We start from the raw sequence: 288,358 nt of genomic DNA on the forward strand, positions 1-288,358 counted from the left end.
GAAGATACAACAATGAAAATACCGGAACACTGTCTTGGATCCTGCAACCAAATAAATCAGATGATATTATTAGAGGAAAAGAAAATAAAATTATAGTTTCCAAATTTTTAAAAAGTATACAAATTAATATGAATATCTGGAACTGTAGACCTATTGCAGGGACAAGTTTATTATGAAGTAACAAATCACCGGTAAAGTCAGTAACGAAATGACCCATTGGTATACAAATATGATTTATTCTTACATTATGTATTTATTTCAATACTGAACCTAAAAAGATGGTCATAACTCGACATTTAAGCAAGTCATCACTTGTTTTTTTTTATCATAAAACTCTCATTTATTTGGAAAATCCGTGAATGTATCATGTCATGTCAAGAAGATGAACAATTCAGTTTTCTGATGGCCCGATATATCTTTTTGTATTATCGCGACGATATCAATCAACTACTATTCTTAACTAGTATACCTAACGATATCCGAACAAGGTCGTAACCAGTTTTTAGCAGTTATAAAGTATATAATAATATCTCTATCGTTGGGTTATGATTTGATTTTTATAGGGTTATAAAAAATATAGGATATGTTATAACTTTTCGTTCACAACTTTACTCACATGGTCTATAAAATGTAACTAACTATACTAATTTCCAGACTAAAAAGCCTCCTTCCAACCTGAATGAAAGACTAATCTTTCATTCAGGTTGGAAGGAGGCGTTTTTTACATACATTTTTTTATTGAAGAGGCGTAAACTTTTTTGACTAATATTCTGATGGCAGGCAATCAGCGCGACGATCTCCGGCTACTGTAAGTGAGGGTCTGAAGAACCAGACCAGTGCGTATGGCGCGGCGCTTCAAAGAGCCATCAGACCACCACAAAATGGGCCCGGTAGGGTTTATGTCCGATCCGGAGCTGCGGGTTACCTAGCAGGCATACCGGCGCTCCGGCTCAAAAAGCACCAGTAAGAACGGGGTGGTTTTTAGTCAGTAAGAGTCTGACACTCCCTCTCGCCTCGCCCAAGGCGAGAGAAGTCATTGGATAATAATAATCCCCTCCAAAAAAAGCAATCATAGCTGCCAAGGACAAAGGCAAAGCAAGGCAAAATTTAGTGCGAATTTTTAAAAGATTACATTGCCGAGTTAAATTGCTGCTACAATCCGAATTCTTAATAATATTGTAGTTTATTTTTCCATAATTGAAGATCTAAATTTGGGCACTTGGAATTCTGCCTGGTGCAAGAAAATTGGGACACCCTTTTTATTTTGGCTAGATAACATCATCATCATCCGTCGCCATTATTATTATGTAGCTGATCACAATACGTCCACGGTCCAACATTGGTTTGCCTTAGGGACTTCGCGGTGGCAGGTTGGCAGCGGTCTCTCTACCCAGAGCTGCGGACTACCTAGCGGGTTTACCGGGGTTCCAGCTCGACAAGCAGGAGTAGGAACGGGGAGATTTTTGTCAGTAAAAATCTGACACTCCTTCTCGCCTTACCCTGGCGAAAGAAGCCATTGGATGATTTTCCGCTCTGAAAAAAAAAGTGGTCTCTCTAGCTACCTTTATCATGTCGTCTTGTTCTTGAGCTCGTGTAGTGACTATGAACTACAAGGCGTAGCGCGAGATGTAGACATTTTAATTAATTAAATATACAATAGACTTTTATTATCCGTCAACCATTTAGTGAAAAGGTTCGTTCCAAATTGAACCCTAATATTGGTTATTTTCCATTAAAATTACTGGAGTAACAAGATGAATTTGGGTTTTCCGATAACTTAAATTGTCACTTCGACATCGAACCACTTTGTCCAATGTTATATTTTATCTTACGGAATTCCCTTGACCGCGTGGGCTACGGAGATCGAGTGCAAAAATCACCTCATTCATGAAAATACCATTGAATATTTGTTCAGTCTAGAGGCGGTCGCGTTTTTAGTCGTAACTCGTAGTAGTTTGAGTACAACGTGAGACGTGCTCCATCGTAGGCCGCATCATCACTTACCATCAGGCGAGATAGCCAAACGTCGGCCAATTTAACATAAAAAAAAACAATTTACGAAAAAATATAATAATGAAGTCAAACATTAGGAACCTTGTTAGAGATCGTTTTAATAATTTAAAAAGTAATACTTTTGCGTAGATTCAGTTCTCTACTAGACAATTTTATGAACCAAAGAACAAAAAATAGCTTAATAACTAATGTGTGATAGAGTATAATAAATTTGTGATTTTTAAAACAAACAACTTCTAATTTAAACTTTTACCATAATTCCACTTATTATTTTATTTTTAAGTTCAACGAATTGCAGATAGATAACTTTCGAGCTAATGTCTAACAATCCTTTCTTTGAGGATCGAATTCAAAAAAATCTAGTTGGGAATAATAAAATTATGAAAACTGTGCAAGGCTGAGTCATAGGATTACATAAAATAAATGTTATCCTAGATTCATTCAATGTAACTAAAATATAAAAGTTAAACAAACATCAACTAAGGCCCTATTTCACCACACTAGGTTCGTTTCATTTGCGAATAATTTAACATAATATTTTACATACAAAACAATTGTGTAATAAATGTATCTAAAAAAAACTTTGTCGATAATTTAGTGAAACTGGCGTAGAAATGGACATGACTTTCAATTTGGCATAAATTTATTTCGCCAAATGAAAATTAGTTTGTGGACCGACGTCGACGTATTATAAGCGTCACGGGTGGGCGTAACCAAAGAGTGAGATATTAAGTATAGAAATAACTGTGACTAAAATATTTACTTAGTTAAAAAATATAAAGGATTGATATAATTAAAGAAAATACACAAAAAAGAGGCGAAAATTAAATAAAAGAAAAGGTAAGAATTCCAACAGGTGGTCGTCTATTTAGAAGAGATTTATATGACATAAGGAGTGTTGAATTTTAAATTGTTTAGACGAATAATCAAAATATACAATAATAAGAAGGATTTACTTACGATGGAACTATAGAAAAGTAGACATGGCATCTCAGCAGTTAATTAATCCTAGCACCATAGAACTTTAAAAACAATATTATTTTGCAATATTACTGTGTGCTGTTAGAGTACGAAACTTTATGTGTCGCAAGTTCTTTATGTCGCATAGTTCAGATGGTAAAATCACCATCTTACCATGGTATTTTAGAAAAGGTTTATGGTTCGCAAGACCTATATAGTTCAGATGGTGAAATCATCATATCACCGTCACCATTGTAATCAAAACATACGGAGGCCAAAAAAAAAAACGCTGGAATTTGTATCGTCTCTTCCATCTGCTCGATTACCGCGGCTTATACCATAAAACAAAACATTACGTATTGGGTGATTTGTTATTAGAGCATAATCTCCCACGGGGTTATAGAAAAGATCATTTTCAACATTTTTGTCGTATAAAGGGATATGTAAAAATGATAGTTAATAAAATAGTTAACATTTATTGTTAACTAGTAGTTCCGGAGATTAGCGCTTTCAAACAAATTTCAAACAAACAAACAAACTCTTCAGCTTTATAATATTAGTATAGATTTTATAACCCCATACAAGAGACCGTATATACAATGTGATAGGGGTGAGACTTCTAACCCGTTAAGGCTGAGTACTACATCTAATGTTATCGACAAAAGTCGGGGGTCGAAGGGGTCGAATCCCCTCCCCCTAAAAATTATGGCTATTTTAATATTTTTTATATGGCACGAGGTTCTTCACATTTGAAGAGAAATGGTTTGTACAGGGCTGATAAAAAAATCTATAAGATCGATTTTTATTGAGGAGGGAAATTATTCCTTTTGCCTTAAGCGAGGCGTGAAGAGACTGAGACGACTCTTTCTAGTCTTGTTTTCTCAGGTTGCAAAATGTGAGAAGTGTCGTTGATTTGCATGGTATTTTTTCTAGAACATAGTAGATTGTAAGCTGATATCTAGTTTGTTGTTGTGATAGTAGATCAGACCAACGAAAACCTTCATTAGATGTGAATGTATCTAGAAAGTACGTATGCTAAGGTTGCATACGTACTTTCCACGTGTCAGTTTGTTTATAAAAATCTTGCGATATTAGTGAATCAATGTCACGTCACATACCAATCGGATAAAATGAGAAGGCAGTAGGCGGTACCTCTTGCCTCATTGGTCCTGATAACGATTCGTCTGCCTACATTTATTACGAGATTCATAATCGGGGGAAAATACGAATACGTGTCTCAAAGGCGGATAAACCCAAGGAAGCCAGAAAGACGAGATAGAAGATTATTGATAAGTAGTAGATTTTCGATAAGCATCTCAGTCTAAAATAATAATATTTAGTAATGTTTGGAAAATACGCTCATCGTCAGTAAAACGGGTGTGTCAGTAGACGTAAGAAATGGTTTATTGATAGAGCTACAGGTTTTGGTTATGTAGAAAACGTGTACATATTGTTCTAATCAGATTCATAGAAAAATTACTTTAGAGCACATGACTTGGACTGGGCCCATACTGATCAAGAGATCACAGGTTCTGATCTGCATTATGATTATTATAGCGATAGGTGCAGAAATTTGGAATAGGCACGAATAGCTGACTGAAGTTCAGGCCTTAAGAGTGAGGTTCTGGGTTAACATGAACATTGTTGTCTGATGTCACGTGTAACACGTTTAAATCGTAGGTCTATATATTTTATAGATTACACTATCGATGAGACAAGTTTTGAATTAGTGAGTATCCCTGAGCCAGAGATCCTGGAGAAGCCAACAATAGCAGCAGTTTGTGCCAGTGAAAATACAGGTCAAGCTAGTTACTTTTTCTTTAATAATGTTGAAATTATATAGGTGTTTTATTTTCTGTTTTTCATTACACAAACTCTATTTGAAGGAATAAGATAAAGAGGAACATATACGCTATCATTTCTCTTCCAAAATTCCTACCTCCTTACACTTTATCTTTCACGGATATAATTTAACGGCTGATAATGATGACTAGGCAAGTCTCCGTCCGGAGCTGCGGCCTACCTAGCGGGTTTACCGGGGCTCCGGCTCCCGCCTCGCCCAAGGCGGGAAAAGTCATTGGATGATTGTCCCCTCAAAAAAAAGGCAAGTCTCCGTGCATTACTTTTAGTGCTTTCGGGTGCATCAAAACCCGTATAAGCTACATTCGAAAACAAATCATGAGTTAGCTGAATGGATGACACTAGGTACTTATGATCTGTCTCCTTAAATCTTTTATCTGTCACATTGTCACACCACGTTACTTGTCTCTAAGGCCATATTATGTAGGTAATTTGTATTAACTCTATCTACATGATTCTTCATTTCTATCATAAGATGACTAATTTTTAAAACATTTCCGTTGTATCGATATCTCAATCAATATTCTCGAGTTCATCAATATTTTTTCTAAAAATAATAACGTTCGTGTCTCTTGATAGGTATTCATGCCATGCCATAGTAGGTACCTACTTAAATATTTTATTCAGGTATTTTGTTGAAGTACGTCTAAAATATGTTGCTAATTGCTTAAAAATAGGCGACAAAAATTTTTAAATTAGAAAGGTAGGTGTCTTACTAGTCTATTTCTGAAGTGTAGACAGAAATCACAACATGAAAAGAAACTCATATAGGTATGTGTTTGTTTCAATCCAGTATACATAAAACGCATATCCCTAATTTTGTTGCAAAGGGAAGAAGAAATGTATGAATGTATTAGAAAAAAAAAAACATAGATTTATTTGTATGAGTATGTATTGCTATGTAGACAACAAAGGCACTGGCTGATTTTTGACTTTATCAAAAGATGATCAAATTGCTATTAGGAGGATCTAACTACAAATAAAGTATTGATTTAAAATCCGGCACGTTAACCCGTCGGTTGCCATTTAGACATCTATAGTGATAGTAGATATAGTAGATAGTCTACTCTGTAGTCAGTAGACCAAAATATTATGTCAAAGGATTAAACCAATAATATTAACCAATCGAATGTTGTTGGTTAGTGAGTTCCGAAAGTTTTAATGTATTTTCACATATATTACTAACTTTAAACTAAACAAAAATATAAAATTAGGTCCCAATTCAGTTGAATAAAAATCAGGAAAATGAGCAGTCAGTTTGTTCGATACTAAAAATCTTTATTATTAACTGATACTGTAAATATCCATAAGTTTTTATTTTTATTATAGACATCTGACTCAATCTAAACAGAGTTTTAAATATTATAAGTAGAGCCTAAATAAATCTAAAAACTTAACATTTCATTTAATGCATTTGAAGACACTATAAGCGTAGGCGTTAAAAGTAAAACAGTTGGGTAAAAATAAAATCTTTCGGGGCCTTTCGTTTCAATAAGACTGAAGAGACTGCGTCCATGTTGAAAAGGATTTTAATAATTTCTGCAAGTAAGATTTATCCTTTAGCCGGAAATGTAGTACTTTTTGAGTTCTAAAATATTAATAATAGTAGCTTTGTAGCGTATATAAATTGTATCTAATGTTTCATTGGCAATGGTATGCAAAATATAAAATTTAAATAAGTAATAAAAATACACGTGATGGGTACAAAAGCGAAGTTGCACTTTTGGGACTTTTCTGAAGCTTTTGTTAGCATTAATGCATTCACTTTTACATAAAAAACATTCAAGCATCGGGGAACACACAATACAGAGGTCAGAAAATCATTAGCTATTCGATTTAAAAACTTTGATGATGATAATTAATAAATGTTCAACTTTAGCGAAAAATATACTGAGGGGGTCCTTCTAGGACTATACTAGGTCCCACGCTAGTCGAAGTGTTTGTGCATACAATACTACAGAATAAAATAAAGAAAGAAAATATAGGCTATCTTAAGTATGAGTTTAGTGTTTTTGCACCAGCTATTATCTAGAGTCCCATCGGCATTTTGATTATTAGCTGACAGATGCGCTGCACAGATAATAATCAGACTTAACAATCAGAAAATAATAATAAAAAAATAACTTAATCCGACGTACTATCTGCAAAAATATTTTATTGATTTATTTTTGGAACCGATATCAATGTATCGTTTCATGAATAGGTATGTTTGTGAAAAAACAACGTAGTATCGTCCACGTGAAACTTCGTGGATTGTGAAAAAAATACATATGTGAAAATAAATAATATTATGAATTATATGTAAATAATAAAATGAAAGAAATTGTTGAATTTGGCTAGACATTTATGACGACAACTTGGTCGTCAATAGTCGACACTTTCACTTGATTTCGATATGTGATTAAGTTTACTAGAGACACTGCCTGACCTTGGTAACTTCTCTTAACATTTATTATTACTCAGTAAAATAATCAGAACAAGGACAATATAATAAAAGCATTTTTTATATTAAATTCATTTATTTTATTAAAATTATTATTTTACAAAATTACAATGAAAATTGTGTACTTCTATCGATACACAATACCGTTTTTAAACTTATCAAGTAAATAAATAAATAGCTTATTTGAGATAACTTAAACCTAAACTAACACTAAACAGTAACCGAAACGAATTACTCGAGATTCCAAGTAAAATGTGTGCAATATTCCACAGTTTTAGTAATTTCTGCCGAAACCACTGGGAGGCGTGGTGTTGCTCATTTTCCGGATCACTGATGCAGTCATGAAGCAGTTGTTGGGCTGGAAGGGTTGTGTCGGCTGCGCGTAGCTTCCAGCGCTGTACTGGTTTCTGGGGGGCCCGAAGCAGGGGCTGGGCGAGAAGCTCTTGTAGCCGGAGCTCATGGCGGAGGGGAAAGCTGGGTTACGCTGCATTCTGTTAATGAAGAAGGAATATATAAGTATAAGAATCATGCCCAGAAGTATGAAGAACAATTGTACCAAGTTTCGTTGAAATCTGTCGAGTGGTTTTTGTTTTAATACAGACAGAAGACAGACAGACAACAAAAATTTTTCTGATTGCATTTTTGGCGTCACTATCGATCACTAATCACCCGCTGATAGTTATTTTGGAAATATATTTCATGTACATAATTGACCTCTCTACAGATTTATTATAAGATAGATATGTAAATAATAAAATGAAAGAAATTGTTGAATATGGCTAATTTATGACGACATCTTGGTCACAATAGTCGATACTCGACTTGATTTCGATATGTGATTAAGTTTACTAGAGACATTGTATGACCTTGGTCACTTCTCTTAACATTTATTATTATTCCGTAAAATAATCAGAACAAGGTAAACATAATAAAAGCATTTTTTATAGTAAAATAAATTTTAATAATTATTATTTTACAAAATTACAACGAAAATTGTGTCCCTACTCTAGAAACACAAGTGAAAACATTATGTACAACATCGACAGCTTGTGAGATTGCTTAACCTACTACAGGGTAACCGAAACGAATTACTCGAGATTCCAGGTAAAATGTGTGCAATATTGCTTAGTAATTTCTGCCGAAACCACTAGGAGGCGTGGTGTTGCTCATTTTCCGGATCACTGATGCAGTCATGAAGCAGTTGTTGGGCTGGAAGGGTTGTGTCGGCTGCGCGTAGCTTCCAGCGCTGTACTGGTTTCTGGGGGGCCCGAAGCAGGGGCTGGGCGAGAAGCTCTTGTAGCCGGAGCTCATGGCGGAGGGGAAAGCTGGGTTGCGCTGCATTCTGTTAATGAAGAAGAAATATTTAAGTATAAGAATAACAAACAGATAGATGAAAGAAATCAGTTGAAATAAACTATACACAACTGGGGTAAAAATTTAAACACGAAGAAAATCACTGCATAATTAATACGTAATCTTAATCAACATTTTAATAATCACATTAAAAATATTCAAAATAAACCAACACTTACTTCGATAGATAGTTTGAAGAAATAATTTAAAACAAAATAATTGTTTCAAGCAAATTTCACTTGAGCACAAGTAGACTTGTTAGTATCACTTGATTGTGTTATGATATTACAGCAGCTACTCCTTGTATTTATACTAATGCGAAATGTGTTATCAGATTATTGGCAACACGCAATGCTAATCCGTGGAGTAAAGTTTATAATTGATTGTATGACTAATACAAGTTGTTTCATAGAAAAACAAGTGAAAACATGTATGTACAACAATATCGACAGCTTGTAGCAGTTCACTACATGGCTATGGAGCTTTACTTCATAAGAGGGTTTGCAGCAATTTTTACGATTAGGAGGCTTGGAGATAGGAGTTTGAAAGGTTCTGCTTATCAGGGATACTCGATTTCTGCCAAAAGTGTAGAGAGTGTCTTCAATCATGATATCCAGAGCAGGAGAATGGACGGTGAAAAATATATAAATGGAAAAATGATCATTGATAATTTTTCTGGTTATATTTACGAGTATGTCACTTAAACCAACCAGGTGGTCAACTAGAATTAAAACGAACCAAGAGGATTGCACAATTGGATACATAAGGTGACATAAGGCTTAATTCTAGGTAATATTCTTGTTGTCTGCAGTTTCGCATTGCGGATAAATAGTTTGTAATCAAATTAGTATCTGTTCACTATAGCAGTCACATTTACACACGGCAATTGCATGACCAATGGTATGATCATCATGTTATTGTAAGTGCTTCAGTCCACATCCTACAACATTATATCATTTCCATGATTAGACATGTTATCAAATTCGACTGTCTAATAATTTTCCATACTATGTCTAATATTCTGCCCCCCAGTTCCATGGAAATTAGATAACCTCACTGTTCGTTTCATTATCATCTGATAGTTAAATAGTATGGAAAATTAGACAGTCGAATTTGATAACATGTGTCTAATCATGGAAATGATATAATGTTGTAGTATTAGATTGAAGCATTATAATATGTGATGATCATGCCATTGGTCATTCAATTGCCGTGTGTAAATGTGACCACTATATAGTGAACAGATAGTAATTTGATTCTGTAATCAGATAAAGAGTCTGTACTCTTTATCTAAGTAATGATCTATAATATAAAAAGTTTAAGCACCTATATTTTATTAAGGACGAGGCTTAATCTTTATGATGCACATGCACAATGTGTGTGCAATGTGCGTGGATGATTCCATTTCATATTGATGCTTATTATAAAGCAATCAGTTCTGTATCATACGATATTGTTTGATATCTTGGCTAGACATCAACACTCTTGTATTTGTTTGACCTAGGCAAAAATTGAACCACTCTGAGGCAATGTGTCATAGCATGATCTGCGGTTGAAAGGGGTTTATTTTCTTTTTTTACCAACCTCTAAATCTTCACCTCTAAATCATAATATTTTAACCAAGAATTATTTAGCGTAGGGAGCACTTAAATACTCATTACCTGTACCGTTTTTTTAAGAGGGGAAAATCATCCAATGACTTCTCTCGCCTTAGGCGAGGCGAGAGGGAGTGTCATACTCTTACTGACTAAAAACCACCGCGTTCCTACTCCTGCTTTTCAAGCCGGAGCTCCGGTAAACCCGCTAGGTAGTCCGCAGCTCCAAATCAAGCATCAGCCCTACCGGGCCCCATCTGTAGTGGTCTGATGGCTCTTTGAGGCGCGAGTGGAACGCAACGCGCCACACGCACGGGTCTGGTTCTGGTCGGGCGGCAAGCTACCCTTGCTCGCCGTCCGCAGACCTGCACTTACGGTGGCTGGAGATCGTCTCGCGATCCCCAACACCCGGAGTATCTCTCGCGACGAGGTGTCACTTTTAGGTTGGTAAAAATCAATGGTGAAATTAGGCATTGGTAATTAAGGAAGACAGAGGAATAATCAAGATAAGCAAGGTGCGGCTCATGAAAGATCTTGTTTTTCCAATCGGCTTTTAAAACACTGAGCTTACCGATTACCAATTAATGCTTTTTGCAGTTTAGAGATTAGTAGATTAGAGCCATATGTTAAAAATCATCTGGACTACTTTTTACACTAACATTATTATATCACTTAAAGTAATTCAAGGTGAAAGAACGGCATGTTTTGACTATTAAAATTTTTGGCCACGTTTAGGAAAAAGTACTTCATTGAAGGATTTGTGGAAGAACATTAAGATAAGTTGAGGAGAAAACGTCTAGAGGTCAATCACCTTATTAAATCATCTAGGTAAACTACCAGGGTAGGATGCTGCAAGTAAAGATTGCTAGGAAAACAGTGAACCAGTTAATAGCAACCATCTTGGAGTACATTTTAAGCATCTACATACGACCATTTTATTTTTTCCAGAGTAGTTCATCGTCTTACTCTACTACGACTAAAGAGAAAAGAGCCTATTAACACTTGCCATGGAATTAATTGCATTCTTTGGTACTCAGATCGAGTAAGTCAGATGGAACAAAACACAAAAGGTATTTTCTTCAATAACTTAATTTATTTATATAAAATATTTACAAGAAATACAATGAATGAAACTGTAAACAATACAAATTCTGATATTCACGTACAATAAACATAATTTAACTTATTAAATAAATAACTAATGTGAGATTCCAGGTAAAATATGTGCAATATGCCGCAGACTTAGTAATTTCTGCCGAAACCACTGGGGGGCGTGGTGTTGCTCATTTTCCGGATCACTGATGCAGTCATGAAGCAGTTGTTGGGCTGGAAGGGTTGTGTCGGCTGCGCGTAGCTTCCAGCGCTGTACTGGTTTCTGGGGGGCCCGAAGCAGGGGCTGGGCGAGAAGCTCTTGTAGCCGGAGCTCATGGCGGAGGGGAAAGCTGGGTTGCGCTGCATTCTGCACAAAAAAAGAAACAAAAATTATTTAAATTGGCTTACACAACATAAGAAAAAAGTTACGAAATAAAATAACAATCCCGAAGTGGTTGGGAAAAGGAAAAATGATGGGAAATGTAATTTAAATTTAGGAAAGACGGTTTACACTCACTGCGATAAAGTAGACAAGAAAAAACTTTTAGAAACTTGGAATAAAAAAACTTACTTTGATTGATAGTTTGAAGATATTATTCAAAATGAAATAATTATTATTTGGAGTAAATTTTACTCGGGCACAAGTAGACTTGTTAGTATCACTTGATTGTGTTATGATATTACGGCAGCTACTCCTTGTATTTATACTAATGCGAAATGTGTTATCAGATTATTGTTTCTACACATAATTAATCCGTAGAGTAAAGTCTACAATCAGTTGTATGACTCAGACAAGTTCCTGCCTAGAAAACCACAAATACTTGTGTAATTAATTATCTTCAGTTACTTGTATCTTATTACTTTTCCCAAATGAGAGGAACCTTCAATTTGGACCTTGCTGTGGAAGAAAAATTAGGACGTTGGATTCATACTTTAATAAAAACAACTCGATGTTTGCAATCACTTATGGCCTCTAAATAGATGCAACCGCAGACTCCTTTATTGTATCTGGAGCTGCAGACTACCTAGCGGGTTTACCGGGGCTCCGGCTCGAAAAACAGGAGTAGGAACGGGATGGTTTTTTGTCAGTAAGAATCTGACACTCCCTCCCGCCTCGCCCAAGGCGGGAGAAGTCATTGGATGATTTTCCCGTGTGAAAAAAAGATCCTTTATTGTGTTACGCCTATTGGGTACGCACATTCCTGAAGTCCTATTATGGGAAAGCCAATAAAATACGTACAGTAAAATTAACTAAATTAAAGTTGTTACCAACTAATGATTGTGGATATCAGTCAACAGTCACATGAAAACCATTCAAATTTGAAGATACAGGTGTTTCAGGCTTCCTCTCCCTCGGAAATTAGATAACATTGGTGTTCATTTAATTATAATCTGAAAGGTGTGGTGTGGAAAATTAGATATTAAAATTCGATTACGAGGCTAATCTTAGTAATGATATAATAGTGTGAAGATTGAACTATAACAGCATGATGATCATACCATTGGCAATCGATTGTCGAGTGAATTTGTGATTACTATAGTTGTTACCTATAACAGATAATTTTATTTTAGATCCAAATAATATTGTTATAACTTTAAGCTATGTTGGAGCAAGGGGGACTGGGATGACGTCTCCTCTTTCTGCGAAGTAGTCATTCTAGCTAAGCAGGAAGCGGGGAGCGTGCGTCGCGACAGACACTCTGGCGCAGGCATCATAGAGCCCTCAGATCACCACAGATGTGGTGCAGTGGGGTTAATGGCCGATACTGAGCTGCGGAAAATGTGACAGCTTGCCGGGGCTTGAGCTCGAAGAACAGGAGTAAGAACGGAGTGGTTTTTAGGCAGTAAGAGTCTGACACTCCCTTTCGCCTCAGCCATGGCGATAAATTTTATTTTAAAAAGAGGCTTAATCTTCATGGTTTTGCATTCATCATGTGTATGGCTATGACTCCATCATTTTAAATATGGGAGTGCTTAAGTAAAATAGTCGATTTAGATACTATATCAATATACTATCGGCTCAATTATATTTGTTTATTTTTTTGGAATTTTTGAATGGAGGTTAAAAGTACCGGCAAACGCGGTGCAGTATATTTGCATGGCGTGGACAGAAGACCTGGTAATGGCTGCAGAAATTGGCTATATACCGTTAATTTCAACTGGCCCATCTGGAAAGCAAGGGGGAAGGGGGCATTGTGATGACAATTATGAGGATGATGATCATGATATCACAATACTTGGTGTATGGTTAGATGCCAACAACACATACCTACTCGTATACACAGTATGCACTTTTTGTTTAATAATCTATTTGTTCGTGTCATTAACAAAGACCAGATTTTTTTTTGTGTGATAAGCATTATAAAAAATAATACTTACAGAGAAATTGAGCTACTACATAATTATTATAAGTGTGTTATGGTTCAGTGTGTAAGTAACGCCAGCATTAGCTGCAATTCAAGAGGCAGTGCACTATTACATGATCTGCAATTGTGAAGCTTAATAGGAAGATGCAGAAGAATAATCGAAAATACCAGTGAGTAATTTTCCTCTACGGAATTGAGATTGGTGTCCGGTGTTCATATGTTTGTAAATCCTACAAAATATGTATGTGCTTTGCAGAAGTGGAGTTAGAGCATATGTTAAAGATGGTTTGAAATACTTCGCACTAGCACATCAATCTTGAAGTAAACTCAAGGTCACGAAACGGTTTTTATTAAATTATGTAATAAAATTTTTCGTCACATGTCCAAAAAGTTTTACTTATAACAGGGCAATATTCTTAGTAAAAGATCACCAATTCGATAGAAATATCTTATTAAATAACTCATTGTACAAATTTAACAACACTTATCAGCAATCGGTATCCTCTCGAAACTTCTTAGTAACCACAGTGGTTCGTTATCATACGAAGTACTTGTACCATTTGAGAAGAGAGGCACATAATTTATGGCATTCTATGGTACTCGGATCGAGTAAGATCGAAACACAAAACTTATTTTCTTCAATAATTTATTTTATTCTTTTAAAATATAACAATACATTTTCTTTTAAATTCACATACTCTTTAACACGTTTAAACTTATTAAATAAATAACTAATGTGAGATTGCTTAACCTAAATTAGCAGTAAACGGTAACCGAAACGAATTACTCGAGATTCCAGGTAAAATGTGTGCAATATTCCACAGACTTAGTAATTTCTGCCGAAACCACTGGGGGGCGTGGTGTTGCTCATTTTCCGGATCACTGATGCAGTCATGAAGCAGTTGTTGGGCTGGAAGGGTTGTGTCGGCTGCGCGTAGCTTCCAGCGCTGTACTGGTTTCTGGGGGGCCCGAAGCAGGGGCTGGGCGAGAAGCTCTTGTAGCCGGAGCTCATGGCGGAGGGGAAAGCTGGGTTGCGCTGCATTCTGTTGATAAAGAAATAATATATTAGTATAAGAAAAACTGATCTCAATTCTCAAAGTAGAAGAAACTACATGAATAAAGTAAAAATCACTTTAAACACATTCAAGAAGAAAATTGCTGCATTCTTAACTTAACACTAAAACGAGCTATAAAAATCACAACAAAACTTTGTTTAAAATAAACCAACACTTACTTTGATTGATAGTTTGAGGAAATAATTTAAAAATAAATGAATTGTTTCAAGCAAATTTCACTTGAGCACAAGTAGACTTGTTAGTATCACTTGATTGTGTTATGATATTACGGCAGCTACTCCTTGTATTTATACTAATGCGAAATGTGTTATCAGATTATTGTTTCTACACATAATTAATCGGATTGTAGTATTGGCTGGCCTTCTTTATAATTGTGTCGATGCCATCAAAGAAATAGGTTAATCATCTTAGATATTTCTCGTAGTTTCTTGAAGGTTCTTATTTATAGAAAGTCCAGGTGATTTCGCAAGGAAATGTTACAAAATGTCTTCTGATTTGATGCGACTTTTAGATAATTTTAATAACCTATAAATGGGTAGGGAATTGAGAATTGAATAGGGAATGTATGGTGGATTTGAAAAAAATATTTAATTGTTTTAATAGAATGCATGAAGAAACTGACATTTCATGTGACTGTTCATATTTAGTAAAACCATTTTAAAACCTTCAGGATATATTTTGGAGAGTGTGCATCTGATCTATTCGATTTTATCTTACCGCCATCTTTTCAACATAGGACTAGTAGAAAGTCGGCCCACTATCATCCCTACAGAGTGGACTTCCCTTTTGTCCAATCGAAACGGTTCGAATTTGTGCAGCCAGGGTATGAACCAATCTGCGGGCCTATTTATCCTAAAAAATACTAATTTTCAAGGTCAGAGTGAATAGTCTTTTTCTGATACATGTTCGCTTCGTCGTTCTGGCAGAAAGCGGGTTAATGGCCAATCGCAGACTTATCAACGCTAAAAAAAAAACCTTAAGAGAACATTCGGTCACGTTGGCTTTTCTTGATAAAAGGATTAGTACAAAATTCGCAGAATTGTAATCAAGCTATTTTTAATGTTTACATTTATCCGATAAAAGGGATTTATGGCCGTGTTCTTATTGTTTCATTTATTTGTTTCATTCTAAAAATAGATCTGTCTTAATTATTTCCTGTGGCGGCATTGTTTTTAATTATTCTTTCACCAACTTTATCTAAGTAGGTATATAGAATGGAAAGGTATTTTTGAGAGCATTGATTGTTACACGTGTAATTATAATTATCAGTTTTAATAATATTTTGGGCGCATACTCAAGGCGGCCAGTATAATCCGTCTTTGGGAAAAGTGAATTGTCATTTATTTCAAAGTAAGGTCATTGAACCTTTGATCCATTTTTGATCATCTGATGCTATTGTTCGTCTTTATCAATTTATCAGTTCGTCTTCAACATACGAGTAGATCATAGTAACAAGTTCTTTGTACTTGATTAGATATATTTTTATGGCTGTATTCGTTAGAGTTTATCACGTTACATTATAAAACTTAATAAAATAATTCAGTTTTATTGATATGTGATCATAAATTTCAGTCATATGATTTCAGTTGTAGCTATATCTCTTTTGGTCATAAAATTAAATAATAGTTCGATATCAGCGTCACCTCAGATGTTTCAGAAGATAGCGGGATCACCTTCCACCGCATTAGTTTATCAATATGTTTTTCATTGATAAACCTATTTTTAGCATCATAATGAATTGCGTCAATAAAATTCTTTTCGTCTCTAAAAATAAATACCTTTGATGTGTGCTTTGAATGTAATTGAGTATAATTAGGCCCATTATCACGGATCTTATGAATTAAATCGTATTTTTAAGGTGATTATAATATTATGTTGAGCTATTTTCAAATGGTCAAGGCGTGGCCAGTGTTAAGATATTATAAGATTGTTGATTTATAATCATGAATGTTGATACCAAGTGAAACTAATTATGTACTTTGTAATTCATGTTCGGAAGCATGTTATCAAAAAATAAATACTAGCATAGAATACTATTCCTACGAAGAAAGACTATACATTTGATACAATGCTCTATCTATTGAACCTGAACTTTTAAACAGTCTCCAACTCATACTAAGCGAAGAGATAACGCCAAAATATCTCGTGATGATGATTATGGTTCAACAATTGTTAATGATTAACTAAAATCATTCACATTAATGGAGAAAAGTGTGGGAGATTTAAGTGTGGGAGAGCCATGCTTCGGCACGAATGGGCCGGCTCGACCGGAGTGATACCACGGCCTCACAGAAAACCGACGTGAAACAACGCTTGCGTTGTGTTTCGTTGTGTGAGTGAGGTTACCGGAGGCCCAATTCCCCCTTCCCAATCTTCCCCATCCCGGATTCCCGAACAACAACCCTTAAATTCCTAACTCCCAAAAAGCCGGCAACGCACTTGTAACGCCTCTGGTGTTTTAAGTGTCCATGGGCGGCGGCATTTGCTTACCATCAGGGGCCAGAATCGTCGATCACTGATCAGTGCAAGAGAGACGGAGCTATACAACCTACATAGCTCCGTCTCTCTTGCACTGATCAGTGATCGACCATTCTGACACAATTGTAATAGCAGACTAAGGACCCTGGTAATACGTCTGCTGGATTACTGGCGTGTTTCATAAAAAAAAGAAAAGCTCATCATTCATCAGAGCAGCGTGCGCAGACGCGGCGACGTCACACAGCCTACTGACTGCGTCCTGAACTGACTGCGTATAATCGACTCGAAACTGGTAGAGCTTTTCTCCATTAATGTACGTGAGTAAACCATGATTTTTAGTTAATTGAGTATATGTCACGACAGTTGTTGCTGACGATGTACGCAGAATGCCTTAGGCAATTGCAATTGCTGTATGGATATTGCGTCTCTAGAATTCATTATAATCATCTGCAGTGCAGTGTAATTTCTTAGGTATTGCAATTGAAGGATATTGCGTCTTTAGATTTGATTACTCGTATAATCATCTGCAGTGCGGTGTAATTTATAGTAATCTAACGCAGTAAAAAGGTAAACAATACCGAGATATACTAATATAATTGGGCAATAAATAATATCTGTCTGGTCCTATTAAAGTATATTAAGGCTATAAATACAATTTATATTTACGGCTATTTAATTTTACACTCCATTATCTTCTATTGTTATTGATTCCTAAGTGGTATGAATTTTAGATTGCCGTCCGACCAGAACCAGACTCGTGCGTGTGGTGCGTAGCGTTCCGCCGCGCTTTCAGACCACCACAGATGGGGCCCAGTAGGGCTGATGCCTGATCCGGAGCTGCGGACTACCTAGCGTGTTTACTGGGGTTTCGGCTTGAAAAGCAGAAGTAGGAACTGGGTGGTTTTTAGTCAATAAGAGTCTGACACTCGCGTTTCGCCTAAGGCGAGAAAATCATTGGATAATATTCCCACCTTATAAAAAAGTGTTATGAATTTTGCCGAATCATTAATTAGGTACCTACTGGAAGACCCCTAGTAGGTGTACAATATAAACAACTAATATAGGTAGATAGCGTAAGACACATGAATGTAACATTATTCATAATTATCTCTTTGATATTGCTAGCTATGTGGTTTTTCCTCATTGATATTTCTGATTACTTTCCGGAATTACTACTTAGTGAAAATTCATCGTTTTGCTAATCTGCTTATAAGTAGGTAGGCTTGCGTGAATCATTTTAAAACATACGTTGATTACAACAATATTTATGTACTCATCATAATTCAGTAACAGATACGAAAATTGTGTAATTCTTCGATTGAATTTATGACTAGTATTTAATATGTAAGTAGGTATAGGTACTTATCTATATTTTTTGTAAGCAACAATTGTCACATGATTGCCACGTGTATTACGTAGGTAGGATGGCCGGTGTGAATAGATAAAATCATACCTCTATTGTCTCTATGCTGTTATTTTTTGGGTGTTGGTTTACTCTATAAAATTCAAATAAAACATGCTCTTATACGAGTAACATGCTCGTCGTATAATACTAGTTTCTTATTTAGTGAAATAAAAAGTAGCCTGTTCCAAGTTTCATCCCGATCCCTTCAGCCGTTTTTGCGTGAAGAAGTAACAATGAAACAAAATATACAAACTTTCTCATTAATAATTTTAGTGGGATACAGCATGTAGCGAATGTGGCACCTACCTAATGTTTGCCAAATAGTTAAGAGAAAAGTGCAAGTTGAAACATCTTTGGTCGCGCTCGTCGCGTTTTTTGGCTCTTGTCCAACAACATACACTTTTTCTTTTGAACCTAGATGTGTACAACTGTACATTCCTACTATTATTGCTGTTACTATGCTCTACTCATCAAAACGCGATGTTCATCAACGGCTTGTCGAACAAGATAATCTTTTGGAATAATTTTGAATATCTTTTTCCTTATACATAGTTCCTATTACATTTTAATAGTTCCGTTTAAAATAGACAAGAATGTTTATGACTAGCCAGAAAGCAGATAATTTGATTGTATTAATCTAATCATTACTTTAAACAAACACATAATATGTAATACTTATTAATTGATGATTATTAATGAATCACTAATATTTCAACATTATTTTTTATGGAAAGTCCTGTTGTCAGCAGTAGACATCAGTTTCACAGATCTAGTGTAGACATCTAAATAAAATTGTCTGTAGATAGGTTAAAATGTATTCGTCGGGAATTGTTTGCTAAACTAATTAATACGCATGATGAAATCCACCTGATTAATTAATTGTCTGGTTTTGCAGTGTCTCGTATGTAATAACTGTGTAAGTGTAACAAGTGATTGAAAAAAATATTGTAAAAGTTAAGCTTGATTCTCCATTTGCTGTCGACCTTTTGCTTTTTGCATCCATCCAACGCCAGACGATTTGCGGATATCATGACACTCGTAGAGAAACGTAAAGACGTTTGTGTATTCTTAAATACAACTACTCCAATCTCCATCGATTCTGAGGCCAATATGATGGCTACTGTTAGAGCCACACTCGTGCGCCGTATGTCATTTACGGAGACTTTTGTCTTGTATGAGGATACATAATATTTTACTATTTAAATAAGCCTGACTTTTTTGGAGGCTGAAAATCAATCATTGGCTTCTCCCGCCTCAGGTGAGGTGAGAGGGAGTATCAGACTCTGACTACCTAAAAACCACCCCGTTCGTACTCCAGCTTATCGAGCCGGAGCCCCGGTAAACCCGCTAGTTAGCTTCTAACTTGTAATTACTATTACTCTTACGGAATTTACGGTGGTTTTCAATGAGGTAGCAAATGACCTGGATGAAATGTTCTTACAATGTTTGGGGCTTAATATCTGTCATTAGCAACCAGATTGAAATCTAAACGCTGCAACGCAAAATGTCCCTGCGGGGAAATACAGCGCTTCGCTAAGCCGCGGGTATGATAATTATCACTGAAGAAGAATTGATAACAGCCTGTTTTAGTTAATGATGTAAGAAATTATTATTCACTGTTTACTCAAAAACAATTATTTCCTTATTTTACCTTATTTATTGTTTACGGCTAATATGTGATAAGGATACTTTTAATACCTTTATCAAACGTGCCAGTTAATCCATATCGGAGCCTCTTAAAACGATTTCTGTGTTAATAACTACATAACAATTATAAATACATATGTGTCACTTATTTATTGAATCGGTTGCCAATTCATTGATATTTCCACTATGCAACTTGGATATAAGGAAAATAAACACTAGTTTTTGTGTGGATTGATTGATTGACTGGCGATATATTAAAGAAGGACCAAATTAAAAGTATCCTTAACCGACGAGCATGCATGAAAAGACTTATGACTGTTAATGAAGCGAAAGAAGTATGCAATATTCGTAGCAATTGGCCTTCCATTGTCTCTGCCTACTCCCATGGGAGATAGACGTGAGGTTATGTATGTATATACGTTACTAGATGCAAGTTAACTCTTAGTAAAATCATATACAACATTATGCAAAGTAGATGAGCCTTAACAAAACAAAACAAACGATTAATCATCATATTTCGTAATCACTTAGAATGGTAAGGTAGGAAGTAAATCGGTCGTCTCTTTACCTAGATTGACAAGAAGGCGATCAATCAATTTAGATAAAAATGGAATATATGAAGGAATCGGGTCTAGATAGTGTGGGGGACTTTCTAGATAATATACAAAGAGCCATTATGTAGGACAGATATTTAAAGGACACAAAGGTTATATTTGTCAGGTAATTTTCGTACTTCGTGCCCTAGTTTACTCTAGTAAAATGAGAAATACCTACATACGTAGATGCCACTGAATTGAGATATAGGTACTCGTATAGCTAGTTAAGAACGGAATTGTAATGTTCTATTTTATGAACCTTGATTGATGTTTTTCAACTTATACAAAGCTCTCCCTTTTTCTTGTTTTATTGTTCTAGAGTAAGCAAATAGAAAACTTATAGAATGTTTACCAAAATTGTTTTCTTGTTTTCTTAGTTGATATTGTTTTCTGGGAATAAAATTGTTGCCTTTCATAAATTACGTTTTAAAATCGATGCGTTTCGAAGAATATTTTCAGGGATTTAGTTTTGTAAATACAAAATCAATTCCTGGTACTGTAAAGTAACTGTTGTGATTGCTTCAACATTATCTTCGATGAGTAGGTAATTTACCTTTATTGTGTTAAGATTACAAGTATGAATATCCAATTCGTAATTCGATTGTTTTCACCTTCTTTAGTGGAGTCATTCTTCAGCACAACATTGGCTAAGCTGATCCATATTATTATGGTAATCTCTAAAGTTTTTTTGGATCGGATATGCATACAGGCAGACGGAACACCACATGGTAAGCAATCGGCGCCGCCCATGGACACCCGAAACACCAGAGGAGTTAAAAGTGCTTTACCGGCCTTTTAGGGGGTTAGGGGATTTGAGTATTGGAGAATCGGGGATTCTTAAGGATCTTAAGCAATCCATTTACTAGAGACTAAAGCACTATTTCTCACTAATAGAGCGACAGTCAAATCTGGTTAGTGATATATTCAAGTTTTATTAGCAAGAGCCTTCTCAACAAGAAATTGCTGCAATGAATTTACGATTAATTTTAGGTACTGCTATCGACAATCATAGGCATTTTTTGTATATGATATTTAATTAAATATTATCATGTAGGTATTAGATGGCTGATCTGATTTGCTAGCAACGTCATTTTAATGAAAAATATTTGCTACAAACGTCGTATTGACGTCAAATATGCGTAGATTTTGCTAAGAGATATTTACGTTTTATCTTGATATAGTTGGTGTATTTAAAATAGAGATGGCGTTAGCGTATAGAAATAATATTCAAAACTGATAACATTATTGATAGTACTGCTTTTATTAAATGTTGGATGGTACCATAAATATTTACACTTTTTTGGAGATATTTAGGTATTTGATAAAACTTACGGATTCGGATTTAATAATTAATTAGTTTATGTAACAAAACCTAACAGGATTTGATTAGATACTTTGATCCTCCTTTTATAATTTCAAGATCATAATCGTTATACCGAATTATCGAGTCTGCCATCTTTAAAAGCGGAACTTGTTCATTGGTAAATCCTATTTACAAATCGAATCATAAATATAATTAATTTCGACTATTCATGCTCATCAGGCGTTGCTTACCAAAATTTGTAACAAAATATGTAGAATAGAGCGCCTACTGCGAGAAATTTCACTATTGGTTGCCGCGCTGTTATAGTCCCATACAAAACTTACTTAAACGTTAATGCACAACACAAGCCTTTTTTTGAGGGCGGAAAATCTTCCAGTGTTTTCTCTCGCCTGGGGCTAGGCGAGAGGAAGTGTCAGTCTCTTACAGACTAAAAACCACTACGTTCCTACTCCTGCTTTTCGAGCCGGAGTCCCGGTAAATTCGCTAGGTATACCGCTGCTCCGGATCATGATACTCAGGCCTAACAAATACAAATCTTTTATTGTACTAATTAATTATGTTGTTGATATCTATTGCAGACATTGCAGTACCTATTTGCAATGTCCCGTTTTTATCTTTTATCGATTTGTCAGATATTTTGATCTTTTTAATTATTAGTACTATCTTAAGCTGTTGGCAAAGATAACATCGAGTTGCTTTATTAAATTAAAAATCGATTTAATTTTTAGGCAATTTCAAGGCCAATCGGTTAGAGGATATCTCAAGTAAAAGTCTTTTATTTACCTATATTTTTTCTGTACCTATATCATCGTTGAGTTTCCAAACGGCTGGATCAAATAAGGCACAATAAGAAATTCTGTGTATAAACAAACTCGCTTTGTATATTTACAAAACTAACCTTGTGTAAATCTATTGACATGTAGGATTTATATTATGATAGGTGCATCAATCGCAAACTTTGTCTGGTTTGCTAGTAATCGTAAGTATGAGTCCTTCATTGATTTAGCCTAAGAGTTTGTTTATCAATTAGTCATTAATAAAACTCCTTTGAACTGGATTAATCGAGTTTATTTTTATACTTTTATATTCCTGTATTTTCTTTTATTCATTAGACTGGCAGGCTCATTACGATGTGTATCTCAATATAGAGATTGCTAAAGTAAACAATGGTAAAAATGAAATAAATAGAGATTTAAGGAATAACATGAAATGGAGATTTATAAGTAATGACTACTTATATTTATACAAAGACAAGACTAGTTGTACAACTGTTTATTTTAAAACTTATCTTAATAACATAACAATAACTTAAGTTAGCATAACGGTATATTATACAGGCAGAGATTCAGGCGGTACAAGAATTATTGACCAAACGAGGGGTCGAATCTTTGTGGTGGCGTGGTGTTGCTGATCTTGCGGATGGTGGCTGCGGGCATGAAGCATCCATTGTTTGGCTGGAAGTTCTGGTGGGGTTGCTGTGGGCCTCCCATAGGTTGGCCGTAGCCTGGAGCGTACATAGGACCTCCTGGGTTGTTGAACCTCGCAGGACCTCCTGGCGCGCCTGGGTGCATGGGCATGCCGTTGTTCATGCCACCGGGGCCGAAGCCTTGGTTAAATCCTGGGCCTGGACGTTGCATTCTGGAAACAGATTTCTCAAATTAAACATCATATTTTTTCAATCACAACAGAATTTAGTAACACTTTATGTGAAAATAAATTAATTCCAAATGAACACTATTGAAGAACAAGAACTTGAAGATGCACTGATTTCTAAAGCAATATGGCAACTGATTTCACTGTATTTTTTTTCTCAACAATTGTTTGTACTTACATGATATTTTTTCCAAATAAAAAATGTAATAAAAATTCACTGGTAGATCTACCGATCGATTTTACAATCTGCTCATAGATTGGGGTGCGGCATGTATTTATACTTTTTTTTATCGGATTATTTGACAGAGTTATGCTATCGCTATAAATCACGACGGTCGCTCTTTGTTTTTGTGTATCGGGTATCGCTCCGCTCGCTTTTATATTAAAAAAATATTTATTCATATTTAAAAGTTTAAAATGACATTGTCATTGCTGTAGAACCGTTTTGTTCTATGGTTTAATTTCTAACACAGATTGTCTGTGAGATTCAATTGTGATGGGTACCTACTGCGGCTCTTGAAATTTGTATAATCACCTGCAGTGCAGTCTAATTTGTAGTAATCCGATATAGTAAAAGTTTGACATACTTTAGTAAATGATACCTTGATAAGTTTATGATATAACCGTGCAATGACTAAAGAAGTGTCAGTCTTGTCCTCATTAAAGTATTTTTAGGCCATAATTGCCATCTATCTAAGAAGGTTGTTTAATTTTATGGATGTAACAATAAAGTCCGCTCAACGAACACAGACGTCGCAGCAGGCCTACAAGATGACGGGACGAACTCGTCATCCATGACAAGGATTAGCCGCAAAAAGCTTTACACAGAGAAAAGTGGAAGAAGGGTAGAGAGGCATTTTTCGTGGGACGATCATGGCTGAAATTAAAATCAACAATGTTATGTTTTTTTACACGATAAAATTAGAGAGTGTTTTTTTTTCTGTTTCAGCTTTTTCAAGACATTTAGGATCGCGACTTTGAAATGTCTTACTGATTACAGATTGAAAAACCTTTCCATACATTTGGTCACCTACTAATGTATCCAGGTGATAGATAAAATTTTTAGGTATCTGTAATTGACAACAATCTGAATCGAGAATTAAGATAGCGAAAAACATTTGAAAATATTTGTTGCCATCTGTTGACGAAAGCTACAACAATATTTTCTCTTAATCGCGGTTTTCTTCATATTAATTGCTATGCGGTTAGACAAATGTACCTAAATACATTAGTAGGCCTAGAGCCGCCTGGAGCTAGAGACATAGAGGTGGTTGTCCTTAGATTTCTCAAGGTTTTAGAAAACGTGAGATCAAAATCTTGAAGGAGATTATGCAATCATTCGAGCGCCTCATATAGGTATTGAATTGAGATTATCATAGAGATAGAGCCGTCTATTAAGATAAAGAGTACCTACACGATAAAAAAGTGATTCATCAGGTTGTTGTATGGAGATTAAAAGATATATAGCGGTATAATACGAGTAGTGGAAGGAACTAATGGGTCGTGTACATTTCAATATAAGTAGTGTGATAGCAAATAAAATGGTTGTTCGGGACTTTTTCGAAGATTATCGTAATTATTATCTTTCATGGTGTAGATCTGTACTGTAGGTTATCTCCCTTTTGGGGGCTTTATACTCATATTGAGTGTGATATTTTTGCAAGTGACCTTAATAAGATAATGCTCTCAGTAAAAAATACGCAGTTATTTTCAAGGACTTTCCTTTATAGATGTTTTAGATTTTCAAAATTTTCGGTAATCTACAATATGAAGTTTGAGTTGTAGGCGAATTCTCCACACACTCTAAATAATATCTTGGGCTATGGTATATATATCTCTTATCCGGATATAAAACAATTTTCAAAAAACGAACCGCCTTTTTTTTATTGCCTTCAATTTGTTTTAAGTCAGTTAATATACCTACAACCTTCTCCCAGGTTTGAAAAATACCTACTATGCTAAAATGCTGAAAGACGGATTAAATCGATTCAACCAAACGGGAGATAATCGTGCACATTACATATATACAATACAGGTCAAACTGAGAAACTCCTCTTTTTGAAGTCAGTTATATCTAAAGAGATTTACAACGCAACTAATAAAGAGTAATTTTTTATCTGCATTGAATTTTTAGTTAAACACTCAGATTAGAATAGTATTTCCTAAGAGGTAAATTGTATATATATAGATATGCTGGTCACCATTTCTTTCATATATCTCTTTAGTAAATAGGCCATTTTGAAGAGATGAGAATAGATTTTCAGAAGGTCGTGCGAAAATTCTTGGAATCATCCAATCGGTCACACTAATTTCACACCTGGGCAATTTGGCAATAGCGACATACCTACTGATTTTCGTACGCCTGCGCGCCTGATAACACATATATTTGAACTTTGAAGTACGCAAAACAGCCGAAGAACAAAAACAAAGGGTTTTAGATTAATATCATAGACTTGGATTATATTACGGATAGAGAATAGATAAAAAAGTTTCCAATACACGGATTATATGGATAGATAAAAAAATTCCAATACATACACTATTAGTTTATCTATCGCCTTGTGTGGTTACTGAGTACGATCTCCTAGATATTTTTTCTGGCTACACGATACTAGGAATATTCATAGAATTACTTTAGGTTCGAGACAGAGGTACCTTGATTTAAAGGCAGCGATCGATCGATTCCCTGCAACATGGTTGAGTTGGGCGGTGCTGGTGTACGTGTCATGTTCGTGAACGGGCGCTGTCAACTGGGACTGGTCAGCTCCAGACTGCATTAAGATTGTTGTCCTCAGGGTTATTTTCTTTTTCTATCACTTTGACTAAATATTAGTTTTACATTGTTCTCACATAGTTGAAGCAATCGAAACAATGTAACCATGAATTGTATTGTGAATCTGATTGGAAAAGAGTAACCTATGGAGTTTCTTGCTCGTTCTTCTCCATAGGAATCTACACTTTGGAACGAGCAAATAGCTTCACTAGAGGACTGACCGACAGACTGACGTTATTAATATTATTATATTTGCTTTGACGTTCAAAAGTGCCTTCCTGGTCTAATTGAAATAAATAATTTTGACTTTTTTGACTTTTTTGCAGAATATATGATGATCCGTAGAGTCAATTTTAATATTATCAGCCTATAAGTGGCAGACAAATAATCATACGACTTATAGTACACTATTTCCACAACAGTACCGAAGCGCTCGGCCGATACCCAACCAAATGAATGTAACGAAATTTAACGTTTATTTTTATTTTTTGAAATAAAAACTATGTCCTTTCTAAGGTTCTAAACTATATCTGTACCAAATTTCAACCAAATCCGTCAAATAGTTGCGGAGATTAATATAATGCATAGAATAGTGTTCGACGTGATTCTTTAATTTGACATAACTTTTTTATTTATGAACCGATTGACATGAAACAAACACTAAATGTTAATTGAAGCATACCACAATATATTCGTGAAAACCGCATCCAACTCGGATCAGCCGTTTCTGAGATTAGCGCGCACAGACAAACAGACAAACAGACAAAAAAAAAGTTAATTACATTTTTGGGTTCGACATCGACATGACAATAACCCCTGCTATTTTTTTTATTTTTATTTTCAATGTACAGACAGCACTTGTCTACGATTTTATTATATGTATAGATTTACAAGATATAAGACTAGTGTCTGTAAAATGTGATAAAACCATATCAGTGGAAAGTTTGAGACAATTTCTAGTTATAAAATCAATGATTGTTTGAATATTAAAGATGAGATACTTTCTTATATGTTTCGACATGAAATATCGGCAGATGCACGATAAGGTTTATCAAACGAACTGAAGCAATGACAGTTGCTTTCATTTCACCGAGAGCCGAGATAGCGATGGGCTGATACTCTGATAGTAACGATAAAGGTGAAATAAAAAACAAACTATGTATATCTAATGTTTGAAATCCAAAGTCACTAAATGGTTGTTTCGCATTGCACCATATTTTAATACAGGTTCCTAATTTTAGATAGTACCTATCATTCTAAGGACTTAGTCTGGATAACCGCTGTGTATCAGATAACTTATTAGAATTAAGAACGGAATTTGTAAGCACTATCTGTCACATAAGTCTATCGGGTACTTATATAAAGGTAGTGAAACAGACGAGGCGCTTTGTAATCCCGCTAATTACTATAATTATTCTTAGCCAAAACATCGGAACAGAACAACATCTATGATGATTAATGAACAGTAGAGAATAGTTGACGGTCATTACAAAAGACATTTGTGTACCTATTCTGCTGAATCATGGAAATCAGAATTACCCCAAAAATACCTCTTAGTTACTTGTTATATTTCAGAATCCACACCTAGTAGTCGCACACACACATACACAGCATTAAATTAATTTTAGGCACACAAATAAAAAACACATGTATAAAAAAATATTCTATTTCCCTTAACTTAATTAACTATTTCGTTTACAAAATTCTTCTTTTATTCACTAACAAAATTAAATACGAACTAATAAATGCTACTTAACCTCTTTAGTTCGCAAAGGTATTTTAGTTTCTGAATTCTTTCCAGTTTCTGCGAGATCTGTTGGATTTGTTTTCAAGTCTTGTGATTGCCGTAGTTTCCTTGATATTAAATAGGATAATAGTTGGATACATGCTAGTCCTATGCCTGGCAGTAACCAGGCATCTGGCATAGTGGCGACAGTCTTTGTATAAAGCAAAGAGTATAAAGGTGAAGACATCGTCTGCATCGCTGATTCCAAAGAGCCCATCACGCTGTAAATTTTACCTGTAAAGGAATTTGATGCTTAGTTGTTTGGAAATTAGAGTAAATGTTGATTGAAACAGACAACTTAGTGGTTGAATTGATTTGTTTGGGTGATGATACTGTGAGCTGTGTTTACAGGTATTTCGATTCAGACAGTATTACCTTGATAATTTTATTGTGTTAAAATAATATATCTGTGTTCATCAAAAATGAAAATAAAATAATGTGTCATGCACAGAAAACCGGAACTAGTCGGGAAGAGATTAAGATCTAAATTACATTGAAATGAATATTTACCTTGTTCTGTCGGTAATATCTGCTTGTTCAGTAAAGGTCTTTGCACCACCTGCGAGCCTTGTGCGATAATACCAACCAAGGGCACTGGAACAAAAACATGTGATGTTTTTGAAAACAATAAAATTGAAATTATGATGCAAATATATGAACATGTTTCCTAGAACACTTATTACAGACAATAATATTTATTACGCTAATTTTCAAACTAAAACTTCAGGTAAAATATTTGAAAGCTGATGCTGCACAAAGTATAAGTTTGGTAAAGATTTCCGCGAAGTAGCTATTGAGGTAAATAAAGCATTCAAATAGTATGTGAATGGTTTTTCTTGAGGGGGAATCATCCAATGACTTCTCCCGCCTTGGGCAAGGCGAGGGGAAGTGTCAAAATCTTACTGATTAAAACCACCCCGTTCCTACTCTTGCTTCAGTATCAGCCCTACTCGGCCCCATTTGTGGTGGTCTGATGTCGGGACTTAATTATGGCCGACCTGGATCAAGCGGAGTATTAAAAATACCTATGTGAAGAAGTGTGAGAAATTCATGGTTTCTGACTCCTTAGTCACCTAGGTTAACCATGAAGTTATGTAGTTTTTGTATGAGAAATTCATCAAAATATAGTGAACAGAACATACTGTAGAGCAAGTATATACGCAGAGTACATACACTTGGTAATCTAGTTGAAACAAACTGGCTTCTGTATGTCTTTGCTGTCTAAAATTCACACAGAGAATAAATTTCAAGGTAAGTACCTAATGTAATTTTCAGTGGTAGGTGGTATTTTAGTACGTAAGGCTACGTGCCAAACAGCATCTACCTAATTATTTATCGATATTTCTTAACACAACTCGGGATCAATTTCGTGATATTTAAAATGTTCTTAATGTTTTGATATCCGATTGTTGATATGAACTCGTGTTTCCATCCAATCTACATGTTATCAAATGATAAAGTACCTAATCATTGTGGAATAGAGTTCCTAATTTTATTTATTACCTCATGTGACATTTTCAATTGATAGTGCCTAAGTCATGCAAGGATCATCGGGCTTAGCTAAGTTTAGTATCGATAATTTTTATCGCTTTAAGAACAAGACAAATGAATGGAGATTTCTTATAGACGTCAATAAGTCACGTGGTCAATGATTTTATTGTTTCGTTTCTAAGGCGTTAGCGATTTTAGCTGATAATCATATTTGTCACAGTTGCTTGTTCTTTTGTTATCAACAGTTGAGCCCCTTTTGGCTATTTAATCAAAATCAATACAAACTGTCGTAAATTTATAATTGTCATTAAATTTCGATAGTGATCATCATTTGTACCACGTGCTTATTTTTATGTTCCGAAAAATGATTACAATGATTGATCGGTTTGAGATATAACTCGTAATTAAGAACGTTGTAAGAAAAGCGATTGATTTTACCATTAAAGTTTATAAGATCATCATTTAAGATATGGAGAGCAGTGCTCTCTGATTAACCTAAATCATCTAAACTGCTACTCTGCCAAGCGTTAAACGTGTGGAGTGTGTTTTGTGTAGAGGTGACCAATCCAGCATTGGACTGTCAGTCTTATTGAAGAATAATGGATTACCTAAATATATTATCCTTTTTAAAAGGCAGTATTTGGTTGTCCTTTGTGATTTCTTCCGTGCATATAAGGAAGTTTATTGTTCGTTTCAATATTTTATGTAAATTGTGTTTTCCTTTATTTCGCTTCGTCGCCATGATTAAGAGAAAAATCTGATAAAAAATCACGTCCAAAAAAACATTGAAGAAAACAAACAATGATTTATTAAGTTTTATTTATCTTTTTATGTATGGTGACTAAGTGATAATTTCTTTTTAGAGTTCCACAGTAACTGTAGCTTTGGTTTAGATTTAAATGTAAACAAGGCTTGTATCACGTCGAATGGGATTATGCTTTACTTATGTTTATTGTTTTATATTAATTGCTTTCTACTGTCATAATAAGACACATGTATGACAACATTTTTAATGAACAAACTTGATTAAAAACGGAATTGAGCGCATTATTCCTTATTGATCTACAAGTAGTGATCTACATTAATGGATATACAGAAATCAATTGATTAAATGAAGTAAAAGCTATAAGAATCACAGAATTAGGTACGAAAAATTAAGTTTGAACAGAACTGGGTGAAGGCTGTGCTTAGCAGTGGACGTCTTGTGGCAAATAAAAGGAACCTTACTAATTTAGGAGATTACTGCGCTCTCCAGTTTTTGTTTTAGGTTATTCAATCAGTCATGCATGTCGTAAGTCACAATAGAGGTAAGTTCTGGTAGGTAATGCTTACCTACATGTTTCGACAAGATAAACAGTCGAAAGTCTCAAAACTAAGTACCTAAACAAACATCTTTACTGATATTCATATGTAGGCACATATATCTTTTTCTAGTATCTAAGTAATATATGTAGAAGGTGTTTGTTTGTTCTGTCCTAAAATAATGTCAACAGGTTATATTATAGGGTGCTTTTCCAGAGATGTGCTACGCAGCTATGCTACGCAGATGTAACATTATTTTCACACGTCAACACAAAAAAACCAGATTAAGCCATTTGCTATCAGACAACTCCGAGAAGAAATGCCGAATTAAACTCAGTAGTAAACTGTGGTTTTACCCTCCCACGCTTGGTAGATACCTTGGTAGCTAATGAGAACTCTTAAAGGTTCTCCGTCGCCAACAGTCCAGCAGCTGACTGTCACAAGCTGTTGATGATGAATGTGCAAATTAAAGAACTTTAATACTTACACATGAAAACACACCAAGTCATGGTGGCTGCAATAAGGCCCGAGGTAGCAAGGATGTAGGAGGCACAGCTCAGCATGCCCACCGTCTCGTCAGACAGCCGTAACCGACGCTTCAGTATCGACAGAATTAACAATGTACCTGAAAGATAAATTATTGGCAATTTATCACACGTTCTAAACCCGAAGAGGTAAACAGAGGTAAACATATAGAATTAGAACTTGAAACGGGATATTTAGCATGTTATTCTAATTCAACCGAAGTTAGCCTTCATAGTGAATTTACCACGGGATGATTTACCTACTATGTTTCAGCAGTTCCAATCTCTATGGCAGGTAAACATAGTTAACCATAAAGGTGCTTTTCGCTGGAATGACTATGAAAGGATCATATTCGATTGGTTCGCTATTTATTTTCGGTTTATACGAGCGGTGCATCGCGTTCCGCACGTCTATCTTAATAATAACTAATAACAGCGGGAATGAAAGAACTATTCAAAGTCAGCCACTTTAGAGTATTGCATATTATTTAACCAAAATCATCATGATTTAAAGTCATGGTAAACCTAGTGGGTTTATCTCTCATGCTCCGGATCTCAAAAGCTACAGAATAAGACGCTCTCAAATGTCGGGGTGGATTCTTTATAAAATGTCAGAGATAGCACGATATTTACGTACAACTTAAAATTGAGTAGCGTTTGAGTATTCGGGCGTCAATTATATTTATATTGAAAGGAATTTCACAAATGATGTATCAAATTGTTAAGGTACAATCCTGATATCGGTATTATTTTAAATGGCAAAGGAATACGTACCAATAAAACTAACAATGTTCTTGTAAGCGAGGTAGGATCCGAACATGACGTCACTCCAGTGGAACTTATACCGGTAGTACATGTAGGCGATTAACACCTCCGCTGTAATTGAATAAATAATTTGTTAACAATTATAGTATAGTGAGTATGGAAATATGTGGATAATTAAATAATAAACATGAAAGCTCTTAATCTCCAAAGCGGTAAATGGAAGTGATAATATACAATAATAAAATGGGACATAAAGATATTTCCCGTTATGAGTCCCATGGACATTTGGGGTTCGCGAACATATTATTACATTGTGCATATTCTAGAACTTTCGAACATCAATAATTCTTTGCTCCAGCTAAAAATCGAATTTGAGATTTTTTTCTCGCTAGTCATGTTTGCGGCCAAAAGATAATCTTTGCATCAGCGCCATCTATTGATATAATTTAGAACGTATGCCTGAAGCGTAGCAAAAAAGCGTAGCGCAACGGCAAATGGATAGATTACAGGAGCTCATTCTACTACAGAGATACACGCCATCTAGTAGCAGTTTTTAAATTTACATTATGGAGGAGTCTCTTTATTCAATTTTTCTTATGTATCTGAATTATGACTCACATTCTCTTAATGGTATTCATAACACGACTGATGATTAGTGACGTATTACTTTTTAATGCACATTTGCATCTGCATTCCTTCACTCAACCAAATTATGTTGTGCTAAAATGATTATACATAGCATTATTACTAACCAGATAATAACATCCTGTCTCCAAGCGTGACCACCAACATGAGGAATATAATAGTCCTCTTGCGACCCTCCCTGGGCTTCACCAGACAGTACACTGCATTAAACGGCAGCTTCCAATTGCAGACAGATACTTTATTATCCCTGTTCACATTGACATCCTTCACTGCTACTATCACGTATATTAGGGATGATACCTGAAATGTGATTAAAGATAATGAGTTAATTTTCTTTAAGGGATTTGTTAGTGATTAGCGCTGCCTATGGATATGGATAGTATAGTAAGCCCAATTTTTGGGGAATGTTAATCACAATGCTTATAATGAACTTTTACTACTGAAGAAAGTTTCGTAATAAAATTGTTTATTATAAGATTTTGTCCTTTACTTATAAAAGAGTTTACAACCAATTGGTTACCATTACATACATTGTTAAATCAAATAGGTAAATGAAGCGTATAAGTATGATTCGCTCTGCACGTCCTATAGTATTTTTTTTAAAATAAATCTCTGTGTTACGTGACATAATTAGGTATTTTACTTTATTTTAAAATATTGTACTTTTAATGGAACGAGCATAAATACGTTCAATATTTTATTACATTGGTTTACCGTACCTCAAGTACTTAGTGAAAACTTATAAAAGTGAAACACCTGAAAATTTTGATGTCGATCTAAGAATAAAACTCAGAAATTGGTGTTCAGCATTACCGCTAGGTTTATGGGTTGCAATATTGAAAACTGCCACTAAAAAACTGCAATATGTAATAGCTAGGGGGATGTTTTCGCCCACAGTATCGACCCGGCACTTTGGTTTGCGGTAGTCGCAATTCCTGCATGCATAGCTAGCTGGCTTGCCTTTTCATTCCCATTTTTACTTTTTTCAGCTTCTTTCTAGTGCAAAAGCCAGTATTTACTGTTCATACGATGTTTGTCAAAAGTTTATTTTGATTTTGTTTTCTAGATTTTTGCTAGTATCTTTTGAGACTATGGAGTTGTAAAATGCATTCTTGTTTGATAAAGTAAAGATAGAAAAGTATTTGTTGTTTTATGCTTGGTGGAATATTTTGCTTGTTACGTTGACGAGTTTCGTATTCCATCTGAGACATGAGAAATAGATTGCACGTGAGGGCTTGACCTCAACCCTATTAACTATTAACAAGCAGATCATCTGCGATATCTAATTACAAAAATACATGCGTACACGAAATAAGTCAAGCAGGTGCAAAGTACCTACTGGGTACGGTACTACATTCTGAGCAGATAATTATAATTAGGGGGACTAAAATTAAAACCCCATTCTACCTTGCCTGACATTATGCTGACATTTATTTAGCTACTTCTCGACTAACAAATTTAATTATATTTGTCTAAAATCTTTTACACATTTTAGTCTTGTTAATATAGTAAACTAGCTACTTCCGCGCGGTTTCGCCCGCTCTGCTCGGCTCTTATTGGTCATAGCGTGATGTTTTATAGCCTATAGCCTTCCTCGATAAATGCACTATCCAACACAAAAATAATTATTTAATTCGGTCAAGTAGTTCTGGAGAACGCGTTCAAACAAACAAACAAACAATCAAACAAACAAACTCTTCAGCTTTATAATATTATTTATAGATTGGTGAAGAAATATGAGGAGTGAAACGTATATATTAATGTATATACCTGTAGAAATAAAACAAGTGGAAACACACCGAAGAATCCAAACGTGCGGTAGAGTAGGGGCCCTCCTACTGCGCCCAATACATGTGCTATCTGCACAGCAGCTCGGTGGGTTCCCATAGTCCGAGTGACGTCACGACCCGTTGCGAAGCATAACTGCAAAAATTAAGAACAGGTTTTATAAGGATTCACTGGTTCATTATGAAACTTGATTTTCGAGGCTTCCTCGTCCATATATCGTGTAAAAAATGTGCGGTGATTCTTAAGGGGTGCGTCAATCACTTGTGTTTTTAAGGGAACATACAATACCTACAATTCTATGTAACCGGCGCTTTTGCGTTTCGTGGAATAAATTGTAAAATTCAAAACCGACTTAAAAAGAGTATACAGTACCTGCTAAATATAAAACAGTATTGCATATTGAAACAAAATAAAATCCAATATTTATAAAGGCAGTAGTACCTACATACGTTTTCAACCTAACCTGGTATATGTAAGCTCTATAAACATATAAATTCTACTTTCCTATGGAAACTACCGGCGCAAACGAGGGCAAATCCGAGCGATGCCTAAACAGTAGAATATAATTTGACCTCGTTTCGCTTCCAGTATTGGAAACATACTTTCAGGCGTTTCCCATGTCATATAAAATGGACCAAAGCTACGATTTATCTTCGTCTACTTAATTAAGTAATAGATCACAAATTGTGATGGATAATTTGGATCCAAGTTGCTTCGTTATGAATGTCTAATTATGAATAGTAGTATGATTTATTTTGATGTTTGTCTTTGTGTGTCGGGTGCTATATTACTAGATATCAAGGTTTTTGTAGATCTTCTAGCTTTAGGTAAAGTATAATGGTTTTTATTAGACAAATTGTGCCTTTGTGACCTCTGTCAGATATCTCAAAACACTGAGTGCAGACAGTGTTACTAATATAGATTTACAGAAATATCGAGGAATTTCGACTAAATTGGCGCGATGGCGCAACTGGCTGCCGTGCAATGCTATTTCATCCCGCACGAAGCAACTCTGTGTGATCTGCAAATTGTTGTTTCAGATCTTGTGCGTGTGGAATTGTACGTTTTAAAAGCACCAACAATACAGGAGAAATTATAGTGTGAGGCAAAGGTTTTTTTTTAAAAAAAGGCTATATAAAAATCTATATTATTTACCGACATAGACTATTTAAATGTTTCATCACGAGTTTACTAATGTTGAATCTTTACTAAATGTCATTCATTATCATCTCTTTTTAGTTGCAGATGTACTCAGTAGTTATTGCCCAAAAAACAACAAATGCTATCTTCTTTAGATGTTATATCATCATATATTTACGTATGTATATGTAAGTCGAGTTTTGACTGAATGTCATTAAGATCGCTCATTTAACGCAGTCAAAGACGCTCGTTTTATGGTATTTACAGTAGTCTAAATGTAATCGTAATCTTACTACAAACAGTCACCGTATGCTCTTCACTGTTGACTGTTATCTGCTCTTATTTACTTTTAATGTAGGTAAGATTGATTCGACGCAAACTACATTGTATATGGAAAGAGGCGGTCTAGCGGCTACGTAATCTTTAATTATGTGTAATTTAAGTTTGATTGTTGTATTGCTAAGAAATATATAAATAACAAAACAAAGATATATTATATTATTATGCAACATATGAAACCTATTTGGAGATTTAGCGCCTATTTCACCATCTTCATATAAGTTCTCGAAAAACTTATTTCACAGATAGCGCATACAAATTATAGTCTTAATTCAAAGTTATCTGATACATAGATGTTATTCAGTCATTGTGAAATAAGTCTTCAGTATAGTCAATTTTAATTTCAAACCTAATTTTAATGTTCAAAATTCAGAAATCTATGACCAAATACAGTTTCAACCTGCTAAAAATGTATCTTTAAAAATTATTCACAAAATTCTGATTAAATTTCTGTCATAATCAAAGTTTAATAAACATACTTACATCACCAATATGACTGAAAGCGGCTGCTAGTAGTAATCCGAAATTCCCTCCTAACGATATAGGCAGTTGTACGGCATACAAGACTTGTACCGTGGACGCTCCCGGGAATATCAGCATCAGTATAACACCAGTAGTCATCACACTCATACCGATCAATGGTAGTATAAGCAATGGTTTCCGACGCCCACTGCAATCGCTCCATGGACCAACAAACAGCAGGATTATTGTAGATATTAGAGATCCAATGAAACTTCTACTGACGTTCACTCCTGATACTACTACTTGACTCTCCGCCTGAAATTTAAAGGAAAATGAACTTTATTAATACTTTCATATAAATATTTTTATAAGCTTCTTTTTCATTGGGAGATACGCGTTTAATGTAGGCTAATGTACTTTATTTAATCTCAATGTAGTGCTTCAGTATTTCTGTTCTAATATATATATATACATTTTTTATTCATTTTACAAATAATGTAAGTAAGTATATTTACTGTTGTTTCATCTCATTCTATATGTTTGGGACACACACCCACGTCACAATTTTTTATTTGACAAATAAACAAGGCGTATCTTTAGTGAAAAACATGCCACAACATGTTTCATTGTGTTTTTTGTGTTTATTTACTTCTTTATTTTCAACTTTAACATAGAATATGTTTTTAAACAATGGATCAATTTGAAATATTTAAAAAGGCAAATGGAGCTTTTTGTCGTTAAATAGTTTTCTGGTAACGATTTCATCGAAGTCATTAATTTAATGAAACAAATACCTAATGATTGCTACATAAGTTAATGATGAGAAGTAAATATAATTAATGTAAAGGATAGTAAACAGTAAGCATCATATTATTAATGTGCTTTTAGGATCTTTAGGGTGCTTTTCCACTAGAGATGTGCTATGTAGCTATGCTTCGAAGATGTAAAAAGCTAAGCTGTGAAACTATGTGACCGTTTTCTCTGATACTAAGCTACGTAGCTGTGGAAGGAAGATGCGCAGTTGGAGTATGCGATGTAGCGATAGTAGGGAATTCATCCATAGCACGCATCTTTCCATATAAAAACATAGCTTAGCAGAACCCGTTTCCACCAGTGCTATGCTATGTGTACCAATGGATATGATTGGTGGAACCCAAACGCATCCACAGCAACGTAGCATAGAACATCTCTGATCTGATCTGATCTTGATCGGGACATTTTATTTTTGATTGAATCACTGATAATGTAATAAAAATTCAGTATTTTTAAATCAAAATCTGTAGTTATCATACAGATTAGATTTCTGTGGATTTCCCAAAGAGAAAACACTTAAATGAAACTCACGCGACCATTGCACCGAAATGATCGCGAATGCTGGGAAAGATGGGAGAATATTCAAATGTTATGTAATGTAACGAAAGAAATCAAGCAACTGTAGGTCTAGATAGAAATAAAGTTTCGAATAGAATAAAAAACATGGCTTTGGTCTAGATAAGTTAGTTACAATACGACTGACTTCTTCAAATGTGGAATTCCCGACATCAACGCAATGGGATTTGTCTGAGGGTCGAAAGTCAGTATGAAATGAATGAACAAGCTAGGAATAATTAGCTGGAATTACATAACTATAAAATATCTTATTCATTTTTAAACGTCATCACCTACATTAATATAACTATTATTACAATGCAACGTCACACCTTTTATCCCCGATGGGATAGGCAGAGGTGCACATTATGGCACTTAATGCACAGTCCAATACAGTACAGTGTACACCTACTTTTCATTATTTGTGTTATAAGTCACGTGTAATAAGGGTTGTTAAAGATTACTATCAAACAAATGTGTTAAAATATCACCAAGCATAATCCTAGTTTGATGTGCCACTGCGAGGCGCCATCTATACTTATCTCTAGGTAAACATAGGATAAGCTAGCTATGCAGGTCATAGGTTATACAGATAATGTTGCACATAAGAGCTGCACCTTGTAGATAATAATTATATTGAACTTGTGCATTGTGCACGTCACCTTTAGACCTTAAATATTTACCCTCTGGTTATCTATTTAGGAATTTTCATTGTTTAATATAATAATCCCTTTTAAGGTATCAGTAATTTTACCGAAAACATCTCAGCATGTTTAGAAACTTACTTAGTTAGTTAGTTACTTAGTTAGTTGAAAGATTTTCGTAAAGTAAGGAGACTGTCTTTATACGAAATCCACCACGTCTCCTATCAAGTTCCATGTAAAAAAATATGCCGTCAGATGTTTTTATTTTAAAGAAGAAATTCATGATAGCGAAATCCTCCATACTTACCTATATACTTTAAGCAACGCTTACGCCAATGACATAAAACAAATAACAAACAAAAAATACTTGCACTATCTCTACATTTCAGGCAACCCTTTCAAGGACATATGAACATTATATCTACATTGTATCATTGTTCCATACATCTGATTTTTAAAACCTTGACAAAGCACAATTGTCAATGACTAGAACATAAAGCCACCGACTATAGTACGGTATATCAGTAGTTTCCTACAGACGTATGTTATTGACATTTGTCAAAATACGAGATAGGCTTAGTTTATCTCAGGTCCGATAAAATTCACGGTCGCGTCAGTAAATGGTGCCCTAGTGTTAGTATCAAACTGTAATCAGATATCGATTTATTGAAAAGTATATAGAAGATTAATTTATAATTATAGAATCGTTTTGGTTAACATGTATTTTAAATCAGTAGCTTGGACTGTTGAGTTAGTAGACATTAGTAATATTACATGTAGGTACACATTATATTTGCAAGATTCAAGACTGAAGCGCATTTTCCTCACGTTACTTTCACAATATTATCTTTCAGTCTTATGCAATAGAGGGGTGATTTATCAATAGATATTCATCAGTTTCAATGATTACTCACTGATAAAAAGCGGTACAGAGTATCATAAAAATATGCTTTACATAGTTGCATGTGAAAGAGTATTATCATTCGCATTGATAACGTAGTAAATAAGAGTAGATATATATAAGCTACTTACCTCCATATCTCCTTTTAAACAAACTTCTAAATCCACCCCTAGGTCGACTGTACAGGCTGTTTGCAAATAGAAGTTCTGTAGTGAGGTTTGACCCAGATTGATCGCAATCATGGCGCCCACGAGCGCTGGCTCGAGTATCAGCCTGTACTTCTGTGGATCATCAGTCTCCTGACTTGGTGAAGTCTTCGTTTCTTTAATCTCTTCATTGTCTGGTGGTGGCCTGTACGACGGACGTCTGTGCAAAGAGAAACGACTCCATCACATACATTGAATACTAATCGGCATTAGTAACACTTTCTATTAGTCCCGCTTATTCCTTAATTAGAGCTGAGCTAATGCATATTAATGTCGTAACTAGTGTTGATAGGCACACAGCAGCGACTGTATGTTACGAGTAAAACAATGAAAACCTTCATAAATGAGACAAGCATATAGTTGAATGGCTCTACATTATTGTAAAGGCTATTTTGGCCACGTTTTCTCGTTAAAGTTACTAATAAAATAACTATAATAGCGGTTACTGCCACAAACCATAATATAACTTAACGTTATATAAATATCTAACACAGAAAAAAAAATAAAGAACACAACAGAAATGTCACTTAAAATAAAAGAAAGATAAACGACAAATAAAATAAAAGGGAAACCTTAATTTCTCCAATTCGCTTTGGATATCATTCGTGCCTTCAGTCATTGTTACTAAACAATATCTTCAATATAGGATCTAAACAAAAATAAATCACAGAATATAATCACAAACACAGATGAGAGCTCACATCACAGTTTTAGGAAACAGTCACCGACGCGTGTACCCGCCGTACAACTTCTACTAATATGAGCCGATAAGATAGCAGTCTGTTTGCAAATTCGAAACAAAGTGCTTAGTCAAACAGAGAGATAACTTTCTGAACTGGATGCGATGCATTATTGTAAATACACAATGAGCGTGGAACTCCGTGAGGGTACCGACCGGCGCGGCTGGCCGGTGGGCTTCGTTTCAGACCAAATTGATTCGATTACAGCAATTGCCCGACGCACTGGCTGATACCAATAGGGTTACGATAACGCTAAAACTATGTTGTAACAGATACAGGCTGCTAACATTACATTTGCAATTCTTTGAACAATATGGTTCTTACGTTAGAAACAATTGTATTATTTTTCATCATTATTTACGAGATGATTTATTATAGCGATTACGCTAAATAAAATAATTGTATCATTAAGAACCAAAATCTATTGTTGATAAAAATTGATAACGGAATAAATGTCCTATTTATGTCCAACCTAGGCCAACCTACTAGCTTTTATCGCATTTTAGTTGTTTAATCGCTTCTCTGGATTTACCAGATGTGTATCTAATTTACGATTTATGACCTTTGTACAGCATTGGTTACCATTTTCGTAAAAATTAGTCCAAGGTCCGAACAACCAAAAACGTCAACCACGTGCATAGCCGTACGAAGTCATTTTATATCGGTACACGTTGCGATGAATCGCAAATATATATATTTATAATCTTTCGTATCTTTCCTTATGTCATTAAACTCGTGATCTACGTGATAGAGTACACATACGCAAGTTTATTAATTGAGCGAGCAAACATAAGAGCTCCATGCATAATAATTAACTGCAGATACCGTTTTTTTGTTCACTGCAGCTTTAGATAATACTCTAAAGACCTTGTAGAAGATAATTGTGCACTCTTGTTGAAATTATGTTATTTAGAATGCACGTATCTTCTAAATAAAAGTAAATTGTTACATTTCGTCCGATGGCCTCAAATTGGGATACCGTGTCATACGATTTCATGCTTCGATTATTTAAAAAAGAAACAGGTTTAGCAATTAATAATGCACGAGACAGCGCTCTTGTTCGCAGTCAATGAACGATATTGTCTATTGCTCATCAGTATTATACTGAGCTGCTACACCTTTGCAATATTTTTCACGGCCAAAGTGCGCCGCCAGCTTTAAAATAAAACAGTTGAGAATCTCGCTCGGTGGTCGGCACGCGTTCTTGTGGTAGTTACGCGATCATTACGTGAACAATTACTATCATTATAGAGCGGAGGTCAATTCCGCTGGGTGCTCGAAAACGTAAGCAAACGCATCGATCAACCACTGAAGCAGCCGTTTGTGTTTCCCATTACCAGTGGCATGCATCCAAGTGTTCCCGATTTATAGTGTGCTAATATCAACGCCGCTTAAAAGAATTTAATATCTATGTAGATGTGAAGCCAATGTCGCTTGTAGATATTTTATTTACTAACTATGTTTAATGCGCCAGCTAAAAAACATGAGCATTTAATACCTAAATTGAAAGATTATTCAGTCGATTATTAGCGATAACCTACTTATTCTTGCGATTAATAGCAACCAATAAACTGAATTAAATCTGAAACTGGACTACGTACAATGCTCATTGTTTAAAATATCAGATTAATTACTTACTAATTAGTATTTTTGTTAAAAAATAAATGGATTTGTTTTATTGCCAACATGTACAGATGATTACGAATGAATGAATGTTGGTATAAATAATGCACTACTTCGGAATGTATGTAGGTACCAAGTCTATTGAATTAACGAATTCTAGTTGATGTTAATTAAATGCTATCTGTTTCGGCTAAACAAGTTTGGAATCACCTACGTTTCAGGCGGAAGCGAATGTTCGAGGGAAACTCACTTTTAACTGAATGTTCTTACGAAACATTTTTGTTTGAAAGTGAAATAATTTCAAAGTCTTACAAAACGTCCTTAATCAGTCAGTCGGTTGGGAATGTTCGTTGTTGTGCACGGTACATAGGTATATTGTTTAAAAAGTGAACTCAGACAAAGGAACTGGATGTGCAAATCTGTGTGTTTGTGACAAAAAAAGTGAAAAAATTGTGTAAATATTGAAGACAAAAGTGTAATCAACCATTGTTTTGATCCCTACATGAATTGGCAATTTCCGTCTTGGTTGGATGAGTATGCACTTTTTCATATTTGTTACATTTTAACAAAGGAAAATTTCGACCGAACGTATAATAATGTACAGTTGATCCGTTTTATATTGTAAAATTAATCTAATCAACAGTTGTGTCCACTTCCGAACAAGCTACTCACTATTTACTTACACCTTAATTAATAAATGACCAAGGCCTGTTATCTTTTATCAAAATTATATTTATTCAACAAGCACCAAGCACGCCTACCGTGTAATACATACGTTATATTTGTAATCTAATCAAAGAACTAATTTAATCGAACCAGTAAAAGTCGTTAGAATTGGATTCTAAGAATATACTTCGAAAAACAAAATGTTTTTTTTTTGATAAAGTAGGTCGATTCCGGTACAAATGTGTTGGAAAATAATTATTCGACTCGATTAGATATTGTTTTAGGGACATAGGTAAACAGAGCCTGTAGCCAAATGCCATTTAGCGCTTGTCTACTTGTAGAGTAGAAAACAAAATTGTATGAAATTGACATAAATTTTGACACTTGTCTGTTTCATCCCCATACATTGAATGTTCCACTCTCTGTAGCCAAGCAATAAAGTAGCATTTGGCTAGAGGTTTACACTTGTTATAGACACTAGACCTTTATGTTCTATACATATATTATAAGCACTTCTATGTATAAGCAAACAGCTACTAAAGTGCACAAAACGAAGAGCATTTAAAGAAATTAAATCAAGATATTATACAATAAAGAAATTAGTAGTCCCATTATATAAGACTCGTAATATAAACAATAAATAAAATTTTCATATTGTGTTTATCTAACTTAACTCTAAATATAAGTACATAATATTAAACGTCGATATAATGTACATATTACTAGTAACAAAATTGATTGACAGTATTGACAAGAGATCAAAGCCTGGAACATGATTCGGGTGGAATTATGTAGCATTATGTGTCAAACCGTCGTCAATCTCTGTCATGACAGCTGTGACAAAAACACATGCCCTGTAATGGCGTAAAAGTTAGATTTACGAATTAATGAGTACGTAATATATACAGTTGAATAACACCCCTCATATTTTAGCACAAGAGATCAACCACCTGTATTTTGGTCACCTGTATTTGATTGAGTTGACTGTAAGGTGTTGGTATTGGTTGGTGTCTAGACACCATCTTACTATTGTGAATCTAGAGTTTTAAAAACTTGGTAATTGCAAATCTATCCAGATCTGTCAAAACATTAGGTTTCAATATCCATTGAAAACAAGATCTCATGTAGATGTTACACCAGTTAGGATTTGACTAACGAATAGAGTCGTAAAGTAGGACTGTCTGAGTTTATCTGTTTGTTGTCTTATTATTTTTTAATCCTACACCTATCAAGGTACTGACTGTAGTTTTCAATGTTTTTTATCCTTGTTTGTATGTAATTTCGATGTAAATATTATGATTAGGTGTTTTCTGTTGATCATTGACTTTCATGTAGCTGACTATAACAAATAAAAATATTGGAATATCGATAACGGTCAGCCTATTTACTCATAATCTTCTGTTAGTAAGAGATTCTAGTAATCGTTTTACAAATCATTGTGTAATAAGTCAACATAGCCAAACGCTAAAAAAAACATGTGCTGACAAACTGACTGTGGTCATAATTGCCGACAAACCTACTGAGGTCACAGTCACAATTGCAAATATGATCAACTATGATAATATTTTTATTTTGTCTGACAGATAAAAGTTAATAAAAAATTTGAACACGTATCTTTTCCCTGTACCTAATCAACAAATTACAGTGATGCATTGACTCGTAACAATGCATGACGTCAAAGTGTGTTTTATTCTTAGCGATGACGTAGGAAAACCAAAAAATGTCACTCACATAGGTACTTACTTTCGTACATTTACATATAATTATGGATTATGTTATAAATGTGGGCTTAATAAAATAATACTTTTGATAAAAACGGCTACTCTAATGACTGATTAATTTTTGAAAAACATCCTTCATCTCTACATGGGTATTATGTTCTAATCGGAGTAATACTTCCAGAGATTAAATAAAGAGGCAAAAAGTAAAAATAAAATTAAAAATGTCTCTACTAGACGACAGTAACGTATAGAGTAACTCTTGGTATGATCCACAAATTGTTGTTTCGTGTCTGAGTGTGATGTGTATGTAAACTCGTATGTTTGTAAACGCACCCACAACACATGAGAACGTGCTAGTATGAGGAAACATTAAAAAAAAGAAAAGGACGAGGTAAATAGAATGTTACTTTTAATCTTACATTATAATTTTTCTTCTAACCTCCCATTGAAAAGTCAAAGTCGATTTAATGTGAGTGAAATAGAATAGAATATAACTTTTAGTCCTGCACTATAATTATTCCTCAAACTTCCCTTTTAACCAAGTCCATTTAATGTTTTCAAATAAGTCTCCCACAACGTGTTGGCAGATCTCTCGGGCCAATTGTTTAGAGTCCCAATCTCATTGGACGTTGATTGTACTTCATTGAATGCCGATGAATTCCTTATGAGGAAGCCAGATAACCTTGGAGGAGCCTTTGACGTTCAATTGTGACGCTCATCCATTACAAATCTATGTGCCTTGTGCCTTAGAATAGTTGAGTATCAACCATTGTTTGACGCCTCCGAAAAGGTTCTTTGTAAAAGGACTAGATATTAATTATACAGCTTTTTATACACTTGGAAATTAACTTCGCTAAGGACTGTCTTTTTTGTTAACTCTTGATTTTGAAGGCATTCTAAATAATTCTCGCCTGAGAAGGCTCTTGCCTGAGAAGTATGTTGCAGTGTAAAAAAATGACTAAATTAATTTGATATTTACATTATTTTACTGCTATTATGTTTATTTTCAATTCACTACCGTAAAATCGGGTTTGTTTGACCCTAGGGGTAGTTTTGACCCAAACTTTTAGACCAATGAAAAAGTAATATATATCTAGATTCCTATTGGTTATAGGATGTGGATCAAAGTTACCCCAGTGGGTCAAAATAACCCGAACTTACCCGGTAATTAATAAGGTACCTACTCAATGTTTTTGTACAAACTCAACTGTGCTCCAATGACTAACTGTATGTAGGTGTAGCCTTATAATTATAAATATGTAATTATTCAAATTAAGATGTAATAAGTACCTTCGACATTGTAACTAAGTATGATATTAGTATTGTACTAGTTGATTATTATAAGATTTTTATATGCTTGCTTCTTAACTCCTAATATTAAAATCAATAGCATCATTCTTAATTGAAAATCTAATAAAGGATATCTAACAACCTAAAGGGAAATTAAATTGGTAACAGCTATAAAAGGTGCTTATTTTTAGCCATCACCCGCTTATTTCTGTAGTCGAACTGCACAGCCATATTATAGCCAGCTCTTCAATGGTGTGACGTCATTGTATTGATCGTCCAGTCAGCCAGTACCTGTTACTGTCAATGCGCCATGGGCATACGTCATCAGCCTATAGCAACACCGAAAAATATAGAACATACTTATTTAATTTTTATTTAACACTATATTTTTTTCTTAAATTTAAAAATGTACTCTACATTTTATTTGTAAAATTCAAGTTTTCTTGCTGGCAACACGCCTAATACGTAATACCTATTTAGTGATTACCCCTAGGGGTGCCATAGCGCATGCGTAAAGAATATGGCGAAGCGGCGACGACCTCTCTGCAGGGCGGTAGTTGCCGTTCAATGCAGGCACGAATTGAGCTACCCCGTGCAAATATATTTTGTTTAGTTCTGTTAATCTTTATGTTTTGTTTTACTTGTTAAATCAATCAATAACAAACATTTTATCGGTTTTGCCAAAATTTTTATAACATATTTTTTTTAAAATATACTTTGTGTTTTAAAGATCCTTTTTAAAGGGGTCAGTGCTGTTCAAATTCTTCCCTGTACAACATTTGCATTCGGCTACCATCGTGAGAGTTCGTGCATTTCCGTGAGATTCGCCTTCCAACCCTCGGCGACATGGCTCTATCGCAATCTGGAAAATCTTTACAACATTTCCTTCTATTTTCCCTAAAATATTAAGTTTTAAGTGAAAATGTGTTTATTAGTAGTCAGTATAAATGAAGTTGATGTAGTATATTGTTGAATAGTGAGTTTGTATGGTTTTGTTTGGTGTCAGTGGTAGTTAATTGTTGTGCTTACACATTGTGCTGTAAGGGGTGCACGCAGTTCAATACTAAGGTAAAGATTGTAGCGAGTTCCAACGCTATTTTAAACGAGAATTGTAAGAGGAAAATCCGACATTCTTTAGCGATAAATGTAGCATGTGTTTTAAGAATTTTCTGCAAAATATTTACCCGCAGTGTTTAATAGAATGCTCAAAATATGTTGAAAGGTTATTTTTAAGTGGCTAATTATACATGTTTCGTACTTACAGATTCGAAGCCATGAAAGACGTCGACGACGACTATGACTGAAAGGGGAGACGTCAATAGGATGCTGGGTAAGTGAAGTTTTTCTTAGTAATCATAGTAATGATAACAACAAGTAGGTACGTGCCTATATACGAGTAACTATTGAAGAACGAGCCGATGCTCTAATCACGCTAATCCTTATTAGCGCATTTAGCATTTGCACCAGAATGATTTATTCAAAGGGCACGTATGCTACCGTGTAGCTTAAGGAAACACAAATAATAAACCTTTTTGTAACCGTCCATAGTTTTCATCGGAATTATTTAGTAGTAGTACTAAATAAATACTTTCAAAATTGTAATATTATAATCAAATCGATAGTAACTTACCACAATACTAAAATTATTGAATATAATATATAAAAATGTATTGAAACTATTACGTTTACTATTCTTAAGAGTTTGGTTGTAGGTAGGTTCTAGAGCTATTTTTTTTGAATAACTGTGAAACACTTGAAAATTGAAACGAAAATCAATTTTCTTATTTCTATGTTCTTTGGTAGGAAGGCCTTTACCCTGCAGTGGGACAAGCATGGCTGAAAACTAAATCTATGTTCTTTCCTAAATACAAATGGCAAACGAAATGCGGACGTACTGTACTCCTTGAAATCCTAAATCGTTATACCTATATAAGACCTACTTGAACAAAAATATTCATATGGGACTTGTAAGGTGAAAATCGTGTTCTCCTCATAATTTTAGCTTTTTTCTGTTTGCGCCATACTCGACGATACGCACCACTTTACGCACACGCAATTAGAATGACACTATTATAAACAACGTTGAGTGCGAACTTTCGCAAGAATACTTACATATGGATAATGGGTTAGCTATTTATAACAGAACATAATAACAAACCTTTAATTCTTCCATAGAATAGTTAAATAGACAATGTACGTTATTACTCATAGCCCTTTATGTTTGAAAGATCAGATCTTGAATCTTAAAACTTACACATCGATACCTTAATTGGCAAACTACCTAACTGCTAAACTCCTTATGAGCTAATTTTTCAGGAGATACTTAAAACTCTATCATAACTTTTGTTCCATACGTGTTAACAAAAAAAAAAAAATGTCAAAATGTGGAGTTGGCTGGTTTGCCAATTAAGAAATCGATATGGATAATGATAAAACTTAATAATTTTACTGAGATCGTAGGTCTAGTAGCTACAGCAATTGTTAATTTTCTACATAGTATGTAGCTGTTTGTCAAACATTATTTACACACAAGGATTATATAAAAAAAAATGTTTTGCTTGTAACGTTGAACATAACTTTAGATTCCGTGCTATAACTGATAATTTCCAAAATATAATAACCAGAATATACACTTTCTTTCCTCTAAAATGCTATTTTTTGATCAAAGAATACATTACGGTTATATTCAACAACGAGCCTCTAAAAGACTTGTTGGAGCTCGCTTGGTGGTCGTAATTTGTCATGCTTGTGTCATTTGTCATCATCAAGTCAGTATTCAGTATTCGTTTAATATTTAAATCAGTATTAAAGTCTACTTTAAATGATGTAGGCATTCCATTGCGGATGTCACGGGGAACGGTTCCGCGTCGCCATTATACGTGGACTGAATTATACGTTTTGCTTCGTTTTTCATTGATTTTTTAGTTATGCAGATTATAATACTTGATGATGATTTTGTTATTTATTGAATTTGTCTTTAGCATACGTTTATACTTGGATTATTACTTTTTGGAACAAAAAACTATGTTCTTAAATATCTTACTGTTCACACAGTAAGATATATAGCATAGCATAATTTTCGAGACAAAAAATTGACGTCATGAAAATAATAATAATTATACTTGAGGAAAAACTGCATTTGAAAAACGAAAATGTATGATCATTTTAACTTTATTCTTTACTTTATGTTCAAATACACACTATTTGTTTTAAATGCTGTGTTTAACATTTTAAGTCCATTATTTTAATGTTTTTACATACGAGCATTAACATCCTACCTATACAAAAGGCAGGAATTTTCTTATAATCCATCTTTTGAAAACTCTTGTTACTTAATTGCACGTTAAATGACTTTTAACACGTTATTTTATCACACATATACACGGTACGGTACAACGGTACGGTACAACATCTTCACATATCAGAATATTTGATTTGATTTGATCAGCAACATATTCTTTATGATCCTAAAGAGAGTTCAGACGAAATTGAAATATATGACACCATTATATACTGCAGACAGATACCTAAACGTTCCAAAAAAACCTTAAAAATAGACATCATTTTTTTCCGACCCGTCGAAGTGAAGTGGGTCTCTAATTTATACCCTAACTGAATCTACCCATTTATTCCGCGGTGGCTTAATGTAAAAGTGATGTAATTAAGCACTCCGGGAATTAAAGGGATCGATGCGGAGAAAATATCATCAGTTTGTGATTTTAATCGAGTTATCCTCAATTAGGGTCCGACTGATAACTCCGTAGTCCGTAGTCCTTCAATATTTGCACTTGCCAAGCAATTATTTGGTTCACAAATATTAATTTACTTGTCAATAGAGTTTGAGCGGTTCAGACTGTTGTGTGGTGACGTAACGCTTAGTTAAACGTAGTTAATTGGTTTTCTCTGTAGCATAAATCTTACAGCGGTCTGTGATGTTTGAAGGCCTCGTCTACAATCTGGGATGTTTGAAAATGAATTTTCACGACAATATGAGTTATTTCACTGTCAAATGGAACATTGTGGATTTTATATAAATTATGTTAGTAAAACGAAACTTGTGTGTCTTTGGGAATTTTGTATGAACCTCTTGTATAATGAATAATTCATATTAAAAGTCTGTTTGAGCCATTTCCGTAAATTAGGTGTTTCTTGATTTCCATTCGAAGCAAAGAAGTAAAGTGAAAAGTATTTTTCTCTAAGGATCCATTCAAAGTGAAGAGTGGAATATCTAAAAGGTTAGCGACCTAAAAATGTCACATCGTTGAGGCTTTTTTATATTCATTTTCTCGGTTTATTCGGTTTAGCATAATCTTTACGTAGTTTCTGTTCTGTTTTCATACATATCCAGGATTATACTGGTACTACAAAATATTCCCCAATTCTCTATACAATTGAAATAACCATAAACATATTGAAGATTGAAGATATTGTAGTGGAACATCATCGTCATTACAAATAAAAGATTTTATCGATTGACTGACTGTTGATACTATCGCCTAAGAAAAGTGTAACACTGACAGGCCACAGATGATATCTTTCTTAGATGAGAAGATTAAAACAACATTTCATAATATTATTCAATAATAATTTTATCCACAACGAAGTTATAGACGGTTGAAATTGGCCTGAATGGCTTTGAGAAAAGGATGGTACGGCCGTACCGCTAAAATAATTTTTGAGCGACTTGGCAGGGGCAGTCTCCAGATACCTATTTATTAAGATTTACTCAATCTGAAAACTGAGTCTTCATTAACTTGCAAAGCGAACTAATATTATCAGCTATTATTAATAGCTATTTCAAATAACATAAAAGAAATTAAACTATTACTAAAATAAAACATAAAACTAGTAAAGTACTTAGGTACGCTTGCCAACTGTTGTCAACAAGGCAATCATGAAGCTTTTAACTAAAATTGTTTCAGCTGAAGTCATTTGTATGCACCCAAGCAGTTTATACTAGTACATACTACATAGCTTTCTGCTAACCTGTTGTTTGCTCGTATATTGATAGCTGATATAATTAATTAGCTACGTGCTGACACCGTTAAATTAATGTTTATTGTAATTGGATACGCAAAGCACATCAGAATAGAAAGCACGTAGGCTCACAGTGTGCAGTGATTACCGCTATGCCACGAGTACCTTCATACTGCATAGCAGCATTTCTCTATAATCCTTCGGTAGAACAAGTGGTAACTAGTGGCAACATTCCAAATTCTTCCAGCAAAGATATAAAAAGTATGTTAGAAAATAATCTTAGAACAACAATGGACGATAATTCTAATAACTTAGTAGAGAGTGCACTCAGCAACATCGTATTAAAAATGATTGGACGTGTGTGGTGTGTATTTTTAGCCTTATATAGAAATCACGCCAAGGCTCCCGGAGTGTCGCCGCGAGATGGAACCAGTCATATGTTTGTCTCTCGTCATTGTACAACAGTGATAACCTCTCGATAAACAATTCTTACTCCCACACGAGAGATAAACCTGGAGAGCATTCAAGAACTATCAACATTAGTGTAGTGCTCAGGGACACGAATAGCTGTGGTTATGTGTTATTCAAATAAACGCGTACAAAAAATCAAATTCAAACTCGTTTTGAAGAACAACAATAGCGAACGGCAAAGCAATAAACAACTAGTGCATGAACTAAAGATTAGCAAGAGAAAGAAAAAAACAGTGCCTCTAAGATAACATTTAGTAGACGTGGTAGATAAAGATAAACTGGTCTAAAGTTCTTAGTAACTGTGCAAAATGATCGCCTTGGTGTTGTGCTTGGTTGGTAAAATAATTGAAGTGACAAAAAGTGCACACAATAATTGTGAATTGGAACAATTTGAACCCAGGAACAGAAAAACTCGGAAGCGCAGAAAAAGACCTCGGAAAAAGAGGAGACGGCAAGGTAAAGTTTTTAATTCCGTGATAAAGTGCTGTTCTGATCTCATCTAACTTCAAGTTACCGGGGAACTTTTGTAATTTCAGTCATTGGTTCATATAGAATCTTGTATTTCTTGAATTTGCCATCAAAACAAAATCAAGTGACAGGTGATGTTGACGTAATCGTTGACATTATGCACCGATAGTAATATTGGTGTTAATAGCAGTACTACATAGTCTAGTCATTTATTCATTGTTTATTTCTAAACGCCCTCGTTACCCTGTATATTCAACCTATCTGTCTAGCCAAGGTCATCAGTTACTACATGATGTAACCACACGTGGGATGCCAAGTGGTACGACAGTGTCAGGTTTCAAAACAAAAAGAAAATCCTTTCTAACGACATCTGTGGGATACAGAGGCAACTAAGTAGTAAGTGCATCGTTTGACATATGTATTGATCGAAGACGGAGTAGATTGCAGTTGGTATCAATTATTATTACTAGATGGCGCTAGTTGATCAAGAATATTTATTTTTAACTATTAGTTCTAAAATATGTCTTACACATTGTGTTGAGAAGAGAAATTAAACCTTGAGTTGCGCTTATAATTTCTTATACTTTGTCATTATAAGCCCTATTTAATTGCTTGTCATAAGAATTCCACATTAAAAACTTCTAAAAAGTTGTTTTTATAGGCCATCATATTAAAATTTCTAATTCTCTCATTAGTCATTTAAACTTCTAATAAATAAATCATAAGATTATAGACACGACGGAAGTTGAACGACAGTTTAATGAAAGAGTTTATTATTCTTTTGATTACGTGCAAATCTATTTCGCAATACATTTGCTGCGTCCGGCTTTCGTGCCTTTGTCTGTCACTAAAAGGACGTATGACGAATACTTGACCGAATGAGCTAAGTGTAGGCGAAAAAGCCGGCTAGAAGAGGCACTTCACAGTCAGGGCCGTTTTCAAAATTTACATGTTGACGTCAACGGTAATCTTCAGTAAACGGTGCAATTACTTACGTCAAAATGTGTATGATTCCCAAAAGGAACATTATATTCTTCATTTCACATAAACCTTCTACGAAAATAATTAACCAAATGGCTAAAAAATTAAGTACAGGTCTAAGTTGACGATTAATTTTAGAAGAGACTCACTCCCAAAGTCCGCAAAAGGCCGGCAACGCACTTGTAACTTCTTCTAGGGTTGTCCACGGGCGACGCCGATTACATACCATCGGGTGATCACTCCACTCTTGCTGATCAAAATAATGAAGTCATAATAACTAAACCTAATAGTCGATTATGCATATTTTTGCAACAAACCCATCAATTTCTCAAAACAGTTGTATACGCCTATGTTGATTTCTGCGTCTGGATACAATAACAGAGTAATTGCCTAGTAAGACCTGTCTACTGCCTATACCTTTGAGGAAAAGACGTGGGAAATAGTTATGAGTTCAATATGAATACGAGTATGACTAAACCTTCAAATAGAAACGCCCATTAGACATATTGCGGTTCTCAGAGCCTTATAGTTTTACTTCACGTTTAATTTATAGCTGGAGAAGTGTTAGTGTCGGACACTGTTTTACTAACAATTAACTGTATAACGTATGGTTGTAGACGAAGTATGGGAATGAGGAACAGGCAATCCGCATTAGTGTCTCGATTTGCGAGGTCATTCACTTTGCTCTGTAATATGACTGATTTGGCGAACATACCGTTACGTTTTTAGCTATCCGGTGTTACTCTGTTTGATACAAATATGATCTGGTATTTACTTACTCTATTTACCTCGTATTTTTTTCAATTTATGTTTGATATTGAGGTTGTCTGGAATTCCCTCACGTCTTTTTACAATTTACATTAGATTTTTAACGTACTCAACTGGTAAAAAATGGGTAAATTAAAACATTGTGTGATGTGCACCTCTGCCTACCCCTTCGAAGATTAAAAGCTCTGATGTCATGTTATGATATACTAGTCCATGTTTAAATTGAAATTATTTGAAGAAAACAAGGTTTCTGAGATAGCGGACTGTTGACTTTAGAATGATTATTTTGTGAATTTCTGCAGTAAGTCAAAGTTAGTTGTGTAGTTAACAAGCTGATATACAGAGCCATACATAGACCCTTGTTGTTATCTTCACCAGCAAAATCTTTTTAAAGGTAGTCATTATATATTTATTTTTTATGTTTTTGTGAATAACTGAAATTCAGTAACATTCAAATTAATCTAGCCTTCAAAGATCGTATAATTATTATAAAACAATAATTATTTTCATGCATTTGTTAACAATGAATTATTCATTAGACCTGCATACATAAAACCAGTCAATTAGCCACATTTTTATCATTTTATTTAAGATAAGTACCTAATGCTTCAAACACGCGCCGCATTTATCCAAGTCACATCTGTTTATCATTTATTTATACAATAGTGCGTTATGAGTGTAAGTTTGACCATTACCACAGATGGTATTACTTCTATTATTTATGCACCCTACTACCTTTTGAGAGACTGGCGGTAAACTGTGACGTATCTACGGAATGAAGTTGGCGCGCATGCGTACGTCAGTTACGGGCGCTGCGCCTGCGCGTTTGACGCTTTACACGGCGGTGCTGTGATCGTGATCCGATTAACAACGTCAGTTTTATTTTTATTCGAACATACAATACTATGATTATTACATTTACTTGTGCATCGTACTGCTTGATCTGATTAACATGAAGACCTTGTCACGAATTTATAATGTTTCTTATCGAAATTCTCTGTAGCGTAAACAGCTGCAATTTTAACAATTGGCTGCGAGCGTAGAAAAATTATATACAAGTGCTTCGATTACACATTCCTTAATCCAAGCATTATTTTCCTGTTTGCATTCCGCGCAATGTGCCGCAAGTGTTAAAACTATCCCGTCGTAGTGTACTCCAATTAATCCCGTTCTATTAGTATCCCGTCCCGTTCCCGTCGCGATCCCTGTCACTTGTGGCTATGTTCACTACGTTCGCTGTCTCGTTCCCGCGCCCCGCGCTCATTCACGCGATTCATCCAATATTCCGACCGGGAATTCGGGATAGCGCGCTCGCAGCTGTCAAATCAAGCGATACGCGCACGACTAGTTTGTAACAATATAGTATTGTAACCTCGGTTTTTTTCACTTGCAGTGTCTTTACTTGTGTTTGTCACGTGCAAAAACAATGTGAAAAGTGGTTGTTAAATATTTCTAAGTAACTTGTATCCTTTCTGACTTGTAATATTCCTAAAATCGATCGTAGACGCGAAATATGAGGTGTTTTTACCCTCGATGTGTCGAAGTGTATAGTGATGAAGGTGCCTGATTTGCGATAGTGTACCTTATTCGAACACTACATAAAGGATACATTGAGAAAAGAAAATGCGGATCAAGACACACTCAGATTTTCGCCCGAATGGTAAATAATTGATAAATAAGTATCTGTACAGTAGAGATAAGAATTAATCCAATTAGATTAATAAACTAACAGATAATGTGTACGCTTGGGGTCCTTAATTGGCATTCGTGATTTAATTCATCCGTAAATTAAATAAATATATTTATATTCTATCTACCTTTGAACCTACCTACGTACATACGCCTACCTCTGCCACCTGATGATTATCAAGAATGTATTTTGGTATTTGAATAATATTCTTATAGCAACAAACATTATAAAATAATGAAACTGCCCATAGTATACAATAATGAAGCACTTGCATCACTGCATGCGGGTGCTGTCGATGTCGTAAGAATGATGTCTGATTGTCAGTGGTTGATGTAGTCACATTAGGCACGGCTAATAATTGCAATGAAAATGTTCTAACACGCTATTGTTATTAAAGAAAGTCAAATTTCACTGGCTTACGTTTTTTTCTTATGTAAAAACTTTCGTAAGAATTGTTCTTTACAAGTGTCAAAACTAGTAAGTAGAATGTCGTCTGTGAAATGGTAATTTGTTATATTGTTTTGGTACTCGGTAATTTCACATCCTTAACGTTTCTTTTTGTTGCATAAACAACGTTTTGTATTCGGTACGTGCTTGTTTATTGACAGTTGTCGGTATGCTAAAAAGAACTCTAAGAATGTAATGCACTTAAAGGCTTTAAACAAACATGGAAAGACTTTAAATAAAAGTTTGAGAAATTACTAACTTGAGCATATTCTCACAACAGACGCTGATTTGTATCGTAAGAAAAATATAAGTAGAAAGTCGCACACTCTTATCGTTCCACGCGTGTCTGTTCGATAGGCTATCACAGCTATCAACCATGGCGATCTAGCTATATTACAATAACTTTTATCGCTGTACTTGGCAGACAAGAAAAGATTTAGAAAATAATTTAGCATAATTAATGAAACTGGAATAAGAATAAAAAATTGGCAAAATTGTTTATGAACACGGTATGTATACCAATACCATCAAAATAAAAAATATCATCAAACGTTAAATTTAAGACTTTATGTTCAATCTGGTAATCAAGACACAAAAGGTACCAGGGAATCAGCAAATAAAAGAAATTGACTAATCGACGAGAAAATTAGACCAATCTCAAGCAATTGGCAAACTTCGATCGAACTTGGACAAAGAACTGTGACCCATGACATTTAATATGTAGTATAGCACAACAGAGAAATCTGTGACCACTTCTAAATTATACAGGTACTGAGGAAATGGTTTCGGCTCATTGCAAACGCGTTAAAGATTAGCACAGTCATTAGAGTCGTCGGATTATAGCAGAGAATTGAGGCTCAAAGCGTTCTAATGATTTAAATTACGATGACTTGAGCTGTCCTCTCGTTGGGGCAATTGTCGGACGAGGTCGGGCGCGGTTTCATCACGAACACAAATACTTACAATAAAACGTCTTCCATATGGCGCATAGCGGTCCGTATGGGAGACGAAATAAATATCATGTGAATCTGAATGCAAACAGCTTTGTATGCATATGTTATGTCTATTGAATATGTCACCGCTCTCCGCTCACAAGCAGAACCCTAAACAGTATTTGGTAACCAAAACAATATTTGTTGCTTCAAAACCGCTGATGTTGTTCTTTCTTTTACCATCACGACGAAAAGGGTCACTGTCATTAAGTGCATTGTCCCTACCCTACCAAAATGTTCAATTTACATGCTAAATAATACAATATTGTTTTTGAAGTCTCGGTTCAAGCCCAGCAGACAATTACTGTAATTTCATTGGAGTCGTTTTTTAACTTAAAGGCCAGACTGGCAGTGTTTGTGATTGTTTTTTTATTAACTTAATTGACTGTTTCACTCAGCCTTTGTTGCAATCGTTGTCTAATTGGACTTATTGGACGAAGTGCAATAAATCTCTTTTAAATAAGTCATTGGATTATTGCCCTTTTTTACGGAAAATCATCCAATGACATCTCCCACTTTAGGCGAGGCGAGAGGGAGTGACAGACTCTTACTGACTAAAAATCATCCGTTACTTCTGCTTTTCGAGCCGGAGCCCCGGTAAACCCGCTAGGTAATCCGCAGCTCCAGGATTATAACCCTACAACGCAGTTATGAAGTAGTCACCTATAGCATCTGATTCATCCGTCAGGAAGTACAAGATTAGAATGTCAATAGCATCGGTTTGTATTCATATTAGCCTTTCGTGTCAGCTGTTTTACCATGACAAAATAACCGAATTAAGCCCCGACATTGTGTAGAACAACAATACCAAGAACTGATTCATAATGTATGTGTAGCCCCCAGAGTAGTAAACCAACAAAAATGTGAACATTAGTCGAACAATATTGTTAATACATGGCAAACGTTTTTTTATACTTTACAGAACCACTTCCCATTGTTCTTTTGGACACCACAATTTTGTTAATTACAGCGTTATATTGTTATTGTTAACATGTTTATAACAACCTTTCATTTCATTGAACCTTTTCGAATTGCTTTAAACAGTATTTCAATCACTCTATCAGTGGCGAACAAACAAACACTTATTGTCTTTCAAAACTAGGCAGGTACTTATTTTCAGAATAGTGACTAGAGTTAGGTTACGTCTTACATTGTTTTATGTAATTTATGCGATACCGATTGCTATCAATGTTAGTATTATGAATGTGAATAAATTAGTAACAATAAACATTCGCTATAAATATTTTGAACTTGTCCTACATGTAATGGATTACATGCAAATAAAGAATCATATTTTTTCCTGAAATAAAACTTATCTTGACCTTGTCCAAACACGCGACCATGAGATTTAGCAAAGAAAATATTATTATACTTTTTCATTATATGGTAATGACAAGTATTTGATCAACGATAAGGCTTACATTCTTCATTAAGATTGCCGTGATAAGAGCCGTCAGTTACCTACTCGAGGCTGTCTGCGAGCCTACCCTTGACACCCTCGCAGGGAGAGGCTTCCTTATTCAATCGATTCACGATCCACCCTCCTCGTTGAATGCGACACAAATAAGTATTGACTCAGGTGACTCCCCATCACTACACACAGGCAGGCTATACTCGTATCTATACACTTACCTAAATACCACCTTTGTTTATAAATCCGCTTATGAGATTTTATAAGATATTTTTTATTGGCAAACGTGACGAATTCAATGTAGGACCAATACATTAGACCAGTCTCTATTGTCAGTCAACACGTTTGGTTTCGTGTTACAATTTATCCGTGTCTATTGAACTAAATCCATCATTTCTGTCTAGAACTAGAGCGACGTTCTATTGAACACAATGAATGTAGGTGATGCTTCCTTAGATAACTTTGAGATATTTCAAAATGGACCGTGTTTCCAGGCATTCGCTTATATTGGCGGCGTTGAGGGGGCGTATCAGATCGGTTTAACAAAAGAATCTGGAGTCTGAACTCATTTAACCCTTGCTAATGATGCGTGTATACTTGATGCCGTTGTATGTGCGTACATTTTCGCTTCAATCGAGTAAAGATAATCATCTTAATAGCAACTAGCTCGTCAAGTTGCGTGATGTACGCGAGCAGTTTTGATGTACGTATGTAAGTACCTTAAATAGGGAAAGTATTCGTTTTATCTATGTTCACTCACATTTTAGTTACGTCATCGTATTCTTGTAGATATTCATTACGTATTTTAGGTGTTTTTCTATGGAACTTAGTTGCGTAAGTGTCGGTAAAAATATTGAATCATATACGTACGAAGAAGTTGTTATCGTAAAGTTCTTAAAGGTTTTGTTTTGCTTGGTTGGTAGTGTTATTGTAATTTGGGAATTTTATCACATACTCTTAATTCGTTACCTAATACTCCCAGATGATTTTCAAGCATTGGCGCATTTCAATAAACACTATTTCAATATCCGATTTCCTGTTCCACTATTTTGCATCCAGCCATTGGCTGTTGAAATTACTATAAACTTTAGTTTCCTTATTATGTTCAGCACTTCTACGGACTAGCTTTGAACATGTTCTATTCTCAGTTACATTTGCAGACGTTAGCTAGACATGCCGTAGTTAAACGGAGCTGCGTTTGACTGGAATTATCATCGGCTTCTTTTTGTACATGTACAAGACACTGTATTAAATAGACAGCACAATAATGTACCCCAAGCTATCAAAACTCTTTAAAAGACTTTCAACTGAATTGCAATGCAATAAGGTAGCAAATCTATTAATGAATTTGGGATAGCTTAATGTGCTGTGTCTGTAAAATGATAAATGTAACCTGTAGTAGGGCCATTCATTGTAACTATAATAAATTGTTATGAAGTCAGTAGAGTAATACGCTTGTCACCTTGCCAGTAATACTGCAAATGGTAGCGGCACTTCCTCGCCAATCTGTCATCTGTAACGGAAATATATGGACCCTTTTAAAGATGGTAGACTAGTATACTTCCTATGTAGATATATGGAAATAATATGACGTCACACCTTTTATTTTTATATGGCCTGTTTCAATTAACTTGTCTATTAGCAGAATTTGCTACTGAAGCTGTTATTATACTCGTCTAAGAGTAAAATTGGCTACTGAGGATAGTAGTTACTTTAACGTGAGCTACATAAAAATGTGAAAATTATCTAAGATAGGTTTTTGAAGGCATCCTAGAGTAAACAAACCCTCAGACTGGTGACCACACAAGATAGTCCTATGTAAACAAAGCATGTTAAAAGACAGAAATATTAACTCAATAAAAAGGGAATTTAACGCGTAAAGTCCTTAGTAAGGACATCTTTATTTAGCAGAATTGGTTATAAAGAACATCAGGTAACTCCTTATTTAGGTCGAGTGACAATGACGCATGGAATTCGTGGTATCATTATACATAGTATTTATGTATAGTTATATATCCTTTTCTATAGCTACAGACCTTACGTTTAAAGGTGAAGTTCAGGCGAAAAGTTCACGTCTATAAAGTATTGCATTATAGTGAATATAAATGCTTGACAAGACCGTGCTAACTGATTCATACGCTTTTTGTTGTGCAAAAATGCGAAAATCAACATTGGTAGGTATCGGAATTCAGCAAAACAAACAATCGTCAGTGTATGTTAGTAATTTGGAGATGAGTCATAAGGTTGATTTTAAAAATGATTGATACATTCTTTGTAGATGTTTTAAACAAACTGGGAGATAATGGTAAAAATAAAAAAGAAATTAAAAAGTTCAGTAATGTTATGGCATAGCTTATAGTTGATATAATTATGTCCAACAATTAAAACCAACACTTTAGTTGTTTGGTTTTATTAATATCAATTCCAACAAAATATGACCAATGAAATTGACCCCAATAAAATATGATGTCACTCCTTTGTGAACATAATAATCCTAAGAAGCCTTTTGTTTCTAGAACAAGAGATAGCCAACAACCATCTCTTATACAAGTCAAGAATTAATTAAGGAAGGTAATTAAATTATTTCACGCGTACTTAATCGAATGAAATGTCATGGATCAAGATAAGGCGAACATGAAATGTGTCCAGTACCAAATATGGTTTCGTAACTCCACGTGATACTTACTTTACACACACAAGGTGTACTCCAAACCAGGTGAAAAATTATACGATTACCGCATCTGCTATGTTTACTTAATTTATTAACTCATTTAAATTAAATGCAAGAGATTTGTTTTCAATTTAACTGTGTCTGAGCTTACAACGAAACTAGATTTGTAAAGTCAATCGAAACTGTTTTACTACTACTATGATAACTAGTTTTAATATCCATTACAAAAACTATTGAATGAATATTGATGAACCTTATTACAACGATGACGATGATGGGCCACGACCTCAATTATTAATACACAGATAGGTACTGCTTTCTATCCCAGTAAAACAAAAACCACAATCAGACCACAGAACTTCTTTATTAACTAGCATTCTTAGAAATAAAACAAAAGCATCACCATAAATTACTGATTGACAGTTGTTTGTTTTTTTTTCTTTTACTATCCAGTTTAACATAAAATTAATTCGAATATAAAATACGTTCTTAAAAAATCAACAATGCAACACCACCAAATTCAAATTACGAATGTCATTTCATTTCGTTGAGTGGATTTTAAATTTGGATTAGTCTGATGTCATTAGGCAATCATGTAAAGAAACACGGTCAAGATGTAAAGCAAATTACACCCACAGAATTTATCTATGCTAATTCAAATTTATTTAAAAAGCGAATTCGAATGACTAGAATAAAAATGGCGATTAATGTCGACCATTAATATGAGTAGTTCATTTGATAAAATTAATGTTTGTTTTTTGTAATGTTAATTATTTTTCTGTTCGCTAATGGAAATAAATAGCTAGTACTAACGTACATTTTGTTGAAATTAACAGATTTCATTAAGTGAAACGCTTCCAACCATAGTCGTCAATGTTAAAGCGAAACTTTATGTAAATGTTAACGCATGTTTATTACTTTTTGGACATGTTTGCTGCTTTATATTTGCTTGTTATATGCATAATTTTCATCTGAAATATTTCACACAGTCGAAGTTAAGTCTTTTTAAGAGTTACATCAGTTTGTTCTTCATAACATATTTTTAACCGAATAGAAAACAAAATAAAACATTAATATGGTTTGTATAGAACGCAATATGGTAGAGATATTAGAATATTAATTCACTTCGTACCTATACATTATTACGAATATAATCTTTTAAAATCTCATTTAATTTGAAACGTTAATTCGGCTTAACTCCCCCTTCACTGTAGCACCTCTTGTCACTTACATGTTCATACTTTTAAGTGTCTCGCCCACCCTTTAATGATTCAAGTCACGAGACGAAGCGGTTTTACTAAGAACCAACATAGCATGAACCGCTTTCTTTGTATAATTTAAAATCACTTTACTTAAACACATACCGAGAAATTATCTCCAGCCGATTAGATTAGAAACAGGTATATGAAACGAAATGGCGTTACTCTTTTATTTTGTGTATTATAGTAGAGTGTTCATCTTACAAAACTCACTTTCCAAAATTGTAAGTCCGCCCACGTTTGAATTTAGAATCGATTTCAAGATCGACGAGGCAACAACAACAACACTCGTATAAGGCTAGAAGGATAATATAAAAATATTACTTGGACGGTTTTTCTTCAGCGAGAATATAGGCACCGCACAAAATGACTCGATGAATCACGCAGCGCGTGTTTTACCGGAAAAACTCAGTTACGAGCTTGAAGGATTAACAGCCGGAGGGGCTTGGGGGCACGACGTATTACGTAGGACTTTATTGGATTGCTTTTCCCTCATATATTTATAGACACGACTATCTAGACATGACCTTTATTGTCACTTATAAATAAATCGATCTAACAGAACATTTCATAAATCATTTCTAATTTCGGACTTGTCCACCTTAGTTTATTTCTTAGCTGTAAGAGCTGAGAAGGTTGCGTGCCGATTAGGTCTTGTTTTCACCATTACAGCGACACTTCAAGGCTATACTTATTTAGCCATGCCTGGTATGATCGTTAGGTAAATGTACGCATCAAGCAGCCAAGGCCAGGCGCTTTGATTTATTAACGTGACTCATGGTGATCTGGGAAGAGACGCAGTTACTTTTCCAAATGTTAGTTTTGCCGTCGATTTTCCAGGAATTCGTGGGGAGAGGGTAGTTCAGTGCGGCGACCCCTTCCAACCCTCGTCGTCTGCAACGTAGATGTCTATCTATGTGTAGTGTAGATACCGCTACCGAAGTCAAACTTTTCGGAGTACATACCTACAAACCGAACGATTTTATAGCATTGAAGGAAATCCATAAATTGTGGGGCTGGCTGCTCTGTAGATTCCATTTTGAAAACTTTTATTATACGTTGTCTGGTTCTTATTATAAAGCCGGCGCAAAAGTTGGCCAAAATTATTATGTTCTAAAATATTTGCCCCAAAATATCATCCTAAAATTAATATGATACAGTGTTATTATATTAAATTTAAAGCGGGCCGTCCTATATTGGAGGCCCCTTGTCTGATGAGATGGGCAGACGCCCGTCACGTTGCCGTCACGTCAGCGCGGGGGCGACCCGTGCGTGCCCGAGCAGCAAAATTAATTTCATTCCCTTCCCTACACCTATTAAAATGTCTAAGTAATGACGCATTAAGTTGAAATACAACACTTTTTAAATATGCCTCTCATGGTGTTAGGTTTTCGTTTATTAAATTTTAATATAGCTGAGTTTTAACGATCATTTAAGATTTATTAAAAAATCTGTGATTTTCTTTGCTTATTGAACTTTGTAATAGACTTGATATTGTGTAAACAAAGCGAGAAAGCAAAAATATTTCCCGACACCTCCCTGCAGATGTCAATGTTATCGTTGCAGATTGAGACAATGTAACTAACACGTATGTTTGCACTAACATACTCGTACGGACGGAACGCGAGACCGATATCACTTTCAATCGAAGTGTTGTCCACATGAATAAGAAATAAGAGTTTCCTTTCTGCAAACAATAAATCGTGGTCGGTGGCGGGCGACTGTGCTCACTGTGCTCGCTGTACGCACGGCTGGCGCGTCGCCAACTTTTCCTTGCAATTTTACTGCGCGCCCGGTTCGATACACGGACATTTTGCAGTCGACATTCTAGACGAAGATGGCAATAACCTATCAGTTTTATTGCTTCCACTACTAACTGAGATTTACTTGGCCTTTATACGAATCGTTACCCCTTGCTCAACCGATCCTTTGAAGTTGGTTTGAATAAAAAAAAAAACATTTCTCTTACCTACCTATTCAAATCCCGTTTGATCGATGACTTCTTCGTAGCGCCGTGAGAGTATTTAGCATAGCTACTAATGTAATTCATAGACTGGCTTCCATTTCATGCTTCGAATAATTATTACATTTTCAGTGATAAAGTTGTCTATTCGGAGTAGTAATTAATGCGGCATTTATAACCCAATTCTCTTGTGCAAAGGCCTTTAAATTATACGTTCGAGGCTTGATGTGAATGTATTTATAGACAAATAAAAATCAATTTTGTTTAAATGGTCCAAGCAGTACGTTTTGCAATTAGCGACGAAGCTGATGCCTTCTGGGAACGCATTAACCAGTAAGGAAAGTGATCGTACTGATGGCTGATAGGCGCACTTCGTAAAACCCAAGCTATTGTGTTGTCAACGTTCTGCATCGTAATGCGCACTGGAGCGCAAACACAATGCTATGTAAATTACTTTATTATTAATCGTACCCACGATTACTATCGCGCTAAAGTTCAAAATCTTAGTCAGAAATTATTGTCAACCGACTATTAAATATTCTCAGCTAAGCTATAATAAATAAATAACAGTAGCAATAGAATAAATTTGAAATTTAATCTGCTTAAGCTAGAGTAATTTAGTCCAAGTAAATTCATTGTAAGTTAACTGGATTACAACGCTGGCCTTTACTGTTAAAGGTTAATCGTAGTCCATTGAATTTTAGTAACAGTAAAAAATTGAGCAAAAATGCGAGTCAGTGGCTGAAAACATGAGCGAGCATTCAAATGTAGTGTTTATTACGTGAGTTGTTGGTCTCAAAATAGATTGTAGGAATTCGCCGCGTTCAGGTTCAGTGTAATGATTGAAAACAGATCGTTTTGGTGTTGAGTGTCTGACGGGTCTTGTTATTAGGTGCGAAGCTCTCGAGTGGGTTCGGAAACCGTAATACGAGAAGCAAAAAATATATGGCTACAACTACAAACGTAGAGGCCCACCGGGTTTGTGTAGCAAGTTTATGATAATGATACGACGTAAACTAGCAATCGATTGCCTTAATTTGACATCTTGGTACAAGTACTTACAAGACATTTGTATGACATAAGATAACAATTAAGTATGCAACAAAAACATGTGTAAATAAAGTGCAAATAGTTGTACAATGACTCGTCATTACATTAAAGTTTATTAACATCTATGACATGATGTAAGTACAATGACATATGTTTGATGACATTACTCTTGCACTTAGATTATCTTCACATTTTAAATATTTACTTTAGTTAAGAGACAATTTACATTGTTGTTAATGTAGGTACATATCTGTTAAGCCAGCCTCTCTATTGTTCAGAGTCCACTCAGGCTAAATTGATACCTTTCTAGAATCTTTTTGTATAAGGTTTCAAAGGCTACACTCGAGTATTGCTAGAAAATCTTTTGTTTTTCGATTCCCTGTCATTCGTAGTTATATTTTCTCTATAGAAACTTTTCTTACTCTGATAAGGTTGACCTGAACATGTAATTTGCATAATAATTATGTCAAATCCATAGCAGACTGTAGACGTAGACTATTTACCGTACACCTACTTAGCTGTGTAAGTGTGTACAGATGTTAAATGTAGTTACCGTAAGGAGGTACTTCGCAGCTCCATTCGATAATATGGTGTCAGGGACGGACAAGCGGCGCCGAATAAACAACCATTCATACATCAACGGACATTAACAGGACGAGAATATAACAGACTAAGCTAATTCGCAATAATTTACTAGATACACAATGGAAACAAATCAATCGGAGAACGAAATTAATCTGGTTCTTTTGTTAACAGAAATCAGACCTAACGTACTGATTATAAGGCTCAAAGTATAAGAGAAACGATGCTTGTTACCAACTATCTCAGAATTGCAAAAAAAGTCTCAGCCATGTTCTCTCTAGCTCGACATTTCAATCTAACACCCACGCTGTAACAAATAAACGAATGAGAAACTGAATAAATAATGAGGAGAGAACATAATATATTCTGCCACTGCAGTACATTCTTCTGCTCAACAGCAATATATCAATAAAAAGTAGAACCGCCGTCTGAGGACTCTTCAATAATAAAATATCCGCTGGTACGGGTTCCGGTTTCGATGCGATTTCTCTGCAGCCGTTGAGCATCGACGCTAACTTATTTTCCTGTCTGCAGATTACATGAGAACAATACTGGTTTCAGGGCTGATCCACGGAAGATACGATCGGTACGGATGTTGAAATTGTTGCCCGTTGCGGAAACAGATTGTAAAGACAGCCAATAATTTCTACTTTGTTGGTTCCTAATATTTCATACAATGTAACTCTAGAAACATTGCCAAATGTATCGACATATGTATTTCAACGTACAGGTCAAGATATCAATTAGTGCCAGCTCGATTCACGAGAACCAGTTAGCAAATTTGCAGCTGCAGTTCTTTTTCTTGCATCATTGTCGAATTGTTCCATTTAAAGAGCAATGAAATAAATCTGGCTTCGGTCTACTTCCTAGAATCGGTACGTTACGTATCTAGTAGTAGAAACTACAATGGGTATCGTAATACACCTGGTCCTTGTACAATGGTATCGAGTGCCAAGCAATAGCGGGGTGGTCTGCCAAGCGGTGACGCCGCGGGGCGCCAATGAGCCTAGCTTATTATAGAACACAATGGCTGCCCAATGTTAGAATGCTTGTGACAAGAGAATTGTTGTTATTCAGAGGAAAACAAACAGAAATGTTTATTAGAACAATAGTTTAATTTTGAACATGATTACTATTGTAGTGATTTATTTTTAGTAGATTCAATTTGATTACAGTTTGTGGTGATTACCTATAATTATACCTTTTAATAAAAGTTATAACATGAACGTTTAAACGAGATTTTGTTAAAGAAAATGTAAAAAAACATAACAACACTCGTTTCGCGCTTTCAGTTCTAACAACATTGTACCAAATTCCAAAAATATTCACATGTGAAATATGTCTGCCGGGTTATTTATAAATTCAATTTGCAGAAAATTTGGCACTCCAGACTGCGTGAGGAATGCGTGACCAAAACATTTTTATTATGACAAGAGCACTTTAAGTTTAATGACTATAAAACTCAGATGTTACTACTATCAGAAATACCCATACCATTTGTGTATAAAATAAATGAAACTATCAAACATGCCAAAATTCGATGGAATTCGGTTCAGCAGTTTAAACGTGACGAGGCGACAGAGAAACGGAATTTGACATTTTATACCATCAGTGTGAATTCCATTATACTTGTTAATGGTGGCTGGCATATATGCCATGTGGCCAGTGTCATAAATACATTGGACATACCATTTATGACGGGACGTTATTCAGCCACTATATGAGGACAGATGACTCACCCGAAATGAGATCAGTCTCTAATCGCATACTTATCATAAATTAAGACTTTTAGGGCAATTTCCTTACATGTAAACATTGATTATAATCTCTGAAGAATGTGTTTTACAAGTCTACGTGTATAACTGTATATTTTCCCTTTGAGAATTAAAGATACGAGTAAACATTGTCATCTTAATTGAGTTTTATTTTGTTTTACTGAGTGAAAAATATTTTTTATTTTTTGAGAAACATAGAGTACACCATGTCAGTCGTTATTCGCGAGTTATTGTTTAATTAATCATGTATGACTTGCATGCAATGAGTCAGTTTTTCTATGCATCCAAACCTTTCTGAGTTCATTATGGGATTCGGAATGATGATAAACCTATTAAAACTTTGACTTTTGATAATAAAAAAAATATCGGTTATTATATGATTATCCAGGATTATGTTCACGGCTTTACATTGAATTGAAAGGTATAGTTCGATATGAAAAGCTTTAAATCTCACTTCAATAGCAAATATTGCACCTTTGATTACCGCAGTAAGCTGGATTATTAGTACTACTTCACAATTTACTATTTGATCAACACCATTCACACAACTAATTGCTTCTAAGGAAAAACTTTTCCGTACCAGGCACGACACATTACGCAAACATTCTTGCAGTTTTTATTTTCAAAGCAAAAACCTAATCTAATCTAACTTTCGTAAGGTTTAAAATACTTTGACTCATTTATTTACTAAGTAATGTTGTCTCATTTTCCCTAAATGTGCAGGACTTGTACTTCTGTTATGTAGTTTAAGTTATTATAAGTCCCATGTATGTCATTAGTAGAGTAGAAAGCAAGATTATAGGAAAACTTGGTGCTATTAGGTACTCACTGTTAATGGAAACCGAAATGGTTTCTTAGTCGTACTTCTGTAACTTTTATAATATAATAACTATTCAGGCGCAGTTTCACCCGCCCTGTTCTACTCGACGGTATCGATCATAGCGACATGTTTTATAACCGAAATCGATAAAAGCACTATCAAACACAAAAATATTCAAATCGAACCAGTAGTAGTTCCGGAGATTAACGTGATTAAACAAACCGCCAAACTCTTCAGCTTTACATGTATAATAAGTATAAGATGTCTAATTAGTAATCTACGAATTAATTTTCATATTTCGTCATTATCACCCGCCCATTAAATGGTTGACCAAACATTTACGATCCAAACCGTTATAACGTAAATAAATTATGAAATGCAATAAAAAAGTCTACATCTATAATTAGCGATGAAGAATTTATTGACATATGTAATCTCTAACTCATATTATATAGGCGGAAACAGAAATTGCTTTCGAAACCAGCTGCAAAGCAGCCAGCTACACAGTACAAACTGCAAAAGAATTTGGTATACAGGTAAGAAAATAAGCATCAATTCAGTGAGAGACAGTAGTAGCTACTGGTTTAAAAAATGTACGGTTTTTAACAATTACGGTCACTGTCTTCATTCTAAATCACCCTTTATTTTTTTGTTTGCATATTAAATTGTTTTACTACCTGTACCTATGTGTTGGATTAGTAAATTATAATCTATAGACTGCTATACACATGGTGCTATTTGCTTTATAAAATTATCTTTTCATTCGTTTTCTAGTTGAAGTGATTGCTTAGTAATCTCACCTCGCACCGAAGGCTCTCATGCAATAAGGTATGAAAGACAAGATGTCATTTTGTCGTGAAGCGATTACTTTATTTATTTATTGCACATTAAGTCTGAAGTTTTAATCTCACATCTTAACGTTTAACTTAGATAAGAAGTGTTTAATATAGCATGTTTTAATAACTATTTTTATACACATGATGACTAAGTTTTACTTATTATGGTTATAGAGGAATGAAATAAAATATCAAAAATTCGTCTTTTAAAAAAACTATATTTTAAACTACATTGATATCTACAAACATACAAGAAATTCCTAAAAATATTGGCTGTAGGATTAAAACTATAGATCTCACGTTATTAAGTGTATGAACGACGTAAAAAGAGAAATTGATGAAAACCCTAACCCAACGTCTAAGAAAAATCTACAAGACCTTTCTCAGAAACTTGTAAAGTACTTCATTAGGTTTGGAAAGGTATGAAACCTACCTATGTAACATCATAGTTATACAAGGCAAATAAAACTTAAGTTCTGATCATAAAATTACCTCTAATAGCGCAAAAATTCCAATAGTGTTTCATTTACACCAACTAGTAATGCGTGACGTGTTTCACCGTTCTCAATGTATGAGAATTTATTCATACATTTCATCTATTCACACCTCATTGCCGAAAGATAACATTCACATATTACTTGTAAAATATGCTACTTTTCCTTTTGAAAACCTATCATTTTAGTTTGTTATTTACACTTTAATGAAGTATTCATTTCCTTTTATGTCTGCATAAAATAAATATAACTATGATTGAAACGATCTTTCACCTCATATCCTGTTAGAAGATTTCTCATCAATTGAAATCTGAAAGTCTTTTTCTATTGACTAATTGAAATGTGGTCACAAATTGAAGGTATAATAAAAAGGAGGAGAAGGTCTTCCTTCTTTATAAGAATAAATAAAGGTACTAACATCTTAAGAGGTCTCTTATTTGTTCATTGTTATACAACTTCATTCATTTCATTTGTTATAAATAGAACTAGTTAAGCTACGTAGGAGATGAACCAATTACACAACACTGAGAACAATTCCAGACCAGACTTCACCACGGCTATAGCCGCTACAGAGAATTTAATTTGGAAATTGTTGGTTCAACTACTTTAGGAGACTTGGAGCTTAAGCCGAAATTTTGCTCTCAGTTATCTCAACAGACTAATTAGTTACGAACCTTTATCAACATCATCACTGTGACCATTCGTCTCTTGCATCCAGCGGCTCTCACTATGTTGTAGGTGTACCTAGCCGGAGGCCCAACAAATTAATGATGAAAGACTAAAATATTATTAATTTCTTATCAACACGTCATCACTAAAGTATTGCTTACAATTGCTCCACATTGCCTTCCATAGTTTACAAAATAGGCAGTTGTTAAAACACTGGCTATGCATGACAAGTCACCTAGTATCATGGTGCAAGATAAAACCTTATTGTTCATTGAAATTCCTGTGAGATGACTAATTAGTGTTCTAGACTATGAATTACGAATACTTAGATTTTATCGGGTTTTTATGTTGTACGTTTATTAAACATGGGTACAGTTAAGTCTTGGGAAATGTACTAGACTTTGTTCAGTAAAAGGTATCTTGATATCATGGTTAGGAAAGTGCAACGACTTCATTTATTTATGTTTTATTCCAGAGACATATTTATATGTTCAGTTAGGTTTATGGACTTCATATGATTATATTATATCTAATCATGGTTTGGTTAAATATTTTATCGACCTAACGACGGTTTCAATTAACAGTCACAATAGTAAGGTCAGATTGCCCACAAACATTTTAAAGAAAATAGTTTTAAATCTCTTATTTAACTATCTCTACATCTTTATGTTCACTTGGCACCACATCCCAGCTGCGCCAATAACAACAAATGAGTTGTCAAATCAGTCTGTATGAGTCAGTGTTGAGTGAAAAATAAGGCAAAACCGACATGTTGAATAATTTAGCACTCATACGCCCGCTCATATATTATGTTTAGGTTTTTTTGACTTTGAACATTTGTAAAAGCATAATAATATATTGTGGAAAAACAAAGTAAACGTTTAAAGATTAGACATTAGGCTTCCTGTTTCCTAAATAAATACAAATTAATGTGTTGGCTATTATACTAAATAATGTCATCTTAATTTTGATGGGTTTGGCAATATTTATTACTAAAATAAATATTCGCTATTGTCTTATTAGTTATATAAAATAAAAGAAAAACTCAATGTCATTAATAAACATTGAAATCATAAAGAATCATCAATAGAAGATTACAAACTGACATGGCGATCAATCTTATTATAACGTCAATTTTATTTAACGATACATACACGCAATGTCGGTATAGATCCTATTAATATTATAGACACGTGAAAGTTTATGAGGATGGATGGGTGTTTGTTGCTCTTTTACTCTTTTACGCAAAAACAGCTCGACGGGTTTTGATAAAATTAGATAAAGACAGTTAATGAATAAAGTCAAAGGCAAAACTAAAGAATTCAGCCATTAGTAAATTAGGAACGTGCATCATTCAAATAGTTTTTAAGTACCCAAAGCAAACCGTCAAGTACAGTTAGCGACGTCAGTAGAATCAATCACGTTTTCTTTTTATTTTATCTTCGACGAATACGTGTACCCAGTCTATTAATGGAAACATGTGAAACGGGCGACATTTTGAACGTTTGCCGCTAAAAAACTGAGCCTAATTATCGTTAATGGATGTGTTTCGACACTCTCCCGGACCCGTCTGTGTGGCGTCGAGTTGCAACTAACTATGTCAGTGTAATCACCAACTGGCGTCACTAGTCACTACTGTACTTTAATTGACACCAAAACAGTATTATTATCGGCCATCTTTAGGCACAATCGGAAATTATTAGCGCCAAATTCGTACACGGAAGTTTGGAACGTTGCACATATTATTGTTTTGTTCTTATAGTTATACTATTCGTGTTCGAATGTCTTCTTTTTTTTTATTGGAACAATCGATATTGATTTCTTTTTATCACAAAACTTTTGAACGCGAAACAAATTGGCTAGTTACTAAACATCTTCAAATAAAGAAAAAAGTAGAAAAAGAAATATGCTAACAACTCCTTGTCAAAGGTTCTTCGTGACAAACCTATACGGTGTTTTGTCATCCTAACAACGTACTCCGTTAGAAATAATAAGACCTAATGGTACTCATGTACTGTCTGCATATAAAAGGACGTACAGAAACATATACAAGACAAATTGGCATCTTTTAAAGCCTTATATTGTAAACTCGATTTATCTTTGTATTGTCTCGCTGTACCCATTTTTCCATGTCGACAACTTACAAGTTACAAGTTAAAATTGTAAGATAAAAGAGTATGGTATGTATTTTTATTGAGGCAGTGCAGTGTAACGAGGATTTTATGGTCAATATAGATGGGCTTAAGATATCACGTCGGTTATTATATTTTCTTTTTAATTATTATATTATGTACATGAAATATCTATTGCATGCTACCATAACTTTCTAAAGAGCCTAGTTACCATGCTGCACATTACTGCAACACGAACCTACATAAGCACGTATGGATCAGCCTCTATATTTGGGATCTAAGCTAATCCTAATAGCAAACGTATTCAGACTCTTACTGACTGAAACTCGTCCTGTCTCTCACGTGGGTACGACGGTGTGGCAAACCAAATTATTCTGCAGCCCCCGAAATCATAGCAGCCTGCCTTGCCAGAGAAGAAATGTACGCCCAACGAAGCAAACGTTTTACCGAACATCCTGTATAGCATCTTATAACATAACTTTTTGTATTTCGATTGTATTGATTTTGTTTTAGCTCTTTCCACGTCAGTAAATGGCAAACAAAAGAAAGTTTACATGTAGAAGGCGTATCGGATGTTTGCCGTATATACACGTAACATCCACTTGATTCAACCGTCACTTACCTATATACACATACTACATTATATACGATGCACATGATTAAGAAATCCGTATGTATTCTTATAGAAAGTCACTCGTCAATCTATATGAATGGAACTCATTAGTAAAAGGCAAATAAATGCATGTCCGTCTGCATGTCATGTCAAAAACGGCACATTTTTGTTGCTTTGTGAATATTCTCATGCAAATATGAGTTGTAAGTGTTATTTGTACACTTATAAACTTAAATATGCGTGTAACAATGTTTATAGCTGTCTCTCTAGTTTCTGTAGACTTACCCTAAATGGAACAAAACTGTTAAATTTTACTTTTTATACACCAGATTTTTTCCTGAAAACAATTTAATATGTTTTAAAGAAAACGATAGAAGTTAACAAATCTTATGAACTACGTAAATAAACAAGAACTTTTTGAACGAGACTGTACAAATGAACCATCTTTCTGGGAAACGAGTTTGATGTACTTTAACGCTACGATTTAGCACAACTATTTTTGCTTGTTGCATCATCACAAAAACTAGATCTAGATAATGAAAACTAAACTATAACGAACTAGCTAAATTCAATTCGTACGTTGATTAAAACGTTACTCGGAATGAGTTTGTTAATTAAAAATGGGTCTAACGAATGTTAACATAAAGTTTACAGTTCGAAACCAACCTTTATCCTGTGATCATTATTATTGCCATTTACTATAAACGCCATACTTTAATATATTATCAGAGATAACCATTTATCTAATGCAGGTGAATGTCAGGTTAGATATAAAGAATACTAGTATATATAGAACCAGGAAGGTAATAAGAGTTTACACTTCCTAATAATTATTTTCTAAGGTTAAACATAAAACATATGATTTATGGCATCCGATCACTAATTACTGGTAACTATGCTATTTTCTAGCTTTTACACTTAATTACCTGTAGCTTGCTTAGACATTAATACCCATATAAGACATGGTTTCCATCGCGCGGTAATTTAAAACGAGCACGTAGAAATGATAGCTTTCCGAGAATTGGGTCAATCATTTTAATTTGCGCTGGTATTAAAGCTGAATTTACTTATTTGTTTTATATGTTATGTTTTCAGTCTAATGATTAATGTCTAGCCTCGATAACTTAGATATTCAGAATTCATTATTAAGATAAAGTATCTTCATCTTTACCTTAGTTCCCAATACAGGCTATTGTTATTATAATTTATTGTATAAAAACATAAAACACTTCTTCGAAATGGTCATACTCGTATAAATAGTGATCCAGTTTCTCAATAAACCCGATACCTCATTATGAACACTAAAACCTTTTTGTACAGATATTCAGACGACCTTAATTATATTGATCCGTATACAGAAACTGTGCAAAAAATGTTCAAAAACCTGATAGATGTAACCTACACGTATCGTATGTGAACAACACCGACACCGTCAGTTCTCAGTTCTCACAGTACAATGATACCTGTAAACCAACAATGTATTATTTGCTTGTGTGGAAATGATTATTACCGTGACCTAACAATTGAGCAGTCTGTGAACAACATTCAGCTCTGTGGCGTGAGGCAAAAACTGAGCGGCCATGAGGCGTTCTGTTTCCGAGAGTTTTTGCATTGGCCCGACCGACGACCGCGGTCATACATACCGCACTCTACCGAGGGGCGTATCGATTTGGATGCATGCCTTGCAATATCATACTTCTTTTATACATACACACATGCATACGTGCATCTTCTACCCCTAACCATATAGAAAAGAATACTCAATAAGCAAATAGCTTTGCTACAAATAAATTATTTTGTTAACATACTTTCAAAGCAGTTTCTGATCTTTATAAACACACTGATTTAAAGATGCACTTAATTATCATGCATAAAATCAAAAGCGAAGCGCTACTTGGCTTTGTGCCCCTAGTTTTATGAAGCAAATAGTATTAAATCAAGAGCCAAGGCTAAGACGTTATATTAATAAATCTTGTGACGATGCGTAGACGTCCTGTAGCCAGTATTTTGTGATGTTGTTTACTAACCGGCGAGATTTATAAAATATCAATAATACGTTAATATTGCAAGCACCTGTGTTTCTTGGAAAGTCATTAAAAGGAGAGAGCTAGCCACTCCGACGCGACACGTCAAAGAGCATTCTATAAGGGGAGACAGGTGATAACGTAAGTCTGGTTCTAGCCAGCCAACAGGCTATCGACGTGATGTCTAGATAAAAAGTTATCCATACGACTTTCTAGTGACATTGATGCAATACCAGTCACTCGTCTTAGTTCATAAAACAAACTGTTAATCATGAGCCATTGTGGCTGCAGGCAAACCATTTGCGATTTCGAAATTTTCACCATTTACTTTAACAAATTGAGAAAAAAAGTATCTACGGGTTACAAATCGCTTGGGCTCTCAACGCTGTCTAAACATGGGTTTCCGAGTTAGTGGGTCGCATAAAAACGAGTTTACTATTTGCAAAAAACCATCGAGAAATTCATCCGGACGCTGACGTAACTAACTGTACCTTGAGCTACGTCCTCAATCATCAGGGAAAGCGGTTTGTATTCATAAACTAGCTTTTGCCCGCGACTTCGTTCGCGTGGAATAGTGACTTCCGGCAAATTTTTGGTTTCAACCACATAGTTCCCGATCTCGCGGAATCTCTTCAAAAATGAAATGTAGAAGATATTCCAGGGAACTCTTCAAAAATCAACATAATGAGCTCTGCGTTTGAATTTAATAGATGTATACTCACTTAGGGCATTGAAAAAATAGTTTAAAAACGAACTTAAACTAAAGAAATATTATAATCTTTCCGAACTTAAGATGAAAACTAACTTAAAACTAAAGAAAGCTACGAATTACGAATTTATAACAATTAAAAAAGAAATTATATTACAACCTATCCTCTATGCTATAATAACCAAGCTTAAACTAAATAATTTAAAAGAAACGACTGAAATCTAATGTATCTAATTAATTAATTAATAAATTAGACTTACAATTTTATTAAAAAACTAACTACAGTAACTACTAATAATCGATATCAAACTAAACCTACGTTAAATAATTTAACCAGAAAACCAGGAAAACCCAACAAATAAACTTATTAATTGACAAATACAACGAAACCAATTTATTTAGAATATACGAAACAGCAGGACCACTACAGAAAAATAATCATACGACTGATAAAACACTTTTTCTACGATAGTACCGAAGCGCTCGGCCGATACCCAACCAAATGAATGTAACGAAACCATAGCGCGATCTATTTCGATTTTTTATATTTATTTTTTGATTTTTGAAATAAAAATATATCTATGTCCTTTCTAAGGTTCTAAACTATATCTGTACCAAATTTCAACCAAATCCGTCAAATAGTTGCGGAGATTAATGGTATAAGCATAGAATGTTCGACGTGATTCTTTAATTTGACATAACTTTTTTCATTATGAACCGATTGACATGAAACAAACACTAAATGTAAATTTAAGCATCCCACATATATTCGTGAAAACCGCATCCAACTCGGATCAGCCGTTTTGAGATTAGCGCGCACAGACGAACAGATAAACAGACAAACAGACAAACAGACAAACAGACAAACAGACAAACAGAAAAAAAAAGTTATTACATTTTTGGGTTCGACATCGACATAACAATAAATGCTATTTTTTTTATTTTTATTTTCAATGTACAGCAGCACTTTTCTACGATTTTAATATGTATAGATAAATGTAAAGTCAATATTATTAATTTGTATATCAAATGCATATATGCATTCAATATGTGGAAGTACATATACGTTGGCTATTGGGATGATGCTATTAAAAGTCTAGGTCATCTATTATTGCTCGGACAGAGCTGTAAATATCCTGCCCACATGTCAATGATTTTGTACATGTGAATCATATACAGTCACATGTTTGCGTATACCAATAGAAACTTTATTCATCTCTGTTTTGAAACTCATTCGACATATTTTGGGGCCACATATTCACATACGAAATAACTTTTTGTCAATTCGACTTTCGCTCTAAACAATGAGCGACTACTGAGTGACACCCACTGAGGAAAGCGCCTACTGTCACTGTTACTTCACTAGCCTACGACAGGGGAAAGTTTAACTTTTTGTTTGTAGTTTCCTTCGGAAGGTCCCTGGGTCGATATTTACATAGGACACGACAGCTCTGATACAATGCGTCTGTGATTTTTATCTCCTACTTTATGTGGGTCGAGATAACATTACCGATTTGGAAAACAGCAGTATTGGATTCATATTTGACAGCCTTATAAAGTACACATGATTTATGGTCGTTGTGAACTTTACATTGTTGAATTTTAGTTGTAACTTTTAGTAGAGGATAAAGAAAGACCTTGAATTCGATCTAGATTTGTTTCGGTTTGTAATTTCAACCTTTTTTTAATTTAAAACTCTTGTCGGATCGGATGAAAAAGCCTATGAAAGGCGAAATCTACAAAAGAGTATTAATTTAATCAAAAAACCACTGTATTTTTAAGGAAATCAATCTATTCCATGTCAATAAATAACATTTGCATATACTCAAACATCCTATTTTGTAACAAACAAGCCAACTTGACCTATAAACTTAAGAGGAAAATAATATCAATATTCCACCCACATACTTAGTAATAGAAATACTGCAGAGCAATAAAATTCTCGTTTCATTAAACTAACTTAACTGAAGTATTAAATGCATTTCAAATGAGGTGTCAATATTATTATTGCATTAATTTCGCACATGATATTCTTGCACAACAGTGCAAAAACGGCCCATTGTCAGAAGTGAGCGGTTGTGGGCTGAACAATATACTCGTAGTGTGGAGTGTGGCAGATCATTAGAATTGACATCTATTGTGTATCGAAAGGTGAAGCTATTGATATGATATCGAAGGATATCGTAATCAATACAGAAGTTAATGATAATTATTATTGATTAAGTAACATTTGTAATGACGATGTGACATGAGTAGGAACTAGAAATTGTTACCTAACTTTTATGATCGGTTTCACTTGTTATATTCCGTTCTTAAGTGTCGTTGCAGGATGTTAAAGAGAGTGTAACCTTCCTTTACATTAAAATACTCAATGGTCTAGTTTCGAGAGTGTAACAAGCAAATAAAAAATACTCTTAAGATTATGAACAGGCCTTGTTGAATTAACAAGAAGCTTCTTACAATAAGTAATTATTTATCAATTTTGCTACTAACCACTTATTGTTTTATTTTTACATTTTCGTTTGTTTTGACAAGGCTACGAGTATTTTGCAAACACATCACGATTCACGAGATTGTTATTATAACGCTTATTATCGGAAACAATTTGCGAATTACATCAGCGAGGAACTTTCGATTCATTCTAACTTACTGGTGTGGTTTTGAACCACGTTTTGAAACCGCGACATCAATTCTGGTGGTTGAAATTGAATTTGAAATAAACCGCTAATATTAGAACGTTTGAACTTAAGAAAGGTAAACAGAAAATCCTCCTCAAACTGATAAGTAATCTCACTTCGTTAAAGAGTCTCTTCTATTTCATACTAGCTTATTATTCAATACCACTGTTCAAATACCAATAACTCTTCTATTTAATCTGTTGTATTCAAAAGTCATCTTATAAAGAAAATATTGTATTGAATTTTTAATATTCTTGAAATTAAATTCTAACTAAGAGAAGCAATTTTAAAAGTTCTCTATTCTTGAGAAAGCTAGTTTATTGAATCAGTGAGCACTTAGGCTTCATGTTATACACTTTTCCTAAGGGAACTGGATCGAAACCCACGCGAATGAAGTGTACGCAGTTCTCTTACATAGTTCTATGTTAAGATTTTTTTAGCTTTGAGTGAAAAAGTAGTCAATATTACTCTCCCAATCTTCTATTCCAGACACAAAAATCGTACCTTAAAATCACTGCATTCCGACGTAAAAGAAACATAAAACACACTTTCGCAGTAATAAATAGTAAGGATGTGGATGTTCCGGTTTATTATATCAGCATTACATTACCATTATTTTTACTTTATCACCTTATTATATTTATATTTCTTACGTAGAACAATCGTTACGATATCCATATTATCACTTGCTCAAGATTCCGAGAATGCAATAAGAATGCTATTTTAGTGTCTATGACTGTATCAATGAATATTGAGCTGTGTAGAATGTCTGTCCGGATGGCGAGGCGACGCGGTCGGCGCCGGCGCACGTTGCATGCATCAATGGACCCCCTGTTCATCTGCGACCCGCATCACGCATGCGCCGCCCTTTTAATTGCTGATGGCTCTTAAATTACATTTGTCAATACAACCATTGATAGCATCGGTGTTTTGTTCAACAGCTGGCTTTTATCGACCAAACTTTTGGAGCTGATAATTGTTTTTTTTTTTTTTAATGTAATTATAAAACAGACGCGGATTCTTTATGACTTAGCGTGCAAACTGCAAAGTAAATGTTATCTTATGTTCTATGCGTTCTTTCCGGGTTTACATCGTCGAGACTACACTTAACTACACTCAGTGTTCAGTCATCGGAATGGTTAGGAAATTCGAGAATTAAGTATTAAGAAACCAGAATGGTTTCTACCAGATAGAGGCTGTTTGAAGGCCCTCAAAAAGGGACCTGAATCAACAAGCTCTTATCAGTGCAAACCTTATTTCATCAATAGTATCTAAAGTAGGACACAAGCGTTGACACAAAACTTATCATTTTGTTTACATTACAAAATTTGTTATCAGCAGTTTGATCGTTTAATCGTTGGATGAAGTACTTATGTATATTAAGTGGGTATCAAATAAGGCTTTGTCCCTTATTGCATTTAAAGCCTGCTTACAGCACAAACAAACTTCCTTAGTCTTTAGTGTCAAGTTAAGTACTTTACATGGTTCATGCTCCGCTGCGGGTCACATTCAGTGAATTTTCTTGCGTCATTCCATTACTGGCGCAACTTCAGCCCTTATAGGTAAAGAGATTAGTTTCATAATTGCGTGTCACAGTTTTCTATTTGCGATGTTCGTGCGAGGTGAACAAGTAGAACATAAAGGAGAGTGTCCTTCAACGTTAGTAGTTTCCAGAGGAAGGATATGCTTGGTGACTCCTCATTTCAGTTCTCATCCAGACTGTGACCGCAGTCGTATGTTAATTACACATTTTTCCCTGTAACGTGCTAGTTAATTCACAAGTCTAACAATTTAGTTGATTAACATTTTTAATTACTACATTTTATATTATAGTGTTCATGTTCTAAACGCTCTAAACGCGATTCGCGTTTATTTTGCACGTAAGTACGTAACAAAATATTTTGCAGATTTTTGTAACGAAATTAATTTATTTGAAACGCATTGTTTAAAATGCATTGTTTTGAAACGACCGTTTTTCTCACGACTGTAAACTTGTTTCAGACAATTAGTTTACCCAATTAAGATTATGAATTGATTATGTTTTACGTAATTAGAGTTTGTTTGTTATTTCAATAATTCGGACATAATTTTGCAAATGTCAATAACTATTAATTAAACTTTAGTTAAACATAAATAAATTGCCTCCTACATGGAAATTAAGACCAAAAAAGGGAATTCGAATTAAGCTTCTAAATTGAATTGTAATTAAAATAAATTGAATTAATAATTTATTAGCGCTAAAGTGCTAATATAGCTGTGGGCTCATTATGTAAGGTCCGTGTAGATATTGCATAAGGATCGGAAGCCTACTCGTGCGCACGACGCTGATGACTTCGAAATTTAAACGACATTATCAATTCGAATACGGTTGGATTAACATATTTGATGCTGACTCATTACATAATAATATCTGGCTCATATCTTGAACCATTTGCTTTCTTATTACGTAATTATAACATTATTTATAAGTAATATCGATAAATTAAAATTATATTGATTAGTCTTAGAGCGTGGAAAGATTTTTATCGAATTATACCAGTTCATTAACTTTGCCGATTTTACATAATGCTAATGGTAATGTTTTTTTTTTTCAGGTAAGTTCAATGACTTCAGTACGTTGGTTTTAACGCGGTTGGTGAATGTAAGTAGGTAGTTAGTAGTTAATATCTTCTTTTGCTTCCGATCTGGTAATGAGTTTTGACCAGAGTCGGTACGATGTTTGAGTGTCTTTGCGCGACTTCTGAAACCAAATGAATTTAAAGTTCATAGCTGTCTAAGCATGCATATCTTCCTAATTATTTGGTTTGAGTTAGGTACTTAGAACCTGTTTCACAGTATCTAATTTATGCTTAACTATGTATAATAAAAATATAATGTATGTAGAAACAATAACTTAATTTACTTCGTCAGACACTGAGAACCATACCATGTCTTTAACCTTATCCTTTAGTATCTAAATGTCAACTATTTTCACATTTCATAGTCAAATTAGCACAAGGAATCAAATTAGCTAATGGCTTAACCTTTCATTCGCTGACAGGGCCAGTTAATCAAGACAGTCTTTTGTTGCAACATCACAACTAGGAGGTTCATTGTCTTAAATCTAGTTGATGTAAAGTGGCCACTACATTATCTACTTAGTGCTAAATTCACTACATGCACTAATTCAGAATTTAGGATGCAAAATTGGTCTAGGGTTAGCGTCTTCTAAACAGGTCTTGAGTTGAACGACATGATGTGATGTGATGAACATTTTATCAATGCTTCTAATGAACATGAAATAGAAGTGTTCAGGATATACTGAAAACAAATCACAATATCCTCATTTAGGTATGTTGTGTTTGTATGTCTACCGTATTGTTGTAATAAACTCGAAAATCTGCTGCCCTGATTTTGATACACTTTTCATCAATAGATATAGTAAGTTATAAGGATGGTGTTGTTGTATATTTTATAAAAAAAATATGCAATAATAAAAGCATATACAAAAATATGCGAAAGCCAAACTGACAAATTACTATAATTTATTTGTTTTTGGTTTTACAACTCTACCAGTATTCGCGGAAGGTAAATTAGGTTAACAATAAACGCTATAACTATTATTAGCCCTCAATGCAGCATTTCATTAAACTTGTTATATTTACTGTAGCCTCACAAATTAATAGTGGCGTGTTTGCTGGACATATTAATTAGTCACGAACTGATGCAAGCGGCCTGATACTAAAACACATCTGTTTATACTCGTACGTGAGTAAAACTATCGGAAGTGTGTCGCCTTTTATACTCCATTATTTATTCAAATATTCAACCTAATTTAATGTTATTTAAATATATTATTTTAGTTTTTTTTGCCGATTATGTTAATGTTTTGTTTTCATTACGAGAGAAGAAGTATGTGTTAAGCACGTGTGTTTTGTTATAGTTATTTATAATTTGCATTGATTTAGTGAACATCTCTCATATTTAAAACATAGCCTACATGCGTTCCATTGTCTCGCCTACTCCCGTGAGGTTATGTATGTCTTGATATTTTTAAAAGTGACTCACATTACCTTTGCTTAAAAAATCTTTAAAATGTCCAACTTTACAGTAGTCCATTTTAAGCTGTTTATACGACCTTACTACCTAGTTAAGTTCTAAAGGAAAAATCGTTCTCGTTCCAAGAACTTAACGCTATTGAGTAAAGAAAGTTCTCAAGAAGGCTGTCACCAAACCTATTGCGGGTTTATTAGTTCTAGAAGTTTCCCGTACTAGTTCGGAGTTCGGCTCCCGGCTGAGCTATAAACTTGTTAAGTTAATATTAGCTGACAATGTGAATTAGCTTGTAAACAAAATGCATTTAGGTGGCTAAGTAAGTGTATATATTTTGTTAAATAATGTACGAATTACGATGTGTATTGGTCATTTGCTTGGGTAATAACTTATTGTTAGTAGTCTATAGTAACATTATTGGTAAAAGAAACTATCAATGTGAGTGTAATTCTAGGAATACCATCCCGTCTAGCCACATACTTATTCTTAACGACCGCACTGCCTACATGCATCGCCATTCCTACGATATAATATCAGATTAACGCAAGAAATGTACACGTTTTCACTTACAACACGTTATTAAAATGATAGTATGTACTGTGGGCGGTTAAAAGATGACCAGAAAACTATCACCCACGTGCCTTAATGCCGTAGCCATAGTCTGGTCATTTGGTTCTGGTTTGAATGACCATAATACATGTCCAATGAATTGAAACTAGAACACCAATATTGAATGTAATTCAACCAATTATTATTATTACAGTCACGGCTCATTGTGACACTGAACTATGAATATTGTTCATCATTATTCGATTTATACTTGAAGGAATGTGGGCCAATAAAAGACCTCGTATTTGAGAAGTTAAGCTTCGCTGTACATAATTATTGTGTTTATATGCAAATGTTGTGTTTTTACTCAATGTTACTTGATCCACGAACCGGCCGACCGTAAATTATTATGTAATTGACACCGGCTTTAATAAAAACCAAACATTTTAAAACAAAAGCTCCGAAAACAAATAAGGACATGTTGTAACTGTGTTGTATAATAAAAATGTTATTTCAAACGTCTGCTTTCGCCAATTATACAAATAATTGGATTCAATATAATTTATTGCCGCAACTTGATAAACAAATAGTAAAAGTCGGGTCTGGCTCGCCCACTGCCCACGTGTCCGCCATGCAAAAACAGGGGCCTTATACATTCACTGTAAAATCCTGGCTCGGCATTCCTCCAAACCAGTTGTACTTCTTATGTACAACATCTCCTTTAAACCGAGTCATCGTTTTATGCATTACATAAGATATATTAGCCAATGATTTCCATCAGCTCTCTGAAATAAGTCTACAAAATAAATCAAAAAGTTTACGAGCATATCCATTATGCAGTGTAATTATAAATAATACATATACGTGTACATAATATAACTACGTATGTACATAATTATTGTTACCGCCATTAAAATGTCTGCGTAGATACTAGATACGAAAAAAAGTAGTTGAAGTCGTGATCAATTTTGGTCTGTCATTTAGATTGCTATCTAACGTAAGTCGAACCACTACTGCGTGCTTAATTGACAGACTAGTACAAAATGCATATTAAAAAAAGATAATATAGAGGCACAATAAGAAAGAAATAACTGTAGTCTTACTAACGTAGCGTGTTACCCTCAAATCAGTATAAAATACACACGAAATATTTCTGGAAACTTCTAAACAATTATTTGAGAAAACATCTATCTGTCTTTGTCTCACAGAAGCGTCTTCAAAACCAATCTATTTTCGAAACCACCAATCAAACTGCTAACATCATTAATGATCAAAAAACTAGTTCACACTTTCAGCGTCGTGTTAACAAAGATGAATTGATGTTAGAAAATATGAAAGCGGGATTCAATTGGGAATTGATGAAGACAACAGGAGTCAATGGAATAACGATGTATAAGTAAATAGAGATAAAGTACCTTAATAGCTTGTAATAAAATTCAATTTAAGTTTGTTATCGCTCAATCGGTTAAGTTATAAAGTGTTAGGAACCATTACACATATATAATAGGAAGATATATTTTTGACTTAGCTGTAATTGAAGTCCTTCTATTGTGAAAATGTATCATTAATTGTATTTATTGTGCCCTCTCCTATATAAAAATAAAAATTAGTCTAAGTAATTTATCAGTAGGCGTCTCCCCACTCCAAGCTCGATCTATTGTTAATTGATGCCACTAGATAACAGATCCAATAATTAAAAGATTTATTGTAACGCTTTGAAACAAACTCCTACAAGCTAACTACTAATTTGATTATGAAACTCCTTAATTAAAACCCTCCTTACTATCGAACTTTTATTCTAAATTTAAACCTACGATAGAAAAATGGTCGAATATTTTTTTATACTGTATTCATAAATCGAACGGAGATTTTGTTTTTAAAAAGATAGTGACTGATTTATTGACTGGCCTAAAACGAACTATAAACTCTTTTGCTCTTTTTTTGTACGCGTTGTTTAATGGGTGGGCGTTAGTATCATGTCGATATTTAATGAGCTTGCGCGCAAAGCTGCTAGGCGATCGTTTGTATGTACATTTAAATTATAGTCTTTTGTATTTGTTTTTCAAAATAATAATATATCTAGTTCAAAATCTTTTAAGATTCTCTTTTATGCAAATCAATAAATTTAAATCGAATAGTCGCTGTTTAATCGTAAAACAAACGGCGAAGTTATCGGCATTAGCATTGTATTGGTGTAGCGTAGCCGCTACGCAGTAGCTGGCGTAGCAGCTGCGATGAAGCCGCGTGTAGACTACGGCGCTACGTGATTTTCGTCGCTTCGTATCTGTCTCGTAAACGCAGCGTAGACACAATATACATACGTTATACATATAATATTATAGTACAGTGCTAACACAATAAAACAAAATGTCTAGACGTCCAATCGAGACCGTCACATCTTCGTTTATAAACAACCTCTCCGTCTACGGGCCTATAATAAATATTGACGGAACGTTCTTGACGATTTTTAGCATTATCAAATGTCTATAGTTAGTCTGTACTTTGTTCTGAACGTGATTTTTTACTAAGAGCGGCTAAGCGTGTTACAAAAACATTTGATAAAAGCCTCCATACCGTATGCCTGTATAGTATAATTATTTCCTGTTTGTCTACTGAAACTGGTTGTGTTACAATAGCTTGTTACACGATACACATTGCCTAAGATCAAATTATTTTCGTTCGGTTATCAAGTCAGCACTATTGGCTTTATTTCGTAAGTCGTAAGGATAAATGTATGCATGCGTGATATTTATGCCGTTGAGAGTTGTATGAAAACTAAGAATCATTTACATTTATACACTATAATATGATTCAATAAAATTTCAATTGCTTAACTTAAATAAAAATAGCTTTTATTGTTATCTATACGTCAATTCTGTTTTATAAATTAGAGACGTTCCAATTTACTTCATACAGTTTACCTGCGCTATTTAGCATAGCGCCTAATGCCTATACAATGTCCTTGGAACTTAAAAACTACTCCCACAAGCTTAGTTCCTCCATGGCCACGTTGGCCCGAAGATCTCGCTTTTATTTCAAGGTTGAGAGCATCGTGGAATTCCATGATCTTATTTTAGATCCGCTGAAGTTTACGAGTTCTCGTAACGCAGGTACTAACATAAGAACTAGACGTTCATATACAACGTCTAGAAGACATGTATAAAGAAAATTATGCTTTAATTATATAGGAAGTAAGTTAGTAATTAATTGCATTTGAAACGTTAAAAAACAAATATTTGCACGTTCATGAATAATTAGTTTTCAGACAATCAACCGAAATTAATGCTGTGTTTCCTGCACGACATTTGTAAAATCATTTTGTTTTGCGCTATGCAGAGTTTGCATGCAGAGGACAGGCGCATATTAAGTGTGTTGGTTGGAGTATGCTTAGGCATATAGTGAGTAAGACGTGGCTCAACTACCAACATGTAACGACGCCATTGCGAGGGCCGGCGTCGTCTGCCTAGATAACACGTCTGCGCGATATCTCCCTCCAGCCGGTTATTAGCATATCTTCACAGCCCTTCAACACTCCACGCTATCTTAACTTGCCACTTTGCCCTTTTTATAGCACTCACCGAAATAAACAACTATCTACTCATCTCTAATTTGTCCGCAAGAATTTTGTTCATCATAAATCTTATCAAACATATCTGTTTTCTGAAATAGGACTTCATCGGAATGAAGACCTTTTTATGTCTTCATATTACTTTATTAATGATCATGCTCGTTTGAATAAAATATGGCTGAGTTAATTTATAGGTCATCATTCCAAATCTTAATGGCAATCCGTTTTATTTTTCTCTCTCACATCAGCATCGTTTGACTTTCTTTCTAAACGGATAAAAAAAGAAATAAAATATAATGATTGATTTTTTCTAGTCAGTCACAATAAACCGTTTTACGAACCACGTGCGGTTCCATTTTGTTAATGGATAAATTGATGCGCAGTGACTTTTACTCTTACACTAACACAATAAATGTGGTTGTGGGACGATTTATTTCAGTCTTTGTTGTACCAGTGGGGATTTCTTAACTATATTGACTGTACATACTGTAGCTACTTAACTTATTGATCCACCTACACCAACCACTACCCCGGCGAACAATAACAACCACCACTTTATCAGATTAAGCGAGGTTAATATTGAAAACGATAGCTAAAATCAGTTTCCAACAACAAAACGGTTCGTCTTTCTTCAGTCACAATAATATTCAACCAAAAATAGTAAGGAATGTTATATGAAATGAATGAGGATAGCATTTAGAACGCGATCATGTTTGCCCTTTAACAGTTCATCCATATGGAACGCGTCTCGTCTACGGAATCCATTGTCCACGCCGGCCGGCTTCGGCTCGGATGCCGCCCGGGCTATTTATACGCCCCAATCAACTCCCACATCGGAAAATTTACCTTTACAACTTTTTGCTCACACCGGTTTATGTAACACATACAAAATTAAACTCAACACTTGCTCCAAAACAATTTCCAACCGATCCGTGCGTGTCAATTGTACCAATTACTCAGAAAAGTTTTCGTGAAATTACCCCTAGCGGCTTGGTATTGGTGTCTCAGTTGACAATTCACTATGAAATAACGTTCAAGTTTTAGAACATTGAGATTAATTGCAGTCTGTCACGACAAACGTTTCGGAATCGCGCAACAAAGTGCACAGTGCACGCAATACACGTGCTCCATATACTGAACCGTAGACTTTTAACTTAATATATGTTTAAGATAAAACGATTAAAATAAAATAAGGAATTATCCTTGACACTCAGGAAATGGTATTGGTGTTCGAATTTGCATCGATTACGTTAAAGGTTGTTGGTTTTTTCTGTAATACATATTACAATAAGATTATTTCAATGAATTTTTAAATACCGAAGTTAAAACTGGTTTTATCTTTAAACAGTAATTAATCACTGGAGCGTAAATCTGCTTTATATGATGACAAGATTGTCCTAAATTCGGCGTTGCTAACGTGCCTCTATTAAGACAGTCGTTACGGTATTCGTGGTTCGTGACATGTTGCATTTGTGGTCAATGACTTGTATTTACCGTTTAACTACGATGGGGGTAGCCCCAAAACTATTGTTTGGTATAAAGCAGCAAGCATAAATGCTCCGAAAAATATCGCAACGCTTTCACATGATGGACTTGTGCATTAAAAAGTATAATATATCTTCTATGTACTGTTATGCAAACATTAGTAATGTTTATTTATGGTTTCCTCTATGGTATAGTGCCGTTACAATAAATGGAGCTTTTAAAATAACGCGTTATATTTTACATTTTGATAAATGCCCAGGTTATACCTATAGAAGTAGGCAAATATGTTCACACGTTCATGCAAATTCATAAATCAACTTTCCGCAAATCAAAGCGAACAGACAAACAATAGATCGATCGAGAAAGTGTTGAGAATCGACCAGAGTATAGTAAATTGCCTAATTACTTATGTACACACGGCTAGTTGTAGTAACACATGACTAATGCAAGCGACGATTTGAATAAGTAATGAACTGGCTTATCGTGGCCCTTTACATGGTGATTTGCAAACTATAAATTACAGTGGGCGCCCCAACTTGAAAATAGCATAAAATGTACGGAGTGAAGTAGTAGTGAGTGAGCGCACTCGGCACTCGTACCACGGTGTTCAAAATGTTTGCGGTTTTCGCGAGCGAGTAGGCTCGCGGTACACTTACTGCGGCCTTTCTCTTTCGGTACAAAATAGGCAATAGGCTTAAGAATTCGTGGTACAGGCCAGAAAGCAGTGTCGGCGCTTGGTGGCGCCAGCGCTCGCGAGTCAAGGACGACAACAGCAGTATTGTTAGCGATTTCACTGCGATTAAACATAAGGCAAGAACATATTGTCACACAAAACAATCGGCCTGTTTATTATTTAAATTGTTAACACTAGCCGAACGTTGCTTGAATTCAAAGTACGTTAATATTATACAAATAATATCGATTTGGGTAATCATCGTCCCTTTTGCAATGAGTCACGCTTGGGATAACGAACGCGGTAGTAAACATTAGTTACCGATTGTGATTCACGAGCACGCGCCTAATGTTACAAACGCGCCTAATATTATTATAGGTGCGTGTTATGAGATCGCTGGTTTTATTTATTTTTCAAATATCCCTGAGCTATTCTAAGTGCAAACATTCGGCGCTACGTTCACAGCTTTCATTCACTGTTTATGTTGCGGATAACTAAAACGGTGTCATGGTTTACCTTCTAAGAACTTCTTAAGTAGGTGTGAGTTCAAGTACTAATGAGACATTAAAGATAAAGTAAACAATAGGAAAGTTAATGTTCGGTCATTTATTCTCAAATAAAGATCTAATTATGAGCTTTAAAGAAGTTATAACACGGAACTTCATAAATCTGTTTTATGTTCATGAGAATTAGGTTGAACAAACATAAAAATACCGGGCATTGGTTTTACAAAAGAAACATTTTAATAAGCTGGATAGCGTATAATTAAATTATAATCTAAAATGAGTATTCAAAGCCTAAGAATAAGTAATTAAGTATGTTCTTGGAAACATAAGAGGACGTAGAACTCAGACGCGACGTGTCCAAAATGAATAAATAAAAGTTATTACATATGGTAATACGTTAATCAACGAGGATGCTAATTCTAAACAATAGAATATGCTGTGTCATTATGCAGCAGAACATCACGCCTCATGTGATTGGTTGGTACGCACAATGAAACCAATCCGATAGGGCTCTTTGTATTCTAACGAAGGTAGGGCATGCATTAGTGCGTGTAATTGATGCATCACACGCATTAAGTGCTCCTTTGATACCTTTAATGATTATTCGTCTCGACTTTCGATCAATTTGCAATGATAATGAAGGGAATCCTATCTGCAACTTGCTATACCGTCTATTTTTGATATGAGTAAACGGCATGTGTTTTTCCAATCCGTGATTTCGTGTGGGCGGTGCAGCGAACGCAGCTGGAATTGTTCGAGGTTATTGTGTTGTAACTGCTTACCGAACAGTTCTGTACATAATATAAGCGTAGAACTTATAGCCTACATTCTAGACAATAATAAAACTCATATGAACTACGTAATATGTTATATCATAGAATGGATACAAGAAATAGAATATTATGTACTTCAAAGCCTACAGCAATCTGTATGTACCATTTGGTATTTTTTGGTAAATTGTACGATATATTTCGCCCAACTCCGCAACGGACTCCAAAGGCGTTTTCAATTTGCCATTTGAAAAAGGAAGCAGTCGTTTGCAGAGCATCTGATTCTAAATTGCCGTTTCAACGGTCTCGTCATATAGTCGTGATGGCCCTGACTACTACTACGTACAAATTGGTACCGCTCGATTAGTCATACCGTGTTTTGTCTATCATTGTGTCATTCTGATGCACTAAACACTGATATCCGCCCATTACTGTGACGTTGTTTAGTGTCGGAGTGTCTAGGATTGAATGTTTCTAGAAACATATTGTGAGAATAATTATTGTTGTGAACGCTTAATATTTTCACGTACAATCATATTCCATGTCACTGGTTCACCTGCAAAAGTCGTTCTCAAGGTTTCTTCGACCTCACACCGGTCGTTGTTCTGCACTCGCGTGGGTTACAAAGATGATTTAAAACAGTCAACACTATGTTTAAACCTGTATGTAAAATCATTACGAAGCGGTCTCTGTTTGTGATGTAACCCACGTGTAGGTGCTATTGTCCCACGCTGACATTTATCATATAATTTCTACTGCAGCGAACGAAATTGATCACTGACTCATTTATTGACTAATCACCTGCTCTAGACTTGTTGCACAGGTTGTTATAAGCTTCAACAGTGTCGTGTTAAACTGTCTTTACATAAGTCAGAGCACCGCAGCATTAACTTGCCAATAAAGATGCGATCTATTTATAAGATACGCTTTATTAGCCAGTAACTGGTTACAAAATTAGAGAATTGGTCATGCAGTGTGCCGAGGAGTAATTCTATTTATAAGGGCTGGTTTTCTTCCATTTTGAGCTGAACTCATGTCGCGGAGTCGCTGTGAAATTATCCGGCGCCTGGCCGTTTTCTTTTATTGTCGTCTCTTTGGTTTTGCAATTTGTTTTTCTTATGACTCACTTACCATGCTCAAAATATATTCGCGTGAGTTACTTATGCCCTTGTTTATTACTTTATTATGGGCAATAAAGCGTGTAGCATCATGTAGACTATGGGCCGCCCGATACAGATTGATAAATTACGAAACCCAATATGTATGTTTGTTCAACTAAATGTGTCGGTTTGATTAATGTATTTCGTGTCGATGGTGTAATGAGAAGGATCTGAATAAAATGGGAGGATATTGGTTGCACATCTAACTTTACAATATTAAATATCTATTAGTGTTACCTAACCCTAATGTTGAAGTATCTTTTTACTTTTACTGAGTTCCAATAACGATACCACCGGCGGCGACCATATGAGGAGCCGTAGGGAGTAACATCCATAAAAACTTCCCCTCGGATCACTCCTTATTCATAAAAACTTGACATTTGTAATGCCCCATAAGCGTCACTCGTCACAGTCATATTCTTTCCAATAAAAAGTAAAGACAGACTTGGGATTATGTTCTCAACATGTCCATAACAATGTTTGGGGATAAAAGTTTTAAGATATTCGTCTCTCTGATAAAATTATGGAGAAAAAATAAATTGTGCTTTATCTCCTTGAAATCCGTGAGATCGTGTATTTTATTACAACAACGTCATAATCGGATAGAAACGGCCTTATTTTAATATCACGAAAATCTCTCGAAAGTGTGGACAATGGTCGCTGTAGGTCGCCGTTGTTAATCGGATTAGCGACAACCAGCTGATATAATACCATTTTATTTACAAAAGGTAAATATTACGTAAGATTTTTTGATCAATTTTGTTGAATACAACCGGGATTGTAAACATAAGGATGATATATATTTTGTTTGTTTATAGGGATGGTAAACCGAGCCCTGTTAAAGCTACGTTTACAAAAAGACAATTAAACATGCAAGAAACGTTGCAGACGCTGCACTCTTCATCGTAAACAATAAAGCTAACAAATCACAATGCACTACATAAAAACGTAGGAATAAATAAATAATTTAAATACAAAACAGCCACAAAAGTAAATCAAGTGCATACTAAATGTCGTTTGATTGTGAACCTTTTAGGCATACTACCGCACTCAGAGACATTTAATGATTACTTAAACTATAGTGCGGTAATATTATAACTCGGTACATAGTCTACACTGTGTCCCAGTTTCATCAGTTCAGCAATTTTATAGTCTTATAGTTTATCCCATTGTTTGTATAAGCTCACAGTGAAATTTCTTGGAACATGTCCGCGGTGTATGTTTCTGTGTGGTCTCTAAGCGCCAGCGTGTCGTCGTCTGCCGTATTAGGACGTACAAGTTCAAGGAGGTGAAAGGTTACCTAGCTCTGTCTGATCTATTCTGTTACCATTCTCACGCTTAGTGCTTACTGCTTTTCACTATATCTGTCAACTAGGTCGGAGATATGAGCGTAGACTTTCATTAATACGGTCTGGATATGTTATTTATAGAAACAGAATCACTGACAATAAGAATAGAATAGTTAGTTTAACTTGTATTAACCCTGATACTACCTAATCGGCTTTGAAATAAGCAAGGTAATAATAGATTTCATGTCACAACGACCTATAAGCAACACGTTAACAGACTTTCAATGCGACTATTGTGCCAGTACAGTCGAATCGCAATAAGTTAATTAGTAAATGAATGCAATAGCCGGTATCCGTCCGTCAGGCAATGAGAAACTGACGCCCCTACCACGGTTCGCTGTCACCTAAACTCGCCCCAAATACGACACGGGTCTAAAGTGTTTTAGTGTGCCGTGGTAGGCGCCCGTCGACCTCCATCAGACTCATGGCCAATTTGACCGGCGATCTCACGGGCATTTCCATTGTCTCCGATGTTGCAAACCAACTGCAAAATCGGAATTGTTAAACAAAAATGCAATTAATTCGTTAACAAACCGATACAAGTTACATTAATTAACTATCCACTAACTCCTCAATTTTATTTTATGTTTTGTGTTTTGTGTAAGCTGCTTTTCTCACGGCTCGGTTGTTTGTTTCAGCATCCAAATTGATTATATACGTTCTTTTTGTTTCGTGCTACACTAATGATAAGGTTGAGTGTAATATTATTGAAGTAAACAGCTTAAGTTAAATGAAATATACACATAATCTCCGTGACTTCCGCTGCATTAATAAGAAGCGGATTAGCTGCGTACTTGGTACTGACTTAATCCCTTTTGAAAAATGACAGTTGCGTCCAACGCGAGGTAGAATGTATGTACCGTCCGACGAACACCCAGCATCCGCGACACGAATAGCCGCCAGCACATAAAATATAGTAAAACACGGTTAATACAACATTATGCGTTTTTTCGCGGCGATACGCCTCAATGCTAAATATAATAGACACGGTTTTGATTATACTGCCGCCACAGGAAAAGTTTTCTTGGCACAGCGCCGCTATTTGGGTATTATCAAAACAACAGCCAAGTAAATGCTTTCTCCAGAACGCGTTCCACGAAATTAGGAAACCTTTAACACATTCCTATTAATTACTCGGCGAACAGTTAATTCAAACGAACTTTTTAATGTGTGAGAATTTGCGCTCTATTCTGTTTGATATTCCCAATGATAACTTTATTTGCTTACAAGAAATACATTTGAAAGGGAAGTGTCAACAAAATTCAATTTAGGAATGTATAAAGCGTAGCCGGGATTCCTTACATTTGAGGCAATAAATTGCGAGAATGAAGTAATGCAGTGTGTCCGCCCACTGGCGGCGTCTGCCCGAGGCAAATGCAATGAAGCTATACCTTTGGTTCTCGAATACTTTTCTATTCTATATTTGGTGAGACGTCTCTGTGATCAAAGTTAGTCTTATACCAATTTGTCTATGTCGTAAAGACGAGACAGTGAGTATTGTACTCGCACGACTGTGTAATTTAAACGACGGATCTACGACTACCCATATAACACCCACGATGCTCCGTTATGGCGAAACATAACCAAGGTATCATTGAAACTTTATTTCATAGTTCAAATTTACTCTCCTATCGATACACCTATTGTTATGAGTCAAGATTCCGTTCGATACGAGGAACTGGTGAATCAATGTTCCATAGGTCTGTTACAGCTCTAAGTCCGAATTAACATAACATGGATACAAAAACAATTGACCGGCCAGTCATAGCCGCTTCTCAGCAATGTATCACTGATGAGTCAGTAGGTACTTGCGTCAGTCTCCGGCCTCACACGGGAGTTCGCAGCCTTGCGCATATTACAACGTGTGACGATTATTGACCCCGTCACTTGATCATATCATATTGATTACTAAAGGAAACACCCATTATAGCTTGTTACCTTGATTGAAAATCGTAACTAATACATTATAAGTAGATTGCAAAGTAAAGCAGCGTGTTACGCAGTTTTCCTTATAGCTTGGATGCACATCAACATTCCCTAGAAGGCATGTTGTCCAGCCAGCTTGCCCACCCACGCCCCTCTCCGCTCGATAAACCACCTTTACCACTACATTTTAGTATTCCAATACCTTGCTCGTGACGGCCTAATGTGGCGCCATGGGGCGATTGTTTTTATAGTTATTAGGTTAAAGCCGTTTTACAGAAACTTGTAATTTCGATCGGTTTGTTTTGACAGAACAATTAATGAGTTCCTCTTTATGATCAGATGGTGTGATTAAGTTAAATCTCTTGGTCCAATCGTAGCTATTAACTTTAAAGAGGCTTTATAGCGTTCTGTTCTATTTATAAATATTTTTTGTTGAATGATTTGTAGGAAACAAAGAACAGAAAAAATGCGACCTTTCGCGAAATCGTCAAATACTGCCATTGATTAGAATCGCTGTCCTAAATACTTTCCGCCCGACCATTTCCTCGCCCACCAATGGTAATCAAACAAAACAATGAAGGTCGAACTGAAACGAATATAGACACCAATCTTCATTAACCTAATTTTGTTTTTGTCAACTTCGTGGGTCTGAAAGAAAGGAAGGAAGTGCTAACCAGTTTTAGAACAAGTGTTTAATATTTAATTTATTTCGCCAAAGACCTAAGAAGAACAAGGAATAAGGAGCAAAGTTGAATATTAATGAGTGCAGTAGCTCTGATGGACCTACAAACATTTCATTGTTCCATTTTCTATACCCTCCTCAAAAGAATCACTCACTCACTAACTAGTATCTGTCTTTCTCGAAAAGATGCATAAATTTTGATAAGTTTGTTTAAAGTAAGAGCGAATTTCTTTGGTATCCCAAAATCGCTCCTGAACAGCTGCAGTTTGAAAAATATCACAGCTCTCTTCCAAAATCTAGTGTTAAAAAATCTCTTTAGATCTACTAAAGCTAATAAAAGTTTGTTCTGTAAATTCCAGGGCCACCGCCACGGCTGGGGCTGAAGGCGGCGAGCCCCGGGGTGGCAGGCGCCGACGAGGACTGCAACAGCAACACCAGCCTCACCGGGAGCCAGCACTCGCACGATGACATCGATGCACACTGCGACAACTCCGGGTACCTCTGGTTCCTCGACTATAAGTGAGTATATCACATACTAGCTACTTCCGCGCGGTTTCACTTGTTCTGCTTGGCTCCTATTAGTCATAGCGTGATGTTTTATAGCCTATAGCCTTCTTCAATAAATGAACTATTCAACACAAAAAGAATTATTCAAATCAGACCCGTAGTTCCGGATTAGCGCGTTCAAACAAACAAACAAACTTCAGATTTATAATATTAGTAAGATTCATCAGAGTAATCAACATCAACAACAGCATTGTTCAACCAAAACTTCTCTAGAACTTAAAATGGGATATTTACCATGTTTATTAGTTTTTGTGAGTTTTCGATATTTCGGCACTGTTGCAAGCGCCATGATCACGGATGAACTGGTACTAATGACCATGTCAGTTTAAAAACTTCTCTATTTACCTACTATTATTCTAATTCCTAATCCCTTGCAATGAGACTAAACTATTTACTTCGTGACTCTTTTAAGTACATTCACATCTTTGAGTTTCTTAATGTGTTACAAATCTAAACGTTTGTTATGATTATCAAAGATAATTATTAGGTACTTATTATTTGCAAAAAAATGTTGCTCCAATTCCCGAGATTAAACAACACATGTATTTTTCTCGATATCTTAACCCTTTCACAGAATTCACAGACATGTGTTACACATATGTGGCACAGCCATTACTAAACTATAACATTACGTATGCTCAACAGACTGTCTTTTGAAACTGTTTCAAAATTTAATAGAAAGATGAACTTTCAACTGTACAAATTACTTAATATGTACGTAAAAATTACGTCAGCATTATCTTTCTTAAGTCTTAGAAAAACGATGTTTATACTTTGATACTGAAAGATATAATCGACAATTTGTTTAAGATTAAATGAGTCATTAACAAATGACTAGTTTTTAAAAGAATTACGTATGTTAAATAGAGATAGTCTTCTTAGAACAGACTTAATGTGTAATTGAACAAACAGTATGTGAATAAATGTATTTATTCAATACAGTTACTGGATAAATCGATTAATTGAATTCATTAACCACAAGCCAGGTAACTAGGTGGGTAGGTGTGGAGTTACCAACGGCACTAACCCGTTACCGCTTTCAACCAAAACAAGATTTATTAATTAAAGTTTACAATAGGTATTGATTTTAGATAAGTTTCGTTCGTTTGTCTACCTAACGTTACTCATATCATACCCAATAAAGTCGGTAGCGACCAAAGTAGATTATTGGCAGTTTTTTGGTCTTATTTAACAGTGAGAGGCAAACTCATAATTACAGATTGTGAGTTTGTAGTTTTAAATTTGACTAAAGTTTCTTTAACTTGACCATCAATTTTCTGGTCCCTATTTCTATTACGCTGCCATTTGACTATCGAAAGACACTTCTGTTTTTTGGTCAACATAATATGTAACAAAATATTTTCTCCATTCCAGCCCAATTTTTCGAGACGGTTCCTGCCACCACACCTCAGTGCTGTCCTCCGTGTCAGCCTCCTACAAGGGAATAAGCGACTTGACATCACGTTTCGAATTCACGTCCCGATACAACGACATAGCACGGGACCTTGATGCAAACCTTGCTGAGGCTGATATGGAGAGTTTTAGGACTGAAGACATCCACGCACTGTTGATGACCGCCAACTTGCCTCACGACGCCATCATTGATGATAGAACGCATGATGTGAGTATGGAATTGAATCCTTCGGCTAATACAGTGAGACAATATGAGGATAGAATTAAAGATAAACTTATTTTGCTGATGATAGATAAGATCAAAGGAGGTCCAATTGTAAAATCTATACATTTTTGTATAAATAGTTTATTTTTACTACTTCATTAGGATTAGAGTGTGTAGGTATATCTTAATAAAGATAGGTTTGTAAGATCACGTTGCAAAATAAAAATTTTATTATAATAATGCAAAAGATAAACGCTCCACGTTTACATTATTATTACATCAAATTATTTTTTAGCGTTACTGTAGTTAGAAAACTGGCAGCATTGCCAAGTAGAATGACGCCAAAGTAAAATCTCGATGAAATAATATTGTGTCAAGATATTAAAAGTGTGCTATATTAACCCATATCCTCATTAGCATAATATGAAGCAATTTGTGACATTGATGTAGGCACACTTTATTAATATTCCCGACACAGCCGCCTATATTGCTTATCCATTAGGTTGTGCAAACCATAAGTGGTACCCTGGTAAACATGGTACATATAATATTGAGAAACGTTTCAAAATTACATATAATTTAATACCAGGCTAAATGGTTTATCCAAGATTATCCATAATTTCTTATTACGTTGATCAGATGTTGGTATAATCAATAAGTTGCCCCTTGTTGTGCCGACAATGACCTTGTAGACTCGATAAATATTTTATTCGCCCTTTTATACGTAATTAGTGTTCGTTCTGGGTCAGCGCTTGTTGATATCGTCTGATACCTACGTAATCTTTTAGAAATAGGTTTACAGAAAAAGAACTAGGTGACATATAAGTATTTATGGGGCTCGAATTTAGAAGAATATACTTCTGATTTCTCACATTCGCTAGACAATAGACAAAGCTGGTTGAAGTCTGTAGTTTGAAACAGTATTTTTATTAAAAAATCATTTTGTTTCAAATAATTTAACAAATAATATAGAAAAGCAGGTAGCTAAGAGCATACACACGATGGAGTTAAACATTTTTTGGGTTCACTTTTTAACAGATTACGCACATGTTAGCTAGCTACAATATGGGGTACTTCAAGAAGAGAGTAAATAGGTTTCTTATCTGTCGGCAAAGCCCATGTAATGCCCCAAGAGTTCGTGCACCGTCGTGGTATAAAGAAATAGTTAAATACTTACTATCTTAGTTTTAAATCACATAAAACATTAACAAACGGAAACGATATCCTGTGCCTGTAGTTTCGTCAAACACATTTGCATAAGAAGTTCCTGCAACATTGACTAATAAATAATGAAAACAGTTTTAAAACTTTCTTAAATGAACCTGACTAAGCACTTTGTAAACTCAGAGATCAAGGCACTTTACGTAATTAAAAAGACCAAGGATTTTAATACGCAGTAAACATTATCTTTTGAAGCAAAATGAACGAAATTGGTTCTTATTACGATTTTGAAAGCAGCTGTGAATTCATTAACTTGCCGTGTTGCAATGATAAAGTTGTAAAAGGATATATTTTGAGAGGCGAACATAAAGAAACTTTTTATTATTATGATAACTTAAATGATGTTACGCTGTCTTCCACATCAGGTGTGTAATCACAGGTGCATGATGCATTTAAACGATACTTGTCCTCAAGAAGATATTTTAAATGATGATATAATCTCTTAAGGTGATGTCATGTTTGACCAAAATGTGGTATAATTGTACTGTAACAAATCAATTAAATTTGTACTCCATTACAAAAGACCCGACATAAATTAGTTGTATCTACAACTAAATGTACCAAAAAAAGTAACCATGACAGATAATACCGAAGCTAATTGTAGTCAAAATGATGAATATTAGACATTCAAATCTTTGAGGAAACTAAACCATAATGTAATATCCTAAAAACCAATTTGCAATAGCTAGAAACATTATAAGGCCGTTTAACTCTTGTGTGTATTTACGGAAGACGGAAGCTATGACGATGAAATCCACCATTTATGTTCAAACGTTTGCCACACATTATGCACTGCAGTAATTATTACTTGCAAAATGGCCGTTGCATTAGGTATATTATCTTTCTCTTTCTTACATTAACCATTTAATGCATAATTAAGGTTAAAAACCTGTCTACAAATTACTTTCATCCTTATCTAACCTTTCTTGGCTATCTTTCATCTTGATCTGACTATTGTAGTGTCTTGGGTATCGGTAACGTTATTTTTCATAAACTAATAATTAATTCCTTTTTTATTTATTTATGTATCGATTTTATTTTCTACGTATTTGTATTGATTATATTTATTTTATGTATGTTTATTTTTTTCAGTATCTTTATCTTTGTTTCTTTGTGGATGACGTGTTATGGTGTCTTGCAGAGTAACCCCCGTGGCGAGATGTTCGCGAGCATCTCTAGCTCTCTCATGGAAAGGTTTCGGTTCGACAGCAGTGTCAGTGCCGACAGTAGTTTCCAGGTTCGCCCCACATTGCTGTTCAATGTCTCATTTTCATGCATCTTCTTTAAAATTCAGATTTAGGAATGTTTCCATCTCATTAAGCCACCTTTGCTAAGCACTTAGACATTTTATTCTTATCGCTCAATGTCACTGCCAATAATCGTCTAAATTGCGGCCCTCTCAAAGTTAACAAGTCCGAATCTGCTAGCTAGTACACCGCCATCTAGTGGATAGGTGAAAAACAATTTAAATACAGTTCAACGGGACGTCGCTAGATGTCGCTTCTATGCTCTAGTAGTAAATTATTTTCTATCTGCATCAGTTTTTTAGTTAGTAGCTAATTTGAATATAATTACATTGTGATTATAATCAAATTAAAGTTGTGATTTAATAATATCGTCTAATCTTTAATCTAATAAATTATTTAATTCAAGTTGAAAATTTTAGGATAATTAAACTTAAATTACTGTAATTTATTAAGCCAGCATTTAAAAATCCAGTATAAAATTATCTACATTGCGGTTTTTTTACAAAAAGCGCCCAGTATGTTAGTAATATTGGTATACATATTCAATCATAAAAGATACGGTCTACTATGATGTTTAATACGACCATCATAGTTTTCATACACTACGCTTTTTAGGTCATCCAGTACATATTTTTTAATTGTCCTGTAATTATAAGTCATGCCAGCTAATTAACAGTTAACTGAATCTCTAGAGTACACACACATGATAACAATACTTAGAAAGCCCAGACGCTTGGCTAGCATGCACAACTAGTATTCCTAATAGTATGAAGTGCGTTGGTCCCACGGGATGTGCCAGTAAATAGTAAAGACGGAATAAGATCGACTTCATAGTGTGGGTGACTCAAACTCACACACGGATTCTTTTACACTAACTACTGCCTGAATTGCGTCAATCAGTTTAACCACGCTCGTTATTCCCCCAGTCATAGTGTTTCCCTCTTCAATTGTGTATGTGTGCGTGAGCTATATTTAATCATCCTTATGTGTGGCCGTGTTCATACTGCGACCATGTGTGTGTTGCCAATGAAGTCTATCCTCTAAGCCAGATGTTCTCAAACTATTCAAAGCGTACACATAATACGGACGTATTGTAGTACTTCCTATTCATTTTGAAACACCAATTTACGAGGGCGCGTGAATAAGAGGAAACTTTAGTTTACCGTAGTACTTTGAACCTTGAAGATTTACTAATAGAAGCTTGCTAATCAATAATTACTATCCAGCTAATGAGCATCTGTTGCCCCCATTAATTTTGTTTTAGCGCGTGCTGCGCTTTGATAACAGTTACGTCCAAAGCTCCGAGTGGACAGCACGCGCGCTTTGATTCGTGATAAAGTTTGAGAACCGCATGTAGTGGCTAATATTAAAATTAATATTCCCGCTGCCCCAGTCGTGCCCAGGCTCTCGGGAGTGCTGTACTGTCTGTGCACTTTCTTGAAATGAATTCGATCACATGTTGCTTTGCCAATAATTGTGATAGTTCATGGAACCTAATAGATAATTGTGTTTGCGTTAGATAACGTATTACAGCGGACGTTGTGGACTTTTATTATTTCGATAGTGTGTGCTGTGTGTGATGGAGTGATAGTTTGCTACAAGTACATGGTGAATGATTTAGTGTAGTGATCCCGTTCTATTAGAGACAGTGGGAATAGAACAGGCCGTTGTTAAAAATGGGTGTGACGGAGTATGACTGGGATTCTTACAATGGATTCTATTCAGTAAGTGTTTGACTGTTCAAGTAAACATATTTGTATTGATACTGGACACTAGACCACCTAAGAACTTCTGAATGTAACATTATAACCTGTCGATATACATAGTACTTCTTTTGAATAGAACAACAAACTTATACTGCAATACATCAAGTATTTTATGTGCATACCTTCTTATACAAACAAACTCTGCAATGACACCATTGACAACATTATCTTACTGATAACTTACATCACGCCTTTCTTTATAATTTTATTACTCATCTTTATCAATAAACACTTCTCACACAATAACTGTTATTCAACCTTCAGTCCTTCACTCGTACTTTATTTCGTTCTTATCTTACTACCCTCAATATGACCGACAATAGTTTAGCAGTACTTAGGTACTCAATTACAATTAATATAATATTATTATGTGAAACAAATTCATTGTTATGAGTGCTTGTTTGATTTGTGACCTCATTTGTAGCAGGAAAAGGAATTAAATTGATGATAACGCTCGCTTCGGCGGCCATGTTGTTTGTCACATTAAACGTTCGTTCTGACTGTACCAGGACCACAGATGCGTAGGGCGTGTCATGAAAAAATGCCAGATTCCATTCCGCACATATTATATTCTGATTTCGTAATGAGATCTAATTTATGAAACGATTGTGTAATGTGATGTAGGTACTAAATATCTACATACATTTCAAGTCCTTAAGATTATCCCGATAGCTACAAACTAGATTGAGATTTACTCGGAAGTGAATACCTTATTAGCTAAGTTATTATCTATACAAAACAACAGAGTAAATTCTCACGGATATAAGGATAAAATGGGTAAGGATAATCAACACTCAACATGTGTATATACAAAATCATGTGTTCCTTAGATAAAAACTTTGTTATAGAGGAAACTGAACTATATAAACGACTAGTGCCTAAAGGGCTAATACAAATATTTACCCCAATTAGACTAAACAATATACATAATAACAAAACAAACAGCGCATTCTTGTAAATAATTAGAATAACGATAATGCTTTTAATCAATGGCTCACTTAGATAATTACAATAACCGAGTCAGATAAATAGCAAGCCAAAACACAGTCCCGCCGCTAGAGTTTATTTGATAGTGGACATTGTACCTGTAAGTAACCGTAGCTCATTATTTTTAGCCGCGACTTGCATCCGCGTCCGTTATAACTACACGTAAATGTTTATGTTCCAACTAACACGCGTTACAGTTTCGAAATCTTCTGAGAACATTCACATGCTGTAGTGTGCAACATGTTGCTTTCAATCGATTTTAATCGTCCCGTGCTGCGTTTGTTTTATTGTTACTACATGTATCTTGTCTGTTGGTGGATGCAATTCCTCAATTTAACATAAAGGAAACGTTAATAAACATGCAGAAAATTGTTGTTTTTAAAGGTTATTTCAATATAAAACATTTAATGTTTAAATTCTATAGCCGCTCCTGAAGCTGCTTCATATTCTTATTTAAAAAAATGGTAAATGTAGTATTGTAGTTCTATAGCAATAATTATTATTCCACTAGGGTGAAGAATCCGTCGGTTCGATCAACACAATGTCGATATGCAAGTCAGAACTTCTGTTCTCCCCCGTAAAAGAGGGTGTGCATGGTGTCCACTTCAGCGTCGACAGTTTGGACTGCGAACTGCCCTCTGAGCAGGATCTTATACTCACCTGCCAAGCCAACAAGGACAACTACACCATCGCCTTTGAGGGCAGTCTCACCACATACTCTGAGGACAGTGAGTGCGTTGAACCGGCCGTCAATCAAAAACATGGTAAGCAACACCGAATCCCTTCCTAGAACTACTGATGCATACCATTATAATGATATAATGTTTACTATGACGATAATTTGCACACCTGAACTGAATCATTGGTGTGTAATTACTCACAATAACTTGCCAGCTCATACAGTTATCTGTTTTCAGACAAATTGGGCGAGGAAGAAACCTTAATTTTAGATAACGATGAAAGAACGCGCAGGAATTTAGAATTATTAGAGAGATGTAAGAAATTAACTAATAAGCTAACGACGTCTATGGCTAGAAGCGATTTAGGATTAACTACATGGAGTAAGCTTAAGAAACAAACAAGTCAGTCACCCTTAAGGAGGTAATTAATATTATTACAATAAATAGTATAATTACTATATTTTGTTATTTATTCGATATTTAATGATGAATTTAATTTTAGGCATCCCTCTGGAAATAACAATGAAGGTTCAAATGAAGCGACTGATGTAACAGACGACAACATGAGCAATTCAGTCATCAAAAGCCAAAGTTTGCCAAATCTGTATAGGCGAAAACTTATGAATAGTTCCATAAATTCAGCTGCTCTGAGTAATTCAACGGTATGTACCCGGTGTCATTGCCAAGAAATTTAGTGGCATCTAATTTCTCGCGTATTTATATTGTGCTAACGATATGTTTTATTCGCAGGTCGATTCTTTCACCGTTAATCAAAGACTAATGGGTACTCCAATGTGCATGAAAGTGTACGATGTCTCACAACACCGGTCACAAGGAAGCCAACATTCAGAACCTATGAGCACATCTTCAACTGATAACCAAACTTCTTCAGATAAAAGTCAACCAAAACAAACATTTAGTTTAGTAAAGTTATTTATGAAACAAAAGAGCATGAGCAACGATGGAATCGTAAGCATGGATCAGATGGATAGATCAGAGTGCTGGCCGTCGAGCTCAGGAGGAGAAAGTGGAGAATCAATGGGCGAGCAAAAATTAGTCGACTCCAAAACTGCAATTTCTGAGCGCCCTCAAATTGATTTACCGAGTACTGCTGTAGAAGAAGTTTCATCAGTGGTCTATGAAGAGATACAGACAGTAAATCCTTACAATAACAGAGTATACGATGAAGTTTTAATTGAAGAAGAAGAAACGGGTGATGGATCCAAATTGAGTGACAGTGAGAGTAATCTTTATGCTACAGTTAACAAACCACATATTAAGAGAACTAATTTAAATATTATGAATAGTCCGTCTAGAATGAGAACTAATAGAAAATCATGTTCTTCCCAATCTTCAGCCACTAGTGTAAGCATTTCAAGCTGCTCTGAGTCTGACGGTACGCAAATAACTAAAATGAATAGGCTGTTACAACGTGAGCCTTGCGATCACAAATCGACGTCAACTCACCTTGAAACCGATACCATAGATAAGAGTATACAAACATCCAGCATGCAATTATCTAACATGTCTCAAAAAGAAATATTCAAGGTCGTTGAACCTTCATTTTTAGAAAAATTAAAAGAAGGTGATTGCGAAAAGCCTGTTTTCGTTTTATATCCCAGCTATACTTTGCCAGACATTAGCTTCCTGAACGGAAGACCAAACATTTATTTAAATCCTTTAAAAGTAAACATATCTCCCAGATCGAGTGAAAGCAAGAAAAACAGACTGCAAGTCAAAGGTAAACGACCGTTCTCATGCAATGATCTTGAAATGTTAAAGAAAAAGGGACTCGGTCATATAAAAGACTGGGATTCACTAAACTTTTTACTTCCAACGGAATGTAAACAATTGCTCTCTGAAGTTCCTGAACTTATGCAGCACATGAAAGAAAAAGAAGGTACGCAAAAATGCGGAGACAAATATTGCAGTGCTTCACCAGCATCGAGATCTAAAAACCGACCAACAAGTTGTGATTGTAACAACTTAGTGGGCAACACTACAACAGTATCTTCGAGCTCGAGTACAGCTACTCAGCCATCTTCGGGATATCGTGGTTCATCCACAATGCTCACCGACTCTTCGGCTCAAAACAGTCCTGCTCCAGCTGGGAATTTCAATCCATTGTTTGTGTATCGTTACGATAGCGCAACAAGCTCAGAAGCAAGTGGTGTTAACAACGAGGGTCAGAGAATAAATCCCAATATTCCAAAAAGATCACTCTCATTGGCAGATCAAACTCGTATTCCCAAACAAGGTGAATTAGCGCCACCAAGGCCACCATTGCCAAAAAGCATATTACGTAAGTCAATGGATAAGACACGGAAGTCTAGCACACATACTAAACGATACAGTATGTTCGAAATGGATGATCTTATACAAGATCCAGTTGTATGCATGACAGCAGCAACGGAACACAAAACTAAGAGAAGATCGTTGCAAGAACCTTACTATCTCCAGAATCAAACTATGGATTATAGGAAGAACAACGATATTGCTGCGAAAAGATTATCACAACAATTCCTCGATGCTGCAGAGAAAGACGCAGATTACAACGAATATTATCCAGATGAAGGTGTTGGAACGGAAAGTAGCCTTGAATCTGGAAAATCGAATGAATTAAAGTTTCATAGGCCACACACTCCACCATTGCCTAAGCCAAGAACAAAGCAGATGGAATATACTGAATTTCCACCTCCTGGTGCACTCATCAGTAGTGCAGATTTACAACAACTTGAGGAGTTCTTGAAACACAGTGGATTTAACTGTCTAAACATGGATGAGTGGGATCAGAATCAAGTTCAAAAGGTAAGGAACCAGGTGTCCAAATTTCTGCAGATGAAGCGATCTCAGGAGGAGAACCAAAGGTCCACGGAATCAAGTGGCAGTAGTTGTAATAGTAAGAAATCAGTGAGTTTTGCGCAGAAGTCTGAGGTCACGAAGGCCGAAAGCCAACAGTCTCAATTAAAACCTATGGAAGATGTAAAGGGGGTCAGTCTAACCACGCCACCTAACTCTCCAAATATTTCCGCTGTGATAGCGCAGAGGCTTTATCAGGTAACGTTTCATTTGCTAATGCTAGTTCTGCTCACCCGCGTCATTGCCCGTTAATTTCTGTGAGTACCTTCGGTTCTTACTTTGCTCTTATTTTTCCGTTTATCTTCCGTTCTCAGTGTCTTTTTGATTATTTTTCAGCATTATTACCTGCTTGTACGGATGTGCTATTATTTTATGCTGTATTATTTTATTTTGCACAAATATTTTACTTAGCAAGTTGAACACGTTACCTGCGCTTGCTACTCATTAATCACTCTGCCATTAATCTAAATGTGTTATCAATGTGTTTCTTGCATGCCAAATATTGGATAAGATTAAATAATTTCAGGGAAAGAATTTAGCGGAAATTCCTATTTGTGAAGAAGCTGAAGTAAGCCCTGATGAATTTGGAAGTCCCATCCATCATGACGCGAGAGGAAAATACGATGTGATTGACGTATCACAAAAAAGAGGTACGAATTTACTTTAAAGAAAGTATAATTTTGTTAAACTGCAAATTGCGATCAATTTAATGTTTTTTCTTTTATTTCAGCTTTAGTTTCAAATGTGACCGATGCTGTGGAAATGCTTATCCAACATTTCTCGTCTGCTACGGATCAAGCCGAGTTAGCTTTCTTAGGAGACTCCAAAGAATCTCCAGCCTGTGCAAAAATCGCCCTAAATGCATTGTGTCCAGCTTTATATGCAATATTTAGGGACGGCCTCAAAGAGAACATCGAAACTTCTTTTGGAGCCGTAAATAATTCCGTTTGGCAAATGGTAGAAGCAACCGCAAGACAAGGTAAATAAATAGCAACTTCTATGCCCTTTACTCTTCTGCATACCTGTAGACTGAACATTAATGTAAATGTTTTTGTTTTAGGACCAATCACAAAATCTCTAAATGAATTGGTACTGCGAATTAACAGCGAAGACGCAGTCACCGAGGGATTGGTCAAATTCAATGCCTTCATCCTTGGTTTGCTCAAGTAAGTTCAGTAAATTAATGTTATGTTAACTTCATCATATCAAAGTCGTTCTTATTTCTATTTAAAATGTTACGTCTGTTCCAGTGCGCAATCAGTAGACGCTTGGGTGTCATACATCCGAACACGAGAGTCTATACTTGCCAAACACTACAGTCCTGATTCTCTGATCCTTGCTGGATGTGTGGGAGAACCGCGATGCCGTGCTCTTCTGGACACATTACTCGCCAGCCTTGAACCATTAAAACTCTTACCATTCTCCCTGGACCTCATGTTCGAAATGCGTGAGCTGCACAGAAGTTTCAAGAAGATCGAAAGCGACATGCGTGCCGCCAGTCGGGTAAGTTTGGATACTATCATAAAATAACATCTAATATCTAAAAGCCAACACTGAATGCTACTTTCCCATGAAATATACGTAATCAATATTCCGTGTCTTTCGTGTTCTGAAACCACTATCGCATACTATCAAACAGCCGCCTGCCGGAGCAACATCGCTTTATTTGCATTTTATTGTTTACTGCATGTGCTTAAATCACAGTTCACGGCGTACCAACGCGATATTTTAGCATTTACTTTCGTGCACAGCTTACATAAAATGCAAATAAACGTTTTGCCGAGCGATCGAAACCGATCGATGACCTTGTCAAGGACTTTAATTTTACTAATCTAACTTTGGATGGCATGATGCATGATGCTAAACAACATTTGGTGTATTTAACAGCCCACTTCGATTAACACTCCACCACTAACCCTGAACCAGCGGAATTTGCTGAAGCTGGTGCGTTCGATGCAGTCGAGCGGTCTCTCCAGCGACGACTGTCAGACCAGTGTCATAATGAGACATAAAGAGCCCAAAAACAAAGAGCCGTCAACACCCGACCTGCTGAATGATTCGGCAAACGTAAAGACCACAGTTGAAAAGAATAGACCACGCTCATGTGTTAATCCGACAACGATCGGTTATGATATTTGTCCGAACAACAGCAGGATAGAGATAGAAAGTAACCGCAGATGGTCCGGGGTGCACTTGGGCTCTAAGTTAATGCAGGCGTTCGATAGGCTCGTGTTCGACGACAGCGACGATTACACTGATAGCCTAGAAAACAATAAGCCTCCCACCGCTAAGCCCTCCAGCAATGAAGTGAAGGTAACTCGGCGGTGCTTTGTGTGGACATTATCTGAATGTTTTGCGCTTAGACAATGTTTTGTTGCGGTCTCCGTTGTTATTAATTTGCCGGCTGTTCTGGTACCTACCTCGCTTACTGCTTCTAACATTTATTTTGTGTGCTTACTTTTGTTTTATCCTCACGTGTCGTCATGTTCAATGGTTGTGCTGCTGCATTTATGCCGTCATGTTGTACGTAAATTGTCCCTATTGATGTTTTCTTATATTATTTACTCCTACATAGTAATTTAATATCTTTTTTCTTAGATTTTTTTCCCTCAATTTTGTAAAGAATGATGGTCCCGGAGAGAACTTTGTTACTAGGTGTGCCGATTATAATGGTTCTCGCATATTTTATTTAGCTGGAGTGCAGCGGTGAGGAGCATTGGCGACCAGGATCCGCCAGTAGCGGTGCCAGTGGCAACACCGGCAATGGCAGCGGCAACTCGGGTGGCAAGTTCCGTCGTCTGCAACTCAAGTGGGAAATGCTCAGTAATGCTGAAAGTCCCGTTACGCCCTCAGGTATGTTTCCTTGGTGTCACTATAAAGAATTAGTTCTAAATCAGTTTGATATATACCTTGTAGAAGCATGTTACATTTACAAATATCGACTTTTAAAAAGTTGTTGAAAATCTAATTTTCTCCAGTTGCGAATATATGTTTAAACTATTCTCCCTCATTACCATACACCCTTCGATTTGCTATTCTGTAAGTACTACACAGTAAATAACAGTATTCCAAGGGCAGACACATCGTTTCGCCGGATGTATAAACAATCGTACTTGTTATCGTCTCTCGTAGTTACAGCTACTGAATTAAATAAACTAAACGAATTCATTGAATTAAATGTAACGAAATAAAGAGAACACATAAACTGACTAAATAGTTGCAGTAATGTATACAATATACATCCGTAGATAAAGTATAGATTGGCCAAACAGCAATGCAAAAACAAGTTTACATCGTTCATGAGAACAAGGAGCAGCTGTGTAAACCTTGTATTGGGGGATGATGTCATGCTTATACGAATGCCTAACTTACTTACATATTTAGGTACTACATACCACCATGTTTTTATACCAAAACATGATAGGGAAAGTACATATAAAATATGCAGGTATATTGTCAACCAATAGGCATGATTCCAGGTACCGCTGTTAATATTGTGTTAGGTACACCATGACTAAATACGAATAAATATAAATTTTATTGGTTAATTTCTTGTCCAAACTGCTGGAAACCTAACTGGATGCCGTTTATTTTTTTAAATTAGTGGTTCAATTAGTTCAGATTAGATTAAAAAACTCTCTATTTTACACCATAAAAGCACAAAGGACAAACATTCAAAAATTGACAGTACAATGGGCGGTCTTATCACTAAAAAGCGATCTCTTTCAGACAACCTTTGATGGATAGATATGATTGCATTTAACAATGTTATAAAGTGTACTGTTTGTTGATGAATTCAGGAGAGACGTCACCAGCAGCGGCTCGTGGTTCCAAGATCCCCAGGCCTGTGTCGTCGCCCGTACGGCCGGTAGCACCGACGTTGCAGTCACCAGCCAAGACGACCCATCGGTAAACTAACACAATTATTTTTAAATTCCATTCCTATATAACCTGGAGGATGAGGATGGAGTTTCTTGCTCGTTCTTCTCCATTCGAAGCAACACTTTGGAACGAGCGCCTAGCTTCACTGACGGACAGACTGACGGACAATTCAATTTGACGTTTCAAAAGTGCCTAATTTAGGATTAATGGAAATAAATGACTTTTGACCTATTGTTACTAGGTTTTTGACTTCTATGAGTGTAAAGTTTCGTTGGAGTTCACATAATTACTACGAATATCCAGTAGATTCTACTGTCGGTTCAGTATTTGGCGAACATTTTGGAAAAAATGCATGCAAGACATTCGTTAGTCTATTCAACCTTTTAAAAGGTTTGAGTGTTTAGAAGCACTTTAATTATTTCAACCGACCTTGTCACAATTTCTATTACCAAACAAATCAAATGTTAACACAAAAATATTGTTGCTAATTGACCAGTCTCCATGCGCAATGACGGACCAATTGTCTAGAACTAAGTATGTGGTCATTGTGCCAATTCCCCCTGGACACAATTGTTACTCTGTGACAAATATGGCATAACGAGAGCTTATAGCTCCATCAACCGGCATTATGTGGCAATGTGTGTTATAACTGGTTGCTATTTGAGTATATTTTTTGTATTTCTTTTCAATATTTCAGGATTTTTGAATAATGTAAATAGATGGTCTGTTTTTACACATAAATACTACTCGTATCTGACTACTTTGCATAGAAAAGACGAAACAAATTCAGTCACTTGAAGTTCATACCTGACAACCGTACAAGTTTTTCTAAACTGTCATTCGTTTAATGTTTTATATAACATTCAAATAAATAAAAATACAAAAACTTTCTTTACAGGGGAATTCCAGTGCCTGTGCGCAAAGGGACATCTCCAACGACCACCACACCCAGAGCATCAACTGCACGGGCTGGAACTACCAACAAGAAACCACCACAAGCCGCTAACAGGTAATTACTTAATGTTTAATTCGCAACTAAATATAATTCCATATAATTCACATTATTTTCCTCTTTGTTGTGACTAAAGTGGAAAATTTTACTGAAACCAGTTCGGTATTGTCGCGCCAACTACCATATTTATGTAATTGTTCAGACTAGGTATTTACTGGAATAAACAATTTCAAATTTCAATCGTCATAAAGTGTTATACACTCGGTAACATAGATAAAAAATTGTCTAAGAATAAAAAGTAATACACGAAGAAATACTTCGTCCGCTTATAAAATGTAGGTAATGTCGAAATAGCTGCTATATTTTATTTTTATTGAGCACAAAATGATATTTATGCTACACTTACTTCAAGGTTGAATGGGATATCACAGGTGGCGGGATTATTTATTTTTATCTTCCTACAGAAACACTGAAAAATTCTTCTTTGTATTATGCTTTTATATAAATTTGAATAGCACCGCAATATATTTAGCTTATAATGCACATCTTCAGAGTAATACCCGAGACGACGGCGAAACGACCCGAGGTGAAGCCGAGAGTACAAAATGTAGCTGTTTGTAATACTACCAATGTTAAAAGAACACCGTATGTACTATCAATGGGAATCAATTATTACTAACATCTTCAACACAGACAGTTTTATGCTAACAGCATGTGCATGTATGTGGGTTCAGGGAAAATTGCACCTTATGATGTGAAACAAATGTCAACCGAGAGCCATGACATGGTTAGGTCAATGCTTTGTCTACGTTATTCAAATTCTCACGAAATCCCAAAAATAATGTTACTTTTGTTATTTTACTTACCTATGTATTTTCTTTTTTGGCATGAATCGAAACATTTTTACAAATAATTTTCTGGAAACTGTGCCAAACAAAAGTCAGTGTCCTTTTATTTCAAATTGCTGCCTAATAGTCATACGCCAAAAAAAACTAGAGCATCGTCAGCTTCTGTCACCAACAGAACTAGACTTCATCTCTACTATGATGCTTTTACGCACAGTCTAGAAGAAATCGAGATATTCATACTTCCAAACATATGAGTAGAATATCGTTGTAATAAGGCTATCATGTGACGTAATTGATGTAATAACAGGACGTCCCGAGTGGACGGCGCGGGTCACGGCGGCGCGGCTCCGAGGCCGTCGTCACTGCCGTACGGCCGCACGCCGCCCCCCGCTGCTCCACGGCGAGCCGCTTCCTCATCAGCAGCGCGAGCTCACCACGCACCTACACAGCAGAAAAACAAGTACGTATTTACTGAACCTCTACATTTTTAATGCCTTCTAATTCTATTGCCAAAATTACCATTGTCAAAAATTACCGTGCTATTTTCTCAACACCTTAAGAATCATGTGTGCATCTGTACATATCCCCCATATTATACCTTTATTTATGTTGTTAACCATTTTCTATAGAAATTGTTAATCTAAAAGTTTATGATTGATTTCCAGATACGTGAGAACCCTATGGCATCGGCTACCATCAGACTCCGGGCATCTTGCGTTCAACGAAGGAGAACGTCTCCGACTGATATTGGAGGTAGACGATCAGTACCTGCTGTGTTGTCGAGGTGAACAGAAAGGGCTAGTGCCGCGCGATGCCGTGCTCTTAGAGGATTTCTGATATTGGCAACCATAGCATGACTGGCAGCCATGTTGGCGCCCGTTACGTTTGAATGGCAAACGTTAGATTCGGTGAAAATCGCATTACGTTTATATTTTTCGATGTTTTGAGATCCTTACCATGAATTTACGAATCCATCTCGTTTAAAGTCATTATAGGCATCTAAACAACGAAAAATATGTACGTGAAATGTTCGAGAATATGTGCAATAGGTTCCGGAGTGGTGAATTGTTATGGAACTATACTTTGTTTCGTCTGGAAATGTGTTTGAACTCTTGTGTTGTGTAGTTTGATTCGGTATGTGAAAAAAATGAATGTGATCGTGAACTATGCTGTTCAAAGACTATGTGAATATTCTTGTAATGTAATTCTATGTTTCATACTCTACTCCATTCGATTGGAGCGCTAATTTTATGTCTTAATCATTATTTAAAATTATTTAATTTCGATATTGTTACTCAGCAATATTCATTCTTCGCAGAATCTTAACATCATTAAATATCTCTCACATTTCTAATTATTGTAGTAAAATCTAGTCTTACGTTTTAAGGCACGACAAGGTCTTGGACTGTATATAAATTTATTTTAAGTAACACAAATTGTGGGAATATTTACTGGGAATGGCTGAGCGTGATGAAGACTTGATGACGCATTGACAGTAAATATTTATCTCAATAATATGTGATATATAGAATACTATTTACTTTTATGGTAGGAACAAAATCTCATACCTTAAGGGCAAACTCCATTGTATCTTAAAATCATTTGATTCATGACTGCCAAGGGAAACACGCTCCAAAGTACTTCGTTGTTTAGATAAATTACTTAAATGTGAATTTGATGTCTAAAATTACCCTTGATATAAACGATACTTGTATAGTATACTAATTACGACCTATTGGTATTAGTGACTTAACATGGTAGGTATAAGTTTAAAGGAAATTTTATAGTAATTCGGTGACTAAGTATTGTTTGTGAATGTTTCACTAAATTTTATTACGCGGGTACGGTGTATCTGGACTTTACTGACAAACTTTGACAGGGAACTTAGCCACAGATTGTGTAACTTCTGGCTACACTAACTGCATGCGGCCTCATCCGAAACACCTTCCTTAGCGGTCTGTGGTGAACTGTTCATTAACTAGCGGTGTAGGTGGACTAACTGGTGTACATTATTAACTGCATGGCCCTTACCGACACTGCCTTCCCCGAGCCGGCCTACACTCTCAACCAAACCTCAACTGACAGTTTATAATACGGTGTTGGTGTATAACTACCTCGTATCTCTAACTGCATGCACCTCTCCACTTCACACGTCCCAATACCAGCACAATATGCTTGTAACTCTGTACGTACCTACCGTACCTGACTATGTACATTACTAGCGATATTAAATCAATTATGATATCGATATTGATATTAAAGATGGATTCGTCATCTCAATGTCTGCTTAACAGTCACGAATATTATTGTGATATAATGGTCATATCACTGCTATTATGATGCGGAAAGAAACGATATTTTGGTATGTATTGTATTTTATTGCTCAAGTTGGAAGCGCAACATTATCGGATGATATGATTGATATTAATATTCGAGACGTAATACTCTAATATTATACCTATTATAAATTTCAGTATTCGTTATTGGTGTATAGTAACTGTACATAATATTAACATATATGGAGTTATTCTTAGTAGTGATTTTAGAGGTCAAAATTTGTAAGAAAACGTTTTGAATGCACGATACAGTTCCTCTCGTAGTCCGTCGTGCTATCGAGTCACAACATTGGTGAACATGTAGTCGATATACTCGTAGTGGGCTAAATTATTGTAATCGCGTGTAACCGAGGAGTGTTTCTCGAGGCAGTCGTGATGTTGACTCTTGCCGACTACGTTCAGTGAACAAGTGTGAGGCTCGTCGCCGCGGTAATCTCATCTCCTAGATGCGGACGTAAGTTGACACAAATTAGAACTGTACAATAGAATTAATCTATACAATAATTAGGTTAAAATGTTATCTAAATTATAGTTGAATTATTTAGACGATCGTAACTTTGAACGTTTGTAAAATACACATTTTCATTACAGTGTTAGGGTAATTCGCGCTTTGTGACTGAATGATGTGTTGTGGCCTTTGTATGTATTAAAGTTATATAGTGTTACTGTGTCGTGTGTGTGCGCTTGTTGCATCAGTCGAGGTATTCATTGTATCGTCTTAACGTTAATAGCATGGGGAATGCTTCCACAAATTATTTATTATAGTAATCGAAACTCCTAACTAGCCGTTAAAGTATTAGTCGAACAAACATGCCTTAAAGTAATCAAAGTAATAACTCTACGGAGGAGGTAGTCGTTGTTCGCTTTGCGACAGCTTCAACAAGTAATCGCTTCGCAGTTAGTATCTTGCAGTACCATAGGAGTTTGTTAGTCGTAAGTTTTTATCAACAGTTTGTATTATTGAATGATGTTGAACTGGTTTTTTATAAAATGACAATCCTGCGCGTTCGTTTTAAGGTATTGTTGGATACATGTGGTGAGTCAGTTGTCCTTATGGGTACAAAAGGTTAAGTTATTCTACTATTTTTCGTGAGTAAGGTTTTTATTTATAATTTTTACGATTGGGATCAATAAGTTGAATTTTGTGTTGAAACTTTATTTTCTTAATAAAAACGTAAAATCAAAAAGAGGCTTTCGTTACTTTACGAAACGTCAACGAACGACTGAGAAATTATTCCGAATATTATAATTAAGTTTATTTCGAAAAGTTAATACTAATATGTAATTAAATGATGTATGTATTATTATCAATTGTTTTCTGGCGTGACATTATCTCATTCAATGTATGTATTTGTTTAGATATTTTTATTTGTGTTAAGTGCCATAATTTAATGAATTAACAATTGATAAATATTATTATAATGCATAACCATGTACACCAATTAAACAATATATAAAAGATCTTGTCTTTTCTTTCACATTCAAATATTCAGCGCCCTATTAGTACAGAGCGCCGAACGCGCTCGTGTTGCGATTACTTTAAACGTAAAGCAAATTCATATTAAGGTTACTGATCGCTATTCATAAAATAATGAGTTAGTTTTCATGGATTTAATATGTTATGTTACTTAAATATCTTTATCTTTTGTAAAATTCTGAGGAACTGCTTAATCAGAAACTATGTGCATTGTTTGGCAATAGCCTTACCCTCTTAGGAAGACTCATAACATAGGTGATACTGATACAGTCTAAATACAGTCCCCCTCAGAGAATAAAAATAAGACTAATTTCTTTATTACTTGGGAATCTTACTTAATATTCGTATTATAAATGCGAAAGTTTGTGGGTTCATGTTTGTGAGTATGTCTCTCACTCACGTGAAAACGGCTGAAGAAATCAAAATGAAATTTGGAACAGGAGTAGATTATATTCTGGATAACACATGAGATACATAAACATAGGATAGTTAGTAAAATAAAACACAGTCCATGAGGTGTATAATTTAATCAACATAAATAAACTCGGATATATAAGTAACGACTAAAGCTGTCCTACCTGTATTAAAGAACGACTGTGTCGAATATCCCTACTCGTGAGGTCGTGAAACTACATTTACATTATAACTAACATCATCTCACATCTATACAACTTACATATGCAAGGAAAAGTCAACCCATACAATGATAATTTTGAGAAAAACCTATGACTCAAAAACTTGTTTGCTTGCATTTCGACTTCATTTGGTTCTGATTTGACCCGTATTATGATATTTGTTTTCGCATTATCTCGCATTTTGCTGAACCGATTATGACACAGTATTCAGCATAGTATTTTTCTGAAAAAAATGGAAGCAGAAAAATTGAAGGCGGTTCCATTTTTTTAAACTCGTGTATGATAGTATGCTATATAATGATAGAAAGAAGGAAATGTTGAAATCATCAGTCTGTTGAGCAACCATGATGATTATTTTGCTTCCTTGTGAGACGAGATCTTTACTCAGCAAAGTATACGCTGATGACGACTATGATATTATGTAAATTGATTCTTTCTTGCATACGTAGGTCCAATTTTAGAAAATAAACAAGCAAATCGTCACCGCTGGTGGCGGTTTATCGATACTACTAGAATACATTTTTATTTAATTTTTCTTTTATATTCTGTGCACGCTCGTGCAATACAATATAATTTGTGCGTTTTGTATATCTATCACTCCGAAATAAACATTATTGTATTGACGCACATCAAGTAACTCCAACCTGTCTTAGATTTTAATTATTTTTCGGATTAGGTACCACCTTTTTCATAAATGTATAACATCACCCATTTTTCGCCTATTTATTACAAACTGTCTGGAAAGGAGATCAATCTTTTTGAGCCTTTTCTGAAAGCCGACCAACCAAAAAAATAAAAATGGAATCCAATCCATTTGGAGCAATATAATTAATGTGGCATAAAAGTTGGAGGATCCAAAATGAAGTTAAAAGTTGAAGATTCATCGTTTTCATTAATATAGTTACAAAAGTAATGATCTCCTTTATAAAAAAATATGACAGACTGGAGTTAGTTGATCTGCTGTCGTCTGAACTTTTAAACTTATATTCCCATCTTTATCTTACTCTTAAAAACAACAAATGCGTAAAAGTGACAGCGACACGACTCAGAAGCACGCGCTAATGTCTATTCTCGACCAAAGACTAACATTTAGAAGTCAAATCACGATTGACTTTTCTACATTTAGACAACACAGAGAGCCTAGGGCCACACAATGAGGGTTTTTGGAACACTGGGGGCGCTAGTGTCGAATAAAGTCTCTTCGAAATATACTATTGTCAAGTCGCTTGTAAAGTGCTGAAATATCGAATAAAATATCCAGTTTTAACTTTCTAACAATCAAGCCGTTTTTCAGTCAGTAGCTAATTAGGTTAATAGAGCTTAACGCCTCACTAGCGCCCCCTGGTGTATTATCGAAAATCCCCATTTATTTCAATGATCTACACATCAATATATGGAGAAAGCTGGACGTTGAGTGAGGGAGGTTCGCCTAGAGAGGGCGGAGCGTGGGGGCTCGCGAGCACTCATGGGCCTGGCTACAGAAGTTCGTCGATTCCTCTCGTTGTTGCGTTGGACGAGGTCTTCTTCCATGTTTCCTGCGTCGATGGATGTGGGATGGAACCTGCGTCGCGGTGAGAGTGCTCGAGGCGTGCGAGGAGTCCGCGGCGCCCGCGCTGACAGGCACCGGGACTTCGGACGGTCCTCCTCAGTCCATTCGTGGACGGACATGTAATATTGATCCTGCGTAAACATGGGACGTTAATGTTTTCTTATAAAACGTAACTTAATTTTGTTTATATATTAAGTACTCATAATTTTCTGTGTCGATTACTTTTCCAAGATAATTTTTATTTATAGATACTTCAATAAATGACCTAATAAAAACTTATGAAGTCATTTACGCCAAACGGCATTTATGTCATTGTTACGACATTAGGAATTCGATATATTTCTTTTTTAATCTTATTTTGAATTAGATATTCATAGTATTAGCACTAAGCTATAAACGAAAAGATTTAAATGTCAAATGACTCATTTATACCAAACTCTTGACGTACCTATTAGTCAACAAAAACTCATGGAATTGATAATAATTATTGTTTCTTTTTCGTAAATTCTTATTTTTCTTTTCTTCCAAACTGGTTTTTTATAATGAGTCACACATTGAATGTACATATGTGGAACTTCTATAGTAATACAAAAATCAAGTATCGCTACATATAGTACATTTACTAAATATGAACTACCTACACACAGTATACATACATTGATCTAATTATTACTTCGTCTAAAATAGTACAAAATAAAAGTGAGAACTTACCAGAATGTTCCATTACTCTGCCCCTGATCTATAGGCAGATGAAAGTGCAAGTGAAATAATGGCAACAGTAGGCTACAATACGATAAATTCTAGATGTCTCGTGGTCTGTGAACTAGTGAACAAAATAAAACCAACATGTATAGTGTTAAACTGTATTAAACGATTACCTAATAGGTATACAATACGTCCTCTGGTCTTCATAAAACATTATACGTCTCAAAACTTCGAGTTAAGTTGCTGTCTACATATACAGTAAGTATCTATTAGTTTAGTTAAAACTTATCTAGACAATTTACCATAAAAAGCTTGCGTGAAAATCATCCGATCAAATATTACTTTCAAATTATGAGGCCAAATTCCAAAGAACTGATTGAATCGCACAAAAATGCAACATATCTATCTTATTATAAAACTGACAATGCAAGAAAGTTTTGTGACTGAAGCTTCAAACATTAATACACGCTATCTAAACCTAATCATTTCTTATAGTCATAGTTACATATAAAAACATTATATAATAATCTGGTCAGTCAATCTCGAGCCCATACCTGTTCTCGCCACAGCAGTGCCTGGTATCAATGTTCCAGCGACAATATAATACAAACGGTCTGGTACACAACGCGAATGCGATATAAAGCTAATACTGTCTACGTCAGTGTATCACAAAATTATGGTGAATGCTGTGCCAAGAACTCCTATCTCCTATCATTACATTCCAAATTATAAAAACACATTGAAATATTCAGTGCATATACCTATGAATACGTAGTGGAAACAACAAAACACAGTGATAACAAAGCCTATATAGTACTAGGAATAGTATAAATAAATATAATACACATTTAGATAGTAGTATAGCATAATATATGAATATCACTTGATTACCGATACAATACTAATACACCACCATGAGAAAATGTACGTAGTGCTGCTAATGAAAATAATGTATAAGTGCAATGTTGAGTATAGTTTCCTTCAAGCATTTTCTAATGAAACCATGCTTGCTCAAACAATTGCGCAGATAAAGGTAAAGGCTACTGGACACAATATTACTGGAGACACCGAAATGGATAACACTACGGTACTATAATGAATTGGCACTCATGACACTAACATCACTCGGACAATGATGATGTAAACAAAGAATTTCACTTGTAAAATTATTCAACTATAAACGCTACAAATACAACATTCAAATGTATAAATTACGTATAACAATACAATTTTAATGATCGATACACTTATAACACACTCAACATATTGTCCGAAAAGATATGCAAGAAATCATTGACATTGATTATGACAAATTTAATAACATCCAATTTGTCTAAACAAACGTACCTTAATAAAGTCACTCAAACCGGGTATCAATTTATCGAACAAAATTAACAAATATAAAAAATGTTATACGATAAGTTTGGACTCTTGATTATAAATATTAGAGTGGTTCGCTGAGAAGTCGAAGTTTCTCAGTGCAAGCTCTTAACATTGTTGTTGATTCAAATTCTCGTCGGATTTCGGAGGCTGCGATGCCGCTGGCACTGGACTCTACGGTAAAAAGAGAACGCATTAATTCTTTATTCCAATTTAAAATGTAAAAGGCACGCAAATTAAGAAAAAAAACAAAGGTTAAAAAACAAAAGAAAAACCAAACAAAAGAAAACGGGTTAGATGATTGTTATCCACGATAGCCAAGTCCCTCACACAGAAACGCAATGAGTTACCTATTCAATAAAATGTGTATAAATATTCTGGCTGAAACAAAAATGAACAAGTGCGATTTAGATGTCCGTCACCGAAAAACGAAACGAAATGAAAAAAGCGAAAACGACATAGACATAAAGGCCCAAGTTGCGGCTAGAAAGGGCCTCACCTCCTGTCGAGAATGGCCGAGACTGTCTGGCACCGGCGACTGGCCCGACATCTGCTTGATGTACTCTTTGTCATCGAAAATTTTGATGTCACCGCCTCCGGGTTTATGCTTTACGTTATCCATGGAGCCCACTTTACTTTGTGCTTTGAATTCCAATTTTTGATTTTCGATCTGTTTCAAAGAATTTAGTGTGCACATAAAATAAAAATACATACAATATTTTTAATATAAGAAGGTTCCGTAGATACTACTTGTTTATTTCTGATTTCTATATTAATGAATGACTGGCCACTAACAGGCTATTATTGTCAAAGGAATGGAAGTGTTGAAACGTGAAACATTGCCAAAAATCGTCGGCAATACATCAACGTTGTATTCATACAATTAACAATATTTTTGCTTTTGTTTCGAAGAAAATTGTAACCGAACTTTTGATTAATGATAACGATTCATAATTCTTAATAGACATCGGTTTATGTTTTGCCAAACTAATTTAAAGGTGACTTGTAATCATTATTGTACGGCCAAACATTTTGTCAACAAAAGTATTAAGTAAATCAATAAACTTGGATTTGATTATAAAAAGATTAACTCGATAAAAATACTATAAAATTGTCTTACTATCACTTTTTTAAATTACAACTTGATTAGGAACACTATAAAAGTTTTATTACTTGTTTATGTGTATTCGACCTTGTCCAATGGAAATTAGCTGAAGCGTGGTCTAACAAATAAATAATTATACTCTGAAAACCCAATGGACTTTTTCAATTAATTTTATATGAACTCTATAAATAAACCAGCAAAGTCATTCCAATTATTTCTCATCAACTATTATTATGTTTGTTGAAAAAGGATTCCCAGTTCCCACAGTAAAAACAATAATGTAGGTTACAATTTTCTTTTAATCAATTTAATTGCGAATACTGAAGTCATAGTTAATAAAAACCAGGAAAAAATTTCAAACACATGTAATAGTTTCTACGGAGCCTTCAAGCATACATAGATATATCAGTGCGGTTGCTAAGTAATAATATCATAAACATGTGATATAGGTACATACACGTATGTTTGTGTTTGTTTCATAGTACAATGCATAATCGTTATTGATTTCCATAGCGTGCCTGTCGATGATATTCGTGTAGGTCGTGTGTACAGTAACAATCAGTATTCGTTCTCTACTTTACATAACAATATCATACTATTATTTTATATAGAAATTTGGCATTCCTAGTGTATAAAGTAAAACGTATCAGGTGTAACGACACTTATTCTACTATCATTCAGATTCATCAAACCGGCAAGACATTTATATTATTTCAGTTTTATGTGAATACACACATTGTTTATATCGAAAGCGTAACACCTAGCGTGAAAAGTACAGCCACAGCCCGTCCTAGAAATAACTTAAGTATAAAAAGGTTTCTGAATAATCTCACGTATGGTACAAAACATGTACCGCCCAACCAACCTTACTCCATAGAGAGTGGTAGGCAAAATGTTTATGAGATGCTCTCCAGCGCGGTAACGCCCACTTAACAGACTAAAAATAACAATTATAAAGTCTCACAATTACGTTTATACACATTGCATTACATATGTACTTGTATTGTATATGACGTATGTGCATTGACGTCACTGCTTATAACTTAAACCTGTATAACGAATTTGACATAAAAATTGTGCAATAAGTGACTGTGTTCACACAAACTTAGATATTGATTATTTTACTCACAGCTCTCGTTCCCTCTTTTGCAACTGTAGACTAAATAAAGAAGAACAACATTATTTTCGACTTTGTACTTAAAAAATACAGTTCTGACCTAATGACGTTGATCGTACTATTTTACAATAAGTGCCTCTATCTTACTTAATGTGAACTGGTCTAACATATTTGCTCAACAATGATACTGCCTGTGTCTTCTTCTTTTACGTCTAAGTGCTTATCCAAATATTTAAGCTCTACACGTTTGATATTTTTACCAGCTGTGCTGTCAAACTAGATAAAATAATACTCACTGAACGTTGTTAGATAAAACCTTGCTTATGACCGCATCCCTATGACCTATTCAATTTATTTTCTTTGAAACATTGTTAGTATGTTCTGTTATCTTACCTTAACAGCACCGCCACCAGGCTTATGAGTGATGTTGACTGTCGAAGCAACTTTTGGTTTAGCTTTTTCTTTGAAATCCAATTTGACAGTTTCAATCTTCTTGTCACCGCCACCTGGTTTGTACGCAGTGTTCTGCAGCGATCCAATCTTCGATTTTGCATTCCATTCTAATTTCGTGGACACAATCTGGAAAACAAAAACCATTAGTAAGTTGCTGTTCTTTACTACTTTTGTAAAGTTCTGTTTTGTACATAAAAACTGTTACCTTTTTAACTCCACCACTTGGAGTGTAAGCTTCATTTTTAGCAGCAATTTTAGGCGTTACGTTACCAAACTCTAATTTCCTGTTTTCAATCTTAACTTTTCCACCGCCAGGCTTGTACGTCGCATTATCTAATGAGCCAATTTTCGATTTTACTGCTTTAATGTTAGGCGACGGAGCGTTGCCAACTTGTACTTTGTTCATCGGTACCTCTGAAATAAACGTTTGAATGTTATCTATTTATTTTATACATTTAAGACATCAATAACAAACCCTACACCATATAGCTTATATTTGAATTTTGCTTACCTCTAATTTAATTTTAGCAAACTCATAAACATACCAATTGAATGTGCCTTTTTTATACGTTTAACTTGGGTCTGTGTATAAAAAAGGGTAGTCATCGTCTAATCTACTTTATTAACCAAAGTAAAGAAACTATAATATCAATGAATAGTGGATGTTGATTACAATAAAGCGAAGGTTAAGGGCAAAAAAATGCTTACGATAAAAAATGGTAATTGCTTACTTTTTTTCTCATTTGGTGGTGGATTTTCCGGCGTTTTAGCAGTAGCACTTTTGCTTGATGACCGTGACAGGCTAGTTTTCAAACTGTTACTTGACTTCTCCTTCATGGGGAGCTTGCTTGGGATTTTCTTATTAGGCGAACCTGGAGATCCATTGACATCCTTGAAATACAGATTTTGATTAGTATGTAGTTTATTTTACAAATAGAATGTATATTTTAATAAAAATCCATACATTGCCTTGCGTAGATTCATCGACACCGCTATCGTTGTCACCATCTAAAGAAAATATTATTGTATGAATATTTTGTAATATTTGTAAAGTAGAAAATATCGTAGTTCTAATTTAATTTACGAAAACGTTTGGCTCATTTTGATGTAATATTATTTGCGTTGCAAATGTATACATTTAGTTACCTTTGGGTCGAGATTTTGGCGCAGACGCTGTTTTACGAGGTGTTTTCTTTACATCTGCAGAACCGATTGGTGAAGTTAAATCATTTGGCTTTTTCGGTGTGTGTTGTGGTGGCTTAGCATCTGGTAAAGGAGACTTTGAAGGAGTCTTGTTTGTTGGGGTTACTGCCTTTGGGGTATCTGTCTTTGTTTCTAACTTTGGTTCAACTTTAGGAGTTTTTGGACGAGCAGGTTCCGGGGTAGCGCTTTGAGATTTCATAGGGACAGTTGGGCTCATTGATGGTTTTTGTTTAGGTTCAGGAGAATCATCACTGCGAGTTAAAGATGGAGAGCGATCAGAAAACTCTTCTTTTGGTTTTGCACTTTCAGTTGCATTTCGTGAAATAGTTGAGTTATTTTGCAGAATCACGTCGTCGTCGTCATCAACTTTCTTTTTTGGTGTTGATGTGGGTAATGCACCAATAAAAGATTCTGTCATTTTAGATCCAGATAAACGAGATTCAGGGCGATCAGGAACTTCTTTCCCTCCATCATTTGAAGCTTCTGACCGAATGCTCTCCTTCGATTCCCGTACATTTTCTTTGCTTTCTATTTTTCCTTCTTGGATTAAACCAAGTCCTGGACTGCGACTAATAAATTCATCTATCCTTCCACCAATAGCACTGACAGACTTTCGCCGATCATCTTCCGCTTTCAAAGGACTTGGGGCTCCGGGGGCTGCTGCAATGCTATAGCTCCTGCCTTTTGCCACCCCAGGCCCTTCAATGCCATTTTCTGCCTTGGGGACATTTGGGTTTTCACTTGAAATATTTTGGTTATCCAGGTTGGCTGATTTTGTTTGATAAGTATTAGATATATCAAGACCCTTCAGAGAGCCTTGTGATGGTTGTCTCTGAACTCCGGGCGCAGGTGGTGCACCGTTTCTTATTGTACCGTTTGGTTGCTGTCCAGCAATCTGTGGTCTACCTCCGTCAGGTGTAGTTGCACCGACAAGTGGTGGCTGCCTCGGGCCGAACTGCAAGTTGTTCGGAGGAGGAGCACGTTGCAGTGGCTGGCCTGTCGGTGACTGAATTGGCCTAGGACCTTGTTGGGGTGCAATGGATTGCGGACCAAAAGGTCGAACTGTAGGAGGAGCGGGCCGAACTTGTTGAGCTCCTGGAGGGCCAGTTGTAGCTGGGGCTGGACCTCTTGCTACTGGTGCACCTACTCTTGGTGCAAATTGTGGAGTTGTAGTAACAGGTCCTCCAGGTTGAAACTGCGGCCTGGGTTGTGATAGAGGTGCCGCTGGTCTCGGAGATTGTTGTGGAAAGGCTGACCGAGAGTCCTGCCTATTAAGTGGACGAACTGGCGGTTGTGGCTGAGTTGAAACTGGTGCTTCTTGACCAGCCAACCCTGAACTCAGCGGGCGAGCCTCCGTTGGCGCCTTTCAAAAATAAATAAATAATTCGATAAGCCATTTTGTATAAATAAACTGTATGAGCTACATTCATTGCAGGTACATGATGAAACATGAAAGTTTTAATGATTGAGATTTTAATTTAGATAACGAACAACTAGGTTTTTGTGTTTTCTTTAACAAATTCTTCATTAGTAAAGTTTTACATGTAATCAAACTACTTATTTCTCTTATCGCGTTGGATACTTTGGTTAATCACGAAACAAAATATTGTTTAACATGGTGCAGACACGATCGATGAATAGTAACCATAGAAACTATGTTTCATAATGTCAATATTGCAAACATTCAATATTTTGCGAGTCTGAGCGACATCAGACAACGTGGAGTGATTGAATGTGGTATCTGTCGGGTGCGGGGCGGAGACAGAGGCGCTGTCACCAGCTCCCCACTCGACCGGAATCACTACTAACTAGCAATAGATTTTCAGAAAAAAATATTTAAAATTGAAGAACGAAAAACATTTCGTGTCTGTCAATCCACGAAAACAGTAGACATGATGCTAATAATTTTAATTTGAATAGTAGTCTACCTATTGAAAACATTGTACATCTTACGTAGTACATAAAGATAAGTTAAACGTGCTATCACTTCTAGAAGTGTACTATCTTTCGATCATTTATCTTTTGATTTCAATAAATTTCTGCAGCGAGCCCATTTATCTCGATGTGCTCGTGCGCGCAGTAAAGATAAGCTACGATTGCTTAAATTACGAATGATGTATGTGAAATTGAGAAATGTATTAAATGATTTGTTTCCGTGTTCCCGTCCGTTCGTGGATCCTGTGGAACCGCGTGAGCGAAGCGAGCAACGGCCGATAGATACGAGTTGTCACGAACTCGGCTACTGGGTCAACGAGCTATTGCCGAGCAAAAAATACACAGCACGTCCTCTGAACCAGTTACAGTTGGAATAGTTTGTTTAAAAACTTTCCCAAAATCCTTCGACTACAAAAGGAATTTTTGGTTATTCCTCAGAATTCGAGCACGCAATAGTTTCGCATCGTCAATAAACATGAGTCAATGATACACGGATTATTCAGTGGAAGTTCCTAGTTAATGGGTTGTTTACGAATTAATTTCAATCTAGAATGTAGCTGTTTAGTTGCCAAATTATTATTCATAGGTATAAATGTATACAGTGGAGTCGTAGACAGCTGTAGCGTGTGCTACGACAATGTCTACGAGCTAGCACAGAGCAATACACTTACTCTACAAATATTTTTACTGAACTAGTTTCAACTACTGTAAACGACAGCCAATGAACTCGCTTCAGCATTTGAAAAATTTCCATACATAATTGTATAGTTACGTTTTTTGATAATCATCCCAGTGACGTGGAAATAGCCGTCATAACTTCGTATATTGTCGATAATCGTACCTATCTACGTGATTCCAAAGTTCACTTTCGTTACACTATAAATTATTTCTACTATTTGTGACGCATTTTAATGCATAATATATTTCAATAACAAAAACCTGATATTTCTATTAAATAATTCAGATTTGTATTATTAACAATATGACGTGCAGTTCAAAATCCAGTCAATTTTTGTATTATTTTGTTTGACTTCGTTATTATAAACAAGTTTAGAATAAACCGGTATTTTCAAATAAAAATGTAAATATTTATGATGTTACCCGACCTTAACACTCATTCTTTCTCAGAATTTACATCTACAAAATACCTGGAAAAATATCAGCTGGTACGTAACTGTTAGGTAAAATTATGATGATGCCAAACATCTATAAACATCTAGGTTGTACATAATTTTCTTTTAACTAGTTTTTGAGACAAATTATCGGACATATGAACCTCTAGCACGGCTTGAAACTAGTCGAGTTTCTCATATTCAAACAATTAAATACATAACAGTACATAACATATTTTCGAAGTTTCCCCGACCACATGAAACGCGGACAAGATAAGACCATCGCCCATAAAAGGCATGACTTCTAAATTGACTTTGAACGTTGAACGCATCGCGGAATGGTGCCTGCTTAGGGCCTATCCCAACTGAAATAGAAATACGACACGCGAAATACATTTTCTTTTTTATTGAAGCTCATTTAATATGTAGTATAATAAATTACTGGGAAATTATGAATATATTACGTAGAGTTGATTGCCTAAAAAGACTAATTTTGATTAAATATTTTCATAGTTTCATCTAGGTAAATTGAAAGCGCACTGAACTTTCAAGTAAAAACCTTAAAGTCACTTTGACATAGGTGAACACATAAATGCAGTCTAGCATATTTAAAAAATGCATCGCCATAAATATGTCTGTGATTGTCTGTGACAAAAGGTAGACGTTCTCGATCGCGTGATTTTGCTATAATATTTTATAGCTCTCGTCAACGAATTCTCTCAAATTTACATGAAAAGACTGTAAAATTTCGCGAATACTATGGTTAACTTTGGCATAACATTGCATGGCGGTACCTCCACTGATTTATATTCATAAACACTTATTCTGTTTCTTGGAAATTACGTTGATGTTCACGCAGAACAGGCAGCTAACTTTGCAATTCTTACACAAAAAATTACAAAAGTTTGGCAAGTCGAAACGAATTCGATCTATTCATTATGTTTTAGTGGCGTAGTGCTCAATGCCGAAGTTTCCATGAGCTAGTCATTTTTGGCCAAGCTTAATGGTGGCATCGTTTAAGTAATCACGAAAGTCCGTGATTCGATGTTTTACCTAATAAGCTGAAATGGCCCTTGGATTGGAATATTGGAATTTTGGAAGACTTGAACGCTTCACGGTCGTACTTTTTGCAACGTTTGTAGGTAAAAATTTGAGGTAAAACGAATGAATTAACAGTTTGTTAATTACGAAGCAATCTCGAAGTTTGTAATTAAGCCGGAACTCAAGTTAATGTTTTGTTTATTCATGTCATTTGATGGTTGCATGGAGTGCATTAGTGCAGCATGTAATTCGGTGCTCTCGTGAAACCACGAGGCTTACCCGGTTAGCGTCCATACTGCTTAGTGACTAGTACAAAGGTTAAAGTTTACAATCTTCAAACTTTGACAGTCTCTATGTCATATTTCTTCGCTCGACGAGGCGATCGCGATTTTGCGATGTCTCCTTGAAACTATAAAAGATAATAAACATTTTAGTAGGCTCGAAGCCTTCACGCACAACTACCTGATGCTATAAAGTGGCTGGGTGCCGTGGTGCTGGTGACGCATTTAGTGGTGGGTACTACACAATTATATTCAAGTGTTGGTGACGAGTGACGACCATCTGATACGCCAGTGGCTTATGTAAGAATATTCCTATCGACGTGACTCACTACTTTGCGACTTTATTACGACAGCATACAGTTCATAATAGTGCCAAGATACGTGAACGACCGTCAGATCGATTATTGGCGTTACGAGGTTTATGTACAATCGATAAGAACACATTCAGCCTTACAGTAACACACATGTAGGTAGCCTATACCTACATAGACACAGCAGTTTAGTCGAGGAGAATTTCTTACAACAATCTAAATATCTTGTATGGTAGAATGACACGTGCCGAGGCGCTTGCCAAGTAATAAATTATTACTACTAGCCAAGTACCAACGAATAATCGTTGTTCAACTTCAAGTGATCGATATTTAGTAATTAGTTAAAAGAAAACATTTTCATCGTCAACATGAAAGTAAAATGAATGTTGTTATTTTAAAACAATCTTCTAGATAAGATGATAAATTCGTCATGACAGTAGAACCATTAATCTTAGGGTCATCTAAACAGACTTGGACACTTTCGACGTAAGTTGTACGTCACCTACTCAAGTGACACTTGCTCACATTAAACGTAGGAATAATTAACCAATGAGTCACAGTGACGCGTCTGCGCTCACGTCTGTAAATTGAAACAAAAGGGAAACTATTTCAAATACGTCTGGGTAATGTTTCTGTCGTCTAAACAGAATGTAAAATTAATTATACAAATAATGGCCAGTCACAATAACGTATCTGTTCCCAGGTAATTACCTAGGAGCAAGTATGAACACATTAAAGATGCTCTTGGTCGCCCAAGTGGCACAAGGGTGTAAAAATCCCTCACTTCCTAATCTTTGTTCCTAAGTTTTCAGTAACTAAAATAGTTACGGTTACTAAAAAACAAAGACAAGATCCAAACTGTTTTTGAAGGAGGAAAACGGGTTCACACCTAGTTAGGCTGTAGATGTTACTTTTTTTAACAAGACGACTAACTGGAATCCTAGTTTGTAATACTGTTTTTAGTAGATACATTTTTGTATTTAATTTTAACATTACTAAAACGCGTCAAAATTATCTATCTTTCTTAGCCATAAGGTAGGTGGGTAAAGAATAGTCATTAATCTATCAGTGACCTAGTTCTCTCACTCCTAATGACAGTTCCTTATCTCACTGTGTCAAGTGCATGACCAATCCTAACGTTGCATTCAAATGACGTTCCATTTGTAAAGATGGCTGACAAATCGTTGAATCAGTTTTCTTGGACCACTTTAAGTCAGCAAATACTTCAAACTGAAAACCTATTTCCGGGAATATTAATTAGCAAATGAATCATAATTCATTGTATAAAATAATTTATGCATGTTCTTCATTCAATTATTTTTAGTTTGTTAAAATTAAATGTATTATGGAATTTCCTTGTTTTTCAGGATAATTATAATTGCTTAGGGCTTTAGAATATTATAAGCATATGATTTTCTGATCTATTTTAGTATTAATTACGTAGGTATACATTAATGTGGGAATTCTCAGTACAGGATATGCGGTTTACCTACGATAGTAATTTATTTTAATAAAACCTGTGACGTAAGCTTTTAAACAATGAAAAAGTCATAATGAATGGTGAGTAAATTTTACTTGAACACTACTATTTGTTTATAGACCAGTCATACTTAGGTACATCTCGGTGAATATCTTGCTAATTATATCCGTGACCATTACCAAAATAAAGTGTAGGTACATAGTACAATTCCACAAAATAGATTTGTTGGAACATTTTATGGGACAATGTATTATAATGTCGACTGCGACACATATAAACTAGCAAATGTACCATTTTCATAACTGGGTCCCGGCGTCATACGCAGAATCTTGGGAGTCTATTAATAAATCGTAAATAAACGTTGTTATTCTTATTACAAACAAAGTCCAGTTATTTTGGACATTTCCATCGACGTTTTGAGTTTTGACGTCATTAATGTCGATCAAAGTCGATAGCAGTTTCGCACATTTGCTTAAAGAACTGACAAGCGATAGATAAGTACTTACGTCGATACCTAATTGTAAATTACTAGAATTGATATCAAACATTAACTATTAATAAATATCACTGAGTTATTACATGCTAAAATGCAAACAATAATGATTTTTATCCTATGTTTTTACTTTCAATGTTCCAAATTCTATAAAACATACCTATACAAGCTAATTTTCTTCATAAAAATATTAGTTAATAGTTCACTTGTCAGAAATGTATGCACTTTCAATACTTAGTAGATCAAAGACGACTAACGAAGTGATCTAGAAGCTTGCTAGTGGCTACTAAATACATAAAGTGATTTTGTATTTATTTGTTTTGGACCAATTTATACGTAACGCAAGATGATCCATCTTACATCAAAGATATTTTTAGCGAAATGTGAGCTGTTGTTTACTTTACTATTTACCAAGACTAGAATCGTTACTAAGAAAACTCAATATTAAAAAAATAACACCTAAATACATGTTTTTAATAATAAGAAAGGAAAAAAATAGTATTATGTACGAAAATATTTGATCGCACCACTTCAATGTACGTAACATTTTTACACTTTATACTCATTGCGCTGAAAATAAATGCTGAGTTGTAAAAAATATACTGATATTCGCGCGATATAATGTTCGAGCCAAAAACTCGTAAATAAACTATCTTCGGTATGAGATAGCATCATCACGCCACGATGCGAACACGTGGCCTGACAGTGGAAGGGAAGTGATTGGGTATATACAGTAACTACGGAAATCTTGCTTCTCTAAAGGAATCTACACTAAGAAACGGGAGAATAGCTACACTAAAAGACCAAAAGAAAAACATTTTCTTATTTTACTATCAAATCTGTCTTCTTGACCTAATCATTCATTTCGTAAATCTTGGCTTTGACTTTATACCTTGAAACTGTCAGTCAATTCGTCACTCTGGCACTCCCTTGGGAGGTGTCTGGGAGGGCCGACCTTCATATGTACTGATGATAATGCTTTCTCACTATTACCCTTTGTTCACTCAATTGGAGTGACCCGACCTTCAAGTGACGTAGGAGGCAACATTATTACGACTTTGTAATACCAAGTATACGAACTACTTATGCGTGTCCACTTGTGAAGTCTTGTTTTTATTAGTAAATTAAGTACTTTTTTGTTTAATTACTGCTAACTATTTTAGTTTCACTCGCGACTTTTTACTGCCTAATGGCCGAAATAAATAACCAATCTTAATCAAGTCTTGGGATCGATCTCGATTTTTTAAAGAAACTACCTAAGCTGGTTTGTTTTTGAAAATCATCCAATTATTTTTTTCGCCAGAGCGAGGCGAGAGGGAGTCAGAACTGACTAAACCACCCCGCTAGCTTTTCGAGCTGGATGTCTTAGGTAAAGCTGCGGACTCTCGATTACCTAAACAGCTAATCTCAAAAGTCGATCTAAAGCCAATGATTTTGGATCGAAACTGGTTAATAATTCGTCCGTTAGGCATTTACTCTGATCCATTACGAACAGAAAAAAAAGATGGCCACCCCGTTACAGGTAATACGACCCGCAGAGATAATATTCTAATAGCTTGTCGCGGAGGCAATAAGGCGGTAGGTTTCAGAAGAAATGACGTTATTACTACGCAGGTGGATTGTGGATGGGGAGGACCCTTGATATAAACGAGTTTCTCCGTTCTGACTTTTTGAAAGAATTTTATAGCTCCTACCTTTACGAGCAATCCGTACAAAGTGAAAAAGAATCTTTGTTTACACGTAAAAGGACGCAAACTCAACTAACCCAAACCGAAATCTTATAAGAAACAAATTTCACTGTAACTACAAAAGATTTTGCTCAGAAATTCTAAATGGAAAATCGTGAACGAGTTGCGAACTTCTCAAACAACTACGTACCTACTTTATAAGAAGATCAAACAGTTGTTTTTCCAACAAGTCATTATAAAAATCCATCTTAGGTAAGTAAATTTACAGAAATCCTCCACAAAGAACTCGGCTAGGCTAGGAAAAAAACATTAATTGTGTTTGAATTACATTTCAATATCGCGTATCTAAATACATTTTAATTAAGACAACCAAATAACAATATACCATTTGCTACTTACAAGGACATTACGTTCTATAAAATAGAAAAAAGAACGTCGAAAGAATATACTTAAATGGCGCAATATTTAAATCGGGATGTAAATGAAATTTGGCGACAATTCCACACCATTGTATCAAGTCAAACGTGAAGAGAACAATAAGACGAGGTGATGCAGTGGAAATTAGTCAGTAACACACTTAGGTAACCAACCATTTGCAAGTACCGTAATGATCCGTTTCCCACAGCACAAAACTTGATGTGCTCTAGATCTGTTTAAAAAGGCTATGCACTACTTAAATATGATAGTTGTGATATTCAAAAACCCATCTCTAAAATAAATCCTTAACTATAAGCCATTAATTAAATAGTCAAACCACTTTTTACGCACAAAAACGTGTTTGACTATAACATTTGTTATCATCAAATTCTAGATATTATCTACGAATCACACACTCATGGGAAATCTCATGATTTTTCCATTCATAAAGATAATGGAATTAGCGACGATGACGGGGTATGAACATTAAAATCTAATCAGTCCGTCAGTTAGGTAATGAAAAAATATTAGACACGTATTTGTAGATAAAACGAAATACGTCATTTCTACGTATGAAACGTACCTAGAAGTGAAGTCATGCGATTTTTCCGATATTTCAAATCAATACTTTCTGGAAAGTATTGTTTCCCTAAGGAAATTAGAAATACGTGTGTAATATTTTAAAATAAGACTGTTACATCAGTGATGACATCATTTTAGAACCACATAATATCAATAGTCCATGTGTGTTTAGTACCTAATAATTACTATTGCACTTACTTACATGAATGAATATTTCAACAAACATTACATTCAGCATTTTCATAAAGTATTGAATAAATAATGAATCAAAGAATAACATAGGACACGCACTGATAAATGCATTTCAAAGCGACGTGCCGTAAAATCGCTAATCAAGCAAATACGGACGACCCTGACATACTTGTGACAAACCTCCTTAACTTTATATTTTTACTATCGTAAATAAGAACGCGACTGATGATGCCGATTTCGTTAAATTTATGAGAACAGTTACGGGAACCGTACAGCAAACGTCAACTTTAAAGTACCCAATTAATGGAAATGAAGAACAACCGTAAACCCACCGTATTGCAAGCTACACTCATTACTGAATTTCAGTATCATATCTTTCGTAATACTAGCAAATACATAAAAATATTGAATCATAATGTCTTCAATGAAATGACCAATCAGAATCATGTTACATGTAGGCACGGCAGTGACGTTAAGAATAATGTCCTTGTATGAGCAATTGTATAAAAATATTCCTTACAATGCTTGTTAGTAATAACGCAAGGCTGCATAGCGTTATATTCATCTGCAGACGTATTGATTGCATGAAGGCAGTGGTGGGTTTCAAGCGACGCCATGCCGTCACAACATCGGGCGTCAGTGGCCAAGTGACGTGGTCTAAGATAGAGAGATTTCTTGCCAAACGAATGTGAGTCAGTAGCGATATAAAACCGCGCGGCCAATGTAAGCATCGCACATTTAGCATTAAACCGCCAGCCTTCGCTGTGTGCTCCGATAAAATATTTTAAACAGTATTAATGTTTGTAAACGGTGAACGTTTTATCACTTCTCAGTTTGAAAGGATCAGTTTAAACATAGACAGTAAGTATTATTAAGTGCTGTTATCAGTGTGAATAGTTAACCAATAGTTTCAAGTGTTTTTCTGAAAATGTTTAATGGTGTGAAAAATATTTTTGAATCTTTGCATCATAAAAACATAAAAATATATATTTGTTATTAAAAGTACTTTTATGTTTATTAGGTAGAAGTGTTGTGTTTGTGTGATTATACTTATGATTCTTTCTGTTTTTTCAGGAAACATGCAACCGAAAGCTGATAGACCTGTGGGCCCGAAGAGCGAGCCTCCTCAACTGCACCTGACTCCGTCAGGCGCAGCACAGAAACGGAATGAAGCATCCCCACAACCTGGGAGCAACCCTTGGCTGCTGAAGCCCCAGCACGAGATCCCGCCCACACCACCGCCACAAGCCAACCCCCAGCCCCTCGAATTCTTTCCACAAAGGATAGGATAGACGTACAAAAAGAACTCACGAATAAATAAAATTGAAATGTAAATGGCAAGTTGCCATTTTGTCATTCTGGCTTTTAAGAAGAGCCGAATAAAAATACGCCTCGTTACGTTAAGCAAGAATTTACGTAAATGTCGGAGACGAATGAAGGGAAACTTCAGTCGGGCGAAACGTGAAGTGCGTCAGTGGCTTGTGTGGTGTGTGGTTCAACCTGGGGGACTGCGCCTGGATGCGGCATAATGTTTGATAGTAAATATAGTTCGTGGCAGACCACGCGCCGACATAACATTACCTGTGACAAGCATAGATGGATGCTTTTAGTGATAGTTTTATTAATAGTGATGTAGACGCAGTGAAAGCAATTATTAGAACTATAAACATTCGTTTAAAGTTTAAGATTTACACAAATGTGACGGTTATTCTGTTAAAATTGAAAGTTATAAAATATCTTGTTCCTAGATAGGTATGACTATATTGTAAAACTAAATTAAGTACCTCCAACAATAATCTCGAGCAATAAATTATTGAGATACATAACTATCAATTAGATATGTGGTATTATTTTTCGTTCCATCCTAGGCAACTTGTTCTATACATGTATTCTATACATTCGTTTGAGTTTTGACGTCAATGTAAGTTTATTTTTTGTTCCGTAATATGATTGGAACATAAAATATAAGTACATACGTACGTACATATTCATATATGTACATACATAAGTATTTGTACCTACTGGCAGGTAGTTAAACAATTATGTTTTTTATTACATGTAGAAATGTTTGGTATTGCGGTTAATAGTTCAATAACCTTTTGACTTACTAGTGACAATGAACTTTTAGGAATTAAAATTGACCAACTTTTGAAATAACTTTAAACTAGCAATGAACGTACCTACATATGTAAGTTCCTATGAAAATGTGCGTACTTAAATGCGTAGATTTGTTTCCCAGTATTGGCTTATCAATCGCACATTTGTTACATTTTATCATAGACTCGTATCAAGAACTAACGAAGCGTGTAGTTATCGTTTTAAAAGATAAAGGTAAAAAATATTGCATAAGGCGAGTAGAAAAATAGATTATGAGTAAGTTGTTTGGGAATAATCTGCACTCATTTTGCCTAATCTAAACTTAACAAGGAAATGCAAACATGACTTTCATCGGATTCTCCCCTGACTCACAATAAAAGGTAGTGGTGACTCACAGTTAAAATTCAATAGTAACTTTACCCAAAATGATGATTCAGGTACCCATCGCACTTAAAATCCTCATTTACAACGGCTTTGTTCGTTTACAAGCACATCAAATGGACCATTGTTCTACTAAAATACTAATTAATGGCTTAATTTATCATACTACCTACACGGGCTGAAGTTTTTGTGTCTCGTTTTTTGGAAACAAGTGAAGCAATCAACGCTTGGCGTCAGACCGGCGGCGGGTTCGTCAAATGGTACAATTGTTCATACGTGCCTCCACTCTACTTGTGTCTGATTGACGTGTTCCCACAAATGAACGAGTTGAACTTTTCTGTAGTCTGTACCTAGTTATTGTGCCAACTACGAAACTTTTAATTGGGAAAAACATTTCACTTTTTATACAGTACCTAATGTAAACATTGCTATGTTATTTATATTGTGATGGGTATCAATGCAGCTCGTAGATTATACTGCAATATTATCAACTAGTTTAATTGATTGCAATGCATTTTCCATGTAAATTTACTGTGACATCAATAATCAAACAAGGGACCCCGCCAATAAATATTTCCATTGAGCAAATTAACCAGCCTTCATAATCAATCATCTAAATTGAAGCTAATATCTTATCATATAATTAGTGCAATTGTCGAGGGAAAACATTAATTGCTTCGATATCTATGACGCGGTACTAACGCCTTAAAGAGTTCCTCCTAGCTACGGCCATGTTCTAATTGAAAAGCCTTTTAGCGGTACCTTTAATGCATTCAGTTAATAGCACGAATTCACAGTGCGAGTAAAAAGCATTCATCGCGTAATCAGGACACAGTAATCCGTTTTACCCGGCCTATTTTTACATTTCGTTTTCTACAAAAGTGGGAGTGTACAATAAGCAGTATTACGTCTCAAATCTACATCAATGAATTATTAGTGCGTCCGCGATCGATATTTAAAACATAGATATCTAGACATCGACTAACTACTTGGTACATAGACGACACCGTTAAGTGATATTATTGAACAGGATAGACTAGAACGTTCCAAGTGCAATCGCGGGAAGCCGTGGCAGTGCTCACTCATTTTTCACGCTTATTATACAACTCACCTCGCCGGAGACGAACGGGAAAACACTTTTAATTAGTTTAGAATATGAATGAGATACTTTGTGGTGAGACTGGAGGCTTCAAGTAAGGGGGTGCGTTCCGCAATGGACGCCGGCAAAACCTGAAGTGTCGTGATACGTGCGGCCTCTATCGGCAACCGAATAACGCGAAGACTGCCTAAACGTTCAGACAGGGCACCCAACAATATACATTTATTTTTATGTTACTGTTCTACATAAATTCTACATCGTTGTTTATTGTGTTTGAAGCTATACTAATAAATCAGTTATATTGACAAATTTTGTTTATCAGCATCAACTAATTACTATACTAAAATCAATACAGATTTCGACATTCCATTTTATACAACAAAAAAACATTTTATGTAACAAGCCGTTATTTGTTTTCCTAAGCTTCTCTAAACATTCTTAGTTCTAGAGAAAAGGCGTCCTGCGCCCTGAAAATGATGCGCGCGCATCCACCACCGGCCAGTTCCCTACAGGGGAGCACTATTAAAGATTACTATAGCCTTCATTGAGAACGAAAGATATGTGTCCTTTTCACATTCATACTGAGTGAAAGAGATGACAGGAGAGTTTCAGAACGGTTTGAAGAGAACAGTAATAGCTAACCCGGCTCGCGACGCTCGAAGGCATGTTTATTTTTCAAGTTCCAATTTACATGAATCATATCAGGAAATTGAAATTGAATCATAAGACTAGATGGAATACAGCAGACATATTTACCTAGATACAAATCAGGATAGGTATTCAAATAAGGTCTTGATAAATAACATAATATTGTCATTAATGCTTTTATTATCTTTATGATTGTAAATTAAACTTAATGATAGCGTTAATCACGGACACTAAATAAGGATAACTCCGGTAAGTGACACTTACCTCGGTACCTTGGTGTAACTTTCCGTTCTTACAATAGATTTATTGATATTAAAATGAGCCAAACGTTTTTGTAGAACCATTTTATGAACCACGCGATAATTACCTGAAACAAGAAAAACATGGATTTAGTAAATGTAGGTAAACATGACACAAGATTATTCGGGGCTAGGCATAATGTATTCAAATGAAGGATCTCAATATAAGAACGCAGTCTAGGTTAGTCCCGGAGAGTTGGGTGGGAGGGAGATTCTAGTCTTATCAGCAAGAATGTTATCACTGCTAATCCGGCATAGTAGTAACAGGATTGTAAACTGGGATTATAGTCTAAACCATCGGAAAAACCGTTGTTTAAAAACCTCTAAGACGTAATTTCCACAATGGAAAATAAACCAATTCCCACCGCTTCGTTAAGAGGCATTAGGTTAAAAAAATATCAGATAATTATTTGGAATGTACTGATGAAGACAAAATAGGAAATCCACAAAACCCACACATGTAAGTACTTACATAGTGTGGGTGCGATACAAGTACCTACCTAATAAGTCAATGACCTCATTTGGACTCGTTGAAGAAATGCTAATGAAGTTTTAAGAGTAATTGAAAATGATTATTAATCTTCGTAAGATTTTTTAATATTGAATATTAAATTGCCAGTAGGTCTAAAATTACCATATCTCGTTTTGTTTTTGGACACCTGTCGTACGATTCTGTGCGTCATTTATCTTCAAGTTTTCCTTCCTATTGTTTGTGTATTCTGCCAAAAATTTTGCGGTGCTACTAAGACAAAAAATATTCAATTTGTTCATCTATATTACTGTTTTATTTAAATTCTATACCTAGAATTAAATAAAAAATAGTACCTACTATTTATGTTTTGGAACAAATTCATCGAAACACGTAAACCAGTTTTGTCCAAAGATTGTTTTAAATGACTTTGATATTTTCCATGATTTATCTAAACCTCCATTTTCTTGGAAACCTAGCTTCTTCTGATGACATAAAATACTAAACACATCTATTTACCCGAATCTAAATCTTAGTGACATAGTGCAATAAAAATATGCTTTGCTAAGAACTCTTGAATCAATATAATAATCTTACCAAATACCGAGGAAAATGCAAAAAGTAATCTTATTTTTGAATGCACAAAGACGTGAATCGATGGCATTGATAAGGACGGACATAATATTGTATCGAAGCAAAAATAACTCGCATCTGATCACTGATAGAATGTAACAGCAATCGCAAATCCGCCTGCCGCGAGTGCCACGGGCGATTATTACCAATGATTGATTGATTGGCTGAAGCGATGAAGCATGATTATCCATCCAATATCGTTAGCTTGACGATGCAAGGGAAGTCTGTTAGCTATTAACTATTTAGAGCTTGTACCATCTATAGTTTTCTATGATAATATGAAGTTAAACCGACACCATTGATTTCTATACAGGTTGTTTGGTGCATAGACTGAAACATTTTTTTTTTCAGAGATTTGGGAGGTCAATAACTACATTTTACCGATTGTAATGTGTTGTTTCCATTGATGTTTTGTGTTGTTTCCATGAAAGTATGGGTTCAGTAAATTAGTACTTAACTCGAATTTTAGATTTTAGTTTTAGTTAGAAAGGGTATTAACTCAAAACTTTTTCAAATAAAATTAAGCTCAAACTGGCTTCTAATTTCTTTTATAAATTATTTAGAAGTTGTATATTTCATTTCAATAAAAAAATCATATGTTCGCGATTGGTTAATCGTGACAATTGGGAAGTTGGATTTATTGATAGCTTATGAACTTCCAAATCCCTAAAAAAACTGTGTCGGTCCATGCGCCAAACACCCTATAGTATAGATCTGATAGTTTTATCGTATAAGGAAATCGTAATGTAACAACACGTTGTATCTCTATACGGAGCACGTGGTCAAAACCGCAAAGATAAGTCATTTACTTAATCAATATAAAAAACACGAAATAAATTCATCTAATCGCCAGGTGGTCACGAAACGTTATGTTAAGTCAGGTGACAGGAGGAAAACATGACTTGTTTTGATCAAACTCGTTGCAAAAAAAAACTGTATCCTTATCAGTACTAATATGCGAATGGAAAAATGTGTTTGTTCGTCTATCATGTATACGACCTAGAGCGATTCAATTGTGGGATTTTACTGTCTGGAGATAATTATTAGAGATTAAAATAATGATACAGGTTACTTTCTTTTGTTAACCACGTGGGCGAAGCAGTGAATAACAGTTAGCTTAGTTAGTTTCATTTGTTAAAAAACGATGGGCCTCTCACCATTACTAGGATCGTACAATGGTAAGGAAATAGAGCGATAATTGTATGCTACGCTTGGCAGCCGAACAGATGACGATCAAATATAAATTAGCGCACGGCCGTGACGTCAACCACTTTCGGGAAACACCGGTTGACAATCACTTACCGTAAATTAATGGGAAAAGAAATGTTTATCAAAATTTCCTCAAAGAAATTTACTATTTACGCATTTGTATGTTTATCAAGGTATTACGCAGATGTTGTTGTTAATTTATTGTATTAAAATGATTGTATGTATAGGTATATCGACTATGTCATTTGGCACGTATAGCTTATCCACTTCCTTATAACCCAGTCCCTATAGAATGTTAGTAATGAAGTTTGTTGTTGTCTACGAATCTTATGTGCCTTAGTTTTGTCATAAATATTTAGATAAAAATTCACTACGACACCTAACAGCACTTAATAAACATCCTAACACGTAAGGTCACATTTATGCGTGCATTTGTGACAGTGGAATATCTCATAAATACTTCCAACTTATTGATGGTGCATAGTCCTTGAATATTACGAGTTTTGTCCCAACCAGGAAGTGAGTTTGCCATCGCGTGTCTTTTTACATTACCAGCCAATGGTGCGTGCCCCAGTCTTCAGGCGTTCGACTGAAAAATGTGTCTCTAGTAATCTATGTTGCCTTTTATCGGTCAATCGATACCTCTTCCATTGTTCATTTTATAACTCTGTTTATACCTCCGCCGAGATGCCCCATTGATGATTTCTAATCTAGTTTAGAATGGAATTGTTTAGATAAACGAGTGTAGGTTTGTAAGATAGCGACCTTGTATGTTCAAACAACTATCTGATTTCAAGTTAATTATGATAATAGGTACAAATTGATGATAGGATAATATAAAAATATTCTACGATAGTTTTCCAACACTGATTAAGCATCTAGAAGGACGTAGAAAAACTTGATGAGTTATCAATGACTACATGTTCTCTGCGAACTCTGTTGAACCCACTGCACTGAAATATCAGTCATCTAATAACGTAACGTTCTGCGTCAACGTACGAAAACCTAATATAACCGCCAAGTGCTGCCATCGTACTACGGCGTAGCAAAGTTTTCTGTACAGCGCCACCTATGAACATTTTCATTAACTATCTACCTTTTCCTCTGTGGTGTGAAAATTGGACGGAACGCAAAAGTAGTGATGCGGCGCTACAATCGCGTTCTAACTAGTTCTCAACATTTTAAGTAGATGGCGCTGGGGTTGGTAGATGTTTTATAATTTTTTTATTGTAAGTATTACCTATGTTTACAACATCTTGATAAAACCATTTCTTTTAAATTAACTGCAACCATAAATAAACCAGGCTAGGAGACATAAAATTGTACGAAAACCTTGAAAGTTCGATGCCCTACTCTACCTTATCAGAGAATAGTGCAAGTGACGAAATAATGTAGTTTACTACTTATAAACAGCTTATCTAGTTATTTAAAGATTTCATTAAAGAGTACATGCTACTTATAACACAATCATTCATACTATCGTGTAAACAGTAAACAGTAAACACGACACTTCAAACCAATCAATGTTTTCTACTAGTTAGTGTTTACAATGGCACTACACGCAATTATTCAAACGTAAAAAATGTGATCAAACAAAACAATAATGATTGTTTACAACGCATACGAGAGCCATGAGTGTTAGTATGAACTATGAAGCAAGGCGTAACGACCCGCGCACGGTTCATAACAATGGGATCTCAGGACCTTCAAGTGCTTTGAAACCCTACCCATTACTAATAACCAACGAAGGGTTAAATGTCCCCAGTTCGGTGAAACTCGTACATTCACCCTTCGGTACATTAGAACGGTGAAATTTTTCAGGTTTAAGCTTTTATTCCGGTTGTTTCACCTAAAATCTTAGCTTCAGACTGTTCTTAATAAGCGGCAGTTAATGACAGCTAAGTATTTAAAAGTAACCTCGTAAGAAACGGTTAAAATGTGGCAAGTAGGGACTACATTAATTTCGGAATCTTTTGTATTAATGAAAAGGGGTTCATTTTTATATTAATGAGAGGATTCCTAAGATGAGAAGTCTAAGGATTATGGATTATGTTTGGTTTAAAAATCACGCTATGGTAAGATGTAACGATTAAGATTTACCTATTTTCGTTACAAATCTAGATACCGTTTTGTAGGAAAACTCTCAATTTGTTGGGTATCAGTGAACTAGAAACAATTAATATGTTAATGAATATACATATAAATTATACGGGTAGTAGGTACTAATGTACTTGCATGTGTGATAAAAAGTATCAATTCCACTGTGGTTGGCCACAACCAGTGGAAGTCTAGGATTACAAATGAATAGAATCCTAAGGCGTTTGATAAGTGATATAACAAACAAAACCTTTATTGCAGCTATATTTAGGGCAACTCGTCTTCGTGTAACGTGTAGCGGGTTTAATTCCCGCACGGAGCAACTCTTTATGTGATCCATAAATTGATGTTTCGGGTCGCGATGTCATGTGCACGTGAACATGTATGTTTATAAGCGCCCCCACGACACAGGAGAAAATCCTAGAACGGGGCAACAGCTTTTTAAAAAATATAAAAATTCAATTAATTAATTTTAGTTACCTACTTTAGGTAAGTATGTTTGCGGATATTTAGTTAGCTATTCATCCTTTAAGCTGGTTCCGCCTTAGTTCAATATGTTTTAAACCAAACAAAGAACAGTCGTTTGTCTAGATGACGAATTTTCAAGTCTCGATGACATAAAAGGAAACGTTATTACAATTTTAGCTGCCTCGTTAATCAGATAGCTACTAGCCAGTTACTTTAGAACCAAAACTTGGGAATTAAACAATGACAATGTTAAGAGATACTAGTTTTTAAATTGACTAACATATGAAAATTAGAACTTAAGACGGGATATTAACCATGTTTATTAATGTCTATGAGTTTTCGATTTGATTTGATTTTGGCACTGTTGCAAGCGCCATGACCACGGATGAACTGATCATCCGTTCTAATATTAAAGAGATACTATAGTAATATACCTGAGTGAAAAAATCTCAATAATTGTAAGTACAATGTGATCAAAAAATAAACAGAAAGCGTGATGTTTTGATTCCGATGATTTGACTGCGTCATTAGTTTACAAATAAACGAAGACTGTCTATTGTCTACGAGTACTTTCAATTACGTATGATGCTCTCAAACGTACTTTTGTAAATTGAAATCAAGAAAGACATTTGTGGACGTTTACAATTAGTACATGACACCTTTTAATTAAAGAATGCAGTGGCAAATACTTAGGTGGGATTCTAATGAGTACCTAAGGCTCCTTTTTTAACGACTTCAAAATAAAGTATGTAGGTTCTCAGTTTGACCTGTATGTAGGTATGTATGTTTGTGCGCGATTATCTCGCGTTGGGCTGAACCGATTTTGATTCAGATCAGCATAGTAATTTTCAGACTTAGGAGAAGGTTTTATGTATTATCAGACTTAAAAAATTAAGGTGGTAAGGGAAATAGAAGGCAGTTCCTTTTAAAAAAAAAAAATTATTTGCTCTTAGGGACAACGTCCCGGAAAATTACATTAGCTTATAAAAAATATCTTAAACATTTTTGTTTTATCAGAAAATGTGAAAGCGATTGTAGTCAAAAACATTTACTCTCAGGACAAGGCTCAAGAAGGCTCCTTAAATACACAACCTTGATGTTAGGCTCAACCTAAAGAGTTCCTTGAAATCCTTATGAGGAGTCGCGAGTACTCTAAACGGCGACGACCTCACACCTTGACTTTAGAAGATAGACTATGTATGAGCGTGGTAAATAAGAATATGACACGTCCATGATTCATATGCATTATTCAATAGATGATTTTCCTCGGTTGTATGGAGGCTAGAATGGGTATTTTTGTACTAGGTTATATATATATAGGTAAGTTATTAAACCGATCTTTGTGATTATTAATATTATTTAAGATCTATACTAATATTATAAAGCTGAAGAGTTTGTTTGTTTGAACGCGCTAATCTCCGGAACTACTGGTCCGATTTGGATAATTCTTTTTGTGTTGGATAGTTCATTTATTGAGGAAGGCTATAGGCTATAAAACATCACGCTACGATCAATAGGAGCCGAGCAGAGCGGGTGAAACCGCGCGGAAGTAGCTAGTTATTAATATCGCGTTAAGATTGGCTTTATGTATATACTAAAATGTTTTAGATTTAAATTGATAGACCGTCTATAACTTAAAGAAATTAAGTGATTTTTAAAATTACATTAAAGTAGCAAGCATAAAATACGTTTCACAAAAAACTGAATACACCCTCTTCTTTTTGAAGTTGGTTAAATATATGTTCAAGGTTGAACATATACAACAATAACATATAACATAACATTAGGCGATTGCCTAAACTAGTATAAATCACAGATATTACTAGTTTAGGGCTACTAAAGCATGTAAGTCTTAGCTTAGTCTTATACCACCTTAGGTTTTAATCTTCTATACAACTCTAAAGTTGTTCCATTTTAACTGTCGTCCCAAAAAGGAGGAGGTTCTCAATTCGGCCGGTATGTTTTATTCTGCATACGTTAAATTTTCCAAAAATATATCTCGAAAAAATCACAGTGAGAAAATAAAAATCCTAATTTACACCAACTACCGAGAGGGACCTCCGGTGACCATATTTCTCGCGCTTGGTTGGTCAATACTGTGTGCGTTAAAAATTCAGTACACGGGTCCCTAAGCGTTGTAGCATTGAAGCCAAAAAGGGTCAAATGGCCGGAAAAATGCGGGCGATGGAAATCCCTACGGCTAATGTCTTTTTAATAATAATGTGGACACCAAACAGTAATGGATTCTTACTAAAATAGCTCGGGAAATAAGATTACAAGCAATGACATTTTTAGTAATTTTGTTACGTGTTGGTAAGAGCTTTCACGATTGCTTGACTTACCATCAGGCGAGATAGCGGCCAAACGTCGACCAAAAGATATAAAAAAACAAAGTGATTTGTTCTTGCTAGGGGCGCAAAGAATTGCTAAATCTTCAAAACATAGAATAACATTCCAATCAAAAGTAATTGTAATAATGTTTTATTTAAATTAAACGTTTGCAACCCATTTTTTAATACTTACCATATTTTTGATACCAGACTTTTTATTCGAATATTATATTTGATTTGATATATTTATTATTTTATAAAAAACTAATAAATCTTCTTATGCACGTAGGTAAGGTAAACATCGGACTACGTTTTGACAAAGTAGACTCTTTCTAATGTGCATGTGTGTGTTTTGTTTTCGAATACAACTGATTGTTTCAGAAACAAACCAACCACAAAATTCTCTCAACCTTATTACTATAACATAAATTATCAGCTCGTAAAATAAAACAGTTTATTATACTTTCTTAGTACTTGTACCTAAGTATAAAATCTTTGTGATGCTAATGTCAGGGTACATTTCTTTATCTTAGATGTGTAATCAAGTTCTCACGGAGGGCAACAAGAAAAGCAATCAGTATTCTTATATCGTAACAAAACGTTGTTTTTCGTGCTTCTATTAACGCCACTTATACATATAGAAAGCTTTGTACGTAATATAATTACTGCTTCTCAGGGAGAACCACAGCCTACGTCATATTTGTGTTTAATGTTTGAATTGAGTTAATAAACCCATATTATTTGCTTACGATATAGGAAACTGCTGAAAGGAATTGTTAGGTTTAATATAGTTATATCTTATTATAGATGCCTTATTATACACAATGTCTCGATAGCCGCTATGAATATGTCTACATACCATATCTTGTAATTTTACTTTATGCTTGTGTAATTATAATTATATTTGTAAATACATGTTAAGCTTTTATATTATACTCAGGTATACAACATTTCCAAGCGTTGTTATAACTACCTCGCGTGACTTTAGCTCTAATTAAACCAACCGAATTTTGAACTCATTTTCACCATTAATAAATTATAATGAGAATAAAATTATTTATATTAATTTATTTCTAAGTGTGTGAGAGCTATGCTTCGGAACGAATGGGCCGGCTCGATCGGAGTGACACCACGGCTTCACCGAAAACCGACGTGAAACAACGCTTACGTTGTGTGAGTGAGGTTACCGGAGGCCCAATCTCCGATTCCCCAACAACCCTTAAAATCCTAACACCCAAAAGGCTGGCAACGCACTAGTAACGCCTCTGGTGTTTCAAGCGTCCATAGGCGGCGGCGATTGCTTACCATCAGGTTATCAGCTCGTTTAACGGCGTGTTCCATGAAAAAAATAGATTGATTGTAATTGTAAAATATTCCAACTACTCCTACCAGAGAGTAAATAGTTAGTATATTTATTTTGTTTTGCAAAATTCGCAGACATTATAATTTAGATCCTGAATACTCTAATTGCGTGACCGAAATAACAGTGCCTGGGTAGCATTGTGGTATTTTCGTATTTTCATGTAGATTTTAGTGACTCAAACTTTATTCTAATAATAATGAACATAATCTGTTAAGTATCTACTAAAATACAGCAAAAACGATCATGTTAGATATTTTAACTACCTACTGACTATATTGATTGACATAATAAAATAGGTATATGTTTGGTACAGGTAAAACCATTAATTTATTCACTACCTATTTTTAGCATACCTAACTAGTAAAAAGGTCACGATTATAATTTCCATACCAGAATTTATTTTAGCATACCTATTCTATTTAACAAAACCTAAAACTGCTCCCATAATTACCATAAATCCTTCTAAATAGAGGAAACTTAATGAACACATTCAAAGTTTGTCAACATTTGCATAGACTTTAGACATTATGTCCTAGGTAACCTACAACTACATAGTTGGAATAGCGTGACCCAAGGCACCAAGCTAACTGAAAGGTACTGTCACAGTTTTAACTTAGTTTTTCGTAGATTTTAGGTAAAAGAGTATGCTTTATAAAACTTCCCTTTTTATAATATCCTTCATACTAATGTTTAGGAACTTTATTCGTCCTTGTCATTTTTCTCTCATCCAGTACCCTTAGTATGAGTTTGCTTTAAGTTGAATGAAAACGAAACAAGAGGGCGTTGCACGCTCTGAATGGCCGGCGCGAATGAACCAACCAATCAGAGCGCCGAACGCTTTCTCGTTTCGTTTTCGTTCAACGTAAAGAAAACTCGTACTAAGGGTACAGAATTCCTTCAAGATAAAACAAACATCTTTCTATAATCATTGACATCATCTCGCATAATTAAGACTATCGTTTTTGTGTTCAACAAACAGCTCTAATGTAGTATTAGGTATTTGTACAATCATTGTAGCTGTCTATTCTGACCTCACAACCACAACAGAACAGATCTTCGTTTTTTGCAAGAAATTTGCAAGAAATTCTGGCATGAATGTCTTCATTCCTGACACAAGCTCTACCTAAGAATTTTGATATTGGAAAGCCAAACATTCCCCAATCGATCCATGGATGATTGTGCGACGACTGGACTAACGATTAAGGCATTAACTGCCGAAAGAAAACTATTGAAGGCAAATCCTCCGGTAAGCGGTGACGGTTAACGTGTTAACCACATTAGAATACTAGCTTTTGCCCGCGACTTCGTTCGCGTGGAATAGTGACTTCCGGCAAATTTTTGGTTTTAACCACATAGTTCCCGATCTCGCGGGATCTCTTCAAAAATGAGATGTGGAAGATATTCCAGGGAACTCTTCAAAAATCAACATAATGAGCTCTGCGTTTGAATTTAATAGATGTATACTCACTTAGGGCTTTGAAAAAATAGTTTAAAAACGGACTTAAACTAACTTAAAACTAAAGAAAGCTACGAATTACGAATTTATAACAATTAAAAAAGAAACTATATTACAACCTATCCTCTATGCTATAATAACCAAGCTTAAACTAAATAATTTAAAAGAAACGACTTAAATCTAATCTAATTAAAAAAAAATTAGACTTACAATTTTATTAAAAAAACTAACTACAGTAACTACTAATAATCGATATCAAACTAAACCTACGTTAAATAGTTTAACCAAAAAACCAGGAAAACCCAACAAATAAACTTATTAATTGACAAATACAACGAAACCAATTTAGAATATACGAAACAGCAGGACCACTACAGACAAATAATCATACGACTGATAATACACTTTTTCTACGATAGTACCGAAGCGCTCGGCCGATACCCAACCAAATGAATGTAACGAAACCATAGCGCGATCTATTTCAATCCCAACGCCATCTATCGAGGATAAAGACAACTTGGATTATTTATTTATACTCCGTTCGGGCATTTTCTTTGTACTAAAAGTTTAATTATATTGATATTATTTTTTTCATACCTTTTTACTATTTATTTACTTTTTTCGATGAATTAAAACAATAACATGAACCGAAGTCGTGTAACGATCGACATAGAATTATCTATACTCCGTTAGAGCATTTTCTTTGTACTAAATGTTTTATTATATTGATATTATTTTTTTCATACCTTTTTACTATTTATTTACTTTTTTCGATAAATTAAAACAATAACATGAACCGAAGTCGTGTAACGATCGACATAGAATTATTTATAAATAATTTATTTCTTATTTTTATTTTTTGATTTTTGAAATAAAAATATATCTATGTCCTTTCTAAGGTTCTAAACTATATCTGTACCAAATTTCAACGTGACGTTCGACGAGAATGTTCGACGTGATTCTTTAATTTGACATAACTTTTTTATTTATGAACCGATTGACATGAAACAAACATTAAATGTAAATTTAAGCATCCCACAATATATTCGTGAAAACCGCATCCAACTCGGATCAGCCGTTTCTGAGATTAGCGCGCACAGACGAACAGACAAACAGACAAACAGACAAACAGACAAACAGACAAAAAAAAGTTAATTACATTTTTGGGTTCGACATCGACATAACAATAACCCCTGCTATTTTTTTTATTTTTATTTTCAATGTACAGACAGCACTTTTCTACGATTTTATTATATGTATAGATAACACCCAATAAACAAAACTAACTTGAAAACCGAAAGTAAATGCTTTAAAAACAATCACAGCAACAAATGATGACGACGCCTTTGACCTTCGAATGTCGTAATTATTAGAATCTAGCAAGTTCTTACATCACCACTGGAAATATGTACAAGCCACATCAAGTTATGGGTCATTAGAACACACTTTACAAACTACGAGTATGTCGTTTTGTTAGCATCTGATTATCTTATCTACTGGATTTGGGTCTTCGCTGTTGCAGCTAGGTCCTTGCGTAAGACATGCTGTAAATTCTCTTTATCTTGTACCGAGTTCGATCCTCCTTTGTTTTTCATTGAAGATGTTTTATGGATGTATACTTTTGCTTTATACGGACCACCAAAGGTTTCGAAAGTTCTTAAGTTACTTACTGCTAGATGCCTTAATTCACTTTTGAAATTTTAGATACTCTATGTTCATTATTTATTTATATTTCTTGGATCCTATAATGACCTTCCTTAAACCTAAATGTTAATCAATCATCACGGTAATGAATCATCAGTAACTATTTAAGAGTTTTATAGAAACATCGAGATCGTACGTACAGATCCTAACATCAAAACAGTGAAATGTTCCGAATGTAATTGAACACTCGTTGAACAGTGTGATGTACGAAACATGCGCGTGCGCACCGCTATGCTAATTTGTATGCGACCTCACGCGCTAGCCGCGACACTCGGGGCCAAATCTCTTGCTTTGCTACTGTATCTTTTATTTACATGTTGTTTTGTGTTGGGTTTAACGAGATTATATGAGTCAAATTTGTTCTGCAATGGTTTTTCTTTATTTACATGTCTTACGTGACATCTCCCTCTATTTATTGTGTAACGTGAGTATTAGTAACATCCAGTTGGAATGGCTGAACTAAGTACCCAAAATAAGTAGAACTCAAGGTTGAGACCTCCCACCTCCAACTTTTTGTTAACCATATCCACCGGGACCCATTCTATCACCGAAATATGTTATTATAGGTACGTTTTCTCTGCGATAATTTTTGTTGGAAATATTTTTCCTAACATCAAAATAATAACAAAGGAAAGGTCTAGTTTCCGTGTTTGCATTTCTTTTACGATACTTGGCAACTTTATCAAAACAATAAAAGAGCAGCCAAGGAACGGGTGCAATGTAAAAAGGAGTTGGAGTAACATTAAGTAATTTATTTTTGTAGACCAGCTTTAATTGGTGGTCCCACCTAATTGGCGAACAACACGCAACGTCGCGACTAAATTGTACTAATCGTTACAATTATATTGACGTAATGGTTAAAATTTGCTCCGTGGGCGACATTAACTACCTTCATTTAAAACCGATTCAGGCTGAAACAAATTGAGTTTATCCTTAATTCCAAATTAAGAGCGATAAAATACTACCGAAACCGATACTGCGAGCAATTCGAATAATGCTTTGATGACATCATGCACAAAACATTAAGCACAGAAGCCGGCACATAAAACCACCCTTATCTATTAAAATTCTTTTGACGAATTTCAACCTTACCATTTTGTAATAAAGTCAAAATTTTATTAGCTTTATTATAACTATTCATATGGACTACGGAAACATTAAAAACATAATCGTTCCATCACACTAGATCTGTCACTTGTTCCCTGTAGGTGGGAAATGACGCGATGCGTTTGCGCCGAACCCGTCCGGCAATTTACCAATCACGAGACAAGATGCGGCTAAATGTAATTGTCCTCCTATGTCGAAACTGGCATTAGCTAATCCCCCACGGTTGTCAGCTTTTAATTCCAGCTTAACTATAAGTGATGTCTTGAGTTCATGGGATCATAGTTATGGAGTAGACAATGCAAATGCAATAGCTTCAAAATCAAGTGTAAAAATCTAAGTGAAGTTCTAGCAATAAAATCAAATCAGGCACGATATAATCAAATAGATTGGTGCTGCTTTTAAATGATGAATAATGATTCCGAGTGTGCTAGACCTGTCTCCCGACTAATATTAAATTTAATAACCGTTTTATTGAACGAGCTGATTCGTCACCCGCGACGCTGTCCTTTTAAAAGTTCTCTCATAAATGGGATCGTAAAAATCTATTTAGAATGTAATGGAAGTACCGTTCTTAGTAAAATATGAAGCTTGAGCTACAAGATGTGGCGTATAATGTTTGGAAGTTGTTTTGTATGTTGACGTTGATACCCTTAAAGGGTCTTGAATAGAAACTTCGAGTATCTCGTTCAGAAAGTTGGTGGTGTACCTTCCAAGACGCTATTGTTCGGTTCACAGTTCATTAATCAGCGACATTGAGTAAAGTTTCAGGATGAGCTACCGCCGCCGCTCCCGACCGCGCCTTATTAACAAAAAACATTCTACATTATTAAATTCTTCTCTCATTAATTTTAATGATCCGTGTTTTTGGTTTACATTGTTTTTATGGTAATTGAAAAAGAAAATTAGTGAGTGCTACAGAATATTATTTTAAAGTTGAAATTCTGGTTAAATATCTGGAATATGAACCATAAAGTAATAAACTGATACACATTTCGATGTCACAATTATCCTCAAGGATATAAAAATATAACACTATCCCACACAAGGAGAATCCTTTGAAGCTACGATGCCATTGAATGAGGAAATAAATCTTAGAGACCGACAACTCGCTGTCAAACCAAAGGGCAATAAAGAAGCGATACAAGATGAAGTCCATTTATTAGTCTACTTGGTACCTAACTCCAATCCTACTAATACTTATTATAAACGCTATAGTTGATTTTTTATAAATTTCGCGAAGAACCTGATGATGATGAAATGTTGAATTTTATAAGAAAATCGATGTCAACAAAACATAAGACCAATTTATATTTTTTAACCTGTATGAAGTAATAAGCTTAATAACGCTTATAAAGGCTATGACTCAATTATGTATGAGTCTGATATATCGTTAAATTCCTTGCCGTATATTAGGCGATAGACATTTGCCTACATTTGACCTAATTGTTCACTTAACTACTGCCGCGTCATTTGTTGCGGACAACGTACGCTTATGAAATATTTAGAACATTGTTTCATTGCAAAACTTTGAGTAGAGTACCAGTTCAAAAACTTCTCTATAACATATTTATTTACTGTTCGTGTAATGAGTAATGACACATACAAATTCGGTTTAATTAATGAAACCCTTTGTGTGTTTGACAATAAGAAGTAACAAACTGTAGTATATTTAGGTGTTTGCACAAGCCATTGTTATAATTTATCATTTATGAATGAGCTGCAATGCCCTGTTGAACTCTTGGGCCAGGTTCCTAAAGACAATAGATTGTGAGCTCAGCATAATACAATGTGACTCGGGCCGTGGTGCTCGGGGGCAAAGACACTGCATTATCACACTAACGAGAGTAAGTGAGTTTAATTGTATTTATGGCATTACTTAACACAACAGCCGTCGCCCTGCGAGGCCTACGCTGATTTAATCAGTAGGCCGTGTTAGATGTGACCGATAAAATATAATAATAATTTATAAACCGTTGGAAAAATAAGGGTCTTAAAGGCAACACGACGGGTTTATAAAAAGGTCAAAAATATCACGCACTTTGCTTTTGAACATGCTCATGCTTTACATCGTAATTAATACTTATTCAAACATGTCTTGTTGTTATACTTAGTTCATAATAATTGCAATTAACATAAATCTAGGTTATATACTTTATAAATAAGAGATAGCTCATTGAAACCGATACGTTGAGATAACAATAGTAAACATTGTGGCATTCACACTAACTACTATAATAAAACAATAAATTGTAACTCAAAACATTTACTTACAACTGTACCGTGTGTTTACAAAAGAATTTAAATCATAGAGTGTGAACGTTGCGAGTAAGTGTGAAAAAAAATATTCTCCACAAATGAACTTTCATTGTTTTCGAACTATGGGAAGCTTCGCGTGGAGTCGTTGCTCATTAGAATTTTTATGGCTTTTCCAGATGATGTGCTAACGTTTTCTTGTAATCTCTGCTTAATTAAACTTCCCATTCGACCTTGTCGAGAAAGTTCAGTCCCTCCCACGGAGTTATTAATTTATTTTGACAAAAGCCAAATAATTTAAAGACGTTAATCATTTTAGCTTTTAAACTCCTATTGATTCGTAAACATCAAATTATAGAATGTAAACCCAACGTTAGGGGGTCATTAATCAAATCGGCCTAAATAGCGGCGAAACCGCAAATCATTGTTCATCACTTAAGAGCACAGAAGCTCAACAAAGGGCAGTTTTTGCTTTTGGCATCGTTTGTGAAAGATATTGAAGGCCACGTAAACGCATTACCTACATTAAAAAAAATCTGCAGTGAAAGATATATCTTCCCAGATAGCAAATTAACGTAGGTAATCGACATAAAATAAGAATTATGTACCTATTTCATACTCATACAAACAAAAAATAACAAAATAAGGTCATCGAATAATTAACATAATGGCAACTCTGCATGCAAGCTTTAATAAAACAAAGAAAGTACTATAAACAAAACAGATCTGGTTAATTAAAATTCAGTGATTACTAGTAGGTACTTATAGCACGACATGAGACCTAGGTACGGCTGGTATCAGGCACGAAGCGAATTCTTCTAGGAAACGTCGTCACTCCCTTCACACCAAACCCCATACATAATTACCGTGACTGTCAACTATCGAAATCAATACCATCCAACTTTAAAACTTCGTCGCTAAAACAGAAAACCTTGGCTTCGTCATCAGTACCAACAAGCTTCAATGAAATTCTGAGAAATTTGAAACAGTTTAAATGGTTTGGGTAGTTTCTAAATTGCTCGAAAATAGAGCAGCATTTTAGCCTAAATGTCCACTTCAATAACATATTTCTGTGGGAAATGTAACAAAAATACATCGTAATCCTAATAGAGGCTAAGTCACATCCTTATCCTTGTATGCTGCAAAACAGAGGTCCAATAGGAAACTGCTAAATGAAATAATGGGAGCTCTGGATAAATGAAGTCAAGGCCCCACTGCATCAAGGGGATCCATACGTATGTGTCAATTTATTGTAAGTATTCTTAGAAATGCCACCTACACCTGATCTATTTGTGATACTGGGCGGGGCGGTCAACGTGCCGAATCTATTCAGCGAACTTAAATCTAGTCACAAAAAATCTACCAAAGCACCCTTTATCCCGCTTTTTGCGCATATTCAAGATTGATTACCCAATTTCCATCACAGAATCCTTATCCTTTTGGCCTTAGGGTTATTCCTAAAACCTCATCTATTATGTACGTAACTGGGCGCTCGCTCAATGTCAGACTTTGGGTTTACACGCTTTAAATCACGAAGTCTCGTTCAATTTTAAAACCTAATTCGTAAGAAATAAAGTGCATCAAATCAACAACTTTAACCTTGAAATAAATATAGGTACTACAGCGAAATAAAATTGATTATATGTAACTATGAATAAATAATACCTTATTCGATAAGACGTGCGGTATAAAAAAAGGAATCAATCTTGATATGATAAAATGTAATGCACTTGTCTGCTAAATACCTAATGATAACTACCAAACATAAATATTTTTACACTTCAACTTGACGATTGAAGGAACGAATTCTTACATTATTAAAATCTTTAAAATAATTTATGAATTTCCGTTCAATTGCGAATAAATTACGACTTATAGATGAACTTTGTCATTTGATAGTGGATGTAAGTCAAAGTCCTGTTCATAAGAGCAGCCAATCAAGTCATATTATGCTTGTAGCATCAATAAATCGTAATTTTGCCGTAAACTAGACCGATTCCGTTTCACTGTTGTTCATTCAGAGCAATGATAGTGGAATGTGGTGTCCAAGAAAGTGGATTGACGTTGATAAGCCTCCCACGTAATGTGTGATTATTGTCACCGAGATGAGGACGCTAATTTACAGGTTTATGACCACCAATTTGTGTCTTCCTATCTCAAAATGCAAGTAGGTGTGCTTCTGGAATCCTGTTTATGAAATCTAGCTTAAATAGGTGTCAGTGATCTTCGTGTTTGTTAAACTAGTTTTGTTTTTATATCTTGGCTCGAAATAAATACAACTTGTGTCTTGTTTTGCACAAAAAAAAATTAAATATTTCCTTCTTTATGATATCTTTATCTTTTAGCTTTGTCTTTATCTAATCATTTGTTAAAAAGATAGATAAAGTTTTTAAAATAACCAAAAAGAATTTCCCGTACCGGGAATCGAACCCGAGCCTCCTGGGTGAAAGCCAGGTATCCTAGCCACTAGACCATACGGGAGATGGTGAAAGAGGTCGAAATTACACATTATTTGCATTTGATGAAATATACTGTACAAAGAATAGTATACGATACTAATAGAGCGAGATCCCAGAGCTGTCAGACATATCTTATTTTTACAAGCATTTAACCTTCGGCTTACAGTAGTCTTGTATGTACTTTTTAATGCCTGAATGTTTGTAAAGCTTGCCGAGTGACACCTGCGCAGGTACCAGGTGAGAAAGGTAACTAAAAATTAGACTCACTTAACTTACATTTTTATGTCTGATTTTTATATATGTTTTGTAGAATATTACTCTGAAATCATATTAAAAAAATCAGACATTTTCCATGGACCAAAACTTTTATCAGACGCTTTAAAGCTCTAAAAAATAGTGCGCCTTACAAAATTGTAATAGCAATATATGTGAGGTTGGAGAGAAATATCTTTTCGGCAAAGCAGTAGCACATTTATTGTAACATTCACGATGGTAATCAAGTTCGTGCAAATTATCTGGTAAAACTATGATGATTTGTACTACTGTTTTGCATTACAGGGGCACCATATATTGCTATTACAATTTTGTAAGGCGCACTATTTTTTAGAGCTTTAAGCCGTCTGATAAAAGTTTTGGTCCATGGAAAGTGTCTGATTTTTTTAATATGATTTCAAAGTAATTATATTCTACAAAACATATATAAAAATCAGACATAAAAAATTACGTTAAGTGAGTCTAATTTTTAGTTACCTTTCTCACCTGGTACCTGCGCAGGTGTCACTCGGCAAGCTTTACAAACATTCAGGCATTAAAAAGTACATACAAGACTACTGTAAGCCGAAGGTTAAATGCTTGTAAAAATAAGATATGTCTGACAGCTCTGGGATCTCGGACCATAAACAAATAGACACGTATTAAAAACAAAACAAAAATTAAAGTTACACACGGAACGCAAATATTAAAACGTCAAGACAATGTTCAATGAAGGCAGCAAGTACAATACAAACATGTGTACATTGTTCGAAGACACATAGTTTCCGGCTCAATTATCTAGATACATTTATAGAATCATTAAATGGATCTCTGTATCATTCAGATGTCTCGAATGATTAATTCATGCTAATCGAGTTAAAGACAAAAGCCACTATGTCCAGTCCAGTCAATGAATTTTAATTCTTTACTCACTGCTACATCTAAGCATTTGCTATAGTTTCTGTATTTGTAACTTAATGTACTTTCACACTTATTTTCTCTTTGAGAATCTACTTCGCTAATCCATTGGGTGCATCACCAAAGCATCGTTTAGCACTTAACAATTGCTTGTCAAGTACTAGCATTACAATAGAAAGTTTTATCAATAGTTAACGCATTAGGGTGCTTCCTCAAGGTAGTATTCTAGGTCCTACTCGATTTATACCATTACTCAATAGAGGTAATACGTAATTAATCGATTGTATAATATTTACCTTACTATAACAATATTGTTTAGTGAAAGTTAATCTGAGTAAATTTAGTAGAGGTAATACGTAATTAATTGGTCGTATAATATTTACCTTACTATAACAATATTGTTTATTGAAAGTTAATTGTGAATAAATTATTATTACTGCTGATATAGTGATATATTTGTTTATTGAATTCCTTAAATGATTAATGATAACGTGGCAGTTGGTACAGTCTATCACCGACACCTGTATAGCTTTACCTGTTATAGTAATTGTAATTTAATAAATGGTATTTATCTTTGTAAATACCCATTGCATTTAATCCGAAATAATCTTTTGATCAATCAATTCTCTCACTCTCTAATAAACCTAAATGTTTAATTTATTAGTATGTTAACATTTACAAGATTCAAATTCTATTACGAAAATTACCACTTTTTGATTACGACTATGACAAAGCAGTTAATAAAAATGTTTGCTTGTTAAACACTTTTTTATAACTCGATTTAAATAATCGTTTTACTTAACATTTATTTAATATCACCAAATTGAATTAAGATTTAAGATTTGCAACTATTTGCTCATCAAATCATCAAATAACAATGATTAAAATTCAATATGCAGTCTGCAAAAAACCAAAGGATTTGGTAATCGGTCATTTATCAACTGTAAGTATTGACACAGCATTTGCGAAATCATTTACACATTTGTAACATTTAGAAAGATCTGGAAATACATATTCTGTTGCTAATTGTATTAGCTCGACCATGTGACAGTCTGAATCTATTTTACATTTAGTGCGCCAATGTTGGTGACTACATACATAATTGTGACCATTATCTAATTCTGTATTGATTGATAGTGGACGACCATCGAAGCATTAAGGTCATCTGCTCACTTTATTTCCAACAATTATACAGATTGATCCTAATTCTTCAATTTTGCAACACTTTGATGTTAGAGTATTAGAATTTTATTATATGTTTTGTTATTATCGTTGCACTTGACGATCGAGTGTCCTATAGAGGTGTGACGATAGCGTCATCGTATTTTACTGATATTATTCGGATTTGCCTACTCGAACAATCAGCAACAAGATAAGTTTGTCTGATACATTGAACACTTACTTTAAAACGATGAAAGTTCTCGAATTTTAATTATATTTGACCATTAATTTTATGTTAACTTAATTATTTTTAAAACTTATCACATAAACGACAGCCCCAGTTAGCTCCCTGTTTGTTGACTGTACACGAATTTGAGACGATAAAATGTCAAGCAATCACGATTCACGACCCTCCTTATTTTGAATGAAATCCGGACCCCAGCAATTTAATAGGGGACTGGCCGGTCAAACAACTGCTGCCAAAAAGTTGAACACAATTTCAACTAGCACCAACTAGTTGTGGTGTGGTATAAAAGAGCAATCTATGTGTATGTGTGTGTGGTTAAATTTTTCAACTCGTGTCTTGTTTCTGTGTCCATTCCATTGTGGCTGCGGAACTGCACATCCTAGTTTAGAAGTGGGACGTTTTATGAACCAGCCGTATGTATTGTTCAAACTTTTATTAACGTTACTATACTTCACGTTATTATAAGCTTACATGTGTATGGTTTTTTGACCGGTACATAATATATGGCTAGCTATCTTTGCAAGATCAGACGTATCACTGGTCCCATGGAATAGGAACATTGGAGCAACTATACTGAGGTGTTTAAGTAATGTTTGAATATAATAGTTTACCTGTGTTATGTTTGTCCGCAAGTTTGTTACCAGCTTCTACATTTTCTTTCACGTCCGCCATTGTTCCTGAGACACTAACACCTGAAATGGTACAATAGACTTTTGTATGAAATACGTTAAATATATTTATATTGTTATCTAGGCTGAGTTAATAAAGACTGTAGTGTATAATCATTGCATCTGATAGCAAACGACTATTTTGTTATACTAGGACTAGGAAGAGCAATCACATACATGGTGAGTATGAGATATAGTATATGTCCCTACGGTAATAAATTCTAATACAATAGGCTATTTATCAATACTATTACGCTTGTTCATTAAATACCTTTGTATTTTATAGTTGTATTTCACCTTGATATTTATATGTACCTGTATTTCAGTCAATTTCAGTACAATAAAGGCGCAATCGCCAACTGGTTTTCATATTATCACAATTAATTATGTGTGCGATAATAGTTGTTTAATACATTGTATGTGTAATCTACATATACACACGATGACTCTACCTCATACATTAAATAGCTGTCTGGGTGCCGAGGGGATATGAGTATTATGAGTCCCACCGGCATAAAATAATAGTCGACAATCATAGCACGTGAACAAATTACTATGTATTTAACAAACAAACATACATATTTACATTACACATTAAATAGAACGACGACTTTTTAATTTCAGTCAACTTCAAAACTTTTTGGCAGAGACATCGATGTGTGATTTTCTTTATAATAGTTGTATTTTATTTTTAGTGTTGTTTGTTTCTTACTTGATAAGATGTTGTGTACACCGGCACTGTCGGCACGTTATCACTGAGCAATCAGTCACACACACTACGTAAACACAGCGGAGGCACGGAGCGCGGGACTCGCACGCCACCGAGATAAACACTGAATACTGCCTTACTTTGTGGAGCTGAGCGCGAGCCCGGAGTGGGGCTGCCATACTCAACAAACTTAAAACGCTGTATTGACGCTTGTTTCTTTTGGTAAAAGCTTTAATAATATAAGTTGGTAGTAAGGGACTGTTCTAATAGAACAGCCCCATTAACTACTTTTCCAATAAATTACTTTACAGATATTTTGTTTCAAAATAGGATCATCAAATTTTTATTTACGTTGTTTTATTACACCCACTATGAATAGCAGTTGATTAAAAACCTATTTTTGCAAACAGAAACATTAAATTTTCCAAAAATTCTGCTCTCTTTATCTCGATTGTTAATTTTCCGTTTTTATTTTACCTCATAAATCGGTAGTCATTTTAGTCTGGCCACACCACTTTACAGCTTCGCACTCCGCAACTACCGAGTGTATCCGAACTCGAACCGAAGTGTACCGAACGCTCGTATTGATGCCGGGAAAACATTTTCCGCGCCATTTTCTTTGGCGCGAGTGCGAGGGAGAATTTTGGCAAACAAAGGCCGATAGGTGCCCCTGTTTTTATGAGGACCTTTCGTATGGAACAAAGGAGTATAACTCATTATCGATCATAAATTCATTTAGGTAATAAGTATAGGTATTGCCGAATTCACGTAGTACATATTTATCAAGTAGTTAATGAAATTGAAAGTCATGACCGAAGATTTCTAAAAAGATTCCTTTGTCTAACGTTCGTTTACATAGGGTACCACCATGTTCATTATGTTTTCTTGCTTTCAATCATTTACTTAAAAACTTTTATTGCGGTGTTTGTTTCATCTTAATTCGAGTTTATCTTTTTAGAAAATTTGAAAATCGTTCGGAATCGACTCATTTGTCTGCGATTACTCAATGATTAATTATTAACATAACACTGGGAGATGTATGTCTTTATTACATACAAATCAACACCCACTTTTTCCACCGAATTCCAGACAAACACAAAAAAATCCCCAGTTATGTTTTGCCCAAGCCTGGAATCGAACCCTTGGCATAGCAACAATTAATATTTTAATAGGAAATATTTATTATATATGTAAAAAATATGTATGTCCCAACTTGGTGCACGAATGATAATACAATATTATTTTAGGTTGGGCTACATCCTCCACTAACTATATTATTTGGTTGAAATTATTTGAATAATCGTGATGTTTCTATGAATTACAAGGTTCAATATTCCTACGAAGAACGAAGACTTGTATCAAACCCTAATTAAACTCTGAAAAATTTATATTTGGCTTATGGTAGTAAGCAGGATACCGCTAGATTCAGGTTGCTTCAACTGACCAAATGTAGATGTCTGGGGCTTTATGTTCATTCTGCATTGGACATCTAGAAGCTAAAACGACGATGATGGTAATTAATGAAAAGATTCTCGTTTAATATGATATTTCATAATGAAGAGTTGTAGCACGGAATCTGAAATTGTGCAATATGGCAATAGGTTCACCCCCTATAGGTGCCATACATGGGACTTATAACACAAATGGTGAAAAGTGGGTGTTCATTGTACGGTGGCATCACGTGCCGTAATGTGCAGATGCACTTCTGCCCCTTCGGGGATAAAAAGCGTGACGTTGCATTCATAATGAATATTCCGATTTTTTATTGTCAGGCCCTGTAATCCTCACAAAGGGAGGCAGAAGTAAAGATTTATATTGAACTTTTTAACAGCAATATATCTCAAATTCGATTCCTGGGTGGGTTGGTGCTATTAGGTTTTCGATTTCAAAATTCCCAATTTGTAAACGGAATCTAAAATCATTTGTGGCTCTATTGCAATGGGATTAATAACATAATGGATCAAGATTCCGCAACCACCATGGAAATAACGAGTGTGATATTTTGATTTTACATATATTCTTAGTGTCATCTCTATGTGCATATATTCATAGCAATGTGCACCTTTTGAAACCTTCGTTTTACTATAATAATGTCCTGATCATGGAATATTTACCTATAATAATCGTATTTTATGATACATTCACCTTTGAAAGATATTCTTTATCTTACTATAATCATGCGATTTTATGATGAAGTACCATGTTGTCCCAGAATTTACATAACTTGCAATTTGCGATCACCTAACATTATTTCCTTTAAAGTATTAATATTATCTTTCATATTGTCATTAGACAGAATTTGCAGATAGTATGTATGTTCAACATCGTTAAAATTGATTTCTACTAACTTATTAAGTAAAGTAATCTTCACTATAAAATGCATACGTATCATATAAATCAGTACTTCCAAAGTGGTCGTAGATTTACGTGAACTAAGTCAAGTTCCTAAACTCAGGACAGTCGTTTGAGAAAGCCCTGATATAAGTCATCAACTTGTATTTTACTTTCATTAATTATTCTAATTACCTACATTGAAAAAGTCAAATATTTTTTCTGAATCTAAACATTAAGTGTACTCCACATTTATTTTTGAGCTCCACTATTTTATTTCACCCACTATCAAAACATACAATGAACTAATTGAAGATAACACCAAACTGAACTTTTAATAGTTTATTATAAAATTATTTACGGTTTTTTGTATTTTTGTCATTATAAACGTACTTAATAAATAATAATAAATTTAAAAGACACGTACAACGTGTGTTTACAGTATGTTTAATTTAATCTTACTTTAGTATGTACAGTCATAGGTAGAAAGTTGTACAAAACGATTGTGCATAGATGTTATTCGTATAAAAAAGGGGGTAGTCCGTATCTAAGATGGCGTATACGGGGTGTTGATGTAACCGAGGGTGGGGCGAGGGCGTCGCAGGGCGGGCGGCGGCGGCGGTAGCGCACTCGTGCGCGAGCGCAGCACGACGTCCGCCGAGCGGGCGCCAGCGCAGGCTACAGCCACTTAGCCCTCCGCGGGAGCTTCTCCCTCTGCCGGCGCCGCCGCGCCCTTAGGCTTAGGTCCCTGCCACCCATCGCACATTTTTCGGAGGAACGCTGAAAACAGAACAAAATAGCATTAGAAAACCGTAAGAAACAAATGAAAAATTGTTATTTGCGTGAATGGGTTATGAATCACAGATGACTGGCTGAAATGATTTCAAGTCAAGATAGACAGAACAAAATATTGGTTAAGATATAAGAAAATAAGTAAACATTAAATAGTATGTAAAGCAGTAAATCAGATAGTTATAACAGTACAAATAGAGAAGAGCTGTAAAATTGTAAGCCTTAGATCAGCAGTTAGAAGAAACGGAGCGCAGCGATAGCTACATTGTACGACGGTCCACTTACGATCTTATTACTAAAGATATGACGAGGTGTGTCGCCTCTACGCCATCACCTTCTTCAGGAATGCTGTAAATGGAAAATCGGTAAGACAAAGGGGACACACACAATCAGGAAATATACCCTCATGCTTCATACACTTGGGTTGGGTAAATACAGAGGAATCTACTGAATTTTCGCATAACATTTTCTGGTAAAACTGAACATATGAAGACAATCAGGAATAATTAACAAGGTTTATTTATACATGCAGTAATATAGTAATTCGTGTAACTAAGGAATTTCGGAGGTGACTTTATGCATTTATTTGGCTATGTATACGAGATAGGGTAATAATGTAAGGTAATAATAACTTTGGAAGGATTCAAACATTTCAAAATTTAACACAAAACATATTTGCGTGCCAATTTAAAATAATGTGTTGGGTTTCTACCACAATCAATATTACTACCATGTGCTTCTAAAAGATATTTTTGAAACAATACAAAAGAAATGATACTTACGTGCATAGGGGATCATGCCGTCGTCATCCTCAGCGTCCATGCAGTCCTTTGTGACTTCAGCGACTTCATTATCTTCCAGTTTCTCACCTAAGCATTATAAAAATTCAAAATCAGATTGGGAAAATGTCATATTAAATGATATACCTAGCGCCAAAATTTGTTAGGTATTCAACGATCGGCACTAAAAATTTACTACAATTCATTGCTTAATAATTCTAAGTAGTAAATTTTTCTCTTCAATTTGTCTCTCATTTATGGGAGATACAACAACGAGCAGATTGATTTTTTGTTAGTATATTTAGAAACCTTCACTGTTTCTTTACTCTACTCATTTTTGGTAACCAAAAGCATACATTATTCCAAAATAAATGAAAGTATATTGAACATCGCGATTTCATTTTCATAAACACGGATCGCTGTTACAGAAAATAGAAAAAATAGAATACGAAACTAAAACCAGCTCTGTCGTGAAAATCATTATTTCGAAACGACGATCACTGGCGGCTAGCCAAGTGATTTCAGTTCATGTCCAACTGGAAATGAAGTTGATGCCAATTTATCTTATTGACACGTTTGAGCCTCACAAAAAAATAAAAATACCCATGGCTAAACAACAGCGTACGTTTATGATCCATGTTTATGATGAAGAATTACGTTTTACGATCTTTAAATTATGAATTTCATAAGACTATAAAACTGACCAGTTATTTTGTAAAAGAAAAATGCAGAGATTTTAACTACTAGAAAGGCTTTCAACATTAATAAAATTGTTCTTACCTAACGCAAGGAGCGTGTGTGTAAGCTCGGCGCCAAGCATAAGACCGTTCTCGTTCTTGTCGTACAGTTTCAGACATTCCAAGAAGTCTTCGTACTGACCCTGGTCTTTGTCTTTCTTTGCTTGGCTGTAGATGGGAAGGAACTCTTCAATCTGAAACAAATCAATAGTTTTCTCAATCACCACATACTTCTTCACCTTTCAGTTCGATTTCACCTCCTATTTTTCTGCTTCATAAATAACTTCAGTGACTTCAACCATCTTCATTATATGATTATAACTACAATATGTAGGGTTAAAAACTACTTTTAATTTACTCTAAAAGTCTATGCACGCACTTTCACATCTTGGTATACTGGTCAATTTTATTAACCCTTTGGCTCCTTAGTTTGACAATGCCAATCTCCTCAATTAAATCTTTTGTATATCGATTAAGTTCTTCCTTATTTTATAATATTATTTTCAGTTACTTACGGTGAGCGTCTTCTCGCCCTTCTTCTTGGTACCACCGAGCTTCTCGATGGTGGCCAATGTGGGGTTGGAGTTCAGTGCCCTGAGGACATCTCCTAGGTTGAAGGCATCGATTTTGCCGCTACCATCGAAGTCGTAGATGGAGAAGGCGAAGGAAGCCCCTGTACAACAAAACATAATCATGTTCATCATGATCTTATAAAACATCAAAGAACTAGAAGTACCTAAACATATTTCTTACTCACCGCCGTACTCAGAGACATTTAACGATTATTTAAACTATTCTTTAGTAAAGATTTTGTTCCGAAAACAATTGCTAAGGATTAAGTTCAGTGACCATTAAATTACTCTGAGTACAGAGGTAAGTATTTAATAGATCAGACCCATATAATAGCCGTAAAATACCGAAAACTATGCTTTCACATTTGAATTCGATACGTATTAATTATCTTAAAGTTTTCCATATTTATTTAATTTTATATTATTGAGTGATAAATTTAAAGAATCTATTTGTTCTGCAATCTATTTCTATTTCGATGAAAATTGCGATAGTCTTGCTCTTCGAAACAAATCAGGAAATAATTGAATTCAGTTTTGAACCTTCATTTGAAACTTGACAATTCTAGGCATTCTTATTGATTACAAAATTTCACTAAAGTTCTCGAAATTACGGTTTGTTTAAGTCAGGTAGAGCGCGGAACGATGCGTGGGCGCACATTCTTCGCTCCCAGAATAATACTTTTCCACGATACGTTTCAATATATTCGGTGTGAACTCCTGAGTCACATTCTAATTATAGCTCGATTGAAACAGTACCCTAATTTAAACCAACTGTTAAGCCGCATCGGATTGTCATTATTTTAAAGTTTTCAAAAAAAAAATTAGAATATTTTTGTGTACTACAAATGATTTAAAAATGTTCCGATTAATAAATATTTAATGAAATTATTCCGATATAAATTTTATTTCCAGAAGTTTCTGTTAAGTCTACTCGATAACTCTTCATACTTAGCGCACGCGTAAAGTGCATTAGGATCAGCTGACTCAAGATCATTTACCGACCTTGATAATGACAGCTGATTTATAGTTGCAAATGTAAATGAAGTGACAGATATCCGTTGCATAAAATATACGTAGGTAGTCCATGTACGTAGACTTTGATTCCCACGCTAAAACATACGTAGCGCGCTTGCAGTGAAATCTGAGTGGAGTTTCTCTGTTTGGGCGGGCGGCGATTCGGGATCACGTGACGCATGAGTTTAATTTTGGAACGCAGCGCGCGCGCAGCATGGCCGTGCCACTGGCGCTGCCGCCCGGCATCTCCTAGTAACGCGCACCTTTTTGAGAAACGATGCTAAACTTAGATGTTATGATCCTCACTCTCGTTTCATTTATGCAATGTTATTTCATTTGTATGATGGCAATACGATTACGGTAACATTTCATTTACAGAAGTAACTGTTAATCCCTGACAATTTATGTTAAACCTCCTACCATTATTAGTTGTCCGCGTGTTTTAATACAACGTTGAAACATCTTTAATGTGCTTTGCAGTATTACAGTTAAGTTAATATAATTTAGTAAACAAAGTGATATATGAATGTGTACTTACTTTCAACGTCGTTCTTGCTGAGGTCGCTCTGAAAAGTACCAAAAATATTTCGTTATTTCCTTGTACGTAACAGTTGCCATGCATAGTGTAGTGGTATTAGTTGGTGTGTATTCACAGCTTTGTAGCTCAGTTTGTGTAGAAGCATTCGGATTATACGATACCATCTTCTTTCACTGGTTCTTAAGCACAACACTGGTTTATATTGCGGATGTTAAAGTGAACACATCCAAGTCGCTCGCGAGCATCCGGTCTGCGGAATAACTTGCACGAGGAAGAAACGCGTTTTATTTTTACGTATTTCTTTGTATTTATCACTTGTTAAGCTAACAGTCCATTTTCTCACTTAACACGTTGACACAATTTCACTGCCGTCAGTGACTCACCATTTTGTGTGGTGTTAGTTGGTTCCCTCCCGGTCTTCACTGGCAGACGTTCAGACAAGAAGTGGGGCTCGGTAACTTTTCGCGGGACTGTTTTAACTGGCTTAGATGGCGCACCCGTCTGGATATTTGAGATTTAGCCCAGGAATCCGCGACCGTTCTATTTTCGGCGGAGTTGGTCCGTTTCCATAGCGTCGTCGGACACACAGTACACCTACAAGTGTAAAAGAGACGAAACGATTTTCCACCTGCCTAAGTGTGGATACGTGCTAACGCCAATTGTAATGTTAAATCTACATTTATGCTAAACTATTTCGATCGGATCTCTGTGGTATACGCTCAGCGGAAAGGTGTTTAAAATATGCTCGAAACCAACAGATTCATAGCAGAGTTCCTAACTAAGTAAAACATAAAGTAATAACTGGCATTAAAAAGCAATAAAGTATAAGATCAATTTCAAGAACTAGGCGATTCAATTATAAATAATAAAAACATTTAATTTGGCACTTAAACCTTTATTGTCACAAGATGAACCAAATAGGATAAACAGATAGATTTGACCGATTTCGTGGTAAGACAGTCAGTACTCGCCGCACTCATCAGGTTTTACATCGAAAGTATAGCCCTTCCAACGTGAAGAATGGACGAACGACTCGTTGACCGTGTTAAACTTCCAGACGACATCTCGGCTGGGTGAGGGCGACCGAAGAAGACGTTGATCCAAAAGACTTGCAGCTCTACGTCTAGCATCCGGAGATAACGGACATAAACCACGAGCAGCAAACGGCACCCGATTCTCCTGTAAAAATATAAATATAAAAAATTGGAACTATAGATTAATTACTATCTATCAGTTCTGTCGCATTCACTAAATACTGATTTGTACTTCTAGCAAGTTGCAAATTTCATAAATTAATCCAAAATAATCTTCATCTATTCACCTGTTCGTCATGTCATAAACGAGAAATGACATTGAAATCGAATTATATCTGATGTAATGTGGGAATTACCAGCAGTCTAGTTCAAGCGCAGAATTTAAAGCATCGGGTAAATAACATATTTTTTACAGAACAAATTCATGTATTAAACCTAACAGAATTGTTTAAACTAACTCTATTTCTGTTTTATATGCAACGATTCATTGAATTTATCTTCAACATATTGGAAAAATAAACTTATCTAGGTAGATTATTTTTTGATACCTTGCGTTTCCCGGGAGTCCTGCGTCGCCACCATCCTCGGATGCAAGCCAGGAGCCTCGCGCCTTGAGAGCGGCACCTACTGACGAGCGAACTTTTTTTAGACCCACTTGGCACTGCAGACACTCCTGATTCTGCTGCTACTAACTCCTTCATCATTGGCTAAATCAAATCAAATAAAATTATTGCAGTTTATCATCTTTTTAATTTTTAATTATAAATAAAATAGTGACTTCTATAAAACTTACACAAATGTGAGATTCTTCATCACGATTAGTTGATAAATTTTCTTCAGACGTATCAGCAGTCATTAATTCCACTTCTTGGAGAGTCATACCTTTTGGATCTTCTAATATAGGATCCACCTCATCTTCGGAATTTTGTTCATAATCACCTACATTTGGAAAACCAATATTAAAGTCAATAAAATTATACGAATAGGTATGCGAGTATAGCAGAACTTTACTCACGATTCAAACTAAGGAATGCATTTTCATATCGTGCAACGTCATTACTCTCGACTAATTTCTCAGGGATATCGTCTTCACAAAGCTGTGGCAAACAAAATTATTCCATGAAAATAAAACCGATTACCATAAGCGTTACCCTAACAAAGTACTGCAGGCATTTATTCAATATCAAAATATGCAAAAACTGTACCTCTCTTATTTCTACATTGGGAACAAGATGAGAACGTGCACTGCTTCTATCAATATCACCAGATCCATCGTCATGTATATAAAATGCAACATCTTTACTGATGTCCTCTGCAAAAGCATCTGTCAAAAACGAATACTCGGAAGGTTCAGGGCTGTTTTCTGTTTTCTCCACCAGCACCGACGTCATTCCCGCCATCGAATGTGAAGGCTGCTCCATTGTCATACCCAACGCCGTGTTCACATACGACTCCATAATTTTGTTCATTGCTTCAGTGAGCAACTCATTTGGCTCCGAATTATTTTGCATAATTTCGGTATCATCGAATATTATTACTTTTTCAACCTCACTCATGTCAAAAAGATGATTGATAAACATTGACGTGGATTTCGTTAACTCATTTTGACGCTAAAAATATTTGATACAGTTTCAGAAAATAATTTGTTTACATAATTAATATTAGTTAATATGAAACATGTGAGGAAATCTCACCAAATCAAGCTCTTCGTCTCCTTGCCCGATGAGATTAGGCTCTGGCTTATTTTTTTGTAAATCATCTGAAATATTGTCTTGCATTAGAGAAACACTGTTAATAGCGGTCTCATCGATATTATAAAAATAAGTCGGGTTTTCCTTCCTGATGCTATAACTCCAGAATGCACGAGCCGATTTCCATGGTTTTGCATTCGTTGGAAATTCTTGGCTCCGTGAGGTTTATAGCATAAATCATTGGTGGCAAAACAGAGTTCGCCGGGTTTGCTAGTTTATATTATAAACATACAAATACTCAGCTCAATCTTGATGCTTCCTGTGTTTTAATTTACATTTCTACATTCTGGTTTACAGGACGACACTGTGTTCAATTAGTTACCTACATACTCAGCTTCTAATAGCTTTGCGGGGCTATTTCTGACTGAGTATAGAAAAACTAATACGTTATCCAGGAACATTGTTTCAGTCACTTAAAATATTTGGCAGGCGTTTGAAATGTTACCTGAGTAAGATTTACCTGTAACTTTTTCCGGCGTCGATGAAGCAACTACATTGGCAACATGCTCTATCTTATTTTCATTCACGATGTCACTGTCGCCCTTTGACGCCTCGAACGATGTGTCTTCATCATCAGCATCACACTGTTTATCACTCTCAAAATTTTTCAACATTGACTGATAATGCCACGGATGACCTGTTATCGTAATTGGAGTTAATTATAGCCCGCTGGGATTAAGAGCCGGCGTCGATTTGTTAAGCTCGTGAAATAGGGAGTGCAGGCATAATAATGTAAAAGTTTTGTTCGTGTAATATACAAGGCCTAGTATTAACAAACCATAGGTAGTTTAAGGTAATACTTATCATAAGTAGTACATATTTAAATATGGTATGGTATATTTGACTCATGATAAATTAATTTTGAAGAAAAATACCATCAGCCACCATGATTAAGTTAATGACGATCAAAATAAATCTCGTTGATACTTTATTGTATACTTCATATTTATATCTCACCCTTTTCACCCTTCTCAGCAGTAGCATTAGCTATCACAAAAGCTTCATCTAAAACCTGACTGACAAGATGGGCTGCTAACATAGCTGCAAGCCGCGGATCGCAAGCTTGCTCGCCGTCGACTGTACGCAAAAAGATCAGTTATGACTTTACTTCTAATTAATTACCAATTACAACGTTACGTACCTAAAAATAAAGATCTAAAAACATAAATAATAAATCAATATCCAAGAACACACCTTCCTTGTTGGTCATCTTGACAGTTTTAAATGACATCCGAATCTGTTTTTTTTTTCTCCCATATTACCGGCCAGTGTTAGTTTTTCGAGTGAACAAAGAGTTTGAATCTTGATCTTATTGTAACCATTAAAACTCTTTCGTAAATAATTGCCATATTAATAAATTCGTAAATAATTTTGAACCTTTCCCCTTCCTTAGAATTAATTTTATTAAAAGTCAATAAAAAAAGTCTTTTATTTTTTTTAATAGCATAATATTAAAAATACGTAACTCTTTTGTTATTTTTATTGGATAAAAAGCAAACGCTTACCATCAGGTGACTACCTGATGGTAAGCGTTGTCCATGGCACCCGCAACACATTTGTTTTTTTATTCTTATTTTTATTTATTTATCTATTGGTATCGTATCTTTCCAACTCTAAATTAAATGTAATCTAAATCTTGTAAGTATCTACCAAGAATAGTCTGTTATGATGTATTGCTTATATCGATAAAATTAGCCATCTTCAAAGACAGTGCTAGATATAAAGGAAGATTACAGGCCACACCTAAGCATACCTAATATTTTATTTTATTTCTACACAGAAATAGTTTATCTTAATGTCGTTGTTGTTTGTATTTTTTCATGAAAGTAGAATTATTGCTGCTAAACTCCTTTGTATCCTTTATTTTTACCAGCGCATTTTTATTATAAACCTGTGGGCTAGATAGTAAAAAAATATAAGGTGGCCCTTATTTGGTGACCAGCAGTGTGTATACCTACTGAATCCCCTTTATCTCTCTCTTTCATCGACTGTAATCTATCTGTGAGTCTGTGAGCTCTTTTATCACACACTACGAGACTGGTTGCAAATTCTGAAAAGATTATTTAGGGCATCACCCTATTAGGGTCAGCTTCACAGATACATGTGCTCTTTTATATCTGATTTCGAGATGAACACTCTAGCAAAAATATTAATACACAGACATGTAACTAACTAGCTAACATTAGTTATGTACAGGAAAACTATATCAAATGATAAATTGTAATAAGCTTGATCATAAGTAATTTAACATCAATCTACGACCTCTCTCATTACTCATTCTGCTATCATTTTTATCTTAAGAACATCGACATTTTATTTAAATATTCCCTGTGTCTTATAATAAAGTTTCTCAAATATGTAAAAAGCAGTTTCCATTCAAAACACAACGTCGCTATTTCGGTAACGCCCAGCCAATAGCTATAGTATGTTGCATATATTCTCAAACTTCAACCTCGTTCTATTTTTATACAAGTTTCGTGATTGTATCTCAGAATAATTTGTTTTGAACCAGGAATATGGTATAAATCTGACAAAAACTTGACTAATTAACTAACTATCGTACACAATACACACGGGTACATAAATTAATAACCGCCTAACGAGTTGGCACATAAATTAAGAAAGCGAAAGAGGTGTGTCACAAAGTCAGCGCATAAATGTGAAATTCTATAGCTTTAAGACGATGTGGCTCCAACAATACTCCATGACATCATACCTACCTGAGTATTTACTTAATAAAAATGTATCTACACACCCACACAGGTATTTGAGCAATTAACAACCAATTGTCTTTTAAACTAAGACTTTGAATTGAAATTACCAATATCCTGAATCTTTCTGACAAATAGCCAAACATCTTTCGATAGGTACTTGACTCTTTAATCATGTAGTAAGAAATTCTGGAAAGAATTATTTTTATGAAATAAAATAGGTATGCCAAAACATAAATTTTGTGTGTGATTCATTAAGGTGACGTAACAAGGTGATGTCTCCGATATTATTTTAACTTCCTTCACCCGATGTGGGCGGGAATAAACAGAGCAGTACGTATACGTTTGGGTTGTCCATAAAGCTATTTTAATCTCGTTGTATAATAAGTACGTAAACCCGTGCATTGCAAGTGGAATCTACAATGTACGAAATATTTGAGCTGCATCGCAACTGCTTGGCGGGGCGTCATTTACACCGATTATTATCTACTTCATATTTATTAGCTGGCTGTTTCTTTTATTTCTTGGCGTCCAGGTTGTTAAGTCCTAATGGCATGGCATTAATGGCATCCTCGCATTGTTCAAGAAATATTATTACCTATAAATAGTATTTATTCAGTTCAGTATTTACTGAACATCTTCATATGCTTCTACGCTTTGCAGTTCTACGAGGCAGCCAGTCAAGTGAACTGAACCTATCTAACTAACCTAACATACCACATTGAATACATCACATGCCACTGCCACACTCGTTGCCATTAAATTATTTTGATGAAAGAACAAGGTAAAATGTGTGTGCCAATTAAACTGCCTTCACACTATGACTGCATATAACAGAAGTTGGTACTTTACCAATCAGAAGTTATGATACAAGCTATGAAATAAGAGCTGAAATATGATACCTTTTATACGATGCCTATTCAAATAATAAAGCTTTTTACTGCCTGTATTGTGATACCCTACAATTTACCTACTTGTCAGAACAAATAAGTTTTACTTACGAAATTGAGTAGATATTTAGAAGCAAGTAAGCAGCTTCAATTTAAGGATAAAGCAGGACCTAAATAATAGTCCTAGGCGGTCTTAAACTGAAATAAATTAGATAAAGCTACCTATAAAACAACCGTAGACCAATATCAGCCATATAGGGTGATAGGTACACCCATGTACCTATATAAGTAAGCAGATAAGTGAGTATAATATATTTATGCTCGGTAAAATTCTGTCTTCGCTTCGATGGATTTTCAATAGTAATTTAAGCAGGTATCCGGAATGTCGGGTAAGAACGCCTTCGATCAACGTGATACGTGTCGTACTGCTATAGAGTGGCTGTAGGGTTCAGGAGAGAACCGCAATTCGTTGTTAGGGTACCAAATCATTCTATAAATCTCATTTAATATTAGTAATCTTGAAACTTAAAAAGGTTTATGATGCCTAGGTTATTTTAAAGATTTTCTCATCTAGTTATTTCAAAGATTGACGTGTAAACGTGTTATCATGTAACCAACTTGCAGAAATAAATGTCATTTATCATTTATGTCCCTAAATTAATCTGAGCTCACGTACATAGGAGAATATTTTATAATAACCCTTCCTTGGCAGTCGGGTAAAAAGAAACTAAACTACTGACCTACAGCTAATTGGTGACAAAATCTGATGGCTGCATAAAACAATGACAATGTATGTGTACACAAGCAACGGAAACAATCTACAAAATGGGTACTGTTAGTGGCGCTCCCTGGACGTCTCTATTTATAAAGTAAATTGCTTGCCGCTAAGTGAACATTGATACTCGTATCTATGCCAATCTTGTTAATTCAATGCCTTTATGTTTACTATTTTATTTGGGGACGTATCAAATAAATTACATACACGAGGGTTGATATGTAAAGTAACTAAACTCAGAAAAGATTTATAATACATTTTCCGACTTTACTTAATTGCTTTATCATTTTCTTTTCATAAAATCTAGCCAGTGCAATCACCGGTGAATAAAAGTCTGGCCTACATTTTCAGCTGCTCTCGAAGCAGCCATGTTGCCGTTTCTATGGCAACCGGAGGCTGCCTCTCCGCCTCTCGACCCGCGCGCACAGATCAATGCTGAAAATTTTCCAGGGTTGTTAGAAACCACGTTGTGATTAAGATTTCATCTTAATACGAATCATCAAAATAAACTGTGGTGACTATAATATCACTTTTTTAGCTCTTAGCTCCCTTGATCGTAGCTTAAAGATACCCATCAATGGATTTTTTTGTAATCAATTTAAAGTAAAATAATAATATTGTATGTACTTATATTATGACAAAGCTTTTAGATTTATAATCATGCAACTTTACACAGTATGCAATTAAACATGAAATAATGTTGCTTCAGACAATACAGTTTGCTTAGATCATGAAAAACTTAGCAGTGCCAACCCTAGGCGTCTGTCTCGTCACAATTGCGCGGAACCTCATTTCCAGTCTCGCGTCCCTTGGAAGAGGTCCTCGCTTCCTCCCTTATTTCCCCATCGTGCCACCATACCATGTAAACAGTGGTGTTCCCATGTGTCACAAACAATGTGTTAATTACTGCAAGTGAGGTATGTTTTGCAACCTGTAATGGAATAGTTTCACTCGCTTTAATTATGTAACACCTTTTAAGTTCATTAGTTCTAAGGAAAGATAGATAGTATCTAGCTAAATTAATTATTCCTGGTAGATGTGATTATGAAGTATTTTACTGCGTTTTAACTTTTTCAGTCCTACCTACGTCTTGTGGGTTGACTAACGACGTGACATCGGGCATTTTACTTCACATGTGTTTCTTTCAATTTTAAAATTATTTCTTCTTTTTATAGTGTTCCTTAATCATCAAATACTTACATATATCGCTACTTACTACTCGAATTCAATTTAAAAAGATTGAAATGTACAGCCGTGTCTCACAGTTCAATCGATATTTTGTCGTCAGGAGTAATTCCTTACAATGAAATCAAAAGACATGTCGGAAGAAGATCCTAATTCCGATGAGGTGGTCCCGATCCCAGTTCAGATATTCCTGTGGAGACAAACCACGCCGTTCGTGAGACCGCGCCTAGGCAAAGTCCACGATGCGGCCTGCATGGTAAGCAAAATCTTTCACACGACCTAATTGTAAAATAACACAAAACGCCTAAAATAAATGTTTCGCAAAATGTGTACATACGCTGAACTGCTAAACACTGATTGTTTGTTCTTGTCGAAAAATAATAATGATTTAAATTGGTACCTAAAATCATCACCTAGATAAGTGCACCACTTAGGGCCCCAAAGTCACTATGTGTATTTCTATGAATTAAAAAAAATACACGCAACAATTACGCCTAGGAAAATTTAAATTCTGAATTTGTTGTTCACTCTACTTACACAATGTTCAGTAAACGTTATCGAATAAAATACCTATAAATAATCATAATAAAATTACTGTCCACAGCTGTTATACGTTTAATTATTAACTTATGACGTCACTAAATGTATTGTGCACAATGTGTATCAAAAATATTATCACTACACTCATCTCCCGTATGGTCTAGTGGCTAGGATACCTGGCTTTCACCCAGGAGGCTCGGGTTCGATTCCCGGTACGGGAAATTATTTTTGCTGTCCAATTTTATGTGCTGTGTAGTTTTGTTGTTGATTGTAAAGTGTCACTTATTTGTTAATAACACGCAGTTCTGTCAACGTGCTCCCGGACACCATGTAAGTTATCACTTTTAATGTGCTTTACTATTGCCTTTCTCATTATTTCCTTTTAGTATTTTATCTGTTTTAAATTATTATTTGTTGTTTGTGGCTATAATAATTATGTTTATGTTGTACTCTACGTTTCAATTGGCTATCATTCGTGTTATCTTTAAATTACCCTAAACATTTATTCTTTGAGTTCTTAAATGAAAATGTTTATTAATTTATTATAATATTAACAAACATGCTTTGATAACTTTACATAGCTCCGATTAATTCTTGTAAAGATTTTTGAAATATTTTTTAATACTTTTCCCTGCATTTTGTTTATTAATTTTAATTACGGTAACATTTATATCGAACGTCAAATTGGTTGACAACTGATAACTTTTAATCTTTGACATTGACATGTTTACCTTTTTAAACTTTTTCACAACAAACTCTTTAATTTTTTAAATATAACTATAATTAACTTTTTCCTTTAATTAATAAATGTATTTTTATTACAAACGCATCCTAGGAAGTGAAAGAAGCTTGTAAGGTAAGATAGATGTTTGAGATTGAATTACATTTGTAATGAAGTTTTGTTTACCTTAGCCTATTTGTTTATAATAAAAGTTTTATATGAATTCTCTTGATTAAAGGACTAATAATTGTAAATAATTAATGTATTAATTATTTAATAAGAATATAATTTAAAAATCTAACTACATAGTAAGTACAAAAGGACACAGATTATTCAATGTATATTAATTTTTTTTATTATTGTTTCTATTGTATTTTAAACATATTATAATGTAAATTACAGTCATTTGAGAAAGTACTAGTCCAGAACTTGCGTTTTGGACTATCTATAAGTCTAGCGGACGCTATAGGATCTATTCCACGATGGAGACTGATACAAGCCTCGCTGCCTCACGTGATGCATGCCTTGGCTGCTCTGTTACACAACAGGTAATGTTTTTATATTTTATATTATATTAATGTTAATTAACTAATCTCCGCTTCATATGGGAATCAAACCCACTACACATTTAATGGTAGCCGGTTGCCCACCACTGTGCCAACCATACAGTCAAATTCATAATTATTACTATCTACTTACTAGATTCATAGAAGATTTGTATTATTGAACTTATTTTGGTAATATTTAAAATCTACAATCTGTTTATAACATCAGTCAACTAACTGAGAATTTTATTTGCAGAGTGAAAGACAACATGCAGTCGCTGGGCAATGTGGAAACCAAGTTACTTTACACCTTGCACTGGATCCTCCTTGACGCATCAGATGAATGTATTGAAGCCGACTATGAAAATGGAGTGTTCTACTCGAATCCTTTCCATTATCTCTTCTCTATACCTGCTTTAACCGTAAGTTACTATTCAAGTAATAATATTATAATTAAATTCATTTTCTAACAATTCGAGGAAGGTTTATTTAATTTTTATCCATATTAAAATTGATAACTCGTCTCGTATAAAGCATTAAATATTGTTTTTTTTTGTTTCAGCTGTTTGTGTTCCTGTTTGCACCCCTGTCTCACCACCTGAAAGAGTCAGACTTCACAAACAACTATCGGTTAGAGAATGGTCTTAAGATGTGGCAAGCTATGTGGGAGTTCAGGCACCCTGAAGCCCCATGTTTCACCACACTGGTCAAGCCAAAACCCAAGCCTTTAGGTGGCAAGTATTCCAAGAGACATCAACCAGGCGACGTGTTTATGGGACGTATGTAGAGAAACCTATCATACTTTTAACTCTTTAGTAATTTCATTACTAACGACTATAATTTATGGTATTTTTCCTTAACATAATTTTTGCGATTGCATCCCCTGGACTGACCCCGCTGGAGTTTGTTTATTTACAACTGTAATCAATTTCTAATTTCTTTTTTGTATTTAGCAACCCTTGGGCGTATGCGTGTAACCTTTTTGTACCTATTTGAGCTTGATTGTGATGAGATTTATTACTCCTGCATTATGATAAGCATTCTCAATTGAAGCTATAATGTGTGATGGTGTGATGTGATGTGATGTGACATATAATTTTATATAATCATATTTGCTACTACTTACAATATGACACGAATCTAATTAGCTTTTGTTTTCACAGGTAAATTGTCTAAAGAAGAAGGCGGTGGCGGTAATGTGAATGGCAGTCCGCCGAGTCAGAACGTGTCTATATCGCAGTCGGAAGTGACGTCAAAACAGGCCAGTACTGAAGAGGAACCGTGGCTGTCTTCACCCAAGGACACTATATTCCCTGAAACTATACCTGAAGAGAGTTCTAGTACTGAAGAAGAGCATGTGGTAAGAAATTGAGATTGTAATTGTCCTTTTGGAATAGATAACAGTTTGGACTTTAGTGCAATGTTATTAAGTGCAAAATTGCTTTTAAGAATATCTTCAGGTTCAGCTTATCACCTAATAACTAAATTGACCAATGAATATTTTTTTTATTAAAGTTTATCTACCGACTACCATCGGAACAAAACTTTGGAGGCGCAGTGAAAGAAGCCTACACGGTGTACGCGGCTGATCCAAGTATATTTCAACCACGAAAAACTGATACATCGAAGCAGGGACTACCGGGTATCAAACCTTTGCCACAAATTACGAAAATGAGGTAAGATTTAAATAATAAAATAAGAATAATACCTTTGTTTGGTTACTTAATAGTGTGTGCTTATGAATTAATCTCACCTACAATTTGAAAATCAATACACTCATGTCATGATTTGCCTCATCTGCACTTGTCAAAATGTAAGTATCATTATATTATTTATTTACTCATTTTAATGTTCGCAGTGATTGTCCTATTCTACAACAGAATTTACGTACATACATGATACGTTCTGCCCTAGAAAGCTTGTTATTAAATTAAACTTTAAACACTATACCTACCTATACTCTAAATCTATTAACTAAAGAAAGTTTTACAATGGGTTTCATTAGTATGGTCCTATTTACAGTTCATCGGATAAAGAGTCATTATCGGACAGTGGCGGCGGCGGAGGTGGTCCTACCAAGGAAACACCTACTACAGAAAAGCCGCCTTCTGCTAAACAAGGGAATGTAAGTGTTAACTTGATAAAAATAAGGTTCATTATTCATTGAACGAACTTATGTAAATTGGGATGACATTTCAGGTGTCTGCTGCTACTTTCCTAGATGTGGCTACAATGAGATGCTTGTTTACATCTCAATGGCAAGAAGAAGGCGTGTATTGGGCATTACACTACTTGTATAACAGGTATTTATTAAAACATCAAATCATTATTATTATTTCACTGCCGTGTTGGTAGAGGGGTCGCAAGTGCGAGTGCTGGACAAGGAGTCTCGGGTTCGATTCCCTTGTCGGACAAAGTATTACTGGGCTATATTCGAATTTTCGAAAATTTCTCATAGAAGAATGGAGTCTAGAAATGTGTCTAGAAATGTCCGGTATATGGCAATAGGCTCACCACCTATTACATGGGACTCACAACATAAATTGTTCAAAGTGGGTGTACATTGTACAGTGGCATTACGTGCCATAATGTGCAACCTCTGCCTACCCCATGGGGATTAAAGGCGTGACGATATGTATGTATGTATGTTATTATTACAGGCTACGAGATATATGCGACGATATGTCGAAACAAACGCAACCAAGAAAGAGAAGCAATTCTTTGCCCATACCCAAAATTGAAGTCTCCGTATACCAGAGCCCAGACATAAAAGACCGTGACTCGCTAAAGAACTTCATCGAAGTCCCAGAAGTTAAAGACATGTCGCCCATCACAGAGATGCCATTCACTTCACCAACCAAAACGGAGGATGAAAACATCATGACGAGAAGGTCCAGTGAGAAAATAAAAAGGAAAATGAAAATGGCCGACCTCAAAGCCTTTGTAGAAACGAAGCTACTGTCCAAGTCGGAAAAGGCTCTAGAGAAAATCGGACACGATGACCACAAGTTCTCCTTCCACTCCGCAGTTAGGATGCTATCTGTAGCTATATTTTTCTCTTATTTCACACCTCTTCTCTTATGTACCTAATACTTTAATTTAAATATTATTTCAGGAATACCATAGGAGCTTGGACAATACGGATGACCGTCCTAATTCGGCGCTTGCGAGCAACTTCCCGCCCCTAGCTCCCAGACTCACGGGCGACATGTTCCATTGCAATCTTATCAAAGGCAAAAGTATGCCCAGCCTTAGGTAAATATCCTTAGCCAATGTCCCTCATTATTTTTCTTTTTCATGGCATTTTCCATTTGAACTTTTATTATAGCTATGGTATTTTTTAATAAAACCGTAATAAAGTACCTATAGTCCATTGAAAAAACGTAGACATTTTTTTGTATCTACTTGAGAATAAGCAGTGTATTTTAATTATTTTTTCACTGATTATAATAGATAATATAGGTTTTTAATAGAAGTAGTATTATAATTATTTTCTAGATTTATACGGAGGGGGAGAAATATGACTCGTACGATGGACTTTGGTTCTACAATGCATTTTGTAAGAACATTTCAAAGATCAGACAATATTGCTCTGTTCTCCCTCTCTCTTACACCTTTTTCAAAGATCTCACAAGCTGAACTAAAACGCTAACCAACAGCAAATTAAGATTTTTATCGGTATTCACAAAATCTGGCTCTAAATTCGTTCTATCAATCACTTTGATTTCATATCTTTAATTTCCAAAGCACAGCATGTTTATTTATCAACACAAAATTCTCGGTGAAAATTCTATTTAAAAATTGTATTTATTCTCTTTCTCCCATCTTGTTGACGCTTGTACCCGTACACTATTGTAATGGACGAACGATTCGGTCGCTAGCTGTTTGATTGATGAGCTAGCATCCAATGGGTAAGTGAGCAAATTAACAAAGAAATTAGAGGCTTCGTAACTTAGACGCTAGTCATGCTCGCAGGATTGGTAATACACGTACTAGTATTACGATATTTGTTAGGCGTAGACATTATGCTTCAAGTTTCAGCACATCCGATATGAGGCCTTATTGCTACAAACTGTAGGCTTGTTTCCGCACATCAGACAATTACTTTGATCGAATAACAATTACACACAGACACACACTGTCACATTTACAATTAAACAGAACATCAAAGTAGTTGTATGCACGCACAAAGCTCATTAGATTTCGATACACAGTTCATAACGAATTATTGCATTAGAACGTAATAGTAAGATTACGTAGTTAGATACAGTGATTTATTCAATCTATTCATTTAGTTTGAGGCTTCATTGGGCGTGATAATGCGTCCAATCCATGCAAACATTATTTACAAATATTATATAATTTTTCAACTATAAAAGCGTACAATTTTGAACTTTAATGCTTTACGTTAAGGACTCAGTCCGATTGTAAATTAGTCGTTAAATCATGGAAATATCACCAACGTAATACGATATATTTAAGCATGTCTCAACACTAAATATTTAGCATGAACAAAATACACAACAAAACACAGGTATGATGTGGAACCTATGATAACCGAACCATGATAATGTAACAATCAAAAGACATATTATAATGAACCTTACATTATGAGAATAATGGTGAGTATTGCATGTCTATAATAAAGCTAGTTATAACTAAGGAAGGTGATTACAGGTACATTGAAGAAGTGAAGACGGAACGAACGCAGGGTCCTTCTCACACGATGCCTACCAACGCACAGAAGAAAAAGAACCCGATCATTACTGTGACGGAACATACGCCAACACCATCGCCGGATTATTTGTCTAAGACTAGACAGGTAAACAAACTAAAAAGGACATTAGGTACTGCAGAAATTATAGATACTTAGATGACAAAAAATCCATATCTGATCTATGCCTATTTGTTATTGTTTGCATAATATCGAACCCTTTGAACACTTTAGTTCATCATTTTAGCAGAATTTTCTTCTAAACTCTAAGGATGACTTAGGTGCTCTTCAGCTTATCGACATACCGCAGTTTTTTCATTTACTTACTTTTATATTTACAGGGATCACTAGAGTCACAAATAGACTCAGTGAGCATGCAAGGCTCCCAACATATTCCGACGCCTGAACGCAAACCCAGCCTAACTCGGTCGCAAACTGATTCCAACATAACATACGTCGTGGAAGAAATACAAGAGGCGCCTGGGTCCATTCACTATATTACTAAAGATGGTGATATTGACTTCCAAGTTGTTCTCAAGGTAAGTTATTTAAAATGTAATGTTAAACTGAGAGACCTCCTTAAACGGATTTCCTGTCATGTTGTAGACACCTCACGCTGTCAATCGATTTCAAACTTTATCAGTTTTGTAAATAAAGTCTAAATTTTGTCTTTTAATATCTCGCAACAGCTTGAAGTACCTAAATGTAGTGACGTGCCCATAAAATTTTTACTCTCTATCTATTTAACCATGACTAGTTTTAAGCCATGCTAGAGGCTCATATTCATGAGCAGCATTCCGCGACACACGACGCGGCGATTGTCGCGCTGCTACTCATGGCTTGAAACTAGTCGAGTTCTTCGTCAAACAAATACGTGAGTAAGCCGATAACATAATAATTAATTTAGTATGTCTCACGAAAGTTACAATAACATTCACTCGTAATTCTTATATTTCAGGCGGTATACTCAGTGTCAACAATGGACAGTTTCTATATAACTCTCCGCGTCATGGAAGTTATGCTGAACTTGGTTGACACTCTCATGGAAATGGGGGTTCACAAAAATTGGCAAACTGGCAAGAATGATGATGTACAACCAGGGAATATTGACCCTTTGGGTGATTTCAATAAAGATAAGGACAGCAAAGTAAGTTTGTAGTTGTTTAATAAAGGAGCAATAGAGTAAGGTTTCACATCTATAGCCCGTGACAGTTCACTGCTGAACCATGGGTAACTTTAAAGGATTTTCCCATTATCTCCACATTTGCCAGGCAGGTTAAAGTTCTGGTTTAATAGAGAGCGTTGCTTACCGGTGTCTCTTAAATGTGCAATCCTTAAACCAAGTCTTACTTGTCATCACACGATACAATACGAGTGTAGCATTTATGATGCTAGTAACAGACTTTGCTAGTAACTTTTTCACCTATCATAATACATTTCCTATATCTCAGTATCAATTTGTTTATAGGAAAGAGACTCTGGTATTCCATGTGCACCAAGCCAGGACTCCACAAACCTTGAAGGTGGAGATAGCACAAAGGAGAGAACGAAGGAGGAAGACAACATGGATTGCCCTTATTACATGATTATGCATGTTATACTACGGTAAGTTTAGGTTGTTGATCCGTGGTAGATAAAAATGGCTATAAAAATCTATCATATGGAAGTTATATACATAGTTATTAATTAAATCTCGAACAAAAAGTGTTTGTATTAAAAAAGCCAACTTCTTTTCTACTAGAATAGAAAGAAAAATTTTATGACTTTAATATTAATTAAAGGAATTTAAATAAGAAACACACTACACATTTGTACCACAGAATCATAGACAAGATTTATTATATTACATAGTTGACGTTGTCAAAAAAAAAACAAAAATATATGGAATGCCAAATTAAAAATTATTTCAACAAGAATAATCTTTCATTTTCTATAACTCCTTCTCCAGTCAAAAATCAACTTTACAGCTTTGTAACAAAGTCAAAAATCTCTTAATATAAGACATTCTAGAACTGTATATGAAAACCAATCTTTAATTTTCTCTAACATATTTTCTAGACTACTACGTCAACTAGGCTGTTCACACGGTTGCACCAGCGCTCTTCGCGGTCCGCAAGCAGAATGCTTAAGAGTTCAAGCACGGAACTCCCTTCGCCAACTACGGTCAGCTTCCATACCGAAGTTCACGACCCGGTTGAAGGAAATGACCAAGTACGCTCCCATACGAGAAGTACTGGATAACTTACATGCAGCCGTTGGGTTCTGTGCTGAGCCTGCTACTTTGGTATCGCCTATGAGTAAGTATTGATGGTTATTAGATATATTTTGCTAATATTCAGAATTTTGTTTCTCTCTTCATTGTACATATCATAAAATGTCTGGACATTAAATAATTTGACGTGTAAAATTGCTCTTTTGTAGCCGATTTGCAAAAATAAATTCATGGTTTCTGAAGTAAAAAAAATACAGAATCTTTACTTTTCATCTCTATAAGATTAATAGAATTTGAATTAATGGTCCTTAATTTTTTACTATCTGCATGTTGTACCACAAAGCGCATGATTTTTTACCAGTGTGTTACTAAAATTTCGACTTAAAAATAAGGACCCCATTATGAATCTGCAATCACAGGACAAAAGCCAATTTCAATACTAAAATCTTGTTTACAGACCAACAAAAACGTAGCAACACCAAGTCTCCAGATATAGGTAATCTCCAAACTGGTTACGCAACCAACTTCGGCGCTGGCCAGGGTCCGAATGCAAGCCGCGCAATCGAGACGTTCATAATCGAAACCACGTTCCGAGTACTCGTCACTCGGTTCGCCTTGATGCATAAAGAACTGAAAATGCTTGATAACTCTGTGAGTACAAAGGACATCATTAATGTATAGCTAGAATAAGCTGTACAAGAAAGTTAACCTAACCCCAGTGTTCGAAAAATTGTACTATTATAACTATTTTTATTTTCTCTAGACGTTGTACATGGAAGTTCGTCTGCTACTAAGCTACGTGCGCGAAGCCCACGGTGGAGAGTTCCGAGTGGTAGCGTTTAGCGCACTAATGGATACTGCAGAGAGACCTGACAGTCAACAGAAGGAATCTAATATGCAGACTACTAGAGTTATAAGGTATGAAGAAATTTCATAATGAAAGCTATATTCTATATTTGTTTTTCCCTTCCTAAACTCCCATAGCAAGTAATAGCAAGGACACGTGTTTGCGCAAACTCTAAACGTCGTTGCGCTAAAAACTGTGTTCAATATGCGCAAATTTTATTAACCCGCCATTGGTGACGTGTTTTTGTCTTACTGAGATAAAATGGCATAGAAAGGACATAAAAATAAAACTCTCGCATTGCTGTTGCGGGGTGGACTAATGGTAGAGGGCGTGTAGTAAGGCAGCTACTCGAAATCGCAACCTAATTCGATAAACAGTTTAAAAAATATTCTTAGTTTTTAAATTACCCGGTCTCATAGACATATAGGTCACCAATGGCGGGTTAAGTAACAGTCGAATAAAATGAGAATCTATTTGACTGTCTCCCTTACAAAGTCACTATTGCAGGCACATTCCTCGTCAAAGCGAAGAGGAGCGCGGTTCAGACACGGGCGCTGACTCAGGCTGTGCTCCTGATGAGAGGTCACATAAGAAATTCACTTTTAAAAAGAGAAGCACTTCATCTACGGGAGCTCATGTAAGTAATAATGCGGTTTTATTATTTTCATTAATATTTGACTTTTTTTTCTTTTCTTTTTTTTTTAATAAAACGTTGCCCCACACTAGGATTTTCTCCTGTGTCGTGGGTGCGTTTACAAACATACAAGTTCACATACACATGACACCCAGACCCGAAACAACAATTTGTGGATCACACAAAGAGTTGCTCCGTGAGGAATCGAACCCGCTACCCGTTGCGCGGCAGCCAGTTGCCCAGCCACCGCATCAACCGTGCAGTCAATTATTATGTTCGCGGCTTGACTGTTCTAACATTTTGGTAACCACTATCTCATTACGAGTTAGCACATGGTAAGCAATCGCCGCCGTTAGACGCACAACTCCAGAAGAAAGGCAAAATGCGTTGCCAACCTTTTAAGGGGTTGTGGGATTAAGCCTCCAATAACTTCACTCAGAAATTAAAAAAGACACCAATTTTCTTATTACTTATTTTGCAGAGCCTCTTAGAAACGGAAGGCGGTGAAGAGTCAGCTAGCCAGTCTCCTCTGTCAGTTCGTACACGACGCTACCAGCTGACGCCGCGGCAGTCAGAGCGAACCATTCCGTCCGCGTCCTCCGCAGACATCACACCACACCACAAGATCTCGCACTCCAAGTCCATTCCCTCAAAGTTCCACATCGCTGGCATTGGTAAAATGAAATATTTTTTTAATATGAAATGCTTTTCTCAAAACCGCATCAAAATCGGTTTGGCTGAACCGATTTTGCTGTGGTTTTCGCGAGTTTGTGGTTTTCGGTTTATAACGAGGTAATTGTGGACAAACATACTTTTTTTAAGTAGTAAAAATCATAACATGGTATATAAAACACAAAGACTTTCATTTTATCGATAGAATTTAGTTCATCTTTCTTCCAATATACTTAAGATACATTTTTGAACAACATACCTACATGATCATTACAGACATAAAATATTTATTACAGTGAACTGGTTCCGCCAAAAGCCACATCATTCTCAATCGTTGATTCGTAACGGAGGTGGGTCTGGCGAATCTCTCCCGATCTCAGGCAGTATGATATCACTGGCTCGACCTCCCCATCTACCACCACCACATACATCAAGACCTGTGCATGTTAAACGAAGAGTTGGCTATACGTTGAACAGGTAACTATTTTTCGAATAATCTTCTTAAGGTAATCAGAACACCTGATAATGGTCGCAGAGAGATGTCATCTTATGTTCTTATAATATAGTAAGAAATAAAGTAATAGCTCGTTTACATAATTTCTGGTCTCTTTCAGGGCTCGAAAAAGGGTTGAGGATCGACTAAATAGATTTGGTCTGCGGAAGATGGGAAAGAAGAGAGATGGTAGTATTGAAGATACAAGTGGTGGATGTGAGTACATTTTTCATTTCCTTTTATTATCAATACTCGTGTCGTAAACTAAATATCTAGAACCCAGCAGCACTCTCTGATAAACCTGAGACTTCCGAAGTATCTTTTACGGCTGCCAATTATGGAAATTATGACAAACTCACTTATCCGAAGGAGGTTCATAGTAGTAATAGACTAGTAGTCTTCCATTATGGCGTGACACAAGCTATTCTTTTTGTTGATTATGAGACTTATGGTTTGATTTATTCTCCTAGACATGTCGCGTCGTGGCTCTGCAGAAGGTGGATCAGGTGGTGGTGAATCGGAAGTAGTGATACTAAAGCGCCGGCGTCTAGTAGCGGCCGCGCCACTGTACGCAGGGCTGGCACGGTTCAGTTTCTTGCTGGACGCTACACAGCCTGGAGGAACTCCTGACGCACTTTTCATGGCTGCGTTGTTAGATTTGGTAAATATACTCTATATTTTTTACCTAAAGTCGTAGGAAAGGTATTGGATTTTTGTGTGTTACAATATTAAATTAATAATGTCTTACGGATTTCTCACGTTATGGTGTTGTCTAAACAACCTCTCTTGTAGCGTACTGTTACCAGTTACTATGAGCCCCTAGCGTGGCTTGAAACTAGTTGAGTTAACTTGTCAAACAGGTTACGTGGTTTAGCCGTAAAACATAGTGAATTATTAAACGCTATTCCTTTAACTTTAGATCTACAATATCGTTTAAACTTATCTGTAAATTAAATTATATTAAAGTTAACTTAAAAGTACCTGTATATCTAATTTGGGATCCCATTTTCAGCCTCACACAGTTGTTGTTGCAAGAGCTGCGATGTTACTAGAATGTGCTCATCTAGTACACAACTGCAACAAGGGTCAGTGGCCTTATTGGCTCAAATCTAACACTTCTAAAGCTGCTGGTAAGTTAGAACTAAAATTATAAAAAAATAAATTGACTTTATAATAAAATATGTATTGAACTAAATATTAATTTTCAGTATCCTTAAATCCTCAACTAAAGAGACAACGTCTGGCTGGAAAACTATTTTACCAATGGGCTGAGGTAAGTTTGTACTCGACAAATTGAGTACCTCTTACTTATATTGAAGTCGGTAAAAAATCATTACACATACACTCATAGGTAACTAATTCTGATATTGATTCATTCAACAAATATATATTAATACCTGTGTACATTAAGGATGCAATAAATACTTAAATACTTGAATATCTTTACGTACTCTAGGCGCTAGGAAACAGATTGGAAGAAATGCTGATTGAAGACAAGAAGCACGTCGATACCGTTGTGAACTTAGTGAACGATCCTGATGGACAGCGCGAACTTCTGCAGCAAGACGAAGAAGAAGACTTTCTTGATGAAGGTTAATATAAAAAAGTTCAATATTCAGTGCCCATATTATGAAACGAAGACTGCGTTCGACGCTCTGATTGGCCGACTCGAATAAACCAACCAATCAAAGCGCCGAACGCGCTGTCGTTTTGATTACTTAAAAAGGTAAAGCAAACTCGTACTAAGGGTACTGTAGTTACGTAAGGTTATTGTCTATAGTTATGGAAATATGAATTCTTTTATCTCTTCTTATAGCCAGTATACGCCTTCCTGGAAAACCAGTTGGTGCCGACTGTCCCCGAGCCCTCAGAATAATTGCTTGCGTACTTCTATTCGAAATAACTGCATTCCTACGCGAAACCTACCAAAACCTACCCAAGACTTGCCGATCCTCTTTAAAGGAAAGAGGACCTTGGGACCGAGTTTACAGGTACTTAATTCCCTTGCACTTAAATTAGAAGATTAATTTTGGTAAGTAGCTTATTAATTCTTTGGTGTAAAACGTTTTATTTTTTGTCATTATGTTATGCGAAGATGGATGGAAAAACGACGTATTTTGTGTAAGACTAAGTGAGTTCATTATGTTCAGTTCATTTGAAATGTATTAAGAGGAGTGCATAATTATATTTGACAATACTTTTATTTTAACAGGGCTCTTAGCAGTCAACACACATTAATGCCAGTCGAGTATGTTTTCAAAAGAAATAATGCATGTTTCCTTGCATACGGCACTAAGCGTGCATGCGTATGTAGAATGTACATAATATTAAATAACGTACACTTTTAAAATGGAAGTATTATGTGCAAATTTCACTTGGACCGATGTGACTCTTATAGCGAATATCGTTCACTTATTGGCAAATTTTGGCACTCGAGATTCACAACTGTAGCTACATGTAACGCCTATACTCGTAATATCGTCGTTCAATTTAATGTGATTTCATTATATAGTAATTCTCTTATAAGTTTACATTTTCAAATGATCAATGAGTTACATGCAGCTACATTTATGACGATCTCCACGTTATTATTGATTTATTAATAAAGAAATTCAAAACAACGGTATAATGTGCATACGCACAGTTAATCTGCATGGAATGTTGTAAGATAACACCTAAATTGCTATCGATTAAAATTATACTAAAATTTTACACGAATATTAAAAATTATTTTGTGAGATACACCCTTTCAAAATTTTATCCAATAGTTTTTATAAATGATAAAATAGTTTAGATGAAATTAGAAAAGAGTAAAAATGCTTTTGCTACATTGGCATGCGACATCAAACAGTAAGACTTGGAAGGAGGTTGTATAGAGAAGATAATAGAGGCTAATTAAATTAAATAGCTGGTAAATGCAACTTGACTCGCTCGCGTATTTGTAAGTTCATTGACCCGTTGAAATGTGAATAACTTGGATCACAGGGAAGCTAACCGTCGATGGAGTATGGCTCTGTCGAGCATGGGCCACTCTCAGGCGTCTGCGCAAAGTTTACAATCTATTGCGGGAGCGGAGACTGAGAGGAAAATATCGTTCGTCCTGCACGAACCTGAGAATGTATCTGGTGGGAGTAATGTAACCGTAAGTATTAGTGTCTTGATAGTCAATTTCAAACATACTTCATCTACACAAAATTACACCTTAAATTAACGAAAATAAAACCTATATTTGCTTGCAGTTAGCGGACGCGATACCTCCAGCAGTTGATGACAAGAAGGGTCGTCTCGGTTCTCGTGGCAAGGCAGGCATGCATCGTCGGAATACACAACAAACACACTCAGCTTACGGCTCGTTCAAACGACGATCTATAAAGCTTAGGCAGAAAGATACTAGAGACGTGGTTGATGAGTGTAAGGCCATGTTTAGTTAGCCGAATGTTCAAGTAAAAATAGTAACAAAAACCACTTAAATTTAAACCTAAACAGAATACATATTATGGTCTAATTTACTAAATATAGTAGAAGAAAATAGTTCTTATCGATATGTACATGTGAAAAAGGCCTGTTCACACCGTAATTTTTACAGACAGGTATTTAAGTTTTCTTTTTCGTTCCAGTTGTAACACGAAGGTCTGATTCAATACAAAGCAGACGGAAAGTGTCTTCGCTATCTGATAGAAGTGACACTTCCGAAGTTTACCCTGGAGCAGGTAAGATCTCAATCAGCACTTGAAGCAATGCTTAAGTAGAATGATTAACAAGACTATACCATGAAAATACGACTGCACGGGTAGTGTGGTTGCGGCTGCCCTACAACGTATGATGGATTCGATTCCCGCACAGAACAACTCTGTGTGATCCCCAAAATAATTGTTGTTTTAAGTCTGGATTTCATGTGTGTGTGAACTTGTATATTTGTAAACGCAATGACATAGAAGAAAATCCTAGTGTGAACAACGTTTATAAAATAAAGTAATGACCCTATCCAAAATTAATATTATAAAAATTTTGTAACTTTGTCAGGTGGCACCGTAATAATGTCAAATGAAGTGGATAGTGGAGGCGAGGAGAGTCCGGGAGTACTCTCTGATGACCACGACCATCCTCCGGACAGCCCTGACAGCAATTCTACAGACCCACCTGATACTAATAAAGGATTCCCATGGCTCAAGGTCAGTTGAAGAACCATTTTTTAGTAAATAAAGTCGATTGCTTGCTCCTTTTCTCTTGTAATAATATTGCCATGTTTTTAACAGGTTATGGTCAAGTTCTTAAACTCTTTCAACTACGTATGCTGTCATCAGAACTTCTGCCACCCTTATTGCTTCAGACGAAACATGAGAGCCAGTGTTAGGCTTATGAAATCTGTTCAGAAGGTAACTTAGCATCATTTTAACAATTCATACATTTTTATCAAGACAAATAAAGGAAAAGTACATTATAATTTTGTTTTTTAGATATATGGCGAGAAATTTGGTCCGGAAATCAATACGACGAGCTCAGATGAAGGAAACGGTGGGACGCGAAGAGGACGGCGGTCACGCAAGTCCTCTGAGCATTCCACAGATAGGTATACTCAGTATGAGCCCAATTTTTTCTATCATTCATTATTATTATTACACTTCCCAGCAAAATCATTCTTGGACTAATATTATACACTAAAATTAATATTTGGAAATTATCAAATCCCTAGGATTGAAAGGTCAGTAATCGAGAGCGCTGGCTTAGCGTACCGTGCGGCGGGTGGAGAACAGACTAATGTAGCTTCGGAAGGAGTGCCTACAAAACCGGCTGCAATGCCGTATCCACCAGCAGATCCACCACCGATCCTCAAATACTTGAAAGGACAGGTGAGACTATTAGTTAAATACTGTACTATAAATTCTATTATAACTTATATTTGAGGAAATCTAGTACCGTTTTAGAAAATCGCGTAGAACTTAATATCTAACTAAAATAATTCTAAAACTTTAAAGTCTGTATTATTACATCTGATCTTATCTGCTGAGCTTTTCCCTACTAGGTGTAGTTTGGCCATCACAGCTCAACTAGATTCCCAGGCATTATTATGTGTTATCTCATATTCACAACAAACAAATTCGTATTATAGGTCCGAGACGCCTACCACACGCCTCTAGCAACACTAATCAAAGGCGCGACCACTATGGGTGAAGAAATGTTCGCAGAATGTGCGCCCGTCGCATGGCAGTTGTTATTGGAATCTGATCGAGAACTGAGTTCGTGTGCCGCTGCATTGTTCATTCTAGCTGCGGTAAAGGCACCTAACACTGCCACTGAGATCATGCATAATGACTTGAAACATGCTGAGCCGAGTACAAGGTATAACCACAACCATATATTTTCAAATTAAAATTTAACGAATATTAGTGCAATCAATAAACAAAAAACTCAACATGTTTTTGTATTAAAATCCATAACATACAGATTATATCTTAAGTCTTTGACTGCCAATAGAAAACACATTAGACGCCATGTCGGACAACGTTGTCCGACACTAGTGGAGGAATAGCCTTTAACAGTTTTTTGTTGGCAGTGAAAGGCTTAAAGTGTTAATCAAAACAATAATTTAATTTCAGAATAAACGCCATCCTAAGATTCCAAGTAATGTGGAAGTTACGATACCAAGTTTGGCCGCGTATGGAAGAAGGTGCCTCAGTGACTTTCAAAGTTCCGCCTCCAGGCATAGAGTTCACTTTACCTTCTCCTAAGATCGGTATCGAGTCGCTGGCAGTCGTGGATCCACCGTGGACCCCACAAGTTAAGGATAAAGATATGGAGATGACGTTGAATCAAGAGAGACATGTAAGTTCTAAATTGATATACTTACTTAAATATGTGTATGTGTGAGAAGAGTGTACCAAAAATAATTCACCAACTACGATGTGTTTCATATTTTATCCAGTTATTTATGTTTGCGCAAAATATGACACTTATGCGCAAGTAGTGCGCTACTTACGAACACTAGTTTAAATGGTTCTTGCGCCAGAACTAAGACAAACGACAACGTACACAACAGACTTGAGCATATCTTAAGCTAATATTTCTTTTACAGCGTTCTCTAGTAACAGCAACGAAAACACGTAAGAAACAGCAAACAGAGGCAATAAAGCGAGCGTTACAACAACGTAATGATAAGAAACGCGCGGAACGAGAGAGTTTCCTCATCACGACTATACCGATCACGAGGCAAGCTGCTAGGGAGCCGGCGTTAGACCATGCTGCAGATGACCATGTTGATCGTAAGTGTTTTACGGAATTAAAACTACTAATGTATAAACCGTTCCTATCTTTTGCCCTGAAGATGACAATGGGATATCTGTTTGCCTTGTGTTGTATGCCATTGAACTAAGGAAAATTTATTCTATAAGGAACTTCTAAGAAAAACTAACGACACATATCATACTAAACTACATGTTACATATAATAATATGACAGTAAAAAGTGTCATCCTCGTTCTGCAATAACATAGTAATGAACAGATCTCTTAATTATCCTTCTAAGTTGTCTAAAAATTCTCTTACAATAATATTAATTACTAAATACTTTTTATCTTCCAGCACCAGCGGATGAGGAATTGGTAGAAGGTGTGCGTGGGTCCCATCACACACAAGTAGCGTCAGCGTTATTCCCTTCGACTTTGTGCTCGGCTGTGGCTGAGATTGTGTCTCTGCTAGACGACGCTGCTGTTTCTAGAGATGGCTGTTCCGTTTATGAAGTCGCTTACCAGGTAAGGAAGTCTTATTTGAGTACACTCTTACGCTTAATATTAATTAAACACTTTACAAAACCTTTTTCTGTGATTAAAAAGAGCTGCTATAGTCGATACAAATGTCTTTGAGAAAGCAATACAGCACATTATAAGACAAATAGGTCAAAACATGCAAGATGTTTGGTCTGTCTATTGCTTTAACAGTATATTACAAATAATGTGTTGTATCAACCCTATTTTTTACCAACTCTTCAATAGCACCACTTATAATATTCTTTAATCACATATCCTTTACAGGTGATCTGGTGTTGTCTCGTAGAAGACTCAGCGCTCTTCCTACGACATGTCCTAGAACGATTGACTCGAGACCATCAAGACGAAATGTTCAAGTTACTGCGCCATTTAATTCGGTTCATACCGCGGTTACCGCAACAAGCCGCGTTTGCGCTGTATAACTATATCATAGGATACGTCATGTTCTATGTGAGGAGTCCCCATGAAGAAGGACAGAGGCTGGTCGGAGCTGCGTTGTCGATATTGTGGATGGTAAGTTTTTTTAATTTAATAGAAGAATTCAGACATGTTTTTAAAGTAATATTACATACTAGAAAGTCAGGCACGGTAGTTTTAGGTATTAATCTGCAGAGGCCTCCTATCTATGCGAAAGCCTCCTTATTTGCGTCCACATTCACTTGTTCTTGCAACAGGAATTTATTAAAATTAATTTGCTACTATCTAGTTAAAGTCTTTTCGACTTTTATTCTGACTATTTACAAACGCGTTTTTCACCTTTATTTCAGGTGGTACACAGTGTTCACGGTATAATGTTTAAAGATTTGAAGCAGATATTGCGTAAAGAACAATGCGATGCGTCTATATTGCTGACGGCTAATGTGCCCGCGGCAAAGAAGATCGTTGTCCATGGCCCACGTAAGTCCCTACACAATTATCTACTAATTAATTTAGTAACCAAACTGTTTATTCTAGATCTAGAATATTCTACTTTCACATTTTTGTTCTGCAAATTAGCTAATCTCATTTATTCATTACAGCCGACAACGAAGGTTGCATACCGTCTCAGTTCCCAGTTCAAGAAGACACGGTGTTTGCGCAAATATTAAAAGAGTCTTTAGATTTCTTTGGCATTCCAGAAAAGCTGCATAAGGAACATTTCCTCGTTGATTTCAAAACACGTAAGTATCTCACATACCAATACATCTTTATTGTACTTATAATCGTTTTTTGTTTTGTGTTGTATAATTTACATTTAACCGCATCGTTGATCGTATGGTTACAAGTGCTTAATACTAAGAAGAAAAGGTCTATTGGGCTTTAATTTTTAAATTCTCAGTCACTTTTATTTCCCAAATAAAATTTATGTTTTTCACTTTTCTTTTTAACTTTTCCCCCTTTTGCAGGTCAAATCCACAATCCGCAAGGCTACGTGCGTGACCACTACTTCTTCAAGCGCTCGCAATACCCACAACTCTGCTTAGTACACATGGAACCCGACGAAGCGTTCCAAAAACTCCAAGAACAGGAACTCTTGCAGAAATTCGTTGAAATCGGAAAAGTATTGCTAACTTGGGCTATTTTGAAGAACGTTGATATGGTTTGTACATGCATTTTGTATCTAATTTAGACTTTATTTTTATTAGGATAAGACACCTTTTGTAATGGCAAAGCAATCAGGTAAAAATAGTGATAGACAAAATTATTGACACCATAGGACTACGTAGGCCATCACTCGAGCCGTCGGGATACCAAAAAAAAACACAACATTCAGCATATTATCTAAAGTGATCCTTAAGCACTTATTAGAAGCTTCATTTTTGTGTAAAACTCCTAACTAAAAAAGTAATGTAAAATCTTTATTTCAGGTGGTACAACGTGTAGTATTTCTTCACGATGAACTTATGAAGCTACCGTCGTTTCCCCGCAAGGCTTTGGAAGCTGACTTAGTTCTATACAGTCGTGGAGCCCTGGGCTCCACCCTGCTAGGCCTAGATGTGTTACACAAGTTCATGTGAGTCTCTCATTTATTTCTTAATTTTAAATAGTATATTCGTAGAAACAAACGTTTTTTAACTAAAGAAGACATAATTATGAGTTTTAAATTCTCAATTTTAACGTCATACATTTAACCATGGTTATAAACCTTTCTTTCTTTAAAAAAAACGTTGCCCCACACTAGGATTTTCTCCTGTGTCGTGGGTGCGTTTACAAACATACAAATTCACACAAAGTGTGGGAAATCGAACCCGCTACACGTTGCGCGGCAGCCGGTTGCCCAGCCATCACCTATTTCTAAACTATCTTTTTCACAACTATAATCTTATCTATTTCTACTATCTCTAACTTCTTTTAATTTACCTAGAAAATTTCTAACAACTTCTAATATTCCAGGTGGGTTCGCCTCATAGCTCGTATGTTCGAAGCAATGGCCGGTAACTTCACATCATCTCGCGACATTCACTTGTTCCTGAACGTCCTCAACGGAGCTCTCATGCTGCACAGTGAAGATTCTCTAATACTAAGATATGTGATCGCTACTTATGTCAATGCTGCATTCAATTTCAAGAGCATTTTCTCTACAAATGGGTAAGTTGAAAAATAGTCTGTATGTCTTTAAGATAGAGTTTAGATTTGCTATTTCAGTTTTTTTTTTTCAGTACAAAATTTTTAATGAAAATATAATTCGGTAAATTTACTGCAAATGTATAGACATTTATTCGTAGGAATAGCCCTTACGCGAAATAATAGCGCGCTTTTATTTATGTAATGATAATAGCACTTATGAAATGTAAATTTTTCAGGTATTTACTCATCATGCCAACTCTACTGCAAATATATTCTAATTTCCAAACAAATAAATTGGTAACAACCACAATAGAATACGCTGTCAAACAGTTTTACTTGTTGAACCGAAAGCCATTCATACTACAAATGTTTGGATCCGTGTCCGCCATTTTGGATACAGATGAGGAATCTACTTATGGAGATGCTAGTAAGGTAAGGAACTATTTTTGTACAAAATTAAATAATGGGTTACGTTATTAAAGGCTCCGGTCGGGCTCGAAAGTAATCGAGTGTCCCCGAAAAACTAGTTTAGGTATGTGGAAGCATAGTTTTATTTTAAGTTTCATTGTGAAATTAAATTTTTCGACACAAAATTACGCAATATTTTTCAACTCAAACAGCAAACCAATATTAACCTCTATCATCAATTCATTAAGGTTCAATCCAGCTGCCTCTTCAACTTACTCCTAAGTCTGGAGACACCGTCGCCTGACCCTCTCCACATCGCTGAACTGATCAAGGAAGAGAAGCCACTAAAGCCAATAGACTTCTGTTATCGTGATGAAGAGGAAATGGTGAATGTGTTGGACTGCATCAGCCTTTGTGTCATGGTGGTATCCTACTCGGCTGAAAGTATGAGGGGGTATCAGATGCTGGTGAGTACTGTTTGAACTTGTATTTTGAGAAAAAAGCATTTTGTAAGTAGTTTTGGAAGTTAGCTCTTGTTAAGCCCTCAATAAATAAATTAATTACGAGTCTCGACAAATCTAATCGAGAGGTCATCACCTCTAACTCCTAAGGTGTTCATGGGCTTGGTCAAACCGTTTACCTCTTACCTATAAAAAAATTACTTGCATATTCTGTGAAAACAATAACCTACTATCATTCAATAATTATTTTGCAGATCATATTAGAAGCAATACTGCCATGCTACGTGAAACAAATACAACTACCGACATACAACCGCGAAGGCAAGACGGAGAAAGAGATCATCCAACAACTGGCCATTGCTATCAAAACGCTCGTCAACAACTGCGAGGGACTTTCTAAGTAAGAATTATTCCTTTAGCTCACGACTCCTGACAAAGAGATTCTATATTTTGTACTCTTAGTATGCGTTTGCTTTACGTTTAAAGTAATCGAAACGAGAGTGCGTGCGCTCTCATTAGCCGGCTCGAATAAACCAACCACTCAGAGTGCCGAACGCGCTCTCGTTTCAGTACAGATTTCTTTGTAAATTGCTAGACTTTACAAAGATTTTGACGGAATAAACGTTCTTATGAAGTTGACAAAAAATCCATCAATGTTAATAAACACAGTAAACATGCTGTGTAATCGTCATTACAGTAAATAAAAGAACACAGACACAAAGAACACCGAGTAGAAATCGGTTAAATCTTAAATTGTTTAAGTACTCATATAATACTTCTAATTGGCCTTATTTCTGTCTTAAAACACACTAGGTAGGCAAAAAAAGATTTTACAATAATTATAATCCTCTCATAGATCGTACAACGGCCCTTATAGAACGTCTCCGGAACATAAAGGTTCGTCACAGAGGACGGGGCCTCGCACGGCTGCGGCTACTATCATCGCCTTTGAGGAGTCGCACTCTAAGTACGATAACTCTAAGATGCCTGTTCCTGAGTATACTGGCGCTGAAGATTCAGAGGTGAGTGGTAGTTAAGATCGGAGTAATAATTAATTAAATAAAGATTTTCAGTGAAATATCATTTATCATTTTATAAGCCAAACATATCCACGGCAACGTAGCGTAGCACATCTCAAATGGAAAAGCACCCTAAAAATGCAAATACGGTTTTGTTACTTCACGCAGTTAGACGTTGGACGTATATTTTCTGAAGTTTATAAGCTAATTATGCTTTCTAGCTTAATTGTTAGGTTACAAAAGAGTAATATTATCAGCCATGAATAGTGTTGTCCTCCTCCATCACTCTTTTCTTTTTCACTCTTCATTGATATCTGAAATACTTTAATTATGCACTACTTTAATATGTATTTCTTTTTTTCAATCTTAACTAACTTTATACATTTCTCAACAGCTGGTTCGAGCAGAGTATCGCAGGCCACGCGATGTTTTACTCTCGCTGGTAGGAGAATTCATCGGCCGAGCGACTAGCCGTTTGCTAGAAATCAACGGCTCGAACCGAAGCGGAGGTACGGAAGGCAAACCCGTTGAACTGTTGGATTCCAAATCACATGCTGTAAGTTCACACCTTCACTCTATTGATATTTAGTTTTGTGTGTTTTTTGCCTTAATCTGTCTTATAGAAATGTTTCTAGTTACGAAACAAGACTAAGGTCTACAAAGGTATTTTAAAAATTAAATAATATATTATTATAATAAAATATGTTTTAAATTATTTAAAATATTTTTAACACAAGAATACAGTCTTGTATACTGTAAATAAATTTTAAATTACTGTAAATTTTATAATTACTACTGTGAAACTTTCTAATCATATATTCTATTATTAATTCTTCAATTCATCTATTTCAGCGTCTAGCAGAAATAGCACACTCGTTACTGAAAGTGTCTCCCTACGACCCGGAGTCCATGGGCTGTCGAGGTTTGCAGCGATACATGACACAAGTACTACCCGCTGCAGACTGGGCTGACGATGCCTTACGACCGGCTCTCATCATGATACTGAGAAGACTGGATAAAGTGTTCCTCAAAATTGCTAAGAAACCTAGCATCAGGGTAAGATTTTCATTTTTCTTCTGAAAACAATTTAGTTCCAACACGCTTATTGTTGCCGAGTTTCGAAGTTGTCATTAATATGTACCGAGTTAGAAATCGTGTATTGTGGTATAAACTAATAAAATAACTGACGGAAATAGTTTTCTAGTGGTATATAAGTACTATGTTGTACTATTTTTCTTTGCATTATGTTTTCTAAATCTTCCAGAGAAACACCGATTGGGACTCAGCAGCAGTTCTACTGAAAGGAGTTTACGAAACTATGATACGATGCCCCTATATAATGCATTGGCAACATGTGAAAACTCTTCTAAATACTGTTCAAGTAAGTCGCTCAAACAATAGCATATGCGATTCGTATTAATAGATGTTCTAATAGATAATACTGCCACGACTGATACTGATACGACTGCCTCGTTGGTCGAGTGGTCGCAAGTGCGGCTCTCGAACAAGAGGTCTCGGGTTTTATTCCCGGGTCGAGTAAAGTATTACTGGGCTTGTTTCGGCTTTTCAAAAATATTTCAGTAGTAGCACGGAGTCTGGAAATGTGTCCAGTATATGGCAATAGGCTCACCACCTATTACATGGGACTTATAAAATAAATGGTGAAAAGTGGGTGTACATTGTATAGCGGCATTAAGTACCGTAATGTGCACCTCTGCCTACCCCTTTGGGGATAAAAGGCGTGACGTTGCATGCATATCTAATAGATAATATCATGTTTACCATTTTTTTTGTTTATATATTCTTTATTCCTTTCACAGGCTCTAATAGTATCAGACAACAACAGCGGCGAGAACTTATCATCAGCTACTGCAGCGCTAATGTCGCAGCCACCCCCTCCACATTTCTGCAGTACTGTCGTGCGACTAATCGCATTGCAAATCATTAATACAGGGGTAACGTACTTTTACTACATTAGTTTGTACTTACTCAAGTAACTGTTTGACGAGAAACTTGACTAGTTTCAAGGCACACTAGGGGCTCATATTAGTTTTTACTTGATACACTTTTTGTATCTCTTACAACTGATTGCAATCCTCAAGGCGTTTGCTAGGTATAGAGATCTTATCAAGACCTGTTCAACTATAGATCAAAATAGATGGATGTGTCATTTATAACAAGACACAAACTAATGAGATTGAATTTTAAAACTCAAACAAATAATAAGCAACTAGTTTATTATTAATTGTTTACAGGATAGTTATTCCCTGGAACAAATGTGTGGAGGCAGCGCATCGTTCCCCACAGGAGAAAAAACAGAAAACATGTTGATGAATCTCTTCATGCCACTCTGTTTGCGTGTCGGAAGTGGTAGGAAAGGTAAGTTATCTTTTATATTCTGTTCTATACATATATACTCTGACAAGACATGATACAATTGAAAATTAAGTTTTTCAAACAATCTTTTTAGAGAGAAAAACTAGTTTACTAGTTTAAGTTTTCAAAGTCGTTGACGTCAACTCGTCCAAGTAAATGCCTAACATTTTTCATTCAATTTTGAACCTTATTACTTTTGCAAGTATAAGTCTTAATCCATTTTTACAGAACCTGTACGTACTAATAGCACACGGTAAATGGACCATGTATTTAACGCTAACTATTCCTTTACAGACGTACCACCCCTCCGCCAATCAGACGTAAGCTACCTAGTATCGGTAGTACTAAACGCGTTGTGTCCCCCGGCGCCGCCCGGACAACTGGCTGCAGTGAACGCCAAGCTCAATGCTTCCGACAACCGCGCCAACTCACTCACATTCACTGGCAGTAGAGATGCAAGGAATACTACACGATTGTCTAATCAACTGTATAGGATTGCTTTCTTAGGTGTGTATAATTGTCTATTTATTGAATTTTTGTTGCTACGGGCGAAGAAGAATTTAAGTAGATTGTTTGTCTACTACTTTATTATTAATGAACTAGATTTATCTTGCAATTATAACACACAATAGTCAATATGCAGTAGAATACCAGTGCAACGCTCCGTCTTGCACATGCTGAACTGGTCCCAATTCAACGCAAATTTTGGTATTTTTTTATAAAATCTCACGTATATACAAACATTTGTATAAACTGTACATGTCACTTGTCTATTTAGCGTGTGGAATAAATAATTTTTCTTTCTTCTACTTTCTCACGTTGGTAGGCAAATGGTATACGTATTGAAGTTAACAGACTATGCACCATTTAAGTTATAAATCCCATATAATAGTACCTAAGTGTTACCTATATCTACTTTCAGCACTGAAAGTGATGTGTGCGTGCTTCACAAGCGAGCTATGTACGGAGTGGGGCCGCATCGCGCGCGCCATGCGGGACCTCGGCCGGAGGAACGAGGCCGCCCACCATCTCTGGGACTTCCTCGAACATGTCGTCACATACAGGACGCCGCTATATATCTTGTTGCAACCGTTTATTGTGCATAAGGCAAGTGTCTTATACCTATCGAAGTACTTTAAATGTTAATTTACAGGACATATTTGTTGCAAATGACCTAAAAAAAAATGGGATGTTTAAAAGTTAATCTTGTACATTTTGGAAACTATTCATTTCTGACCGAGAAAACTTGGATTTGATGACTGATTTTGCCAACTCAACTGGATCACTAAGTAGTTGGTTAAACGTAATTATGGACAATTTCATGAGTAGATATCCCAACTATATATGTATATGGACTTGCGCTAGCCACTGGATGCAGATCGCTTCCTGCTGGCTTATCTGGAAGTCATAGGAGAGGCCTATGATTAATATGGATACCTTTTGGCTAATACAAAACTTCCCGATTATATTTATAGCTATCACAACCACCAATCGGTGACAACGAGCGCCACATGCAGTTTGTAGTACGGGAGCGAGTACGAGGACTCAAGCTACCCGCCGCACGGGCCAGGGGGGCGCTACTGGCTGAACTAGCGAGGGAACTCAGGCATATGAGGGATACACATGACCAGTATAAGTTCGGTTAGTATGTTATGGTTCTATTTCTGTGATACCATAATCATAGGTGGATGTACTTAAACCTAGCATATTGATATCTATTAATAGCAGTTCTTTAATCATAATGGTAACCAAAAGCATCTTATTTATGCGGATTCTGTATGATTTTGTTAAAATTGGTATATAAACAGACCTTTTGTCTGTATATGAGACAACAATAGAATCACTTGTGTACTGAACCGTGCCGTGAAGTACTACCCAATGAGGAACAGATTCTTTGTCTATGATTCTTAAAAACCTACCGTAATATCTGTTATACTAGTTTTAATTTTGAACTACACTACAACTTCATAAAAAATACAACTTAAAATCCCACCCTTAGAACAAATAGCAGAAAACCTGGGTCAGGCGGCTGGGAAACGAGCCTCGGAAGTATTCCCTCGTACTACAACGGTACCGGACAAGCACCAACAACATAGACCCTCGCTGATATCCATGCTGGTGGGCCGCGGGGGCACTGGAGGACTACCGCGCACTCCCGACCATCCTTCTGCACCCTTGTCTGCGCAAAGAGGTAAGGAGAAGAATGTGCTTTTATACTTCATTTGAACGTGTTTTGGTGCAGACGTCAGTACATCAAGGCAAATACAGTGCCTTATTTAAAAAAAACTGCGGTTGACGGAGTTGTCGGATGACTAACTATAGGGCAACGTATCTCGGATTAAATTCCCTTAAACATATATGTGTTTGTATCTATTTGGGCGACACACTGAATAGATTTTTCGGGCCTGGTGTTCATTATATACCCACAGCAAAGCCGAAATTCCTTATGAAATCTTTTTTAATGCACGTCCAATTAGTTACCGTAACTACTATCTATACTATGTACCTAAAAAAAATTACTTCTTTCATCCATCCATTCTTACTTTATTACAGAGTCACTATCAAGCAGTTCAACTACAAGTCAACACATGCCTACATTTGAGGCGCAGCTCAATAGCGGCCGAATGAGCGACAACAGTAATAACAACGCTGGCAGTGGCAACTCTCATATGGGTAAGTAAGAAATATTGATGGGAAGATATTTTCCATACCTTTAATGTCCGAATACTCAAACGCTACTCAAATTTAAGACACGCTCAAAACTAGTTTTGCCCCTATTAATTCTTTATAAAATGACAGAGATAGCACGATATTTAAGTACAACTTAAAATTGAGTAGCAATTCAGTATTCGGGCGTAAGTCTAGTAGATGTGTGAGGAGAGCTTGGACGATGTATTTAATTCCGTCTAAATAAAATTAAAGACTAAGAAAGAGAAGCTTTTTTGTCAAGAGGTCGTTCGTCTCAGTCGCTCCTGATGACAATAATACGTACCTTAAAAAAATAAGCTTACCTACCTTAGATTTTATCGTGTCATTGCATTTAATAACTTCATATATTTCCTACAGGTTCACTGAATAACTACGGAAGTGATAAGCCGACCGCTAGTACTCCGTCCTACACAAGCACACAGACCAAACTGCGGTTTGTTCCTTCGGTGGAACTGAAGTTCACATCCGGTAAGTTTTTGTGTACTGGTCTTTTTAAAGGTAGAATAACAGCTGTCTTAAACCGCCAACCGTTATAAAAAAGAAAACTGCTTAAATTTTAATGAAATTTTCGGTAGATACTTATCATTGATCATCTATTAATACTGTTTACTAACAACCACAGGTGAAACATCAATGAGTCCACTGTCCCCAATGTCCCCGGGCGAAGCGTCTTGCGGTGAGAGTGTTCCTGCGAGGGCCTCCCTGGACAGTGACCTGTTGGTGGGAGATCACTCCGACACTCCCGACGCAGGGGAACGACCACGGTTACAACGAGCACATGGACCTTCGAAGAAGACATTCAAATTCCGACGTAGTAGGCACACGAAGCCTGATGTAAGACCTCACTTTTTTTTCGTTAGTTTTGATATCGTAGGCTTACGAGAATTTCGACTAAGACAATTTTACTGTCTGATTAACGATGGACCAATGGAAGATAGCAGAACTGATGGGGACTGATAGACATTTCGAGTGTTTTTGTAGTTTGACTTTCTAAACTGGTGGTTTTACCTTTCAGAAATGATTTTACCTACTTTCGTTTTTGACCTCAAATACCTTAAAACATGGCTTTAATTTACTATTCTTCCTTACACAGGTGAGCCACGTCCGCCTGGAATCAGACGATGGTTCCTCCCCTGGGCCAGAGACTACTCCCCTACGTCGCGCCTGGTCACAACCGCCCTTCCTGCAACCAGCCTACATCAACACCGACACTTCATACGACAGTGAAATCTCGCAGACGTCGTCCACGTCTGGATACAGGCTAGCATTACCCAACCTTCAGTAAATAGACGACCAATACTAGGTGTGGTCAGCATGCAGTCTCGATGTGCAAAACCTTTCGAAACGGGTTTTATGTCGGCATGATTGTCAGTCATTACATCATTTGTTGTGTGTGCACGGAAATCGTAGAGTTATAAATTATGTTTATCTATTTCATCGTTAATTCATTTGTTCGGTGTTTTTTGCAATCATGTTTTACCAACAGGTATCTTTCAGGCCGGAAAGTATGACTATGGTAATTGCTCGTTAAACATAAATCGATGTGTTGCCATATTCTCGCTATGAAATAATAACACAGGTAATAAATATTATCACTGGATGGATTTGGATGTTTTGGCAGGCAAATTATTAAAAATAAGAAAAGAAATATAGCTAAACTACTTAACTAAGTAATAATTGCACGTGTTGAGATGATAATGCGCGTGAGAGCGCGTATCGAAGTATGTATGTTGCAGGGAGAGCTACAGCCTGCAGGCGTCGATGACGGAGTCTCCGGGCGGCAGCGCGCGCGTGGCGCTGGCGTCGCCGGAGGCGGGCGAGGCGGGCGAGCGCGCCGACCGCTCCTGCAGCGCCACGCCGCACGCCAGCCCCGACGGTAAACAACCCTTCGTATGTACCGCTCTACTTATACGCAACCCCCCGCACTCTCGTCTCTCTATCTCTTTCCGCCTGTCGCCTCCGAGCAGTCTCCTTTGTCGTGAGTTATCGTTCCGTCTTTGCTTTGTCATTTCCAGGTGATTTAGTGATGTTTTGTTACAATTTAGCGCAATCCTTTTAACCTTTTGAACGCCAGAGCGTAAACACATCGGCGCCTCTTCTACCCCAAGCCACAAATTCAGTACAAAAACCTACAAAAAAAATAGTGATTCCAACATCTTAACGAAAAGTTATCGATAACCAATGAATCCGTGCTTTTCGTTCTATATTTTTTAAATAAATATTATTCGTTGCATTGGTCTTTTATTTAACTTGACCCTATTTGGTATCATACTATCATTAAACAGCAGTTACTAAGTTCTAAGCAACCTAAAAGCAAACATTAGAACTACAAACGAATAAATCAATAATATAATAAGGTACATCACTAATCTGGTTCGTGACGTCATCCGCCGACGTGAAGACACGTCTCTGGCGTGGCTGGCACGACTTTTGACAACTTTCTCGCATGCGAGTAGGGATGTGATCATGTGATATTGTGGTACATAAAAAATAATAATATTTTATTATTTAAAACAATTTAATCATCACTACATAGTATAAAACAAAGTCGCTTTTTCTGTCATGTTGTATGTCCCTATGAACGCTTAAATCTTTAAAACTACGCAACGGATTTTGATGCGGTTTTTTTTAATAGATAGAGTAACTCATGAGGAAGGTTTTTATGTATAATACAGGTATAATATATCACCATTGCACCCATGCGAAGCTGGGGCGGGTCGCTAGTTTTACATATAATTATTAGTCGGATTCTTCGAAACTTGGCAAACTTATGTCATCCAAGTCCTTTTGCTGTTCAAATTTTAATATTACCACCGATCATAATAATAAATGTAGTAAAGCACTAGCAGACTCCCGTAGCGCTAATGACGTCACCGCTTGACGTCCATTCCCGTCTGTGGCGTACAGGTAACTGTCTATGAGCTCTTACATAGGGATGCGCGAGAGTGGACAGTAAACTATCGATTTAAGGATATCAATTGTAAGTTCTTTTCCACATTTTTTTAAATATTATACATTAGGAATATTCAGATACGAATATTTGTCAGTAAAAAGTAATTGTCAAAGTAATAGTAAGCTACTTTCAATAAAATATTTCATAAATTTGGAATATAAGTTACCTTACCTACCCATCACTAGCTGACGTGTCTTGACGTCTGTGGCGTGGGGAAATACACAATTTTACGGATTTCGATTAGCAATATTTGACGATTGTTTTTTCTTGTGAATTCAAATAATGAATATATCTTTGTGTCAATTTACAATATTTCACTAAAGTAGTTTGAAATAATAGGAAAAAGAAACACAGAAAACTTAATTTAGTATATTTATTTTGTATTTAAAAAATGTCGTTTTCTTGACGTCTATAGACGTCGGTGGCGTGTTTGGCACGATTTCGTTAGACGTCTATAAACGTCCGTGGCGTTCAAAAGGTTAAGGCCTTTTAAAGGGCCGGCAACGCACCTTTGGTGTTCATACACCCGCAACATCAAACCATCAGGAGATCAGCCTGCGCGTTTACCTATACCATAAAAAAATGCCATAATGTGCACCTCTGCCTACCTCTTTGGGGATAAAAGGCGTGACAATATGATACGCCAAATAGATGAAGAACAGTTTCGAGCCTTCTTCTAAACTGGTACCTGTCCAATAAAAATTGTAACATTTCATCACTAAATGATCCTTTCTTTTCAATGTTGCTGCTTTTGTATTTTTAATTGAAATAATTATATAGGAAACTCATACTAATGCAATCTTTCTCTGCCTAGCTTCTCTAAGCTGCGAGTCGGGAACATCGTCAGCAGAACGGACCGCCTTACTTGGTGCTGCAAGCCAGCGTTCTCTATTGTTGAGTAGCGACTTGCGAGATGAAGACACTCTACTTTGAATACTTATTACTATGCAGCAGTGGCATCTGCTAATCTAACCAACACTTGGAAGAAAAGAATAAAGATACAAGGATTGAGGTTTTGAAACCATTCAAGAGTTATACATACTTGTATAGGCAGGTGACAATTTTGACTGAAATGTTGAAAAATGACTAATAATAGCGTAATTTCCATTCCTCTTTTATATTGTTATAGAAATGTCTCACAAGTTTAAATACTAAATAAGATTTATCAAGCACAAAACTTGAATTACTGAGGTTAGAAACAATGTACTTTTTAGATCATGTGGTTACCAGATAGAACTTGTAACACCAAATAAATAAAAGTTAGACTTTTGAATATTATTAGTAGTTAAATGTCGTCCTTAGATATCTATTATTGTTATAACAGTCAATGAATACTAGTCTAATATAAATTGATAGTGATGTCATAGTTGAAATACTACAGAGTCTAGTTTAATAAGTTCCTAAGTTACATTTTTAGACAACTTTAATAGACACATTTGTTTCTAACACCTTGTTTCATTTCTTTCCAAATAAAACTCCATTTAAAAAAATACTAAGTTATTGTTTATTATCACAAATCATGCTTCTTTACACATCAAAAATGGCTGTAATGCTACTTGAATATCAGGATCCAAAGGTATTTCATGAATGTACTTAGAGAAAGTAATGGCAATCTTATAAATACTTCTTTTCACTGATGAGATCAGGGCAGTCTTCATTTTAATGGCAAAACTATCATTCAAAATATGCTTCCTTGGCACCAGGCCAGGTTTTGTCAATTTATCCAGATTTTGTTTCAAGTTAATCAAAGTTGATATAACAATAGGCAAGTCATTCTGAACAACTCCATATTTGTCTTCATTCAATGAGGCAGCAGCAATACTGGCTAAACCTTCACAAGTCCACATCACTGGCTGAGCTTGCATCAACAAAAACTTTAGTTTGGTGTCAGTGAGTTCTCCAAACAAATAATTTATGCCAGGTTTTTGACAAAGTTTGTGAACAAACACATTAAAATCATCTTTGATAGCATTTATAAATGTGTCCTCTTGTTTGTTCTTATTGTGATCCTTCAGTTCCTTCAGTTTAGGTGATTGTGCCATATTCCTTAAATTCCCAGAGAATTGAAATCCATTACTTGTTGATACATTTCCATTTCTAAGTTTGGATGCCTCTGCTTCATTAGATTTTCCATCTCCATTGACAGCATCTAGTTCCTTACTGAAGTCATTAATAATGCTGATGCACTGCTCCAACAAGTTGTTCCAATTCCTTGGATGTCCACCAGGTTGAGAAAGTGTGTATATCTGTTGTCTCCTTGCCAGATCAGTCATTGACATAATTCTTAAATCTTGTGCTCCCAGGTATCCATTAAATTGTGCTCTCAGAGCCAATGCATTGTGTAGCACTAAACTTGAAGAAGATTCGATGGGAAATTTCATTGGCTCAGTAAGAACAATATTAAAAATAGTTCTCATTGTGTAAACTGACACAAAGAACAGACTTGTGTAAAACCAAAGTCCAATCCAAATTCCAGATTTCATCAGATTAAAGACATTGTCCAAAGGAGGGTCTTCTAGATACAAGCTATACGCCTCCGATACCAGGCTTCTCGGTTTATTTCCCCACAAATAGTAAAAAGCACAGTAATAAGCAACTGGCATCACTGAGTTTCTGAATCCCATTGAGAGAATATTGTTAACAGCCAATTTAATTTGCTGGAACTTATCTTGGTAAACATGAGGAAACATGAGCATTGTGGTTCCAAAGATGTGAATGTTCAAAAAATAATACAATCCCATCCACATGCCCGCAAACTGTAGAAAAAGACTTGGCTCTACCAGACATTGGCCATCATAAAAGTCACACTTTTTCTTCAATATGTTGTAGTTACTTTTTGCCAGAGACGAGTACAAGCCCATAGTGAAGTAACCACTGAGAGCATACAATACACTAAACATAGCATTTTGTACAGAAAACATATTCAAGAACGTGGAGAACCTGGTGAAATATTTAGGCAATGGCATCATATAATAACTTCCATAAACATAGGCTTGAAAGAAAGACACCAATATAAGCAAAACGATGTTTAGTCCCATCTTCCAACCAAATATATCGTGTAGAGTTGAAGTAATCCATGACACGGGATGCAGAATATCCACTTGTATTAGAAAGACTAGCACAACGGCAAGGAACGTCTGGAGTCCGATGTTCCATAACACTGAAATAATCAGTCTCTTCGAGAAAATATCACTTTGTGTTTCCATGACGGCCGTTACTTTTTATTTCCTCACACTTTTTCGCTTACTTATCCAAATTAATAAAACGAACTGGCATAGTTATAAAATGCGCTTTCTGTACTATAAGGGCCTCTAATGTTAACTTGTGTCTTGGTAGTTAAAGATGCAGAGTTGAGGCCAGCGGCTTTTTAAAAAAATAACCTACAACGAATTCAAAACGAAATTCAACCGCACGAATCACAAAAATAACCAAACTGTGACACTGACATCAAGTCAACTGACATGCAAAATGTCACTAAAGACGACTATAGACAAGTCACAAGTTGTATCATTGAATAAAATGACTCACTACAAATACTAGTCAACAATACACAAACTTATAACATAATATTATAAGTATTATAAGTTGGTAAACTAGCTGACAAATTGTTATCCTTTCATTGACGAAAAAATTCCAACCCCAGCATTTCAACAACAACAACTTGTCATAGCCATACTGAACCTATAATAAAATAAATCTTGTATTTATTTCGATATTAATTTAGTAAATAATGAAGTATGATTTATTTTATTCCATTTGAAGTAATTTTTAATAGTTTCGGCTTATAAGAGGTGTTCTCAAAAAGATTCATAAGACTCATAATCTAAAAAATAATAAAATGACAGTTTGTTCGAATGTCACTAAACATCACTATTTTTTTTTCATCTGTGTGTCGAATTGTCGATGTCGCTGTCGATGGATGTGCTTTGCTTTCGCTTCTACTATTTTTAAAATGATATCGAAATAATCTAAATTAAACGTTGGTGATCAGTGAAATAAACTACATACTTCATTTATAATTAAAGTTACAATTAATTTAATTTCCTAAGAGATTTAACTCAGTTTATGTGGTCGCGTAGTCAAGTGCCCTACATTTCAACACTTTTTATTCAAATGGAAGAGAGTTGTGTACATATAGTGTTTCTGTTTAAGGGAGTGACTTAATGTTAGGTTTGGGATGGAATATTCGTTTAGGATATCGTCAGGTCGGTTAGGCATTGATTGAGAAACTCTTGTTATGTATACTTTAGTAGAGATAGCTCTCAGTGTAGGGGTGCTTGTGACTCTCGTTACAGCACTCGCAGTATGTGTCTGTGGCTGCAAGAATTCCAATCAAAAGTAAGTCCTTGTTTATTTACATATTTCTTCATTTTACACCATTACCATATTTAGTTATATTTCTCTGTAGTAACAACAAAATTTCACTGTAATGAGTTAGTCTTGTTAGAATTTCTTTATAAAATCAATATGTAATTTTTGTACCTAGTTTCATATTGTGACTATTTGTAAACTTATCAAGTACTTAGTTGTAATGTCTAATAATATTTTTAGCATTTTCAATATTCATACTCTTCTATAAATGTGTTTAATCATAGCAATTTAAATATTAATAAACAATACTATTTTGTAAAACATTTTAGAACTAGTTATCATTACTTAATAAAATTATTTCTTTAGATTCATTTTTATTTTGAATTCTTTACAATACTGCAAATAAATAATAAAAGTAAATATAGACAACTGACTCTAGCATTTGCCATAATTACTATAACTACTTTAAAAATAAATATTTTTATATTTAACAGAAGTGAGTTGGTTGGTATGGCCGGTGTGGTCAAAATACGTTTTGATGAGGAGGCCCCGTCTCCGACGCCTACCACTCCGGCCTCTATCAAGCGGTTTGTTATAGATCTAGCATGACCTAGACTAGACATTCCTAACTAAAGGGCTAACATAATGGTCTAGATATTTAACCAAAATTAATCTGGATTTTGAACTAATTATATTTTTTTACTGTAGCACCCTGGGTAAACTTCTAATTAGAATTTTAATTGGGATATTCTTATTAACTTTCTAACAAATTATGTTTGAATTACCTTAACAATAAATATTTAGAATTTATTTCTAGAAGATATTTTTCATATATTAAGGTCTTATTGTATACATTTAAACACCTTATATATTAATTCTGCAGGTATAGATTATAGACAGCTAGTAATATTTATGCATCTTGTTATGACAAAGATAGGCAGTTGGTCATAGATATTTCCTGAATAGGAAATTGTTATATCTAAACATTTACCTTGAATGTGCCATATTATTAACAAATTATGTACTGTGCTCGTATTCGCTAATCCACTATTTATTTAAAAGGTTTGCATGCTGTTGTACTTTTAAGATTCTTAGTTTACAAATAAGTTAAATGAACTATTGATAGGTATCTTAAAATTATTCGTAAAGGAGTCAAATTACGAAAATATTATAATAAGTAATATGTAGTGAAGTAGTATATTTATGCAACCCTTTATTACAGGGTGTGCAAGTTTTTTGGGATATTTTTATGTTGCATCTCTATTTTATTTTCTATTTCATAATAATTAACACTAACACAAAATACTTATAACACTTCAGACATTAATTTTCCTCACTTTGATCTACAAACATCTTTAAAATGGCTTACTATTATATAAAAAACTACAATGCATGAATGATAAAATAGGCTAATTGCATGTATCATTTCATCAACACACAATGTTACTTGTTAGAACATGTTAGTCATTTTCTGAATCAGCAGTGCCTTAATTGAATAGATTGTGTTTAATTCATTTCATTGTTTCTACTTCAAACTCATACCATTTATTTATGTACATTCTAATAAAAAGATAAAGACAGTATTATTGAAATTTCTTTAAATTTTGAATAGATAATAGAAATTGGAAAGTGTCCAAAATGAGTCACGTATACGAATTTACGACAGCTGACTCACAAATTTGTCGATTGCAGTTTTTTCTTTTTCAGAAGGCAAACATTATCTGTGACGAGTTTTTCGCCTCAAACTGTCGTTTCTACAATGTTATCTTACCCGTTTGAAATTTAAAATACACCATTGAATTTTAAAAATTTTTGGCAGACGAAAAATATTAAACTCTTTTATTTAGTCAAATCTCAAAGGTCTGACTACCATCCTTATCCTTCCATTACTGTGGACCGTCTATTAACCACACCGATAGTCCCAAACCTACCAAACCAAACAACTACCCAGTTATTAAATAAGTAATCAATTGGAAAAATTACCTATCTCTCAACATTTCGAAGTATCACTGGCATAACTAATTTCGGAAGATTTTCCAAGATCTTTCTGACGGCCCTTTTTTCTGAGAAATATTGTGGTTTTTCCTCAAACTATAATGGTAATTCCAGATCCTAATAGCAAATATCTACTAGCTAGGTTTACCGAAGTTACAAAGAATCCTACCTGCTTCTCTGGTTGTGTCCAAAGTGGAAGTTATTTAGTCTAAATACTGTATACCTTGTAAGTCATTAAAGACAGGTATTAAATGCATGGCTTCGAATGATGAAACTAGTGACACGACGATGAACAGTTTCCTTAAAGCCTATCGAATGACCTATGTTGGAATTCCCAATAACATACCTTATTCCAATATGTCCAAGGTGTTTTTTATATCTTCCTGGATAAACATATTACTATGTTATAACTATATTGTTAAGCTTAACTACTGCGATTTGGTTGGTACGATTCAAATCAAAATCATGTCTTCACGATTTGCTTTTTTGAAGCGATCGTTACCCTTTATTTTATGCTTTACCATGACCTAGAACTTTCGAAATGTTATAGTTCGTAACTTATAATGGAGGGTAACATTTGTAGTGACATTTTGGCTTTTACGACTCAACTCTTACGTGATGCACGCAACCTATTCTTTTGCTAATTTAGCTTTGTTTTCTGTCTCTCCGGGAACTGTCGTTTTATTAATGCTTGTTTCGGATCCCTTATGAGTTATGACTGTAACGATAGTAAGCATGCGATGCCCTACTATTTAGTTTAACAACGAGAAACACTCGTAAGTTATACAATAAGCGTTAATTGGTGGAGAGGTTCAAATATGCTAGATTCGCGGAGCAGCACTCGCGAATCTAGCAAAGTGTGAGAATTCAACGAAAATGTACATGACAACAATATTTAGCTGAATATCGATTTCTTTTTGATAAGACATTTCTACATAGAGCAGCCTATAGATTTTTAAAATACTTATAACCCAATACCTATCTAAATTAAAAGCCCATGACAATTTTGTCGGAAATAAAGCTTCTTAATAAAAATCTTAAACGGAAGTTAGTTCGACTGCCTTTAGGTATTCATTTGGGACGTTATTTTAGTATTGCTCACTTATTTGTAATGCCTCATTGACAGGGCGTCAACGCAGAACAGTCAGCGAAGTTTGCCAGAAATACCACATCCAGTGGGGAGACCAGACAGCGGCGACACTGCTTCAGAAATATATGCCACTGTGAATTTGGATGAAGGTAACGTTCTAGAATGCGAGTAATAATTAACTGCTAATTAGGTAACTACATTGCAAGACATCGATTGCGATACATTGGATTGATCGATTTATGAATCGATTAATTCTGCTCCAATGATTTAGTAACTAATATTGGTAAGGAACCTATGTCGATATTTTTTGTCAAGTGAAAATCACTAAGCAAAACTTGCCCATGAAGTTCACTAACAGATAACAACTGTCATAAGTTATTAGACAAACATGTTGCGGTGTGACCTACGAAACCTCGACACATACCTAGTTCTTCAAAGGTCGCGGGCGAAAGTATCTGCAACTAGATTTCTTTGATGTTTAGTTTTGAAACCTATGGCTGTAGTTTTAAGTGTCAACTTTACTTGCTGGGTCCTATTGTTCTTGTCGATCAGGCGTCTCTAAACTATGCATCTAAATAGTTCCATTCCTGCGTGACGTGTTAAAGTAATGTATTTTTATATGTCTATGTACACTATACAAATTATACATGTCACGTTAAAATGTTACATAGCTTGTGCGCACTTTGTTGTGTTAATTAACCATGAAGTGTATTATTTATTGTGCACTAAACACATGCAATTACAACGTACGTCCCTTCAGAACATTTACATAAATTATTTATTTATTTATTGTTTGCATTGAAGTGAAGTGCACCGCAAATAATTTATTTCTAATGGCTTTTTATTACACATTTGAGTTAACCCGAAGCGTGCTATGGATTACGAGAGAAAACGGTTACGGCTCGTAAAATATCATCAAGAAAGGGTTTTCTAAAGAAAATCTTTATGAATTAGAACGATAATGCCTACGGTCTATTGTAGTTAATTAAAATTACACCGGTATTATTATAAGGTGTCCGAAAACTGACGACTTGGGTGAAATGCTCTGAAGTGATTACAAATACGAAGAACCATAGTCTTTCATGTTTTGGCCTTGAAATCGGATTACTTACTACTTCCAAATCACCACGTAATTCATGCTTTCCTTTTCTCAATTGGCTCGCTTTTTCTAGTAATTGTATTGTACTCTATTTAAATAGAAATCTTAGTCGTCTGAAATTCCAATCGAATGTTAGAATTTACCTAAACCGTTAATTTATGGACGATATATGATTTTGATTATTATTTAATATTACCTTAATTCCCAATTTAATTAAGAAATAAGTATAAAATATTGGCAATAAAACTGCGGATTATTCTCCAATCGAACAGATGGCTGCTGTGGGTTATAAAAGGAACCAGTTTAATGCAGCCCATATAATTTATTCATTAATGCAGACGTGATCAGGAGTGGCGCATTAGATTTTAATTCAATGGCTGTATTTAGATACTTTCCTGTCCTTTATGAATCAGATTATAAAATAGAATTCAATCCTTGTTAGCCTCGTCGTAGACTAATAAAAAGGTAATAAAATGCTTGAACAAACTGATACTATAGTCTCTTTAACCCAGTTTTGTTGAGCTTCAGGCTTATTTATTGATTGCTGCTGTATTACGCTCTTGTTCTACTTTTAAGGTTTAAAGGCAGAAATTTTAAGAAAAGAGTGTATTTCTTTTTAAAAGGCCAGCAACGCACCTGCGCCTCCTCTGGTGTTACGGGTATTCATGGGCGGTGCTGATTGCTTACCATCAGGTGATCCGTCTGCCAGTTAGCCTCCTATTCCATAAAAATGGGAGTAAGAAATGAGGCAGCAGTGAGGAAAAAAGAGATGCAAAGAAAAAATCCAAAAGCTTTGATTACTGCCTTTTATATTTCTATCAGGTCGTACATAAGCCGGTTTTTTCCCTAATCGTACCTTATCTACACTCAAATGTCCCTACATAAATATGAACATAGTCCATATTATGATTCAAGGAAAATAGACGACATTAATAAATTTTACTTCATGCAGTTCATACTCGTTACGTGTCCACTATAAATAATTATAATTTATTTATTTTCCTTTGTACCTTTTATCAATCTGTGATGTTTATTTTCCTTTGTTTATAAGCATAAAAACAATAAATAATACGTAGCAAAATATTATCCTAGTTTCTGTAATAAATCTATTTATCTATGTCTAGTCCAGTAGGAATTTCAATTCATAAAAAAATATCAATATAAAAAGTTACGTGCCTAATTTATAATCTCTTGAAATATATTCTAGATCTAGCGATCCAAAGCGATTACCTAGGTAACAAACGAGTAGGTGTCCATAATGCGCTGTATTTATGACACCTGCACTTATTACCTACATTATTGTGTTATAGTTGGTACAAGTTCTATAAATACAAGACCTATTTCCTCTACTTGGGTTACCTACATGAAAATAATAACCATTTTAATTCATCAAATAAAATTGCCGCTGAAGGAAAATTATAATTATCTCTACATTAAGTATAGTTAGATTTCCTTACAAATATTATACAACCAAGGCCTTCCATTTGATAAAATGCCCGCATAACTGCATGATTATCAATCTTTTAAAACACGTAAGGCCTTAAAGCTATTTGTGGCTACTGTTTGGTAGTAGTCCATTCATCAGATCGTAGATACGATCTCAACATTATCAGTTCAAAGATCCAATATCGTTCAAAAGGGCCGCTACTCGGAACTGGTGATAATTAATTTGTAATCAGTGCATGTTTTCACTAATCACTGTTGTTTATCTGCAGGTAATAAAACGGTAGCGACTGCATCTACGAGCCGGGACCACCCCTACGAACATGCCTACGCTAAAGTACAGAATGAAAGCCATATGTTAGTATAATTATTCATTAAAGCTGCATTTCTCTTTTGTTTCAAAGAAGCAGGGGTGTCAAAAAAGCATTTAGTACAAAAAAGCATTTAGTAGAGTTCATCAGTGAATTTAGGTGCTCGTTCTATATTGTAGCTTCGAATGGAGAAGAACGAGCAAGAAACTCCTTTCGTTACTCTCTTAAACATATATGTATATGTTTTACAATCTCATAGTTACATTATCCAATCTAAGATTGTACATATATGTGAAGACAATTCAGGAAAACTGAGAGACGCAACACAATTGATAGAATCCACTAGGTGGCTTAATTTATAGTGAAGTGCTCATGCATTCCCCATTAATTTAATTAACCCCATAGAATAAAGAGCAAAACCATTCCTGAACAATAACACAAATCTCTGAGAATTTCAATTAAATGTCACGTCAGTTCCATTTATGGATTCCATTAAATCTAAACTAATATTATAAAGCTGAAGAGTTTGTTTGTTTGTTTGAACGCGCTAACCTCCGGAACTACTGGTCCGATTTGAATAATTCTTTTTATGTTGGATAGTCCATTTATCGAGGAAGGCTATAGGCTATAAAACATCACGCTATGACCAACAGGAGCCGAGCAGAGCGGGTGAAACCGCGCGGAAGTAGCTAGTTATTAATAAAATAAAAGATTTTTATAAAATTTAATTGTGTTCTCGTTATAATTATATTATCAGGTGTAAGTGATTAAACGCGCCTGCATGTAAGACGTACGTTGGTTTTTTTACCATATAAAATACGGTTTTATCTTATTTTGCAGTCTTGTTGAAGTAACTACGGACCAAACACCTGAACGAGAAATTCAAATCGATGAGCGGGAAGTGGGGCAAAATCCAGCAGGTATGTATGATTCATTAAATCATGATAAAGAATATATGATAAAGGAAAAATTGCATAAGTCATTAGGTAATTTGTGAACAACAACACGGTGGCGCAAATACAAATCACATCTAATTACAATAATTATCTAAATTACGGACTGTTCTAAGAATCAGTTATTATCACGTATATTCGTATAATGATCACAAACAAGATCAAATCTATAATTTTAATCTAGATCTTAATCGTAATTGGAATAAGTAGCATTATTGTATGCTGTCAGTCTCCGAATGTTGTTTTTTTTTTTTAGAATCGGTGGTAATATCGGCGTCGGTGGCGATAAGTGGGCAACTGCCTTCGAGCCAAGAGCTTCCTTACATCACGCCGCCCTCTCCTCGACCGAATACTGACAACACCACACACTTTAGCGGAGATTCCACTGATTCAGCAAGTATGTTAGAAAATAACTTATTCATAATTATAACTAACGGAACCGGCGAATATTGTGGCGCCTTGAAAAATTTGCTTCTCTCCTCTATTCTTTTGAGACTTTATTCCTAATGATGAACTTAGAATCTATTCTGCTTTGGTTATTTTAATCGATTACTGGTTTGGTGTTTAGTTTAACTTGAGTAAAAGTTGATGCAAACAATTACAAATGTGTGCTGCGACGCATGTCAAGTAAACTGTCAAAGTAAAGCTATAGAAAAATTGGTCTAAATTCTTAGGTCAATATTCGCATTCGCGCATATCGTTGGCGAATATTCGCACTCGTCTAAAATATGACATTAGTTACATCCCTAATCTCTAGTAACGCAAATTCCCGTCCGAATATAAGTAAGAGTCACAAATTGACAAATACTGTTTCTTTCAGCTAAACATTTTTTTTGTGATCGCATTATTAGATTTTTTTGTGAATGCATTATTAGATATGAATTCGTGCGGATAATTAGTGCAAAATTGTTCGTGATTCATGATATCATTAACAAATTGCCTTAATGCATTTTACAATTTAATTATACATAGTACCTACTTCTCGAGGTACTTTTTTTTAGAGATCAGTCAATATTCAGTTTTCCGCCAGTTGCCTGATGTCCATGTAGATTTAATCATAGGAACACTAAAATTCCATTATTAAATGATTAGATTTGAGGCGCAGATATATCAAAAATATCTTTAAAAACTTGATATTCGAAAATAAACCTTAAAATGTAGTGTTAAAGACATTTTTCTTGTGGTATTCATAATGGCAGTTGAATTATGACATTTTAATTTAGTGAAGAATTTATGTCATTAGTACCGGGAAATCGATGCATCTAATTTGATAATTTTGTATGATGACAAAAATATTGATAGATTTATCAATAGTTACTATTCTATTATCTTCTGAGGACTTAGTACGAGTTTGTTTTACGTTTGACGATATTAGTATGAGTTTGCTTTACGTTCAAAATAATCGAAACGGGAGTGCGTTCGGCGCTCTGATTGGCCGGCTCGTAAAAACCAACCAATCAGAGCGCCGAACGCGCACTCGTTTCGATTATTTTGAACGTAAAGCAAACTCATACTAAGGTACTGTTTTAGTTAGTAACAACTTATGAAAACATTAAATTATGTTGAATAATTGATTACTGATGGCATGTCAGTAGGTATCCGATTTTAATGCTATACTTTAATTCTAGAAGAGATCAATTATTATTATGGTCAACAGTTTACCTTGAACTGTTTTGTCCTGTGTTCTATTGTTATTTTGAGATCTTCAATACTAGCAAAAATTTTGGAATTGAGTCCTTAACTCCACTTGCGCAGTGATTGCCGTATGGAACAATTTTGTGTGGGTCCGCTTGTGATATGTATTGCATATGACGTAAGCTGCTATCTTGCATACATACTGTACCTACAACATCTATTAATACCATATATGCAAGCAAGAAATTAATCTCTACCATGTGCTGTACCAAATCCAAACAAATTCCAACCATAACAACTGTTCCATAAGACTGCTAATCTAACTTCAATTAAGAACATGTGATTACTGATATCTTCAGACGCTCAATCACTATAATCTATCAGTTATTGACCCTGTAGGTTTTACTCCAATTTTATGTTATCTATATTATGCATTATTTATTACAATAGATAGGTAAGGTATTTAGTGACTTCATTTCTATTTTACGTACGTTAACAAATCTTGTAGGAAAAACCTTTTACGTTATGCACTTTTAAATTAAATTCTCTGATAACATGTTTAATGTACTTTTACTTTTTGTTTTAGAACTTTACCGTTTGTTGTTGCACTAAAAACCCTCAAAAACGCTTTCTTGTACCAAAAATATTATGTAATGAGGACTTATTATGAAAAATTATATTTTTGCGCACACCAGATGGCGCTTATGTAGGTAGCGTTAGGTCTTGTTTGTTAAATCACTGTAAGTAGCTGAATTTAATACCAAATGGTTTCGACACCAGCAATTTATACTACGCTAACTCAAAAAAGCGTACTTTACAGTAGAGGCGTTTAAAGGGAAAAACGTGATAACTTTTACATTAATTAAGATACTTTTTTGAAATTTGGTATGCTTAATATTTAATTTATTGATTGTAATATCTCATATTTATATTTCCTTAATTATTTCTATTTTTTGATTTAGCGCAAGTTAGCCGTATATAAACGTAATTCATCAAAAAAATGTTACATCTTATACCTACACGTCTAACTTATGTTAGCGTAGTGTAGTACGGGAGGTCGTAGTGCATGATCAATCATCTGATGCATATTTCAATATTTTTATAAAGAACATGTACTTACTTACAAAAAGAATAGTCAACGTACCATTAATAAACTAATTAATACGTTAACACATGAGTATTTACTATGTAAAAGTCGCTAAGTCGTTCATTTTACAAACGAACAAGTCGCTCGTTTAAAAAAAAAAGATGTAACACAAAATTTACGAATTCTGACCTTTTACAATAAAACGCATTAAACGCACGCAAGATTAGGTAGAATTCAACAGCCGTCTCGATTACGTCAAAATCGAGCGAGATACGCGATCGGTCTTCTCTTTTCAATAAACAGGATTGGACAGGACGATTCCAATAAATGGCGTGATTTAGTGATGAACCGGCAGTGACTGAAAGTGGGAGTGTTGTTCTGTGGTGTATGTAATGGTGGTGTAACACGAAATAAATCTGTTTTTGACTAAAAGGTAACTATGAAAGTTTACAATTAGTTTTATAATAAAATGCATGATCTTTGAGATACTTCGTTTTTTAGAAAAATAATTTGATGATGATTTGAATTAATTATCTTTTGTTTTAAAAATGTAGTATGTTTGAAAAATTATAACGTAATACTTCAGTTTAATTTTTAAAAATACGTCTTTTTCATTGGAGTAATTGAGTAACCATCGCTTTATTGTAAAACATAAACAGTAGCTAAAGTACGATTCTGATTTACTTTTTATTATTTACGCGAATAGCAAATTGTATGAAAATGTTTAACGTTAATGCTGTTTATTCGAAAATAAAATGTTCAAATTATAATTTACAACCATGTTCGTCTTTAACTTTTTAGGTTATTATAGAACAATGGCGTCATCTTGGAGGTCCCGTAGAATCCTAGGTTTGGTTCAAACTGGAAATAACCAAGAACTCGACCACATAATTAGTCACGATGAGGTAAATAATTATAATTATCATAGCCAATCCTTACGGGTTCGAAATACGAGAAATTAAAGTTTTTAGCTGTCATTTAAGATACTAGTTTTGGCCTTTATTGTTACTTGCAATCTATAATCTAACTAATAATAATAAAATAGATACCTACATGCTAATATTAAATTGGTTACTTAATCACCGCAAAACTACTAAACGGATTTAGATTGAAATTAATACAGGGGTAGATTAAAGTCTGTTTATTTTTATCTCCAAATTCCTATGGAAACAGATACAGCGCGGAGTGGACCTACTTCAGGGTGCCGCTAGGAAAATTGTAAAAATTTTAGTTACCTTAATTTATATTTAATAATTGCCTGTTGATGATGAATTGAACTAATAGCTTCTAAGTCATAAATAACTACTCTAGAGTCTTTGGTTATATTTTGACGATCGGCAACTTTTTCAGCACGACTCAAGGTTTTCTCCTGCATATGTTTACAATATTTATCTTCCAAAACTTGTTTCTGTTCAACATTTGAGTTGTGGTATGATGTGCATAGATCACATTGATCTTTCTTTGGTTGGTAAAATCCTAAATTGAATTCAGTGTTAAAAATTTTGTAATATGCCATATAATTACCTACTTCCCTGTTACTATTACTTTGCTGTGCAGCAAAATCATTGTATAAATCCTTAATAGTCTTTTCACCGCGAATTATTGCCTGTTGATGATGAATTGAACTAATATTGATATTAGTTTCGTCATTTTTATTTCAGACCAGAAGTGAATATCATATAGATATCGAAAATCAGGAAAATCTATCTCCAGAGTTTGGGCCGATGCCAATAACAGCTGAAGAGCCAAAATCTGATTTGAAACAGGATTCACCTACTGTCACAAAAATCGTTAGCCTAGTACCAGATTATAGCAGTGATTCAACCGTGAGTGAAAATATTGATAGTATACACGTAAACAACAATGCCGAGCCTGCTGATTACGACTCTCAAATTTTGCCGATCTCAGGCAATAATACTCAACGTTCTCGATCCTCCAGTTCATCTTCATCATCTAGTTCCACTTCTTCTAGTTCATCCTCATCTTCATCAAGTTCTTCAAGCTCCAGTGATACTCCAGAAGTTAATGACGATCAACAAATTATTCAGCAAAGAGCGAGTCGACATAAGAACAGCGTGCCTCATTATAATATTTCCCCTATTTACTCAGATGAAAGTGACATTGATCTCAGCGACGATGATCCTACCATAGATTTTAATTCAATACCTAGAAAGCACATTAGGAGACAGAACTTTCTCTTTGAAGGATCAACTTTAGATTCTTCTGACTTCAATAGCGAAACAAATAATAGTCGTCGAGGACGCAAGAGATCACGAAAAATTGAGAAGTGGCAGCAAGTGCGATCGAAGCAACTCCGCAATAGAGGCAAATCGTATGTCTCGATGTCAAAAAGACGTAAAACTATTCCAGCTCGATTTATAAAAGACGCATGTAACGAAAACTGTAAATTAAAGTGTAAAGATAAGATCGATGATGAGGGGAGATACCATTTATTTAGCTCCTTTTGGGACCTAGGGAGCTTAGTTGCACAGAGGGCCTATTTACGAACGTGTATGGAAGATATTACCCCTAAATATAAATACACTAATTCTCAAAATCCCAGACGTCCAAACAAAGCTTTTTATTATATTTTAAATTATAATAATAAAATAAGAGTATGTAAGACTTTTTTAAAAAATACACTGTCTATATCCGAAAGAATGATTTTCACGGTGCAATCTAGAATGAACGATGGTTTTATGCTTGATGACCTAAGAGGGAGACATAATAATCACAACAAACTTAATCCGCAGTTACTAGATGACATTCGAAAACCAAAGCTAGAATCACATTATGTTCGAGCTTCGACGTCAAAGCAGTACATTGGCGGTGATAAGACTATTAAGGATTTATACAATGATTTTGCTGCACAGCAAAGTAATAGTAACAGGGAAGTAGGTAATTATATGGCATATTACAAAATTTTTAACACTGAATTCAATTTAGGATTTTACCAACCAAAGAAAGATCAATGTGATCTATGCACATCATACCACAACTCAAATGTTGAACAGAAACAAGTTTTGGAAGATAAATATTGTAAACATATGCAGGAGAAAACCTTGAGTCGTGCTGAAAAAGTTGCCGATCGTCAAAATATAACCAAAGACTCTAGAGTAGTTATTTATGACTTAGAAGCTGTTTTACAGTGTCCGAGGGGTAATACTTCCGCTTTCTATTATAAGTCTAAACTAAATAGCTATAATTTGACGTTGACAGAGCTACTAAATGGAGATAAAAAAGCATATGACAATGTTCACTGTTTCTTTTGGACTGAAGTAGACGCTAAACGAGGTGCTAACGAAATTGGCTCTTGCATTTGGGAATATTTACAAAATCTGTGTGCAGAAGATGAAGAACCGAAACAAATTATATTTTACTCAGACAACTGCTGTGGGCAGAATAAAAATAAATATATCGCCACATTATATTTGTATGCCGTAACTAATTTAAATATTTCCAGTATAACACATAAATTTATGATAAGGGGACATACACAGAATGAAGCAGACAGTGTGCACAGCCTAATAGAAAGAGAGGTAAAGAAAAACTTAAAAGCAGGTCCAATTTATAGTCCAGACCAGTATGTTACCCTTATTAAAAATGCAAAAAAAAAGTAAACCTGCAATAAATGTTCATGAAATGACCTTTGAATCTTTTATCAACTTAAAGTCTCTTCAAGAGCAGTGGGGTTACAACTTTACTGTAGACATAGATGGGAAAACCGTAAATTGGAATGATGTAAAGGTTTTGCAGATGGTGAAATCAGAACCATTTCATTTTTATTATAAGACTTCCTACAGTGATACTAATTTTAAACAAGTTGATATAAGAAACAAAAGAAAAAAATGGACCCAATAACTGCAATTACTCTGGATAAAGCATATAGCCAAAGACAACAGTTAAGTGAAAATAAGAAAAAAGATCTAAAAGAACTACTAACTAAGAAATTGATTCCCTCCTTTTATGCAAGTTTTTATAATTCGATTGTTTAGTATTGATTCTACTTATTTTATTTAAGAATGATAAATACTGTTTTTTTAGAAAGTGTAATAATATTACACACAATTATGTGTATTGCCACAAATTAAGTTCCTTTCTGCCAAAGTATGCTTATTTTTTTTAATAAGGTTAGATTGTGGGTGATACTTTTAACTAAGTAATTAACATTTAATAACTAAGCATTTAACAAATTATTTTTGTTTTTTGTATAAAACTAGAAACAAATAATATTTGTAGTCGAAAGGTTAAACTGAAAGAAAGAATTATTATATGATAACTGTCAATTTTTTAAGTAAAGATTACTTTTTTTATTACATTATTATTATTATGTTAGTACTTAGTTAAAAACTAAGTTTTAAGTTTAAAACTTTTGGAAGTAAATTATTAGACTGATTGTTTTTTAAGCTAAGTTTACTTTGACATAATTACTTAATTAATGTGTTACATTTGAATCTCAGCTTGTGATAATGCATAATGCAAGACTGACTTGCTCATAATTTGATAATTATTTAATGATTATAAAGTATTTAACTGTGAGATATTATTTTGTTGAAATATTGTGTAAAACTTAGGTAGTGATTATTTGTTTTTTTTTTAATTAGTACTAGATTGCCTATAATCTAGGTTCCAAAAGGGAATCATCAACATTAAAATTTATGTGGTAATTAATAATAAAATTTATTATTAATAATTTTTTGTATTATTTTCTTAATAAAAATATAATAATTTTTTGTATTTCTTTTTTTACAAAATGATGCAATAATACATAAGCCAATATTATCATATTTTGATTAATAATAAAACGAAGTATTTTGGAATATATTTTAATATCTCTTGCTAATTTATACAAAAGAGAATTATTTAGAACTGTTGCATGTCTTTTTCGTCTACTAACTAGATTTTTTTTGCATAAACTGATTTAACTCAAAACCTTTTTTTTGCTTCAATTTTTTTAAGGTATAATAGATAATTAAGATAAAAGTAATCATTTATATTAAAAGACCATAGTTTTGTCAATTAAAATCAGTAGTTAAATTATCGAAACACTAGTAAGTGGTTACTAGTACTTTGATTCAAAGACAAGTCGGAATAAGTTGAAAACTTTAATCGCCGATTCCCATAAGTTGTAGTTTTTGAGTTACATCTTTTTATTTTTAAGGGTGCGAAGTATACACACGAACGCACTAAACTACGCTAACTATGAGTTAGTACAGTGTTGCACGGACTTTGACCAAAGTGATCGTCGCGCACACTCCGCTATTAATAGTTGGCGTAATATAAATCGAGTGATTTCAAAAAGTACCTTTACTTAGCGTTTTATAAGATTTGTAACTTTCTTATTTTTGCATATTTCTTCTCAATTTTTTATGACGTATATATTAAGCAACTTGGCATAAAAAAACGTTTTTTCCATATTTCGAGTTAGCGTACTATAAATTGCTGGTGTCGGTTTGACTATATAAAAAAAAACTCGACGGACCATCCAATTTATCATCATTGGGTTACAAATTACAAATAATATAAGACGGGTCAATAATACATTATTTCTTTACAGAGGGTTACACAAGCATCTCAGTGCGTGAACCACTGAGTAACATTCGCGCTCAAAGTAGCAAGCCACCATCACAGCCCCACTATGCCACCGTATCTGATGATTCCGGTAAGTTCACAAGCTTGTTGTTAATGTTTTACATCAGAATTTAACGCGTATGTACCTATATTATAACGACTTCTTTATTTTTTCCTCGGATCTTTTGGGTCTTTCCCAATTTGATTCTTTTTTCGATTTTGGGTATGGATATTTCGTAATTTTCAATCATAGCATCCTTTTTGCAAAATATAAATCGTTGCTCCTCACTTTTATTTTCTCCTGTGCCCTGGGTGCGTTTACAAATATACACCTTCAAGTGCACATGACACCCAGACCCTAAACTATAATTAGGGGATCACACAAAGAGTTGCTTCGTGCGGAAATCGAATGAAAATACACGGCAGCCAGTTGCTCAGCCACGGTCTCAACCGTGCAGTCAAAATGCTTTTCCATCAGTTGTTTTTAACCAACATTTCTTGGAAGTCGCGAGAAACGAAGGAAGTATAAGTACACGTCACGAAACTTAAAGCAGTTAATCCTGTAATACCTATGTGATACAATTAAAAAATTAAAGCAACATCATTAATCTATGCAACTAGCTATCACATTGTCTAATTATCCAGCTATCTAATCTATGTATTATAAAATTGTTATCAATTAAAAGAAATTTTTCATAGTGCGATTACGTTACTCTATATCTGTACAATGGGTTTCCCATCTTCCGGTGTCATACAAAACAATGGATAATTTCTAAGTACTTAATCAGTTTTAATTACTTACCTATAATAGTTTTCTTGATAATTTTTACCCACGATTATTAACGTCACATCTGTTGTTCCTAGAAGAGATAGGTGGGAGTGTAGGCTTAATTACTTTAATCTCATACCTAAATACGTGAAGAATGTTTCACCAGTTATTATGATAAAATTTCAAAACTAAATTATCGCGCTATCTTTGTCTTTTTGTACTAACTGACCACCGTACTTCATGCTGCCTAAAACATTATTTTCTCACCTTTTAAACCCCTGCCTGGACTTCTACAAATAATTCAAGACTCAAAATTTGCTTAATCGTTCCAGCCGTTCTAAAGCTTTAGCGAGACTAATTAACAGATTTTTTTTTATATTGATTTGTTATGACAAATATTCTTACTCTTATAAGTTACTCTTATAAGTAACTCTTATAAGTTCCACATAATAGAAGACTAGATTATATTCTTTCTTAAAGTCGTAAAACAAATAATTGTCTATTGCAATTATTATTATTGTCATCAATCATTTTTGATATCAATCTGTCATGGCGCCTAACGTTTGAATGTGTTGATATGAGAGATTTTAAACACCAATAATTACTTATTATGATCGTTATCGTTAAAATAACATTGTTAGAATGTCTATCAATCGACGCGACAAATTAGGTTATGCATTTCTGATTAAATTGAAATGTAACACTAATGGTTTAAGGTCGAAATTCCGTTGTTTGTAATTTTCTTTTTAGTTTATTGAATTCTTTAATTCAAGTTGAGTTAAATAGAAAGGTGCTGAGTAGCAAAATCTTGCTATAATGCTAATTCTAAATATTATGGTAGGCCATAAATTGCTAGTTTCTCTCCGCTAACATTTTTATACTTATTGTTGTTTTCTCTTGACTCATTCACTCTATTGACTCATCTTGTACCTATAAATAAAAAATACAATGTATTTGTAAAGCTATGTCAAACATTGCGGAACTAAAGAAACTTATTCTACAGGCATTGAACCACCTTAAAAATAAATATGAATATTTAATTTCCAGACGAGATGTATGCAGCGATTGAGGAGGCGAGCGTTGGCGAGGGTTCGGACACGTACGCGCAGATCGCAACCGAGCCACGTCGTCGGGACCCCACGCCAGACCTACTGCATACCGACCCCACGCACGTTGCTAGGTAACCGCTCATTTTAATAACAAAACTATATTTTGTAAAAAGAGTATCTTTACACCTACCATTCATAGTGCTGAAAAGATTAATAAAAAAATTTAACAATCCAGTCAGATTGCGAATTTCAATATCGATAATCGTTTCTCGATTATCACTTATCGATGATAGTAAGAAATGCGAAATATAGTTAATAACGAATTATTCTTCACGCATTGGTTTGAGGGATAGAACCTTTTGACTCGGACACCACAAGCGGCTGCTTAGTGACGAGCTCCCTTATCAATATGTCAAAACATTTAGATTAATTCTAGGCTTTGATTGGCTGTCTGTTGATAAATAAACAAATAAGTACCTATTGACAGTTCGTTATCAAACTTTTGTGTTGATTCTACCTTTAAAAAATTCGGGTGCCGTAATCTGAAATCAGTGATTGCCGTAAGCTGTAGTATCCGGCCGCCACATGTTCGAAATTCTTTATAATTATCTATTTATTAACAAAAACAAACTTTGCAAAGGTTTTCCCCCTTTGCACTTTAAGTTTTACTTATGACATCATCTTTGTGGTTAATTAATTCTTAGTATTACACTGAAATTACAGTGAAATACAGTTCTGTTTGTATTCCTGAAGAGGTAACTAGAGTGGTTAAATATGCAGTTTTCTTGTAATATTTTTTGTGATTTGTTCAGACGAAGTGCGCCTCCGGACGTCGGTGCATCAACGGCGAATGCTACGCACTCTAGACAAGGTAACTTATCAGTTTCACGTCACATTTTTATAATGTATTCTATATTTAAAACTTAATTTATGTCATGTTGTCATATCGTGGCAGGCAAATGTTTATGTTTTTATATATTATATATGTGTAATACTTTTCGAGTCAGTTATTTGCATTGACGGATTTTAAATAATATCTTTTCCCTTTACTAAAATAAATGAAATGTCCCATCAGCGTCTTCCTCATCATGCTCGAATTCGACGGGTGCGCTGGGCTCCCCGAAGCCAGAGAAGCGTCAGGCCAACTCGCCATTACCTCCGCCACCGCACGTCGGCTCGCACGGGGCCGCGCATGTGACGTCACATGTCACGTCGCACGTCACGTCGCACGTCACGGTGCACGCCGCCGCGCACTCCGCGTCACACGCACCGTCACACAGCGCGGCACACGGCGCGGCACACAGCACGACACACCCCGCGCCGCACGCGACATCGCACGCCGCGCCGCGACAGCCCGCCATCGAACAGGCTCTCGCACAGCGACACCAACGGATGTCTAGCACAGGTACTTAAACATTATTTTAACTAAACTGTAGCTTCATACACACAATCTTTCTACTTTTACTACTTAAACACTTTTTATGTTCTCAGGTGACCTACATTTCAACCATGACAAGTTACGACGGAGTCTCAACGAGAAACACCAACGAAACAATAGTTGCGTAAGCTCATCTGATTTCTACGGCTGCAATTACCCCGTAGAGAAACATCGCTTTAGTTCTGGGGACTTGATCAGGCCACTTGTAGCCAGAGAGCTTAACTTTGACATCGACCAGCGCGATAGTCAAACTGACAACCTGTACAACTCTATTGATGGTCCAGGCTACAGTGACTACTCTTCGGCAGATGCCAACACCAGTTTGAATTCAGATCATCGCGTAACTGAAAGTCCTTCACGCAATGTTGAGGAAATGTATGCTAAAGTTATGAAGAAAGCTAAAGGCAGAACCGAAGAGACCGTAAGGCGTTCAAAAGATTTCACAGGAGCTGACGGTGAGCCACACACATCGAAATTCCGAGGGGATGATCCTGGTTACGAGACCATCGATCGGAAAAAGTCAATAAACCATGGATATGAGACTATCGCGCATAAAGAGCGGAAATCATCACAGAGTCAAGATCCAGGATACGAAACTGTGAAGGACATAAACAAAGCAGGTCCTACCTCAAACTTTACAAACAACAATTTACTGAAGCTGAATCACCTGGCGATGGACAGTGGGCCTAATAGCATTGTAAGCAGTGACGCGGGGTATGAGCATATTTCTAAGACTGATAATAATGCTTCCGATTCAGACCCCAACTATGAAGTGCTGAGGAACCAGCCGCCCACGCCACCTTATGCAACGATTGCACCAAACTACAAAGTACAGCCAACATATTCCACGGTTAACAAAAAGCCCAATAAGTACAACAATTGGCCTGCTAATAATAACGATGAACCCACCTTAGAACCAAATTACGAGTCGATGCCGCATGATCCCCTATACAACACTGGTAGTGAATCGGACCCCAATTATGAGTCCGTTCGTCCCAAAGACCCTAATTATGAGAGTGTGAGTACGCAAGATCCGAACTACGAGTCATTAAGGTGTAAGGATCCAAAGTACGAGTCGGTTCGATCGAAAGACTCAAAGTATGATTCAGTGCGCTCCAAAAAGGATCCGAATTACGAAAGCGTAAAGTACTTTGAGCTGTCAAAGAAAGACCCGCCTTATGAAAAAGTGAATAATGAAGCGTCGGGGAGCGCCAGTGTGGAGAGGTCGGATTCCGCGGCGGGATATGAGAAAATTAACGTACCAAACAGAAGCGAGCCGAAAAGCAGTATTAATAACGGAGGCGACGCCACCGTCAGTGATTACTTTCAAGTGTAAATGTGTAAAACAAGAATATTATATATGACTTTGTTTATGAACAATGTAACAGGAAATTGAGCTATTAACATGAATATTTTATTAACAGTATTCACGTAGGATTTTGAGATTGAGTGCTTTTTATTTATTTATTAAAATATTTTAGGGACTGTTTACAGCACCTCAATGTTAGATATAATAAGTAATATCTTCCTTAGGTATCTGTGATATAATATGTATGTTATAAAATTTTTGATTTTTGTTTTTATTTCCATAAGATTTTTATATGAGCATTGATAGACATTATGTTATTCTGAAGACGAGAATAATTTGTTACGAAATCTCCATTTAGTAATGTGTTCATAAGTGTGATTATTTTCTACACTTTGATATTATGCTGATGAAATGAATGCGTGTGTTGTAAATTGCATGTACAAAATGTAGATTGTACATATTTTTTTAATTTTAGGTAATTTATGACTAACTTTATTATGAACTCTTTTTTATTATAGAGTGGATTGACTTCGCGTTGGTCACGGTTGTCTTTGGAAGTGTATAACTCGTTTTAAATGAAGGAGCATACAAACGGGTTAATAAAAAGGTGTCGTAAAATTAATTGAAGATATCAAACTAACAATTTTACTAACACTTGAGTTTTCTAATTTTTTAAGTTTTAATTTTTAAATATCATTCCAGTCAGTAATGTGGTGCTTTTATTTAACCAACGAATGGTACTCTAAGTTTAATATAAACTAAGTAATAAATTAACTGATTTTAACCCTTAATTTGGCACCGATAAAAATATTCAAAATATATGAATTTGACAAATGTATGGCTTCGGGGGTATCTTATAACGTCCTAGAAAAATGAAAAAAAAAATCTACAATAGCCCACTGTTGGGAAAAGTGGTGTCCGTCACAGCGGACATTGCCAATTACTGAGAAATTAATGGTCAGATTTATATGTTCGCTGAGGCGGACACTGCCAAATTACGGAAAATAAAAACCATAATTATTTTTATGTTTTTTTTTAAAGACAAACACAAAAACGAACATTTTAGTACGAATTGATAAATGGTACATAATACATACATTTTTGTGACCAATAATCAAGAAAAGAAGGCATTACGACATGATTACAACAATACCCCTAAGAACATGGATAGCTAAAAAGTCTCTAAATTCTTCGTCGGTTAGTTGAATTGACTTGCCGGTTTATTGATCTGAATATAAGTTGGTCTGCTCTATAATACTAGTAAGAATAGTAAAAGAAATTCAAAGGTGAATCATCTTCTGGCAGATCTATGTATTTATCATCCTCACCCTCTTCTATTGTCGCTTGGTCTGTCTGCTACAATTTTTTGGCGTTTTTTGTTCTTTTAGCTTGGACTGTGGGTGCCTAGATCTTGTTTTTCGGGGTACTAATAAAGAAGCTATTGGTGTTATAGGCGTTGCATGCAATGAAGGAATACCAGATAGGGATGGAACATTTTCATAAATGGAGTTGGCAATTTCACGGACGTCAGAATCTGGTATAATATCAGCATCTTCAGAGTTTAATTCTTCATCGGATGTATAGTGTTAGGCTAGCAAGGGAAGATGCAATTGATGGTGCAGGAAAAGACAGCGGGGTGGAAGAATTAGTACGTGCATCATGCAATTCAGTTTCCGAATCTGATATTTCGCTTGCAACGGAAGGTGCATGTTCCTTGGGCACTAAAGCAATAATTTTACTTGCGCTACTAGGCTGTTGACAAAGAAAAAAATCAAACTCAGCACCATAAGCAAACAACATTTGGCGTTGTCCGCTGCAGCGGACATAGTAATAAAGTCGTACTTTTCTATTTGACGGACAAAACATTTTAGATACAAATAAACATCATAAAAATGTAACAAAGTGCATATGTTTTTGTAAATAATGATTGACATATTTATTATCTAATAAATAAATCTATATTGCAGTTTATTTTTCCACAAAAAATAAGAAAAACAATTATAAATACCTTGAGCAAAACAGGAGGCCGCCTTTTCACAGATATTTTGCGTCCCAACTGACATTTGCAATGGTGCCACAATCATTATGCTTAAGACTGCCTTATGAGTTTTGATTATAAATATATATTATTATTATTAATTTATATAAAATATAACATCAATGTTTTTTTTTGTATTATGAAAAATATTTGATGAATTCTTTTAAGTTTCTAACTTATGATACCAAACTACGAACATTCTTCACACGACACCTATTTATTTAACCTGTTTAGTTGAATGAATATCAAGTAATGGAGCCTGCATTTTAGCTTAAGACTGCCTTATGAGTTTTGATTATAAATATATATTATTATTATTAATTTATATAAAATATAACATCAACGAATTCAATTGAACATCTTAAAAAACATCAGCAATTTATTTGAATTTTAACATAAGTTTAAAACATTTTGTTTTATTTTTTTGTTGTTAATTTTGTTTTTAACTTACTGTTGTAACAAAAAATGTACTAGATAATATTTTAGTCTTTTGTCCATGTTAAAACATGAAACATGAACAGACAGACAATTTTAGAAAGAAGTACGAAGTATAATATTAATTCCAATACACAAATGTGGGGTATTTTTTGTAGTTTGTTTGCTGTTTGATAAGATTATTATGTACCTGAGAATATTAAGTTACGATCATCCTCTGTCCAACTATTAATAGTAACGTTTGTGAATGCACCAAAGCAAATAAAAAAAGTCTTGGCGCATGGTACGGCTGGTACTTATGTGTTCATTTAGTAATATTGGTTCAGACAAGTGATGTTCATATCACTCATAGGAAATGAGATCGTCTGCTGAACATACCTGGTGCGTTCAATTCGAGTACTATTTACATTAACCATCCATTTACATTATAATATGTAAAATTGTGCCCTATTATGAGCTTTCCAAAACGTTCCAGTTTAATATTACATTTTTATGTACTGATTTTGTCACAATTCCAAACTACAGACTGTCAATACTATCTTAAACCATTGTTTTTCCATGTACTTTTATTATAAATGAACTAAACTAAGTAGGTATACTATGTATTGATACCTAATTTATAAACTTTAAAGTTTATTTTACTCAGCCTGTATTACAAACATGTATTTCATTATTTTAGTAATCTAAAGCACAATTTACAATGTAACTTCACGTATCGATTGACTGTAATATTATTGTACTTACCTATATACTTATTGAAACTTGAATATATTATGTATCATGATTAGTATCTGTATAATATTCAAACAAACTCGAAAACATTCCATCGTACTAATAGATCCAGTGAATAAACTACCTATATTTAATGGAATAAAGTATGCCATATAAAATAACGTTTAATTTAGTTTAATTTTACCACTTCATACATGTTGGTGTAGACTCCCTTTTTTATTTTTTTGATAGGTGAAAATCATCCAATGACTTCTCCCGCCTTGAGTGAGCCGGGGGAAGTGTCAGACTTACTTAATAAAACCACCCCGTTCCTTCTCTTGCTTTGAGCCGGAGCCCCGGTAACCTTTTACGTTGTCCGCAGCTCCGGATATGTTGGTGTAGACTCCCTTTTTTATTTTTATATTTTAGACAGGTGTAAATCATCCAATGACCTCTCCCTTGGGTGAGGCGGTTAGGGAGGTAGTATCAGACTCTTACTGACTAAAAACCACTTCTTCTCCTGCTTTGAGCCGGAGCCCAGGTAACCTGTTACGTTGTCCGCAGTTCCGGATCGGGCATCAGCCCTACTGGGGCCCATCTGTGGTGGTCTGAGAGTAGATTTCCTTAGAGTAAACTATTATTACTACTACGCCCTTATCCATAAAACCCTCCCGAGGTCCATGTAAACGTTACAATAATGAATTCTATTTTTCTAATAGAAATTATAGTTATTTCATCACAACTAGTTCGTTTTAGTCGAGTTTTGTAGACCCATCTCTATTTGACATTACGGACGTCTGTTTGACAACAAGGCAAGTTTGACAGGTAGTGACATGGAAGTGGAACTGATCAATTTGTAATTTAGTGGATATTTACATGAAATTTATCTGTTTGATCTAAAACTCTTATCAGTGAATATACAAAAATGGCAAATTTCAACAACCCAAACGATTATTCATGGCAAACTCAAAATAATAGCCAAAGTTACTCTTTTAACACTTCTAATGCATTTGCTGATCAACCGCAAACGTTAGGTGAGCAAGCACTTCGAGGGATATCTGTTTACAATATAAATGTTAATACAAGTATCTGTTTACAATAAACTACATTTTCTTTCAGATTTTCAAACATTTCCTACCGATCAACAAAACTACTCATTCGACCAAAACCAGGGCACTATGACTGCCAATAACAATCAGTACTACAACTCAAACATATTTACACCAGCACCAGTGCCCGGGGAGCCCGTCGGCGAACCAACCGAGTTTGACGAACCGCCACTGTTAGACGAACTGGAGATATACCCAGATAGAATATTGGAGAAAACTTTAGCTGTACTTAATCCATTCCACGGTCAATCAAAAGCTGATGATGCTAACTTCCTACTGAGAGACACAGACATAGCTGGCCCTATCGCATTTTGTTTAGCACTAGCAGTGTGTTTATTCCTAGCTGGGAATAAAGCACATTTTGGGTATGTTTATGGGTTATCTGTAATGTCGGTTATTTTGATGTATTTCCTACTGTCTCTAATGAGTCGCACTGAAGGAGTTTTTACCCTGCTAAGTGTGGCTAGTGTCCTAGGCTACTGTATGTTGCCAATGGTGGTACTGGCTTGTCTTGGAATCTTCATCTCTCTTGAGGGATCTGTGGGATTAAGTTTGTCAGCTGTTGCAGTTATCTGGTCAGCACTGTCGGCTAGCAGGCTGTTTGTTACCATGTCTGGTGATGCTGAACAGAGACCACTGATTGCCTATCCTTGCGCCTTAGTCAATGGAGTTTTTGCTCTATTAGTACTCTTTTGATTGTTTGTAAGTGTAATTAATATAATATCTAATCAATTTTGTATTATATAAAGAGGAGAGGTTATTAAATTACTGTCAACAATCTGTACAGAACTTTTACCTTGTATAGCCAGAGACTTATAAAGTGTTCTTTATAATATAATAAAAATATACTCAAAATTTCACATGTTTCTTAGTGTAATATAAATAAAACATTAATTCTCTTGAATTTTAAGTTGCAATAAAAGATTCTAATAAGTTGTATTTTATACAAATAAAACATTGTAATTAAACCCCAAAGTTCTTTTAATAAATAAACTATAATATTTAACTAGTTATTACATTCGATTGTATAACGTTGGTCGGTCGCTGAAGAAGTTCTTGAGTACCATGACTTGTGCGAATGCTACACAAACAATAGCTAGAGATTCGCCCATGGACCACCAGAATACTCTCTCGTTGAGGTCCTCTGCCCTCTTGCGACCTTGAGCCTCTCTTAGCCTGTGGTGAGTTTGGTGGTCAATGATTCTGTTAAGGGCTGAATGAATTTCTTCGGCAGAAGTTTCCAGCTGTAAATAATAGAAAATTAAAATCAGTAAACAAGTATTCCTTACTATCTTGTCATACAGTATAATAAATAGCATATTTTGGAATGGTAATGTCACTCACCCTTAATGACCTATGACATACTTTTTATCATAATTTATCATGTACTTTTATACCTACTTGTAAGAATCATATTAGAAAACTACAAATGTATTACTTCATTTCAATTCTATATACAGGTACAATAACTAGTGAATTCAGCTAACTATCTTTGCATTAATTAAGTTATCAGCTTACAGCAAACTGGTTATAGGTAGGTATCTCCATGAAATAATTAGACAAACCTGTGTTAGAACAGTTGCATGGTCTCCAACTCCAGGCAAAGGCTTCTCAGGACCAACATTAAGTTCCATGTACACAAGTTTGTGGGAGAATGTACTGAATTCATTGCTGAAGCAAACCTTGTAAATACCTGGAATAAGAACAATATTCATTATCTGATAAGAACACGTCATTACAACTGGAAAGAATAGAGCATCAACTTAATTAGTATTCTGGTGACAAGAAGTCAGAATACATACTGTCAAGTTTATTTTAAGGAATAATGTATGTACTTAATGCCGTTAATACGTGTATTCTTAATATAGTGTCTTTATAAGAATAAAATATGATTTATACCTGATATTTGTGTAGTAAACTGATGAGAATCATATTGCATTTTTTGTTGTTGGTAAATAATTTGTTTGTTGGGACCTTCTATCTTGACATCGACATCGTATTGTCCTCCGGTAATTACCTGTAACATTAAGGAGTATATTGGTCACCTTGAACAGGAAAATCAGTCTAGAAGTTACTTCCTCAGTCTTGACTTAGGTTAGTTTACGACTACAAATTGCTACCACAATTTATTTACGGACCAATTATGTGTATATCTTCAGCTAGACAATAATTTTACCTGATATTCTAATGCCGCTGATGTATTTTTTTCTATTTCTTCATAAAAACATTCTACTGCACTATCAGGTAACTCGAAGGTAAGTTCAACGCTTTTAGAAAGTATACCGTTGATTAATGTCATAAATATTGCAACTAATATTGGTGTGAAAATCATTTTGTCTAGAATTATATCTCGAATTCTAAAAATACAAAAATAATTGAAATCGTAATGTTAAAATGTTCACAATTCGCATCGATTGACAAGTGACATTTCACCACGTAATTGGCTGCGTTCCATTTGGGCCAGTCATCAAAACACAGCGTTCAATTTAGTGAAAACATTTTTTTCATATTTGGAATCTAGTAGCATACTCTTTTATATAAAATAACGTAACTACAATAGTAATAAGGCCAACAGGAACAGTTCTTGTTTTGTTTTCTTAGTTTATGAATAAAAATACTCGGGATATCTATCAGGAGTGCGGGATTTCCTACTGTCACACCTTTTATCCCAAAAAAATGACAGCAATGGCTAGAGATGGACGGTTTTTCTGAAATACTGAGTATTAGTCTATTTTTACTGTATTTTATTTATTTATTTATTTTATTTTACACTTTATGTACATTATACAAAGGAGGACTTAATGCCAATTTGGCATTCTCTACCAGTCAACCTTGGGGTGATGCAGAGAGACAACAGTAGGTGTAACAGCAGGCATATATTGAAATATTAAAAGATAAATAAATTATAATTATATTTATAACGATCATGTTATATATACAATAAATATTACAATATATACATACATACATACATACATACATACATACATACATGTACTATGTGTGTGTTGAGTCTGTCAGCCTCTTCCATATATGCTCACGAAGCCTAAATTTGAAGGACAGTACCTACTGCTAGTAGCAATACCTACTACTAGGACTGTACCTACTATTATTTATTTAAAAAAGTGGATCAGTAGTACTGATCCACTTTTTGTGTACTGATTCAGTACACAATGAACAGCTTGGCACAAAGAGTATTGATAAATTAGGGTCGTGAGGTAACTTGTGTTCCTCTATTTTAAGTGGTTAATTAAGTCGCACAAGTTGTTAATTTTAATGTCTAGATAACGTACTATTGATACAAAGTATATCGCGATGAAATAATGCACATTGATTTTTAGTAGTAGCTGCCACACCGCATGCCGTACCGCATCAAACTCTTTTTTGCCAAGCTGTACATCCGTCAACTTTAAAATTTTCAACAGTACGGTAATTTAAGGACTGTCTTTATCAGCACGTTTTATATATGGGCCTACTTCTACGACGTAACGACACTTGCGTTGTGTTTCGTTGTGCGAGTGAGGTAACTGGAGGCGTAATTACCCCCTCACCGAATCCCCAATAACCCTTTAATTCCTAATCCCCAAAAGGCTGGCAACGCACCTGTAACTCTTTTGGTGTTTTGCGGATGTCCATGGGCGATGGCGATTGCTTAACGCTAGGTGATCCGTCCGCTACTCGTTTACCAACTTATATCATAAAAAAAACTAAAGTTAAAAGTAAAAATATTCTTTAGAGGGCATTAGGTCTTTATGGGGCGAGAACATTTTCCTTACTAGGACCTCTAGATTTTGAGATATTGTGTGATTTTCGGAACTAGGAGAATAATGACGGTCGTAAGCTATCTTTTCCTCGAAAATAATTGTTTTTGACATTCTACATCGGTCATCATCAATCGGTCCAATTGAGGCTAAAGCCAGAATCATTCCATGGTTGGCGTGGTTTCTGGAAAATCGTGGGAGCTGTTATAATATATGCTCGATTCCCGCTCGGAGCCAGTTTTTGTGTGATCCACAAATTATTGTTCCGGGTCTGAGTATCATGTGCAGGTATGTGAATTTGTACCTGTGTTGGTAAACAAGTCCACAACACAGGAGCAAATAGTGTGGGGCAACGATTTTTGTTATTTTTTTATATGGCCCAAAAGGATAGAGGAGGAGGCGGGACGAACTCGACATCTAAGACAAGGATTGATCGCAAAAAGTTGTACACACAGAGGAGTAATAAAAATATCAAGACTAAGCAGCCTGTAGTCAGCGTTAGCACCTCTTCTTTTTGGACAGCTTTCGTTGACCAGACTCTATCAATCAATGTTTAAAACGTTTATAATATAAAAGGGTGTCCCTAAATGTGTCTCTAGGTATAATAAAACAACCCACGTTAGGAATAACAGTAAAACAATTTATTCAAAATTCAAGACGATACAATTGGAAAATAAAATTTTCACTTTGAAAGTTTAACGAGTCGCTTAACAATAAAGTAAAAAGCCATGATTCCAACAAACAAAAATACTGTGATAATAATGTCTTAAAAATTACACTTATGTGCATAGGGACTAAAATGAAGTCTATAAAATGCAGACAATACTTCAATTTATCTAGTGAGTGTTTAGAATGCAAGTCCGGCGTCGGCGTACGTGGTGAAGATCTTCTCGATGGAGTTGGCGTACGCCGCTGTTCTCAGATCTAAGCCCAAGTTGAACTTCATGGCAGTCTTCATGATGGCCTGTTAAAAAAAAGAAAATAATGAGAACATAATATTCTGTTTTAAACATTGCGACATTTATGTTGGATTTTCTCCTGTGTTGTGATTATAAACTTTGTGGAAACTGGGAATCGAACCCTCTACTCGTTGCATATTAGGTAACAGGTCAGTAGGCTACTTCTGTAATTAATCGTGTCTTTAAATACTTTTATGCCGCTTAAAAGTTTAAGCTAAACGCAGTCGGGTAAATAGAAGATACTTACCCTAGCCGATCTCTCCATGGTGTAGTCGAGACCAGAGTGCACGATGTCTTTTTCGGAGGCACCAGAGATCCTCTTCTGGAAGGACTCGGAGGGAGTAACTGGAATGCGACCTCCGACGCGGCCGAAACGCCTCTCCAACGACTCCTGTACGGATTCTGTAAAAATATACATAGTTAATTAATAAATAAGCTAGCATTTTTATTTCTATCTACAAAAAAAAAAACTACTAGAAAAGAGCCAATTTTTTTTTCTGGTATTGATATCGCATAATCTCTGCGGGTGAATTTAACAATTACAAGACAAAATATGTATATGTTTAATAGGTACTGGTACTGAATATAATTTATGCTCTAAAATACCAGCCTTAATACAATACAGTAAAGGAAGCTGGCCTTCTATTGTATTAAAACAAACAGATAACGCTACTGCAACGTTTGCGGTCATTCGTTTACACCGATACAGGATTTGTACAAATAACCTTAAGTAATCACTAGATAGGTAGGCACCTACTTAAGAACAGTTTTTGCAATCGGTTCTTTAGGAACAATAACTTCATTTGCCATAGTCTGTGTGCATTTAATGGATATCCAAAAACCATAAAAATTGGTTATTTTATCTATGTAGTTACTACTTACTTAAGGAACCTTCTGTCTCAAGTTTTTAAGTTTTTTTTAAACGTTACCCCACACTAGGATTTTCTCCTGTGTCTTGGGTGCGTTTACAAACATACAAGTTCACATACACATGACAGACCCGAAACAACAATTTGTGGATCTCACAAAAAGTTGCTCCGTGCGAGAATCGATCCCACTATACGTTGCACGGCAACCAATTGCCCAGCTACCACACCATCCGTGCAGTCAAAAATAATGAACTAAGAAGAAGAGAAAATTATTAAAACGTACCCAGGAGGTGGTAGTTGGACTCGCGCTCATATTTGAAGGTAAGACGTCCGTAGGACACATGGTTCAGGTTCTTGAGCCACTCGAAGAAGGAGACGGTGACACCACCAGCGTTGATGTACAAGTCGGGGATGACGAGGATGTTGCGGTCAATCAGGATCTTGTCGGCCGCTGGGGTCGTGGGACCGTTGGCGGCTTCAGCGATGATCTGCAAGGAAAAGGGGGATTTATTAGATACTTTTTTGTAATGAGGCCTAAATAAGCACTTTGGAGAATTAACCAATCAATTTTCTTTAGTCAGCGTTTTCAAGTAGCCGCTAAATTATTACCTAGGTATTAGAGAACACTTTGACAAAGTAGCAGGGGCGTAGCTAGCACCGTATCTGCCGTATCAATTATACGGGGCCCCGGGCTGCGGGGGCCCCCAACGTAGCAAAGTAGCTACGTAAATAAAAATTATTCTATTTCCATTACATTTGGATTATTTTGCCCAATTTGCTACGGACCCCAAAGATTAGGTACATTAAAGCCACTCTATCCTTCGTGCTCAGGTAATTTTTGAATAATTGAATTGGATCGGAGAGTGGTCGTTTCGAAGTGTTGATTTAGGGCTGAGAGGAGTGCCTAGCGAAGTAGCGACATAATACTAAGTAGTTACTACCTATAACAAGAAGTTCAGGCCTTTGAAATGCTTTACCTAAATAGCCTAACCAACTCTAACCTCCCATTTCTAGTAGATAAAATATAACATAACGGTATGGGCGCCTTTCACATTAGGTAGGGAAATCCAACATTAATTTTTCGCGAGTTAAGCTATATAGGTACATATGTTTAGAAAGGGGTTCTCAATTCCACTGAATAACCAATTTGCACTATCCGTTCATAAACTTTCATCATCAACAGTAAAAACGTAATCTCATTCACTAGTCATTAATATCATTTACAGCTTTAATCTTATCAGTAGGCAAATGAGAGTTATACTAAAGTAGGTACTTAATTTGAGTAAATTCCCACGTTATGTAATTAAAAAGATAACAAAAGATATCAAGGTCTTGGGCAAAGTTAATAGGTCCTTAGTACATTAGGTATTTGTTGAAAGTAAGATAAATATCAAGGTAAAACCGATATTTTAAGCTGATAATTAAATAATAATCAAGCATTTAAAATAATAGTATACCTACTACTGTCTTTTTAATATCCTGAAACAGTTTGACTTCTTTCTGGCTGATTTGAAAAAAGAATGAAAAATTGCATCGAAAGAATTCTTGGCAGGTAATCAAAAAAGTTATTAAAAGAGGGCCATTAAACTCTGATACGTCTATACCTACTTAAATAGAAATCGTGCATTACATAATTTCAACTGCAGTTCTTGGCAGGTGCAAATATGTTTAGATGTGGAGAAGAATAACTGCATTAAAAAATAAATAACAGATCCAGGCTCCCCGTAGTTTACAAACCTATAATGATGGCTAGGCTAGATTTCCATCCAAACTTCTTTCTTTTTTTTTGGGGGTAAAATCATTCAATGACCTACACTCGCCTTATGCAAGGCGAAAGAACAAATTTACTGACACAAAAACCACCCCGTTCAACTCCTGCTACACTTTGCCGGAGCCCCGATAAACCCGCTAGGTAGTCCGCAGCTCCGGATAAACTTTTGCCTTAGGATTAACTTTATGTGATTACTTTAAATGTCATATGAATTTCTTACCTTAGCGTTGATCTTGTGAGCGTTCTCCTTGTGGATGACCTGTTCGATGGCGGCGGGCACCAGGATGTCGCACTTCTCGTACAACATGTTCTCGCCTTCGTAGGCCTTGGCTCCGGGGAAACCGACAATGGTGCCGGTCTCAATTCTGTAGTCCTCAAGGGCCTAGAAATAATAGATATTGTTGAATTATTTTTAATGTATTTCGTGCCCAAAGATAGGCGTTTACTGCTACGTAGTCACCTACTTTAGCAGGAGGATTTGCCTTCAACAGTTTTCTGCGTAGTCTAGTCTACAAATGTAATACGTGCACATTTTCGATAAAACGGATGAAAAAGCCTGCTATATGGATGTAATACCAAAATGTCTACCTTATACTTTTTCGGAAACAATGATCAATAATATTGACTGTATGTCATAAATGCGTACTGAAACTGGAAAAAAGTTTGCATTCGGTGTTGCATATGAGCCGGTTTCCATAGCTTCTATATACAAGATACAGAAGCTTCCACGAATTTAAGGAAAATATTGCACAGTAAACCAAATAGATATGAAAGTGTAAACAACACACTTGAAAAGAGCTTATAAAACTAATCCCTATTACCATTAGAAGTGTCCACGTTTTACGAGCCGATTACATTATCTAATATCTATTACAGCCAACTTGATAATCAATCGGTCGGGCGATTCAACCGCAGGTACCTGCTAGATAAGTTATCTCAGTATTTAGTTTCATAGTAACTTTTACCCAATTTCATGTGCGTGTTTATTTTATGTGATAAGGGAGTTTGTTCTACTTATAGCTGTGTGTTTTTTTCGCTTAGGAATTGTTTATCAGATTTCACCTCATTTAAACGAATTTAATAAATGTGGGTCTAGATGAAATGGAAGAGGTTGACCAAAGATGGGACGAAGGTGGAATAAAAGAGAATTCGAAGACGTTTTTAGGGGAGACCGGAGAATGAAAGAAGACATAAATGGGTAGCAATGCCACTAAACCTAAGCAACTAGTGATTAGGGCAGGAAGAAGCTCAGAAATGCAAAATCAGAACAATGCGATAGATGTGAAAACGAATAGCATCAGTAGAATTTACATAATAATATTTTGTTCCAGAAAGCGATGTAACTAAGTGACCTTGTTGCGTAGGTTCCGAAGGTCAGTACCAAATGGCACGGAATGACGGAACAAACAGGTAGAAGGGAATTTTTGGCATTGTGGTAAAACACTGGCATGTGTCAGCTACGTGCTTCGGTTTTTATAAATAGGGAAATATTTGAATATCCATTACAAAGCTTATACGTGATAATTCCACAAGAATAGGTGAACTGCCAACAGGCTCAATAGGAGTGATTTTTCTGTAAAATTTTAGTCCAAATATTTGATTCGGAATGCGATGAGATGTTATCGGCATCTTCTATCACAACTCACAAGCCATGGAGATTCATACTTATCAGATACATTTACAAATATGTGGAGCATATCTTTCGTCCGTGGTGGAAAACATCCGATGTCTCGCCACATTACGTTTCTTTGATAATGTGTTTATGGAAATACATTTCGTTGGTCGGCAAGGCAGATACCGGAGCACCTGTGACCTTGCTGATAATGACTACAAGCTACAAGTTTTGTGGTGCTTCGTGATTTTATTCGTGAAATACCTATACCCTAACTAGATATTGTTATGAGCCGCTATTCTGAGTAATATATCTATAAAAGTATTCAAACTTTTCTTTACCCTTTAATCAAGGCCTATAAAATTTTCTACACCTTTGTTTTCTTTTACCTTCCCAATTTTTTTTATATGATTCGGTGCTACAAATAGGGTTGCTACGACAGTTTTAAAACATGCCAGTTAAAAGACGTGGTTATATTTAAGATGACCCTAAGAGGTAACATTCTCAATTTTTCCAAAAAATATACATAGATATATACCAACTTAACGCAGCAGCAATAAAGAGATTGCAATAAAAACAACGACGTAGGTGGGCGTAATTATGCAATAATAGTAAAGCAATTACTCATGTTAATCGTTTTATTGTATGAAAATATAATTACAAATACGTAACGGACGTTCCACGTGACTAAAGTCTGTTTCACGCTCAATTGCGAGGCTGATGTTGGGTGTCCAAACAATCAATATAAAAGTCTAGGCATTTTAGATAATTGTGCACGGATAATTAATTGTTTTTGAAAACTTAAATGTCGAATTTGATGATACACGCATAATATGCAAAACAACTAAACAGACTTGGATGAAATTAGCAGGTAGGCAGATGAAATTGTACGTAGAGCATGATCTGACAGTCGAGATGTCAGTGATTACTTCTATCCTCTAGACACCTGGAGTACTATAAATAGTATTAAATAAATGTTGCTGGTAAAGGCCGAACGTTATTTAGCGGGAAAAAACAAACACTCGGGAATTGATGCTATAAAAAGGCTGCCCGGTCGTACTCGAAGCACAAAGTTCTAAAACGTTCGGCCTTTACAGCAACATTTATTTAATACTATTTATAGTACTCCAGGTGGAGTCAACTGCCTCATCTATATGGATCTACATATATCCAGCAATGGATGCATATTTAGATAGAGAGTATTTTATAATCCCTATTTTCTTTTTTTAGTATTTTATGTTCTAGCTAATCTCTACACTTACATACTACATACGTTTCTTGTGTTCTATGGTAGGTAAGCCATTAGGTTTTATTTCAGCGATTATAAAAAAAAAACACTGCGTAAAATACTGGTAGGTATCTATTACTAGGTGCATAATTTGTCAGTTCGCTGCTCACAAATTGGTCGTAGTCATCATCATAATCATTGAGTATTATTATTAGAATTAGCACTTTGGAATTTCCGAATACGCAAGAAAAAAAAAATGTTAGGTATTATACTGAAGAGAGTAACTTCTAAAAGTTGTGTTCAACATTATTTTCTCAACTGATGTCGAGATTGACTATTGACGTAGAGGACGCCATTAGTCTAGCAGTGGACTGTCACGGCTTGCTGATGGCGATAACCAAAGTACTTAATATGTAGTTGGAAATATTCTGTATAAAGTTACAACAAAACTTACCTTGGGGTCAATGCCATCAGGGTTGTAGATGGAGCCATCGTGCTCGATGATACCGATGCAGGTGGCACCAGCGCGGACGAGGTAACGGCAAGTGTGGAGACCCACGTTACCGAAACCTTGGACGATGAAGGTCTTGCCACCCCATCCGGGAGTAGTGCCTGGTAAGCAAAATTAAACAAATTAGCTACGGTACAATCTGCACTTTGAATTTGGAACGAGAGAAATAAGTAGCTCCACTGGCCACTGACAAATAAAGATAGTTAATTTTATTGAAATTGGAATTACATTGATGATTCGTATTATTTCAATTGTTTTTTGGATACGGCATTACATATTTGTATTTTGATATTCAAATTCAGAATACGTGTAGATAAGATAGATGATTGAAGTGCGAATCAATCAATTTAAAAATAAAAGTGACGCGATAAGAATATCGAACATGATTCGAATTTATCATAAACAATTGACTGCAAACAACTAACAATGTCGACAAATGATAGATGAGAATTTGAAAATGTAATGGATTTTCCTTCCTCTGAATAATTTACAGCATGAAGGAAAATATACCTAATAATTTTCGGAACAGTAGCAGCTATACTTAGCTGTAGGTAGTAAATATTTTAGTCTCCAATTCTTAGTCATTGTTGTTTTTGCCAGGACCGGATAAACCACGTAGCAACAATTGCAATTGTTTCGGGCCCCGCGCTAAAGGGGGCCCCGTAATGGGAAACTCAATTCGACTGTAATTTTCAAGTCAAACTTATAAGATCGAGGACCTCTCAATAGGATTTTCTATGGCCCCAAATTTTTGGTTTTAACCACGTAGTTGTGCATTTTTATCCACAAAAATCAACATAATGAGCTCTGCGTTTGAATTTAATAGATGTATACTCACTTACTGGTTTTAAAAGGCAAATCAATGACATGTAATTAGTTGAGAACATTTTTATTTAGGTACAGGTCAATTGATCTTGTATGGCAATATGGAATTACCTATGGTTTATTTGTTATTTGTACGTGACACGTACATTACCTTAGTATTCATTCAAATTGCTAATGGCGGCTACACCAATGACTATATCTGTGGCATATCATTACGTAGCCATCACAATAAAAGTTTATTAATAATGAACATGACCATGAAACTCACATTGCTCATAATTATGTACTCTGCGATAAAAAATATTAGGACCATGCAAAGGGATCACAGATCTTAATGCCCTTGCATTAGAGATGAAAATTAAACTACCTCATTTGTTCTTTCTGACTCCGTATCTGTCGGGAAGTTAGTAATTCGGTCTCGTTAACAATTTATCTCATCAGAGGAGTGTCATTGTTTGAATAAAAAATATTATTATCTAAGTTTGTGTGGGCCGAGGTTTCAACGCACTCGCAAAAGATTCTGCGGAACTGTTATCAGCAAAAGTGACAGAATTAAATTATTTTCTAGATATGCTCAGTTGCCTACGGCATCATAATGAAAAAATATACTGAAGACAAATGTCTTCAGTATATTATATGTATGTAATAAGAGAGGTTAATTGAATTTCTGTTATTTTACTCTAATTGTAACCAAACAAAATTAGAGAACATGTAGAATGTTCACATAAAATTTGTGCGATTCTCAAGCCACCTGCCAAGCGTTGCGCAAAATTTAGGACTTTGTCCAGCAGTAGACGTCTTCCGCTTGATAATGATGATTGTGCTACATAGATTGACAAAATGTAAAGACACTGACGAATTTTCGGTTTTAAAGCAAGTTGGATACTTATAATGGACTGTATACTTATAAAAATAGAGTTTATAATGAAATGACTCACCGATCATGCTCATGTAATTGGCCTCGTTGATGAAGTTCTCCAGACCGTGGAACACACCGCGACCGGTGGCGGACACTCTGCCGTGGATACCTCCCTGTTACAAAAGACATATTATGTAGATTTGCATCTAAAATTGTATAGCATTCTACATTTATAAAGGGAAACCGTAAGTCACTACAGTCACTTATTAATTATTGTAATTTAAGGAAAAGTATCAAAGTCATCAACATTTAGTAATAGGTAATACAGCATACAGGGACGTACTGATCCATAAAGCGGGGGCCCTTAGCTGACGACCCTTTTTTTTTTTTTTGAGCGTGGAAAATCATCCAATGGCGTCTCCTGCCTCTTACTGACTAAAAACCACCCCGTTCCTTTTCTTGCTTTGAGCCGGGGCCCTGGTAACCGCTTAGGTTGTCAATCAGTTCGACCCTGCAAAATCTTGTTTAAAAATCTCACCTGGTTGATAGGCTTTCCAGTGACACAAGCGTGTGCGTTGATGTCCTGGAATCCGATGGTCTTGGCGTACGTGTCGGCGATCCACGACATCTCGCGCTCTCCGGTACCCATGTCAGGGGCGGGCACGTCCACACCGGGCCCTGGAATAATTGTACTTTATAGTATTGTGTCGCATAAAACTAACAGAACGAGAATAGAAGGAGAGATGGTTTAACTTGAGTAATAAAACAGAAATGGCAAGGGCAAGCATCGAGTGACATTAAATTTGGAGTGAGGGCTAATAAAATAGTACGAACAATTCTATGTATGCATTTGGCCACTTGACCAGAACAGCAGTAAATTAATATAATATGTGTATGTTTTATGAGAACTCATTTTCTTACATAAGAACCTTCTCCTAACATTAACAAACCCAATAAAAAAGATTTAGCGATATCGGTTCAGCTGTTCTCGAGATCCGTGTTTAGTCACACATTTAGCGCTTCATTATAGTAGACAGATAACTATAACAAAGATGTTTTCCCTGTAGTTTCTAAAAGCAGATAATTAGGTCTATTTAAAAATTATTTGTGTGAAAGTGTCTCCAATTAAAACGTGCCTTACACACAAGCGACAATAATTAAGTAAAATATTTTCCTGTAGCGATGGTAACCTAGATTCCTATAGCAGTAACTAAGCATGACACAAAAATAAACGCGTTTACAACACCCAAAGTACGCAGGTATTAAGTAAACGCATATAAATACTAACTGCCACACTCAGAGACATTTAATGAATACTTAAACTATTCCTTAGTAACGATTATGTATCGAAAACAACCGGTAAGGACAGGGTTAAGTAACCATTAAATGACTCTGAGTGCGGCGGTAAGTATTCAAAAGCCATTAGATCCTAGACCTAGTTTAGTACCTAGATACCTAATCAAAGTACCATATTGATAGCTAGTCATGCATAGAAATCTTAATTAACTAAGTTACTAGGTAAATACATAGATACCTACATATTTACGACCATATACCAACATTTCTACGTTTGTTCATGACTTTATATTTTCAAATCGATTATCTGTAATTACATTGGATTTTTATTACAAACAACTTTTATCACATTCTTTTATCGGTTGCTATGGAACTGCAAAGGAAAGGATTATTGAGTTATCGGTCTTATTGTGTGACTCTTAAAACGATAAATCTGATAAATGATATTGGCAATATGGTATACTTATGTATAAAGTAGGGCTAATGGGCCAGAGCTGTTAAAGTTAAGTAGATATGTGGAGATACGCCATTCTTCTGTGCTTTTGTAGATGGTAAACCTTTAGGTGTTATCATGTGACTTCCGAAATGTTAATGAATAATGTAATTTACATAATAACATAAACAAACTGTGGTCCCCGTCACAGTGTAGGTTGGTGCGCGATCACGCGAGCGTAATTTCCTTGCGCCGGTTATCGACCTAGCTAAGTGGTCACTTGACAGTCGATGAACTGTTCCAAACAAGGTCACGACGAGAACTTGCAATTTACATAATATTACTTTGTTACATACACATCCAAGTATATATAATAATATAACTATGTACAATAAACATGGCTAACTACAAAATAAACATGGATGAGAAAAACATGTTTATATTTTGACCCCTGCCTGACATTAGGGTATTACATAAGCGCCTAATATAATTCTCAACTAATTTACATTCGCCTCTGGTGTACCTAGCTATAGCTACCTACGTATATTTGATTGTATCGAGCAGGTAAATAAGGTACCTACGTTGCCGACCTAGTAATGGCGTTATCATGACACATGTCAGCGTCACTCACACATTATCATATCAATTAACTTCTCTGTGTTTGTATAAAGTTATTAAAATTAAATTAATATTAACGCCCATTCATTTCTATTTCGAAAACAAGTATTAACAAACTATTACGTATTGCCTTTTCCTATTCAAAACTTCCTACCGTTTTACTGATCTATACTAATCTATACTAATATTGCTGAAGAGTTTGTTTGTTTGTTTGTTTGAACGCGCTAATCTCCGGAACTACTGGTCTGATTTGAATAATTCTTTTTGTGTTGAGTAGTGCTTTTATCAACGAAGGCTATAGGCTATAAAACATCACGCTATGACCAATTGCAGCCATGCAGAGCGGGTGAAACCGCGCGGAAGTAGCTAGTTGGCTACATAAAGAAAAATGGCGTCAAGATTATTTGTACTCAGACTCACCAATGAAGCCCTTCTTGGCGAGCTCGAGGGTGAAACGACGTGTGATCTTCTCCAGCTCATGCTCGGAGTACTCCTTAGGGTTGATCTTGATACCGGCCTTAGCACCACCGAATGGTACATCGACGCACGCACACTTGAATGTCATCAGAGCAGAAAGGGCCTTGACCTCATCCCTGGAGACATCGGTTGAGAATCGGATACCTGGGGAAGAGAAATAGAAATTAATTAGAGTCAAAGTCAAAACGTAAGTATAGTCAATTAGACTAATAAAGCATTTTCGTAATTTCTTTCAGGCTTCAGACACCGTGTATCGGCCATTTAGCGTCATGCTAGCTCATTAGCTAAACGGTCTACTCTACTATCCAACTGGATAGTAGACTACCTGGATTTAGAATGGTCAGACAGGTACTTATTTACGCACTGTACATCAAACACAACATGATATTCAATTGGAAAATTTTCTGGGAAGGGTCTACCAAGTTGTGTCATTAAAAACATAAGCTATCCAAATCCAATATTATGTAATATAAGTTTATTCCATACTTATAAAACTAGCTTAGTATCATGTATTATTACCATAAACATGTCATGTTTAGTAACAACATCGACTAAATTGCTGTTAATCGTTCATTAAAAAGACAGTCACAATTTTATCAATTAACGCGAGGAAGTTGCATTTAAAACGAGCTATCTTTTTATATGTCAGAATTGCTGTAGCTAAATGTTGTGTATTAATGATTATTAATTTATAAAAAAATATCAACTCTTATATTATTAAAAATATCGATTGGTAAGGTAATCTTTTAATAGCAATCAGGTTTCGTAATAGGTATTCAATTTACTTAAATGTTAAAGTGTATGTTTTAATATCGTGGTCTGATATTGTTCACTATATCTAGAAATAAATACTAATTACTAACGTTGTTTTCATGTGATTGTGTGATGAAACTGCATAAAATAATTGCTTAGGTACATGTTTACAATTAGCAGTTTTTTTAAACGCAATCGACATTGATAGCAAAATTAAACGACTGTGTGGATGTTATAGCTAAGCTGTGAAACTAAACAATGTGACTGTTTCCACTGATACTAAGCAATGTAGCTCTGGGAGAAAGATGTGCCAAAACAAATCTAGTATCTAATTAAACCCGTTTCCACCATCACCAGTGCTAAGCTATGTGTACCAATGAATATTATTGGTGGAAGCCAAACGCATCCACATCGCATCTCAGGTGGAAAAGCACCTTCATTCAGTTAATATTTAATTATTTCTTATAGAAACCATTCAGAAACGAAATCGACCAGCAATTTTCGAGCTTAGCAACATGTCTTATGATTCACTTTTATTTATACAGATTTGTCACAATCACAAGATCATAATTTTATTGTCACACCTCTTGGACCACGCCACTTTATGCATCATGTCATCTCAAGTGTGATAATCTTGGAATCAAACACATTTTGATGAATGTTTATTTTTTACACCGAAAGGGGTTATCTGGGAGAGATAAGCGGAATCTCGACATTGAAAACTGGAATGATGAAATATGTACCTATTTTCTGAACACCTGATTAATGAGCGAATTATTTAGACAATTGGCGTTCATTAATTTCGTCTCAGTTGCAAGTAAACGCAGCTATTTGTGGCTATTATTGATTGCAGGTATTGAATTTTAACGATGTGTCATTTCTATATTAGTCTAACTACCTAAACGGCAGGTAAACGTGGATGGTAAAGCAGTAGCTTTACCACCAACGTTTAGTAAAGTACTATTCTTATTAAAAAAGTAAGAAATTTATTACTACTAAAATACTATTTTCCAGTAGGCATTAAATTCTCGGCACAAGTCAAAGAAATAATTGATAGCATTAAAACAATGCTGAGAATGAGAAAACGCTAAGATGTTGCTTGATTTCGATTCAGTAGTTAATGAACATCAGTTTTTATAAATAATAAGTAATATTTTACAGTGGGCATTAATGTCAGCACAAGTGAAAGAAATAATTGACAGTATTTTTATAATAACTATCGTGAGTGAAAACAGTTTTTAGTCTAAATCTCATTTTATTAGACGAAAACACTTGTTCTACAACACAATAGAGCAAAGTTAATTACAAATGTTTCCAAAAAAATCGTGGAAATAACCTATGAAAACATATGATTGATTTACCCACTGAAAGCGACTGAAACAGAGAAACAGTCCCGAGCTGTTTTGCACGAATGTTTCTCCTTTGTTATAAATAGCTTCGAACGATAAGTGACTGAAATAAAATGGCTCCATGAGACACACATTTCAGCTATTTTTTCGTATTCTATACGCAGTGACGTGGAGGCGTACATTATGTATGAAAATAATTAATTACGTGCTCATAAATTATTCCTTGTTTATCAAACAAGTCTCGCTAATCTCGGTACGTAACAATCAACTTATAAATATCAGTATGTAATTACTAAGATACGCTAGTACCTAGGTATTATATGTCTTTACTCGTAGTAAGTATATTTAGGTATTTTATACGCTAAATATCTACGTTAATAATAAGTACGAAATTAGATAAACATGTAACTTTTAATAGTATTGTTTATCGATAAAAATTATCTTGGGGTTTTTAACTGAATTCATTTATCACTGTTACATTTATTTTAATATAGATACCTATCTATATCGTACCTACGATAGGAGTTTTAAAAGGCTATCAACTGACACAAGTAGACTTAGGTTAGGCAACGCCGAACTCATGTAGATTTTTTTTATAATAATTTTTGACGTGTAAAAGTGCTCCTTTGTAGGCCTATTTACAAAAAAAAAAACGTTTCAGTTACAAAACTCTTTTGGTCCATGGGTAACGCTAATTGCTTACCATCAGGTAATACACCTAGGTAATTGTTTCCCTATACCTACCGTAAAACTAGTGCCTACTAATACAAGGTAAATTATTTTCGGAAATCTTTTAAGAGTGTAATGACACAGTTCTTTGTTGGCAATATTAGTGCATTAAAACGATTTAGGCGTGTGCTAAATACAAGTCATTGACTAGCTCTAAATATAGCATCAATCGAAAGTACTAACGTATAATGAATTACCTAGCTATTGAATCTAGTCTTGTGTGACCATTGAAAATCGATCCCGATTGAAAAAGATTTAAAATGTCTGTTTTTGGGTACTACCTAATTCTTTATTTTTTGTTCGTCTACTTTTTGCTAGAGTCAAATAAAAACTAAACTATCTAGGTATGTATGTATGTATTTGTCATTCATGATGACAAAACAAAATTATAATAGTTTATCCGTCTCTACCTACCAATACTAAGTAGGTAGGTACTAGGTACCTAACGTCTCAATTCCTTTGGTAAACAAGGATTACGTAGGCGAGTAGAAAACATCGTCGGGTATACTTGGTCCAAATAAATAAGTGCTGAAAACGTGACAACTCAATAAAATTATTGTCATTTCGAAGTGGACTTAACGAATTATCATTAGTGAGTTAATAATATAATACAGGTACGCCCCTGCACAAGCAGGTGTCGATTGTACAATGGAAACTAGTCTGGTTTAATATTAGACATTACGCAACACACAATGACGTGAAAATCTGCGTCACGACCACGCCTCCCGTTGCCAACCTGATACGAACCTCAAAAATTTTTATCTTGTTTTGTCGAGTGTCTAATCACACTACCTACACTTAAGCCTGTGACAAGAGTCATGTAACACGTGACGGTGGCACATCACGTTCCAAATTGCGAGCGAAAAGATTGTGTTGCCACCCGACGATTGGAGGTGTGTGGAATTTAAGAATGAGAACCACACCCCCAAAAGCACTAACAACCGCACTTAGTGATTAATCTACTTTACTTTTTACACTACTTTACTTTTTACACAGCAGACATTTAATGATTGCTTAAACTACTCTAAGTAACGGTTTTGTGTCGAAAACAATAGCTAAGGGCTGGATTAAGTAACCAATTGACTGACTCTGAGTGTGGTAGTAAGGGTTAAAAGTTATATTCTAAATAATTCTTTACTTATCTTATCCGGACTTATGTTTCTATATAATAGTAATATTTCCATAAAGTTTCATTTTTAATAATCTCCTCAAATTGCGTGTCTATTGTCTACATTTATTTAGTGTTCATAAAAATGAATTATGTTTTTGTATGCGAACATAAAAGGCACATCGTTAAATTGATTTGCAAACTTCTTTGTCTTTTTAACGTCCTGTATTTACTATGGATACTCAGTTACTTTACTATAGGTCCTTTTATAGGACAATATGTTTAACAACATGTGGCTACGATAGCTATAACGCAGTGGTTTAACATATGTCTACGCATCATTGCAGTTATATCTTCATAATTTGGTGATATATTGCTTGCTTATGTACCCAAATCGACATTTTATTTATTTTTTAATTATATTTTCTTGCTAGGCATTTTTCGGTTTTTCGAAAATTTCTCAGTAGTAGCACGGAACCGGAATCGTGGCCAGTAAATGGCAATAGGCTCACCCCTATTACGTGAGACTTACAATTAAAACAAATGTTAAAAAGTACCTAAGTGTACATCGTACAGTGGCATTAAGTGCAAGTACACCTCTGCTATCCCTTCGGGAATAAAATACGTGACGTTGCGTTGTTGTTTTAATTAGGTATGTTGCGAATAAATATGTAAATCAAATGGCTTCAGCTGAAATGTGGCTAGACTAAAGAGAAAGAAAGAATACAGGTCACACAAGAATCTAGTTATTTTCAATGCTGTTTGCCTCATAAAATTGTCGTTCATTATTCTAGGCACGTTTAACAAATGTAATGATTATTCCTCATTTTATTTAAGATAAAATTTGTTACGACATTCGATGTTAAGATAAATATTTTTTCTTTGTAAATGTAATTCAATTACTGTATTGATGTCAACATCAATAAAATTAACACTATTATTTTGTTAATAAATAAAGAGTTCTGTCAATTAATTAATTTATGTCTGAAGATTACGACGCGTTAATTAAAATAATTGCTTCAATTAGCCTTTTCAGTGCAGAGTTTTTGAGCTCGTTAGGCAGACATATGTATAATGGGAATAAAATGTAAAAAATACAATTCTGTATTATTTGTAGGTGATAAGGTTTAGTTGTGGTTCATTATTAATATTTTTTAAATCTACTTATTTTTTTTTTAGAATGGGCAAGGGAACATTTTGTATAAAACACGAATGAAAATAAAAACGACCGCTTACTGGACAGATGGTACACATCAGAATCGCATTATACTGAGCAGCAGTTTTGTACGAAGTACTTATAGTTCATCAATGGCAACAGTATCTGGCTGTTTTTAAAATACGAATCCTGTATTAGGTACATATCTACTGACAATTGAGGAATCATTAATTAAAAGTACTTCGAGAAAGAGTTCAATGACCTCAAAGGGTGCAGAACGGAATGACGGAGCGGTGACGGAAATTAGTGCAGAAAAACTGCGAGGAACATCACAGCATAACAATGAGAAAAAAGTACAAGGATATAAAAGCAATCAGCAAAGGAGTACGCGAGTAGGAAATATATTTATTCTATAGCCGTTCAGAAGAACCTAGACTTTTTTCGATTGCAAAATTGACATGATTGAGGAAAGTTGAACCTTTTCATTACAGTCTATTCAGTCAATAAATTTCAGCCGAATAAATACGTTACTAGGATCGTATCTTGTAGTTGTAAGGAAGAGTTCAAAGGTACGTACATACGTTCGTACTTAACTGGTCACCAAAGGGATGTTCTAAAGGTATCGTCCGAAAACGACGAATATCACGACTGGGAGTCGGGTGGTTCCAGATCGCGAGTTATTCTAGAACTATTTTTATAATGCTAGCAATTCATGTTTTCTCATGAGAAACAATAGTTGTAATTGTAATCTCCTTTATGTTTCCTGTTAGTGTTACACGTTAATTACATAAAGACATCTGTTAATTAGATTTCCGGATTTCTGCAAGAACTCCGTTCAGTTCAAAATCTATGGAATAGGTAGCAATTTTTTATAAATATTGGCTTCTTATGGTGACAGAATACTACTGTGGCGTGGTTCTTAATGTTCGCAGCAAAATACTTAAACCAAAACAAAAAATATGCCATTGGTTGGAGGCGTGTGAAAAAAGATATACAGGAAGGATGAACGTAGCTGTGTTTCTACTACACAACAACACATGTGGAATGTGGAGTAAACGTAAACGATTATTGGTGACAATGTGCGTTTCTTTGTAACGAAGAACATCTGGTAACCGACTAACTGTTCAGTTCCTGTTGTCAACAAAAGAGGGCCCTTGAAAACAGGTTATGGACAATTTACGTGGCTTCCATTGAACAGCTGTGTTCGTGATACTTAAGTATGAAGGCAGACATTCAAAAGAGCAAGCAACCTTCACATTGAATACTGCATAATATTTTACGATGTTTGCTTATTGGAATGCACTTAGTTCTTAGACTTGTTAGAAGTACCGCAAAGTTAAGACCTTAATGTGTCCTGTGCATAGTAATAGTCTAGTCTCCATATAGCCTATAGGACATAAACTTGCTTTTATAGTAGTGTGACCTATTAAGATTAATAATTACTAGGTAGTGATGCTCGTTAGGTGAATTTCGCCAAACTATTGGCGACTGTAGTGAATCAATTTAGTTTTTTATTTTGTACATAGTTATATAATGCCATAACACATGGTTTTCACGAGAGAGCTCTCGGAAAATTTTGACACTTCAAACGTAGCACTTGAAAGAAAGGACTGTCTATAATTTGAGTCCGTACTTATGAGACCTTCCCTAAACGACCTAAAGAGCACTTTGGAGTGTTGCCTATATTAACAAGCTTTAAAATATTAACGTTCGATTTTCCTGTTCCATAAAAAAAAATATAACTATTCTTCGTATAGGTATAATCATTTCACTAAGTTTTATTTAATCGACTCCTATTTGTATTGCTTTCGCTATATCGTTGGTCACAATTGGTAGTTATATAACTCGAATATTCTCCATATGATGCATATTCAATTACCACCACTACACACGTAGGTATGTTCGGAATTGATTGTTGTTAATGCAACTTTAGAATCGAGTTTAACAACAGACTGTTCCGATTCTCAGAAGACGTCAAAATTGATCGCAAAACCGGTAACAAAGGCTAACATTTTTTTTATCACGTACCACAGCTGCTTAGATAATCCGTGGCGTGATTTGTAAGTGGCCTGATACATAATTTTGTTAGGATTATTATCAGGAACATAATACAGGCGGGTCCTATAGAACAGTGCTCATTCATCGTTAGCTCAAAGTAATAATAGGAAAGAACTTATTTTTAGGTTAAATGCGGCTCGTTGGACTAAATCAAATCGCTCAATCAAGGTGAATGGCATATTTCGGCTAGGTTAAACTAACATGTGACACAGCAAGCTGGTTTCTATGTCATTTTTAATACTAATTTTATACTAGAACATATTTAGTAAAATGGCTACAACTAAATTGATTTCTATTAGGAGCTTATGGATTTGTTAAGATGTGTATATTTTAAGCAGGAGCAAAAACTGTACGGCCTCATATTTTTGCTAATATAACATTACGTACAGTAACATCACGTGTCTCCGGGGCTATAAATAAAACTTCCTATTAACAATAAGTATACACGGGTGATGTAAGCAAAGTTAAACGAAAATCGAATAAATATGGCACCTACCTCCTTTGGTTGGGGTCCTGTGTGAGGAATGCTGCGCTCTGTAACCCAGGATCATTTCGTAATCGCCAGAGTCGCGCCTCAGGGGAAATTGAATCTCGATGATGTGGTCACATGGCTGCATCAGCTTCAGAATACCGGCTACCTTCTTTTTCTTCTCTTCAATGGGAACTCTTGACTTCATGTCCTCTACCAGTTTGTCTTCGATCACTTGGCAGGCTCTGTGGAAGAAGTATTCCACCATGTCGAAGAACCTTGGGTTTGCGTGGGTCGGGATATCCTTAAGCCTGTCTGGGATTTCATGGCTAGCGTATGTGCGGCAGCATACGTTTACAGCAGCAGGCGTAAGTTTGACTGCCTCGTTCTGGATGGTATTCTTTAGAGGTGGAACCACCGATTTGGCGATGTTCTTAAGGTGAAGCATTGTGACTGGTTTAATTAAGTACGTCGGTCGGGTTAATAATCGGGCCGCCCTACTCTACACTTAATGTATAATACACAATTTCTATGTAGTGTTATAATAGAATGTAGTGACGACCCGCCCCGACGGAATCCGACTCACTGAGTAAGTAAAGCGGCGTACGGCAAAAAATAAAAAGGCCCCAAGTCGTGATGCGGATATTTGGTCTCGCTCCCACTTGGGCATATTGAGTAAGATATCACATCGCCGTGAAGTTGGTCACACTCGTCGAATCGTTAATCGTTAGGGCTGAGTTGTTGTGTGAGGCTACCACATTTAATAATAATAAAGTCCCTTTTTACGTAGGTAACAGTTTATTTACAAAAATTTGACATTCATGGTTTATCAATTAATTAGGTAAGTACCCACATATATGAGTTAAAATTATTAACTCCGCATACCTAGTAGGGTTAACATTTAGGTAGTTTTTATATTTTAGTCCTGATGGTCGATTACACTTAATGACTTCAGAAACATCTAGGAATACATATTTAATTATAAAAATAATAAGTTACATATTAATTAACAATTTAATCATTATATTCTACTTGAAACATATTGTCTATGAATGAGCAACTTTAGTCAGAACATTGACTAACAATCGACTAAAATAAAACACAGCTGACTTATAGCGGCTGTCACATTAAAATTGCAGATTGTGTGTTTGATAAGCTCACCACAACAATACTCAGTTAGCACAGAAGGTACCTAAATACCTAGATTGTACAAAATACCATGTCAAATTGTTAATCTAACGACGCAGTTATAGAATTTAATTAAGACGAATGTGAAATATATGAAATGATTTGGCATTTGTTAGTTTTTGATATTGATCCATTATTATTCCTCAAAATAAATTATCTACGGTAGATTAATTAATAGAGTACACTCGAAATTATTTGTAGGTATTCCGTAAATATAAGTAGGTAGATGCGTGGATCCCCCCTCTGTTGTTACACGTGTGGAGATTGTGGTGGGAGTCGGCAGCAAAATACGCAAAATAATTACGATCTGAGCCAAATTTAGTAAATGAAATACTTACTTCAAATGATTTTCATTTTAACGTTGTACCAGTGTAGTACAAGATACTAAATAATTTGATAATATTATCCGAACCAAAGTGCATAATTCGGTAAGTTTTATATTGTGTGTGAACTGTGAAAAAATATTTAAATTTTGTGCAAATGTAGGTACCTATTAAGTTCGTTTTCTGTGAATTATTTTGTGCTATATCATTAATTCCTTTTTTAGATCCGATCCCACAATGTTCAAGTCACAAAATGGATCTACACCACATAACATAAATATTCTACCAGATGAGTTACTGATAAATATTTTCCAATACCTGTCGATCGAGTCCATACTGGAGTGTGAAAAAGTATGCAGTCGATGGAAGAAACTTAGTCGAGACCTCTCGCTTTGGCGGAACCTTGTTTTTGTATACTCCGGGAAACCAGGACAGACAGAAATAGGAGAGAAGAACTTAGAAATCTTAGACACTCACCGCGAATGCATACGATGTCTCAAACTGCAGTATGTGTACAGTTACTCTGAGATCAAATCAATCATTGATCAGTGCCCTAATATCATATCTCTGGAACTTGTAATGTGCCGTATAGGTAAAGAATTTGAGCAGGATATCACGAAGTGGCCCGACCTGAGGAAGATTAATCTAAAGAATTCACTAGTTTTAATGAACAACGTTGAAGTATTAGTTCCTTACGATAATTTTAAATATTTGAACTATTTGTCTTTGTCAGACTTTGGTTTGCCGGTGGAAACGCGTGATAGTTTGCTCAGATGTAACTATTTAACCCACATTTTTATAGAAAAGGTTAAAGACCTGACTTTAGATTATGTTAAAAAGTTGATAGCGAATAAAATGAAGATCCTTGTCGCCCTACACATTTATGGGGGTGACGCTGTAGACGACGAATGTTTGCAGATGTTGACTAATTGTAATTCGTTAAAAGATCTCGCTATAATACGCTGTGAAAATCTCACTGACGCAGGACTAATCAAACTGACTAATTTACAAAAAATAGAACACATACAAATATGGAACAATACTGTTTTTACTGAAGAGAATCTGAAGCGAACGTTATCAAGTCCGAATTTAATTAAAGTAGAAAGTTTAAGTTTATCAAGAATAGGAAATATTTCGCCTGTGATAGTCGATGTGATCTCTGAACATTATAAAAATCTTAAGTTTCTCGCCCTGTATCAGTGTCCCAAAATAACAAACACTGATTACGAAAAACAGTTGAAATCGAAATTTCGTAACATAGATGTTGTTTTGTATTGATATGGGGTTGTAGGAATTTTTTGTGTTTATATGTTCCGAGTTCTAGTATTTATTATGAATTAAAAAAATCATAAAAACCACATAAGTATAATTCACTGTATAAATAATGGCATAATTGTATCAAATAATTACAATTTTCAATGCAATATGACAAAAATAAGATAAAACTTATTGGATAACATATCTTCTAGTCTTTTTGTTAAGAGAATAACTTTTCTTATTGGAAAGCATTATTTTATCAACAAATACAAAATAATATGAAAGTGACCTTATGTGCTCATATACAAATATAATTTACTACTTTATCAAATGAACATGATTACAACATCGATGTTTCATTCGGTGGCTAATCTATGGAAGTTCTTGTTTCTCCTAACGTGTACTTTAATACATTGATCTAGGGTTATTTGTGATGTTATATAACAATACATTACCATTACCTACAACGAACAAACAGTTGTTTTATTTCATCCTTTACAAATTTGGTTTCAAAGGTCACATAAAACACATTCAATACTCTGGCTAGAGTAAATGTAAACAAACATTTATGTTTCTAAAACATTTTTAAAATACCTTAAGACATTTAAGATACATACATCTCGACAAGTTACTCATTTCGCGTCTTACAAAAACACTACATCACAATTTTATGTTATATTTCAAACATATCACAGCAACCCAAATGATTTGGTTCATTTCCGACATCCCATTGTATTACTGACTACATTAAGAATTCTTGTTAAACCTCTAATGACACGATCAAATGCGACAGTTACACATTTGTGTATTCCATTTACAATATTGTTATAGTGCCGATTAATTTAACGCTAAATATACTAACTTAAAATCTACAAATGTTTGATAAGCTCAAAATTGGTTTGTTCTAAATATTTTACACGATTTTCCTTTGTACACTGTCCGATTTTTGGTTTAAAGCAGGAACAAGTAATTAAATAAATTCGGTTGGCTAAACGTACGACAGTGTTTAAAATTTGTTTGAGAAAATAATTCGAGTCTATTATAAAATGTGATGTAAGTCCATGAGATAAATACTTTTAGCACAATCGGCTACGAGGTAGTATACTGTATTACAGTGACGTTCAACGAAAGTAAATATGTTAGACTGCTGCCTTTTTACAAACAGTTTACAATCTAATGATTCTTGTTCTATTACTTAACGCGTATACAAAGTTACTTTGAAGATATGTCAAAAGAAAATCTAAACTATTAGTTCTCATGCTCATCACAACAACAGCTGTACACAATTTGGAAATGAAACACAAAATAAGTAAACCACAATAATTGCAGGCACGAAATGTCAAGTACAAAAGTAAAAGATAAAACCTAAATTAAAACTGCATTTAAAATAAAACACAAAACATTCTTCACAATAAATCCATCGTTTTATATAAATATATTTACAGACACGTGAGCGAGGGAAAACAGTTACATAACTTTAGCGACGTAACACTAAACACTAACCGTGATTTCGGAACATTGTATGGGACTACCTAGTTGGAACTTAATACAAATTCGCTATCTACTCTCTGGGATAAAATTAGCAGGGGACGGAGAAGCGGTGGAGATTATCATCGCTTGCGTCCACGCATGATCTGTAGGGCTTTTGCCATGAGAGGGGCTTTCTTGGGTTTGAAGGAGGAGGGTGTGGATGAGGGCATGGGGGCGAGGGCTCGTACAGGGCCGGAGTCTCCCCGCCGTACGTTGGGCGCGGCCGCTAGCGACGCCACCCGCGCCGCCGGACTGCCCGTTGCCAGTCGCGCCGTGCCGTGCTGCGCCTGAACACAAACGTAAGTTTACATTACACATCTTCACTTATACATATATTATACTAGCGGACCCGACAGACGTTGTCCTGTCTATACGTCTGATTAATTAAAAAACATTGTCCAGCGGACAAAATTGTGAATCTAAACCATTCTCAGATCCTCTTGAACACACACAAAAAGTTTTATCAAAATCGATCTAGTCAGTTCAGTGACATACACACTTACAGAAGAATATATTTAGATTTAGCTAATATGGTAGTTCAAAATGAATATGGGTAATTTTCTGCTCCCACTCGTCCAACACGTCGACGTATTATATGACGTCATTAAGAAAACACGACGTGACACGAGAGTATACATAAACTGACAGTTGTTTACTTTAGAAAAGAAAGTAATTTATTTTTAGGTTTAACTACTTGATTGTACAGTATCTTTGAACAGCAATTTACATTGGTTATGTTACTTGCGTATAGTTAGAATAATTGATTAGAATGTTACCTGTTTCTTGGCGATGTTGCGAGGCGGCTTTGCAATAGAATCGACATACGCCATTTTTGTCTGCTTAATAGGCGCCTTCTTCGCTTCTTGAGCTATTTTGATGTTCGCCGTTAGCGATTTTAACTTAATTTCTTGTTCTTCTTGGCATCTCTGAAACAATTTAGTTATTATTTAATAAAACAGTAAATAAAAAGTTTTTCGTCATTAATCTTTGTGTCCAATTTTATTTAGATTCATTTAGCCATTTTGGTGATCAACTGGCCGCTCAATAAGACACTGGAGGTGGCTTTAGGTCAGCAGTAGATACTTTTTGGCTGATATGATGATGATGAAATTGAACTAGTATAGCTAAGTTGTTAATACGAGTTTACTTTATGTTGGACGAAAAGATTTTGGTTGGTTAATTGCACCGGCCAATCAGAGCGCCGAACGCGCGCTCCTTTTCTTTTCGTTCAACATAAAGCAAACTGGTACTAAAGGTACAGAAATAAATAAAGAAACTTACCGAATACATCTCTCTCCAAGCTTCCAGTTCTTGCCGCTGTTTGTTACGGAAATCTTTCTGACAGAACTTCTGCCACAGATGGTCGGTGTCCTCCATGAGGTAAGGATTGTAGTGTTCCAATATGAACAGCTGTTGCGGAGTCGCCTTGTCTACGACAGGCTTCAGGATTTCGTATGGCACGCCACCCGTATATTCAAGTGCTGAAATAAGTAAATAAGGAATTGTTAGTCCAGTTAAATAGACATTTAAATTATTTACGGCTTTTGTTACTATTTACGAGGTAGTTTGACTGGTTTCGAGTCACGCCAGGGGCTCATATTGATAAGAAGGACTACGTGACAGACGGCACATCGAAGGTTGTTGTAGAAAACATAATAAATTAAACACAAATCTCGGACTACGTGACAAACGACACGGCGAATGGCGTCGTTGAAAACATAATTAATAGACACAAATTCCTTTAGAATGTAGCCTGTGGCTATAGTATTACTTTATATGATATTGCGTACGATTTGTGTATGATATTACTAAATAGGAAATCGAAACGTAACAAACAAATGTCAAGTTGCATAAAGCTCTGAAGAAGATAGCAACTCTTTACTGGTATTTTACAATAAATTATAAACAACAATGATTGAAACTTACCATCAATATGTTCCTGCAGTACGTTGACACACATTTCGTAGAGGGATGGTATCTTTCCTATGACTTTGTTGCCCGAATATACTTTGGTTCTGAAATAAAGGGAAAACCACATTAATTACATAACAATTTAACAATATAATTAGAATTAGATACCAAAAATATCACTGAGGTTATAAAATTTATGTAAATACTTTGAGTTCTTACTACGTATCTCTAAACAATTTACCTATAGGGAAATATAGGTACAATAAATTATATTTACCTTTGGTTTTTAGATGAAATAACATGATTCATGGCGTCCTCATCGCTGAAATGTGGCAGCGGTCGAGGTGGCGGCCGTGGTTTGTAGTTGGGCGATATTTCTGGTAGTGCTGAGATCTCCAACGCCGGTAAAGGCGCTAGTTTCGCTGTAGGAGCCAAGAGACTTGCTGGACTTAACTGTGGGGGAAAAATATCATCATTTAAATAAATGTTGAGGTTACCGGAGTCCAATCCTTTCCCCATCCCCAACCTCAAAAGTTTAGCAACGCCAGCTTTTCTTTCATCGGGTGAATCGTCTACCATTTGTCGCTCATTGAATCGAGTCTAGGTTTGAATAGTTTTATGGGTTGTTATAGACTATTTAATAAAATCGTTTTTACTTGGGACTAACATAATCATCAAAAGTCGGTACCATCCTGTAAAGGTAATATAACTACTATTGCCTTTAAAAAATAACACATTTCGTTGATAAATCAAGACAATGATATTTTTTCAAGCAATTCTTTTATACAGATTAAATACCGTGAAACTAATGAATAGAAAACTAATGGCCTCTAAAAAGGCCGAGTTGATGACAATAGAACAAATTGATAAGGTATCTCAAGGCTCGGAGAACAGCTAAATCATGTCAGTACATCATAATGCGACATCCATCAAAGTGATTCATCTCATTTAGTTTAAGGAAAATCCTTACACAGCAAATTACACAGAGATAAATTATTTAACTTCTGTAACATAACAGGAAAAGTTTGTGGAATTTATGTAACATGCATTTTACTGTAATTGTTGGACATTGGGCCCAACCTGTAATTATGCAAAAACCTTAATATTAGGTAAAAAGTTGTACTTACATCATTCGGTGAAGCGCAGTCCTTCAGCGTTCTCTTTTTTGGCTTGGCGGGACTGATCATTCCTAGAGCTTCAGCAAAACTGGCACCTGAAAGAATGTTTAAGATTTATTATTAAACTACAAGTTGTTTAGAGTTTTAAATAACATATTATTACAAAGTCCTAGGTAACATGCAACAAAGGCTAATAAGTATTTAACTTTTCAATAAGTTCCAGTTAGTTCATTATTTTATTCACGAAGGAAATAGGTATTATGTAAGCCAATTTATACAGGTATATGTAAATAGTAACTATATAAATGGATTTACGTTGTTATTAAATATAATATTATTTAGAAATATTTACCTGAGCCGCAGTCGATCCCATCATCACTGTCCTCCGTGGTTTGTATTTGAACTTTTTTCTTTGGTACTTCATCATTCTTACTGCTGCTTGACTTACTCTTGTGTGAAGAGGAACTGGATCTGTGCTTCGACTTCTTGTCAGCCTTCTCATCATTCTTTTCAGAATGACTCTTACTACTACCATTCGACTTACTCTCACTGGACGAAGAATTTTTCTTCTCACTACTATGACTACTTGATTTCTCCTTAGAAGAACTACTTCTATCTTTTGACTTTTCCTTACTAGAGGAACTATGCTTTTCCTTAGAACTACTACTATTACTAGAACTCTCCTTAACTTTCTGTTTTGACTTTTCAACATCTTTTTCAGATGAACTTTTATGCTTCTCTTTTTCTGAACTATGTGAATGACTCGAGTTCTTGTGTTTGTCTGACTTACTATGTTTATCAGAACTTTTGTTTTTGTCCGACCCACTCTCTGTTTTGTGAGAGCTACTTGACTTGTGTTTGTCGGAGCTACTATGTTTATCTACATTATTATGTTTGTCCGAACTGTGTTTTTCTGATCTACTGTGTTTGTCCGAACTATTGTGTTTATCAGAACTAGCATGCTTCTCTGTGCTACTATGCTTGTCTGAACTATGTTTGCTCGACGATTTTGACTCCTTGTGAGTTTTATCTCCATCTTGTTTGATCTTCTTTTCAGAGTATGTTTCTCTTTCTTTTGAGTTCTTATGTTTATCGTGGCTGTGGCTCTTATCTTTTGACGATGCCTTCTCAGAAGAATGCTTGTCTTTCGACTGTGAGCTATGGTGCCTAGAATGCTTCTCTTCATGATTTCTATGTGAACTAGAAGACTTATGATCATTATAATCATTGTGGGAAGAGTGTTTGGAAGATGACTTATGACTACTTGGTTCTATCTTAACTTCTTGTTTGACTTTAACTTCTTCCTGGGAAGAATCGGACATCTCTGACTCACTTTCGTCACTCTGTGAGGCATCACTATCATCACGACTGTCACTTTCAGTCTCAGTTTTCCCTTTAGCATGTGACTTTTCTTTATAATCTTCTTCACTAGAACTAGAATGTTTTGGTCGTTTTGTGGTGGGTTCCTCATCCTGAAATATGTGCAATATAATTTTACATATATTTCTACAGTAAGAGGCAGTTGTTAGTTAATTTATTCATGGAGGAAAGTTAATGGAAAATTATCTATACTAGCAGTTAAATACATAAATTACACTACTGTATAATGTGGGTTTTATAGAGACACACAAATGATATTCTAACCACAGATAAAAGGGTTTCACATGCAGTTACGAAATCACTGATAACTTACCTCACTACTGTGGTATTTTCGTTTGCTCCCACTATAATTCCCATTGGTTTCCCTATGGTGTTTGGATTTCGATGATGAATGTGATTGCTCATATTTATCCGACCTATGCCTTGAATGGGCATTATCATCCGAATCCTTTTCACTGCCATGTCCATTCTGAGTAGAACCTGAAATGAACAAGGTGGTTATTAAATATTGAACAACACATTATACACCAAACACACAATTATCTAATAGAGAAATAATAATAATACCATAATAAAGATGCATGGTGATGATGTTAAACAAAAATTATGTAAGTAAAAGAAATAGGATTTCAATAAATTGAAGTTATTTCACTGAGAACCTTTCTCTGCTACACACAAACTTTGAATGATGTCTTTGCACTTGGTAAGAGTAATTTAAAGTGTCTCACTAATGAGATTTTATTTAATAATGACCAAGTAATTAGAAGTCATGGGGTCTTATCTTATATTGAAAGTAATTAACTAATGGATTACTAGAATATTGCAACACAGCCATTGTTAATGGTATATACCATGAAGTAATTTATGGGAAAGTTGTCATAATTGGTGTAAATATTTTGATTAGTTCTTTATCTATGCCTAAGGTAATTAGCAGTTAATCATTTACATGTAAGAACAGGGGGATGAAAACAGGTTTTTAATAAAACCTGTTTACTCATTAGTCCACAAAATCATGCTTAAATTTATTTGGAAGATAAATTATTATTATGAAACTTGTAATACTTTTGTTTGCTATAGGTGTGTTAATTGTCTGTTTTCATTTAAATATGACTTTTTATCAAATAAGTAAAGGTTGAGTAAAGGTCTAGTAATGAAATGAAGTATAAAGTTAGAAAAATATATATTTCATTCAGAAATGTCACTATAGTAAAATTACCCCAAATATACAGGTATAATAATTCACTTAAATTATAACAAGGGCTTGTAATTATTTTGACAAATTAAATAAAGCTAAGAGTCATCACATGATAAAATATTAAGTGTGTATAATAAAACAACTTATGAATAGCAATCAGTAATAATAAATGGAATCTGCACAGATCTAAGAAACTTGTTTGTTTAAAATGATACATATATTTAATGTATTTTTTAAATACTTAACAGTTCACTATTGGCAATAACAACTTTAGTAAGAATTATATCCTTTTAACTTTCTTTCTAACATGTAAGCTTTGCTAATAAAACAACAATAACCATGCACTGTTTCATGCTTTGTAAGTACTTGTGTAAGTATATAAAATCACTAATTGACTGTATATTACAGTAAATATATTTGGTTCCATACCAAAACAATGTTATGCTTTAGTTATTGTATTGTTTGTAAACAAAAATGAAAGACATTTTTATCAATACATGGCATATCAGGGCATTGTTATAGAGTTAAAGCTCACTGTTCCCACTAAGTATGTAAGAGTTTAAAATGAAGGCTCACTGTCATTGTTTGTGTCTGTTTCCGTGTCACTCTCCTCAGCAGCCACCATCAGCTTCCACTTGTACACAAGCGAGCGCGCCGCCTGCCCCACCTCCCCAGGCTCCTTGCGCAACGCATTCACGGTGCGGCCCACCCCTGTCTCCTGCAGGTGCTGGACTGTCACAGCCAAGTTGAACAGCTTGTCTATACATCTTAACACCTGAAAAATAAACACACACCCATATTGATTCTATTTCAATTCATTGTCCTCAGCTTTTGTTGGCTGAACTGGTGAAATTAAATTACCATACGTATGTCGAATAACACCACGACTGAAAAACAATTAAATAATACAATCTAGCGACGTTTTTCTCATCGAGGACATGTGGTATTTTTTTACTTTTTGCGTCGTCTTTATATGGCATTGTCGCGATGCAAAATAATTCAGGAATTATCTAAATTTATGTGGGAATTACACCAAATGGAAGATGAGTTAGGGGAATACTCACTTTACTCTCGTCGTTCGGATGTTTCTCTATTGCGTGCTGGTAATGTTTAACTAAATCAAGAACTGACGACGCCATGCTTCACAATTTTTATCATCACACACAATGTCAATTCTTTAGCAATAAAGACTTGATGCCAGCTGGTAAACGGGCACCATTTTTATCATACACATAGACGTCAATGACGTTCCGAACTCATATGTTTGATGAGACGTTCGGATACACAAAAAGGATGCGTTTGGTCACAACACTATTACTAATTGTCTATGGATAAAGATTACTATACACTTGCTGCATGTTAGGCCTAATATATTTGTGTGTTTAATTCAGATAAACGTTAATTTCGTGCAGAATAAATGACAAGCAAATGGAAATCAAAATTTATTTTAAATACTAAATATTTTTAGAAGCAAAGTAATTTGCATTATTTTTTAGTGTAGTAAACACTGTCTGTGATTATGGCAATACTTATTAGATTTCCTACCTCCTACAAAAAAAATCGCCAATTTTGTTTTTACAATAAAAATCTTTGTGGAATCGTGTGAGGTTTATTTTTGAGAGCGGAATCATCCAATGATTTCTTCCGCCTTGGGTGAGGAGAGAGGAAGTGTCAAATTCTTACTGAGTAAAAACCACCCCGTTCCGTCTCCTACTTTGAGCCGTAGCCCCGGAAAACTGTTACATTGTTCGCAGCTCCGGATCGGGGAATCAGGTGAGGTTGCAGTGGCAACATGGATCGGACACTTGATTGTACAATAATATAAACTCGTAACCAGTCGCACCACTTTATAATAGCCCTAATGTAGTGTGAGGTTTGATTGTCCAATAGAGAATTAGGTAGTTATATTCAAACTATTGGACATTCCATTTTTCACAGCTATGAAAAACCTATATCCAATTACAGAGGTGAGTTAAACACGAAAATCTTTTTTGATTCCGGTCAGAATATCCAAAAAGTGGTATATAAATATTTTATATTTCATACATTCACCAAGTTCTGTGCATGCCAAATTCATATGCCGAGAGAGAAACCTGACAATAGAAAAAATATCGCTGGAGTGTTCAAGTATTGTTATCTGTGTCAGGCCCTTGGCCCAACCATCAAAAGATTATGATCATAACTAAGTACTAGATATTATGATCATTTATGCAGATTAAACTTATTACAAACTAGCTGACCCGGCAAACTTCGTACCGCTTCAAACACATTGTTTCCTTTCCTTTCCTGGACTTCCACAAATAATTCAAGACCACAATTTGCCGAATCGGTCCAGCGGTTCACTAGTTTAGCCAAGACAAGAATGAATTTAAAAAAATTAACGCACAGCAATTGATTTATAGAGATAACTGGCAGAATCATAGGCAGATTTTTTATTGCGGGGTCGGGTTAAATTCGCGCTTTGCGTATGTTCATATTTCTTATTCTTTAGGGTATGTTATTTTAGGTATAAATTTACTATAATTCATAATTCATAATTCTTTATTGCAAATCCACAATGTAAAGATAAGATGGCTATTTACACTACTTACCACCCACCAAGATTTTTTCATTAGTTTTCTACCTACTTACTTACTTTGCCATGTAGTAGGTGGTACTGGAACCTCAATAAATATTATCAAAACATGATAAACCATAATCATGTTCAAAATACATAACATACATTATCAATAAGCCCGACCGCCGACAAAATTATTTTTTTCATTTCTTTTGTATCTTTTTGTGGTGTACCTATAAACGATATGGGCATGTCGCAGGGATAGCATAGTTGTCTGCCGTTAAATATTTCGGAGTATACAATCCCAGTTATAAGTATGGGCGGTCGCTAGTTAGTTGTCATCGCCGACGATTTATGGAGCTGGTTGCGCTGTGAGGCTGTGGGTCAAGGGGGCATGGGTGAGCCCTACAGCCGGCGGCGCACTAACGTGACCTCTGTCAACTACTATCTACCTTCCCCTTACGCTTTATTTACCCACAACAGCCGCGCCCACCCTCTATATTTAACCTAATACTCATCCTTGGTCTTTAACCTTCGCCATAGCTCTCTTAAGTGCAAGCCGACATCAATTACCTACTTTCGCAATATTGGAAACTTTATTGTTCCACTTTAGTTTTTAACCTTTGTCTCGTGTTCCATCATGAACATATCCGCTTTTAATTTTGTTTACATTCCCAGTAAATCAGAGAGCCACAATCTTAATGGCGGTGTAGTCGAATATAGAATTCAAAGAACATATTATGCTAACTAGCAATCAATGTCTAAGTGCATGTAAGTAGTACGGGCCCGTTAGCTCGTCTAGCTTTCAAGTTGCCACTTACAAGGTAGCAAAATGCGTGTTGTAGTTACAGGAAGCTCATCGAATTCTGTGCAATTCAAGCCACTATCCGAGCGACCGACGTGCGACGTGAGACTTGACATGAGCGGATACGTATTATTATTATATGGTTAATTGTATAGGTAGACTTCTATAGTAATGTATCGGGAGTATGGAGGCTGGCGCCCGCTTCCCACGCATTTGCAGTTGACCCTACTAGGTACCTTTGCTTCCCCAACACACTGCTACACGGCGAATCCTGTGTACCTCGGGTTAGTACAAGTCTAGTGCTAATGTCCCCGTTATCTCTGTGCTTCTGCCTCCCTTCGTGCCGTGTTGTGGCCCAAACTGCTTCAACGTATCCATAAATTGACTATTCGTAAGCCACGGTAAATTTAAAAGAAAGTTTTACTAAGCTTAACTTTTTTGGAATACTTTTGTTGTCATCAAATTATATTATAGAGTAGCGCCTAGATGTTTGTAGGAGCAATTATTTTACCATTACTAGTAAATGTTTATATGCGTTGAGTGCCTGACGGTGGCCAATGTTCTTCGTAATATCGCCCGGACTTGTTGCTAACGCGGTCCTCTTAGGCGTCAATGAGTCAGCTACTAATGAGTTGGAGACTTGGATTTTGTTTGGAGCATAAAATATATTAATCAATTGAATCATTTATTGAGATTGCAATTACGTTGCAGTTTATAGAGAAGAAAAGAGGTTCATGTTTAAATACTGAGCAGGCAGGTAGTACTTAACTACGAGTAGATACTTTTCTTAGATGTAAATTAGTTACGTAGATGGTGAATAATCTTCCTCATTTAAATGTAAAATGAGTAAATAAAACATCAATACAGTACAAATGTATGTTCAGAATAGCTTATTGATCGACCGTATTACCTTTACAACTCTACAATCTTCGGATTATTTCCATAGATCATTATTTGCAAGGATAGCTGGACCTATTCCTGGTTGTTATTATGCTCGGCTCGCAACCGGGCCGATTGTTATCATTTGAGAATCACACTAACAAGTAAACGTGAACTGGTAATGGGAGTCGGGACCGTTGGTACCGAATTCAATACAGCGTGCGGAAGCATTGCGACGGTAATCTGCCCGCACAGCGCCCGTAGATCGAGATATTTGCTTGTATGCAAATGGAGGCCCTTACCGTGCGACCGAGCCGCAACAAGCTGATGTGATAATACCCAACGGTCTCCATATAGAGTGATACTAACACAAGATACACGTGTAGATAAGGACGATGGTCGACAACCCGTAATAGAGACAAAGGGACAAGAGCCCATTGCCGGCCGCTACACTGAAATAGGCAGTCATAACAATAATTTTGTAATCATATTATTTATAGCACCAAATAACGTTATGCGCCAGATTAGCATTTAGCGTACCTACCTGCCTCTTATCGCTGTATAAGTGAACAGGAAGAATCATTATGTAAACAAGATGCCAAGAAAAAGTAAAAATAACTCATCGGTCCGGTTCGTCCACCTTCATCGACTTCCTGCGCGTAGGGCTAGGAAGTGTGTCCTGATTGGCGAGGTAGCGCGTGCGCAAAAGCTTGTTACCTATAATTTCCCAGCAGACAAGATTAATATGGCGTTAAAGGGATCATCACTCGAAGTTATTAAGGTGTTGTTCAGCACTTGAGGCGTTTGTTCAAAGGTCAAACTATAATAATCGTCGTGTTCACACACTAGCATACCATTATAAATAACTTCGACGCCATATATCATAGTAATTTAGTTAGGTTCTGTTATGAAGGTTCACTAAATTAATATCACGTTAACCTTTTTGCCTAAGGAGAATAGGAGAAACTTAGGTGCAGGTGTGGGAACAATAAACAGGAGACATGATAGCATAAACTTATTCGAGTCATATAAATGTCAATAATTATAATAAACACTTTTGTTTATTGTAGTATCGAATAAATAAGGCGTGTGATTAGATAGGTGACGTTATTTTATGTTGAAAATAGAAACCAAGCGGCGCTAGGCGTGTTGTGTACGGGCTGACTAATAAGGTGTCCGATTTAAAACTGCAATATTGCTCGGATGGCGACAGGCGGATAGCTCATTGCTCGCCAGCATTATTAATCCTGCCGTTTCCCTGGTTGACTTTTGCAAATTGCACAGCAAGATACGCTGCTATACGAGATCTTTTCTTTGATTTTTGTATCATCAACTGTCAACATCCTTTTTCATGTAGCTAATACATAGTTGTTTTTTGCTATGAGAATGAGAAAGGACTTGTCTAATTGAAATTACTTATAAAATATGTTTAGTTCCGAGGGAGATTTATGTGGTACCATAAAGCTGCGCGAAGATATTTTAAGAAATGTGTTGAGAAAGTGTCTGTAGGAAATCAGTTAGCTATTGTAAAGGAATCTTTGCACATTATTCATTTAGAAATTTTATTATGAAAGGGATTGGAACATTTCTACTTTCTGTTTTTTTAAATTTTAGTATTTAGAATACATATAGTGGTTACATTATTAGACTACATTTAAAATAGGAAAGTAAAAGCTACTCATTACGATACGTCACGTAATCTAAAGGTGTCTAGTTGTATGATATTCCGTAAGATTAAGGGTTGTTCTTTATAACACTAATTACAATTAACAAGTGACAAATTTCTAGAAATATAACCGTACCATAAGTCCTATAAGGAATGTACAAGCTATATCAAATAACAGGCGCGAATAAGGCAAGCATGTGCGATTACAAGTCGCCGTAAAAGGAACTAATTTAGATAAGTTAGAAGATGTCTTGCAATTTGCACGGCTATCCGACGATAGCACCTTAGACCAGGTAACATCTGTATCAAACTCATTTCATGCAAATAAATATTTCTTCTTTTATTCACAATTGCATTTAATCCAGTTTATATTTACCGTGAAATGCTACAAAAAGTTTAGTACAAATCCGTTTAACTACAGATATGGCACGTGAAATGCAGTTCAATAACAGTTGCAGGCTACAGACAGAAATATAAGTATTAATTCTTGTAACCGACAGTTTTATTAAATAATAAGTATCGTAAACCGTTCCTGAGGCGAATTAATACAGCGACCGATCTCTGACCCTTTATGATTTAACAATATTGTCTGTATATGAAAGTAATTATAACGGTAGCTATAAATTATCAGTGCTTTACTAGTTCTATCCCATGGCCATATAGAGGAGCATGTATGGGCTCGTGACTCCAACTTTGTATAGTTCCGTACATCTTCGAGCCTGATATCACGTTACAGTTAATACACTCGATGCGTCCGGCCACTCATCGTATAAAAATGCAATAAATTACTTTTTTTCTTTTTCTTTTCCCAGACGAGTCTGTAGGGTAAACTTCATTCGCTGATGTGGATGTAATAAAGATTTTCAATTGTTATAGGCCTAAAAACCCATTAAGTTTGTTAGTTAATTTCATGGCTTTTAGGAACATGCATTTGTTATTTAATTACTTCAATTAATGTTTCTTAAATATTTATTAAAGTCTATCGCTCGGCCTTCTGATATATTAGCTTTAAACTGATGAGAATTTTGAATTCCTTAATAAATGTTGTTATTAAAACCGTCATAAATTGGGGTCAAGTTCAGTTTTCTTTGTAAGTGCTTTGTTACTTATGCATAACATGAATTTTCCTTCTAGTTACATGTAATGATGAGCGTGTATCTGATGCGTATCTAGACGGAAGACGGACAGACAGTCCGTTGTTAATCCCAAAGGTTTTTTTATGGTAAAGCCGGTAAATGAGCAGACGGATCACCTGATGGTAAGCAATCTTCGCCGCCCATGGGCACTCGAAACACCAGAGGCGTTACAAGTGCGTTGCCGGCCTTTTGGGGATTAGGAAATTAAGTGTTGCTGGGGAATCGAGGGTTGGGAAGACTGGAGATTATTGGGGTTAATTTGTAGGTTTACGTATTTAAGGTCAAAGTGTTGACGCCAAACTATGATGTATTTTCACAGTTTACAGAACTATGGGGCCATAAGGGCCATTCTACTGCCTACGCAATAATTACAGTGAGCTGTGTTAATAACACGTAGCTTATAATAAACGCCGTATCTTAGAGAAATCAAAGAAATAGCGCATGGCTGACTTCGGTATTTATTTCTTAATTAAATCTTATGGTCATTTATTTTAATTATTTACTCGCCTACAAAGGCTCAATTAAACTATGTATGTGTTGTATACTATTATATGGGTACAGATTATGAGGACTTTTATGGAAGTTACAACGGGTTCAATAACACCGGACAAGAACAATAAAATATTATTTATTCCAATACCTATGGACAAATGGACAAAAAAGGAGAAAACTAATCAAGTCTAGAAATGTTTGCGTTTCTTTTTATAAGGTAAGTAGGTACGTACATAATGATATATGTATAGATAATAATTGCAGTATCGTGGCGGGTTGACAACCAATGAGTCGAGAGCCCCTGGCAATGTCGACAGGAATGCCACGCCAAGTGCAATTTTCCACCGCAACCAGGTTCAATTGTGATTTTCATTACCGGTCCCAAGAGTTCGCGACCTACTCTAATTAGCTTAGATGCTTATGATTAAACGACTCGGTCACGACTCGTCGATTTACCTCAAATCCGTCGCGCTTTTGTCTTGCGAGGTCGGGCCATCCGTCAAGTCGGACACCGGCTGGGAGCAATGTTGATCTATTCATGTTATATGCTGAGAAACAATTGCTCAGCTCAATGAGAAACTTAAGGTAATCAGTGTAACTTAGACTACTGAAGTTTGACATTTATCTCGCTGTCTACAGGACATGAGTTAGGAGAAGCTTTAGCTCGGACCAGTACACGTAATGGTCTAACAAGCCAGGCCGCTTCAGGGGCTAATGTTCATTTATGTTACAAATATTGCTGTTTGTTGTTCCACTTAAACAAGTATGGTGGTGGGGCACGAACGCCCATCCATTAAAGTTTTATATGAGTATGATGATATAGTAGGCACCGTAGGCAGGTCACTACGTAAGTCCGCAGTCAGCCTCCGTTAAGACTATGATAGATGGTTGCAGCACGCTACTCGTATCAGACAGATTGTACCTTTGAACTGTTTAAACAGAGATATGGTGGATACTTAGATAAATCGGATTTTGGGTTTTTAATCCTATGTAGACAAAAAAATTCTGAGAATTAATCTGTCTAGGGTCAGGAATCAATGGAAAGGTCGCCTCCATGGCTCCATCTGTGGTTACGAAAAATTAAAGAGTTTTAAGTAATCACGGCCGCGTTTCGTGCGGTTGTGTCCGACTTTTCACCAATTAACCGTACATAGGTCTGAATCTAGAACTTGTCTGAAGACACCTTTACTTTCTCACAGTTTTTGTGTAATTACCTACAGTTAGGTATCATTGGCATCCGGTTAGTTGGCAGAGCACAATTGGGTGTAAAAAAGTTCTTGACGAAATACTAGTTTTGCTTCAGAGCTTGGAAGTGGGTAATTTGTATCTTCATTTAAAACAGGTTGCGTGTAGAACTCTAACAAAGCTAATTAGCAAAAATAAAATAATGGTCTAAACTAATTTCGAGAACTATCAAGTGATAAGCGAAATGGTAAAAAGTTGTTTTCGTTGTGTAGTACGAGTAAAAAATATAACTGACAGTCGTCTCGAGTTCTGTTGTAATTTTTTTGTCTTATGTACATGATAAATCAGCCGTACGATTTGAAAGCAACTGTGCCTAATAAGTAGACCGTTATCCCAGGCCCACGCTCAGGTAGATAAATAGGTACACTAACATACTAATTTAACAGGATGTCATTAACTCGGTAAGCGCACTTACCTTTTGTTTTTTTGATGAGACATTGATCTGCTATTCCGTTCGCCTGAAGATTGAATTGCATTTTGATATGTTTCATTTGGCGCCATTTGCGACGTGATTCGGCCAAGTGCACACAAAGTAACTGTCGCTTGTTGTACACGGATCTCCAGAGTCTCGTTTTTTATGAAAACAGCCCATTATTATCCATTCATCTCCGTAAGACAGGTATGACAACCGGACCCGATGAAATTGATAACGTTTTACATGCACGCCGATGCACAGATGTATCACACAACCAAATCTTATGTTGTATTGTTGTGGGGACTTCTTGAATGAACAATCCGGTAGTATAGGTACACTAGTTGGTAGGCCTACTACACTTTAATATTAACTTCGATAATTTACTGAATTTAAATAAAATCAATTCATAGCACTGTATTTGTTTAGTGTTTTTTTTTTTGTTTATTCTTTATACTTATTTACATAAAGCATAATTGCAAGAGTCAACTTTTGGGCATCAATAACATGCAAATGCAGGCATTAACTCGTAATGAGGCCGGTATTCGGGGACACATCCGCATTAAGACAAACCGCTAGGATTTAACCGATGACATTAATTTGCAATCGATTCTGCACGTAGCTTATGCAGTTGTTTAAACTTGTTTTCGTTCGGTTCCAAAAATATTTTAAATTAGCGAGCGTATCGAGGTGTCTGCACTGTCTGCCCAGCAGACACATGTAGGTTGTGGTCCCTGGTTGTTGTGTCTTTATTGGCCGTGAAGCGTCGAGTCCTCTTCAGTCGGCCGCCGCAAGTGTTTGCATACCTCTAGGTCACGGTCAACATTCGCTTTGTCATGCGCGCTTATTCGCCCCTCAAACCTAGTAATCACTACCTAAATACTTGTCCATGTTTGCTGTACCTACCTAATTATCTGCGACGCCATCTAATTTGTTCTCCGTAATAAGTTCGCGCCAAACACTTTTTGTTCGAACAAAAACTAACACAGGTGATGTGCCAATACTGTTATTTTGTTTTGCATATCTGTTTCGTTAGACATCAATAGGTGTCGAACAAGTTCGCTACATCCAGTTCGTAGCGGGTACATGTTGGGTTTGTCCATTACGGAACACATCCCGCCTATTGTAATGATGTTTGGTGCTTACATCCGTCAAGATCCTATCTCGATAAATAAACTAATGACTGAAACACACCTGTTGTTCGCGTGGGCGGGTCTTGTAATGAAGATGAAGATAGCTCCCAGCAGTTTGATGTTCGCACAATGGACCTGAAGCTCGTATCGCATCCATTTTGAATCTGTTTTTGTACTCTGTAATAAATATTTATTTATCATCCCATGACGTGGTGATGTCTTGCACTTATCAATACCGTTTCAAGTTACATACAATGGCTACCTTAAGAATTCGAATGCCTATTAATTTATTCATAAATTGCAAAATTGCAAATTAATTCGTTATTTTTTGATGGAATTGTTAAAGAATGGTTTATCTTTTTCATTATTTTTATAACATCCCTGGTACCGTACGTAACAATGAAGAGAGAAGGTGTCATGGCCTGAGTAATGGTTTGTTTCCCCAAAAGGACAGAGCAGAGTAAAATTCAAGCCTTAAAAAGTCTGGTTACGAAATTGGTAATGAACTTGTGTAAAACAGAGGTAATTGTACGAGTAATGCGGTTGACGCAATGTGGTTTGTTATGGTGGTGGTAAATCTTGGCTGGTTGGACTAATTGGCCATATTGTGCTATTACCGGCGTAATGGTGGAGAGGCCATTAGGCGGGCACGAGTCGCGGTGACGATACCTGAGCACAGCCAACGACCCATGCGCTTGCGCCGCGCCCGTCATACGGCACACATATTTGCATATGGCCAATCAGACAAATGAGGAAGTATTTTTATGTAAACTTGATACACGATTTGGGGTCCAAGTTCAAAATAGTTATTTTGTTATGAAGTTGATTCACTTAAAACGGCGGTGTCAAACGTTGAGTAAACAGTAACGGGATCTCGTTCAAAAGTTTGGTGAGCTGCTTAACCCGCATTACAATGTGTGCGCAGGCGCTGGCCGCAGACACATGGATAGCAAATGACTATGAGTTATTGTTGGAGTGTCGGCGGCTCCCCTCGGGTGCTGCTTTAATTGGAGAAACGGCTGGGTCAATGGGTGATGACCGCAGTTTGCAGGTAATAGCAGACTTAATAACTTCACCTGAATAAATCACGCGTACCCGTTATTATTTCTTCAAATGAATGTTAATTTGACAAGGCACGAATAGAAGTGCGAACTAATAATACAGTAATATCGAACAATGAAGTGCTCACGAAAGTAAGCAAAAAATTAATTCGATTAGAATGTAAAAACCGTCTGTAATAAAAACACATTTATTTTCATATTGAATATATATATAGGTACAATTCGAAGAATAAAAGTGACGGAAGTAGATACAATTTTATTTAATGACGATCGACCAAATTGGCATTACATTGTTTATAAACGTTTCTCCTGTACAACGTTTCAGTACAAAAATATCGATAGTAACATATCTCAAGCTACGTTTACAAAAGTTTATTATGCATTCACATACATTTACACGCATAACAATCAAAGTTACTGACCGAATTACAAAATACGCGTAGAAAATGTTAAGGAAAGGTTCCAACGCATTCATTATAGAACGTCAATGTGATGTAACGTCTATCTAAAATAAGGACAACAGTCTTGTAAAGCTGTATTATAACTATACTTACTATTTACATGCAATTAAACTGATGTTAAGATGTTACTGAGCCTTGAAGAAGCAGCAACTTTTCGTTACTTTATGACAAATTAATTAAATCATTATACCATATACATATAAGTACTCGCTTAGTAATAAAAGGCACATTATAATCGTTAGATACAAGCTAGCTGACTGTAGTTCGGCCACATAAAGGTTTAAGTGGTCGTGGCATGAGACAGCGTCGACTCGACGTACGGGAATTATTCGAGTGACTATGAATATTTTCTTACAACAAATCGGTTATATGATAGCACAGAGGTGTAAAGTCTCCTCCTGTCTCAACAAAACAGTTACAAATTGAGGAATTTCTCCGATTAGGTTAAGCGGTTTTTGATGTTTGCGCACAACACATTTATCTTGGATGTAAACTATTGATGCCATGTCGTTTAAAGTTACGCAAACGATAAAAAAAAACTTAAACTCGTTCTATACCATCAGTTTAATTATGCTACGTCAAATAATATTATACATTTCCAAAAATACCTAGAAAAAATCAATAATATATTTTTATAGTAATAATATATTACACTAATTCATATACGTGGTGGCATTTCTTGTGCTCATTTACAAATGACTGAACCAAACACAACCTCTTGACTCAACTAATAAATTCAAACAAAAAATCACACCATTTTGGTATAATCTACATTTGAAGAACGTCTTCCTTTTAAGTGCATAATGTGTTTATCTTACCTACATTTCTGACAATTCATTTACATTTTTATATACCAAAAAATACACCATAAAATACCGCTAAATGCAAATAATATGATATCAAATGAATTTATCACAAATACATAAAATAAAAGTGAAAAATCTTATACGTCGAAGATAAGTGACTAGTTATAAAGGTGGCCGGCGCAATATTGGCTCAGTAACGCCGCCATTTGAGTGAATAGAAACTCATAGCTCAGTGACAAACAAAATGTACCAGTATGATTGTGATATTATTGACATGTTTATTGGCAAGAAAAGTGTATTGTGTAGAGAGACAAGACGCATCCGACAGTCCTATGCAAAGTGAGAATCGTAGGTGTTGAAGGCTATTATTAGCCGCGCCGAAGGTTAACGAAGCGTAATTTAAGACCGGCGCCGGATTAGGTTTTTTCTGATCGAATTCGGGTCCGGACGTCGCAGCAGTTACGAGTAATTAAGCGGTCGGTTATGAGGTGTAATTACATGTGAAAATAACACTTATGAGTGGAGCAGGGTCGTTGAACTGTGCAGCAAAAAATGTGGTAAAAAATGACGACGAAAAAGTTGCCCAGCCTCAAGCCTGGTTGTCAAAACACGTCACAGGAATATGGATGTGTCGCCTGCGGCGTGCGCGCTTCTGACTTAGGGCTGCCAACTGCTAACGGTCACTATGGACATCTATCGAATGAACTCAGCACCTTAAACCTTTCTGCTAATTTAAAATGTAAATACAAAATCATCTAGTAAGTGAAAAAGCGTGTTAAAATGGCAAATACGAAAAAAAAAATTTCATCAGATTTTCTCTAAATTTTGCTGATGCGTATGACATGACAAGTAGAAAGATATGTAGATGAATAAAATTTTGAGGTTTAATAAAGATTCAAAATGGCAGCCCTAGATCGGCAAACCGCCGCACTCTTATCGGCTCAGCAGTTTATTGATCGCGAGAGGCTTCGGTAGTCGCCGACGCCCGATCATTGTTTGCTAATGAGACTTCGGGAAGCACAGGTGGTCCGCTGCGATCTAACTCAGTTAACTAAAACAAATATGATGTCATGTTGACAATAACAAATGACTCCCATTAATTTATCCTAAACGTCGCAGTAGGTACTAGGATAACATACGCTATGGTTATATCAACTAGCGAGTTACATGGCTATTGTTCTCTTTACAATTCCTATCGTTACCTTGAGAGACGTAACAGTTCTAACACTAACTTATATAACACTATTACAAAGTTCACATAATTAACTACAACATAAACGTAAAAAATCGCAACGCGGTGAAAGGTTCACGCCACAAACGCACATTCAGAGCTTGCATTATAAAATATCGCATTGCTTTGTCCGGTGCACGATTTCCAGCTTTAAAATGCACAGAACAATGCACACGATCTTATACAGGAATGGAAAATCAAACTATAGGTACAATTGACGGAAGACAGCTTACATTCTAAATTGGTGAAGGCTCGCCACCAGACCGCACTACACTTCAGTTCGCCCAACACTTGACGTTGAAGCTCCACTCACACAGCATGGACACATTGACGGGATGAATTTTGATACGGTTTGAGGTAATTTGTATTCATTGAGGTTTGAAGCTTCAACGCGTTGTTATTATAAATCTGACAATAAAAGATCTGAAACATGTACGTAGCACCTCATCATATTTACAAATTTTAATAATATTTACTCGTATAATCACAAAAATATATGAAACAGTTTTGATTGACATTCATTCGCTGTCATCGATCAGTTTTTCCATTTAGTTAGCACGCGATACATCCGTACTCGTCCGTTACGAAATGTGACGCGTGACGGACGCATTCAATTTCGTAGTGCATATTGGTTGTTCTCGTTACGCGAATCGATGAAATATGTCCGTGGTGATACCTAGCAAAAAGTCGAACATCTCTCCTGAATCGTTCTCGGCTCCCCTCTTATCATCCTCCTTGACGACCTGTGAACAAAGTTTTACGTAAAATGAGTAAATCATACATTCTGCAAACTAATCTATAGCTTGTCAGGTTATATGTGCAATGGATTGCCCTATTGTAGTAATATAAGGTGCCTACATTACAGCTGGTCCCTATCGTAAAACATTTTATGACAGCTACTTACAAGCAGATTAGTTTTGCTCTTATTTTTAGCAATAAGGTAAGGGTAATGGAAGGTAAGTGCGTAAGTAAATAGCGCCATTGCGTTGCACTGCGCAGTACACTTTAATATCTGCGACTATCTGATAACATCAATTAAGGTTTTAGTTACAGTGAAATATGTTGAGATTAACAGGTTAAGTGTGGAACGACCGTTATTTTGTGGTTCTCGTATATTTGTACTTCACGGCTGTGTTTCAAATTGAATCGGTATCCGCGATTTATGCAGGTCGTTAGACGATTGTTGATATGTGTATAGAGATTAATTAAATTAAATACAATACCGGCTGGTGTATTTGTATGGGTTTCTGGTTGTTTTAAACCAGTTAGGAGCAATGCCTCGAGCTGCGTTCTAAATAGGCGCGCTATAAATGTTACAGTGTCTCGCAGCTTAAAGTAATGATAGATTACTAACGCATCGCCTACAAACACAGTGCCCTATTTTTATAAGTTCATTCTTGGAACTTAGTAGTAAAAGTATCCGATTTGAGGTATTTCTAATCAAATCAAATATTTAAAATAATGTTGTACTTTATTCGTGCTTACGACCATTATATCAAAGCATCCATGCAATTTGCGTTGCCGGGCCATTTCAAACATTGAATCGACATGTAATTTGAAAAGATTAGAATGTGACTGTCAATGATTGAATTTAGTAACATCTATCGCGAGAGCCACACTCACGTTTTTTACTATGAAATGAACATGGGTAATAATAGTTGCAAATCACTGAAGGTTCACAAGCAAATGATACAATGATAGCACATAAACGCGGCGAGATAATAATTTAATCATGATATTAGCCCCGCTCGAGGGCAAATTGCTCCGTTTATTTAGAGATGAAAAGAAAAAGAGTGTGACACACATTTAAAACAGGAGAGATCGTATCGCAAAAAGTTTAATGAATGGGACGCGGCAATGAGCATATTTCGTGTTCATTGTTGCCGATTTCTCAGAGCGATTTGCTAATAGCGGCTATTAGCCCGCCTCCGGTCGCCTCCCGTGATGTTGCGTGTTGACTACCGGCCTTACTAACCTATACAAAAAATATAATTATTCCTAAAACGGTAACACTTAATTGATCCTTCATGTGTGTATATAGTCTTACGGTAAAATTGGTGTCACGTTTTTTTCGGGTACCGCCGTGCGGTCGCCGCTCGACTGACCGTTCTAAAGTAGCGAATTTATCGATACGTTATTAACTTTAATTCTATATGCGGCAGAGTAATTACCAGTGAAGATAATGTACTTTACGGTTACCAAGTTTGTATTTGATTTATTCATGTTTACTGAACGTGTAGTGCACTACAATTATATTTATCAGATTTCGAACACCGTGTTTTAGCGAAATTGAAATGAGCATGAAATGTTTAAAACCATGTTATTACATTTCAATCATTTCGTAATACCACACCTTTTCATGTTTTTATTCATAGCTGAGCTTAGTTTGTATCAAACAAAATTTACAGACCGTAAAATTACGGTGCAATAGCTGTAGCTACAACTAATGTGAATGTCAGAAGTTTGGTGCGGAGACCACAGGCAGTCCGCAGCTGACGAAACACAGGCATTAGTACGGTGGGAATTTCTTTTATCGAAACAATCAAAATTATATTTACATTTTTACTATTTTACGCATGAGTCATATTAACAGACATTAAAGTGTTGTACCGCTAAAATGTGGATTTCCTCGAAATAATCGACACAAAATGTGTGATTAAGTTTTAAATAAGTAATTAACGTTGGTGTCGGTGCGGTGTTGCGGTAATTTGCGAGGCTGCTGCTACAGCCGTGGATGATTGAGATCTGCGACATTCGTGCGGCGAGCGCCTGCGCAGGTCATTACGCCGAAACTTCGGTCTCGGCGTGCAACGGTATCGAGACGAGGCGCTGAGATGTTTTGGGACAAATTTAATCATATAAAGCAACACTTCACTCACTGAGCTTTTAATCTATCTAAAAAAAGATTCACATCAATGTTCCTTGCTCATTCTCACAGTGTAATGGAAACCACCGAATGAAACCTTTTTGATTTTTGATGGACATTTTGAGAACTCGCTGTGGGCTTTAAAAGCAATTTGTGATGAAAGTACCTAATGGACATTGATCTGTGATCTATAGATGTTAAGAATAGTTTAGTTTTTATGGTGACCCGATAATCATACATTAATTTTGATTGACGATTGAAGTTTATTATGAATAGATCTGTGTCAGGCTTCGAAAACTATAAAGCGTTCGCATCTGTGTGAGAGATCTAGAAAGCTAACTATAATTTGATTCTGTGTACACCGGTCAATTATAATTAATACAATGAAATAGTGATGTGTAACAAAAAGTTTGAAGAAGATGAACGCTCTCCCGATGGGGAACGAAAGTGTGCCATCAGAGTGCGAGTACAAAAAGAATGATACTGATCACGTACAGAGCTGGAGTATTAAATTTTCCGCTTCGTTTTGGCGACAAACGGTTAGTGAACGGTCCAGCGCGCGTGTTGCGCTCGCGACCACCTCAATTCGGCGAGTAACGCCAGCCGGCCGGACGCTATGCTGGCTTTTCAACTAACTTTTGAATACTTTACTGTTCTTTTCACTGAATTAATTTCCATGGTATGACGCAGCATGACGATTCCAAGAAAATGATAAAACATGTTTATTTTATAATTATTTGACGTTGACTTTTGTTTAAGATTTGGCACACTTTATTATTTACTCGCTGCATAAATCGCTGTGAAATGTATTAAAAGAACAGTATCTACATGTACAATCTTCAACATACTGACACGAAAACAATTTTTACGTTTAATATTTTATTTTCTTTAGAAACGAGTGTTTAATTCCATTAAAATAGTTTTCTTCCAATCAAGCAACTGAAATGTTATCAGATTGTGTTAGTCGATTTATGCGGTTAACACCACTAGTGTTGTGTCGATCGACAGGCTGTATACAATTGATGGATGACTGTCCGATCCACACACACGCCAATCATGATTCGTGTCGATCGCCTGCAGCGACAACATCCAATACATGATACGGTAAGGATCTACATCGCCGACACCCACTTATTTAACCGTCCTCCTTTTATTTTCCTGTGTTTGTTTTTGTGCCTTAAATAGGCACAACTATTCTTAGTAGTCAAACCAATATTAAAATAATTAGTGTTATTGCTCGTTAGTGGCCTGGGGTTTCAATTCTCTTTTATCGTTGTTTAATCATCTGTATCAATTTGTTTCTTGTTATCTTATTTGTTTCATTAATAGGATAGGCTTTTTATCGTCATGTTTTTCAGTGAAAATAATTTGATAGCAAAAATAATCGAAAAAAGTATTTATTTTCTAATTAGGTATGTAGAGCTTTCTTCACGTTCTATGATAGTTTGAAAGTAAAAATCGAGCAAATACCTTCGCGGGACTTCTTTATTCAGAATGTTCGGATTTATGTCGCGAGACAATATGGTCCGGCCGCTCGAGACCCATACATACACTACACAAAAACTTAATGAAAGTCGAAAGTACGCTTTCACTTGTCGGCGGCATTGTATTGTGCGTCAATTGTATACAACACATTTTCAATTGTATTTCTTAAAGTTTTTTAAAACAAGGGTGGCGTACTCCCAGACGGCCATTAGCAGTCTAGCCGGTCATCGGCACAGAATTAGCCACAGCATAAATTTTAAGCAGGTATCGCACACAATGCGACATGTTCTAGATAGCATTATTATTTTTGAGTGGACTCATGGTCGGTTTTGAATAGAATACGTTTCCAGATTTGAATAAAATCTACGGTTGATTTATTCAGGAGATGCGGATGACGTTTTGTGTGTGGATAACGAAGCGGCTTTTGTAGGATTGGATAGACTTGTATCTTGTTCTGAGCCTTGTAATATGAAATTGCATCTGAAGCATGCAATGGAGGCTGTGCACTAGTAATAAGTGCTTGTAATGGTGTAAGAAAGGCGACGGCTTGCACCTGTGCGTCAAACAAGAGCTACCGGAGCTCGGCTGCGTCTGCGCATTGTGGACATATCAAGTGTCAAGCACTCAGCGAGATGACCGACATAAATTAAAGAAAGATTTATACACGCGCACATAAATTTAAGTCAAGATAATAAAATTTTATTCGTGATAAACCCTATCTAGATTTTTGGTAGTATTTTTGTTTACGACTGCAATCAAATTCGTTCATCTGATAATAAACACTTAATGTAAAAAAAGATTTCACGAAATGGTTGGCAGTGGCAGTTCGTTAGTTATTTATCAATAATTTGTGACAGTTATAATCTGAATGTAATTCAACTTTTTGGGTTGGTACCTACCCAAAAAGTATCAGTAATATTAAAAACAGTAGATTACACTGCATAAGTACTTCTTACACGTATTTGTAAGAACTATAATTACAATTATTGCCGGCCATGTTTTATTTATACCACACACGAAGTTTCATTGCCGTTTAAAATAAAATAATATGTTATTTGGAGCAATTAGAGTTCTTAATAGTTTGATGGCGTCGCGTCATTAATAACTGAAGCGTCGTTAAAAATGTTCTTCTATGTAGGTATGTAGGTACCTATGATACGTTATTATAAACATAGGTACATATTATTACTAATATAACATGGGAGTTTTCTTTTTTTATTTGACTTGGATTATATATTTTGTTTTTGTGACCCTGATGGTAAGCAATCGGCGCCGCCCATAGACCCTCGAATACCAGAGGCATTACAAGTGCGTTACCGGCTTTTTGGGGGGTTAGGAATTAAGGGATTGTTGGGCATTTGGGGGGTAATTAGGCATCCGGTAACTACACCCACATGACGAAACATGACGCAAGCGTTGTTTCACGTCGGTTTTCTGTGAGGTATCACTCCGGTCAAGCCGGCCCATTCGTGCCGAAGCATGGCTCTCCCACAATTTATATATCGATTAATAAGGAGGAATCTGAAAGGAGGTTATTTAACTGCTTGATTGGGATAGTGGTTTGCCGGTAGGAATTGGAGCTGCACCAACAAGCTCAGTTTTTTTTAAGGAAAAATCGTCCAATGACTTCTCTCGCCTTGGGCGAGGCGAGAAGGAGTGTCAGTCTCTTACTGACTAAAAACCACCCCGTTCCTACTACTGCTTTTCGAGCCGGAGTCCCGGTAAACCCGCTAGGTAGTCCGCAGCTCCGGACAAGCTTAGTTTTAATTTAAATGAGTTTCCTAACACACTCAACTCTTATAATGACTCCTAAGAACGAATTTGAACAAAACTTAAAAATTGTAATAAAACTTTATTACCGCAGTAAGTAGAGCCACGTGAACGTAATCATAATTAAAGCTGATGTAAAGTACAAATTAAGTGAATTATTATATGGTAATTAATGTCTTACGTATTATGATAATTTATGGCACTCATTATATTATTTAAGCTAAGCAAGTGCTTTGGTTACGCAAATTATTGTTTTTGTTATTGCTATTATGGTATATTACTGCCTCGTTTGTGTAGTGGTTGGTTGGTAAGGAATTAGCGATTCGTTTGTTAATTACTTAGGTATTTGCTTAGTCAAACTGTACAAAAAAGCAAGTTTATGTAGCCATGCGGACAACGTAACAGGTTGCTGGGGCTCTGGCTGAATCCAGAAGAAGGTATGGGGTGGTTTATAGTCACTAAGAATTTGGCATTCTCTCTCCTTCATCCGAAGGTGGAGAAGTCACTGGATGACTTTGTCCCCTCAAAAAAAAAGTAGCCAAGAAGAACATCGTGTGGCTAAAGGTGGCTGTGGGGTTCAAACCTAACTCATAATAGATAAATACCAGAAAGTGGGATAAAACTGACTATTGGGTGTAAGAGCCTATTAAAAGACCTTGAATATGATGGTAAGCGAATTTCTCCGGTGACGTGGTTGGAATTACAAACATAAAAATTCAGATACACATCACACCTAGACTGGGAACATAAAATTTGTGGAACAGAATTAGTGATACATTGCGTAGCTGCTGGTTATCAGCTATTGCGTCGCCGTGCGTCGCCGTGCAACCAATATTCAATTCAAGCTTTGAGGTCATTTTGGTCGGACACGCCTAGTGCTAAGCTTTACAGCTTAACCTAACCTGTCAGGGTTATGTTATAATAAAGCAATTTAGTCGTTTTAAAACATACAGGTACATAACCGAAGCCGGTACCAGTTTTGTAGACATACCAGCACATCAGGCTACCCAAAACTGTATAAAATCTCTTCAATAAAATTTCATCTTTATTACAGGATTATAAAGTTAAAAGTTTATTAGAGAAATTTGACAGTTTGGGTGAGTTTGATATGCTTGGCGTCTGTAGTAGAGGCACGTCGTGCTTATACGCGTATTTAATGATATTGAAAGCATTGAGTATCTGCATAATAAACAGATTTTCACGGCGTGTTCTAAGGAATTTACTACTGAAGTACTAAACAGACTATGCTTTTATATCTTATGCTATTAAGACTTAGCGATGCTTCGAAGTACTTACAACGTATACAAGACACGGCCATCATGTTCTGAATCTAAAATGAAGGATTTTCTAACATCACGTAATTTAGTATCATGTGTTTCATTCCTTGAAGGGGTAGACAGTGGTACCTAGGCATGTTGTTGGGGATGAGCCTATAATTTTCTGTTTAAGTGTAAATTGCTTATTATAGTTAATAGTGTGAAAATGTGATAATTAAGCTACGGGTGGTAATTAAAGTTATAGCCGTGTAGCGAGTTGTTATACTTTTTTGATGGGTAAATAAAATTTATGTGTCCGGTGCGTTCGCATTACACGAAGGTGAAGTAAACTTAAGATGTACGTATGGTAGTTATGGGTTTCTGTGCAAAAACGCAGAAAATGGCTTTATATTTAAATATTTGGACGAGAGCATACATGTTGTGTTTAGATATATAATATAGCATATTCTACAAAAAAAGAAGTAAGATGCTCATATTGTTCCCATATTCGGTCATGACACACTTAACTTTTATAACCACATTAATAAAAACTTGTAGAAATCTATACAAACATAAAATCAACCTTATAAGGAGACGTCAAACATAACAATAATGACGAAGTGATGAAAAGGCTTCGAATATAAAAGTATGACACTAAACACGGACATTAAATGGTTCAAAGTCATTAGTCATTTATCTGACAGCGGAACGAGTAGCGACAACACATTACGAGCCATACAAGCAGGTATACCATACGTGATTAAAATGGATGAGAAACGTGTCGAAATATTGTCGAAAATGTGAAACTACAAATAAAAACGTCAACATTACACGTGTCGTTAAAAAGTTGTAATGTTTATATTTATGTTAACGACGTGTGGAGTTACTATGCCGTCCTAGTGATAAGGACGGCCTCG

General features: G+C 35.4%; 17 protein-coding genes, 3 long non-coding RNA genes and 2 other non-coding genes across 80 annotated transcripts in view; 8 read left to right on the plus strand and 14 right to left on the minus strand.

Moving 5' to 3' along the window:
* Window positions 1-8,577: 8,577 nt before the first annotated feature.
* Window positions 8,578-9,012, minus strand: LOC118270017 (uncharacterized). Its single transcript, XR_004783169.2, has 2 exons — window positions 8,809-9,012; window positions 8,578-8,618 (listed from the first exon to the last, which is right to left on the minus strand). It is a non-coding gene; the product is annotated as an uncharacterized LOC118270017 (long non-coding RNA).
* Window positions 9,013-11,295: 2,283 nt separating this feature from the next.
* On the minus strand, window positions 11,296-12,101 carry LOC118270019 (uncharacterized). Its single transcript, XR_004783171.2, has 2 exons — window positions 11,888-12,101; window positions 11,296-11,683 (listed from the first exon to the last, which is right to left on the minus strand). It is a non-coding gene; the product is annotated as an uncharacterized LOC118270019 (long non-coding RNA).
* A 2,210-nt stretch (window positions 12,102-14,311) lies between these two features.
* On the minus strand, window positions 14,312-15,226 carry LOC118270018 (uncharacterized). Its single transcript, XR_004783170.2, has 2 exons — window positions 14,917-15,226; window positions 14,312-14,725 (listed from the first exon to the last, which is right to left on the minus strand). It is a non-coding gene; the product is annotated as an uncharacterized LOC118270018 (long non-coding RNA).
* An 8,239-nt stretch (window positions 15,227-23,465) lies between these two features.
* On the minus strand, window positions 23,466-24,205 carry LOC126912839 (cleavage and polyadenylation specificity factor subunit 6-like). The gene is made up of 2 exons (XM_050707102.1): window positions 24,040-24,205; window positions 23,466-23,846 (listed from the first exon to the last, which is right to left on the minus strand). The coding sequence occupies exon 2, from the start codon at window positions 23,843-23,845 to the stop codon at window positions 23,570-23,572; it is 276 nt and encodes a 91-aa protein (XP_050563059.1). The 5' UTR covers window position 23,846; window positions 24,040-24,205; the 3' UTR covers window positions 23,466-23,569.
* Window positions 24,206-28,287: 4,082 nt separating this feature from the next.
* LOC118269949 (proton-coupled folate transporter) lies at window positions 28,288-40,946 on the minus strand. Its single transcript, XM_035585347.2, has 9 exons — window positions 40,568-40,946; window positions 39,921-40,155; window positions 36,898-37,191; window positions 34,918-35,070; window positions 33,255-33,447; window positions 32,512-32,613; window positions 31,701-31,838; window positions 28,931-29,014; window positions 28,288-28,654 (listed from the first exon to the last, which is right to left on the minus strand). Exons 1-9 carry the CDS (start codon window positions 40,612-40,614, stop codon window positions 28,383-28,385), a joined length of 1,518 nt encoding a protein of 505 aa, XP_035441240.2. The 5' UTR covers window positions 40,615-40,946; the 3' UTR covers window positions 28,288-28,382.
* Window positions 40,947-41,894: 948 nt separating this feature from the next.
* Window positions 41,895-115,639, plus strand: LOC118269872 (uncharacterized). 33 transcript variants are annotated; one of them, XM_035585216.2, is made up of 20 exons: window positions 41,895-42,019; window positions 47,300-47,365; window positions 95,575-95,734; window positions 97,157-97,403; window positions 99,763-99,858; window positions 103,133-103,385; window positions 103,539-103,722; window positions 103,804-103,963; window positions 104,052-106,358; window positions 106,687-106,810; window positions 106,891-107,139; window positions 107,221-107,326; window positions 107,411-107,663; window positions 108,048-108,473; window positions 108,854-109,013; window positions 109,961-110,069; window positions 110,941-111,051; window positions 111,547-111,639; window positions 112,150-112,302; window positions 112,508-115,639. In XM_035585216.2, exons 2-20 carry the CDS (start codon window positions 47,332-47,334, stop codon window positions 112,677-112,679), a joined length of 5,397 nt encoding a protein of 1,798 aa, XP_035441109.2. In that variant the 5' UTR covers window positions 41,895-42,019; window positions 47,300-47,331; the 3' UTR covers window positions 112,680-115,639. The 33 variants fall into 33 exon arrangements, with proteins under 33 accessions (XP_035441109.2, XP_050563020.1, XP_050563033.1 ...); XM_050707062.1 differs by lacking the exon at window positions 99,763-99,858 and adding an exon at window positions 42,580-42,892 and having other exon boundaries at window positions 41,934-42,019; XM_035585215.2 differs by lacking the exon at window positions 41,895-42,019 and adding an exon at window positions 42,580-42,892.
* Window positions 115,640-117,195: 1,556 nt separating this feature from the next.
* Window positions 117,196-137,064, minus strand: LOC118269544 (microtubule-associated protein tau). 6 transcript variants are annotated; one of them, XM_050707084.1, is made up of 11 exons: window positions 136,924-137,062; window positions 128,170-128,299; window positions 123,746-125,165; window positions 123,564-123,607; window positions 123,331-123,490; window positions 122,805-123,013; window positions 122,540-122,725; window positions 122,159-122,188; window positions 120,424-120,594; window positions 120,275-120,305; window positions 119,950-120,098 (listed from the first exon to the last, which is right to left on the minus strand). In XM_050707084.1, exons 2-10 carry the CDS (start codon window positions 128,182-128,184, stop codon window positions 120,279-120,281), a joined length of 2,262 nt encoding a protein of 753 aa, XP_050563041.1. In that variant the 5' UTR covers window positions 128,185-128,299; window positions 136,924-137,062; the 3' UTR covers window positions 119,950-120,098; window positions 120,275-120,278. The 6 variants fall into 6 exon arrangements, with proteins under 6 accessions (XP_035440574.2, XP_035440575.2, XP_050563040.1 ...); XM_050707083.1 differs by lacking the exon at window positions 120,275-120,305 and having other exon boundaries at window positions 118,689-120,098; window positions 136,924-137,058; XM_035584681.2 differs by lacking the exons at window positions 119,950-120,098; window positions 120,275-120,305; window positions 120,424-120,594 and adding an exon at window positions 117,196-117,970 and having other exon boundaries at window positions 136,924-137,064.
* LOC126912840 (uncharacterized) lies at window positions 133,924-135,170 on the plus strand. The gene is made up of 2 exons (XM_050707103.1): window positions 133,924-134,195; window positions 134,409-135,170. Exons 1-2 carry the CDS (start codon window positions 134,132-134,134, stop codon window positions 134,624-134,626), a joined length of 282 nt encoding a protein of 93 aa, XP_050563060.1. The 5' UTR covers window positions 133,924-134,131; the 3' UTR covers window positions 134,627-135,170.
* Window positions 137,065-155,356: 18,292 nt separating the features above from the next.
* Window positions 155,357-155,428, minus strand: Trnae-uuc (transfer RNA glutamic acid (anticodon UUC)). The gene has a single exon. It is a non-coding gene; the product is annotated as a tRNA-Glu (tRNA).
* Window positions 155,429-162,019: 6,591 nt separating this feature from the next.
* On the minus strand, window positions 162,020-166,647 carry LOC118269681 (myosin light chain 1). Of its 3 annotated transcripts, XM_035584931.2 has the most exons (7): window positions 166,508-166,647; window positions 166,125-166,152; window positions 164,516-164,673; window positions 164,044-164,194; window positions 163,267-163,353; window positions 162,770-162,832; window positions 162,302-162,472 (listed from the first exon to the last, which is right to left on the minus strand). In XM_035584931.2, the coding sequence occupies exons 1-6, from the start codon at window positions 166,508-166,510 to the stop codon at window positions 162,807-162,809; spliced, it is 453 nt and encodes a 150-aa protein (XP_035440824.1). In that variant the 5' UTR covers window positions 166,511-166,647; the 3' UTR covers window positions 162,302-162,472; window positions 162,770-162,806. The 3 variants fall into 3 exon arrangements, with proteins under 3 accessions (XP_035440823.1, XP_050563061.1, XP_035440824.1); XM_035584930.2 differs by lacking the exon at window positions 162,770-162,832 and having other exon boundaries at window positions 162,020-162,472; XM_050707104.1 differs by lacking the exons at window positions 162,770-162,832; window positions 166,508-166,647 and adding an exon at window positions 166,286-166,309 and having other exon boundaries at window positions 162,020-162,472.
* Window positions 166,571-170,202, minus strand: LOC118269680 (uncharacterized). Of its 4 annotated transcripts, none has more exons than XR_004783145.2 (10): window positions 170,104-170,202; window positions 169,867-169,986; window positions 169,370-169,546; window positions 168,853-168,917; window positions 168,364-168,768; window positions 168,174-168,255; window positions 167,952-168,097; window positions 167,707-167,865; window positions 167,018-167,303; window positions 166,571-166,718 (listed from the first exon to the last, which is right to left on the minus strand). XR_004783145.2 is itself a non-coding variant. In XM_035584926.2 (9 exons), exons 1-9 carry the CDS (start codon window positions 170,138-170,140, stop codon window positions 167,085-167,087), a joined length of 1,410 nt encoding a protein of 469 aa, XP_035440819.1. In that variant the 5' UTR covers window positions 170,141-170,202; the 3' UTR covers window positions 167,007-167,084. The 4 variants fall into 4 exon arrangements, 1 of the variants encoding a protein (XP_035440819.1); XR_007707485.1 differs by having other exon boundaries at window positions 170,051-170,152; XR_007707486.1 differs by lacking the exon at window positions 169,867-169,986 and having other exon boundaries at window positions 170,051-170,145.
* Window positions 170,203-174,039: 3,837 nt separating this feature from the next.
* LOC118269576 (protein unc-80 homolog) lies at window positions 174,040-206,530 on the plus strand. 12 transcript variants are annotated; one of them, XM_035584738.2, is made up of 68 exons: window positions 174,040-174,202; window positions 174,574-174,726; window positions 175,314-175,340; window positions 175,846-175,866; window positions 176,134-176,279; window positions 176,533-176,698; window positions 176,839-177,055; window positions 177,440-177,636; window positions 177,792-177,952; window positions 178,299-178,401; window positions 178,476-178,579; window positions 178,937-179,318; window positions 179,392-179,531; window positions 180,158-180,187; window positions 180,954-181,098; window positions 181,332-181,529; window positions 181,949-182,137; window positions 182,459-182,595; window positions 183,049-183,287; window positions 183,660-183,853; window positions 183,966-184,120; window positions 184,557-184,686; window positions 185,165-185,357; window positions 185,652-185,832; window positions 185,970-186,064; window positions 186,319-186,509; window positions 186,861-186,978; window positions 187,057-187,121; window positions 187,305-187,440; window positions 187,665-187,839; window positions 187,944-187,979; window positions 188,061-188,096; window positions 188,834-188,990; window positions 189,088-189,259; window positions 189,466-189,558; window positions 189,872-190,020; window positions 190,105-190,224; window positions 190,306-190,427; window positions 190,542-190,698; window positions 190,959-191,188; window positions 191,446-191,671; window positions 191,922-192,108; window positions 192,427-192,596; window positions 192,876-193,124; window positions 193,379-193,508; window positions 193,631-193,771; window positions 193,997-194,190; window positions 194,459-194,604; window positions 194,985-195,179; window positions 195,395-195,590; window positions 195,815-196,033; window positions 196,282-196,427; window positions 196,884-197,049; window positions 197,441-197,602; window positions 197,899-198,102; window positions 198,311-198,427; window positions 198,867-199,001; window positions 199,302-199,425; window positions 199,717-199,929; window positions 200,345-200,529; window positions 200,898-201,063; window positions 201,422-201,613; window positions 201,976-202,095; window positions 202,489-202,599; window positions 202,754-202,965; window positions 203,225-203,412; window positions 203,868-204,021; window positions 205,899-206,530. In XM_035584738.2, the coding sequence occupies exons 2-68, from the start codon at window positions 174,589-174,591 to the stop codon at window positions 205,905-205,907; spliced, it is 10,302 nt and encodes a 3,433-aa protein (XP_035440631.1). In that variant the 5' UTR covers window positions 174,040-174,202; window positions 174,574-174,588; the 3' UTR covers window positions 205,908-206,530. The 12 variants fall into 12 exon arrangements, with proteins under 12 accessions (XP_035440631.1, XP_035440620.1, XP_035440624.1 ...); XM_035584727.2 differs by having other exon boundaries at window positions 203,868-204,007; XM_035584731.2 differs by having other exon boundaries at window positions 203,225-203,391; window positions 203,868-204,007.
* Trnae-uuc (transfer RNA glutamic acid (anticodon UUC)) lies at window positions 175,160-175,231 on the plus strand. The gene has a single exon. It is a non-coding gene; the product is annotated as a tRNA-Glu (tRNA).
* Window positions 206,531-206,564: 34 nt separating the features above from the next.
* Window positions 206,565-208,534, minus strand: LOC118269577 (nucleoporin NDC1). Its single transcript, XM_035584740.2, has one exon. It carries the CDS (start codon window positions 208,288-208,290, stop codon window positions 206,602-206,604), a length of 1,689 nt encoding a protein of 562 aa, XP_035440633.1. The 5' UTR covers window positions 208,291-208,534; the 3' UTR covers window positions 206,565-206,601.
* A 431-nt stretch (window positions 208,535-208,965) lies between these two features.
* LOC118269658 (uncharacterized) lies at window positions 208,966-230,168 on the plus strand. 2 transcript variants are annotated; one of them, XM_035584871.2, is made up of 11 exons: window positions 208,966-209,422; window positions 209,890-209,982; window positions 212,517-212,629; window positions 215,295-215,379; window positions 216,174-216,253; window positions 216,543-216,683; window positions 224,566-224,670; window positions 226,396-226,528; window positions 227,210-227,268; window positions 227,473-227,802; window positions 227,889-230,168. In XM_035584871.2, exons 1-11 carry the CDS (start codon window positions 209,322-209,324, stop codon window positions 229,169-229,171), a joined length of 2,523 nt encoding a protein of 840 aa, XP_035440764.1. In that variant the 5' UTR covers window positions 208,966-209,321; the 3' UTR covers window positions 229,172-230,168. The 2 variants fall into 2 exon arrangements, with proteins under 2 accessions (XP_035440764.1, XP_035440765.1); XM_035584872.2 differs by lacking the exon at window positions 209,890-209,982 and having other exon boundaries at window positions 208,967-209,422.
* Window positions 218,945-223,144, plus strand: LOC126912842 (uncharacterized). Of its 2 annotated transcripts, XM_050707112.1 has the most exons (3): window positions 218,945-219,441; window positions 219,810-219,913; window positions 220,670-223,144. In XM_050707112.1, the coding sequence occupies exons 2-3, from the start codon at window positions 219,824-219,826 to the stop codon at window positions 222,626-222,628; spliced, it is 2,049 nt and encodes a 682-aa protein (XP_050563069.1). In that variant the 5' UTR covers window positions 218,945-219,441; window positions 219,810-219,823; the 3' UTR covers window positions 222,629-223,144. The 2 variants fall into 2 exon arrangements, with proteins under 2 accessions (XP_050563069.1, XP_050563068.1); XM_050707111.1 differs by having other exon boundaries at window positions 218,945-219,913.
* A 2,961-nt stretch (window positions 230,169-233,129) lies between the features above and the next one.
* LOC118269837 (protein YIPF5) lies at window positions 233,130-234,412 on the plus strand. The gene is made up of 2 exons (XM_035585170.2): window positions 233,130-233,362; window positions 233,448-234,412. The coding sequence occupies exons 1-2, from the start codon at window positions 233,254-233,256 to the stop codon at window positions 234,131-234,133; spliced, it is 795 nt and encodes a 264-aa protein (XP_035441063.2). The 5' UTR covers window positions 233,130-233,253; the 3' UTR covers window positions 234,134-234,412.
* Window positions 234,401-235,873, minus strand: LOC118269838 (transmembrane emp24 domain-containing protein 3). Its single transcript, XM_035585171.2, has 4 exons — window positions 235,614-235,873; window positions 235,337-235,454; window positions 235,003-235,130; window positions 234,401-234,681 (listed from the first exon to the last, which is right to left on the minus strand). The coding sequence occupies exons 1-4, from the start codon at window positions 235,767-235,769 to the stop codon at window positions 234,451-234,453; spliced, it is 633 nt and encodes a 210-aa protein (XP_035441064.1). The 5' UTR covers window positions 235,770-235,873; the 3' UTR covers window positions 234,401-234,450.
* Window positions 235,874-237,817: 1,944 nt separating this feature from the next.
* On the minus strand, window positions 237,818-256,946 carry LOC118269697 (glutamate dehydrogenase, mitochondrial). Its single transcript, XM_035584947.2, has 9 exons — window positions 256,306-256,946; window positions 248,600-248,800; window positions 246,371-246,510; window positions 245,912-246,005; window positions 244,092-244,249; window positions 241,018-241,179; window positions 239,310-239,514; window positions 238,405-238,559; window positions 237,818-238,162 (listed from the first exon to the last, which is right to left on the minus strand). The coding sequence occupies exons 1-9, from the start codon at window positions 256,724-256,726 to the stop codon at window positions 238,046-238,048; spliced, it is 1,653 nt and encodes a 550-aa protein (XP_035440840.1). The 5' UTR covers window positions 256,727-256,946; the 3' UTR covers window positions 237,818-238,045.
* Window positions 256,947-256,996: 50 nt separating this feature from the next.
* LOC118269629 (F-box/LRR-repeat protein 7) lies at window positions 256,997-259,521 on the plus strand. Of its 3 annotated transcripts, none has more exons than XM_050707114.1 (2): window positions 256,997-257,119; window positions 258,014-259,521. In XM_050707114.1, the coding sequence occupies exons 1-2, from the start codon at window positions 257,100-257,102 to the stop codon at window positions 259,065-259,067; spliced, it is 1,074 nt and encodes a 357-aa protein (XP_050563071.1). In that variant the 5' UTR covers window positions 256,997-257,099; the 3' UTR covers window positions 259,068-259,521. The 3 variants fall into 3 exon arrangements, with proteins under 3 accessions (XP_050563071.1, XP_035440713.2, XP_035440712.2); XM_035584820.2 differs by lacking the exon at window positions 256,997-257,119 and adding an exon at window positions 257,371-257,466; XM_035584819.2 differs by lacking the exon at window positions 256,997-257,119 and adding an exon at window positions 257,473-257,894.
* LOC118269628 (transcription elongation factor B polypeptide 3) lies at window positions 259,139-267,435 on the minus strand. The gene is made up of 10 exons (XM_035584818.2): window positions 267,245-267,435; window positions 266,757-266,955; window positions 265,299-265,465; window positions 263,958-265,077; window positions 263,615-263,700; window positions 262,765-262,940; window positions 262,503-262,591; window positions 261,858-262,057; window positions 261,353-261,502; window positions 259,139-260,863 (listed from the first exon to the last, which is right to left on the minus strand). The coding sequence occupies exons 1-10, from the start codon at window positions 267,317-267,319 to the stop codon at window positions 260,657-260,659; spliced, it is 2,469 nt and encodes an 822-aa protein (XP_035440711.1). The 5' UTR covers window positions 267,320-267,435; the 3' UTR covers window positions 259,139-260,656.
* Window positions 267,436-277,738: 10,303 nt separating this feature from the next.
* The window catches only part of LOC118270050 (autophagy-related protein 16-1), a 172,904-nt gene continuing 162,284 nt past the window's right edge, over window positions 277,739-288,358 (minus strand). For both annotated transcript variants that reach the window (XM_035585497.2, XM_035585498.2), the window contains one exon: window positions 277,739-280,807. The gene's annotated coding sequence lies outside the window, so the exon portion shown is untranslated. The remainder of the gene's footprint in view (window positions 280,808-288,358) is intronic.

This window comes from Spodoptera frugiperda, chromosome 30, assembly GCF_023101765.2.
Source record: "Spodoptera frugiperda isolate SF20-4 chromosome 30, AGI-APGP_CSIRO_Sfru_2.0, whole genome shotgun sequence".
Classification (NCBI taxonomy): domain Eukaryota; kingdom Metazoa; phylum Arthropoda; class Insecta; order Lepidoptera; family Noctuidae; genus Spodoptera; species Spodoptera frugiperda.

Excerpts from the sequence above, each read along its gene's own strand:
- LOC118269629 (XM_050707114.1), top strand. The coding sequence starts at position 257,100 with ATGGTTTATCAATTAATTAG. Across the intron at positions 257,120-258,013 it reads ATGGTTTATCAATTAATTAG|ATCCGATCCCACAATGTTCA; the intron begins GTAAGTACCCAC and ends TTCCTTTTTTAG.
- LOC126912840 (XM_050707103.1), top strand. The coding sequence starts at position 134,132 with ATGTTTGTAAACGGTGAACGTTTTATCACTTCTCAGTTTGAAAGGATC. Across the intron at positions 134,196-134,408 it reads GATCAGTTTAAACATAGACA|GAAACATGCAACCGAAAGCT; the intron begins GTAAGTATTATT and ends CTGTTTTTTCAG.
- LOC118269697 (XM_035584947.2), bottom strand. The coding sequence starts at position 256,726 with ATGCTTCACCTTAAGAACATCGCCAAATCGGTGGTTCCACCTCTAAAG. Across the intron at positions 246,511-248,599 it reads CGCCAAGAAGGGCTTCATTG|GGCCCGGTGTGGACGTGCCC; the intron begins GTGAGTCTGAGT and ends CAATTATTCCAG. Across the intron at positions 241,180-244,091 it reads CTGATGGCATTGACCCCAAG|GCCCTTGAGGACTACAGAAT; the intron begins GTAAGTTTTGTT and ends TATTATTTCTAG.
- LOC118269872 (XM_035585210.2), top strand. The coding sequence starts at position 51,792 with ATGATCGCCTTGGTGTTGTGCTTGGTTGGTAAAATAATTGAAGTGACA. Across the intron at positions 103,964-104,051 it reads CTGCTCTGAGTAATTCAACG|GTCGATTCTTTCACCGTTAA; the intron begins GTATGTACCCGG and ends TTTTATTCGCAG. Across the intron at positions 108,474-108,853 it reads CCTCCAGCAATGAAGTGAAG|CTGGAGTGCAGCGGTGAGGA; the intron begins GTAACTCGGCGG and ends TATTTTATTTAG.
- LOC118269838 (XM_035585171.2), bottom strand. The coding sequence starts at position 235,769 with ATGATTTTCACACCAATATTAGTTGCAATATTTATGACATTAATCAAC. Across the intron at positions 235,455-235,613 it reads CAGCGGCATTAGAATATCAG|GTAATTACCGGAGGACAATA; the intron begins GTAAAATTATTG and ends TTAATGTTACAG. Across the intron at positions 235,131-235,336 it reads GTTTACTACACAAATATCAG|GTATTTACAAGGTTTGCTTC; the intron begins GTATAAATCATA and ends TTCTTATTCCAG.
- LOC118269577 (XM_035584740.2), bottom strand. The coding sequence starts at position 208,290 with ATGGAAACACAAAGTGATATTTTCTCGAAGAGACTGATTATTTCAGTG.
- LOC118269949 (XM_035585347.2), bottom strand. The coding sequence starts at position 40,614 with ATGACTGAAGGCACGAATGATATCCAAAGCGAATTGGAGAAATTAAG. Across the intron at positions 37,192-39,920 it reads GTTTAAAAGGAGATATGGAG|GCGGAGAGTCAAGTAGTAGT; the intron begins GTAAGTAGCTTA and ends TTTAAATTTCAG. Across the intron at positions 31,839-32,511 it reads GAACATTGTTAGTTTTATTG|GTACATTGTTAATTCTGTCG; the intron begins GTACGTATTCCT and ends TTTATCTTTCAG.
- LOC126912842 (XM_050707111.1), top strand. The coding sequence starts at position 219,788 with ATGTTCGTCTTTAACTTTTTAGGTTATTATAGAACAATGGCGTCATCT. Across the intron at positions 219,914-220,669 it reads ACATAATTAGTCACGATGAG|ACCAGAAGTGAATATCATAT; the intron begins GTAAATAATTAT and ends TTTTTATTTCAG.
- LOC118269837 (XM_035585170.2), top strand. The coding sequence starts at position 233,254 with ATGGCAAATTTCAACAACCCAAACGATTATTCATGGCAAACTCAAAAT. Across the intron at positions 233,363-233,447 it reads TGATCAACCGCAAACGTTAG|ATTTTCAAACATTTCCTACC; the intron begins GTGAGCAAGCAC and ends ATTTTCTTTCAG.
- LOC118269628 (XM_035584818.2), bottom strand. The coding sequence starts at position 267,319 with ATGGCGTCGTCAGTTCTTGATTTAGTTAAACATTACCAGCACGCAATA. Across the intron at positions 262,592-262,764 it reads ATTTCATCTAAAAACCAAAG|AACCAAAGTATATTCGGGCA; the intron begins GTAAATATAATT and ends CCTTTATTTCAG. Across the intron at positions 260,864-261,352 it reads GCAACATCGCCAAGAAACAG|GCGCAGCACGGCACGGCGCG; the intron begins GTAACATTCTAA and ends GTTTGTGTTCAG.
- LOC118269658 (XM_035584871.2), top strand. The coding sequence starts at position 209,322 with ATGTATACTTTAGTAGAGATAGCTCTCAGTGTAGGGGTGCTTGTGACT. Across the intron at positions 216,254-216,542 it reads AGTGGGGCAAAATCCAGCAG|AATCGGTGGTAATATCGGCG; the intron begins GTATGTATGATT and ends TTTTTTTTTTAG. Across the intron at positions 227,269-227,472 it reads TGCTACGCACTCTAGACAAG|CGTCTTCCTCATCATGCTCG; the intron begins GTAACTTATCAG and ends ATGTCCCATCAG.
- LOC126912839 (XM_050707102.1), bottom strand. The coding sequence starts at position 23,845 with ATGCAACGTCCAGGCCCAGGATTTAACCAAGGCTTCGGCCCCGGTGGC.
- LOC118269680 (XM_035584926.2), bottom strand. The coding sequence starts at position 170,140 with ATGTCATTTAAAACTGTCAAGATGACCAACAAGGAAG. Across the intron at positions 169,547-169,866 it reads TGCTGAGAAGGGTGAAAAGG|GTCATCCGTGGCATTATCAG; the intron begins GTGAGATATAAA and ends TTACGATAACAG. Across the intron at positions 168,918-169,369 it reads GACGCCGGAAAAAGTTACAG|ATGATTTACAAAAAAATAAG; the intron begins GTAAATCTTACT and ends ACAATATTTCAG.
- LOC118269681 (XM_035584930.2), bottom strand. Across the intron at positions 164,674-166,124 it reads CAGCAAGAACGACGTTGAAA|GGGCTTCCTTCGCCTTCTCC; the intron begins GTAAGTACACAT and ends TTTGTTGTACAG. Across the intron at positions 164,195-164,515 it reads AGGGCGAGAAGACGCTCACC|ATTGAAGAGTTCCTTCCCAT; the intron begins GTAAGTAACTGA and ends GATTTGTTTCAG.
- LOC118269576 (XM_035584727.2), top strand. The coding sequence starts at position 174,589 with ATGAAATCAAAAGACATGTCGGAAGAAGATCCTAATTCCGATGAGGTG. Across the intron at positions 176,280-176,532 it reads GCTGCTCTGTTACACAACAG|AGTGAAAGACAACATGCAGT; the intron begins GTAATGTTTTTA and ends TTTTATTTGCAG. Across the intron at positions 177,637-177,791 it reads GTACTGAAGAAGAGCATGTG|TTTATCTACCGACTACCATC; the intron begins GTAAGAAATTGA and ends TTTTTATTAAAG.
- LOC118269544 (XM_035584681.2), bottom strand. Across the intron at positions 123,014-123,330 it reads ACCACCAAATGAGAAAAAAA|AGGTACCGATGAACAAAGTA; the intron begins GTAAGCAATTAC and ends CGTTTATTTCAG. Across the intron at positions 117,971-122,158 it reads CAAAAGAGGGAACGAGAGCT|GATCAATATTACATGTCCGT; the intron begins GTGAGTAAAATA and ends ATGTTTACGCAG.